The sequence below is a fragment of the Myxine glutinosa genome, chromosome 6 (assembly GCF_964187855.1).
Source record: "Myxine glutinosa chromosome 6, kmMyxGlut1.1, whole genome shotgun sequence".
Taxonomy (NCBI): Eukaryota; Metazoa; Chordata; class Myxini; order Myxiniformes; family Myxinidae; genus Myxine; species Myxine glutinosa.
Window position 1 is genome coordinate 150,141,161 of NC_136266.1, and position 281,455 is coordinate 150,422,615.

The 281,455-nt window shown below is 42.5% G+C and overlaps 3 protein-coding genes across 9 annotated transcripts in view; 2 read left to right on the top strand and 1 right to left on the bottom strand.

Moving 5' to 3' along the window:
• Positions 1-67,281, top strand: part of LOC137429477 (tensin-3) — a 386,475-nt gene extending 319,194 nt beyond the window's left edge. For all 7 annotated transcript variants that reach the window (XM_068119427.2, XM_078780742.1, XM_078780746.1 and 4 more), the window contains 12 exons: positions 46,949-47,087; positions 52,681-52,764; positions 59,598-59,996; positions 60,290-60,376; positions 60,736-60,864; positions 61,023-61,127; positions 61,283-61,360; positions 61,453-61,521; positions 61,640-61,805; positions 62,029-62,097; positions 62,314-62,343; positions 66,728-67,281. In XM_068119427.2, the coding sequence (XP_067975528.2) occupies positions 46,949-47,087; positions 52,681-52,764; positions 59,598-59,996; positions 60,290-60,376; positions 60,736-60,864; positions 61,023-61,127; positions 61,283-61,360; positions 61,453-61,521; positions 61,640-61,805; positions 62,029-62,097; positions 62,314-62,343; positions 66,728-66,872 (1,500 nt within the window). In that variant the 3' untranslated portion in view covers positions 66,873-67,281. The remainder of the gene's footprint in view (positions 1-46,948; positions 47,088-52,680; positions 52,765-59,597; positions 59,997-60,289; positions 60,377-60,735; positions 60,865-61,022; positions 61,128-61,282; positions 61,361-61,452; positions 61,522-61,639; positions 61,806-62,028; positions 62,098-62,313; positions 62,344-66,727) is intronic.
• A 34,041-nt stretch (positions 67,282-101,322) lies between these two features.
• On the top strand, positions 101,323-242,927 carry LOC137428875 (natural resistance-associated macrophage protein 2). The gene is made up of 15 exons (XM_078780748.1): positions 101,323-101,558; positions 110,047-110,199; positions 110,381-110,503; positions 147,389-147,508; positions 147,604-147,710; positions 148,021-148,091; positions 161,241-161,308; positions 186,472-186,627; positions 186,733-186,891; positions 192,242-192,328; positions 192,423-192,542; positions 197,343-197,492; positions 206,425-206,498; positions 207,796-207,949; positions 241,477-242,927. Exons 2-15 carry the CDS (start codon positions 110,053-110,055, stop codon positions 241,549-241,551), a joined length of 1,611 nt encoding a protein of 536 aa, XP_078636874.1. The 5' UTR covers positions 101,323-101,558; positions 110,047-110,052; the 3' UTR covers positions 241,552-242,927.
• Positions 242,928-252,741: 9,814 nt separating this feature from the next.
• The window catches only part of LOC137428877 (CTD small phosphatase-like protein), a gene marked incomplete in the record, with an annotated part of 53,411 nt that continues 24,697 nt past the window's right edge, over positions 252,742-281,455 (bottom strand). The window contains 4 exon segments of the mRNA XM_068118725.2: positions 252,742-254,074; positions 254,195-254,316; positions 258,723-258,908; positions 267,541-267,633. Of these exon segments, the coding sequence (XP_067974826.2) occupies positions 254,056-254,074; positions 254,195-254,316; positions 258,723-258,908; positions 267,541-267,633 (420 nt within the window).

Here is a 281,455-nt window from a genome sequence, read left to right on the forward strand (position 1 = left end):
TGAGGATGCAATAAACAAGTTGAGGATGTAATAAACAAGTTGAGGATGGAATAAACAAATTGAGGATGTAATAAACAAGTTGAGGATGTAATAAACAAGTTGAGGATGGAATAAACAAGTTGAGGATGGAATAAACAAATTGAGGATGTAATAAACAAATTGAGGATGTAATAAACAAATTGAGGATGTAATAAACAAATTGAGGAGGTAATAAACAAGTTGAGGATGTAATAAATAAGTTGAGGATGTAATAAACAAATTGAGGCTGTAATAAACAAGTTGAGGATGGAATAAACAAGTTGAGGATGGAATAAACAAGTTGAGGATGGAATAAACAAGTTGAGGATGGAATAAACAAGTTGAGGATGGAATAAACAAGTTGAGGATGGAATAAACAAGTTGAGGATGGAATAAACAAGTTGAGGATGGAATAAACAAATTGAGGCTTGTAATAAACAAATTGAGGAGGTAATAAACAAGAAACAAATTGAGGATGTAATAAACAAATTGAGGAGGTAATAAACAAGTTGAGGATGGAATAAACAAGTTGAGGATGGAATAAACAAGTTGAGGATGGAATAAACAAGTTGAGGAAGGAATAAACAAGTTGAGGTTCGAATAAACAAGTTGAGGATGGAATAAACAAGTTGAGGATGTAATAAACAAGTGGAGGATGGAATAAACAGTTGAGGATGTAATAAACAAGTTGAGGATGGAATAAACAAGTTGAGGATGGAATAAACAAGTTGAGGATGGAATAAACAAGTTGAGGATGTAATAAACAAGTGGAGGATGGAATAAACAGTTGAGGATGTAATAAACAAATGGAGGATGGAATAAACAAGTTGAGGATGGAATAAACAAGTTGAGGATGGAATAAACAAGTTGAGGATGGAATAAACAGGTTGAGGATGTAATAAACAAGTTGAGGATGTAATAAACGAGTTGAGGATGTAATAACCAAGTTGAGGATGTAATAAACAAGTTGAGGATGGAATAAACAAGTTGAGGATGGAATAAACAAGTTGAGGATGGAATAAACAAGTTGAGGATGGAATACACAAGTTGAGGATGGAATAAACAAGTTGAGGATGTAATAAACAAGTTGAGGATGTAATAAACGAGTTGAGGTTGGAATAAACAAGTTGAGGATGGAATAAACAAGTTGAGGATGTAATAAACAAGTTGAGGATGTAATAAACAAGTTGAGGATGTAATAAACGAGTTGAGGATGTAATAAACGAGTTGAGGTTGGAATAAACAAGTTGAGGATGTAATAAACAAGTTGAGGATGGAATAAACAAGTTGAGGATGTAATAAACAAGTTGAGGATGTAATAAACAAATTGAGGATGTAATAAACAAGTTGAGGATGTAATAAACAAGTTGAGGATGTAATAAACAAGTTGAGGATGGAATAAACAAGTTGAGGATGGAATAAAGAAGTTGAGGATGTAATAAACAAGTTGAGGATGGAATAAACAATTTGAGGATGAAATAAACAAGTTGAGGATGGAATAACCAAGTTGAGGATACTAGGGCATTGCCCGTACGTGGGTGCCCGTTCCTTGCTAAAAAAAAAAAAAAACGCTACCCGTACGCGATTATTTTAGTGTTAATGGCCAATTATTCAATTAGCGCCAACGTATTTTGGCTGTTTGCAATTTAATCGCAAGGAAAAGTAGAAAGAGAAGAGGGAAAAAAAGAAAAGCCTTGCCTTGCTGCAAACATCTGCTGCAAACAACAACAACAGTTAAGTCTTCATTGTCCGGAAGTTGGCATATCGCAGTTACGATTATTTTAGTGTTAATGCCCAATTATTCAATTAGCGCCAACGTATTTTGGCTTTTTGCAATTTAATCGCAAGGCAAAGTAGAAAGAGAAGAGGGAAAAAAAGAAAAGCCTTGCCTTGCTGCAAACAGCTGCTGCAAACAACAACAACAGGGAAGGCTTCACTGTCCGGAAGTTGGCATATCGCAGTTACGATTATTTTAGTGTTAATGGCCAATTATTCAATTAGCGCCAACGTATTTTGGCTGTTTGCAATTTAATCGCAAGGAAAAGTAGAAAGAGAAGAGGGAAAAAAAGAAAAGCCTTGCATTAACGCATTAACGCTTGCATTGCATTAACGGTTCGGCACACGTGATAGCTCGCTGCTCTCTGATTGGTTGAAGCGTTTTTTGGACATAGCTCGGTAAGTACTTCTCCGATTAATTTAAAACCTTGAAAAGGCACATCCTCGGGTCCCCAGCAATATACCTGGCAAGTTTCAAGTATATCGGACCCGTGGTTGTCGAGAAACAGCGGTCACAGACAAACACACAGACACACAGACACACAGACACACAGACACACAGACACACAGAGATTGCTGGAATTATAGATAGACTAGGGCATGCCCGTACTATATATATATCTAAAATTATATCCCCCCCCCCTCTATTTACATGAAATGGTTTGGTCCAAAGCGAACGGCTTGCGAGTACGGTGACAATCCCCCCCCCCCCCTCTATTTACATGAAATGGTTTGGTCCAAAGCGAACGGCTTGCGAGTACGGTGACAATCCCCCACCCTCTATTTACATGCAATGGTTTGGTCCAAAGCGAACGGCTTGCGGAGTTTGGTAAAGAAATCGCCATAGCTCGCTAACTACTTGGCCGATTAATATGAAACCTTGAAAAGGCACATCCTCGGGTCCCCAGCAATATACCTGGCAAGTTGCAAGTATATCGGACCGGTAGTTGTCGCGAAACAGCGGTCACAGACAAACACACAGACACACACACAGACACACAGAGATTACTGGAATTATAGATAGATAATAAACATGTTGAGGATATAATAAACAAGTTGAGGATATAATAAACAAGTTGAGGATATAATAAACAAGTTGAGGATATAATAAACAAGTTGAGGATATAATAAACAAATTGAGGATGTAATAAACAAGTTGAGGATGTAATAAACAAGTTGAGGATGTAATAAACAAGTTGAGGATGTAATAAACAAGTGGAGGATGTAATAAACAGTTGAGGATGTAATAAACAAGTGGAGGATGTAATAAACAGTTGAGGATGTAATAAACAAGTTGAGGATGGAATAAACAAGTTGAGTAGGTAATAAACAAGTTGAGGATGTAATAAACAAGTTGAGGATGTAATAAACAAGTTGAGGATGGAACAAGTGAATCCTCTTGGATTGCGCTGAGGTTCGGGCTTGGAATTTCTAGGAGGAAGTATAATTTGTATGCAATGAAAGTACATGTAATATGGGATCGAGTAAGATCGAGTAAGCTTCACCAGTGCGCGTGCGCGAATTTACGTCACGTCGGCAGCGAGAAGGCGTTCCCCAACACGAACCAATCAGGAACTGCCACGCCCACTTATATGATCTCCGAATTCCTGTGACAGGAATTAGCGTTACACTGGCTGGAAGTCAATCGCTAAAGGCGCTTCCTCAGCGCCAATCAGCAGTGCGTGTGCGCGAATTTACGTCACGTCGGCAGCCAGAAGGCGTTCCCCAACACGAACCAATCAGGAACAGCCACGCCCACTTATATGATCTCCGAATTCCTGTGACAGGAATTAGCGTTACACTGGCTGGAAGTCAATCGCTAAAGGCGCTTCCTCAGCGCCAATCACCAGTGCGCGTGCGCGAATTTACGTCACGTCAGCAGCGAGAAGGCGTTCCCCAACACGAACCAATCAGGAACTGCCACGCCCACTTATATGATCTCCGAATTCCTGTGACAGGAATTAGCGTTACACTGGCTGGAAGTCAATCGCTAAAGGCGCTTCCTCAGCGCCAATAAACAAGTTGAGGATGGAATAAACAATTTGACGATGAAATAAACAAGTTGAGGATGGAATAACCAAGTTGAGGATATAATAAACAAGTTGAGGATATAATAAACAAGTTGAGGATGTAATAAACAAGTTGAGTTGGTAATAAACAAGTTGAGGATGTAATAAACAAGTTGAGGATGTAATAAACAAGTTGAGGATGGAATAAACAATTTGAGGATGAAATAAACAAGTTGAGGATGGAATAACCAAGTTGAGGATATAATAAACAAGTTGAGGATATAATAAACAAATTGAGGATGTAATAAACAAGTTGAGGATGTAATAAACAAGTTGAGGATGTAATAAACAAGTTGAGGATGTAATAAACGAGTTGAGGATGTAATAAACAAGTTGAGGATGGAATAAACAATTTGAGGATGAAATAAACAAGTTGAGGATGGAATAACCAAGTTGAGAATATAATAAACAAGTTGAGGATATAATAAACAAATTGAGGATGTAATAAACAAGTTGAGGATGTAATAAACAAGTTGAGGATGTAATAAACAAGTTGAGGATGTAATAAACAAGTTGAGGATGGAATAAACAAGTTGAGGATGGAATAAACAAGTTGAGGATGGAATAAACAAGTTGAGGATGGAATAAACAAGTTGAGGATGGAATAAACAAATTGAGGATGTAATAAACAAATTGAGGATGTAATAAACAAATTGAGGAGGTAATAAACAAATTGAGGAGGTAATAAACAAACTGAGGAGGTAATAAACAAATTTAGGAGGTAATAAACAAGTTGAGGATGTAATAAACAAATTGAGGAGGTAATAAACAAATTTAGGAGGTAATAAACAAGTTGAGGATGGAATAAACAAGTTGAAGATGGAATAAACAAGTTGAGGATGGAATAAACAAGTTGAGGATGGAATAAACAAGTTGAGGATGGAATAAACAAGTTGAGGATGTAATAAACAAGTTGAGGATGAAATAAACAATTTGAGGATGGAATAAACAAGTTGAGGATGGAATAAACAAGTTGAGGATAGAATAAACAAGTTGAGGATGTAATAAACAAGTTGAGAATGGAATAAACAAGTTGAGGTGGTAATAAACAAGTTGAGGATGTAATAAACAAGTTGAGGATGTAATAAACAATTTGAGGATGTAATAAACAAGTTGAGGATGTAATAAACAAGTTGAGGATGGAATAAAGAAGTTGAAGATGGAATAAACAAGTTGAGGATGGAATAAACAAGTTGAGGATGGAATAAACAAGTTGAAGATGTAATAAACAAGTTGAGGATGTAATAAACAAGTTGAGGATGAAATAAACAAGTTGAGGATGGAATAAACAAGTTGAGGATGGAATAAACAAGTTGAGGATGGAAAAAACAAGTTGAGGATGTAATAAACAAGTTGAGAATGGAATAAACAAGTTGAGGATGGAATAAACAAGTTGAGGATGGAATAAACAAGTTGAGGATGTAATAAACAAATTGACGGTGTAAGAAACAAATTGAGGATGTAATAAACAAGTTGAGGATGGAATAAACAAATTGAGGATTTGATAAACAAGTTGAGGATGGAATAAACAAATTGAGGATGTAATAAACAAATTGAGGAGGTAATAAACAAGTTGAGGATGGAATAAACAAGTTGAGGATGGAATAAAGAAGTTCAGAATATAATAAACAAGTTGAGGATGTAATAAACGAGTTGAGGATGTCATAAAGAAGTTGAGGATGTAATAAACGAGTTGAGGATGTAATAAACAAGTTGAGGATGGAATAAAACGTTGAGGATGTAATAAACAAGTTGAGGATGGAATAAACAATTTGAGGATGAAATAAACAAGTTGAGGATGGAATAACCAAGTTGAGGATATAATAAACAAGTTGAGGATGGAATAAAGAAGTTCAGAATATAATAAACAAGTTGAGGATGTAATAAACGAGTTGAGGATGTCATAAAGAAGTTGAGGATGTAATAAACAAGTTGAGGATGGAATAAACAAGTTGAGTAGGTAATAAACAAGTTGAGGATGTAATAAACAAGTTGAGGATGTAATAAACAAGTTGAGGATGGAATAAACGAGTTGAGGATGTAATAAACAAGTTGAGGATGGAATAAACAAGTTGAGGATGGAATAAACAATTTGAGGATGAAATTAACAAGTTGAGGATGGAATAACCAAGTTGAGGATATAATAAACAAGTTGAGGATATAATAAACAAGTTGAGGATGTAATAAACAAGTTGAGTAGGTAATAAACAAGTTGAGGATGTAATAAACAAGTTGAGGCTGTAATAAACAAGTTGAGGATGGAATAAACGAGTTGAGGATGTAATAAACAAGTTGAGGATGGAATAAAAAGTTGAGGATGTAATAAACAAGTTGAGGATGGAATAAGCAATTTGAGGATGAAATAAACAAGTTGAGGATGGAATAACCAAGTTGAGGATATAATAAACAAGTTGAGGATATAATAAACAAGTTGAGGATATAATAAACAAATTGAGGATGTAATAAACAAGTTGAGGATGTAATAAACAAGTTGGGGATGTAATAAACAAGTTGAGGATGTAATAAACAAGTTGAGGATGGAATAAACAAGTTGAGGATGGAATAAACAAGTTGAGGATGGAATAAACAAGTTGAGGATGGAATAAACAAGTTGAGGATGGAATAAACAAATTGAGGATGTAATAAACAAATTGAGGATGTAATAAACAAATTGAGGAGGTAATAAACAAATTGAGGAGGTAATAAACAAACTGAGGAGGTAATAAACAAATTTAGGAGGTAATAAACAAGTTGAGGATGTAATAAACAAATTGAGGAGGTAATAAACAAATTTAGGAGGTAATAAACAAGTTGAGGATGGAATAAACAAGTTGAAGATGGAATAAACAAGTTGAGGATGGAATAAACAAGTTGAGGATGGAATAAACAAGTTGAGGATGTAATAAACAAGTTGAGGATGAAATAAACAAGTTGAGGATGAAATAAACAATTTGAGGATGGAATAAACAAGTTGAGGATGGAATAAACAAGTTGAGGATGGAATAAACAAGTTGAGGATTGTAATAAACAAGTTGAGAATGGAATAAACAAGTTGAGGTGGTAATAAACAAGTTGAGGATGTAATAAACAAGTTGAGGATGTAATAAACAATTTGAGGATGTAATAAACAAGTTGAGGATGTAATAAACAGGTTGAGGATGGAATAAAGAAGTTGAAGATGGAATAAACAAGTTGAGGATGGAATAAACAAGTTGAGGCTGGAATAAACAAGTTGAGGATGTAATAAACAAGTTGAGGATGTAATAAACAAGTTGAGGATGAAATAAACAATTTGAGGATGGAATAAACAAGTTGAGGATGGAATAAACAAGTTGAGGATGGAATAAACAAGTTGAGGATGGAATAAACAAGTTGAGGATGTAATAAACAAGTTGAGAATGGAATAAACAAGTTGAGGATGGAATAAACAAGTTGAGGATGGAATAAACAAGTTGAGGATGGAATAAACAAGTTGAGGATGTAATAAACAAATTGAGGGTGTAAGAAACAAATTGAGGATGTAATAAACAAGTTGAGGATGGAATAAACAAATTGAGGATTTGATAAACAAGTTGAGGATGGAATAAACAAGTTGAGGATTGTAATAAACAAGTTGAGAATGGAATAAACAAGTTGAGGTGGTAATAAACAAGTTGAGGATGTAATAAACAAGTTGAGGATGTAATAAACAATTTGAGGATGTAATAAACAAGTTGAGGATGTAATAAACAAGTTGAGGATGGAATAAAGAAGTTGAAGATGGAATAAACAAGTTGAGGATGGAATAAACAAGTTGAGGCTGGAATAAACAAGTTGAGGATGTAATAAACAAGTTGAGGATGTAATAAACAAGTTGAGGATGAAATAAACAATTTGAGGATGGAATAAACAAGTTGAGGATGGAATAAACAAGTTGAGGATGGAATAAACAAGTTGAGGATGGAATAAACAAGTTGAGGATGTAATAAACAAGTTGAGAATGGAATAAACAAGTTGAGGATGGAATAAACAAGTTGAGGATGGAATAAACAAGTTGAGGATGGAATAAACAAGTTGAGGATGTAATAAACAAATTGAGGGTGTAAGAAACAAATTGAGGATGTAATAAACAAGTTGAGGATGTAATAAACAAGTTGGGGATGTAATAAACAAGTTGAGGATGTAATAAACAAGTTGAGGATGTAATAAACAAGTTGAGGATGTAATAAACAAGTTGGGGATGTAATAAACAAGTTGAGGATGTAATAAACAAGTTGAGGATGGAATAAACAAGTTGAGGATGGAATAAACAAATTGAGGATGTAATAAACAAATTGAGGATGTAATAAACAAATTGAGGAGGTAATAAACAAATTGAGGAGGTAATAAACAAACTGAGGAGGTAATAAACAAATTTAGGAGGTAATAAACAAGTTGAGGATGTAATAAACAAATTGAGGAGGTAATAAACAAATTTAGGAGGTAATAAACAAGTTGAGGATGGAATAAACAAGTTGAAGATGGAATAAACAAGTTGAGGATGGAATAAACAAGTTGAGGATGGAATAAACAAGTTGAGGATGTAATAAACAAGTTGAGGATGAAATAAACAAGTTGAGGATGAAATAAACAATTTGAGGATGGAATAAACAAGTTGAGGATGGAATAAACAAGTTGAGGATGGAATAAACAAGTTGAGGATTGTAATAAACAAGTTGAGAATGGAATAAACAAGTTGAGGTGGTAATAAACAAGTTGAGGATGTAATAAACAAGTTGAGGATGTAATAAACAATTTGAGGATGTAATAAACAAGTTGAGGATGTAATAAACAGGTTGAGGATGGAATAAAGAAGTTGAAGATGGAATAAACAAGTTGAGGATGGAATAAACAAGTTGAGGCTGGAATAAACAAGTTGAGGATGTAATAAACAAGTTGAGGATGTAATAAACAAGTTGAGGATGAAATAAACAATTTGAGGATGGAATAAACAAGTTGAGGATGGAATAAACAAGTTGAGGATGGAATAAACAAGTTGAGGATGGAATAAACAAGTTGAGGATGTAATAAACAAGTTGAGAATGGAATAAACAAGTTGAGGATGGAATAAACAAGTTGAGGATGGAATAAACAAGTTGAGGATGGAATAAACAAGTTGAGGATGTAATAAACAAATTGAGGGTGTAAGAAACAAATTGAGGATGTAATAAACAAGTTGAGGATGGAATAAACAAATTGAGGATTTGATAAACAAGTTGAGGATGGAATAAACAAGTTGAGGATTGTAATAAACAAGTTGAGAATGGAATAAACAAGTTGAGGTGGTAATAAACAAGTTGAGGATGTAATAAACAAGTTGAGGATGTAATAAACAATTTGAGGATGTAATAAACAAGTTGAGGATGTAATAAACAAGTTGAGGATGGAATAAAGAAGTTGAAGATGGAATAAACAAGTTGAGGATGGAATAAACAAGTTGAGGCTGGAATAAACAAGTTGAGGATGTAATAAACAAGTTGAGGATGTAATAAACAAGTTGAGGATGAAATAAACAATTTGAGGATGGAATAAACAAGTTGAGGATGGAATAAACAAGTTGAGGATGGAATAAACAAGTTGAGGATGGAATAAACAAGTTGAGGATGTAATAAACAAGTTGAGAATGGAATAAACAAGTTGAGGATGGAATAAACAAGTTGAGGATGGAATAAACAAGTTGAGGATGGAATAAACAAGTTGAGGATGTAATAAACAAATTGAGGGTGTAAGAAACAAATTGAGGATGTAATAAACAAGTTGAGGATGGAATAAACAAATTGAGGATTTGATAAACAAGTTGAGGATGGAATAAACAAATTGAGGATGTAATAAACAAGTTGAGGATGTATTAAACAATTTGAGGATGGAATAAAGAAATTGAGGATGTAATAACCAAATTGAGGATGTAATAAACAAGTTGAGGATGTATTAAACATTTTGAGGATGGAATAAAGAAATTGAGGATGTAATAACCAAATTGAGCAGGTAATAAACAAATTGAGGAGGTTATAAACAAATTTAGGAGGTAATAAACAATTTGAGGATGTAATAAACAAATTGAGGATGTGATAAACGAGTTGAGGATGTAATAAACAAGTTGAAGAGGTAATAAACAAATTGAGGATGTAATAAACAAATTGAGGTTGTAATAAACAATTTGAGGATGTAATAAACAAATTGAGGATGTGATAAACGAGTTGAGGATGTAATAAACGAGTTGAGGATGCAATAAACAAGTTGAGGATGTAATAAACAAGTTGAGGATGGAATAAACAAATTGAGGATGTAATAAACAAGTTGAGGATGTAATAAACAAGTTGAGGATGGAATAAACAAGTTGAGGATGGAATAAACAAATTGAGGATGTAATAAACAAATTGAGGAGGTAATAAACAAGTTGAGGATGTAATAAATAAGTTGAGGATGTAATAAACAAATTGAGGATGTAATAAACAAGTTGAGGATGGAATAAACAAGTTGAGGATGGAATAAACAAGTTGAGGATGGAATAAACAAGTTGAGGATGGAATAAACAAGTTGAGGATGGAATAAACAAGTTGAGGATGGAATAAACAAGTTGAGGATGGAATAAACAAATTGAGGCTTGTAATAAACAAATTGAGGATGTAATAAACAAATTAAGGAGGTAATAAACAAGTTGAGGATGGAATAAACAAGTTGAGGATGGAATAAACAAGTTGAGGATGGAATAAACAAGTTGAGGAAGGAATAAACAAGTTGAGGTTCGAATAAACAAGTTGAGGATGGAATAAACAAGTTGAGGATGTAATAAACAAGTGGAGGATGGAATAAACAAGTTGAGGATGGAATAAACAAGTTGAGGATGTAATAAACAAGTGGAGGATGGAATAAACAGTTGAGGATGTAATAAACAAATGGAGGATGGAATAAACAAGTTGAGGATGGAATAAACAAGTTGAGGATGGAATAAACAAGTTGAGGATGGAATAAACAGGTTGAGGATGTAATAAACAAGTTGAGGATGTAATAAACGAGTTGAGGATGTAATAACCAAGTTGAGGATGTAATAAACAAGTTGAGGATGGAATAAACAAGTTGAGGATGGAATAAACAAGTTGAGGATGGAATAAACAAGTTGAGGATGGAATAAACAAGTTGAGGATGGAATACACAAGTTGAGGATGGAATAAACAAGTTGAGGATGTAATAAACAAGTTGAGGATGTAATAAACGAGTTGAGGTTGGAATAAACAAGTTGAGGATGGAATAAACAAGTTGAGGATGTAATAAACAAGTTGAGGATGTAATAAACAAGTGGAGGATGGAATAAACAAGTTGAGGATGGAATAAACAAGTTGAGGATGGAATAAAGAAGTTGAGGATGTAATAAACAAGTTGAGGATGGAATAAACAATTTGAGGATGAAATAAACAAGTTGAGGATGGAATAACCAAGTTGAGGATATAATAAACATGTTGAGGATATAATAAACAAGTTGAGGATATAATAAACAAGTTGAGGATATAATAAACAAGTTGAGGATATAATAAACAAGTTGAGGATATAATAAACAAATTGAGGATGTAATAAACAAGTTGAGGATGTAATAAACAAGTTGAGGATGTAATAAACAAGTTGAGGATGTAATAAACAAGTGGAGGATGTAATAAACAGTTGAGGATGTAATAAACAAGTGGAGGATGTAATAAACAGTTGAGGATGTAATAAACAAGTGGAGGATGGAATAAACAGTTGAGGAGGTAATAAACAAGTGGAGGATGGAATAAACAAGTTGAGGATGGAATAAACAAGTTGAGGATGGAATAAACAAGTTGAGGCTGGAATAAACAATTTGAGGATGAAATAAACAAGTTGAGGATGTAATAAACAAGTTGAGGATGTTATAAACGAGTTGAGGATGTAATAAACAAGTTGAGGATGGAATAAAGAAGTTAAGGATGTAATAAACAAGTTGAGGATGGAATAAACAATTTGAGGATGAAATAAACAAGTTGAGGATGGAATAACCAAGTTGAGGATATAATAAACAAGTTGAGGATATAATAAACAAGTTGAGGATAAAATAAACAAGTTGAGGATATAATAAACAAGTTGAGGATATAATAAACAAGTTGAGGATATAATAAACAAATTGAGGATGTAATAAACAAGTTGAGGATATAATAAACAAATTGAGGATGTAATAAACAAGTTGAGGATGTAATAAACAAGTTGAGGATATAATAAACAAGTTGAGGATGGAATAAACAAGTTGAGGATGGAATAAACAAGTTGAGGAGGTAATAAACAAATTTAGGAGGTAATAAACAAGTTGGGGATGTAATAAACAAGTTGAGGATGGAATAAACAAGTTGAAGATGGAATAAACAAGTTGAGGATGGAATAAACAAGTTGAGGATGGAATAAACAAGTTGAGGATGAAATAAACAATTTGAGGATGGAATAAACAAGTTGAGGATGGAATAAACAAGTTGAGGATGGAATAAACAAGTTGAGAATGGAATAAACAAGTTGAGGTGGTAATAAACAAGTTGAGGATGTAATAAACAAGTTGAGGATGTAATAAACAATTTGAGGATGTAATAAACAAGTTGAGGATGTAATAAACAATTTGAGGATGTAATAAACAAGTTGAGGATGGAATAAACAAGTTGAGGATGGAATAAACAAGTTGAGGATGTAATAAACAAGTTGAGGATGGAATAAACAAGTTGAGTAGGTAATAAACAAGTTGAGGGTGTTATAAACAAATTGAGGATGTAATAAACAAATTGAGGATGTAATAAACAAGTTGAGGAGGTAATAAACAAGTTGAGGATGTAATAAACAAGTTGAGGATGTAATAAACAAGTTGAAGAGGTAATAAACAAATTGAGGATGTAATAAACAAATTGAGGATGTAATAAACAAGGTGAGGAGGTAATAAACAATTTGAGGATGTAATAAACAAGTTGAGGATGCAATAAACAAATTGAGGATGGAATAAACAAGTTGAGGATGGAATAAACAAGTTGAGGATGGAATAAACAATTTGAGGATGGAATAAACAAGTTGAGGATGGAATAAACAAGTTGAGGATGGAATAAACAAGTTGAGGATGGAATAAACAAATTGAGGCTTGTAATAAACAAATTGAGGAGGTAATAAACAAGTTGAGGATGTAATAAACAAATTGAGGATGTAATAAACAAATTGAGGAGGTAATAAACAAGTTGAGGATGGAATAAACAAGTTGAAGAGGTAATAAACAAATTGAGGATGTAATAAACAAGTTGAAGAGGTGATAAACAAATTGAGGATGTAATAAACAAATTGAGGATGTAATAAACAAGTTGAGGAGGTAATAAACAATTTGAGGATGTAATAAACAAGTTGAGGATGTAATAAACAAATTGAGGATGTGATAAACGAGTTGAGGATGTAATAAACAAGTTGAGGATGGAATAAACAAATTGAGGATGTAATAAACAAGTTGAGGATGTAATAAACAAGAAACAAATTGAGGATGTAATAAACAAATTGAGGAGGTAATAAACAAGTTGAGGATGGAATAAACAAGTTGAGGATAGAATAAACAAGTTGAGGATGGAATAAACAAGTTGAGGAAGGAATAAACAAGTTGAGGATGGAATAAACAAGTTGAGGATGGAATAAACAAGTTGAGGATGTATAAACAAGTGGAGGATGGAATAAACAGTTGAGGATGTAATAAACAAGTTGAGGATGGAATAAACAAGTTGAGGATGGAATAAACAAGTTGAGGATGGAATAAACAAGTTGAGGATGTAATAAACAAGTGGAGGATGGAATAAACAGTTGAGGATGTAATAAACAAGTTGAGGATGTAATAAACAAATGGAGGATGGGATAAACAAGTTGAGGATGGAATAAACAAGTTGAGGATGGAATAAACAAGTTGAGGATGGAATAAACAAGTTGAGGATGTAATAAACAAGTTGAGGATGTAATAAACGAGTTGAGGATGTAATAAACAAGTTGAGGATGGAATAAACAAGTTGAGGATGGAATAAACAAGTTGAGGATGGAATAAACAAGTTGAGGATGGAATAAACAAATTGAGGATGGAATAAACAAGTTGAGGATGGAATAAACGAGTTGAGGTTGGAATAAACAAGTTGAGGATGGAATAAACAAGTTGAGGATGTAATAAACAAGTTGAGGATGTAATAAACAAGTGGAGGATGGAATAAACAAGTTGAGGATGGAATAAACAAGAAACAAATTGAGGATGTAATAAACAAATTGAGGAGGTAATAAACAAGTTGAGGATGGAATAAACAAGTTGAGGATGTAATAAACAAATTGAGGGTGTAAGAAACAAATTGAGGATGTAATAAACAAGTTGAGGATGGAATAAACAAATTGAGGATTTGATAAACAAGTTGAGGATGGAATAAACAAGTTGAGGATTGTAATAAACAAGTTGAGAATGGAATAAACAAGTTGAGGTGGTAATAAACAAGTTGAGGATGTAATAAACAAGTTGAGGATGTAATAAACAATTTGAGGATGTAATAAACAAGTTGAGGATGTAATAAACAAGTTGAGGATGGAATAAAGAAGTTGAAGATGGAATAAACAAGTTGAGGATGGAATAAACAAGTTGAGGCTGGAATAAACAAGTTGAGGATGTAATAAACAAGTTGAGGATGTAATAAACAAGTTGAGGATGAAATAAACAATTTGAGGATGGAATAAACAAGTTGAGGATGGAATAAACAAGTTGAGGATGGAATAAACAAGTTGAGGATGGAATAAACAAGTTGAGGATGTAATAAACAAGTTGAGAATGGAATAAACAAGTTGAGGATGGAATAAACAAGTTGAGGATGGAATAAACAAGTTGAGGATGGAATAAACAAGTTGAGGATGTAATAAACAAATTGAGGGTGTAAGAAACAAATTGAGGATGTAATAAACAAGTTGAGGATGGAATAAACAAATTGAGGATTTGATAAACAAGTTGAGGATGGAATAAACAAATTGAGGATGTAATAAACAAGTTGAGGATGTATTAAACAATTTGAGGATGGAATAAAGAAATTGAGGATGTAATAACCAAATTGAGGATGTAATAAACAAGTTGAGGATGTATTAAACATTTTGAGGATGGAATAAAGAAATTGAGGATGTAATAACCAAATTGAGCAGGTAATAAACAAATTGAGGAGGTTATAAACAAATTTAGGAGGTAATAAACAATTTGAGGATGTAATAAACAAATTGAGGATGTGATAAACGAGTTGAGGATGTAATAAACAAGTTGAAGAGGTAATAAACAAATTGAGGATGTAATAAACAAATTGAGGTTGTAATAAACAATTTGAGGATGTAATAAACAAATTGAGGATGTGATAAACGAGTTGAGGATGTAATAAACGAGTTGAGGATGCAATAAACAAGTTGAGGATGTAATAAACAAGTTGAGGATGGAATAAACAAATTGAGGATGTAATAAACAAGTTGAGGATGTAATAAACAAGTTGAGGATGGAATAAACAAGTTGAGGATGGAATAAACAAATTGAGGATGTAATAAACAAATTGAGGAGGTAATAAACAAGTTGAGGATGTAATAAATAAGTTGAGGATGTAATAAACAAATTGAGGATGTAATAAACAAGTTGAGGATGGAATAAACAAGTTGAGGATGGAATAAACAAGTTGAGGATGGAATAAACAAGTTGAGGATGGAATAAACAAGTTGAGGATGGAATAAACAGTTGAGGATGTAATCAACAAGTGGAGGATGGAATAAACAAGTGGAGGATGGAATAAACAGTTGAGGATGTAATAAACAAGTTGAGGATGGAATAAACAGTTGAGGATGTAATAAACAAGTGGAGGATGGAATAAACAAGTTGAGGATGGAATAAACAAGTTGAGGATGGAATAAACAAGTTGAGGCTGGAATAAACAATTTGAGGATGAAATAAACAAGTTGAGGATGTAATAAACAAGTTGAGGATGTTATAAACGAGTTGAGGATGTAATAAACAAGTTGAGGATGGAATAAAGAAGTTGAGGATGTAATAAACAAGTTGAGGATGGAATAAACAATTTGAGGATGAAATAAACAAGTTGAGGATGGAATAACCAAGTTGAGGATATAATAAACAAGTTGAGGATATAATAAACAAGTTGAGGATAAAATAAACAAGTTGAGGATATAATAAACAAGTTGAGGATATAATAAACAAGTTGAGGATATAATAAACAAATTGAGGATGTAATAAACAAGTTGAGGATGTAATAAACAAGTTGAGGATGTAATAAACAAGTTGAGGATGGAATAAACAAGTTGAGGATGGAATAAACAAGTTGAGGATGGAATAAACAAGTTGAGGATGGAATAAACAAGTTGAGGATGGAATAAACAAATTGAGGATGTAATAAACAAATTGAGGATGTAATAAACAAATTGAGGAGGTAATAAACAAATTGAGGAGGTAATAAACAAATTGAGGAGGTAATAAACAAATTTAGGAGGTAATAAACAAGTTGAGGATGTAATAAACAAATTGAGGAGGTAATAAACAAATTTAGGAGGTAATAAACAAGTTGAGGATGTAATAAACAAGTTGAGGATGGAATAAACAAGTTGAAGATGGAATAAACAAGTTGAGGATGGAATAAACAAGTTGAGGATGGAATAAACAAGTTGAGGATGTAATAAACAAGTTGAGGATGAAATAAACAATTTGAGGATGGAATAAACAAGTTGAGGATGGAATAAACAAGTTGAGGATGGAATAAACAAGTTGAGGATGTAATAAACAAGTTGAGGATGGAATAAACAAGTTGAGTAGGTAATAAACAAGTTGAGGATGTTATAAACAAATTGACGATGTAATAAACAAATTGAGGATGTAATAAACAAGTTGAGGAGGTAATAAACAAGTTGAGGATGTAATAAACAAGTTGAGGATGGAATAAACAAGTTGAAGAGGTAATAAACAAATTGAGGATGTAATAAACAAATTGAGGATGTAATAAACAAGGTGAGGAGGTAATAAACAATTTGAGGATGTAATAAACAAGTTGAGGATGTAATAAACAAATTGAGGATGGAATAAACAAGTTGAGGATGGAATAAACAAGTTGAGGATGGAATAAACAAGTTGAGGATGGAATAAACAAGTTGAGGATGGAATAAACAAGTTGAGGATGGAATAAACAAGTTGAGGATGGAATAAACAAATTGAGGCTTGTAATAAACAAATTGAGGAGGTAATAAACAAGTTGAGGATGTAATAAACAAATTGAGGATGTAATAAACAAATTGAGGAGGTAATAAACAAGTTGAGGATGGAATAAACAAGTTGAAGAGGTAACAAACAAATTGAGGATGTAATAAACAAGTTGAAGAGGTGATAAACAAATTGAGGATGTAATAAACAAATTGAGGATGTAATAAACAAGTTGAGGAGGTAATAAACAATTTGAGGATGTAATAAACAAGTTGAGGATGTAATAAACAAATTGAGGATGTGATAAACGAGTTGAGGATGGAATAAACAAATTGAGGATATAATAAACAAGTTGAGGATGTAATAAACAAGTTGAGGATGTAATAAACAAGTTGAGGATGTAATAAACAAGTTGAGGATGTAATAAACAAGTTGAGGATGTAATAAACAAGTTGAGGATGTAATAAACAAGTTGAGGATGTAATAAACGAGTTGAGGATGTAATAAACAAGTTGAGGATGGAATAAAGAAGTTGAGGATGTAATAAACAAGTTGAGGATGGAATAAACAATTTGAGGATGAAATAAACAAGTTGAGGATGGAATAACCAAGTTGAGGATATAATAAACAAGTTGAGGATATAATAAACAAGTTGAGGATATAATAAACAAGTTGAGGATATAATAAACAAGTTGAGGATATAATAAACAAGTTGAGGATATAATAAACAAGTTGAGGATATAATAAACAAATTGAGGATGTAATAAACAAGTTGAGGATGTAATAAACAAGTTGAGGATGTAATAAACAAGTTGAGGATGGAATAAACAAGTTGAGGATGGAATAAACAAGTTGAGGATGGAATAAACAAGTTGAGGATGGAATAAACAAGTTGAGGATGGAATAAACAAATTGAGGATGTAATAAACAAATTGAGGATGTAATAAACAAATTGAGGAGGTAATAAACAAATTGAGGAGGTAATAAACAAATTGAGGAGGTAATAAACAAATTTAGGAGGTAATAAACAAGTTGAGGATGTAATAAACAAATTGAGGAGGTAATAAACAAATTTAGGAGGTAATAAACAAGTTGAGGAGGTAATAAACAAATTTAGGAGGTAATAAACTAGTTGAGGATGTAATAAACAAATTGAGGATGGAATAAACAAGTTGAAGATGGAATAAACAAGTTGAGGATGGAATAAACAAGTTGAGGATGGAATAAACAAGTTGAGGATGTAATAAACAATTTGAGGGTGTAATAAACAAGTTGAGGAGGTAATAAACAATTTGAGGATGTAATAAACAAGTTGAGGATGTAATAAACAAATTGAGGATGTTATAAACAAGTTGAGAATGTAATAAACAAGTTGAGGATGGAATAAACAAATTGAGGATGGAATAAACAAATTGAGGATGTAATAAACAAATTGAGGAGGTAATAAACAAATTTAGGAGGTAATAAACAAGTTGAGGATGTAATAAACAAGTTGAGGATGGAATAAACAAGTTGAAGATGGAATAAACAAGTTGAGGATGGAATAAACAAGTTGAGGATGGAATAAACAAGTTGAGGAGGTAATAAACAAGTTGAGGATGAAATAAACAATTTGAGGATGGAATAAACAAGTTGAGGATGGAATAAACAAGTTGAGGATGGAATAAACAAGTTGAGGATGTAATAAACAAGTTGAGGATGGAATAAACAAGTTGAGTAGGTAATAAACAAGTTGAGGATGTTATAAACAAATTGACGATGTAATAAACAAATTGAGGATGTAATAAACAAGTTGAGGAGGTAATAAACAAGTTGAGGATGTAATAAACAAGTTGAGGATGGAATAAACAAGTTGAAGAGGTAATAAACAAATTGAGGATGTAATAAACAAATTGAGGATGTAATAAACAAGGTGAGGAGGTAATAAACAATTTGAGGATGTAATAAACAAGTTGAGGATGTAATAAACAAATTGAGGATGGAATAAACAAGTTGAGGATGGAATAAACAAGTTGAGGATGGAATAAACAAGTTGAGGATGGAATAAACAAGTTGAGGATGGAATAAACAAGTTGAGGATGGAATAAACAAGTTGAGGATGGAATAAACAAATTGAGGCTTGTAATAAACAAATTGAGGAGGTAATAAACAAGTTGAGGATGTAATAAACAAATTGAGGATGTAATAAACAAATTGAGGAGGTAATAAACAAGTTGAGGATGGAATAAACAAGTTGAAGAGGTAATAAACAAATTGAGGATGTAATAAACAAGTTGAAGAGGTGATAAACAAATTGAGGATGTAATAAACAAATTGAGGATGTAATAAACAAGTTGAGGAGGTAATAAACAATTTGAGGATGTAATAAACAAGTTGAGGATGTAATAAACAAATTGAGGATGTGATAAACGAGTTGAGGATGGAATAAACAAATTGAGGATATAATAAACAAGTTGAGGATGTAATAAACAAGTTGAGGATGTAATAAACAAGTTGAGGATGTAATAAACAAGTTGAGGATGTAATAAACAAGTTGAGGATGTAATAAACAAGTTGAGGATGTAATAAACAAGTTGAGGATGTAATAAACGAGTTGAGGATGTAATAAACAAGTTGAGGATGGAATAAAGAAGTTGAGGATGTAATAAACAAGTTGAGGATGGAATAAACAATTTGAGGATGAAATAAACAAGTTGAGGATGGAATAACCAAGTTGAGGATATAATAAACAAGTTGAGGATATAATAAACAAGTTGAGGATATAATAAACAAGTTGAGGATATAATAAACAAGTTGAGGATATAATAAACAAGTTGAGGATATAATAAACAAATTGAGGATGTAATAAACAAGTTGAGGATGTAATAAACAAGTTGAGGATGTAATAAACAAGTTGAGGATGGAATAAACAAGTTGAGGATGGAATAAACAAGTTGAGGATGGAATAAACAAGTTGAGGATGGAATAAACAAGTTGAGGATGGAATAAACAAATTGAGGATGTAATAAACAAATTGAGGATGTAATAAACAAATTGAGGAGGTAATAAACAAATTGAGGAGGTAATAAACAAATTGAGGAGGTAATAAACAAATTTAGGAGGTAATAAACAAATTGAGGAGGTAATAAACAAATTTAGGAGGTAATAAACAAGTTGAGGATGGAATAAACAAGTTGAGGATGGAATAAACAAGTTGAGGATGGAATAAACAAGTTGAGGATGTAATAAACAAGTGGAGGATGGAATAAACAGTTGAGGATGTAATAAACAAGTTGAGGATGTAATAAACAAATGGAGGATGGGATAAACAAGTTGAGGATGGAATAAACAAGTTGAGGATGGAATAAACAAGTTGAGGATGGAATAAACAAGTTGAGGATGTAATAAACAAGTTGAGGATGTAATAAACGAGTTGAGGATGTAATAAACAAGTTGAGGATGGAATAAACAAGTTGAGGATGGAATAAACAAGTTGAGGATGGAATAAACAAGTTGAGGATGGAATAAACAAATTGAGGATGGAATAAACAAGTTGAGGATGGAATAAACGAGTTGAGGTTGGAATAAACAAGTTGAGGATGGAATAAACAAGTTGAGGATGTAATAAACAAGTTGAGGATGTAATAAACAAGTGGAGGATGGAATAAACAAGTTGAGGATGGAATAAACAAGAAACAAATTGAGGATGTAATAAACAAATTGAGGAGGTAATAAACAAGTTGAGGATGGAATAAACAAGTTGAGGATGGAATAAACAAGTTGAGGATGTAATAAACAAATTGAGGGTGTAAGAAACAAATTGAGGATGTAATAAACAAGTTGAGGATGGAATAAACAAATTGAGGATTTGATAAACAAGTTGAGGATGGAATAAACAAGTTGAGGATTGTAATAAACAAGTTGAGAATGGAATAAACAAGTTGAGGTGGTAATAAACAAGTTGAGGATGTAATAAACAAGTTGAGGATGTAATAAACAATTTGAGGATGTAATAAACAAGTTGAGGATGTAATAAACAAGTTGAGGATGGAATAAAGAAGTTGAAGATGGAATAAACAAGTTGAGGATGGAATAAACAAGTTGAGGCTGGAATAAACAAGTTGAGGATGTAATAAACAAGTTGAGGATGTAATAAACAAGTTGAGGATGAAATAAACAATTTGAGGATGGAATAAACAAGTTGAGGATGGAATAAACAAGTTGAGGATGGAATAAACAAGTTGAGGATGGAATAAACAAGTTGAGGATGTAATAAACAAGTTGAGAATGGAATAAACAAGTTGAGGATGGAATAAACAAGTTGAGGATGGAATAAACAAGTTGAGGATGGAATAAACAAGTTGAGGATGTAATAAACAAATTGAGGGTGTAAGAAACAAATTGAGGATGTAATAAACAAGTTGAGGATGGAATAAACAAGTTGAGGATGTAATAAACAAGTTGAGGATGTAATAAACGAGTTGAGGATGTAATAAACGAGTTGAGGATGGAATAAACAAGTTGAGGATGGAATAAACAAGTTGAGGATGGAATAAACAAGTTGAGGATGGAATAAACAAATTGAGGATGGAATAAACAAGTTGAGGATGGAATAAACGAGTTGAGGTTGGAATAAACAAGTTGAGGATGGAATAAACAAGTTGAGGATGTAATAAACAAGTTGAGGATGTAATAAACAAGTGGAGGATGGAATAAACAAGTTGAGGATGGAATAAACAAGAAACAAATTGAGGATGTAATAAACAAATTGAGGAGGTAATAAACAAGTTGAGGATGGAATAAACAAGTTGAGGATGGAATAAACAAGTTGAGGATGTAATAAACAAATTGAGGGTTTAAGAAACAAATTGAGGATGTAATAAACAAGTTGAGGATGGAATAAACAAATTGAGGATTTGATAAACAAGTTGAGGATGGAATAAACAAGTTGAGGATTGTAATAAACAAGTTGAGAATGGAATAAACAAGTTGAGGTGGTAATAAACAAGTTGAGGATGTAATAAACAAGTTGAGGATGTAATAAACAATTTGAGGATGTAATAAACAAGTTGAGGATGTAATAAACAAGTTGAGGATGGAATAAAGAAGTTGAAGATGGAATAAACAAGTTGAGGATGGAATAAACAAGTTGAGGCTGGAATAAACAAGTTGAGGATGTAATAAACAAGTTGAGGATGTAATAAACAAGTTGAGGATGAAATAAACAATTTGAGGATGGAATAAACAAGTTGAGGATGGAATAAACAAGTTGAGGATGGAATAAACAAGTTGAGGATGGAATAAACAAGTTGAGGATGTAATAAACAAGTTGAGAATGGAATAAACAAGTTGAGGATGGAATAAACAAGTTGAGGATGGAATAAACAAGTTGAGGATGGAATAAACAAGTTGAGGATGTAATAAACAAATTGAGGGTGTAAGAAACAAATTGAGGATGTAATAAACAAGTTGAGGATGGAATAAACAAATTGAGGATTTGATAAACAAGTTGAGGATGGAATAAACAAATTGAGGATGTAATAAACAAGTTGAGGATGTATTAAACAATTTGAGGATGGAATAAAGAAATTGAGGATGTAATAACCAAATTGAGGGTGTAATAAACAAGTTGAGGAGGTAATAAACAATTTGAGGATGTAATAAACAAGTTGAGGATGTAATAAACAAATTGAGGATGTTATAAACAAGTTGAGAATGTAATAAACAAGTTGAGGATGGAATAAACAAATTGAGGATGGAATAAACAAATTGAGGATGTAATAAACAAATTGAGGAGGTAATAAACAAATTTAGGAGGTAATAAACAAGTTGAGGATGTAATAAACAAGTTGAGGATGGAATAAACAAGTTGAAGATGGAATAAACAAGTTGAGGATGGAATAAACAAGTTGAGGATGGAATAAACAAGTTGAGGATGTAATAAACAAGTTGAGGATGAAATAAACAATTTGAGGATGGAATAAACAAGTTGAGGATGGAATAAACAAGTTGAGGATGGAATAAACAAGTTGAGGATGTAATAAACAAGTTGAGGATGGAATAAACAAGTTGAGTAGGTAATAAACAAGTTGAGGATGTTATAAACAAATTGACGATGTAATAAACAAATTGAGGATGTAATAAACAAGTTGAGGAGGTAATAAACAAGTTGAGGATGTAATAAACAAGTTGAGGATGGAATAAACAAGTTGAAGAGGTAATAAACAAATTGAGGATGTAATAAACAAATTGAGGATGTAATAAACAAGGTGAGGAGGTAATAAACAATTTGAGGATGTAATAAACAAGTTGAGGATGTAATAAACAAATTGAGGATGGAATAAACAAGTTGAGGATGGAATAAACAAGTTGAGGATGGAATAAACAAGTTGAGGATGGAATAAACAAGTTGAGGATGGAATAAACAAGTTGAGGATGGAATAAACAAGTTGAGGATGGAATAAACAAATTGAGGCTTGTAATAAACAAATTGAGGAGGTAATAAACAAGTTGAGGATGTAATAAACAAATTGAGGATGTAATAAACAAATTGAGGAGGTAATAAACAAGTTGATGATGGAATAAACAAGTTGAAGAGGTAATAAACAAATTGAGGATGTAATAAACAAGTTGAAGAGGTGATAAACAAATTGAGGATGTAATAAACAAATTGAGGATGTAATAAACAAGTTGAGGAGGTAATAAACAATTTGAGGATGTAATAAACAAGTTGAGGATGTAATAAACAAATTGAGGATGTGATAAACGAGTTGAGGATGGAATAAACAAATTGAGGATATAATAAACAAGTTGAGGATGTAATAAACAAGTTGAGGATGTTATAAACAAGTTGAGGATGTAATAAACAAGTTGAGGATGTAATAAACAAGTTGAGGATGTAATAAACAAGTTGAGGATGTAATAAACAAGTTGAGGATGTAATAAACGAGTTGAGGATGTAATAAACAAGTTGAGGATGGAATAAAGAAGTTGAGGATGTAATAAACAAGTTGAGGATGGAATAAACAATTTGAGGATGAAATAAACAAGTTGAGGATGGAATAACCAAGTTGAGGATATAATAAACAAGTTGAGGATATAATAAACAAGTTGAGGATATAATAAACAAGTTGAGGATATAATAAACAAGTTGAGGATATAATAAACAAATTGAGGATGTAATAAACAAGTTGAGGATGTAATAAACAAGTTGAGGATGTAATAAACAAGTTGAGGATGGAATAAACAAGTTGAGGATGGAATAAACAAGTTGAGGATGGAATAAACAAGTTGAGGATGGAATAAACAAGTTGAGGATGGAATAAACAAATTGAGGATGTAATAAACAAATTGAGGATGTAATAAACAAATTGAGGAGGTAATAAACAAATTGAGGAGGTAATAAACAAATTGAGGAGGTAATAAACAAATTTAGGAGGTAATAAACAAGTTGAGGATGTAATAAACAAATTGAGGGTGTAAGAAACAAATTGAGGATGTAATAAACAAGTTGAGGATGGAATAAACAAATTGAGGATTTGATAAACAAGTTGAGGATGGAATAAACAAGTTGAGGATTGTAATAAACAAGTTGAGAATGGAATAAACAAGTTGAGGTGGTAATAAACAAGTTGAGGATGTAATAAACAAGTTGAGGATGTAATAAACAATTTGAGGATGTAATAAACAAGTTGAGGATGTAATAAACAAGTTGAGGATGGAATAAAGAAGTTGAAGATGGAATAAACAAGTTGAGGATGGAATAAACAAGTTGAGGCTGGAATAAACAAGTTGAGGATGTAATAAACAAGTTGAGGATGTAATAAACAAGTTGAGGATGAAATAAACAATTTGAGGATGGAATAAACAAGTTGAGGATGGAATAAACAAGTTGAGGATGGAATAAACAAGTTGAGGATGGAATAAACAAGTTGAGGATGTAATAAACAAGTTGAGAATGGAATAAACAAGTTGAGGATGGAATAAACAAGTTGAGGATGGAATAAACAAGTTGAGGATGGAATAAACAAGTTGAGGATGTAATAAACAAATTGAGGGTGTAAGAAACAAATTGAGGATGTAATAAACAAGTTGAGGATGGAATAAACAAGTTGAGGATGTAATAAACAAGTTGAGGATGTAATAAACGAGTTGAGGATGTAATAAACAAGTTGAGGATGGAATAAACAAGTTGAGGATGGAATAAACAAGTTGAGGATGGAATAAACAAGTTGAGGATGGAATAAACAAATTGAGGATGGAATAAACAAGTTGAGGATGGAATAAACGAGTTGAGGTTGGAATAAACAAGTTGAGGATGGAATAAACAAGTTGAGGATGTAATAAACAAGTTGAGGATGTAATAAACAAGTGGAGGATGGAATAAACAAGTTGAGGATGGAATAAACAAGAAACAAATTGAGGATGTAATAAACAAATTGAGGAGGTAATAAACAAGTTGAGGATGGAATAAACAAGTTGAGGATGGAATAAACAAGTTGAGGATGTAATAAACAAATTGAGGGTGTAAGAAACAAATTGAGGATGTAATAAACAAGTTGAGGATGGAATAAACAAATTGAGGATTTGATAAACAAGTTGAGGATGGAATAAACAAGTTGAGGATTGTAATAAACAAGTTGAGAATGGAATAAACAAGTTGAGGTGGTAATAAACAAGTTGAGGATGTAATAAACAAGTTGAGGATGTAATAAACAATTTGAGGATGTAATAAACAAGTTGAGGATGTAATAAACAAGTTGAGGATGGAATAAAGAAGTTGAAGATGGAATAAACAAGTTGAGGATGGAATAAACAAGTTGAGGCTGGAATAAACAAGTTGAGGATGTAATAAACAAGTTGAGGATGTAATAAACAAGTTGAGGATGAAATAAACAATTTGAGGATGGAATAAACAAGTTGAGGATGGAATAAACAAGTTGAGGATGGAATAAACAAGTTGAGGATGGAATAAACAAGTTGAGGATGTAATAAACAAGTTGAGAATGGAATAAACAAGTTGAGGATGGAATAAACAAGTTGAGGATGGAATAAACAAGTTGAGGATGGAATAAACAAGTTGAGGATGTAATAAACAAATTGAGGGTGTAAGAAACAAATTGAGGATGTAATAAACAAGTTGAGGATGGAATAAACAAATTGAGGATTTGATAAACAAGTTGAGGATGGAATAAACAAATTGAGGATGTAATAAACAAGTTGAGGATGTATTAAACAATTTGAGGATGGAATAAAGAAATTGAGGATGTAATAACCAAATTGAGGATGTAATAAACAAGTTGAGGATGTATTAAACATTTTGAGGATGGAATAAAGAAATTGAGGATGTAATAACCAAATTGAGCAGGTAATAAACAAATTGAGGAGATTATAAACAAATTTAGGAGGTAATAAACAATTTGAGGATGTAATAAACAAATTGAGGATGTGATAAACGAGTTGAGGATGTAATAAACAAGTTGAAGAGGTAATAAACAAATTGAGGATGTAATAAACAAATTGAGGTTGTAATAAACAATTTGAGGATGTAATAAACAAATTGAGGATGTGATAAACGAGTTGAGGATGTAATAAACGAGTTGAGGATGCAATAGACAAGTTGAGGATGTAATAAACAAGTTGAGGATGGAATAAACAAATTGAGGATGTAATAAACAAGTTGAGGATGTAATAAACAAGTTGAGGATGGAATAAACAAGTTGAGGATGGAATAAACAAATTGAGGATGTAATAAACAAATTGAGGAGGTAATAAACAAGTTGAGGATGTAATAAATAAGTTGAGGATGTAATAAACAAATTGAGGATGTAATAAACAAGTTGAGGATGGAATAAACAAGTTGAGGATGGAATAAACAAGTTGAGGATGGAATAAACAAGTTGAGGATGGAATAAACAAGTTGAGGATGGAATAAACAGTTGAGGATGTAATCAACAAGTGGAGGATGGAATAAACAAGTGGAGGATGGAATAAACAGTTGAGGATGTAATAAACAAGTTGAGGATGGAATAAACAGTTGAGGATGTAATAAACAAGTGGAGGATGGAATAAACAAGTTGAGGATGGAATAAACAAGTTGAGGATGGAATAAACAAGTTGAGGCTGGAATAAACAATTTGAGGATGAAATAAACAAGTTGAGGATGTAATAAACAAGTTGAGGATGTTATAAACGAGTTGAGGATGTAATAAACAAGTTGAGGATGGAATAAAGAAGTTGAGGATGTAATAAACAAGTTGAGGATGGAATAAACAATTTGAGGATGAAATAAACAAGTTGAGGATGGAATAACCAAGTTGAGGATATAATAAACAAGTTGAGGATATAATAAACAAGTTGAGGATAAAATAAACAAGTTGAGGATATAATAAACAAGTTGAGGATATAATAAACAAGTTGAGGATATAATAAACAAATTGAGGATGTAATAAACAAGTTGAGGATGTAATAAACAAGTTGAGGATGTAATAAACAAGTTGAGGATGGAATAAACAAGTTGAGGATGGAATAAACAAGTTGAGGATGGAATAAACAAGTTGAGGATGGAATAAACAAGTTGAGGATGGAATAAACAAATTGAGGATGTAATAAACAAATTGAGGATGTAATAAACAAATTGAGGAGGTAATAAACAAATTGAGGAGGTAATAAACAAATTGAGGAGGTAATAAACAAATTTAGGAGGTAATAAACAAGTTGAGGATGTAATAAACAAATTGAGGAGGTAATAAACAAATTTAGGAGGTAATAAACAAGTTGAGGATGTAATAAACAAGTTGAGGATGGAATAAACAAGTTGAAGATGGAATAAACAAGTTGAGGATGGAATAAACAAGTTGAGGATGGAATAAACAAGTTGAGGATGTAATAAACAAGTTGAGGATGAAATAAACAATTTGAGGATGGAATAAACAAGTTGAGGATGGAATAAACAAGTTGAGGATGGAATAAACAAGTTGAGGATGTAATAAACAAGTTGAGGATGGAATAAACAAGTTGAGTAGGTAATAAACAAGTTGAGGATGTTATAAACAAATTGACGATGTAATAAACAAATTGAGGATGTAATAAACAAGTTGAGGAGGTAATAAACAAGTTGAGGATGTAATAAACAAGTTGAGGATGGAATAAACAAGTTGAAGAGGTAATAAACAAATTGAGGATGTAATAAACAAATTGAGGATGTAATAAACAAGGTGAGGAGGTAATAAACAATTTGAGGATGTAATAAACAAGTTGAGGATGTAATAAACAAATTGAGGATGGAATAAACAAGTTGAGGATGGAATAAACAAGTTGAGGATGGAATAAACAAGTTGAGGATGGAATAAACAAGTTGAGGATGGAATAAACAAGTAGAGGATGGAATAAACAAGTTGAGGATGGAATAAACAAATTGAGGCTTGTAATAAACAAATTGAGGAGGTAATAAACAAGTTGAGGATGTAATAAACAAATTGAGGATGTAATAAACAAATTGAGGAGGTAATAAACAAGTTGAGGATGGAATAAACAAGTTGAAGAGGTAATAAACAAATTGAGGATGTAATAAACAAGTTGAAGAGGTGATAAACAAATTGAGGATGTAATAAACAAATTGAGGATGTAATAAACAAGTTGAGGAGGTAATAAACAATTTGAGGATGTAATAAACAAGTTGAGGATGTAATAAACAAATTGAGGATGTGATAAACGAGTTGAGGATGGAATAAACAAATTGAGGATATAATAAACAAGTTGAGGATGTAATAAACAAGTTGAGGATGTAATAAACAAGTTGAGGATGTAATAAACAAGTTGAGGATGTAATAAACAAGTTGAGGATGAAATAAACAATTTGAGGATGGAATAAACAAGTTGAGGATGGAATAAACAAGTTGAGGATGGAATAAACAAAGGATGTAATAAACAAGTTGAGGATGGAATAAACAAGTTGAGTAGGTAATAAACAAGTTGAGGATGTTATAAACAAATTGACGATGTAATAAACAAATTGAGGATGTAATAAACAAGTTGAGGAGGTAATAAACAAGTTGAGGATGTAATAAACAAGTTGAGGATGGAATAAACAAGTTGAAGAGGTAATAAACAAATTGAGGATGTAATAAACAAATTGAGGATGTAATAAACAAGGTGAGGAGGTAATAAACAATTTGAGGATGTAATAAACAAGTTGAGGATGTAATAAACAAATTGAGGATGGAATAAACAAGTTGAGGATGGAATAAACAAGTTGAGGATGGAATAAACAAGTTGAGGATGGAATAAACAAGTTGAGGATGGAATAAACAAGTTGAGGATGGAATAAACAAGTTGAGGATGGAATAAACAAATTGAGGCTTGTAATAAACAAATTGAGGAGGTAATAAACAAGTTGAGGATGTAATAAACAAATTGAGGATGTAATAAACAAATTGAGGAGGTAATAAACAAGTTGAGGATGGAATAAACAAGTTGAAGAGGTAATAAACAAATTGAGGATGTAATAAACAAGTTGAAGAGGTGATAAACAAATTGAGGATGTAATAAACAAATTGAGGATGTAATAAACAAGTTGAGGAGGTAATAAACAATTTGAGGATGTAATAAACAAGTTGAGGATGTAATAAACAAATTGAGGATGTGATAAACGAGTTGAGGATGGAATAAACAAATTGAGGATATAATAAACAAGTTGAGGATGTAATAAACAAGTTGAGGATGTAATAAACAAGTTGAGGATGTAATAAACAAGTTGAGGATGTAATAAACAAGTTGAGGATGTAATAAACAAGTTGAGGATGTAATAAACAAGTTGAGGATGTAATAAACGAGTTGAGGATGTAATAAACAAGTTGAGGATGGAATAAAGAAGTTGAGGATGTAATAAACAAGTTGAGGATGGAATAAACAATTTGAGGATGAAATAAACAAGTTGAGGATGGAATAACCAAGTTGAGGATATAATAAACAAGTTGAGGATATAATAAACAAGTTGAGGATATAATAAACAAGTTGAGGATATAATAAACAAGTTGAGGATATAATAAACAAGTTGAGGATATAATAAACAAATTGAGGATGTAATAAACAAGTTGAGGATGTAATAAACAAGTTGAGGATGTAATAAACAAGTTGAGGATGGAATAAACAAGTTGAGGATGGAATAAACAAGTTGAGGATGGAATAAACAAGTTGAGGATGGAATAAACAAGTTGAGGATGGAATAAACAAATTGAGGATGTAATAAACAAATTGAGGATGTAATAAACAAATTGAGGAGGTAATAAACAAATTGAGGAGGTAATAAACAAATTGAGGAGGTAATAAACAAATTTAGGAGGTAATAAACAAGTTGAGGATGTAATAAACAAATTGAGGGTGTAAGAAACAAATTGAGGATGTAATAAACAAGTTGAGGATGGAATAAACAAATTGAGGATTTGATAAACAAGTTGAGGATGGAATAAACAAGTTGAGGATTGTAATAAACAAGTTGAGAATGGAATAAACAAGTTGAGGTGGTAATAAACAAGTTGAGGATGTAATAAACAAGTTGAGGATGTAATAAACAATTTGAGGATGTAATAAACAAGTTGAGGATGTAATAAACAAGTTGAGGATGGAATAAAGAAGTTGAAGATGGAATAAACAAGTTGAGGATGGAATAAACAAGTTGAGGCTGGAATAAACAAGTTGAGGATGTAATAAACAAGTTGAGGATGTAATAAACAAGTTGAGGATGAAATAAACAATTTGAGGATGGAATAAACAAGTTGAGGATGGAATAAACAAGTTGAGGATGGAATAAACAAGTTGAGGATGGAATAAACAAGTTGAGGATGTAATAAACAAGTTGAGAATGGAATAAACAAGTTGAGGATGGAATAAACAAGTTGAGGATGGAATAAACAAGTTGAGGATGGAATAAACAAGTTGAGGATGTAATAAACAAATTGAGGGTGTAAGAAACAAATTGAGGATGTAATAAACAAGTTGAGGATGGAATAAACAAGTTGAGGATGTAATAAACAAGTTGAGGATGTAATAAACGAGTTGAGGATGTAATAAACAAGTTGAGGATGGAATAAACAAGTTGAGGATGGAATAAACAAGTTGAGGATGGAATAAACAAGTTGAGGATGGAATAAACAAATTGAGGATGGAATAAACAAGTTGAGGATGGAATAAACGAGTTGAGGTTGGAATAAACAAGTTGAGGATGGAATAAACAAGTTGAGGATGTAATAAACAAGTTGAGGATGTAATAAACAAGTGGAGGATGGAATAAACAAGTTGAGGATGGAATAAACAAGAAACAAATTGAGGATGTAATAAACAAATTGAGGAGGTAATAAACAAGTTGAGGATGGAATAAACAAGTTGAGGATGGAATAAACAAGTTGAGGATGTAATAAACAAATTGAGGGTGTAAGAAACAAATTGAGGATGTAATAAACAAGTTGAGGATGGAATAAACAAATTGAGGATTTGATAAACAAGTTGAGGATGGAATAAACAAGTTGAGGATTGTAATAAACAAGTTGAGAATGGAATAAACAAGTTGAGGTGGTAATAAACAAGTTGAGGATGTAATAAACAAGTTGAGGATGTAATAAACAATTTGAGGATGTAATAAACAAGTTGAGGATGTAATAAACAAGTTGAGGATGGAATAAAGAAGTTGAAGATGGAATAAACAAGTTGAGGATGGAATAAACAAGTTGAGGCTGGAATAAACAAGTTGAGGATGTAATAAACAAGTTGAGGATGTAATAAACAAGTTGAGGATGAAATAAACAATTTGAGGATGGAATAAACAAGTTGAGGATGGAATAAACAAGTTGAGGATGGAATAAACAAGTTGAGGATGGAATAAACAAGTTGAGGATGTAATAAACAAGTTGAGAATGGAATAAACAAGTTGAGGATGGAATAAACAAGTTGAGGATGGAATAAACAAGTTGAGGATGGAATAAACAAGTTGAGGATGTAATAAACAAATTGAGGGTGTAAGAAACAAATTGAGGATGTAATAAACAAGTTGAGGATGGAATAAACAAATTGAGGATTTGATAAACAAGTTGAGGATGGAATAAACAAATTGAGGATGTAATAAACAAGTTGAGGATGTATTAAACAATTTGAGGATGGAATAAAGAAATTGAGGATGTAATAACCAAATTGAGGATGTAATAAACAAGTTGAGGATGTATTAAACATTTTGAGGATGGAATAAAGAAATTGAGGATGTAATGACCAAATTGAGCAGGTAATAAACAAATTGAGGAGGTTATAAACAAATTTAGGAGGTAATAAACAATTTGAGGATGTAATAAACAAATTGAGGATGTGATAAACGAGTTGAGGATGTAATAAACAAGTTGAAGAGGTAATAAACAAATTGAGGATGTAATAAACAAATTGAGGTTGTAATAAACAATTTGAGGATGTAATAAACAAATTGAGGATGTGATAAACGAGTTGAGGATGTAATAAACGAGTTGAGGATGCAATAGACAAGTTGAGGATGTAATAAACAAGTTGAGGATGGAATAAACAAATTGAGGATGTAATAAACAAGTTGAGGATGTAATAAACAAGTTGAGGATGGAATAAACAAGTTGAGGATGGAATAAACAAATTGAGGATGTAATAAACAAATTGAGGAGGTAATAAACAAGTTGAGGATGTAATAAATAAGTTGAGGATGTAATAAACAAATTGAGGATGTAATAAACAAGTTGAGGATGGAATAAACAAGTTGAGGATGGAATAAACAAGTTGAGGATGGAATAAACAAGTTGAGGATGGAATAAACAAGTTGAGGATGGAATAAACAGTTGAGGATGTAATCAACAAGTGGAGGATGGAATAAACAAGTGGAGGATGGAATAAACAGTTGAGGATGTAATAAACAAGTTGAGGATGGAATAAACAGTTGAGGATGTAATAAACAAGTGGAGGATGGAATAAACAAGTTGAGGATGGAATAAACAAGTTGAGGATGGAATAAACAAGTTGAGGCTGGAATAAACAATTTGAGGATGAAATAAACAAGTTGAGGATGTAATAAACAAGTTGAGGATGTTATAAACGAGTTGAGGATGTAATAAACAAGTTGAGGATGGAATAAAGAAGTTGAGGATGTAATAAACAAGTTGAGGATGGAATAAACAATTTGAGGATGAAATAAACAAGTTGAGGATGGAATAACCAAGTTGAGGATATAATAAACAAGTTGAGGATATAATAAACAAGTTGAGGATAAAATAAACAAGTTGAGGATATAATAAACAAGTTGAGGATATAATAAACAAGTTGAGGATATAATAAACAAATTGAGGATGTAATAAACAAGTTGAGGATGTAATAAACAAGTTGAGGATGTAATAAACAAGTTGAGGATGGAATAAACAAGTTGAGGATGGAATAAACAAGTTGAGGATGGAATAAAGAAGTTGAGGATGGAATAAACAAGTTGAGGATGGAATAAACAAATTGAGGATGTAATAAACAAATTGAGGATGTAATAAACAAATTGAGGAGGTAATAAACAAATTGAGGAGGTAATAAACAAATTGAGGAGGTAATAAACAAATTTAGGAGGTAATAAACAAGTTGAGGATGTAATAAACAAATTGAGGAGGTAATAAACAAATTTAGGAGGTAATAAACAAGTTGAGGATGTAATAAACAAGTTGAGGATGGAATAAACAAGTTGAAGATGGAATAAACAAGTTGAGGATGGAATAAACAAGTTGAGGATGGAATAAACAAGTTGAGGATGTAATAAACAAGTTGAGGATGAAATAAACAATTTGAGGATGGAATAAACAAGTTGAGGATGGAATAAACAAGTTGAGGATGGAATAAACAAGTTGAGGATGTAATAAACAAGTTGAGGATGGAATAAACAAGTTGAGTAGGTAATAAACAAGTTGAGGATGTTATAAACAAATTGACGATGTAATAAACAAATTGAGGATGTAATAAACAAGTTGAGGAGGTAATAAACAAGTTGAGGATGTAATAAACAAGTTGAGGATGGAATAAACAAGTTGAAGAGGTAATAAACAAATTGAGGATGTAATAAACAAATTGAGGATGTAATAAACAAGGTGAGGAGGTAATAAACAATTTGAGGATGTAATAAACAAGTTGAGGATGTAATAAACAAATTGAGGATGGAATAAACAAGTTGAGGATGGAATAAACAAGTTGAGGATGGAATAAACAAGTTGAGGATGGAATAAACAAGTTGAGGATGGAATAAACAAGTAGAGGATGGAATAAACAAGTTGAGGATGGAATAAACAAATTGAGGCTTGTAATAAACAAATTGAGGAGGTAATAAACAAGTTGAGGATGTAATAAACAAATTGAGGATGTAATAAACAAATTGAGGAGGTAATAAACAAGTTGAGGATGGAATAAACAAGTTGAAGAGGTAATAAACAAATTGAGGATGTAATAAACAAGTTGAAGAGGTGATAAACAAATTGAGGATGTAATAAACAAATTGAGGATGTAATAAACAAGTTGAGGAGGTAATAAACAATTTGAGGATGTAATAAACAAGTTGAGGATGTAATAAACAAATTGAGGATGTGATAAACGAGTTGAGGATGGAATAAACAAATTGAGGATATAATAAACAAGTTGAGGATGTAATAAACAAGTTGAGGATGTAATAAACAAGTTGAGGATGTAATAAACAAGTTGAGGATGTAATAAACAAGTTGAGGATGTAATAAACAAGTTGAGGATGTAATAAACAAGTTGAGGATGTAATAAACGAGTTGAGGATGTAATAAACAAGTTGAGGATGGAATAAAGAAGTTGAGGATGTAATAAACAAGTTGAGGATGGAATAAACAATTTGAGGATGAAATAAACAAGTTGAGGATGGAATAACCAAGTTGAGGATATAATAAACAAGTTGAGGATATAATAAACAAGTTGAGGATATAATAAACAAGTTGAGGATATAATAAACAAGTTGAGGATATAATAAACAAGTTGAGGATATAATAAACAAGTTGAGGATATAATAAACAAATTGAGGATGTAATAAACAAGTTGAGGATGTAATAAACAAGTTGAGGATGTAATAAACAAGTTGAGGATGGAATAAACAAGTTGAGGATGGAATAAACAAGTTGAGGATGGAATAAACAAGTTGAGGATGGAATAAACAAGTTGAGGATGGAATAAACAAATTGAGGATGTAATAAACAAATTGAGGATGTAATAAACAAATTGAGGAGGTAATAAACAAATTGAGGAGGTAATAAACAAATTGAGGAGGTAATAAACAAATTTAGGAGGTAATAAACAAGTTGAGGATGTAATAAACAAATTGAGGAGGTAATAAACAAATTTAGGAGGTAATAAACAAGTTGAGGAGGTAATAAACAAATTTAGGAGGTAATAAACTAGTTGAGGATGTAATAAACAAGTTGAGGATGGAATAAACAAGTTGAAGATGGAATAAACAAGTTGAGGATGGAATAAACAAGTTGAGGATGGAATAAACAAGTTGAGGATGTAATAAACAATTTGAGGGTGTAATAAACAAGTTGAGGAGGTAATAAACAATTTGAGGATGTAATAAACAAGTTGAGGATGTAATAAACAAATTGAGGATGTTATAAACAAGTTGAGAATGTAATAAACAAGTTGAGGATGGAATAAACAAATTGAGGATGGAATAAACAAATTGAGGATGTAATAAACAAATTGAGGAGGTAATAAACAAATTTAGGAGGTAATAAACAAGTTGAGGATGTAATAAACAAGTTGAGGATGGAATAAACAAGTTGAAGATGGAATAAACAAGTTGAGGATGGAATAAACAAGTTGAGGATGGAATAAACAAGTTGAGGATGTAATAAACAAGTTGAGGATGAAATAAACAATTTGAGGATGGAATAAACAAGTTGAGGATGGAATAAACAAGTTGAGGATGGAATAAACAAGTTGAGGATGTAATAAACAAGTTGAGGATGGAATAAACAAGTTGAGTAGGTAATAAACAAGTTGAGGATGTTATAAACAAATTGACGATGTAATAAACAAATTGAGGATGTAATAAACAAGTTGAGGAGGTAATAAACAAGTTGAGGATGTAATAAACAAGTTGAGGATGGAATAAACAAGTTGAAGAGGTAATAAACAAATTGAGGATGTAATAAACAAATTGAGGATGTAATAAACAAGGTGAGGAGGTAATAAACAATTTGAGGATGTAATAAACAAGTTGAGGATGTAATAAACAAATTGAGGATGGAATAAACAAGTTGAGGATGGAATAAACAAGTTGAGGATGGAATAAACAAGTTGAGGATGGAATAAACAAGTTGAGGATGGAATAAACAAGTTGAGGATGGAATAAACAAGTTGAGGATGGAATAAACAAATTGAGGCTTGTAATAAACAAATTGAGGAGGTAATAAACAAGTTGAGGATGTAATAAACAAATTGAGGATGTAATAAACAAATTGAGGAGGTAATAAACAAGTTGAGGATGGAATAAACAAGTTGAAGAGGTAATAAACAAATTGAGGATGTAATAAACAAGTTGAAGAGGTGATAAACAAATTGAGGATGTAATAAACAAATTGAGGATGTAATAAACAAGTTGAGGAGGTAATAAACAATTTGAGGATGTAATAAACAAGTTGAGGATGTAATAAACAAATTGAGGATGTGATAAACGAGTTGAGGATGGAATAAACAAATTGAGGATATAATAAACAAGTTGAGGATGTAATAAACAAGTTGAGGATGTAATAAACAAGTTGAGGATGTAATAAACAAGTTGAGGATGTAATAAACAAGTTGAGGATGTAATAAACAAGTTGAGGATGTAATAAACAAGTTGAGGATGTAATAAACGAGTTGAGGATGTAATAAACAAGTTGAGGATGGAATAAAGAAGTTGAGGATGTAATAAACAAGTTGAGGATGGAATAAACAATTTGAGGATGAAATAAACAAGTTGAGGATGGAATAACCAAGTTGAGGATATAATAAACAAGTTGAGGATATAATAAACAAGTTGAGGATATAATAAACAAGTTGAGGATATAATAAACAAGTTGAGGATATAATAAACAAGTTGAGGATATAATAAACAAATTGAGGATGTAATAAACAAGTTGAGGATGTAATAAACAAGTTGAGGATGTAATAAACAAGTTGAGGATGGAATAAACAAGTTGAGGATGGAATAAACAAGTTGAGGATGGAATAAACAAGTTGAGGATGGAATAAACAAGTTGAGGATGGAATAAACAAATTGAGGATGTAATAAACAAATTGAGGATGTAATAAACAAATTGAGGAGGTAATAAACAAATTGAGGAGGTAATAAACAAATTTAGGAGGTAATAAACAAGTTGAGGATGTAATAAACAAATTGAGGAGGTAATAAACAAATTTAGGAGGTAATAAACAAGTTGAGGATGTAATAAACAAGTTGAGGATGGAATAAACAAGTTGAAGATGGAATAAACAAGTTGAGGATGGAATAAACAAGTTGAGGATGGAATAAACAAGTTGAGGATGTAATAAACAATTTGAGGGTGTAATAAACAAGTTGAGGAGGTAATAAACAATTTGAGGATGTAATAAACAAGTTGAGGATGTAATAAACAAATTGAGGATGTTATAAACAAGTTGAGAATGTAATAAACAAGTTGAGGATGGAATAAACAAATTGAGGATGGAATAAACAAATTGAGGATGTAATAAACAAGTTGAGGATGTAATAAACAAGTTGAGGATGTAATAAACAAGTTGAGGATGTAATAAACAAGTTGAGGATGTAATAAACAAGTTGAGGATGTAATAAACAAGTTGAGGATGTAATAAACAAGTTGAGGATGTAATAAACGAGTTGAGGATGTAATAAACAAGTTGAGGATGGAATAAAGAAGTTGAGGATGTAATAAACAAGTTGAGGATGGAATAAACAATTTGAGGATGAAATAAACAAGTTGAGGATGGAATAACCAAGTTGAGGATATAATAAACAAGTTGAGGATATAATAAACAAGTTGAGGATATAATAAACAAGTTGAGGATATAATAAACAAGTTGAGGATATAATAAACAAGTTGAGGATATAATAAACAAATTGAGGATGTAATAAACAAGTTGAGGATGTAATAAACAAGTTGAGGATGTAATAAACAAGTTGAGGATGGAATAACGAAGTTGAGGATATAATAAACAAGTTGAGGATATAATAAACAAGTTGAGGATATAATAAACAAGTTGAGGATATAATAAACAAGTTGAGGATATAATAAACAAGTTGAGGATGTAATAAACAATTTGAGGATGTAATAAACAAGTTGAGGATGTATTAAACAAGTTGAGGATATAATAAACAAGTTGAGGATGTAATAAACAATTTGAGGATGGAATAAACAAGTTGAGGATGTAATAAACAAGTTGAGGATGTATTAAACAAGTTGAGGATGTAATAAACAAGTTGAGGATGTAATAAACAAGTTGAGGATGTATTAAACAAGTTGAGGATGTTATAAACAAGTTGAGGATGTAATAAACAAGTTGAGGATGGAATAAACAAGTTGAGGATGGAATAAACAAGTTGAGGATGTAATAAACAATTTGAGGATGTAATAAACAAGTTGAGGATGTAATAAACAATTTGAGGATGGAATAAACAAGTTGAGGATGGAATAAAGAAATTGAGGATGTAATAAACAAATTGAGGATGTAATAAACAAATTGAGGAGGTAATAACCAAATTGAGGATGTAATAAACAAATTGAGGATGTAATAAACAAATTGAGGATGAAATAAACAAGTTGAGGATGTAATAAACAAATTGAGGATGTAATAAACAAATTGAGGATGTAATAAACAAATTGAGGATGTAATAAACAAATTGAGGATGTAATAAACAAATTGAGGATGTAATAAACAAATTGAGGATATCATGAACCAGTTGAGGATGCAATAAACGAGTTGAGGATGGAATAAACAAGTTGAGGATGTAATAAACAAATTGAGGATGTAATAAACAAATTGAGGAGGTAATAACCAAATTGAGGATGTAATAAACAAATTGAGGAGGTAATAACCAAATTGAGGATGTAATAAACAAGTTGAGGATGGAATAAAGAAGTTGAGGATGGAATAAACAAATTGAGGATGTTATAAACAAGTTGAGGATGTAATAAACAAGTTGAGGATGTAATAAACAAATTGAGGATGTAATAAACAAGTTGAGGATGTAATAAACAAGTTGAGGATGGAATAAAGAAGTTGAGGATGGAATAAACAAATTGAGGATGTTATAAACAAGTTGAGGATGTAATAAACAAGTTGAGGATGGAATAAAGAAGTTGAGGATGGAATAAACAAATTGAGGATGTTATAAACAAGTTGAGGATGTAATAAACAAGTTGAGGATGGAATAAAGAAGTTGAGGATGGAATAAACAAATTGAGGATGTTATAAACAAGTTGAGGATGTAATAAACAAGTTGAGGATGGAATAAACAAGTTGAGGCTGGAATAAACAATTTGAGGATGAAATAAACAAGTTGAGGATGTAATAAACAAGTTGAGGATGTTATAAACGAGTTGAGGATGTAATAAACAAGTTGAGGATGGAATAAAGAAGTTGAGGATGTAATAAACAAGTTGAGGATGGAATAAACAATTTGAGGATGAAATAAACAAGTTGAGGATGGAATAACCAAGTTGAGGATATAATAAACAAGTTGAGGATATAATAAACAAGTTGAGGATAAAATAAACAAGTTGAGGATAAAATAAACAAGTTGAGGATATAATAAACAAGTTGAGGATATAATAAACAAATTGAGGATGTAATAAACAAGTTGAGGATGTAATAAACAAGTTGAGGATGTAATAAACAAGTTGAGGATGGAATAAACAAGTTGAGGATGGAATAAACAAGTTGAGGATGGAATAAACAAGTTGAGGATGGAATAAACAAGTTGAGGATGGAATAAACAAATTGAGGATGCAATAAACAAATTGAGGATGTAATAAACAAATTGAGGAGGTAATAAACAAATTGAGGAGGTAATAAACAAATTGAGGAGGTAATAAACAAATTTAGGAGGTAATAAACAAGTTGAGGATGTAATAAACAAATTGAGGAGGTAATAAACAAATTTAGGAGGTAATAAACAAGTTGAGGATGTAATAAACAAGTTGAGGATGGAATAAACAAGTTGAAGATGGAATAAACAAGTTGAGGATGGAATAAACAAGTTGAGGATGGAATAAACAAGTTGAGGATGTAATAAACAAGTTGAAGATGAAATAAACAATTTGAGGATGGAATAAACAAGTTGAGGATGGAATAAACAAGTTGAGGATGGAATAAACAAGTTGAGAATGGAATAAACAAGTTGAGGTGGTAATAAACAAGTTGAGGATGTAATAAACAAGTTGAGGATGTAATAAACAATTTGAGGACGTAATAAACAAGTTGAGGATGTAATAAACAATTTGAGGATGTAATAAACAAGTTGAGGATGGAATAAACAAGTTGAGGATGGAATAAACAAGTTGAGGATGTAATAAACAAGTTGAGGATGGAATAAACAAGTTGAGTAGGTAATAAACAAGTTGAGGATGTTATAAACAAATTGACGATGTAATAAACAAATTGAGGATGTAATAAACGAGTTGAGGAGGTAATAAACAAGTTGAGGATGTAATAAACAAGTTGAGGATGGAATAAACAAGTTGAAGAGGTAATAAACAAATTGAGGATGTAATAAACAAATTGAGGATGTAATAAACAAGGTGAGGAGGTAATAAACAATTTGAGGATGTAATAAACAAGTTGAGGATGTAATAAACAAATTGAGGATGGAATAAACAAGTTGAGGATGGAATAAACAAGTTGAGGATGGAATAAACAAGTTGAGGATGGAATAAACAAGTTGAGGATGGAATAAACAAGTTGAGGATGGAATAAACAAGTTGAGGATGGAATAAACAAGTTGAGGATGGAATAAACAAGTTGAGGATGGAATAAACAAGTTGAGGATGGAATAAACAAATTGAGGCTTGTAATAAACAAATTGAGGAGGTAATATACAAGTTGAGGATGTAATAAACAAATTGAGGATGTAATAAACAAATTGAGGAGGTAATAAACAAGTTGAGGATGGAATAAACAAGTTGAGGATGTAATAAACAAGTTGAGGATGGAATAAACAAGTTGAGGAGGTAATAAACAAGTTGAGGATGGAATAAACAAGTTGAGGATGTAATAAACAAGTTGAGGATGGAATAAACAAGTTGAGGATGTAATAAACAAGTTGAGGATGTAATAAACAAGTTGAGGATGTAATAAACAAGTTGAGGATGTAATAAACGAGTTGAGGATGTAATAAACGAGTTGAGGATGTAATAAACAAGTTGAGGATGGAATAAACAAGTTGAGGAGGTAATAAACAAATTGAGGATGTAATAAACAAATTGAGGATGTAATAAACAAATTGAGGATGTAATAAACAAGTTGAGGATATAATAAACAAGTTGAGGATATAATAAACAAGTTGAGGATATAATAAACAAGTTGAGGATATAATAAACAAGTTGAGGATATAATAAACAAGTTGAGGATATCTATCTATAATTCCACTAATCTCTGTGTGTGTGTGTGTCTGTGTGTGTGTATGCGACCGCTGTTTCTCGACAACTACCGGTCTGATATACTTGAAACTTGCCAGGTATATTGCTGGGGACCCGAGGATGTGCCTTTTCAAGGTTTCATATTAATCGGACAAGTAGTTACCGAGCTATGGCGATTTCTTTACCAAACTCCGCAAGCCGTTCGCTTTGGACCAAACCATTGCATGTAAATAGAGGGGGGGGGGGTGTTCTGTGGTCGTTACTGGCTTTGCGAATGGACCAAACCATTCCATGTAAATAGAGGGGGGGGGGGGAGATTGTCACCGTACTCGCAAGCCGTTCGCTTTGGACCAAACCATTTCATGTAAATAGAGGGGGGGGATTGTCACCGTACTCGCAAGCCGTCCGCTTTGGCTTTGCGAATGGACCAAACCATTTCATGTAAATAGAGGGGGGGGATATAATTTTAGATATATATATAGTACGGGCATGCCCACCATTTCATGTAAATAGAGGGGGGGGGGGGGGGGATTGTCACCGTACTGGCAAGCCGTTCGCTTTGGACCAAACCATTTCATGTAAATAGAGGGGGGGGATTGTCACCGTACTCGCAAGCCGTCCGCTTTGGCTTTGCGAATGGACCAAACCATTTCATGTAAATAGAGGGGGGGGATATAATTTTGTACGGGCATGCCCTAGTAATAAACAAATTGAGGATGTAATAAACAAGTTGAGGATGTAATAAACAAGTTGAGGATGGAATAACCAAGTTGAGGATATAATAAACAAGTTGAGGATATAATAAACAAGTTGAGGATATAATAAACAAGTTGAGGATATAATAAACAAGTTGAGGATATAATAAACAAGTTGAGGATATAATAAACAAGTTGAGGATATCTATCTATAATTCCACTAATCTCTGTGTGTGTGTGTGTCTGTGTGTGTGTATGCGACCGCTGTTTCTCGACAACTACCGGTCTGATATACTTGAAACTTGCCAGGTATATTGCTGGGGACCCGAGGATGTGCCTTTTCAAGGTTTCATATTAATCGGACAAGTAGTTACCGAGCTATGGCGATTTCTTTACCAAACTCCGCAAGCCGTTCGCTTTGGACCAAACCATTGCATGTAAATAGAGGGGGGGGTGTTCTGTGGTCGTTACTGGCTTTGCGAATGGACCAAACCATTCCATGTAAATAGAGGGGGGGGGGGGGAGATTGTCACCGTACTCGCAAGCCGTTCGCTTTGGACCAAACCATTTCATGTAAATAGAGGGGGGGGATTGTCACCGTACTCGCAAGCCGTCCGCTTTGGCTTTGCGAATGGACCAAACCATTTCATGTAAATAGAGGGGGGGGATATAATTTTGTACGGGCATGCCCTAGTAATAAACAAATTGAGGATGTAATAAACAAGTTGAGGATGTAATAAACAAGTTGAGGATGGAATAACCAAGTTGAGGATATAATAAACAAGTTGAGGATATAATAAACAAGTTGAGGATATAATAAACAAGTTGAGGATATAATAAACAAGTTGAGGATATAATAAACAAGTTGAGGATATAATAAACAAGTTGAGGATATCTATCTATAATTCCACTAATCTCTGTGTGTGTGTGTGTCTGTGTGTGTGTATGCGACCGCTGTTTCTCGACAACTACCGGTCTGATATACTTGAAACTTGCCAGGTATATTGCTGGGGACCCGAGGATGTGCCTTTTCAAGGTTTCATATTAATCGGACAAGTAGTTACCGAGCTATGGCGATTTCTTTACCAAACTCCGCAAGCCGTTCGCTTTGGACCAAACCATTGCATGTAAATAGAGGGGGGGGTGTTCTGTGGTCGTTACTGGCTTTGCGAATGGACCAAACCATTCCATGTAAATAGAGGGGGGGGGGGGGGGGAGATTGTCACCGTACTCGCAAGCCGTTCGCTTTGGACCAAACCATTTCATGTAAATAGAGGGGGGGATTGTCACCGTACTCGCAAGCCGTCCGCTTTGGCTTTGCGAATGGACCAAACCATTTCATGTAAATAGAGGGGGGGGATATAATTTTAGATATATATATATAGTACGGGCATGCCCACCATTTCATGTAAATAGAGGGGGGGGATTGTCACCGTACTGGCAAGCCGTTCGCTTTGGACCAAACCATTTCATGTAAATAGAGGGGGGGGATTGTCACCGTACTCGCAAGCCGTCCGCTTTGGCTTTGCGAATGGACCAAACCATTTCATGTAAATAGAGGGGGGGGATATAATTTTGTACGGGCATGCCCTAGTAATAAACAAATTGAGGATGTAATAAACAAGTTGAGGATGTAATAAACAAGTTGAGGATGTAATAAACAAGTTGAGGATGGAATAACCAAGTTGAGGATATAATAAACAAGTTGAGGATATAATAAACAAGTTGAGGATATAATAAACAAGTTGAGGATATAATAAACAAGTTGAGGATATAATAAACAAGTAGAGGATGTAATAAACAATTTGAGGATGTAATAAACAAGTTGAGGATGTATTAAACAAGTTGAGGATATAATAAACAAATTGAGGATGTAATAAACAAGTTGAGGATGTATTAAACAAGTTGAGGATGTAATAAACAATTTGAGGATGGAATAAACAAGTTGAGGATGTAATAAACAAGTTGAGGATGTAATAAACAAGTTGAGGATGTAATAAACAAGTTGAGGATGTATTAAACAAGTTGAGGATGTTATAAACAAGTTGAGGATGTAATAAACAAGTTGAGGATGGAATAAACAAGTTGAGGATGGAATAAACAAGTTGAGGATGTAATAAACAATTTGAGGATGTAATAAACAAGTTGAGGATGTAATAAACAATTTGAGGATGGAATAAACAAGTTGAGGATGGAATAAAGAAATTGAGGATGTAATAAACAAATTGAGGATGTAATAAACAAATTGAGGAGGTAATAACCAAATTGAGGATGTAATAAACAAATTGAGGATGTAATAAACAAATTGAGGATGAAATAAACAAGTTGAGGATGTAATAAACAAATTGAGGATGTAATAAACAAATTGAGGATGTAATAAACAAATTGAGGATGTAATAAACAAATTGAGGATGTAATAAACAAATTGAGGATGTAATAAACAAATTGAGGATGTAATAAACAAGTTGAGGATATCATGAACCAGTTGAGGATGTAATAAACGAGTTGAGGATGGAATAAACAAGTTGAGGATGTAATAAACAAATTGAGGATGTAATAAACAAATTGAGGAGGTAATAACCAAATTGAGGATGTAATAAACAAATTGAGGAGGTAATAACCAAATTGAGGATGTAATAAACAAGTTGAGGATGGAATAAAGAAGTTGAGGATGGAATAAACAAATTGAGGATGTTATAAACAAGTTGAGGATGTAATAAACAAGTTGAGGATGTAATAAACAAATTGAGGATGTAATAAACAAGTTGAGGATGTAATAAACAAGTTGAGGATGGAATAAAGAAGTTGAGGATGGAATAAACAAATTGAGGATGTTATAAACAAGTTGAGGATGTAATAAACAAGTTGAGGATGGAATAAAGAAGTTGAGGATGGAATAAACAAATTGAGGATGTTATAAACAAGTTGAGGATGTAATAAACAAGTTGAGGATGGAATAAAGAAGTTGAGGATGGAATAAACAAATTGAGGATGTTATAAACAAGTTGAGGATGTAATAAACAAGTTGAGGATGGAATAAACAAGTTGAGGATGGAATAAACAAGTTGAGGATGTAATAAACAAGTTGAGGATGTAAAAAACAAGTTGAGGATGTAATAAACAAATTGAGGATGTAATAAACAAGTTGAGGATGTAATAAACAAGTTGAGGATGTAATAAACAAGTTGAGGATGTAATAAACAAGTTGAGGATGTAATAAACAAGTTGAGGATGTAATAAACAAGTTGAGGATGTAATAAACAAGTTGAGGATGTCATAAACAAGTTGAGGATGTTATAAACAAGTTGAGGATGTTATAAACAAGTTGAGGATGTAATAAACAAGTTGAGGATGTAATAAACAAATTGAGGATGTTATAAACAAGTTGAGGATGTAATAAACAAGTTGAGGATGTTATAAACAAGTTGAGGATGTAATAAACAAATTGAGGATGTTATAAACAAGTTGAGGATGTTATAAACAAGTTGAGGATGTAATAAACAAGTTGAGGATGTAATAAACAAATTGAGGAGGTAATAACCAAATTGAGGATGTAATAAACAAATTGAGGATGTTATAAACAAGTTGAGGATGTAATAAACAAGTTGAGGATGCAATAAATATATTTTGGATCTAATAAACAAGTTGATTATCCAATCAAGTAAGATGAGAATCTAATAAATGTAATTCAAGTTTTTAAATCCAATGAAATAAAATAAAGTTTTAAAGGTTATTTTAAAAAAAGATTTGGAAAGTTATCACTGTTTCAATAAACCGAAATGAATGAATGAATGAATGAATCCGCCGTTCCTGCAGTATATGCAGTAAAAAAAAATGGTGAGGTGATGGTGTAACCATGATGGTGATGTGTAATGGTGTAAAAAATGGTGAGTAGATGTATGTAAAAAAAATGGTGAGGTGTAAAACTACCATGGTGATGGTGTAAAAAATGGTGAGTAGATGTATGTAAAAAAATGGTGAGGTGTAAAACTACCAGGGTGATGATGTAAAAAAAATGGTGAGTAAAAAAAACTACCTTATCTAACACATTGCATTAGTTATTCGTCCCTGTTGTTTGTCCTTTATGACATACCTAAAAACAGTAAGTTTCCGGTTTGGAATGATTTTCAATTTTGTTTGACTTCAGACAGGCAGGCAGACACACAATAGGAATTACCATACTCCTCTCCGCGCATGTGCAATCGGGTTGAGATTCGATACAATTTGCCAAATTCAGCGCCAACATACTGCTAAACTGTAGATTCATCTTCTGATTCAGGTTCTGATTCGTGCTCTGATTCGTGTTCTACAGTGTTCAAAATATAATATTCAATTGAAATTAAGTAATTGCTTTATCATAAACTAACATAAATACTTTATCATAATCATAACATAAACTTTATCATAAATTTTGTGAGATGCATTTCCTTTGACCGTGCTTCTGAAGTCTGCCTGTCGATTGTAAATATTGAACTGAGGCCAGTGGGAGCCGCATGCTCATTGGTGCATCTGTGCTGGCAGTGTTCACCAATGGAAAGGAGTTCTCCTGCACAAGATGTGACAAACAGTGAAAATGTCAGTCCAACAAACAGCCTCCTCTATGGAACCTCTTCGACTCCAGCTTTTCCTGTGTGCCCTCCAACACCGTATATAAATCAGGGTGAGCAACAGTCCAGATATTCAGATGAATGTTTCCTTTTCTCTTTTTCATTTATGTGCATAAATACAGCGTGCCAAATTATTTTGTTTAACAGAGGCTTATGGATTGGTTCTCGTCTGTCCGTCCATCCGTCCGTCTGCAACCATATCTCGGAGATGTATGCACTGATTTTGTTCAAACTTGGTGCAAAGACAATACATGAGGGTGAAGGAGCTGGGGCTCCCACGTCGATCGGAAGAATGGACGCGACAAAAAGCTGGAATTCATCCGAGTTGCTTTAATCAAACCAAACACTCAGGCACTCTGAAAAGCCCGTTTATCGGGCAGCAATATATATACATATTATCCTGGAGCGTTTGCCCAGGAAAGGCGAGAGGGGGCGTGGCCCAGCATCCTGGCTGCGGCCTGGCAAGTTGAGGGCGAGCCTGCCCGGGCGTCCTGGACGAGCCCGGCATGGTGATCGCTCCGCGTCCTTGATAGGTGCAAGGCGATTGTGAAAACCCAGCGGTAGCCGCTACACACGTCCCCCCAGAATCGACTTGCACCGGCAGGGTCAATTTGAGGGGGGTCCTGATGACCCGGCTGAAGCGACCCCTGGCGGGTCGTGGGAGGGGGTCTGGTGTGGTGGTGGGCGGTCGAGTGGGGGGCACCGTGGACGGGGGGCGGCCTCGCCGCGGCGGAAGGGCCACCCGTGGTGGGTGGTCGACGTCCACGTGCGCCGGCTTGAGGCGGTCCACCGCAATCCGGTCCGACCTGCCGCCGATGTCGATGACGAACGACTTGTCGTCCCGTCGCAGCACCCGGAAGGGCCCGTCGTATGGCGGCCGGAGTGGCCCCCGATGTGCGTCGTGACGCACAAAAACATACTCCGCTGTGCGAAGTGCTGGGGGGACGTAGGACTGGGGGTCACCGTGGTGGGATGTTGGCACGGGGGCAAACCATCGGGCGGCCTCCTGGAGGTCCGAGCGCTGGTGAGCTGCGGACCAGGGACTGGTAGCGTCGGGCACGAATTCGCCCGGGACGCGTAGCGCCTGGCCATACACAAGCTCGGCGGTGGATGCCTGGAGGTCCTCCTTGGGGGCCGTGCGGAGGCCCAAAAGGACCCACGGCAGCCGGTCGGCCCAACCGCCGTCTTGAAGGCCGGCCATGAGCGCGGCCTTCATGGAGCGGTGGAATCGCTCGCACAACCCGTTTGCTTGGGGGTGGTAGGCCGTAGTACGGTGGAGCTTGACCCCCAGGTTGCGGGCGACCGCGCCCCACAGCTCGGAGGTGAACTGTGGTCTGCGGTCTGACGAGATGTCCTCCGGTGCGCCGAAGCGGGCGACCCAGGTGGCGATGAAAGCCTGCGCCACGTCGGCGGTGGTGGTGGAGACGAGGGGAACGGCCTCCGGCCACCTGGTGGTCCTGTCCACCATGGTGAGCAGGTGTGTGAACCCCCGTGGTGGGGGGAGGGGGCTCACCAGATCCACGTTGACGTGGTCGAAACGTCGTTCGGGCACGGTGAAAGGTGCCAGCGGGGCCTGGGTGTGTCGGTGGACCTTGGCCCGTTGGCAGGCCGTGCAGGTGCTGGTCCATTCGAGGACGTCCCGACGAAGGCCGTGCCAGACGAATCGCGCCGACACCAGCTTCTGGGAAGCTTTCCGGCCCGGGTGGGAAAGGCCGTGGAGGGAGGCGAAGATGCGGCGTTGCCAGGTGACGGGCACGATGGGGCGAGGCTGGCCTTGGGAGACGTCGCAGAGCAGGACAGTGTCCGCGAAGGGGATGTCGGCCAGGCGGAGGCCCGTGTCCGCCGCCCGGAGGGCTTGCACCGTGGTGTCGGTGGTTTGGTCCGCCGCCATAAGCGCAAAGTCCACGCCCAGGTGGACCGCGTTCGCGCTGGCCCGGGAAAGACAGTCGGCCACGGCGTTGTTTTTGCCGGTGACGTGCCGGATGTCCGTGGTAAACTCCGACACGGAGGAGAGGTGGCGCTGTTGGCGGGCCGACCACGGCTCCGTGACCTTGGCCATGGCGTAAACCAACGGCTTGTGGTCGACGAACGCCGTGAAAGGTCGGCCCTCCAGGAGGTGGCGGAAATGGCTGACGGCCAGGTGTAGACCGAGGAGCTCCCAGTCAAACGTGCTGTATTTGAGCTCGTTCGGCCGGAGCTGCCGGCTGAAAAAAGCGAGTGGCTGCCAAACCCCGTTCACCCATTGCTCATGTACGGCGCCCACCGCGTAGTCAGAGGCATCCGTGGTGAGGGCGATGGGAGCGTTGAGCACCAGGTGAGCGAGCAGTGTTGCGTCGGCGAGGGCCCACTTTGAGCTTTGGAAGGCCGCATCCATTGCTGCGGACCAGGCAATGTCGTGCTTGGCCGGCTTGCCCCGGAGGGCTTCGTAGAGGGGCCGAATGAGTTGAGCAGCGCGGGGCACGAAGCGGTGATAAAAATTCATCATTCCCAGGAATTCCTGCAGGGCCTTTATGGTGCGGGGACGCGGGAACGTGGTGATGGCCTCGACCTTGGTTGGCAGCGGCACGGCCCCGTTCTTGGTGATGTGGTGGCCCAAAAAATCAACGGCCGTCGTGCCGAAGTGGCATTTGGCCGGGTTGACGATGAGGCCGTGCTCGCTGAGGCGCCCGAACAGTGTTCGGAGGTGGAGGAGGTGCTCGGCCCGGGACGTGCTGGCGACGAGGATGTCGTCCAGGTAAACGAAAAGGAACGGCAGGTCACGCAGCACGCCGTCCATCAAGCGCTGGAACGCCTGAGCCGCGTTCTTGAGACCAAACGGCATCCGCAAGAATTCGAATAAGCCGAACGGCGTGATGACTGCCGTTTTAGGGACGTCGGCCGCCCTGACAGGTACCTGGTGATATCCCCGTATGAGATCAATTTTCGAAAAAATGACCCGTCCCGCCAGACGGGCGGAGAAGTCTTGGATATGCGGGATCGGGTACCTGTCGGGGGTGGTAGCATCATTGAGACGGCGGTAGTCGCCACACGGGCACCATCCACCCCCCGGCTTTGGCACGATGTGCAGTGGCGAGGCCCACGCGCTATCGGAGCGCCGCACGATGCCGAGGTGCTCCAACGCGTCGAATTCGGCCTTCGCCACGGCGAGCTTGGCTGGGTCGAGGCGGCGGGCCCTGGCGTAGACCGGCGGGCCCGTGGTTGATATGTGGTGCTCGATCCCATGCCGTACTGCGACGGCCGAAAACGTCAGCCGCGTGAGGGCCGGGAACTCCGTGAGCAGGCGAGCAAACTTGTTCGCCGCCGGGACGGCGCATGCCAGCTCGGTCGGCGCGGAGCTGCTCAATGTGCATACCAGGGAGCTGAAGGTTTCGGCGTTGATTAAACGACGCCGTTGGACGTCCACCAGCAGTCCGTGTGCGCAGAGGAAGTCGGCGCCTAGCAGACCCATGGGCACGTTTGCGGTTACAAACGTCCAAGCAAAGCGTTGGCCGCCAAAGCAGAGGGTGACGTTGCGCGGGCCGAAGGTGCGGATGGTCGATCCGTTGGCCGCAACCAAGGAGGGGCCGCAAACCGCGGATTGCCTGTCCTGGTCAGAGGCGGGTATGACGCTCAGTTGGGCGCCGGTGTCGCACAGGAAGCGCCGTCCGGACGCTTTATCCGTGATGAACAGTAAGTTGCCCGTGTGGCCGGCGCTCATGGCTGGTAATGAACGCCGGCCCGGCCGTTTCCCGGCCTGCCGAAGGTGCACGGGGGTCGGCATGTCCGGGCCTTTTGACCGAACCTGGCATGATAGTAACACCACGCTTGGTCCGGTGGAGGCCCCGGTCGTCGTGCTGGAGGTGGTCGGCTCGGTGTAGCGGCCGCCAATTGCGTCGGCAGTTCGGTCGTCGACCGTGCCGGGTGCTCGGGCGCCATGGGTGTTGCGTCGGACGGCGGTGGGTCCCATGTCGCTGCTGCGATGCGCTGTCCTGCGGCGGAGATCTTGTCGGCTTCTCTGGCAAGGGCCCGGGGATCTGTGATCGTCGTGCTTGCCAGGGCGAGGCGTACCGGGTTAGGCAGCTGACGGAGGAACAGCTCCCGGAACAGGAATGCCGGAGAGTGCTCGCCGAGCAGTGAAAGCATGTAGTCCATTCGCTCGGAAGGGCGCATGTCGCCAAGCTCGGGCAGGTCGAGCAGGCGCCGTGCGCGCTCCGCCGATGGGAGGGCGAAAGCGTCGAGGAGAAGCTTCTTAATCGCGCCGTATTTGTCAGCGGCTGGCGGGCTCTCGAGGAGGCTCAGGGTGCGGGCCGCGGTGGCCGAACCGAGCGCTACTACCACATGGTGGAAGCGGGTGTCGTCGGCCGTGATGCCTCGCAGGGCGAACAGGGAATCCGCCTGTGCGAACCAAACCGCCGCGTGAGCCTCCCAGAAGGTAGGCAGTTTAAGGGCGACTGCCATGTCCATGTCGGTAGGTCACCAATGAAGGAGCTGGGGCTCCCACGTCGATCGGAAGAATGGACGCGACAAAAAGCTGGAATTCATCCGAGTTGCTTTAATCAAACCAAACACTCAGGCACTCTGAAAAGCCCGTTTATCGGGCAGCAATATACGTATATACATATTATCCCGGAGCGTTTGCCCAGGAAAGGCGAGAGGGGGCGTGGCCCAGCGTCCTGGCTGCGGCCTGGCAAGTTGAGGGCGAGCCTGCCCGGGCGTCCCGACCGAGGCCTGGCAAGTTGAGCGCGGGCCTGCCCGGGCGTCCTGGACGAGCCCGGCATGGTGATCGCTCCGCGTCCTTAATAGGTGCAAGGCGATTGTGAAAACCCAGCGGTAGCCGCTACAAGGGTATACATATGCAGAAGATTTTGTTTGATAATCCGACCAAAGATGGCCGACTGTCGGCCTTTAACTCCGTACAGCAAAATGACTAAAACCTCGGGGGCTATGACATTTGATGTCTTTTTCTTCTTGTTACTATTACTCTGTTGTTGTTAAAAAAGGATAATTTTCTAACTTCATTACTGTTTTCTTTAAAGACTAATTTTCATGTTATAACATTGTCAAGTTGTAACATTTATACACTTCCTCATGACCGCCCTCAGTTACAAGCAGTTGATGTACTTGTCCCTTGAATCCTTCCATTGCGTTTTTGAGGTTGTCCTGCAGAAGGGGTCGGATAGCGCATATAGTCCTCTAATGAAGATCGCTTATCCTGGCAGTTTTTTATAATGCAGAAATATTTTACAGTGACCTCACAAATAAAGTCAAGTGGTGTCAGGTAACAGGAGTTAAGTGGTCATGTGATCTGCCTATCATGGCAACCCAGCATCCAAGAAAAACTTCACTGAGGAAGTTTTGTAGAGCAATGGCAAAATGGAGAGTGCCCATCGGGCTGAATGGTTATCCTGTCCTTTAGAGGCCTCTGTCTGCTCTCAGCTGTTGGAAGAAGGATTGTCTAACATTTTAAGGTCACTTTCTCCTGTCACTGGGTTCAGTAAAGAAGAATACCAAAGCTCTGTCAAGAGTAGGGTACATTGATGATCACAATGATGTTGTTCATGACAGAAGCCTTAGTTTAGCTGAAGTATGTTTTTGATAAACTCTTCTTTTTGATGAACTCTTAGGGGTAATTTGTGGTAGTATAACAAACAGTGGATGTCTGTGCAGGGCGATTCACCCCAAGTCCTCTCCGGAGCTCAACATTGTCTGCTCTTCATCTTCACAGTCCGCCCAGAATGGCTTATGGTCGAGGTCTGTCTATACAAGCCACAATAATTTTGTTAAACTTGATCTCACTTTGGTAAACCCATGCTGACTGTCCTTAATTACTTTGTATCTTACCATAATTCACCAAATGTCCGTCCGTCTGTCTGTCTGTCTGTCCGTCCATTCCCAGGTACCACAAAAACGGCTGAATCGATTGCAACCAAATTTTGGGTGGGTAATCCTGGGACCCCCTGGAGTAAAATAGGCTATATTGTTTTCCCAATTTCAGCTTTGGTCTCAAGCATTTTCATGTTTGGACTCCCGCCTAACGTTATTGTCCCGCGTACCGCACAAATGGCTGCTCCGATCGCAACGATACACCTCCATGCCCGTGGGATTCCCATGGGTGACCCCACTGGTTTATTTAATGGTTCCTCATCTTGTCCCTAATTATCATCTCCAACACCTTCCCTACAACTGAGGTTAAGCTGGCAGGTCTATAGTTCCCCAATTATTCTCTGGAACCTTTATTGTCCCTCACCACTTCGACAAGGTCGGGGATGCAGACACTAAAATGAACCCAGACCAACCGATTTATTTATCTCTCCATGTATTTTTTTGTACGTGATATTTCAAAAACTGTTGAACATTTAACTTTCATATTGCAGACATCAATTCGTCAAGACATTATCTCAACCTGATTAGATCACAGCTGTGATTGGCTGAATTATGTTACAACCATTTCAGAAACTTGGCTTGTGTACATGGTATTTTAAAAGATGTTCAAGATTTTGCTTTCATTTTACAAAAATATATTCCTCATAACACCCAAAAAGTGGGGGACCAAGAGTAGCAGCTCCTTGTTAAAGTAGAACGTCACTCGGTAGAGCGCATACCTCCACCAGGCTGAACAGTTTACATTTTGTATCCCACTGATAGGCCGGATCTGGATTCGGGTCTGAGCCAAAATCGAATCGCTTTTTTCTTGTCACATAACCAACTCATCCACCGAGTTTTGTCTTAACTCGTCCACAACTTTTTTGAGATATCCTGCTATGTATCGTTTTGGGCCCGATCTGTCAATGGTGAAGAATCACTTAAGAAATTCCACTAGCCGGATCCGGATCTGGATCTTCACCAGAATTGAATCGATTTGTCCTTGTCACAAATCCAAGCTGTCCACCAAGTTTAGTGCGAATGTGTGCGTAACTTTTTGAGATATCCTGCTCACAGTCGAACAAACAGACAGGGGTGAAAACATAACCTCCATCCACCTTCAGTAGTGGAGGTAATGATGGTGTTACATTTGCCATTCTCCAATGCTCCTGTACCTGTCCTGACTCTCCTGAGCTAATAAAGATAATATCAAAAGATTGACTTCTGTTTCCGGTCTTGCTGGCGAGGGTTCGTTTATTTGCAGCTCTACACGCTCTCCATCGAAATCGAAGTTAAGTAATTGTTCCCATTTGTATTTTCGTTATAACTGTATTTATTTTATGGTGTGTACGTACGTATATTGTCCCGACGATGATTTTCGGTGCAAATCTTTCATACCTGTATTGAAAATCGTGTTAATTCGTGTCGTGTCTTGAGGCCTTGTACAGTTTACACTGTACAACCTTGAGGCTTTGTTTTTCTCTCAGCGGTCCGTCATTTGTGATCCAATAACTTTCGTTCTCTGTTTTCGCAGTCTTTCCACCCCAAAGCCTACTTCCTTATGTAAATCTCAACTCAAAAAAACAAAAAAAAAAGACATTACCTTCTCTGTGCTCATTCGTTTATTCATTCTTATTCGTTCATTCGTTCTTCGACCACGTGTTTCTCCCCCATTTCCCCAGATAGATTGTCAAATTTCAACTCGTTATTTTATCGTCCATGCGATATTGTTTGATTATAGTTAGTTTTGGTTTGAATTTCCTGTAACTCGTAATTAATTAATTGTGTTCTGCTCCTCGTGTGCGGCCTTGTAGTTGTACCCCCGTCGGTGTTTTGTTAACTTAAGCGTGTTTTGCTTGGCTCTTAGTTTTTTCCCTTCTACCCCGAACATAATACTCTGTCTAACGATCTAAATCCCCACCCCCCCCCCCCCAAAAAAAAAAACAAACAAAAAAAAAAATTTGTTTTTTATTTTCCTTTCTCCATGTGTACTGTTGTCTCATCCTGTATTTTCTGTCCAGGTGTGCTATTCGCCCCGCCCCCATTATCTCCTTGCCATCCACCATTTGCCCTGTTCACGTGACTCGTGGTGGTCCCTCTCGGCTCTCCCCCCGTTGGTATTTTGTGCATAGAAGATTGTTCACAGTTCTGTTTAAATATTATTTAAATATGTTTAACCTTTCCCCTTCTGTGTTTTATTCAGTGGTATATGACAACACGCTGTTTTTCTTCCTATTTAAAAAGCTTTTCTCAATTTCCTCTCCAACTCATTCCACTTCCAAAAAAAAGAAATTCAATATCTTATACGTCTCCCTCACTACATGGTCTAAATTCACATTCATTCCATCCCTCCTCCATTGTTCTGAATCGGATTGCTAACTTGAAAATCACAACAAACCCAATTTGTTATCAATGTTCGTCTTTCATTAATCATCCACTTTCTAAACTCCCCTCTTGCCCCTCCCATCCAAATCCCCCCCTTGCACCTACACTCCTAAACTCCCCCCTTGCCCCTCCACTCCTGAACTCCCCCCTTGCCCTTCCCCTCCTAAACTCCCCCCTTGCCCCTCCCCTCCAAATCCCCTTTTGCCCCTCCACTCCTCAACTTCCCCCTTGCCCTTCCCCTCCTAAACTCCCCCCTTGCCCTTCCCCTCCAAATCCCCCCCCTTGCCCCTACACTCCTAAACTACCCCCCCTTGCCCCTCCACTTCTAAACTTCCCCCTTGCCCCTTCCCTCCAAAACTCCCCCCGTGCGCCTCCCCTCCTAAACTCCCCCCTCACTCCTCCCCTTCAAAACTCCCCCCCAACCCCTTCCATTCAATTCTCCCCCCATACCATTCCTCTCCAATTCTCCCTCCTCCTCCAAGCTGCCTCCTCCCCACTTCGTCTCCCTTCTATCTCATACCTCCACCCCCCCAAACCTTCTACTTTCCTCTGCCCCCTCTCAAACAACCCCTCACTGTGCCTCATCCCTTCACCATCAAACCTTTCATCCTCCTCATCCTTCCCTTTCTTGGAACTCTTCTGCAATATCTGACACACTATCAACTGCTCTCCCTAACCCCCCCCCCTCTCATCCTTCATCTTACCCTACTCCTCCCCTCCCCTCCCCTCCCCTGTACCCGATGCTCCCCCTCTATCTTCATTAACGGTATGGACCTCAAACATCCGGGGCCTTCGCTCAAACCTGACTGATCTCTCCATACAGGTTGCTTTTGACAATCCAGACTTGATCTGCTTAACAGAGACTTTCCTCCCTCAAGATGTCTCTGATTCCTTAATATCTCTTCCTGGTTACTCCCTCCTCCGGTATGATAGACCTGAGCCTCGGCCTGGTGGTGGGGTGGCTATCTTTATCAAAAACTCTCTTCCTCACTCTCCTTGCACTGCCCTCTTTCCTCCTCACCCCCAGGAGTACCTCTGGCTACGGCTTCCTCTCCACTCCCACCTTTTGTTCATATGTGTTCTGTACCGTCCCCCAAACAGTGATGACTCCATCTACATTTCACTGTCTGACAACATGGACCAACTTCTATCCACTCATCCCAACTCTCTCTTCCTCATATGTGGTGACTTCAACTGTCATCATGCCACCTGGTTGGGTGTGGGTTCCCCTCTCACCAGTCATGGCACCTCAGCAAAGGACTTCTGTGACTCACTGGGATTGACACAATCTGTCAATTTCCCGACCCGGATCTCAGCCAATGGAGTATCTTCTCTTCTAGACTTGGTTATGACAAACTTCCCTGCTAATGTCTGCTGCTCTTCTTCTGCTCCAATCGGTTCTTCTGATCATGTGCTTGTCAAAGTGGACATCTCTCTGGCCATTCTCAGAGAGCCTCCTCAGCGTCGACGAGTCTGGCATTTCACTCAGGCCGACTGGGACGGTCTTCAAGCAGCCATCAATCGTCTTGATTGGTCTCCCATCTCCACTGCCTCTGACATCAATTCTTCCTGGGAATTCTTCCAAAGCAAACTGATCTCTCTCATGTACAGATTTATCCCATCTCGCCTTCAGTTGTCTTACCCTTCCTCCCGTCCATGGTACACTGAATCTTGTGGTGAGGCAGTTGCCCTGAAACAACTTGCCTTTGCCTCTTGGAAGGCTAATCCAACTGAAGGCAATCTCAGTTCCTTCCACCAAGCTCGGAACAAGTGTGTGTCTACCCTCAGGAGTGCCAGGAAGCACTATCTCTCCTCACTCAAGAATGAACTCTCAAACCTGTCTCCTTCCTCCAAATCCTGGTGGCGTCTGGTCAAATCCGTTTCTGGTGTTTGTTTCCCCTCCCTCACCTCAAATGGCCACGCAGTTGACATCCCACGTGACAAAGCCGAATGCCTCAACTCTATGTTTGCCTCAAAATCCTTAGTCCCAAACCCATCTCTCTCTGTTCCCACCTTTCCCAGTCAAACCCAACTGCTCCTGAACTCTGTGTCCTTCTCTCCTGACAAGGTGGAGGAGTTTTTGTCAAACCTCGACTCTGATTCTGCAACTGGACCAGACGGCATCAGCCCATGGGCCTAAAATCCTGCTATGCCGCTCTATCTCACCCTCTCTCTGTTCTTTTCACCCTATCTTTTGCTCAAGGTCATCTGCCAGCATCCTGGAAATCAGCTAACATTACCGCTTTACACAAAAAAGGTGCAAAAACAGATCCTTGCAACTACAGACCAATCCGCCTGCTCCCAATTATCAGCAAAGTCATGGAATCCATCATTGCTTCGGATATGAAATCTTTCCTCTTCTCCAATGGCTTGATCTCTGATCATCAATTTGGTTTCAGACCAGGTCACTCTACTCTGGACATGCTGCTTCTGCTGTCTCAACAATGGATGGAGGTCCTCAATGCCAAACAGGAAATCAGAGCCGTCTCCCTTGACATATCACGTGCCTTCGATACGGTCTGGCACCCAGCTCTGCTCACCAAACTCTCCTCCTATGGTATCCATGGAAATCTCCATGCATGGCTTGCGGACTTCCTCTCTGGTCGTAGTCAACGTGTGGCCCTGAATGGATTTCTCTCATCTCCCCTTCCTGTTCAGGCTGGAGTTCCCCAAGGCAGTGTGCTGGGCCCTGTGCTTTTTCTGGTCTTTATCAATGATCTCTCCGACTCTATGGAAAATCCTCTCTATCTCTTTGCTGATGACTCCACTCTCTGCCGCTCCATGCCTCTTCCCTCAGATCGGCAGTCTGCAGCCTCCTCACTCTCTGAAGACCTGGACAAAATCACAGACTGGTCAAACAAGTGGAACATGTCTTTCAATCCTGACAAATCTCACTCTCTTACTATGTCTCTCCAAAAAGATCGACTGGACAACCCTCCCATCTACTTTCTCAACAATCCTTTCCAAGAAGTTCTGTCACTCAAGCTTTTGGGTCTCACTATCTGCCATGATCTTTCTTGGGAAAACCACATTTCCAAGCTGGCCTCCAAAGCCAGTCGCCGACTGGGCATCCTCCGTCGTGCGAAGTCCTTCCTCGGCACACCTGAGCTCCTCACCACATACAAGGCTTTCATCCGCAGCTCAATGGAATACTGTTCTCCCCTATGGGCTGGTGCTCCTGCCTCACACCTGGCTCGGCTTCACGCTGTTGAATCCAAAGCTTTCAAAATCATTGGAATCTCCCGCGATGAAGCTATCTCTGAGGGCCTTTCACTCACTCACCGCAGGCAGGTAGGTGGTCTTTCTGTCTTCTACCGACTCCTCTCCGGCCTTGCTCCCCCAGCTCTCTCTGTGCTCTGTCCCCCAAATATTCCTACAAGTCGCACATGATCTGCCAGCAACCCTCTGATGGTTAAACTGCCGAAATCTCGGCTCTCTGCTCACCTTCACTCTTTCATTCTTCTTTTCTCCTGCCTCTGGAACAAACTCCCACACTCCCTTCAATCCCACTCCTCCCTCCAGGTCTTTAAAACAGCTGTTCACCACCATCTCTTATCTTCCCCCATCCAAATCCTTGATCTTTTCTACCCCCACTAATTCACCCCAGATCCACCTTGTTTGAAATTCCAACTTCTTTCCTGGAAGTCCTGGCAGTGTCCATATGTTTATACCTCTTCCGCCCCCCCCCCACCCCCCTTCACATGCCTCCCCCCCAAAGCCCTCTCCCTCCCACAGATCTCTCGATGTCTCCATGTCTCTCGGTCCCTGCTCTCAAATGTTGTGTTTGTGTCCTTCCCCCTCTCTCCCCATCTTGTCTACCGCTCCCGATGTTATTTGTTTTATGTGTCTGTTTGTCTTTCTGTGTGATTAATGTTCGCTCTTTCACGAGCCTCGATCTTGTATACAAAAAATAAAAAAAATAAAAAAAATCACACCTCATTTTTATTTGTGCTTCTTGTTCAGTCTGCATACCTGTTGTTCTCTCCATGTACTTATTTTTGCTTCTGGGTGGACCTCTTTTCTTCATAGTACTTCCTATTTCCTTCATGCATACCTTATTTCTGTCATCTTTATTCTTGAGTCTCTAAATCTACTCGTTTAATTTCCAACAATGTACTTGCATTTTGGTTAGACTGAGAAAATGACAGTTCATTGTTACATATAATGTTATTATCGCATAAGTAAACCACTCGTATTGGTAACACAATATGCTCTTGTTTTGCATGTCTAACTGGAATATATTGTCTTTATTTCAAACATTGAGGTAATGATGTACCTGTATAGGTATGATATGTGTTGTGTCATTAACCACCTCCTTTGCACTGTGCTTTGAGCAGACATTGCCCCTGTGCCAGAAGCTTGGACTCCAAATGGCACATACCCATGCCATTCTGAAGGACTTTCAGACCCCTCAGCTTGTGGCCAAAGCTCGCCGAGCCAGGGGTCTCCTACCGAACGAGTGTCTGGTCTCGATCACATTCAACTTTCTGCATCTCCTTCTCTACCGATTCACACCTACCGCCTACCCACGCATCAATGGATGGGACAAGATTCTTCACGCATACCGACCGCCTACCAGGCTGAACCTCACGCGCAATCCAGCTATGGATTTCTCAATGGCGCTCCACGCTGGGCATCCTCCACTGCAGTCGAGGCTTTGGGCCGGGCAAGTCACACAGCTAGCGCTTCCTCTGCTGATATCCACCGTCACCCAAGCCTTACTTCACTACCTAACGGTAAGGATAAATTGCAGATCTTATATCTCCGAGCATGATGGATATTATTTTGCATTACATCAAAAAACATTGTCCTCTTTAGCCTGAGGACACTTCTATTGAAAGACCTGAACAACTCTTATCAATGCCACGGGTGCAGGTGTTCATGGTAATATGTTGAAAACTATGATGTACTCAAAGCTGTTTTTTAAAAAAAAGACGTTTAAGTGATAAAATGGAATCATTTCCTCTGAAGAGATCCTTGTGGAAGAACTCCTAGTGTATCCAAACACTGTGTGTATCTTGTCTTGTAGAGAGTACTATGGAATCACACGCACGAGTGAAGTTCGTCCAAGATACGGCAAAATACTGGTACAAGAAGGACATCAGCCGAGATCAAGGTGGGCGGCTCTTGTCAAAATCATATTACGAGACATTCTTACATCACGTAATGAGACAAACCTGCAGTACAACACTACATGTTCAACTCAAAAAACAAGTCCTTTTTAAAGAAAAATCTTTGCACAGGAATAAAGAGGAATGAATGACTGAAGGATGTCAGGAAAATGAAGACACGTCGACTAGCTAAAGGATGACATGTAAAGATGGTGTGTCTGTTTTCACCCCCCCAACAACTTCAACCCCAAAACTACAATCTTGGTCTTATTCCCACTCGTATCTTAAATTCTGATATGTATGCTCATCTGAAAAGAAGCTTTTCATCTCGTTTTGACTTTTTTTTTAACCGACGGTCCAACAGCTGTCACCCTGCTCAAAGACAAAGACCCCGGAGCTTTTGTGATCCGTGACAGCCACTCATATCGCGGAGCGTACGGCCTAGCCGTGAAGGTTTCCGAACCACCGCCGGGTCTGGAACAGCCTCGTAAAGGTACATTCCACCGGACACTTTATACCTTACTGAGTGGAGAAGGAATTTGTCTGGTCTACCGGTTGGGAAGAGCCTCTAATAGGAAGGCCCTGCCACCTTTCACCATGCGTACGGTCAGCATGATGTCTGATTCTCAGTTCTCTGGTGTATTTTCACAGATGGCATGCTCGGGGAACTGGGAAGTGAGTTGGTGAGGCATTACCTCATTGAGTCAACAAGCAAGGGTGTGCGGCTGAAAGGTTGTATTAACGAGCCAACCTTCGGTATGTTCATCACCTGCTGCACACGTCTAAACTTTTATTGAACAACGACTCATTTGTAATTTCATTTACTCACACCTTGAATGCCTTTTGGAAGACAAGTAGGCCCATAATAAATAACTGAATTTGCACTTTTTCTGTCCATTTCAACTCAACAGGAAGTCTGTCCGCCTTGGTGTATCAGCATTCCATAACACCGCTCGCCCTGCCGTGCCGTTTGGTCATACCGTGTCAAGGTAACTGAGCACGTTTTCCCTTTGGAACAGATAAGTTTGCTTGGATTTTTCTGTCTGATGAGTCATTGCTTTTTCATCTACTGTGCCCATAGACCCGACAGAAGGTGTCGATGTAGACTCTGCAGAAAACCACACTTCAGAGATCCTCAAGCAGGGAGCTGGTGGGTTCAGACAAGTTGTAATTGCTTTGTTATCTTTTATTTTCTCATTTCCCTCTTTGTTCCATCTTGTTTTGTTTTCCCTTTTTCTCATTATTTTCAATATATCTTCACCTTTTAGCTTGCAACGTTCTTTACCTGGGTACGGTGGAACTGGAATCGCTAACAGGGCCGGAGGCTTTGGGAAGAGCCATCAGGTTAACGTTGGACAATCCTCCCTCGGAGCCCACGGTCGTGCACTTCAAAGCAGCCGCCCAAGGAATCACGCTGACCGATCACCAGCGCAAGTCAGGAACGCACAGAAAACGCACGCATGCAAACTCGATCGAGCAGCGTAATAAGCAACCGAGACTTTCTTACTTGATTGGCGAATTTGAGGCACAATCTTGCAACCAAAGTCTGAAAATGTCACTTCCTTATTTTCCTTTTTTTTAAAGCGCGAGAGAGAAAAAGCAACTTTTAATGGTGCATTATCACGTGCAGACGCTAACGATCCCATTTACCTTACAGGGTGTTCTTTCGAAGATACTACAAAGCGAGCAGCATCACCTTCTGTGACGTGGACCCGCAGCAGAGGAAGTAATCATGCTTGCATTACAATCTGTTGTGGAGACAACACCTCGGATACTAGAAATGCTTTTACGCTTTTGAATGATACAAAGTAGATTTAGTGATGCTTTTCTTGAGTAGTGGCACGTGTTCAAGTTAAAAAATACAGCAGTTTTTCACACAATGTGCACTTCAAGGTGAACTTTGACACTTTGTTAAATAACCTCAATGTGTGTCTGCTTACAGGTGGCCAATTGATGAGGGGAATTCTGCCAGGTAGGATACATTTTTTAAATTGGTATATTTTTATTCTCTCTACTTTAACCTCTTCCACGTGATAGGGAAGAGTATTTATCCAACAACTCTATTTGCACTTTTTTTTTGGTTTCTCTTTTTGCTGAAAATTAAATGCAAATTATTGTGCCCGGAAAGTTGCTTGTTTATCGTAACCCAAACGAGCATGTAGAAATGTTCCGCATGTTAATAAAAAAATGTATTCCTCAAAAAATATGATCAAGAATGTAAATATTTACATCCTTCCATTTAGCAGATGTGGAGGGGTTTCTAACCCCCAACAGGGCGTCAGCTCGGCTGGGGCTTATATTTTGGGTGCCATCCATCAGGTCATCGAAGCCTGTATTCCACAATGATTTATTTCATATTTGGCACTTGTATGCAATAACATCTGGGCATGCGGCACATCAAATGATTTTGGGATCAGAGCCATCATGGGACACACGATATTTTTTCTTCAAATTTGGCTTTAGAAAATTATGAGAGAAGATGACAGGATTGTTTATGCTTTTGGGAACTATTGTTAATTTATATAATGTTAGCATCTCTGCTACCAACACACACTTTGGATTTATTACTTGCAAAATCGAAGATTTTTCAGGTATATTGGTCGGTTGCGTTTGTTATTACCTTCGCAAAAGCGGAAGGTTATGTTTTGATCGCTGTGTATTTATTTGTATGTCTGTGTGTGTGTGTGTATGTTATTCGCATAACTCAAAAAGTATTCAACCGAATTGCATGAAATTTGGTGGGATGATTGGTTATTATACGGGACACATTTGATTAGATTTTGGGAGCAATCGGGTCAAAGGTCAAGGTCACGAAAAGGTCAAAATCGTATTTTTACCAAGTACAGAACAGTAGCTGCGGCGAAGGTATGCGCTCTACCGAGTGCCCGTTCTAGTTCTGTCTGTTTGTCTGTTTGTTTTTTGTCTGTATGTCAGTCGCCTACAGGTCACAATTCTAAACCGATCGTCATGAAACTTCACCAAGTTGTAAAGGGCATCATAATTGAGAAGCCTATTGATTTTGAGGTCAAAGGTCACCTGGAGGTCAAATTTCTAAAATCGCCATTTTTTATCCGATTGACTTAAAATTGAACAGCATTTGCACATTAAGTCACTAAATAGGGAAACCATCTATTTTTGAGGTCAAATGGTCAAAGGTCAGCTCAAGGTCAAACTTCCAAAATCATCAATTTTCATCTGACAAACCATCAATTTTCATCCGATTGACTTGAACATTGAACAGGATTTGCACCTTGAGTCACTAAATGGGGAAACCAACTATTTTTGAGGTCAAAAGGTCAAAGGTCATCTCAAGATCAAACTTCCAAAATCATCAATTTTCATCTGAAAACCCGTCAATTTTCATCTGATTGACTTGGTAATAGAACAGCGTTTGCATAGTTCCTCAATAAATTGGTAAACCAACTATTTCTGAGCCCAAAATGTCAGAGGTTAGTCAACTCTAGGTCAAACTTCCAAAATCATCAATTTTCATCTGAAAAATCGTCACTTTTCATCCGATTGACTTGAGAATTTAACCGAATTTGAATACTGCCTCACTGAATTGGGAAGTCAAGAATGTTTGAGGTCAAAGGTCAACTCAAGGTCAAACTTCCAAAGTCATAAATTTTCATCTGAAAAATCATCAATTTTCATCAGAAAAATCATTAACTCTCATCTGAAAAATCATTAATTTTAATTTGAAAAATCATAAATTTTCATCCAATGGACTTGAAAATTTAACAGCATTTGCATCGTGCATCACTGAATTGGGAAACCAACTATTTTAAGGTCAAAAGGCCAAATGTCAACTCAAGGTCAAACTTCTAAAATCATCAATTTTCATCTGAAAAATCGTCACTTTTGATCCTAGTGACCCAAGCTTTGATCAAGACCGTCACTATTAATCTCGATGAAATGGACAATTTAATGGATCAATGGCAACCTTTTTGGGGGTGGATTTTGCAAGTCTCATGCCCTGCATGACGTCTTCTTGTTTATTTATTTGCAATGACATCTGGTCATGAGGCACTTCAAAAATGCTTTGGGGTCAGAGCCAAAAGTCATGGGACACGATTTAATTTCCCGATTTTGGAAATTTTGTAAAAAAAAAAGAGTAATTTGTGAGAGAACATTACAGGATTGAGCATGCTTTTGGGAACCATGATTCAAAAGATACAGAGGGATCTCATCCAGCAGGGTCCCCAGGTTAATCTCCATCTAAGGGTCATACTGACCCTGTCTGCAAAGTGAAATGCTATAAGGAAGTGAAAATATTGTGCAAACAGCCAGGCCCAGTTACTTTACCAACACAAAGCTTACCTGCACGAATTCAATTACTTTTCTTATTTATCAACTACGTATATCGATAGATTTGAAAACACAGGTAATGTGTCTATTTTTTACAGTATTCAACTTTTTTTTCACCTCCTCCATCTATTGTTACTGTTTGACCTCTCATCTCTTTCCATGAGACTCGACTTCTGTATGGATAGAGTAAGTTGGGGCCAGATACCTTTTTTGGGGAATTGGGTAAGGAGGGGGCAACAGGTACCCATGTATAATAAATGCACACAAGTATACTCGCACACATCCTCCTCGATTCTTTTTGTTACCTCCGCCACCAAATGTGGGTGGAGGTATTTTTCACCCCTGTCTTTGTTTGTCTGTCCATTTGTTTTTGAACACAATATCTCAAAACGTTATGGACGGATTCGGACGAAACTTGGTGGACAGGTTAGGTGCGTGACAAGGCCAAACACATTCAATTTTGGTGAAGATTTGAATCCGGATCCGGATTTGAGAATTTTTTTTTTTTTAAAGTGATTCTTCACCATTGAGAAATAGGGCCACAAACAATATATATGACAACATAATATCTCAAGAAGTTGTAGACGAGCTATGACAAAACTTGGTGGATGAGTTGGTTAGATGATAAGAACAAGGCTGGTAGATTTTGGTTCAGTTCCAGATCGAGATCTGGCCTATCAGTGTTGTGAACCTTTTCACTTGAAATTCCCCAACACTATATCATCAGCCAATGGGCCGTCCAATGCAGTGATTCAGGATATTGAATATAACTCCAACCATGGAGGTTATCCAGAGTTGGTGAAGGGGCGAGCAGGTTGAAGGGGTCGAGGGGGGTAGGGGGGGGGGGGGTTCACCCCACCTTACTCACCATGTATCTGAGTTAGATTGTCCAGATCCACCAACTACATTTTTACTATCTCTTGTGGTGAATTGATAAGCTGAATATGTTTTTATTAATATATGCTTTTTTAAATTAATGACTTCAAAGTGAAGAGCTAAGCATGAAGAAGAAGAGTAATTAGCAGGATGTGAAGTTTGTTGAACAATTAATGGAGTAAGAGCATTTCACCCATCAAGTATGTGTTTAGAGAGATAACACTCTTTCTACCTTTGATACATTGTCCAAAGGAATGTATCAAAAGTAGAAAGGGTATTAGCTCAAATTTCCAAAACCCAGGCTGACAGCGCACCACGTCTCTTAATCCTCTTTTCTTCCATTTGTGGAGCTGTCTTGCACCACCTTGCACCACCTTGCACCACCTTGCACCACCTTGCACCACCTTGCACCACCTTGCACCACCTCACACCACCTCGCACCGCCTCGCAGCACCTTGCACCACCTCGTACCACCTTGCACCACCTTGCACCACCTTGCACCATCTCGCACCACCTCGCACAGCCTCACACCACCTCGCAGCACCTTGCACCACCTCGCACCACCTTGCACCACCTTGCACCACCTTGCACCACCTTGCACCATCTCGCACCACCTTGCACCACCTTGCACCACCTTCCGCCGACTTGCATAGACTGTTCTGTCTCACTCTTCCCTCCACGTCTTCAAGCAGGCTGCGCATCGTCATCTCTTGTCATCCCATAATCTTCATTACCTCCATTAACCTTTTGTAAACCATCCCTCTTACTTCCTGGTTTCAATGTTTCCTCCCCTTCTCTACATCTCTTCCTTTTCTGTTTGTTTAGTCCCTTGCTGGTTATTACCAATTATTGCCCCACTACCCCCAGTGCCAATTTAACCTTGCTCTACCATGAGCCTTGCTCTTGTAGAAAAAAGAAAAAGGAAGTGAGAACAAAAAAGTGATTAAAATATGGAAGGAAATGTTAAACCTCATCTGAATTTATTTTTTAAATGCAAGATCTTGTGCATTGAAGTGAATACCCGAATAGTATACATCGTAGGACACATCCTGCAAATCTAAATCATTACAAATCTAAATGATTATTCAATGCAAAACATACAGCAAACAAAACATCCCGGGAATGTTTCATTTATTATGCATTCATTTTACCCTCAATCCAACTATTTGCAGTATGTTTGGATTCGTGGCACGGAAACAAGGCAGCCATGGCGACAACCAGTGTCACGTGTTTGCGGAGCTGGAGCGTGATCAACCGGCTGCTGCAATCACTGGATTCGTGTGCAAGGCCCTGCTGAACGAGGAACCCATTTCATAATGCGCTAACTCGATATGCTCATCATCCTGGCATTATTATTCTTTCGAACACGCATTTAGTCTCTACTGTTTGTCCTGATCCTCAGCTCATACACTCTTCCATACTGCTCCATGCTGCTTAACTTCTGATGTTAGTCTTGAGTTGGAAATGAAGGCATGCTGCCTTTGCTCAGTAACTTTCCATGAAAAATACAAATTTATGGAGAACTCCACGTGCATGTTTGTCTGTTGGACAAGCAAGCATGCATGTGTTGTGCTCCAGCATCAGCCATTTTGTAATCCGCAAGTTTGTGTTCTCAAATGGCAGACTGGTAGCACTTTCTATTTCAATCGGGGCCTTGTGGTTTTGTCGGATGAATAATCTTTGAGCGACACTGTATAAAAGTAAAGTCCACAACCTGTTTACTTAATCACATCCTCATTTGGTTTCTTAATTCATGGGTATGTCCCTGTTTGATCCTGGGTAGCGATTTTAAATTCAACGTATATTTGCCCCATCCTTGAAGCGGGAAGCTATCCTGTGATACCGATGCACTTTGCTGACTTCAATATGCCATGCCCTATCAGAAGCCATTTAATACTTTTTCTTGAGTCTTCGGAACATGATGCACGGTATTAGAAGGAAATTTTGTGGTCCGTTACGCCTAAGCCATAGCCACACCCCAGCGCTCCCACCAACTGAAGGTAGTCTACTTACTCGGGTAATTTAGCCACGGTACATTCCACAGTAGCCTTCACTTTTTTTTGGAAAGTTAGCCTGAGTTCTTGAACGTCTTCGATCTAAGTTTAGAGAAGGCAGCCATCTTTACGTCCACATTTAAAGGAGCTCGCGTTCCGACATTCAGCCTTCCTGCAGTTGGCACTGCGGAATCCCAGTTGGTTTGGTCAGCTTAGTCATGGATCAAACAAGATGGCATAAAAACTAAACCTGAGCTTCGCTGGACTATACAGGCTTGTTTGTTCATTTAGAGTTCAGTAATAAGGGATGTGAGATCGCCGGAGGTATTTCTGGATTTCCTTTTCTATTCTTCGAAGATTTCTACTATCCTTTGCCTGCTCTGTATCACAAATTATTATTATTTTTTTTTTTTTGCAAGGAGTTGTGCAAAAGTTGGGTGAGGATGAGTTTAAGAAAGTAGTTACAACCCAACTGAATTTTGCTGCCATTTCCAGATGTTTGGAGGAATTGTTGTTGTTTTTATAACGTGATGCAATTGTTCGTGTCATTCAATATGTGACTGTATTTATTGTGCTATTGTGACAGATCAGCCCAAAGAAATATAGGTCTATATCCTTGTGCAGTACCAGTAAAGCAGCTTTATATTTTATTTTGTGGAACAATGACAATTGAATACTATTGCTATAATTGGTACAGTTTTATACTGAACTTGCTGTCCTCCCCATTGTGAGTCATTGTATTTCATTTTGCAGATTCAGAAAGTTCTAACGTTGCGATTCGGATCCGGTCAGACCTGTGTCTGGCCTCTGGATGTTGTTGTTTGTAAGGTTTGTAAATGGCAGGTGATGTTTTTAAGGTTTGTAAATGCCAGGTGTTTGATAGCTTAATGTACGTTGAGAAGGCGCGTATTGAGGTGTTCAGGAGGTTAACAGGGTGATGATTGGCAGAATCGAAAAGACCGATGATGTAACCGAGGACTACAATTCACTGTATCCTCATACGAAGGGAAAACCATCCAGTTATTTTGATTTATTCTTAGTTACATTATCATAAGTGCTAAACTTGCATGTCTGACTGATGGAAAGAGCTGGTGGATTGAAAGATTAGGAGTTGAGGTTTGTCAATCGTTAATTTTTTTACCCTATTTTAAATTGTTTCTTTGTACAGATCCTGCTGAAACTATTGTTTCTTTTTACTGTTTATTCTACGAAAACACCTTTATCCTGGAATGACAGACTTGGCGTAAGAGTATTATTGCATCAGAATGTTGGTAGTCCGACAGGACACTTTAGAGAAATACACCAATGGTAGTTCAATTAGTCACAAAGTATCCCAGGGTTTGTTCTCCCGAAGCAAGATTTACCCGATAATGCGTTAAAATGTATTTCCGTGTCACTTTGTTTCCCATCTGATTATTAGATCTAGCACTTAATGCCCAAGTCCAGCAAACATTCTGTAGATATTTGATTTCGGATCCATTCCACCATTTATTCTGTAGAGATTCGGTTTCAGACCATGTGTATGTCCAAAGCTCTTCAAAGACGTTTTAACGGAAAATGCTGAAGATGGTAATTTTATATACGTATGACTTTTTATGTTTATTTCTATTTATGACTGCCTCATTATATAATATATACATATATATATATATATCATCAAAGTGATATTTTATACTCCATTGCTTGTATAAAGTATGTAAAGTCCACAGTGTGACTTTGTACTGTGTTCCAAGTTTCACTACTGCCTGCTTTGCTGCTGTTTTGATGGACAAGACACATTAAAATACCATGTCCAGCAGAGTCACTTGTCACCTTCGCTGTTAAGACATTTTAGTAATTGGGGGTGCTGGGGCAAATATATATTTGTGTTGTGGCTAATAATCCCCTCTGTCTGCAGCGGGGTCAGTAAACCACTTGCATTGTGGCATGTACACAGGCATAAATCACAAGTCATCCTCGCAGGGAGGGAGGATTTATTTTTCCCAGGGAGATTGTTAGAAAATTTGTTTTAGGATACATGTACTGTACGTACACACTCGTGCTGGGCAGATTAGAAAATTTGACAAGAATCTATTACCGTTTAATTTTTTTTAATACAAATCGGCTGATTCCGTTGCTGATTAGAGAGTGATAAGTAATGACGTCATAGTGCATTGTGCACACATGAAGTGCATACCATGCCAAATCAGTGCCGTGCTCATGATTGACGGATTGACGTTATTGAGTGGCTGTGAATCGATACATTTTAAATCACTTGTCCAATCAATTGGTGTACCAAACAGAACAGCATTCTGTCATTTTCAAACTAATGATGAGCCACTGTGTGCTCATTCCATAAGTTATTGACGGATATAACATGAAGCATTTCATACTTCTCTGGTCATGTGAAAAGCAAGTTTTATACAAAATGTCGGTCATGGCTGTCGTCTACCGCCCTCCCAAACCACACCCATCATTCCTGTCTGACTTCTCCTACTTTCTGACCCAGCTCTGTTCCCTCTCCCCCTCAATCCTCCTCCTCGGTGATTTCAATATCCACATGGACTCCACTGACTCCACAATAACCACTGACTTCACTGATTTACTCACCTGCTTTAACCTCACTCAACATGTCAACTTTCCTACCCATAACTGTGGTCACATTCTGGACCTTGTCTGCTCTACTGGATTAATTTTGCACCATCTCTCTGGCTCCGACCTCACCCTCTCTGACCACTTAGCCATCACTATGACCATCAACATCCCCACCCCAGCACCAAGGCATTATCGCACTATCAACTTCCGTAAGCTAAACGCTCTTTCACCTACCTCATTCTCATCCACCCTCTCTGAAAAAATGTCCACTTCTCCCTTCGTTGACCTCCACACCCCTTCTGACCTCACTGACTACTACAACCACACTCTCTCCTCCTTCCTTGACCAGCTTGCACCTATAAAAACCAAAACAGTTTCTTTCACCCATTCTGCTCCCTGGTTTACCCCTGAACTCCGCCTGATGAAAACTCGTGCTCGCCAACTTGAAAGACTCCGCAATAAAACAGGTCTCACAATTCACTCCCAAGCATATAAGGACCACCTACAACACTACAAAGATGCCCTCTCCCACGCCCGCTCCGCCTACTACTCTCAAATTATCCACTCTGGCTCCGGAAACCCAAAAGCACTCTTCTCTACAATAAACAAACTCCTCAGCCCCCTGAACACCACCACCCAGTCATTCACAGTAGACAACTGCATCTCCTTCCTTTCATTCTTCCAATGCAAAATTGACAACATCTACAACAGCTTAACCACCACCGCACCTGCTCCCCCTCAAACCACCTGCCCCCCCTTATCCTGCCAACCCCTGTCTCAGTTCTCCCCAGTCTCCCCTACTGACCTCTCTGAACTCCTCATAGGAATGAAAACTGCCACCTGCACTCTTGACCCCATCCCCTCCAGCTTTGTCAAGGCCTCTCCTCCTGCTCTCTCTCCACTTATGACTGCAACAATAAACTCCTCCCTGTCTACAGGCATCATCCCACCATCCCTCAAAATTGCTGCTGTTACCCCCATTCTGAAAAAACCTGGACTCAACCCTGACACCCTAAATAACTTCAGACCCATCTCCAACCTACCCTTTCTGTCAAAAGTTTTGGAACGCGCTGTAGCCACTCAACTCAAACATCACCTCTCTGCCAATAACCTGAATGAAACATTCCAATCCGGATTCCGCTCCAACCACAGCACTGAAACTGCTCTCCTCAAAATCACCAACGACCTTCTCCTCTCCTCTGACGCTGGCAACTTCAACATTCTCATCCTCCTCGACCTCAGCACCGCCTTTGACACCATCAATCACACCATCCTCCTCACCCGACTTGAAACCACCTTTAACATTACCCGCACTGCCCTCTCTTGGATCAAATCATACCTCTCTGACAGACGCCAGTTCATCTCCATCAATAACTGCAAATCCCCCACTGCTCCCCTCCCCCAAGGTGTCCCCCAAGGTTCAGTTCTTGGCCCCCTCCTCTTCATCCTGTACCTGTCCCCCCTTGGTCACTTAATCCGCCGTCATGGTCTCCAATTCCACTGCTTTGCCGATGACATCCAGCTTTTCATCTCCACCAAGTCCATCTCCACCGCCACCCACTCTATCCTGACAAACTGCATCACTGAAATAAAATCCTGGCTTCAAATCAACTTCCTCAAACTTATCTATGATAAATCTGAAATAATCATCATTGGCCCAAAAACGCTCACCAAATCCACCCATAACTTTGCCCTCAACATCGACGGTTTCCCAGTATCCACCTCCCCTCACATCCGGAATCTTGGCATCATCTTTGACCAAACCCTCTCCTTCGACAAATACACTAAACACATCACAAAGACAGCCTCTTTCACCTGAAAAACATCGCCCGTCTCCGTCCATCCCTCTCCTCCACGGCTGCAGAAACCCTCATCCACGCCTTCATCACCTTTCTAAAGGGCAAAGGGCATCTTCATCACCTTCATCACCTCATCCACGTTTCTAAAGCAATTGGTTGATTTATATGAATCGAGTGTGCTTTAGAAAGATTACGTTGTTTCTATTTTTGGGTTTCAAAGCAAAATACAATTATTGATAACACTCGATTTCCGAGCCATTTGCTGTATTGATGTTTTTAAAATGACCAAGCCAATTTTTTTCTCCCAATCACCCGATGATTATCAGCTGTTTATAAAGAATGTTTCTGCACATCTACTTGAAACGTCTGTTAATGCAACATTGTTTTGTTTTTTTTACTCATTGAAATTCGTCCAAAACTAGGGTGAAAGCTACTCAAGGTTTTTGGGTTGTATACAGAATAACTGTAATCGGTAATCGGCACTCTCACTGACTCCAATCGGCCAATGCTGATTACGGAAATATTGCTGATAATGGCCTGTGCTGATTACCAATTCTGATATCGGCCCAGCACTAATACACACACACACACACACACACACACAAAACTACACAGAATTGCCTTATTTAATATAGTAGGATGCCACATTACATCAAATGACGCAAGAGAATTCATAATAAAATATACCCTTTTTTTTTTTTTGTATACAAGATCGAGGCTCGTGAAAGAGCCAACATTAATCACACAAAAAGTCAAACCGACACACAAAACACAAAATAAGGGGAGCGGTAGACAAGATGGGGAGAGAGGGGGAAGGACACAAAAACAACATTTGAGAGCAGGGACATCGAGAGAAATGTGGGAGGGAGAAGGCTTGGGGGGAGGTGGGAGAGGTATAAAACATATGAACACTGCAAGGACTTCCAGGAAAGAAGTTGGAATTTCCAAAAAAGTAGATCTGGGGTGAAATAGCGGGGGTAGAAAAGATCAAGGTTTTGGATGGGGGAAGATAAGAGATGGTGGTGAACAGCTTGTCGTGGATTCGGGGGGTCGGCGCTCCCCTTACCAAGGGGGAGTTAATCCTCTTGTCTCTTAAGCTGGCCATCCCCCAATCCTGGAAATTATAACGCTCCTTCCCGGTCGAAATTGGCCAGGGTGATTGGTCAATGGAGTCCCAAATACCTGAGTGCCAATCCGACCGCAAAGCAGGGAGATAACTCCCGCTCGGACCGTGGACAAGATGGAAATTGCCGAGCGGTTTAGAAATCCGAAGCCTGAGCCATTAACAAAGGACTAAACCCGATTGTGGAAGTGTAACTCAGTGTAACATATTGATTGGCCCTGGTAACTTATTAATTAACCTGGTAACAAAGCAGATACATTTTATGTGTATGAACAATGTAATCTCTTGAAACACCTGGTCAAGGCCCCAGGCTAGAGCACCCCCCCCCTGCTGTGTAAATGGAAATCACAGCAGGAGGGGAGCGAGCTGATGCCAGGACTCGGTGCGATGCATGACCTCGGGACATTAGCGGAGAGGAGATTAAGTCCAGTTTGGCGATATAACGAGAGCAAACGTTGAGTAAAGTAGACTTGTCCTCAGAAGCCCTGCCCGACGGAACGATGGAATGAACGAGTACGGCGCTGCGGAAGAACATCAGCCGAACGAAAAGGACCATGGAAAAGAGTTAATCTCAGCCATTGAATAATGCGGTATTATTTGGTAAATGGAATGAAGTGAATAATAAACCAGACCTTTTGGTAAACCTGAGTCCGGTCATTGGAGTCCTGTGAGTCATACACGAAATTCTACCACAATATGGAGGCACCGCTGAAATTTCGAGTGGACGTCGCCAAGGTGAGCATGTAAGCATGACGTCTTGGGGATCTGTCCATTATGAAATATGAATTCTGAAGATGGAGGATTTGGTGTGTGGGACTTGCATTCCGTAGGTAATCCAAGGAGTGTAAAAGTATTTTTGTCACGACCGTCCAAGGTAAAAGTCACGGATGGAACGGTTTAAATGATTCTATTATTCGTGTGTTTGCGAGGATGCGTACGGTATACGCTGGGTGTTAAGAGCCTTACTCTGGTCTGCGGGCAAGTCGGCTCATGAAGTGCACCATGAGGCGATTTGTTTGCCGGGTCGGTAAGGTTCGGTAAGGTCCGTACACGTGTACAATCGTGTACACCCGTTTTAAATAGAGAATTTTTTTTCAGTTTTCCCGCCATAACTAAAACTTGTTGTGTTTTTTTTGACGAAATTTGCTAGATAAATAGCATGGGTGACACGGATTAAATGATTTTATGATTATGAATTAATGAGAAAATGATTTTATATTTAAATATAAAAATTGATCTGCTTGGTGTTAGTTTAAGGGCTGTTCCAAATTTATCTTGATTATGAGACAAAAACAGCAGAATGGGAATCAACAGACAATGGAACAGCTCGCGACGAGTGTTTGTGGGTGACAACCACCCTCTGGTCGAGGCTCATAGAAGGGGTGATGCTTACTGATTCGGCACGCTTAAAATAGGTGTTAATGGTTTACGAATGTTTAGAGGTCATTGCAATGTGATAATAACACTTGTTGGAACTTGTTGTTGGAACTTGCTGTTGGCACTTGTTGGAACTTGTTGGAACTTGTTGTTGGAACTTGTTGTTGGAACTTGCTGTTGGAACTTGTTGGAACTTGTTGTTGGAACTTGTTGTTGGAACTTGCTGTTGGCACTTGTTGGAACTTGTTGGAACTTGTTGTTGGAACTTGTTGTTGGAACTTGCTGTTGGAACTTGCTGTTGGAACTTGTTGGAACTTGTTGTTGGAACTTGTTGTTGGAACTTGCTGTTGGCACTTGTTGAAACTTGTTGGAACTTGTTGTTGGAACTTGCTGTTGGAACTTGTTGTTGGAACTTGTTGTTGGAACTTGCTGTTGGAACTTGCTGTTGGAACTTGTTGTTGGAACTTGTTGTTGGAACTTGCTGTTGGAACTTGTTGTTGGAACTTGTTGGAACTTGCTGTTGGAACTTGTTGGAACTTGTTGTTGGAACTTGTTGTTGGAACTTGCTGTTGGCACTTGTTGGAACTTGTTGGAACTTGTTGTTGGAACTTGTTGTTGGAACTTGCTGTTGGAACTTGCTGTTGGAACTTGTTGGAACTTGTTGTTGGAACTTGTTGTTGGAACTTGCTGTTGGCACTTGTTGGAACTTGTTGGAACTTGTTGTTGGAACTTGTTGTTGGAACTTGCTGTTGGAACTTGCTGTTGGAACTTGTTGGAACTTGTTGTTGGAACTTGCTGTTGGAACTTGCTGTTGGAACTTGTTGGAACTTGTTGTTGGAACTTGTTGTTGGAACTTGCTGTTGGCACTTGTTGGAACTTGTTGGAACTTGTTGTTGGAACTTGTTGTTGGAACTTGCTGTTGGCACTTGTTGGAACTTGTTGGAACTTGTTGTTGGAACTTGTTGTTGGAACTTGCTGTTGGAACTTGCTGTTGGAACTTGTTGGAACTTGTTGTTGGAACTTGTTGTTGGAACTTGCTGTTGGCACTTGTTGGAACTTGTTGGAACTTGTTGTTGGAACTTGCTGTTGGAACTTGCTGTTGGAACTTGTTGGAACTTGTTGTTGGAACTTGTTGTTGGAACTTGCTGTTGGCACTTGTTGGAACTTGTTGGAACTTGTTGTTGGAACTTGTTGTTGGAACTTGCTGTTGGAACTTGTTGTTGGAACTTGTTGGAACTTGTTGTTGGAACTTGTTGTTGGAACTTGCTGTTGGCACTTGTTGGAACTTGTTGGAACTTGTTGTTGGAACTTGTTGTTGGAACTTGCTGTTGGAACTTGCTGTTGGAACTTGTTGGAACTTGTTGTTGGAACTTGTTGTTGGAACTTGCTGTTGGCACTTGTTGGAACTTGTTGGAACTTGTTGTTGGAACTTGCTGTTGGAACTTGCTGTTGGAACTTGTTGGAACTTGTTGTTGGAACTTGCTGTTGGAACTTGTTGGAACTTGTTGTTGGAACTTGCTGTTGGAACTTGTTGGAACTTGTTGTTGGAACTTGTTGTTGGAACTTGCTGTTGGCACTTGTTGGAACTTGTTGGAACTTGTTGTTGGAACTTGTTGTTGGAACTTGTTGTTGGAACTTGTTGTTGGAACTTGCTGTTGGAACTTGTTGGAACTTGTTGTTGGAACTTGCTGTTGGAACTTGCTGTTGGAACTTGTTGGAACTTGTTGTTGGAACTTGTTGTTGGAACTTGTTGTTGGAACTTGCTGTTGGAACTTGTTGTTGGAACTTGTTGGAACTTGTTGTTGGAACTTGCTGTTGGAACTTGTTGTTGGAACTTGTTGTTGGAACTTGCTGTTGGAACTTGCTGTTGGAACTTGTTGTTGGAACTTGTTGTTGGAACTTGCTGTTGGAACTTGTTGTTGGAACTTGTTGGAACTTGCTGTTGGAACTTGTTTGAACTTGTTGTTGGAACTTGTTGTTGGAACTTGCTGTTGGCACTTGTTGGAACTTGTTGGAACTTGTTGTTGGAACTTGTTGTTGGAACTTGCTGTTGGAACTTGCTGTTGGAACTTGTTGGAACTTGTTGTTGGAACCCGTACTTATTTAATTAATTACATTTCTTATTACATTACAGTAATTACATTACAGTAATTACCTGAGGTAATTACAGTAATTACAGTTCCGGTAATTACAGTAATTACAGTAATCATTACAGTAATTGCAGTAATCTTATTACAGTAATTACATTACATTAACTCAGGCACCTTTTGAGTAAGGAAGCTGATATTTGGACATGACACTGACCAAGGGATGTGGCTGTCAAGGAAAATATTGATTTATTGATTAATCATTTAATAAATTAACTCGTTGATTTATAAATGACTTATTTAATTAAAATTCCTGAGAGATACATCTTCGGATGAAATACTTGCAGATTGGTTATGCTATGAGCCAATTGATTAAGGAAAATATTTTGTGATGGCCATATTGGCAATTTCGTGGCCATATTCGTGGCAACTCAGTTAGTGCCACTGCACCTTTAAAATGCATCCCTGCGTTCATTTTTCGATCGATTGAGTTGAAATTTTGAACAATCGGATCTGGACTGTCGTTGTTAACGACTCTAGCATGCACTCGTCCAATCAGGATGGAGCGGTATGGTCCCCGGATTATCACTGCCCGCAGTTTTAATTAATTTTACTTTCCTCTTGGTCATATAATTTTGAAGACATGCATGTCATGATAGAGGAAATGTTTGTTCTGTTGAACGGAATAAATGTTGTTTATTTGAGTGGATGGGTATTTTTGTGTATTTTGTATATATTTTCACGACTAATTCCAGTTAACATCCTGCAAAATTTGCTCGTTTGCTGGCCGAGTCGAAATTGCGTTGAGTTTCTATGGCATGCGCCATTAAAAGCGCTGTGTAATGGTTGAGCTCCCTTTATTTCGTTTTGGTCATGCGGATGAGCAGACAAAGTGACGAATGCTGCGGCTGGAGCAGTAGAAGCGATGTTTTTTAATGGAAACGATGTAATGAGTAATAAACGTGGGAGGGGGCAACACCACGCATACCTCTTTTAAGGTGTGTATAAACCCTGAAATATTTCAGCAATCAATACAATGCTGAAACTATGTAAGTGAAGTGAATGAGTAATTTAATAAGTAATTTAATAAGTAATTTAATAAGTAATTTAATAAGTAATTTAATAAGTAATTTAATAAGTAATTTAATGAGTAATTTAATGAGGAATAAACGTGGGAGGGGGCAACACCACACATACCTCTTTTAAGGTGTGTATAAACCCTGGAATATTTCAGCAATCAATACAATGCTGAAACTATGTAAGTGAAGTGAATGAGTAATTTAATAAGTAATTTAATAAGTAATTTAATAAGTAATTTAATAAGTAATTTAATAAGTAATTTAATGAGTAATTTAATGAGGAATAAACGTGGGAGGGGGCAACACCACGCATACCTCTTTTAAGGTGTGTATAAACCCTGGAATAAACGTGGGAGGGGGCAACACCACACATACCTCTTTTAAGGTGTGTATAAACCCTGGAATATTTCAGCAATCAATACGATGCTGAAATGATGTAATTTATTGTGTAATATGGTCGACCTTGGGTTTGTTTGGGTTTGTTGTTTATTTTTGTGGGTGTCTATTTTTGAGTATTTTGGATATATTTTCACGACTAATTCCAGTTATCGTCCTGCAAAAGGTCTGCTCGTTCTTTTCCTTTGAGTCGTAAATTCCTGTTGAATTCTCATTAAAAAGCGGAATTAAGTACGCTGTGTGATGATGGAGATCCTTGATGACGAATCAGGAATAGTGAATGAGCAGACAAATATCACGGATGGTACACCAGATAGGGAAAATGTAGATGAAACCCCTTTTGCTCAGGTGCTGTGTAGCGCTGCACAAAGATCCATATGAGCGGGGCCTGGGTGCTGTGTAATTAGTACACAAAGAACCAATTACTAGGGTGCTGAATAAACACAAAGATCCATTTTTGGAGCTGGTTCTCCCGGTGCTGTGATTTATTCAAAGAACCAAAATCTTGTAAGAATTAAGATATGAATTGTCGACATCATAAATACTTTAATATATGTAACGATTTTTGTAACGATCATCCTGCAAAAGGTCTGCTCGTTCTTTTCCTTTGAGTCGTAAAATCCTGTTGAATTCTCATTAGAATGCGGAATTAAGTACGCTGTGTGATGATGGAGATCCTTGATGACGAATCAGGAATAGTGAATGAGCAAACAAATATCACGGATGCTGCGGCTGGAGCAGGGGAAGCGATTTTTGAATTGTTCAGTGATTATTCGATATTGTTATGACTTATTGTCAATAGGTATACTAAGTGGCCATGAGGTAGCCTGTTGCTATGTACAGTTTTATTCTATTGTTGATTATACCACATAGCTGTGGTGATAAAGGAAATGTTCGTTTTAAATAGATGATTATGATAGGACCATGACTATAAAATCATGATGATTATTATGAATGATATCATAGGGTTCAAATGCAGAATGCTGCATGAACTTGGGAAAGAACTTTCAAGCCCTATGGGATAAATTGGGTATTACAAGCGATGGAGTTTCAAAATTTAGCATGATTGAAGAAATTTTACAGTCTTATTTCAGGAGTTTTACGAAATTTATATTGCCAAGAGATTTTGGATACTATTAAAAGAAAAATGATGAGATGTTTTTCCCAATGAACTTTAATATCTGCCATCCATTTTGGCTGTCTCACGAATGAAGGATGAGTTGCCTTTAGTGGTTGCAAAGAAAATTTGTGGAGACCAGGCAAAATGGGGAAATATGTCAGATATGACCCTAGGACAGGACGGTGATTCATCAATTAACATGAGGTACGAACCAGAGGTGACGACCGATGAGATTCGATCTCAGTCAATGGATGGACCTGTCCTGACATCATTGGGGAAAGGGCTTATGCAAGGAGTCATCCAAAATGATTAATTTGATTTATTGATGAATATTGATGAATTAATTGAAATTGAATAATTGATTGAATTGTTAATTGATTGAATTTAATTGATTGAATTTAATTGAATAAATTTAACTGAATAAATTGAACTGAATAAATTGAATTGAATATATTGATTGTTTGATTAATGAAAATGCGGTCTCAAGAAAGAAGCTTTGATATCTTTGCGAGATATTATCAATGTGGAGACAACCTGGGAAAATTGAGCAAGGTGGTGAGTTTATATACAGATATATATGTGCGGTTACCATTGTGTGATTTCCCCGTCAAACAGAGCGGACACCTGAGGATTCACCCATTTCATACTGACCCTCCGGCTCATCTGCAAATACTGATCTGTGAGATTGGATTGTGCAAAAGCCACAGCTGAGGGAGATTCTCTGGAAATCACCGTGTGAACAGGTGGAGAGACCCTTCCTGGAGGTACGAGTGAAGCTTTAGAGGAACAAACTACAACACATCCAACGCTACTTTGATAAAAGGCAGAATGGGAAATGGAGCCTACAAGAATACACAAGGACAACCAGAGATTCCAAAAAAAGGTACTTGTACACATCATATGTACGACCGTTATGGTGCCGAAGCTATAAGGCAGGTCGAGAATTGGTATTTGTGGACAAAGGGACATGATGAGGAGTTTCCAAGAGATGGTACATTTGAGCGAAGTCGATTGGAAAGATTAGAACAAAGATTGAAAGCCAGAAAGAGACAGAATCTAACGGTAGACTGGCTTGCATTCCATCTTTGGGATGGTGAATCCAGACAACGGGAACAGCAAGAACAGATAACGGATGTAGAATTTAAAATAAAAAGGATACAGGATACAGTGGAGGAGACAAATGCACAACTGCCCTCGAAATTAGGAATGAAAGTGACAGTTGTCCCATCTGATTTCCAGTTGTCTCCCCAAAAAGGACGGTACAGAGAATTTTTTCGTGTTTCAGGAGATAACGAGAGATTGCAGTGGCAACTCAGGGATGTAGAGATGCAGCCCAGCAATACAAGTGCACAGGTGCACAGCCCAGGTAACGACAGAAGCCGGTGCTTCAACTGTGGAGAGATGGGACACTGGATAAGGAGATGCCCATATCTGAGCAGAAGACAATTTCGACAGGGAAACCAAGGACAAAGAAACCAAGGACAAAGAAACCAAGATCAAGGGTACCAGTGCTGACCGATACCTCAGACAATGATTAGGCCTTCATTGCGACAAATCCCAAATGACGATTGGCCTCAACAAATTAGATTGCTGGACAAACATGAATAACTGTCGATGATTCTTGTGTCTGAAAAGTTTTCAGAGCAAGAATGATTCATTTTTCTTTTTGCTTGTTAACAAATTAATAATTAATTGATCAAATGCCAAAATTGGATCTTCTATTTTGGGCACAGCAATTTTAAATTTACAAAGTTTGGAACAATTGCGTTGCAATTGTTGGCAAACCAAGTAACAAGAGTCACATGATGATCAGGTGGGAATTTCGGACTATTGTTCCGCACAATTGATAGGTCAATGGTCGACTGACATGCAAATGGGTGTGTAGTCAAAATTTGGATAGATTATTGTGAAGGCAGAAAGGGTAATTTCAATTTGACATCATAAAGGTTTTCTAAGAATGGACTTTTGGTTCATTTGTCTATAAGCATTTTGAATTTGATTGACAAATTTTATGAAATTGAAATAAAATTGACACCCATCTGATCTGTAAATAATGGTTCCAACGCAAACAAATATGCATAATGCATGTGTGTGTGTGTTTTTGTGTATCAATCTTACAAGATTGTTGACACCGACAGTGTGCCTGTCTGGAAATGGATAGTTATATGTGGATGGGATTGGGATATGTGGATGGGATTGAATATCCAGAGAATCCGTAAAATAAAATAGAAATATAATTTGATTATGAACATTATCTCTTTTGTCAAGGGAAATGGAATATAAAAAATTTGATGTGCTGGGTTATGAGCAGCCATTAATTAATAGTAAAATTGTGAGTAATTTTGGGATTCCATTTTTGATAGAATGTATATGAGAATAACATCTATTTATGGATATGAGCTTCATAAAAGGAAATGAGGAAGTACAAAAACATCCAAATTTGGGAGAGGTCTTACACTGACTTCCCAGAATACTCTGCTCATGGATTTTATATATATAAACTTGAATTTTATCAGCATATAAATTGTGCTGTATGTATGGATGTGTTTTAGGCATAGATGATATGGGAAAAGAGTAAAGAAAATTTTGCTGGTTTGAACTATTGTGGGTTTTCAGTTCTGGAGTTTAAACAAAGTCACTGGTTAACAGATGAGAAAGGATAGTAAATAAATTATTCTCTGCTGGGCAAATTAAGTACGATATTACTAAGACTTATGAGAGCTATTGTTCCGCCTTACAGCAGTGGAAAATTATTGGAAAAAATTAGATCCAACATAATGAATCTATAAAAGAATGTGATAGGGATAATATCCTCAATTTGTACTAATTATTTGATTGTGGGTAAAGGAATTAAGTCATCGTAGTGGATTGTTAACAGCAGCCTGAAAATGTCCTGAGAGTGTGCATCCATGTAATCAGAAATCCCAGATTTGTTTTTACAAACAACATTTTGGTAGAGGTCTTGTGTGGAACACTTCCTTGGTAGATAAAAAACGGTACTGCATGCTGGCAGCCACTTTTGCGGCCAGTTAGGCCAAACAAATTGAGAGGAAATTGTAGTTAAATACGTAAGTTACACATGGCTATTTGTAAAAAAGGAAATTTGTTGAGATGGGAAACATTTTTTCGAAGGTTTATTAAGGTGTTATAATATGACATGTGGCAAGGCAAACTATTGGATGGGAAAATTAGATCTGGCTATAGAATAAATTTATTGACCCCTTGAAGTTAATCCTTCGAATCATTGTTTCACTGGCATTTTTGTTCAAATTGGAAATAGTTTGGTAGAGCTTTGGTTAAAACATTTGGTTGCGGTATCTTGGAACGAAATGATAAACCATAGGAGATTGATAAGAATAGAAAAAATATGGACCCAAAATAGAAAGTTGGATTCATGCCCCTCATTGCAAACAAGCACATGGGGCTAAGGTGGACGATCCCACAGAAAATGAGGCTGCACCTAACAGCCCAGCAGAACATTCAGTGGTAGATAAATGATAGTCGTGATTTACAGTCATTTGAATTACATTTTAACACCCCTTGCATTGATAAACATTACATTTTCAACATGTGATATTCCTACTTGGAATAGTGACATTTATTTGCCTACATGACATACAATTACCTGCTGATATTAACACCACATGAGTGAAAAATGTATCACAACTACACTCATGATCAGGGGATTGAGTTCAACCCCGGGAGATAGGGGGATCAGGGTAAGACAAATAATCTGATTATGTTACATATTAAGGGATTTTCTTTATTTACCTTTTAGGAAGCTTGTTAGTTTGGTATATAATGTTAAATGTCATCGACATATAACTATGTCATAGATATGAATATATACAAGGAGTAGCAGACTTGTTTGTTGGTTTAGTAGTTATATTGGCAATTGTTTTAGTGGTGGCTTGCTTGAAAGCCTTAGTGACGGTGTGTTTGAATAAGGTAACCAACAACACGATGATAACGCATGAAGTGACAAATGAGGAAAGAAATGTGGAACCAGAAAAGGAAGACTTTTATGGCGACATAAACAGTAGAATTAAGATAATGGCATAACGACAATGTTATGAGTTGTGTCAATTACAATATCAATGAACTCATATCACCACGAGTGACACACTGTTAAAAAAAAAAAAAAAGAGGGAAAAGAAAAAGTGGAGAGGAATTATGGTAATAATACATTATGCTTAATTTGTTGGTTTGGAAAAATTGTTGTTGGGAATTAGGTATTCCCGTTTGTGATTGTAATCATATACAATGCTATTCTTAGTTTAGTAATAAAATACATACCTGATTGAATATTATTTGTGTGACGCATATAAATGAATATAACTTTTTGAGTTAAGGAAAAACAACAAATTGTTGAATGTGAAACTGTCGGAAGATATACATGATTATGCTGATTTCATGGTAAGATGTACCCTATCTGATTCAGTGTGTGCGGAAAGCAGATTCAGATATGACTGAGCATAAAGATAAGACGAGATCACATTTTGGAGGGATTGCTAACGGAATTGGGAAGAAGTTCGAGAAAGAAAATTTGTGGCTAAAAAATGAAGTTAATCGTGGCATACACCCTCTTTCTCAAAGAATGATGAAGACATTCTCCCGTGTAACTTGGAGATGAATGCTTACCTTCACCAAGGAAATTTATGTGACCATTTGCCTGGATCACACTGCAACATATGAAAGAAAGGCGATCACTTACTCTTGTTCGAAGACTTCGAACATTCACCACATCAGAAGTTGCAGGACAACGACATTTTACCTGCAACCTCTGTGAAATGCGGGGACATATGTTATTACTTCACCAACGTCCGGGGAACCAGCATGGAGCTGCAAAAACGGCTGTGCCCTTGTCACAACAGCTGTGCACGATTCTGCTGGTTGCTCCTGGTAAGGACCATGAATGACCTGAACACCATGGTCCCAACATCAGTGTGGATGCATCCGGCATCCCTGTTCCACATCTTGCTGGCCAATCATGGTTCACAGCAAAAAAGTGGCAAGAATGCTACATGGAGAGAAGGGTCAGTCTATGACTCCGCAGTGTTACCACAACAGCGAAATCCTACACGAAGTAGTGCAGGAGCTATGAAGATATTAGGAGAAAATGCTTCATACCTGGATTCAAACACAAGTGATCAGCCCTTCCTTTCAAACAAAGTCAACATTTGTGTGGAGGCAAACGTTTTTTGCCAGACGGTGCAGATGCTGTACAAAACTTGAAAATGAAGTGAAATTGTTGTATCTTGGTGATGGTGAAGTGTTGTTTTGAAAATATATTTGTGATGCAAATGCAATAGATTGAACGATATGGAAGAAGTCAATGACCAACGAAATGTTTTGTGATTCTTGCAGGATGACGGTGTATGCCTAAGGGAATTTGATTACCAAAGTGATTGATTATTTACTTATACTTGTAATGATGTTTACTAGTAGTGATTGATTGTTTACTTATATTGATGTTTAGATTAATGGTTAATATAAACAAAAACAAAAAGATGAGGGAATTGTGGAAGTGTAACTCAGTGTAACATATTGATTGGCCCTGGTAACTTATTAATTAACCTGGTAACAAAGCAGATACATTTTATGTGTATGAACAATGTAATCTCTTGAAACACCTGGTCAAGGCCCCAGGCTAGAGCACCCCCCCCTGCTGTGTAAATGGAAATCACAGCAGGAGGGGAGCGAGCTGATGCCAGGACTCGGTGCGATGCATGACCTCGGGACATTAGCGGAGAGGAGATTAAGTCCAGTTTGGCGATATAACGAGAGCAAACGTTGAGTAAAGTAGACTTGTCCTCAGAAGCCCTGCCCGACGGAACGATGGAATGAACGAGTACGGCGCTGCGGAAGAACATCAGCCGAACGAAAAGGACCATGGAAAAGAGTTAATCTCAGCCATTGAATAATGCGGTATTATTTGGTAAATGGAATGAAGTGAATAATAAACCAGACCTTTTGGTAAACCTGAGTCCGGTCATTGGAGTCCTGTGAGTCATACACGAAATTCTACCACACCGATCCTGAGCGGTTTCCCAAATCGTGCCACAGGTACTCAATGGAGAAAAAGGACGAAGACGATCGAATAAGAGGAAACCATAGTAAAGGCAGAATAAATATGATTTATTAATTATGTACAAAAACCCAAAGAGGAAATGAAAGGGAAAGAATATACAAGAAGAAGTAGAAGCAGGACACAGAGCAAATTAACTACAGTCTTACTTAACTACAGTCTGGACTACTGCAACAGCCTCCTCTATGGTTCACCCTCAATAATCACCAATAAACTCCAATACATTCAGAACTCCGCTGCCCGTCTACTCACCCATTCCCGGGCCCATGACCACATCACCCCCGTCCTTTACAAGCTTCACTGGCTCCCCATCCCCCAGAGAATCCAGTACAAAATCATCCTCTTGACCTATAAAGCCCTCCATAACCTGGCCCCATCCTACCTGGCTCACCTCCTCTCCAGACACACTCCCACCCGCAACCTCCGGTCTGCTGGTACCATCCTCCTGACCCCCCTCCCCCCCCCCCATCCGGACCAAATTCAGATCCTGGGGGGACAGGGCCTTCTCCATCGCTGCTCCCACCCTCTGGAACTCACTACCTCACACCATCAGAGACTCCTCCTCACTCACCACATTCAAAACATCACTCAAGACCCACCTGTTCAACACTGCATTTAACATTTAACCCACAGCATTTAACCCCTGACTATCTCTTCTCCTTCTCCTTCCTTTTGCTTTGATTATTTACCTATTGATTTTTGTCTTTTTGCACTTGTTTTTTGTACTCTGTCAAAGCGTCTTTGGGCTTCTTGAAAAGCGCTATATAAAATAAATGTATTATTATTATTATTATTATTAAAATACAGTACAAGGAATTCCAGTTTATAAAGGGATTCCGTTCTGAACAATCGTTCATAAGGTAAGTAAATTGATCGGACAAAGTTTTATCAAGTGGGTTAATCAGAAAGTAATTCCAGATAATGCTGGACTTCAACATCGTGCAACACAATATACAAGCCAGCACACCAGGAAGTGGGAATGCAGTATGCACTTTCAATGTGCCTATAATTGAATGTGTTATATAATGGGCCGGTTAAAGACTTCATATGAAATGTGCCCCTTTTGCTCAGGGGCCCAGAATACTGTCGGTCTGCCTTTGAAATGTGGAAAAATATATTTAACTGATGTTTTGATGCACTTGAGCATGCCTGGAATGTGTGATTCAACACGTACTTTGCCAGGAAGAGCATCATCAGTGTACGAGGAAGGGTGTACGGTCAGGAAGGGCCTCATCAGCATACGAGCGATCACATTTTCCTTTGTAAGAGCGGCAGTTTCTAAAGCAATTGGTTGATTTATATGAATCGAGTGTGCTTTAGAAAGATTACGTTGTTTCTATTTTTGGGTTTCAAAGCAAAATACAATTATTGATAACACTCGATTTCCGAGCCATTTGCTGTATTGATGTTTTTAAAATGACCAAGCCAATTTTTTTCTCCCAATCACCCGATGATTATCAGCTGTTTATAAAGAATGTTTCTGCACATCTACTTGAAACGTCTGTTAATGCAACATTGTTTTGTTTTTTTTACTCATTGAAATTCGTCCAAAACTAGGGTGAAAGCTACTCAAGGTTTTTGGGTTGTATACAGAATAACTGTAATCGGTAATCGGCACTCTCACTGACTCCAATCGGCCAATGCTGATTACGGAAATATTGCTGATAATGGCCTGTGCTGATTACCAATTCTGATATCGGCCCAGCACTAATACACACACACACACACACACACACACACACACACACACACACACAAAACTACACAGAATTGCCTTATTTAATATAGTAGGATGCCACATTACATCAAATGACGCAAGAGAATTCATAATAAAATATACCCTTTTTTTTTTTTTGTATACAAGATCGAGGCTCGTGAAAGAGCCAACATTAATCACACAAAAAGTCAAACCGACACACAAAACACAAAATAAGGGGAGCGGTAGACAAGATGGGGAGAGAGGGGGAAGGACACAAAAACAACATTTGAGAGCAGGGACATCGAGAGAAATGTGGGAGGGAGAAGGCTTGGGGGGAGGTGGGAGAGGTATAAAACATATGAACACTGCAAGGACTTCCAGGAAAGAAGTTGGAATTTCCAAAAAAGTAGATCTGGGGTGAAATAGCGGGGGTAGAAAAGATCAAGGTTTTGGATGGGGGAAGATAAGAGATGGTGGTGAACAGCTTGTCGTGGATTCGGGGGGTCGGCGCTCCCCTTACCAAGGGGGAGTTAATCCTCTTGTCTCTTAAGCTGGCCATCCCCCAATCCTGGAAATTATAACGCTCCTTCCCGGTCGAAATTGGCCAGGGTGATTGGTCAATGGAGTCCCAAATACCTGAGTGCCAATCCGACCGCAAAGCAGGGAGATAACTCCCGCTCGGACCGTGGACAAGATGGAAATTGCCGAGCGGTTTAGAAATCCGAAGCCCGAGCCATTAACAAAGGACTAAACCCGATCCTGAGCGGTTTCCCAAATCGTGCCACAGGTACTCAATGGAGAAAAAGGACGAAGACGATCGAATAAGAGGAAACCATAGTAAAGGCAGAATAAATATGATTTATTAATTATGTACAAAAACCCAAAGAGGAAATGAAAGGGAAAGAATATACAAGAAGAAGTAGAAGCAGGACACAGAGCAAACTTAACTACAGTCTTACTTAACCCCAGGACAAACAGATAGACTTACACAGGATGGTAGTGGTAGGGGAGGAAGATCCAGGCAGATGGTAGGGGAGGAAGGTCCAGGCAGATGGTAGGGCATTGAGGTCCGGCTCCGGTCCAGGCTGAAGAATGGGAGGCAGCTTGCATGTCGCTGGTGCGCGATCGGACCTTACGCGGGCGGATCGGCGGGGGGGGGGGGGGGTCCTTCGCAAGTCCGTATGCACAGTTCTCTGCTCGTAACCTCCTTACTCAGCTTCTCAGGTGTTCAGTGCCGCTTAATGATTCCTCGCACATCTGGTATAAAACAAGCTCAACAACCGGCAACAATAGGGGTCTAGAGGGCCTCAGCCTATTGCAGCAATGTGAGCACCCCCACGTCTCTCTCTTCTGCGTGCCCTCTCTCTCTTATCCTCTTAGCACTTCCTCCTCTCAGCACTTCTCTCTCTTAGCACTTCTCCCCTCAGCACTTCTCTCCCTCTCAGCACTTCTCTCCTCTCAGCACTTCTCTGTGTCAAGGCACCGCGCTTGCGCTTATATAGTGCGCTTTCAAATCAAGCCGCGTACTCTCGCACTCCGCCCACCGGTGAGCTCACCTCAGCCCTGGTTGGTTAGTGAGGGCTCACCGGCTCCGCCCCTAACAGGGCCATGCCTCGTTCTGGGCGCTCCTCCCCCTTCTTCTCCAAGCTTGACCGCGTGCGTAATGGCGGCGCTTGGGCGGAAGCTCAGCGAGGCAGCGAACGCTGCTAACAAAAGGCGCGTAATAGAATTTGGAGAGAGTCAAGCCGCAAAATGAATGGAGTTGAAAGGGACCTATCTTATTTAATTAATACAACGCAGATTCAGCTATTGGGAACACAGCCTTCTCTGAAACACATATTAAGGAAATAACTAAAGTCCTATGGTGTCCTACGTGTTGCTTGTGGACTAACTATGGGTGCGACCTTATTAAATGAAGAGAATTATTTACAAGAATTATTTACAAGTATTTACAAGTGAGGGGTTCTAAAACCGCAACAAGCTGTTTTAAAGACCTGGAGGGAGGAGTGGGATTTAAGTGAGTGGGGGGAGTTTGTTCCAGAGGCGGAGAAAAGAGGAATGAAAGACTGAAGGTGAGCAGAGAGTCTAGATTTTGGCAGTTTAACCATAAGAGGGTTGCTGGCAGATCTTGTGCGACCTGTAGGAATATTAGGGGGACAGAGCACAGAGAGAGCTGGGGGAGCAAGGCCAGAGAGGAGTCGGTAGAAGACAGAAAGACCACCAACCTGCCTGCGGTTAGTGAGTGAAAGGCCCTCGAAGTTAGCTTCATCGCAGGAGGTTCCAATGATTCTGAATGCTTTGGTTTCAACAGCGTGAAGCCGAGCTAGGTGTGAGGCAGGAGCACCGGCCCAGAGGGGGGAACAGTATTCCATTGAGCTGTGGATGAAAGCCTTGTATGTGGTGAGGTAGCTCAAGTGTGCCAAGGCAGGACTTCACACAACGGAGGATGCCCAGTCGGCAACTGGCTTTGGAGGCCAGCTTGGAAATGTGGTTTTCCCAAGAAAGATCATGGCAGATAGTGAGACCCAAAACCTTGAGCGACAGAACTTCTTGGAGAGGATTGTTGAGAAAGTAGATGGGAGGGTTTTCCAGTCGGTCTTTTCGGAGAGACATAGTAAGAGTGTGAGATTTGTCAGGATTGAAAGACATGTTCCGCTTGTTTGACCAGTCTGTGATTTTGTCCAGGTCTGCACAGAGTGAGGAGGCTGCAGACTTCCGATCTGAGGGATGAGGAATGGAGCGGCAGATAGTGGAGTCATCAGCAAAGAGATAGAGAGGATTTTCCAGAGAGTCGGAGAGATCATTGATGAAGACCAGAAATATTACAGGGCCCAGAACACTACCTTGGGGAACTCCAGCCAGAACAGGCAGGGGAGATGAGAGAAATCCATTCAGGGCCACACGTTGCCTACGACCAGAGAGGAAGTCCGCAAGCCATGCATGGAGATTTCCATGGATACCATCGGAGGAGGGTTTGGTGAGCAGAGCTGGGTGTCCGACCGTATTGAAGGCACGTGATATGTCAAGGGAGACAGCTCTGATTTCCTGTTTGGCATTTAGGACCTCCATCCATTGTTGAGACAGCAGAAGCAACATGTCCAGAGTAGAATGACCTGGTCTGAATCCAAATTGATGATCAGAGATCAAGCCATTGGAGAAGAGAAAGATTTGATATCTGAAGCAATGATGGATTCCATGACTTTGCTGATCATTGGGAGCAGGCTGATTGGTCTGTTGTTGCAAGGATCTGTTTTTGCACCTTTTTTGTGTGAAGCAGTAATGTTTGCTGATTTCCAAGATGCTGGCAGATGACCTTGCGCAAAAGAGAGGGTGAAAAGAACAGAGAGAGGGCGAGCAAGAGCGGAAGAGCAGGCTTTTAGGACCCGTGGGCTGATGTCGTCTGGTCCAGTTGTAGAATCAGAGTCGAGGTTTGACAAAAACTTCTCCACCTTGTCAGGAGAGAAGGACACAGAGTCCAGGAGCAGTTGGGTTCGACTGGGTAAGGTGGGAACAGAGAGAGATGGGTTTGGGACACAAGATTTTGAGGCAAACACAGAGTTGAGGCATTCGGCTTTGTTACATGCGGTGTCAACTGTGTAGCCATTTGAGGTAAGGGAGGGGATAGAGGGGGAACAAACATCAGAAACGGATTTGACCAGATGCCACCAGGATTTGGAGGAAGGAGACAGGTTTGAGCATTTGGGTAGACAAACAATTTAAAACAAAAGATAGAAGATCCATGGTGATAATTTCAGAAAGCGGTTTGAATGGATAGAAGATAACTTCTTCTTCCTTTTTTCTTTAACCACCACAATTATTTCCACTTGTGGGGTTGACCTTGGTTAGCTCGGCGAAAGTCTTTCATGAACTGCCTGGCCCGGCCTGACGTTCATGAGTAAAATGAATGATAAACATGAGGTACACCTTAATCTAATTGAATGCTAAACTGAAACATTTATTCCTTGGCACACCTGAGCTTCTCACCACATACAAGGCTTTCATCTGCAGCTCAATGGAATATTGTTCTCCCCTCTGGGCCGGTACTCCTGCCCCACTCCTAGCTCGGCTTCATGCTGTTGAATCCAAAGCTTTCAGAATCATTGGAATCTCCCGCGATGAAGCTAACTCCGAGGGCCTTTCACTTACTCACCGCAGGCAGGTTGGTGGTCTTTCTGTCTTCTACCGACTCCTCTCCGGCCTTGCTCCCCCAGCTCTCTCTGGGCTCTGTCCCTCGAATATTCCTGCAGGTCCCACAAGATCTGCCCGCAACCCTCTCATGGTTAGACTGCCAAAATCAAGACTCTCTGCTCACCTTCACTCCTTCATTCCTCTTTTCTCCCGCCTCTGGAACAAACTCCTTCACTCTCTTCAATCCCACTCCTCCCTCCAGGTCTTTAAAACAGCTGTTCGCCGCCATCTGTTATCTTCCCCCATCCAAAACCTCGATCTTTTCTACCCCTGCTAATTTCACCCCAGATTCACTTTTTTGAAATACCAACTTCCTTCCTGGAAGTCCGTGCAGTATCCTTGTGTTTTATACGTCTCCCACCCCTCCCCCCCTTCCCACGCCTCCTCCCCCCAAGCCCTCCCACAGATCTCCCGATGTCCCAGCTCTCAAATGTTGTGTTTGTGTGCTTCCCCTTCAGCTTCTCTCCCCATCTTGTCTATCTCTACCCTTAATATATGTTTTGTGTGTCTGTTTGATTTTTTTGTGTGATAAATGTTCGCTCTTTCACGAGCCTCGATTCTGTATACCAAAAAAAAAACGGATTTGAATAAAATGCAAAATGTGCCAAAAAAAGATGTTGCATGAGAGGATTGATGATTTTACCCCCGAGAGAAACTACAGAGTTCATATAACACAATACCCCATGTAGTGTTCAAGTATAGTCAATTTTAATAAAATAATGATTTTAAAGATTATTTTTAAAAATCGGAAATTTTGTGCTATTGAAATATTTATACACCACCTTATAAAACATGTCCAAGTACTGCTAAACTGAAGGTTCTTGGAAGTGATAAGAGGACGATTTGTGTTCAACAGTGTTCAAGTACATGATTAAATTAAAATAGATTCATGACTAAAATTCATTTTTTTTAAACTAATTGCGGAATTTACCGCCCTTGACGAAGTGGCTATTACATCACCCGAGCTAACACATTACTTTCATAATGAATGCGGGTTGTTTGTGTTCTTTATAACATCCTTACAAAAGGTAGGTTTCCTGATTGGAATGATTTTCGATTTTGTTTGACTGCCAGGCAGGCAGACAGTAAAAAAAAAAAAAATCGCAGTTGTGTCTGAAGAAAGTGGTACAGTTTGACATTTTTAACATGAAATAGGCAAAGCCTGGAAACTAACGAACCCCATTATAATTACGCTTTAGAACCCGATATAATTACCTGATAGAGCCCTTTAGAATTACCCTTTAGAACCCCTCAGAAAAACACTTTAGAATTACCCTATAGAACCCTTTATAATTACCCTTTAGAACCCCTTTGATAAACACTTTAGAATTACCCTATAGAACCCTTTATAATTACCCTTTAGAACCTCTTTGATAAACACTTTAGAATTACCATAAATAACCCTTTATAATTACCCTTTAGAACCCTTTATAACTACCTTTTAGAACCCCTTTGATAAACACTTTAGAATTACCATAAATAACCCTTTAGAATTACCCTATAGAACCCTTTATAATTACCCTTTAGAACCCCTTTGATAAACACTTTAGAATTACACTTTAGCACAGATTTATCCCATCTCGCCTTCAGTTGTCATACCCTTCCCCCCGTCCATGGTACCCTTTAGAAGCCCTCAGATAAACACTTTAGAATTACCCTATAGAACCCTTTATAATTACCCTTTAGAACCCCTTTGATAAACACTTTAGAATTACCATAAATAACCCTTTATAATTACCCTTTAGAACCCTTTATAACTACCTTTTAGAACCCCTTTGATAAACACTTTAGAATTATCCTAAATAACCCTTTATAATTACCCTATAGAACCCTTTATAATTACCTTTTAGAACCCCTTTGATAAACACTTTAGAATTACCCTAAATAACCCTTTATAATTACCCTTTAGAACCCCTTTTATAAACACTTTAGAATTACCCTAAATAACCCTTTATAATTACCCTTTAGAACCCCTTTTATAAACAATTTAGAATTACCTTAAAGAACCCTTTATAATTACCCTTTAGAACCCCTTTGATAAACACTTGAGAATTACCCTATAGAACCCTTTAGAATTACCCTTTAGAACCCCTTTGATAAACACTTTAGCACAGATTTATCCCATATCGTCTTCAGTTGTCTTACCCTCCCTCCCGTCCATGGTACCCTTTAGAACCCTTCAGAAAAAACACTTTAGAATTACCCTATAGAACCCTTTAGAATTAACCTTTAGAACCCCTTAGATAAACACTTTAGAATTACACTTTAGCACAGATTTATCCCATATCGTCTACAGTTGTCTTACCCTCCCTCCCGTCCATGGTACCCTTTAGAACCCTTCAGAAAAACCCTTTAGAATTACCCTATATAACCCTTTAGAATTACCCTTTAGAACCCCTTTGATAAACACTTTAGCACAGATTTATCCCATATTGTCTTTAGTTGTCTTACCCTCCCTCCCGTCCATGGTACCCTTTAGAACCCTTCAGAAAAACACTTTAGAGTTACCCTATAGAACCCTTTAGAATTACCCTTTAGAACCCCTTTGATAAACACTTTAGCACAGATTTATCCCATCTCGTCTTCAGTTGTCTTACCCTCCCTCCCGTCCATGGTACACTGAATCTTGTGGTGAGGCAGTTACCCTGAAACAACTTGCCTTTGCCTCTTGGAAGGCAAATCCAACTGAAGGCAATCTCAGTTCCTTTCACAAAGCCCCCTGTTGAACCACCTTTAGAGGCCATTTTTCCCCGCAGAGCAGGGGTTGGCTTTTTTCGGGCACCGTGGTCCCCTTTTTGAAGCAATGTTTTACGGCCGGATGCCCTTCCTGCCGCCAACTCTGTTGGTCGCCCTTTGCGACACACAAGGAATTACCAGTGAACTGGTACTCAATTTGCCGACCTCGGAAGGATGACAGGCTGAGTCAACCCCCTGGTGTTAATTCAGCGATCGACCGGGATTCGAACCCAGGATCCTAGGATCCCAAGCCGGCACCCTAACCGCTAAGCCAACACCAGGATTCAAACCCAGGATCCTAGGATCTTAAGCCGCACCCTAACCGCTAAACCAACACCATGCCGGCAAAAGAAGACCCTTTTGAGCTTCACTCTAGTCCAACTCTGTGAAGGAACATGAGCAGCGTAGAATAAGTGGGAATAAAGGATAAGACCAAATTCAGACCACAAAAAGTGTGGCCTCGTGACCCTTTTGACTCTTTGGGTTTGAAGCAAGAGGTGGCAGAAAAGTTTTAGCCCTCATATGAGCCTCGACTTGGTGCACAAAAAGAGTTCCTTTGTCTGAAAGAGATTGATTCCCATTTCTAAGTTTCTATATAAGGGACAAATACATATCTGTGAAAAGTTTCATTGAAACATATAAATTCAGAAGTTATGGGGCATCGATTTTCTATCATGATCATAAAAGCAGAAGGAAATGTAATTTGAATATTGTTTCTCCTCCACGAATCCTGTAGAGCTCTGTTTGAACCCACACCCACTATTTGTCATCGGAGTTCGTAACTACACGTCCAAACGCATTGGTTGGACGTTAGTCACCAGTGGATGGTCTTGTAACATCCTGCTCTGAGCACGCATGAGGAACTTTGTTCCAGTAAATTAAAACGTTTTCCTTTGAGCAGCCGTGGCCTCTCGTTTTCTCCTTTGAAAGTTCTACAATCCAGGCCGAGGTTGCAGTTCCCTGGCGAGTCCGAGTTATTTCGGCTCACTGTTGATCTTTGTACTCAGGTAAGTCTCGAGACAAGGTGTCTGACATGGAAGCTGTTGATATGTCTTTTAGGGTAGCGCACTCCCTCATTGAAGACTTTGAAGTCCTTTTTAGAATGAAGAACTGTAATGTTGCAGCTGAAAGCTGGTGTCGCGATCTGCGACGACGGACAGGTAGAACAGGTAAAACGATTGGTCAGGTACTGACTATGATAAAACGATTTTGTGAGGGTCCAAATTTTACGTGAAATTGTACATTTAGCAGAGATCTAAATTTCTTTGCACATACGTCAACCAAAAATGATTCCATAAAATCATGCTCTTAAAAATGCGATATAATGTAACAAACTCGGTCTTTCCATAACGGGCTGAGCAAGAACGCCGAAGAATGGACCCGGCTGACAGGCTTGCTCTTTGGGGTCGCCTCAGTCTGTGTGAGAGCTGGCTTGCTCTTTGGGGTCCCACGCTGTGTTAGAGCTGGCTTGCTGTGCACTCACTTTCTAGAGCCGTGTAGTTCGATGGTCCCGGCTGAGTTGCTCTGTCTGTCGGGGTCCCTGTGCTGTGAGAACTGACTGGTTTTCTGCTTTTTTTTTTTTTTTTGCTTTGTTTTTGTATACATAGTCGAGGCTTGTGAAAGAGCTAACATTTATCAAACAAACAAGCAAACAAAGTATATAAAAAGGGGAGCGGTCGACAAGATCGGGAGAGAAGGGGAGGAAGCACACAAGCACAACATTTGAGAGCAGGGACATCGGGAGATGTGTGGGAGGGAGAGGGCCTGGGGGGAGGCAGGATAGGTATAAAACGTAAAGACACCAAGGACTTCCAGGAAAGAAGTCGGCACCTCAAAAAAGTGGATTTGGGGTGAAATTAGTGGGGGTAGAAAAGATCAAGGTTTTGGATGGGGGAAGATAAGAGATGGTTGTGAACAGCCGTTTTAAAGACCTGGAGGGAGGAGTGGGATTGAAGAGAGTGAGGGATTTTGTTCCAGAGGTGGGAGAAAAGAGGAATGAAGGAGTGAAGGTGAGCAGAGAGTCTTGATTTTGGCAGTTTAACCATAAAAGAGTTGCAGGCAGATCTTGTACGACCTGTAGGAATATTTGGGGGACAGAGCCCAGAGAGAGCTGGGGGAGCAAGGCCAGAGAGGAGTCGGTAGAAGACAGAAAGACCACCAACCTGCCTGCGGTGAGTGAGTGAAAGGCCCTCGAAGTTAGCTTCATCGCAGGAGATTCCAATGATTCTGAATGCTTTGGTTTCAACAGCGTGAAGCCGAGCTAGGTGTGAGGCAGGAGCACCGGCCCAGAGGGGGGAACAGTATTCCATTGAGCTGTGGATGAAAGCCTTGTATGTGGTGAGGTAGCTCAAGTGTGCCAAGGCAGGACTTCACACAACGGAGGATGCCTAGTCGGCAACTGGCTTTGGAGGCCAGCTTGGAAATGTGGTTTTCCCAAGAAAGATCATGGCAGATAGTGAGACCCAAAACCTTGAGCGACAGAACTTCTTGGAGAGGATTGTTGAGAAAGTAGATGGGAGGGTTTTCCAGTCGGTCTTTTCGGAGAGACATAGTAAGAGTGTGAGATTTGTCAGGATTGAAAGACATGTTCCGCTTGTTTGACCAGTCTGTGATTTTGTCCAGGTCTGCACATAGTGAGGGTCTGCAGACTTCCGATCTGAGGGATGAGGAATGGAGCGGCAGATAGTGGAGTCATCAGTAAAGAGATAGAGAGGATTTTCCAGAGAGTCGGAGAGATCATTGATGAAGACCAGAAATATTACAGGGCCCAGAACACTACCTTGGGGAACTCCAGCCAGAACAGGCAGGGGAGATGAGAGAAATCCATTCAGGGCCACACGTTGCCTACGACCAGAGAGGAAGTCCGCAAGCCATGCGTGGAGATTTCCATGGATACCATAGGAGGAGAGTTTGGTGAGCAGAGCTGGGTGCCAGACCGTATCGAAGGCACGTGATATGTCAAGGGAGACAGCTCTGATTTCCTGTTTGGCATTGAGGACCTCCATCCATTGTTGAGACAGCAGAAGAAACATGTCCAGAGTAGAATGACCTGGTCTGAATCCAAATTGATGATCAGAGATCAAGCCATTGGAGAAGAGAAAGATTTGATATCTGAAGCAATGATGGATTCCATGACTTTGCTGATCATTGGGAGCAGGCTGATTGGTCTGTTGTTGCAAGGATCTGTTTTTGCACCTTTTTTGTGTGAAGCAGTAATGTTTGCTGATTTCCAAGATGCTGGCAGATGACCTTGAGCAAAAGAGAGGGTGAAAAGAACAGAGAGAGGGCGAGCAAGAGCGGAAGAGCAGGCTTTTAGGACCCGTGGGCTGATGCCGTCTGGTCCAGTTGCAGAATCAGAGTCGAGGTTAGACAAAAACTTCTCCACCTTGTCAGGAGAGAAGGACACAGAGTCCAGGAGCAGTTGGGTTCGACTGGGTAAGGTGGGAACAGAGAGAGATGGGTTTGGGACACAAGATTTTGAGGCAAACACAGAGTTGAGGCATTCGGCTTTGTCACGTGCGGTGTCAACTGTGTTGCCATTTGAGGTAAGGGAGGGGATGGAGGGGGAACAAACATCAGAAACGGATTTGACCAGACGCCACCAGGATTTGGAGGAAGGAGACAGGTTTGAGCATTTGGGTAGACAAACAACTTAAAACAAAAGATAGAAGATCCATGGTGATAATTTCAGAAAGCGGTTTGAATGGACAGAAGATAACTTCTTCTTCCTTTTTTCTTTAACCACCACAATTATTTCCACTTGTGGGGTTGACCTTGGTTAGCTCGGCCAAAGTCTTTCATGAACTGCCTGGCCCAGCCTGACGTTCATGAGTAAAATGAATGATAAACATGAGGTACACCTTAATCTAATTGAATGCTAAACTGAAACATTTATTCCTTGGCACACCTGAGCTTCTCATCACATACAAGGCTTTCATCTGCAGCTCAATGGAATATTGTTCTCCCCTCTGGGCCGGTACTCCTGCCTCACTCCTAGCTCGGCTTCATGCTGTTGAATCCAAAGCTTTCAGAATCATTGGAATCTCCCGCGATGAAGCTAACTCCGAGGGCCTTTCACTTACTCACCGCAGGCAGGTTGGTGGTCTTTCTGTCTTCTACCGACTCATCTCCGGCCTTGCTCCCCCAGCTCTCTCTGGGCTCTGTCCCTCGAATATTCCTGCAGGTCCCACAAGATCTGCCCGCAACCCTCTCATGGTTAAACTGCCAAAATCAAGACTCTCTGCTCACCTTCACTTCTTCATTCCTCTTTTCTCCCGCCTCTGGAACAAACTCCTTCACTCTCTTCAATCCCACTCCTCCCTCCAGGTCTTTAAAACAGCTGTTCGCCACCATCTGTTATCTTCCCCCATCCAAAACCTCGATCTTTTCTACCCCTGCTAATTTCACCCCAGATTCACTTTTTTGAAATACCAACTTCCTTCCTGGAAGTCCGTGCAGTATCCTTGTGTTTTATACGTCGCCCACCCCTCCCCCCCTTCCCACGCTTCCTCCCCCCCTTCCCACGCTTCCTTCCCCCAAGCCCTCCCACAGATCTCCCGATGTCCCAGCTCTCAAATGTTGTGTTTGTGTGCTTCCCCTTCAGCTTCTCTCCCCATCTTGTCTATCTCTACCCTTAATATATGTTTTGTGTGTCTGTTTGATTTTTTTGTGTGATAAATGTTCGCTCTTTAACGAGCCTCGATTCTGTATACCAAAAAAAAAACGGATTTGAATAAAATGCAAAATGTGTCAAAAAAAGATGTTGCATGAGAGGATTGATGATTTTACCCCCGAGAGAAACTACAGAGTTCATATAACACAATACCCCATGTAGTGTTCAAGTATAGTCAATTTTAATAAAATAATGATTTTAAAGATTATTTTTAAAAATCGGAAATTTTGTGCTATTGAAATATTTATACACCACCTTATAAAACATGTCCAAGTACTGCTAAACTGAAGGTTCTTGGAAGTGATAAGAAGACGATTTGTGTTCAACAGTGTTCAAGTACATGATTAAATTAAAATAGATTCATGACTAAAATTCATTTTTTTTAAACTAATTGCGGAATTTACCGCCCTTGACGAAGTGGCTATTACATCACCCGAGCTAACACATTACTTTCATAATGAATGCGGGTTGTTTGTGTTCTTTATAACATCCTTACAAAAGGTAGGTTTCCTGATTGGAATGATTTTCGATTTTGTTTGACTGCCAGGCAGGCAGACAGTAAAAAAAAAAAAAATCGCAGTTGTGTCTGAAGAAAGTGGTACAGTTTGACATTTTTAACATGAAATAGGCAAAGCCTGGAAACTAACGAACCCCATTATAATTACGCTTTAGAACCCGATATAATTACCTGATAGAGCCCTTTATAATTACCCTTTAGAACCCCTCAGAAAAACACTTTAGAATTACCCTATAGAACCCTTTATAATTACCCTTTAGAACCCCTTTGATAAACACTTTAGAATTACCATAAATAACCCTTTATAATTACCCTTTAGAACCCTTTATAACTACCTTTTAGAACCCCTTTGATAAACACTTTAGAATTACCATAAATAACCCTTTAGAATTACCCTATAGAACCCTTTATAATTACCCTTTAGAACCCCTTTGATAAACACTTTAGAATTACACTTTAGCACAGATTTATCCCATCTCGCCTTCAGTTGTCATACCCTTCCTCCCGTCCATGGTACCCTTTAGAAGCCCTCAGATAAACACTTTAGAATTACCCTATAGAACCCTTTATAATTACCCTTTAGAACCCCTTTGATAAACACTTTAGAATTACCATAAATAACCCTTTATAATTACCCTTTAGAACCCTTTATAACTACCTTTTAGAACCCCTTTGATAAACACTTTAGAATTATCCTAAATAACCCTTTATAATTACCCTATAGAACCCTTTATAATTACCTTTTAGAACCCCTTTGATAAACACTTTAGAATTACCCTAAATAACCCTTTATAATTACCCTTTAGAACCCCTTTTATAAACACTTTAGAATTACCCAAAATAACCCTTTATAATTACCCTTTAGAACCCCTTTGATAAACACTTGAGAATTACCATATAGAACCCTTTAGAATTACCCTTTAGAACCCCTTTTATAAACACTTTAGAAGTACCTTAAAGAACCCTTTATAATTACCCTTTAGAACCCTTCAGAAAAAACACTTTAGAATTACCCTATAGAACCCTTTATAATTACCCTTTAGAACCCCTTAGATAAACACTTTAGAATTACACTTTAGCACAGATTTATCCCATATCGTCTACAGTTGTCTTACCCTCCCTCCCGTCCATGGTACCCTTTAGAACCCTTCAGAAAAACACTTTAGAATTACCCTATAGAACCCTTTAGAATTACCCTTTAGAACCCCTTTGATAAACACTTTAGCACAGATTTATCCCATATTGTCTTTAGTTGTCTTACCCTCCCTCCCGTCCATGGTACCCTTTAGAACCCTTCAGAAAAACACTTTAGAATTACCCTATAGAACCCTTTAGAATTACCCTTTAGAACCCCTTTGATAAACACTTTAGCACAGATTTATCCCATCTCGTCTTCAGTTGTCTTACCCTCCCTCCCGTCCATGGTACACTGAATCTTGTGGTGAGGCAGTTACCCTGAAACAACTTGCCTTTGCCTCTTGGAAGGCAAATCCAACTGAAGGCAATCTCAGTTCCTTTCACAAAGCCCCCTGTTGAACCACCTTTAGAGGCCATTTTTCCCCGCAGAGCAGGGGTTGGTCTTTTTTCGGGCACCGTGGTCCCCTTTTTGAAGCAATGTTTTACGGCCGGATGCCCTTCCTGCCGCCAACCCTGTTGGTCGCCCTTTGCGACACACAAGGAATTACCAGTGAACTGGTACTCAATTTGCCGACCTCGGAAGGATGACAGGCTGAGTCAACCCCCTGGTGTTAATTCAGCGATCGACCGGGATTCGAACCCAGGATCCTAGGATCCCAAGCCGGCACCCTAACCGCTAAGCCAACACCAGGATTCAAACCCAGGATCCTAGGATCTTAAGCCGCACCCTAACCGCTAAACCAACACCATGCCGGCAAAAGAAGACCCTTTTGAGCTTCACTCTAGTCCAACTCTGTGAAGGAACATGAGCAGCGTAGAATAAGTGGGAATAAAGGATAAGACCAAATTCAGACCACAAAAAGTGTGGCCTCGTGACCCTTTTGACTCTTTGGGTTTGAAGCAAGAGGTGGCAGAAAAGTTTTAGCCCTCATATGAGCCTCGACTTGGTGCACAAAAAGAGTTCCTTTGTCTGAAAGAGATTGATTCCCATTTCTAAGTTTCTATATAAGGGACAAATACATATCTGTGAAAAGTTTCATTGAAACATATAAATTCAGAAGTTATGGGGCATCGATTTTCTATTATGATCATAAAAGCAGAAGGAAATGTAATTTGAATATTGTTTCTCCTCCACGAATCCTGTAGAGCTCTGTTTGAACCCACACCCACTATTTGTCATCGGAGTTCGTAACTACACGTCCAAACGCATTGGTTGGACGTTAGTCACCAGTGGATGGTCTTGTAACATCCTGCTCTGAGCACGCATGAGGAACTTTGTTCCAGTAAATTAAAACGTTTTCCTTTGAGCAGCCGTGGCCTCTCGTTTTCTCCTTTGAAAGTTCTACAATCCAGGCCGAGGTTGCAGTTCCCTGGCGAGTCCGAGTTATTTCGGCTCACTGTTGATCTTTGTACTCAGGTAAGTCTCGAGACAAGGTGTCTGACATGGAAGCTGTTGATATGTCTTTTAGGGTAGCGCACTCCCTCATTGAAGACTTTGAAGTCCTTTTTAGAATGAAGAACTGTAATGTTGCAGCTGAAAGCTGGTGTCGCGATCTGCGACGACGGACAGGTAGAACAGGTAAAACGATTGGTCAGGTACTGTGTATGATAACCACTTATGAACGTTTTGTGAGGGTCCAAATTTTACGTGAAATTGTACATTTAGCAGAGATCTAAATTTCTTTGCACATACGTCAACCAAAAATGATTCCATAAAATCATGCTCTTAAAAATGCGATATAATGTAACAAACTCGGTCTTTCCATAACGGGCTGAGCAAGAACGCCGAAGAATGGACCCGGCTGACAGGCTTGCTCTTTGGGGTCGCCTCAGTCTGTGTGAGAGCTGGCTTGCTCTTTGGGGTCCCACGCTGTGTGAGAGCTGGCTTGCTGTGCACTCACTTTCTAGAGCCGTGTAGTTCGATGGTCCCGGCTGAGTTGCTCTGTCTGTCGGGGTCCCTGTGCTGTGAGAACTGACTGGTTGTCTGCTTTTTTTTTTCTTTTTTTTTTCTTTGTTTTTGTATACAGAGTCGAGGCTCGTGAAAGAGCTAACATTTATCAAACAAACAAGCAAACAAAGTATATAAAAAGGGGAGCGGTCGACAAGATCGGGAGAGAAGGGGAGGAAGCACACAAGCACAACATTTGAGAGCAGGGACATCGGGAGATGTGTGGGAGGGAGAGGGCCTGGGGGGAGGCAGGATAGGTATAAAACGTTAAGACACCAAGGACTTCCAGGAAAGAAGTCGGCACCTCAAAAAAGTGGATTTGGGGTGAAATTAGCGGGGGTAGAAAAGATCAAGGTTTTGGATGGGGGAAGATAAGAGATGGTGGTGAACAGCCGTTTTAAAGACCTGGAGGGAGGAGTGGGATTGAAGAGAGTGAGGGAGTTTGTTCCAGAGGCGGGAGAAAAGAGGAATGAAGGAGTGAAGGTGAGCAGAGAGTCTTGATTTTGGCAGTTTAACCATAAAAGAGTTGCAGGCAGATCTTGTGCGACCTGTAGGAATATTTGGGGGACAGAGCCCCGAGAGAGCTGGGGGAGCAAGGCCGGAGAGGAGTCGGTAGAAGACGGAAAGACCACTAACCTGCCTGCGGTGAGTAAGTGAAAGGCCCTCAGAGATAGCGTCATCGCGGGACATTCCAATGATTCTGAACGCTTTGGTTTCAACAGCGTGAAGACGAGCTAGGTGCGAGGCAGGAGCACCAGCCCAGAGGGGAGAGCAGTACTCCATTGAGCTGCGGATGAAAGCCTTGTATGTGGTGAGGAGCTCAGGTGTGCCAAGGAAGGACTTCACACGACGGAGGATGCCCAGTCGGCGACTGGCTTTGGAGGCCAGCTTGGAAATGTGGTTTTCCCAGGAAAGATCATGGCAGATAGTGAGACCCAAAAGCTTGAGTGACAGAACTTCTTGGAGAGGATTATTCAGAAAGTAGATGGGAGGGTAGTCCAGTCTGTCTTTTCAGAGAGACATCGTAAGAGTGTGAGATTTGTCAGGATTGAAAGACATGTTCCACTTGTTTGCCCAGTCTGTGATTTTGTCCAGGTCTGCAGAGAGTGAGGAGGCTGCAGACTGCCGATATGAGGGATGAGGAATGGAGCGACAGAGAGTGGAGTCATCAGCAAAGAGATAGAGAGGATTTTCAAGAGAGTCAGAGAGATCATTGATGAAGACCCGAAAAAGCACAGGGCCCAGAACACTGCCTTGGGGAACTCCAGCCTGAACAGGAAGAGGAGATGAGAGAAACCCATTCAGGGCCACACGTTGACTACGACTAGAGAGGAAGTCCGCCAGCCATGCGTGGAGATTTCCATGGATACCAAAGGAGGAGAGTTTGGTGAGCAGAGCGGGGTGCCAGACCGTATCGAAGGCATGTGATATGTCGAGGGAGGCAGCTCTAATTTCCTGTTTGGCATTGAGGACCTCCATCCATTGTTGAGACAGCAGAAGCAGCATGTCCAGAGTAGAGTGACCTGGTCTGAAACCAAATTGATGATCATAGATCAAGCCATTGGAGAAGAGGAAAGATTTCATATCCGAAGCAATGATGGATTCCATGACTTTGCTGATAATTGGGAGAAGGCTGATTGGTCTGTAGTTGCTAGGATCTGTTTTTGCACCTTTTTTGTGCAAAGTGGTGATGTTGGCTGATTTCCAAGCAGATGGTAGTTGACCTTGAGCAAAAGAGAGGGTGAAGAGAACAGAGAGAGGGAGTTAAAGAGCGGAAGGACAGGATTTTAGGACCTGTGGGCTGATGCCGTCAGGTCCAGTTGCAGAATCAGAGTCGAGGGGTGACAGAAACTTTTCCACCTTGTCAGGAGGAAAGGACACAGAGTCCAGGAGCAGCTGAGTATGACTGGGTAGTGGGTATGGTGGGTACAGAGAGGGATGGGTTTGGGACACGAGATTTAGAGGCAAACACAGAGTTGAGGCATTCAGCTTTTTCACGTGCGGAGTCAGTTTTGTAGCCGTTTGAGGTAAGGGAGGGGATGGAGGGGGAACAAACACCAGAAACAGATTTGACCAGACGCCACCAGGATTTGGAAGAGGGAGACAGATAAGAGAGTTCGGTCTTGAGAATGGAGAGATATTGTTTCCTGGCTCTCCTGAGGGTGGACACACACTTGTTTCGGGTTTTGTGAAAGGAAATGAGATTGCCTTCAGTTGGATTGTTTCTGGGCAACAGCCTCACCACAAGATTCCGTGTACCATGGATGGGAGGAAGGGTATGACAACTGAAGACGAGATGGGATAAATCTGTGCATGAGAGAGAGCAATTTACTTTGGAAGAATTCCCAGGATGAGTTGATGTCAGAGGTGGTAGAGATGGGAGACCAGTCCAGATGATTGATGGCTGCTTGAAGACCGTGCCGGTTGGCCTGAGTGAAATGCCAGACTCGTCCACGCTGAGTAGGCTCCCTGAGAATGGTCAGAGAGATGTCCACTTTAACAAGCACATGATCAGATGAGCCGATTGGAGCAGAAGAAGAGCAGCAGACATTTTCAGGGAAGTTAGTCATAACCAAGTCCAGAAGAGAAGCTGCTCCGTTGACTGAGATCCGGGTCGGGAAATTGACAGATTGTGTCAGTCCCAGTGAGTCTGGGCTGGGTTTTCTGGGAGTCTGGGCTGTGTGGCTCGAAGGTATCTGCTGATTGCTTCGCTCTTTGGGGGTCTCGGGCTGTGTGAGAGCTGGCTAGCTGTGCACTCACTCTCTGGGGGGTCCCGGCTGTGTGGCTCGATGATATCTACTCATTGGTTCGCTCTCTGGTGGTCCCACGCTGTGTGAGAGCTGGCTTGCTGTGCACTCAATCTCTGGGGGGGTCCTGGCTGTGTGACTCGTTGGTATCTGCTGATTGGTTTGCTCTCTGGGGGTCCCACGATGTGTGAAAGCTGGCTTGCTGTGCACTCACCCTCTGGGGGGTCCCGGCTGTGTGACTCGTTGGTATCTGCTGATTGGTTTGCTCTCAGGGGGTCCCACGATGTGTGAGAGCTGGCTTGCTGTGCATTCACCATCTGGGGGTTCGGCTGTGTAATTCAATGGTCCCGGCTGTGTGGATCTGTCTCTCTATGGGTCCCATGCTGTGTAAGAGCTGGTTTGCTGTGCGCTCACTCTCTTCGGTTGTGTGGCTCGATGGTCCCGGCTGTGTGGCTCTGTCTCTCTGGGGGTCCCATGCTGTGTAAGAGCTGGTTTGCTGTGCGCTCACTCTCTTGGGCCATGTGGTTCGATGGTCCCAGCTGAGTGGTTCTCTCTCTCTCTCCGGGGGTCCCTATGCTGTGAGAACTGGCTGGTTTGCTTGTTTTCTGGGAGTCTGGGCTGTGTGGCTCGAAGGTATCTGCTGATTGGTTTGCTTTTTGTGGGTCCCATGCTGTGTGAGAGCTGGCTTGCTGTGCACTCACTCTCTGGGGGGTCCCGGCTGTGTGGCTCATTCGTATCTGCTGATTGGTTCGCTCTCTGGGGGTCCCACTATGTGTGAGAGCTGGCTTGCTGTGCACTGACCCTCTGGGGGGTCTGGCTGTGTGATTCAATGGTCCCGGCTGTGTGGCTCTGTCTCTCTGGGGGTCCCACGCTGTGTAAGAGCTGGCTTGCTGTGCACTCACTCTCTAGGGCCGTGTAGTTCGATGGTCCCGGCTGAGTGGCTCTGTCTGTCGGGGTCCCTGTGCTGTGAGAACTGGCTGGTTGTCTGCTTGTTTTCTGGGAGTCTGAGCTGTGTGGCTCGAAGGTATCTGCTGATTTGTTCGCTTTTTGGGGGTCCCGGGCTGTGTGAGAGCTGGCCGGCTGAGCGCATGTGCTCTGGGGTCCCAGTGCGCTGCGTTCGGTGCTGCCTTTAATTGTCCGCCTCCCCTCCCCCCATCAGTCCCCTAGCTGGCCATGTATAGCGAGCACATGCACTCTCGCAGCCTGTGGTAGTATAGATTTTTATGATCGGAACTCATGGCCTAAATAATTTTGTCGAAATTTAGAGTGAATTCAGCAAAGAATTCGGAAAAAACGATTTGAAAAAAACAAAACAATATACAGTCACGTGAAAAAGTAAGTACACCCCATGTAAAGTTTTGACTTTTTCAACATATTTCAACATACAGCTATTTTTTTTTTTTTTTTTTTTTTTTTTTTTGTATACAAGATCGAGGCTCGTGAAAGAGCGAACATTAATCACACAGAAAGACAAACAGACACATAAAACACATAACATCGGGAGCGGTAGACAAGATGGGGAGAGAGGGGGAAGGACACAAACACAACATTTGAGAGCAGGGACCGAGAGACATGGAGACATCGAGAGATCTGTGGGAGGGAGAGGGCTTTGGGGGGGGAGGCATGTGAAGGGGGGGAGGCATGTGAAGGGGGGGAGGCATGTGAAAGGGGGGGCGGGTGGGAGAGGTATAAACATATGGACACTGCCAGGATTTCCAGGAAATAAGTTGGAATTTCAAACAAGGTGGATCTGGGGTGAATTAGTGGGGGTAGAAAAGATCAAGGTTATGGATGGGGGAAGATAAGAGATGGTGGTGAACAGCTGTTTTAAAGACCTGGAGGGAGGAGAGGGATTGAAGGGAGTGTGGGAGTTTGTGCCACAGGAGGGAGAAAAGAGGAATGAAAGAGTGAAGGTGAGCAGAGAGCCGAGATTTCGGCAGTTTAACCATCAGAGGGTTGCTGGCAGATCTTGTGCGACCTGTAGGAATATTTGGGGGACAGAGCACAGAGAGAGCTGGGGGAGCAAGGCCGGAGAGGAGTCGGTTGAAGACAGAAAGACCACCTACCTGCCTGCGGTGAGTGAGTGAAAGGCCCTCAGAGATCTGACCTGTGCTGGTCCCGTCGCACCAGGTCGGTGGTCGCCAAATTTGATCTTCATTTCAACAATATTGACAGATAAAGGTGATATAATATAACAAATATCATGAAACATTTACATTTTGGAGTCCATTGTATAATTTAAATACACATAAATGCAAATTTCACATGTGGAAAAAGTAAGCACACCCCATTAAATGTTTTTGTTATCTTTTTAACATATGTGTACATATCAATATTTGATCTTCATTTAAACAGTATCGATAGATAAAGGTGATCTTATTGAACAAAAAAACAATGAAAAATTGACTTTGCAATAATTTATTCAACAAAAAATTGTTGCACAGCATGCACAATTGCATGCACAGCTCGTTTCAAATCCGCCCACAACTTCCCGATGGGATTTAGATCCGGGCTTTGACTTGGCCATTCCAGAACCCTCCATTTCTTTCTTTTCAGCCATTCCTTGGTGGATTTACTGGGATGTTTAGGGTCATTGTCATGTTGCAAGGTCCATCTTCGGTTGAGCTTCAACTTTCCGACAGATGGCCTCACATTATCCCCAAGCATCCTCTGGTACAATGAAGAATTCATAGTGGATTCTATGATGGTGAGCTGCCCAGGCCCCGATGCAGCAAAGCTGCCCCAAACCATAATATTTCCACCACAATGCTTTGCAGTTGGTATCACGTTATTGTGGTCAAATGCTGTGTTTGGTTTTCGCCAAACATGTCTTCTGGTACTGTGGCCAAATAGCTCTACCTTTGACTCATCTGTCCAGAGCACATTGTTCCAGAAGTGCTGGTCTTTGACTAGGTGTTCATTAACAAACTTTCGTCTTGCCCTGATGTTCTTTCTGGAGGGCAAAGGTTTCCTCCTGGCACACCTCCCATGTAGATCAAATTTGTGCAGCCTCTTTCTAATGGTAGACTCGTGCACTTTGACATCAACAGTGACAAGAGCTACCTGTAGGTCCCGTGATGACATTCTGGGGTTCTTAGAGACTTATTTCAGCATCTTGCGGTCTGCTCTCGGGCTGAACTTGCTGGGGTGGCCTGGCCTGAACAAGTTGGCAGTTGTTTGGAATCTTCTCCACTTGTAGATGATCTTCCGGACAGTCGAATGATTGATTTCAATTTGTTTGGAGATCTTTTTAAATCCCTTCCCAGACTCGTAGGCATCTATAACCTTCTTTCTGAAGGCCTCAGAGAGCTCTTTTGATCTAGGCATGGTGACGCCGCACACTTCAACAACAAAGAGCAAACCAAACTAAATGTCTGAGGTTTAAATAAGACAGGTTCCTCCAAGATCCTCTCTAACGATGTTCTAATCATTTGCACCTGAGCTGGTGCACCTAATTCTAATTTTAGGTATTTGAAGTAGTGATAAATGTAGGGGTGTACTTACTTTTTCCACATGCGAAATTTGCATTTATGTTTATTTAAATTATACAATGGACTACAAAATGTAAATGTTTCAAGATATTTGTTATATTATATCACCTTCATCTATCAATAGTGTTGAAATGAAGATCAAATAGCTGTATGTTGAAATATGTTGAAAAAGTCAAAACTTTACATGGGGTGTCTTTACTTTTTCACGTGACTGTATACTTAAATACACTCAACGGGACGTGATGTAAAACAGCTCCTACAGGTGTTATATTCACAATCGCCATGAACTTCCCATAACTTTTCTCTTCAGTGTGAAAAAAACCAACAGCAACTATTAAAAGCATCATCAAATGTCGAAAGGTTGCAGCCTATCGGCGTCACAGACGTTTGGAGGCACACAGTTTGTGTAGGCCTCAAGCTTCAGGCCTACCGGTCTATAGGATAATTCCGTTATGGCCCAATGTAATTGGAATCGATCTAAGCTATATCAACACGATGTATCATATATTCACATAAGCAATAGCAATGTTTTGGCTTCATTACATAACCCGTGTTGTTATTTGTTTGAGGCATCGAGCAATCAAGCCAGCGCTCTGTGCCTATGCACCGCCTGCGGTAATCTTCATCCTGAAAAAGCAGCACTTACATGGAAGAAAGAAAGGAAGGAAGGAAGGAAGGAAGGAAGAAATCCCACCTAACGTTTTGACCAGTTTATGTTTGGAATCCCATTTTGACCCATTCCCGTTTCCCATTTCCTTATTGCAAATAATTCACCGGACGTAATGCATAACTTTGTATATAATCCTTTGCATTTTGTTGAGTTTTGTGCACCTGTCATGATTGTATCGTATAGGCTTATTAAAAGCTGATATATTTGATTTTTATTTTACTCCAAATTTTTATTTCATTTTATTACCAGTAGTGATCTTTTTGGATTCGGATTCTACTTTTTGTGTCAACTTTTGTTGCTCCCATGAACGTCATTGTTTGCTCTGTGTTCTTGCTCTTCCATGAGTCTTGATGATGTTAAAAAAAAATCCAGTATTCTTTTATTATGCATTTATTAATATTAATTGTGGCCTCGTGTTGGCTTAGCGGTTAGGGTGCTGGCTTGGGATCCTAGGATCCTGGGTTTGAAACCCAGTCGATCGCTGAATTAACGCCAGGGGGGTTGACTCAACCTGTCATCCTTCTGAGGTCGGCAAATCGAGTACCAGTTCACTGCTAATTCCCTGTGCGTCGCAAGAGGCGACTAACAGGGTTGGCGGCAGGAAGGGCATCTGGCCATAAAACATTGCTTCAAAAAGGGGACCACAGTGCCCGAAAAAGGCCAACCCCTGCTCTGTGGGGAAAAATGGCCTCTAAAGGTGGTTCTATTAATATTAAGTGTGTATTAATAAAGTAGCTCCACAAGTGCGTAAGATCACCTTCCATGTAGTGACTGGTATTGATCTCCCAATGGTGAAGAATCACTTTTAAAATTCTAGTAGTCGGATCCGAATCCAGATCTTCACCAAAATCTAATCATTTCTAATCATCGGACTCAATAATGTGTATGGTGCACCTAATGATGAGGATGGGATAAATTGGGACAAATCCCAATAAATTAAGGAGAAGTAAAGATAACTCGAGATTTTTTAAATGAGTGAATAAAAAAATTCCTGTAATATTCTTTCTTGAATGACAAAAGCATAAGTGTTTTGTGGACTTATTTTTCAGAGCGACATGGAACATCATTGTGGGATGAAAGATGATGGAGAAGAGAAACCCTTGATACAATGTAACAATAATCCTGAGGATCTTCTTCAGTATGATGGTGAAGACAAAGCTTACATGAGTGACTCCATTTCGGTACCAGAGCCAACAAGTCAGGTGACCTTGTTTTTTTTTGTCCACGAGTCCAAAAGAGCTACAGCAATAAAAATGCAACTTGAAGACTTCATAAAAATGCACCAGACATGATGATTGAGTCGCCATAGCAACGTGCATAATGAAAGTGAGTGCACCCAGGCTGTGTAATGGCAGAGATTAAAATGTTTTATTTCTCTTTCAGCAAAGATTCTCATTACGCAAGCTGATGGTTTTTATGGGCCCTGGGTTACTCATGAGCATTGCTTACCTGGATCCTGGAAATATCGAGTCAGACCTTGAGGCCGGTACCATTGCTGGATTCCAAGTATGGCTTTTGGTTTCATCTACCATTGTTTGTTGTTGTTGTTGTTGTTGTTATTGTTGTATAGCCACAGACAGTTCTCTTGAACAAGCTCGCGGCACAGAGACAGCCAATCAATCTCCCAGGAACAGCCCAGAGATCTCCCACATCCATGATGGTGTACCCAACCTTCACGAAGTCAGGGCCACAACAGGATTAGAGAGAGAGAGAGAGAGACCGAGACAGAGAGACATAGACAGAGAGACAGAGACTTTTGAGATCCTTTTATTACAAAATTATAAAAGTGTGTATGTACAATTTACAAATCAAAAATCCCAACAAAACAGGAAAGAAAAAGAAAGCAAGGAAACAACCAGTATAACAATTAATCATTTCATTTTTACAAAAACATAAAATAAAGCAAAACTACCAAAAATATATAAAGACTTGATTATTTAAGAAAGAGATAATACCAACTCCTTTTGGTGAATTTCACAAACATTTTCTAAACACCAATTTTCCACAAACACATCAAGTTCAGCCATGGTCTTGGAAAAATTAAATTCAAGTTTTAACCTTGCAGAAACAAGTGCAGTGAAAAACGTCATGATGTTGCATTGGTGAAGCGGTTTACCATTACGCTTCTCCTTTCTTGACAAGTATGTAGCAAGTTTTGCTGTTGCTACAAAAAAAACACAACAGTTCATACTTTTTGTCTTGTGTACATTTCTTTTTGAACCCAAAAATAAAGGAACGAAAAGTAAATCTGAAATTCAATTTGTGTGACAAAATTTAACCAGTTAAATAATGGAAAGAGTCTTTCACAGCCAATGAAAAAATGAAATACATCCTCATTTACATAGCAAAAGGGGCAGCATGCAGATATTGGGGCAAAATTCCTCGCATATGTATTGCATTGGATGATCCAGTGGGCAATGCGCCACTGGAGATCTCCTGTTCTTTTGGTGATTTGCTTACAATACATCGCTTCCCATATAGGTTCAGTGGGGGGCCCGGCAGGGAGTAGTCTCTTCCAGCGTGCTACTCCGTTTAATGGAGAAACACCGAGAATTAGGGACACGCAACACCTATACAGGCTCTTGCTGCTTGCAGCTTGTAATTAATTTATCCCTGTGCTAACAGGTGGAAGTTCTCTGGGGAAGCAGTCAAAAATCAGTTTAGGGAAATATGACTCATCAGGATGTCCATATGTATTCTGAGTCCATAATACCCGTAGCTGATGACCTTTTTGTACGACTTTCCTCAATATTAAGCCGATTGTCCTCTTGGACCGAATTCCTGTCATATTTGAAATTTCTTCCACAGTCTTCCACCCTACACCAGAGTTTGGCCGTAGGTGCCATACTTTGTTCATGCCTGCATCAATGAAGCGTTGGCACAAATCACAGCTCTTGAATACATCAGGGAAGAGAGGGTTGAAAAACAGTAGTTCAATTTCGAACATCCCTGGGGAGTATGAGTCCTCTTTGCGACTCACTGTAAGACCTTTCCAGGCATTGAGCATGAATTCCGTGAAAATCGTCACCCACGTGTAAAAAATTAAATCCATTAATTTATACTCCTTGTGCTGATTTTATTGTGCCATATATCTCGTAGGTTTTGGTTATAAACAAAAAGAAACGCTAACTTTTAATTTCGTTTTGTATCAAGGATATTTGGCTTGGCTAACCCCCGCTTTTGGATATTTGGCTATTTAATTTGGCTAACCCCCGCTCTAGTAGGGAAAATGGCCTTTAAAATGCATGTTGTGTGTTGTTGTGTATCAAGGAGATAACTAGGCCTAGCGGTCAGAGTAGCTTAATAATAACCGTTACATGTTCAATGATGAAATTAAAATAAATTTGTTAATTTGTTTAATTGCTTATTATTTGTTCCTCCATCCGAGTTCTGTATATCCACAACTTTCTCTACTAAGATTTCCAATCCTATTTTGGATACTTTGTCATTTCAGCTGTGTTAACATGTCACAGCGCACTTGTGATTCCGTCGCATTACGTGTGATTCCGTCACATTACCTGGTCTGCCACCTATAGTTTGCAGTTTCTGCATTGCATTACCAATAAGACTGCAATAGGAAAGCAGTACTATTGTTGACGTCCGAATTTTTTTTTCTAGACCTTGTGTTCACTAACAGAGCAGAGTTTTTATATCAAATCTCATTAGTCTGTTTACCATGTCCACATAGTGTGATTCCGTCACAAGACTATTCTAGGTAACAAATTTTGTTAACCGGGGTAAGCCTCACTGAGAGTAGTACTCGTCTGTAGCCATGTGACAGTTCTGGTTCAATACATATAATTGAATTCTCTCTGCTCTTCTTAGCATTCAAGATAATTACCTTATATGTTCAAAATTAGAGTGCACATGGTGATTCCGTCACGATGGAATTCATGTGAGAAGGCTCTGGTAGAATATAGGGAGCGTTGATGTATCCACATACTTGAGGTGGGTCAGGAATACTTCAAGACCATAGCCGAGTCTGCCCACCTGTTGCAAAATATGACAGGCCAATGGGTAGTTTGGCAGGTGCTCAACATATAGAAGGCGCTCAATGGAGCACAAGCGAAAGGCCATGAGGCGGGATTTCACGTGAACAAGGCCTTGGCCTCCTTCAGATGAAGTATGGCATATTACGTTTGGCCGCAGCCAATGATGGCCTCCCCAAAAAAAGTCCACAAGTTTGGCCTGGTCCATTCTAAGTAGAACTTCCGGCAGTTGTAGGCAAATAAAACGATGCCATAAAGAAACACATAAGACACGGCCCTTAAATGAAAGGTGCAGTAGGGCTCTTCTCCACAGGTTCAGTCTCCTCTCCATTTCTCCAATCAAGTCTTCCCAATTCTTTTTTATAAATTGTGTGGAACCAAGGGACACACCAAGGTAGTCGAAACCATCTGCCTTCCATTCTAAGTTGTCCGGGAGAGTAGGTAGATGTGTCGAGACAGGGAGGCAACTATTAAGGTAAGGCACCCAAATAGCTTTGCTTTTCCTCCAATTAACTTTCAGGGACGAAGCCTGGAAAAAGGTTCTCAAGGCTTTAACAAGAGCATCAATATCTTGGTTGTTTCTGATTATGACGCACACATCATCTGCATATGCTGATATAGTCAATGGTGGACTCCTTGGGAAACACGTCAGGCCAGAGATATTCTCCCTGAGCGTACACAGTAATGGTTCCATTGCTCATGCAAAAAGCAATCCTGAGACTGGTCAACCCTGCCGTACCCCTCTCTGAACCTGTATGGGGGAAACGAGTTCATTGTTTACCTTAATTACACTAGAGATGTCAGTGTACAATAGAGATATGAAGGCCCTGAAATTAACCCCACAGCCACGTGCTTCCAGAACACGCCACAAAAAAACATGATCAATACTGTCAAAGGCTTTTTCAAGGTCTAGAAAAATAATTCCAAACTCATTTTGATCGTGGTAAGTGCCCATTAAATCCCGAACTAAAAAAATGTTGTCATAACTGGATCGACTGGGGATGCAGAAAGTCTGATCGAGTAGGACCAGGTCACCAATGACTTTCTTCAAATGATTTGCCACCGCTTTTGAAAACAGTTTGTAGTCGGTGCACAATACTGAAACTGGTCTCCAATTCTCCATCCGCCGGAGATCTCCTGACTTTGGGAGGAGACTCACCACTGCTCTCCTTAGGCTTAATGGCATTGCACCAGTTCGCAGGGATTCTTGGATTGGAGTTAAGAGTTCCGGACCTAAAAGGTCCCAAAATTCCAAGTAAAACTCACCTGGTAGGCCATCAATTCCTGGAGCTTTTCCAGATTCCATTTCAGCCAGAGCACATTCTAATTCAGGAAGGGTTAACGGCACATCCAGCTCCAGATGTTGAGTCTCAGTCAGGGATGGGAGATGGGAGGTAAAGAGTTTCATCTTATCCTCACAAACATCTTTTTTTACAAACAGTTCTGAATAGTACTTTCTAATGGTATTTTTACCACATCAGAATTTGCAATTACATTTTCACTGGGGTCCATAACTGATAAGATAAGCGGAGCTGGCTTCGTTTCGGATTCGAGGTGAAAAAAGGATTTGCTAGGGCTATCTGATACTTTAATATCTTTTATTCTTAATCTGACTAATAATCCTGCAGCTTTCTCCTGCAATAGTTCTCTAAGTTGGGACTTTCTTTCAAGGAGTAACTTATAGTTTGCCTCATTCTCTTGTTTCGCCAGTTTGTTCTCCAGTTTTAGAATTTCAGTTTCTAACCGAGCCAGTGTGACTCGACTTTCATGAGTGACATTAATTAAACTGTTGACAAAACAGCCTTATATGGGTTTACATATTGTCCCACCACAGGTTAATGGAAGCAAAACGGGGCTTTTTGTCAACTACTGCTATCCATAGATTGCGAAAGGCTTCCTTAAAAAAGGCATCATCCAAAAGATTGGTATTAAATTTCCAATAGGCACGAGTATGCTTAAAATGAGGCAAGGATAGGCCCATAGTGACCATGTGGTGGTCAGAGAAGATAGACGGGACAATATTTGAGAAGGTTATCATATTTCTAAAACGTGGGGTGATGTACCATCTGTCAAGCCTCGCTAAGGACACTTGACCATTGGAGCATCGACACCATGTGTACTGTTGGTCATTTGGGTGTATCAAGCGCCATACGTCAAGAAAACCCACGACGGAAAGGAAATGGGAGAGGTCACCATGGGCTTCGGGATGTGGACCTGGTGAGTTTCTGTCCAATTTGGACTCAATCGTGCAATTGAAATCACCCCCATGCATATGCACTGATTGAGGTCAAACAATTTTAATTGGTTTACCACGACAGTAAAGAAAGTTTTACGGTCAGTACTTTCACTTGGTGCATATACATTTAAAATAATAAATTTATGTTATTAATCACCAGTTCCAGGGAAGCAAACCGGCCCTTTATCACCTCCTGAGAGAGGCAAGAGTCAGGTACAAGTCCTGGTTTTAACAAGAACCAAACTCCAGCAGATACAGACGACATGTTACTGAAGAAGCATTTACGTTTAAAAATGCTGCTCCAGTCATGTTCAACCTTCTCAATGATATGAGTTTCCTGCAGTAAGATCACATCAACTTGTTTCCGTTTGAATAAACTCGCCCCATCACCATTTATATTAAGAGTTGCAAGAGTGAGTGTCTTCATATTTGTTTGTGAATTTTGTCTGACGCTGAGAAAACCCAAGCTTTACCTTTGTTATTATTTTCTGTAGTCGATGAAACTGTGATTTTGTGAGGTTCAGTTCCTCAGATTTCTTTAGGACCAATTTTGCAGCCTGAATAAAGGAATCCAAGTCGGGGAAATGATCAACAATGACAACATTCCGTTGTCTGTACGTTTCATTGAGAAACGAGAGAACAAGATGAGGAGGGACTTGGGGCTGATCTACCATTGATTGTGATACAACCGTCACATCCACCTCCTCCTCTGATTCCGATAAATCAGACATTGCCCCAAAGGGGTCTGGGTCAATACCCTCAGCCATTCCTGTTTTGTGAACAAGTATGCCAGCGTCTGGGAGGGTCCCCAGAGGGCTGGGTTTGGGAAACATCGGCAGACTGACTACGACTTGCCTCAAATGGACTCAAATCTTTGTTTCCACACTCCTGTGGATTTGTGTTTAAACCCTCATTTGCTAAATGGGCATAATTATGTTGGACCATAGTTTGATCACCTTCATGTGGTCGGATCAATGACGTATCATTCACCGACTCACTGTCAGCCATATTTACACTACCGGTCAAAAGTTTTAGAACGCCTCAATTTTTCAGTTTTTATTGAAATTTACGCAGTTTAATGTCTCAATGTACTCTGAAATTAAACATATAGTGGGGGGGCCAATGTTTTCCCGTTGAATTCAAATGTTAATTTGTGGACACTGGTTGGGTTGTCTTTAGGGATGATAGAAGTTGTAGAAAAAATATGTCTCCATTTTTTTCAAGTTCTTTATAGCGGCCATTTTGGATTATCAAAATGGCGTTTGTTGAAAACCGAAATTGTCATTATCTTGGCTTCTAAATGACCTAGAGTGTTAATTTTGGTGTCCAAATGTACATATTTGCGGATACTTAATCCAATAAACACACATTTATACACCTACATATGATCAAAAGGGTTCTTATGGCAGCCATCTTGGATTTTCACGCACTTATGCCAACACATATATATATTTTTTTCCATCATTTTCACTTCTAAATCACATAAAGGCTGGACTTTAGTGTTCAAATGTACACTTATAATGTCTTTGTGCAATATTTTTAGTTGGCAGTGTTCATTGTTACATTGAAGGATCTCCATCCTCCTCATCATCAGTGTTATCGATTCCCATGGGGCGCTCCTGACCCGTGTTACCACACACCTCTTCATCTGCCCCACACATACACATCTCAGAACAGTTGAGATGCTGAGACCTGCATGAGCAGTGAGACATGCATTGGGTCTTCTTGCAGTTACATTTGATTAGATGTGTGATGGCAGCTGGGGCTGGAGGGTCCTTGGTTGTGATGGGCACCAGCTGATCTCCTTCTGCTCTCCATCCATGTTCTGTTGGTTGTGGAAGCTGGGGGTCCGGTACATCAGCCTGATGCCACACCATGGCCTGGAAATGTGCACGAGCAATGGCTTCATGTAAAGCTCCCCGTGTTGGTGGCAGCTTCTGTGCCTCTAGCTGTTTCTTGGTAAACAGTCTCCACCTCAGCTTGCCCACATCCACAACTGTAGTACGAGGCTCATACAGCTGGCATACAAATGCCTCAATGTCACTTTCTGTGTCAGCTCTCAGCTCCTCAGAGGCCCCAAGGTCATGAAACGCAGATACCACCTCAACAGAGCACCTATTGAGGGCTTGCCAACATGTGAGCTTTCCCTTGCCGGCAAACCGACCAGTCTGGTCTGCTCCCGTGAATGCATGGAATCCTGGTAGGGCTGCAGCCTTCCTGACACCAAGTTCATGTACTATTGGTTCCAGTGAGATTTGCCTCTTCTTGTTCCCCACACCCGTGATGAAGTATGTGTCTTTGCGTAGTTCATGGTACCGGTGGAGTGCTAGGATGAATACATCAGTATCAGGTGACTGAATGTACAGCTGTGTTGCACCTCTTCGGACGGCATCTAGACTGTGAAGAAAGATCCTCGTATCAGCCTCCTCCTGGGAGCTACGGAGATGCTGTACATCCATGCAGTTGGAGAAGACATCCTGCCTTGAAGTGACGATGAAGACCTTGGTAGTCCCCTCAAAGTGACACAGAGCTTTCTTTGCCAGATAGACAGTTAGCTCATCTTTGGTGTTGGTGTGCGACAGGAACTGTTTTGCTGTCAGTTTCCCAATCGGGGTGCTGTCTTGAACGTGGTAAGCAGTGGGCGGCTTGCCACCTTGGCGCCTCTCCCGTGTGGCCTCTTTCAGTGAATTTGGCAGATCATATCGGTCAAACACGAGGTGGACTTCATCATACCCGTTGGTCTTGCAGTCCAGTGTTGCATTGAAATGGCCAGCCCACTGGGCACATGTTTTGACCCATTGTGGCTTACCCATTGCTTGCACTAATGCCATGCCGTCTATGACAGTCACCTTCTTGGGAGGGGGTGGAGTATGTTCAGGATTGTCGTCGTCTGGCTGCTGACCAGTGCCAGTTGACTTCTTGGGTAGATCTTCTAGGATGCCCATGAGCTTGCTTTTGTCTGTGCATGGTAGTAGTGTCCCAGCCATTGCAAAGAGGGTTCGTGGAAGCGCGGTGAATTCATATTGACCTATGGCATCCTTCAAGTTGATCTCTGGTCGTGAGCGGGCCACGATCAGCATGCGCGCAAACAGTGACCTGTCGTCTTTCAGCTCTACAACCTTGTCTGCCAGTTTGTGCTTCACAGCTTTCCTGGCACTCTTCCACATCTTCAGTTTGACCTTTCCCATTCTGGCCCAAAGGTTGATTTCATTTGTGTTGATGCGCTCTGCAACAAACGTGTTATACGCTTTCTGACCAATCTCATCTTGGTTGCAGACATCCTTCTGTACTTCAGCTGGCATCACCACCTTGGTGATGATAGTCGTCAGGTCTTCACCCTCATGCGTCATGGGATTCATGGACTCTCTGATCACATTCTTCAGTCGACGAATGCTGTCTTCCTGCCGAGCCCAGACTGTGGTTGATAGGTCGTGGTGCTCCTTGCGTGTAGCTGATTGTGAGCCAGCCATCTGACGGGCTTCTTCAGCAAGCCTACTCAGCTCTGGTGCTGTCAGAAAGAACCTTTCGCGGGCACTGGCATTCTGGGTAATGCCCACAATACCCCCTGTCACCTTCATGATCCTGTTGATGTGCTCCAGTGCATGGTCCACACCTACAGCACAGAAGGGGATTTCATTCTTATGGACACTGAAGTTCCCATCCATGAACTCTTGGTAGATCCCTGGATCTGTCATCTTCAGGGCCTTCATCTCTGCAAGGTACCGGGGAGTCAGCCTGGCATATTTCTGTTTGTCATGTGCAAAGAAGTATATGCACATCTCATCCAGTGAAGACAGGTGAAGCTCAAATTGTCCATCACGGGTGGCACGGATGAATGTGTATATCAGCATTATCATCCGCATGTAGCGTCGCACAAACTTGAACAGTGGACTCTTGGCTTCTTTCCTCTCATCAAACTTTGCCATGGCCTCCAGGACTTCGTTTGACTCGAGGACAGCTAGCATGTTGTTCTGCGCGCTTGTCATCTCCTCTCGGTTGTGTAGATGACAGCTCTGGGCAACCTGTTGTGCTGACTGGGTACATGGGCCCCTCAGATGGGGATGCTCTTGGAAGAATTCGTCCACATAGAGGTCGAAGAGGGCTTGGACAGTGGTGATGTGGGCCTCCAAAGCCCTCTTCATGTGCTTGGCTTCCAGTATTTGTCTGGTCGTTGTTGGGCCATAGATATCAGCCTCAGACCAAGCCTCGTCAAGACCACTGTCCTCTATGGCATTCCCAGCAGCCCTCAGTGCAGCCATCACAGTGTGCATCTCCCCTAGTCGCAGTACCCACTTGCCTTTGCAGTCATCTCTGGTCATCTCCAGCTGTTTGGCTCGCTCATACAGGGCCATGTCTAAGGTGATCACTGTCTTCCTATCGGGACCCATGACCATGCAGTTGATTTGCTGTGTCTGTTTCAAGACTGTTATCAGTGTTTGCCATTCATGGGCTGGTGCTGCTACCAATGGCAGGGCGTTGACCTCTGTCAGAGGCTTCGAAGAGGAGAGCAGTGAGTTGTAGGCTGTCCAAGTTGGGATATCGTGATGCTTGATCCTACTGCCAGGTGGTTGTTTTGGATCGTGGACGAGTGACCCAACAGGGTCAGCATGCTGGGGTTCTGCAGCTTGCAGCTGGTCATCTGGTGGGATGATGTCGTCTTGTACGTCCTCAGCTTCAGCTGTTCGCATGATTGTGCGTGAAAGTAGCCACACTGTGTCCGTCGCAGAGTACGGCTTGGTGACATCTGGGTTTGACCGTGTCTTGAAGCTATACGTGGTACCTGTGGCAGATTGTTTGTTTGGTGCTTGGCAAGGAACAAAGTCTGGAGCAGTCAGAACCTTGAGTGAGCGGTGTCTGGCCTTTCGGTCATGTAGTGTCAGTGTTCTATGTTCATCTGTGGAGGGTGCATGTTCCCGTCGTTGGTAGAGTGCCCAGGCTGTAGCAGTGTAGCATGGAGTGTCCGCTTCCCATCAGGTGTGTCTTCATTGAAGTCACTGTTGTCCACTGCAAAGAAGACAAACGTCCCTATGCGCATGGTTCTTGGAAAGTATACACCCTGTTCTGTCGTAGACTCTATGACTGAGTTGGCCAGCTGTGTCTCCAACCGCAAGATCCGACTATAATCAACAGACAGACCGAACCCATGCAGGAAATCCAGAAGCTTCTTGTTTCTGGTGGACTGATGGACTACAATGGCAACGGCAAGCTGCTGTGGCCATTCTAAGCGATGGCGGAATGGTGCATCTGGCTCTTTGGGCTTGTACGTGACTTGGCGTTTTGACTTGTAGCCATACATGATGTTCTGACTGATGGTTATAACATCTCGATGAATAGTGGCTGAGCGCATAGTCTCTGGCTCAATGCTCGTGGCTGGTCCTTCCAGTAGCCAGCGGAGGAAAGCATAGAGTACTTTGGGTACATGCTTTTCAGCATCATCAGTGTTCATTTCTCCTTCAAATTGCCATGGGTGCTTGTTCTGACAAGCAATGGCACTGCGGAGAACAGAGGCACTCTCAAACAGTTGTTCGATGTTTTTTTCATTTGTCTTCGTCATTGCATCTTCGACAGCTGCATCACGCACGGCAGTGGAGAATACACAGTCTGACTCGTTTCGACGTTTTGGTTTCATGAAGTGAACGTCATCAATGTGAGAGTTGATTTTCTCCTTCATGCCTTGGGTTGTAGGTGATGGGACATTGTGCACACCATTATTGTCAAGAATCCTGGAGTAAACCGACTTCAGGTCAGACATGTTGAGAATTTCACCAGCTTGGAGTAGAGAGCGAACAAGGCTGACAAACTCAATGTCTGCGGCTATTTTGATAACATTAGTTTCTTGCAGTATGTGTTCTTTGTCATCACTTGATGTCCCACTCTTGGGAGCACGTTGGACATTCTGCACCCAGCATGGGAGATGATACTTGACGTCGATCGCATGAGCATCATGTGCACTGATGGCAGCACTCAGCTGAACTTTCCACTTGTGGTTGCTGCCTTCTTCAACAGCTTTCTTCAGCTGTTTACCTGCGTTGAACGTGCATACAACATGTACACTTTCCTTAGTGACCTCTTGACAGAAGAAACAACGGTCTCTGTTGAATGGAGTTGATGATGAACGTGTGAAGCGAAGAGTCTCGTCTTGCGTAGAACCTGAGGTACTTGCAGCGGCAGGTGCAGAAGAAGGACGTCCACACCTCTTATGAAGATGCTGGGTGTCGCCATGTTCGCAGGCTTTCTGGTGGCGAACTCTAGCACGCTCCAGGTGAGCAGTGTTGCATGTAGATCCATAACATGCCCGGTGCCACTTTGCTTTATTGTTCCTCAAGTCAGTGGCAGTGAAACAGCTTAATCGTTCGCTGATCTGTTTGAAGTCGGCATCACCATATCGTGCCCTCTCCTGGATGAACTGGAGAAACTTTGCATATGAGCCCAGTGCTGGCTCAGTCACTAGTGCACCTTGGGGATCCTGGCACTGAATGCAAAGTGTGAAATCAGTTTCTTTCTTGGTTTTCTTGCTTTTTGGCTCCATCATAGCTCAGGGTCACGAATCTGGAACATACAAATAACAAATAACAATTAAGATAGATGTGCATGAAGTTAGATTTTGGACACTGGTTCGGCTGTGCCATAAAAACCTATTTTTATCCCTTGTAGGTTATTAAAGAAGGTTTCATTCAATTCTCTATCCCCAAAAATGTACAACTGGACACCAGAATCGAAACTCTAGGTCATTTAGAAGCCAAGATAATGGAATTTTACGTTTTCGACATCCGCCATTTTGAAAATCCAAAATGGCCGCCATAAAGAACTTGAAACAATTGGAGACATATTTTTTCTAGAACTTATATCATCCCTAAAGACAGCCCAACCAGTGTCCAAAAATTAACAAGCAATTTCACCGGGCATTTCAATCTGCTACATTGGCCCCCCCACTAATAGAACAAATAAACAATTAGAGATAAAAAAGAAATCATAGAATCATTGCAAAGAAATTGCAAAGAAAGCCAAGGTGTCAGTGAGTACAGTTTCCTACACCATCAAAAGGCACTTGGAAACTGGAGGAAACTCTGACAGGAAGAGGTCCGGCAGACCAAAAGCCACAACAGAATCAGAAGACAGGTTTCTGAGAGTCAACAGCTTGTGTGATAGGCGGCTCACAGGACAACAGCTACAAGCACAGCTTAACACTGGTCAAAGTAAGCAAGTGTCAGTTTCAACTGTGAAGAGAGGACTTTGAGCTGCAGGTTTGACAGGTCGAGTGGCAGTAAGAAAGCCATTGCTAAGATGGTAAATTAAGAAAGCCATTGCTAAGATGGCAAAATAAGAAAAAGAGGCTTGCCTGGGCCATGAAGCACCGCCAGTGGACGACTAGAGACTGGAAGAAGGTCTTATGAACCGATGAATCAAAATTTGAAATATTTGGTTCATCACGCAGGGTTTTGAACGCGTCGAGTAGGTGAAAGGATGGTTCCTCGGTGTGTGACACCAACTGTCAAACATGGAGGAGGAAGCGTGATGGTCTCGGGCTCTTTTGCTGGATCCAGAGTCGGCGACTTGCACAGAGTGACTGGCACCCTGAACCAAAAGGGCTACCACAGCATTTTGCAGCGCAATGCAACACCCTCTGGTATACGCCTAGTTGGTCAGGGGTTCATCCTACAGCAAGATAATGGCCCTAAACACACCCCCAGGCTATGTCAAAACTACCTTCGAGGAAAAGAACAAGATGGTCGGCTTCAAATCATGGAATGGCCAGCACAGTCTCCAGACTTGAACCCCATCGAGCTGGTTTGGGATGAACTGGACAGAAGGGTGAAAGCAAAGCAACCTACAAGTGCAACACATTTGTGGGAACTTCTGCAACAGTGTTGGGAAGAACTTCCCGAACAATATTTGATTTCCATTGTAGAAAGAATGCCACGAGTGTGTTCGGCGGTTATATCTGCAAAAGGTGGCGACTTTGCCGAGTCAAAAATTTAAATTACATTTTGTTAAACAAAATGATTCTATGATTTCTTTTTTATCTCCAATTGTTTATTTGTTCTATGCTAAATTTCAGAGTACATTGACACTTTAAACTGCGTAAATTTCAATAAAAACTGGAAAAATTGAGGTGTTCTAAAACCTTTGACTGGTGATGTACATCATCACCCTCGTCCGTGCGGGGAAACGGAGGCACTTTGTTGTAACATTTGAATCCCGTTACACTTCTCCAGATGTTCCGTTTAATTTATTTGTTCCACATTTTGCACTGAGATTTCAGGAGTATCCTGAAGAGTTTCTGCACTGAAGGTCTGCACATCGAGGACCTTTTTAACACCACCAGGTGTTAACGACTCATCAGGTGCTCTTTGTTTACTCGTCACCAATCTAGATTCGGTTTCCATAGCAACGCTTTGCCGAGGAGGAATAATATTGGAGGTTGAGCTGCTGGTTTCACCCTCATTGGGAACAATAAGCCGTGAATTAACGTAAACCTCCTCCTCGTTGGGAATGTTAGTTTGTGGAGTACCGGTAACCTCCTCCTCGTTGGGAATGTTAGTTTGTGGAGTACTGGAAACCTCCTCCTCGTTGGGAATGTTAGTTTGTGGAGTACCGGTAACCTCCTCCTCATTGGGAATGTTAGTTTGTGGAGTACCGGTAACCTCCTCCTCGTTTGGAATGTTAATTTGAGTACCGGTAACCCTCCTCCTCGCTGGGAATGTTGATTTCAGTACCTGTAACCTCCTCCTCGCTGGGAATGTTGATTTGAGTACCGGAAACCTCGGATCATTGGGAATGATAAATTTGAGTACCGGTAACCTCCTCCTCGTTGGGAATGTTAATTTGAGTACCGGTAACCTCCTCCTCATTAGGAATGTTGATTTGAGTACCGGTAACCTCCACCTCATTGCGAATGTTAGTTTGTGGAGTAACGGTAACCTCCTCCTCGTTGGGAATGTTGATTTGAGTACCGGTTACCTCCTCCTCATTGGGAATGTTAATTTGAGTACCGTTAACCTCTGCCCCATTGGGAATGTTGATTTGAGTACCGGTTACTTCCTCCTCATTGGGGATGTTAATTTGAGTACCGTTAACCTCCTCCTCGTTGGGAATGTTAATTTGAGTACCGGTAACCTCGTCCTCATTAGGAATGTTGATTTGAGTACCGGTAACCTCCTCCTCGTTGGAAATGATAATTTGTGGCGTACCGGGAACCTCCTCCTCGTTGGGAATGTTAATTTGAGCACCGGTAACCTCCTCCTTGTTGGGAATGTTGATTTGAGTACCGGTAACCTCATCCTCGTTGGGAATGTTGATTTGAGTACCGGTATCCTCGTCCTCGTTGGGAATGATAAATTGTGTACCGGTAACCTCCTCCTCATTGGGAATGATAATTTGTGTACTGGTGACCTCCTCCTCATTGGGATTGTTAGTTTGTGGCGTACCGGTAACCTCCTCCTCGTTGGGAATGTTAATTTGAGTACCGGTAACCTCATCCTCGTTGGGAATGATAATTTGAGTACCGATAACCTCCTCCTCGTTGGGAATGTTGATTTGAGTACCGGTAACCACCTCCTCGTTGGGAATGATAATTTGAGTACCGGTAACCTCCTCCTCATTTGGAATGTTGATTTGAGTACCGGTAACCTCCTCCTCGTTGGGAATGATACTTTGAGTACCGTTAACCTCCTCCTCACTGGGAATGTTGATTTGAGTACCGGTAACCACCTCCTCATTGGGAATGTTAGTTTGTGGAGTACCGTAAACCTCCTCCTCGTTGGGAATGTTAGTTTGTGGAGTACCGGTAACCTCCTCCTCGTTGGGAATGTTAGTTTGTGGAGTACTGGAAACCTCCTCCTCGTTGGGAATGTTAGTTTGTGGAGTACCGGTAACCTCCTCCTCATTGGGAATGTTAGTTTGTGGAGTACCGGTAACCTCCTACTCGTTGGGGATGTCAATTTGAGTACCAGTAACCTCCTCCTCGCTGGGACTGTTGATTTGAGTGCAGGTAACCTCCTCCTCGTTTGGAATGTTAATTTGAGTACCGGTAACCCTCCTCCTCGCTGGGAATGTTGATTTCAGTACCTGTAACCTCCTCCTCGCTGGGAATGTTGATTTGAGTACCGGAAACCTCCTCCTCATTGGGAATGATAATTTGAGTACCGGTAACCTCCTCCTCGTTGGGAATGTTAATTTGAGTACCGGTAACCTCCTCCTCATTAGGAATGTTGATTTGAGTACCGGTAACCTCCACCTCATTGCGAATGTTAGTTTGTGGAGTAACGGTAACCTCCTCCTCGTTGGGAATGTTGATTTGAGTACCGGTTACCTCCTCCTCATTGGGAATGTTAATTTGAGTACCGTTAACCTCCGCCCCATTGGGAATGTTGATTTGAGTACCGGTTACTTCCTCCTCATTGGGGATGTTAATTTGAGTACCGTTAACCTCCTCCTCGTTGGGAATGTTAATTTGAGTACCGGTAACCTCGTCCTCATTAGGAATGTTGATTTGAGTACCGGTAACCTCCTCCTCGTTGGAAATGATAATTTGTGGCGTACCGGGAACCTCCTCCTCGTTGGGAATGTTAATTTGAGCACCAGTAACCTCCTCCTTGTTGGGAATGTTGATTTGAGTACCGGTAACCTCCTCCTCGTTGGGAATGTTGATTTGAGTACCGGTATCCTCGTCCTCGTTGGGAATGATAATTTGTGTACCGGTAACCTCCTCCTCATTGGGAATGATAATTTGTGTACTGGTGACCTCCTCCTCATTGGGATTGTTAGTTTGTGGCGTACCGGTAACCTCCTCCTCGTTGGGAATGTTAATTTGAGTACCGGTAACCTCATCCTCGTTGGGAATGATAATTTGAGTACCGATAACCTCCTCCTCGTTGGGAATGTTGATTTGAGTACCGGTAACCACCTCCTCGTTGGGAATGATAATTTGAGTACCGGTAACCTCCTCCTCATTTGGAATGTTGATTTGAGTACCGGTAACCTCCTCCTCGTTGGGAATGATACTTTGAGTACCGTTAACCTCCTCCTCACTGGGAATGTTGATTTGAGTACCGGTAACCACCTCCTCGTAGGGAATGATCATTTGAGTACCGGTAACCTCCTCCTCGTTGGGAATGATACTTTGAGTACCGTTAACCTCCTCCTCACTGGGAATGTTGATTTGAGTACCGGTAACCTCCTCCTCGTTGGGAATGTTAATTTGAGTACCGGTAACCTCATCCTCGTTGGGAATGTTGATTTGATTACCGGTAACCTCCACCTCGTTGGGAATGTTAGTTTGTGGAGTACTGGTAACCTCCTCCTCGCTGGGAATGTTAATTTGAGTACTGGTAACCACCTCCTCGTTGGGAATGTTGATTTGAGTACCGGTAACCTCCACCTCGCTGGGAATGTTAATTTGAGTACTGGTAAACTCCTCCTCGTTGGGAATGTTGATTTGAGTACCGGTAACCTCCACCTCGTTGGGAATGTTAATTTGAGTACCGTTAACCTCCGCCTCATTGGGAATGTTGATTTGAGTACCGGTAACCTCCTCCTCGTTGGGAATGTTAATTTGAGTACCGGTAACCTCCTCCTCATTAGGAATGTTGATTTGAGTACTGGTAACCTCCTCCTCATTGGGAATGTTAGTTTGTGGAGTACCGGCAACCTCCTCCTCATTGGGAATGTTTATTGAAGTACCGGTTAACTCCTCCTCATTGTGAATGTTAATTTGAGTACCGTTAACCTCCGCCTCATTCGGAATGTTGATTTGAGTACCGGTTACTTCCTCCTCATTGGGGATGTTAATTTGAGTACCGTTAACCTCCTCCTCGTTGGAAATGATAATTTGTGGCGTACCGGGAACCTCCTCCTCGTTGGGAATGTTAATTTGAGCACCGGTAACCTCCTCCTTGTTGGGAATGTTGATTTGAGTACCGGTAACCTCCTCCTCGTTGGGAATGTTGATTTGAGTACCGGTATCCTCGTCCTCGTTGGGAATGATAAATTGTGTACCGGTAACCTCCTCCTCATTGGGAATGATAATTTGTGTACTGGTGACCTCCTCCTCATTGGGATTGTTAGTTTGTGGCGTACCGGTAACCTCCTCCTCGTTGGGAATGTTAATTTGAGTACCGGTAACCTCATCCTCGTTGGGAATGATAATTTGAGTACCGATAACCTCCTCCTCGTTGGGAATGTTGATTTGAGTACCGGTAACCACCTCCTCGTTGGGAATGATAATTTGAGTACCGGTAACCTCCTCCTCATTTGGAATGTTGATTTGAGTACCGGTAACCTCCTCCTCGTTGGGAATGATACTTTGAGTACCGTTAACCTCCTCCTCACTGGGAATGTTGATTTGAGTACCGGTAACCACCTCCTCATTGGGAATGTTAGTTTGTGGAGTACCGTAAACCTCCTCCTCGTTGGGAATGTTAGTTTGTGGAGTACCGGTAACCTCCTCCTCGTTGGGAATGTTAGTTTGTGGAGTACTGGAAACCTCCTCCTCGTTGGGAATGTTAGTTTGTGGAGTACCGGTAACCTCCTCCTCATTGGGAATGTTAGTTTGTGGAGTACCGGTAACCTCCTACTCGTTGGGGATGTCAATTTGAGTACCAGTAACCTCCTCCTCGCTGGGACTGTTGATTTGAGTGCAGGTAACCTCCTCCTCGTTTGGAATGTTAATTTGAGTACCGGTAACCCTCCTCCTCGCTGGGAATGTTGATTTCAGTACCTGTAACCTCCTCCTCGCTGGGAATGTTGATTTGAGTACCGGAAACCTCCTCCTCATTGGGAATGATAATTTGAGTACCGGTAACCTCCTCCTCGTTGGGAATGTTAATTTGAGTACCGGTAACCTCCTCCTCATTAGGAATGTTGATTTGAGTACCGGTAACCTCCACCTCATTGCGAATGTTAGTTTGTGGAGTAACGGTAACCTCCTCCTCGTTGGGAATGTTGATTTGAGTACCGGTTACCTCCTCCTCATTGGGAATGTTAATTTGAGTACCGTTAACCTCCGCCCCATTGGGAATGTTGATTTGAGTACCGGTTACTTCCTCCTCATTGGGGATGTTAATTTGAGTACCGTTAACCTCCTCCTCGTTGGGAATGTTAATTTGAGTACCGGTAACCTCGTCCTCATTAGGAATGTTGATTTGAGTACCGGTAACCTCCTCCTCGTTGGAAATGATAATTTGTGGCGTACCGGGAACCTCCTCCTCGTTGGGAATGTTAATTTGAGCACCGGTAACCTCCTCCTTGTTGGGAATGTTGATTTGAGTACCGGTAACCTCCTCCTCGTTGGGAATGTTGATTTGAGTACCGGTATCCTCGTCCTCGTTGGGAATGATAATTTGTGTACCGGTAACCTCCTCCTCATTGGGAATGATAATTTGTGTACTGGTGACCTCCTCCTCATTGGGATTGTTAGTTTGTGGCATACCGGTAACCTCCTCCTCGTTGGGAATGTTAATTTGAGTACCGGTAACCTCATCCTCGTTGGGAATGATAATTTGAGTACCGATAACCTCCTCCTCGTTGGGAATGTTGATTTGAGTACCGGTAACCACCTCCTCGTTGGGAATGATAATTTGAGTACCGGTAACCTCCTCCTCATTTGGAATGTTGATTTGAGTACCGGTAACCTCCTCCTCGTTGGGAATGATACTTTGAGTACCGTTAACCTCCTCCTCACTGGGAATGTTGATTTGAGTACCGGTAACCACCTCCTCGTTGGGAATGATCATTTGAGTACCGGTAACCTCCTCCTCGTTGGGAATGATACTTTGAGTACCGTTAACCTCCTCCTCACTGGGAATGTTGATTTGAGTACCGGTAACCTCCTCCTCGTTGGGAATGTTAATTTGAGTACCGGTAACCTCATCCTCGTTGGGAATGTTGATTTGATTACCGGTAACCTCCACCTCGTTGGGAATGTTAGTTTGTGGAGTACTGGTAACCTCCTCCTCGCTGGGAATGTTAATTTGAGTACTGGTAACCACCTCCTCGTTGGGAATGTTGATTTGAGTACCGGTAACCTCCACCTCGCTGGGAATGTTAATTTGAGTACTGGTAAACTCCTCCTCGTTGGGAATGTTGATTTGAGTACCGGTAACCTCCACCTCGTTGGGAATGTTAATTTGAGTACCGTTAACCTCCGCCTCATTGGGAATGTTGATTTGAGTACCGGTAACCTCCTCCTCGTTGGGAATGTTAATTTGAGTACCGGTAACCTCCTCCTCATTAGGAATGTTGATTTGAGTACTGGTAACCTCCTCCTCATTGGGAATGTTAGTTTGTGGAGTACCGGCAACCTCCTCCTCATTGGGAATGTTTATTGAAGTACCGGTTAACTCCTCCTCATTGTGAATGTTAATTTGAGTACCGTTAACCTCCGCCTCATTCGGAATGTTGATTTGAGTACCGGTTACTTCCTCCTCATTGGGAATGTTAATTTGAGTACAGTTAACCCCCTCCTCGTTGGGAATGTTAATTTGAGTACCGGTAACCTCCTCCTCATTAGGAATGTTGATTTGAGTACCGGTAACCTCCTCCTCGTTGGGAATGATAACTTGTGGCGTACCGGTAACCTCCTCCTCGTTGGGAATGTTAATTTGAGCACGGGTAACCTCCTCCTCGTTGGGAATGTTGATTTGAGTACCGGTAACCTCCTCCTCGTTGGGAATGTTGATTTGAGTACCGGTATCCTCGTCCTCGTTGGGAATGATAATTTGTGTACCAGTAACCGCCTCCTCGTTGGGAATGATAATTTGTGTACTGGTGACCTCCTCCTCATTGGGAATGTTAGTTTGTGGCATACCGGTAACCTCCTCCTCCTTGGGAATGTTAATTTGAGTACCGGTAACCTCCTCCTCATTGGGAATGTTAATTTGAGTGCCGGTAACCTCCTCATTAGGAATGTTAATTTGATTACCGGTAACCTCCTCCTCATTGGGAATGTTAGTTTGTGGAGTACCTGTAACCTCCTACTCGTTGGGAATGTTGATTTGAGTACCAGTTACCTCCTCCTCATTGGGAATGTTAATTTGAGTACCGTTAACCTCCGTCTCATTGGGAATGTTGATTTGAGTACCGGTTACTTCCTCCTCATTGGGAATGTTAATTTGAGTACCGTTAACCTCCTCCTCGTTGGGAATGTTAATTTGAGTACCGGTAACCTCCTCCTCATTTGGAATGTTGATTTGAGTACCGGTAACCTCCTCCTCGTTGGGAATGTTAGTTTGTGGAGTACTGGCAACCTCCTCCTCATTGGGAATGTTAGTTTGTGGAGTACCTGTAACCTCCTACTCGTTGGGAATGTTGATTTGAGTACCAGTTACCTCCTCCTCATTGGGAATGTTAATTTGAGTACCGTTAACCTCCTACTCGTTGGGGATGTCAATTTGAGTACCAGTAACCTCCTCCTCGCTGGGACTGTTGATTTGAGTACCGGTAACCTCCTCCTCGCTGGGAATGTTGATTTGTGTAGTCATGTTAACCTCCTTCCCAAGAGGAATGTTAATTCGTGGACTACCGGTAACCTCCGCCTCATTGGGAATGTTAATTTGTGTAGTCACGTTGACCTCTGCCTCTTTGGGAATGTTAATTTGTGGTCACGTTAACCTCCGCCTCATTTGGAATGTTAATTTGTGTACCGTTAACCTCCTCCTCATTGGAAATGTTAATTTGTGTGCTGGTAACCTACTCCTCATTGGGAATGTTAGTTTGTGTAGTCACATTAACCTCCTCCTCATTGGGAATGATAATTTGAGTACCGGTAACCTCCTCCTCGTTGGGAATGATAAATTTGAGTACCAGTAACCTCCGCCTCATTGGGAATGTTAATTTGTTTAGTCACGTTAACCTCCGCCTCATTGGGAATGTTAATTTGTGTAGTCACGTCAACCTCCGCCTCATTGGGAATGTTAATTTGTGTACCGGTAACCTCCTCCTCGTTGGGAATGTTAATTTGTGTACTGGTAACCTCCTCCTCGTTGGGAATGTTAGTTTGTGGCATACCGGTAACCTCCTCTTCGTTGGGAATGTTAATTTGAGTACTGGTATCCTCCTCCTCGTTGGGAATGTTAATTCGTGGAGTCACGGTAACCTTCTCCTTGTTGGGAATACTAATTTGTGTACTGGTAACCTCCTCCTCGTTGGGAAAGATAATTTGAGTACCGGTGACCTCCTCCTCGTTGGGAATGATAATTTGAGTACTGGTAACCTCCTCCTCGTTGGGAATGTTAATTTGAGTACCGGTAACCTCCTCCTCGTTGGGAATGTTAATTTGTGTAGTCACGTCAACCTCCGCCTCATTGGGAATGTTAATTTGTGTACCGGTAACCTCCTCCTCGTTGGGAATGTTAATTTGTGTACTGGTAACCTCCTCCTCGTTGGGAATGTTAGTTTGTGGCATACCGGTAACCTCCTCCTCGTTGGGAATGTTAGTTTGTGGCATACCGGTAACCTCCTCCTCGTTGGGAATGATAATTTGAGTACCGGTAACCTCCTCGTTGCGAATGATAATTTGAGTACCGGTAACCTCCTCCTCGTTGGGAAAGATAATTTGAGTACCGGTGACCTCCTCCTCGTTGGGAATGATAATTTGAGTACTGGTAACCTCCTCCTCGTTGGGAATGTTAATTTGAGTACCGGTAACCTCCTCCTCGTTGGGAATGTTAATTTGTGTAGTCACGTTAACCTCCGCCTCATTGGGAATGTTAATTTGTGGGGTCACGTTAACCTCCTTCCCAATAAGAATGTTAATTTGTGGAGTCACGTTAACCTCCTCCTCATTGGGAATGTTAATTTGTGTAGTCACGTTAACCTCCTTCCCAATAGGAATGATAAATTGTGGAGTCAAGGTCACCTCCTCCTCATTGGGAATGTTAATTTGAGTAACGGTAACCTCCCCCTCATTGGGAATGATAATTTGCATACCGGTATCCTCCTCCTCATTGGGAATCCTAATTTGTGTAGTCACGTTAACCTCCTCCTCTTTGGGAATGATAATTTGAGTACCAGTAACCTCCTCCTCGTTGGGAATGTTAATTTGTGTAGTCACGTTGACCTCCGCCTGATTGGGAAGGTTAATTTGTGCAGTCACGTTAACCTCCGCCTCATTGGGAATGTTAATTTGTGTAGTCACGTTGACCTCCGCCTCATTGGGAAGGTTAATTTGTGCAGTCACGTTAACCTCCGCCTCATTGGGAATGTTAATTTGTGTACCGTTAACCTCCTCCTCATTGGAAATGTTAATTTGTGTGCTGGTAACCTACTCCTCGTTGGGAATGTTAGTTTGTGTAGTCACGTTAACCTCCTCCTAGTTAGGATTGTTAGTTTGTGTAGTCACGTTAACCTCCTCCTCATTGGGAATGATAATTTGAGTACCGGTAACCTCCTCCTCGTTGGGAATGATAATTTGAGTACCGGTAACCTCCGCCTCATTGGGAATGTTAATTTGTTTAGTCACGTTAACCTCCGCCTCATTGGGAATGTTAATTTGTGTAGTCACGTCAACCTCCGCCTCATTGGGAATGTTAATTTGTGTACCGGTAACCTCCTCCTCGTTGGGAATGTTAATTTGTGTACTGGTAACCTCCTCCTCGTTGGGAATGTTAGTTTGTGGCATACCGGTAACCTCCTCCTCGTTGGGAATGTTAATTTGAGTACCGGTATCCTCCTCCTCGTTGGGAATGTTAATTCGTGGAGTCACGGTAACCTCCTCCTTGTTGGGAATGTTTATTTGTGTACTGGTAACCTCCTCCTCGTTGGGAATGTTAGTTTGTGGCATACCGGTAACTTCCTCGTTGGGAATGATAATTTGAGTACCGGTAACCTCCTCCTCATTGGGAATGTTAATTTGTGTAGTCACGTTAACCTCCGCCTCATTGGGAATGTTAATTTGTGGGGTCACATTAACCTCCTTCCCAATAAGAATGTTAATTTGTGGAGTCACGTTAACCTCCTTCCCAATAGGAATGTTAATTCGTGGAGTCAAGGTAATCTCCTCCTCGTTGGGGAGTCACGGTAACCTCCTCCTTACACACCGCATCAGTGTGACCTTTTTCCACACCTGCCACACGAGGCTTTGGGACAAAACCGTTTTAAATGTCTGAACGCTGCGCACTGAAAATACGTTAAGATGGCGGACGCGGCGTTCAGCTGGTAGTTCGTGTCCTTGAAGTTTATTTTGAACGAGATATTGAGGCCCGTATCGTCCCCACGGCCTGGTAGGACCATGCACACCTGCCTTCGGAAACTCATGACATGTTTAACACGTTCATTGCGGCAGCCAAGAGGAATTGTGGATATCTGAGACACCACTTTAGCCGGCGAAGCCGGTGTTGTCAATAAACGAGTACGTATTATGTTGAAAACCTGATTATGCCTTGGCTCAAGAATCTGAAGCGCAGTGGGCGCAGCCATCTTGCGGATGCGGAAGTATGCATAACAAATTTAAAACGTTCATTAGGAGTTTCTTTCACCCGTCGTTGTTTGATTCACAATCTTATGCACCTCCGATGTATTAATAAAATAATTTAAGACCAACATCGGCCCGCACGGGCCTGGTTATCTTCAACAAAACGCGTCACCAAACACCGGACCCAATGAGAGTCGAGCATTTGCAAAAATATTTCTAAAATGAAAGCGCTCAATGGTGGGCGCCATCGACCGGATGCGGAAGTTTGCATAAAACAATTGCGAAAAAGTTCAATAGAAGTTTGTTTCACCCGTCGTTCTTTGATTCACAATCTAATGAAACCTCTCATTAGTAATTAAAATACGTTAAGACCAACCTCGTTATCTTCAACGAAAATCGTCATCAAACACCAGAACCAATGAGATTCGAGCATTTGAAAAAATATTTTTTTTAAAGCTTATTACGCGGTTCGGAGGGTGAAAACGGCGTCAAATATTCTAACATTGACGAAGAATTATTTTTTAGAAATCTCGCGGCCGTATGGGATAGTTTTTCACGGCCAGAAATATGGTATAAGCGGTTTACATATTTAGTTTAGAAATATGGATAGTTTTTCACGGCCGGAAATATCCGAAGTTGACACGGAATTCACCGAATTAATCACTGCAAGCTAACGTCTTCTGGTGGAGGAAGCTGCCGTGCCTGGTGGGTCAGAGAACCAGCCCTGGCGCCTGACAGCGACTGAAGTTAGAAGACTACACACTTACTGTGAAAACGTATGTTAAACCCAGTTAAAATTTCTTAAAATAGGCCTTAAACTAGCACATCGTATAGTTACTTCCTTAAGCTTCTTGTGACATTTATTGTATGCAGGTATTGCCATTGGGGAGGACTGTCTGCTATTCTCTTTTACCAAGTCTTACCAGGTACGGTACCTACTACACCTACCTACTACCAACTACCTAACCTACTGATGCCATAGTGATGGGTAAAATAGTGGCAAGAGGCTTTGGCTTCGCCGGCTCATTGCGGCTTTGCAGTCGGTACTAGTACCATAACGTGATAACACGGTCATAATCTTGTCATTGGAAATAAACGGAGGTGCGTTCGATATAACGACTCTCGTCGCGGAGTCAACATCGGCGACGCCATTACAAAACGACCACTCGCTGTGCTTATTCCGGCACTTACAACGTCATGGACGAGTTCCTCGCCTGAAACGAAAACAACTACCGTTTTGAATGGCATACGTTCATACGTGACGCAGCACGTATATTTTCATCACCAATAATATTCCCAACTGCAAGGCTAATGTCCTCGACAGGAACTCCGTCGGGATGAACGCACACGAACGCATACTTCCGGGTTAAACCCCAGAAATCCTCACATCGAGAGCGTAGGCCGACATTCGCCATGTCGGCGATATTATCGTGCCCTTCTTGGTATCAAACCTAAATAAATCAAGCTAAAATGAAAAACCAAAAACGCATTATAAGCATAAACAAGGCTTACAAAACGTCGTCAAAACGGGTAAGCCGCACCCAAAATAGGCTCACTCTCAATCTCTCTCTCTCTCCAACACAAAGGAGTCGAAAACCGGAGAACAAAACGACAGGGCCACATGGGATGTAACAGGAAAGGAGAGAAGGGATGGGAAGGGGGGGGGGGGGGAGCTGGAGGGACAAAAACAATACACTGACAACTCACCACAAAACAGAGCAGTTTCATACGGCGGCCATGACGCCACACCCAAATCACAACAGCCAGCAGGGAGAGAGAGAGTGTGAGAGAGAGACAGAGAGACAGAGAGACAGAGAGACAGAGAGACAGAGAGATACAGAGAGAGAGAGAGAGACAGAGAGAGACTTTGACTTTTAAGCTCTTTTTATTATAAAAGTATAAAACAAGAGTACCACCAAAAGCAATTCATCCAGGAAAATCAGTAAAATCATAGCAATCCCGGAAGGAAAAAACAATCGGTGCACTGCAAACCAAGCGACAGAAAAGGTGCAAATACCAAAAAAAACACACGAGGAGAAAATCTAGGCATAATTTCTAAACTAGGCATAATTATATATGTACAAATTTACAATCGCATCTGCAACCCTGAGGAGAGACTTAAGAAAGAAAGAGTAGGTCAAGACCAGGGGGGGGGGGGGGGGGGGAAACGCCGGCAAGGAGAAGCATGGAACAGTGTATAAGAAACACCCGCACTGTATTATACAGAAATTAACAATTTGTTATCTTGGACCTCACAAATCCCTCCAACACACCAGGTCGCAACAAAATTTGCAAGGTCGTTTGCAGTTTGGACACAACCAAATTCAAGCTTGAGCCTTGCTGACACCAACGAACTAAAAAACACCATAATACTGCATTCCTGCATGGGTCTGCCACCCAGCTTCGCCTTCCGCGACAGGTATACGGCCAGTTTAGCAGTAGCGGTTAGGAACCCGAATACAATAGATGTGGTTCCCCTTTTGGGAGGAAAGCCAAAGATGTAAGCTTTCAAAGAAAAGGTAACCTGCAATCTATGGGAAATAAAATTTAACCAATGAAACAAAGGAGAAAGTCTTTCACAATTAATGAAAGCATGAAACAAATCTTCCCTCACCGGACAAAAGGGGCAACAGCCGGAAATGGGGGGAAAAAAAAGAATGACAGCATTGGAAGGAACAATCCAGTGGGCCAAACGCCACTGAAGGTCACCTGTTCTTTTAGAAATAAGTCCAGCATACATTGTATCCCATAAAGGCTCAGAGGGGGGACCGGGAGGCAAGAGTCCTTTCCACCGGGTAACCCCAGCTAGAGGTGGGTCCCCAAGAAGAAGTTTCACACAAGACCTATAAATACTCTTGCTGCTCATAACATGGAAGGGGGGTGACCCTGCACTCATGGGGGGCAGCTCGTTTGGGGTAAAAGCGACACCTAATTTTGGGACTGTGGGCTCAACCTCTGCGTCCTGCGTCCAATGTAGGCCTAGCTGGTGGCCCCTTCGGATCACCGCTCTTAGTATGTTCCCGATTTGCCTCCTGGACCGAACACCTGTTAGGTCTGCCAGCTCGTTCGCAGGCTTCCATCCCTGTCCAGAGTCATGTCGGAGATGACACACTTTCAGGATGTTGGCCACTATAAAATGCTGGCAGAAGTCGCGACTCCTCGGGATATCGGGGAAAAGTGGGTTGAAAAATAAAGGCTCGTGTGCATACATGTTAGTGCCATACGAGTCTGTTTGGCGACTTATCGAAACGCCCTGCCAGGCATTCAAGAGGCTCTGATAAAAGACTGGGAGCAGAGATGTATCGACGTGTTGAAGGTTGGTCAGGAAAGGTTCCTGTCCGTATCCGAGCCTCCCAGCTCGTTGAAGAATGGAGCAGGCTAAGGGCTTTCCTGGTAGGTGTTCTGCATAAAGCAAGCGTTGGATGGAGCGGAGCCGGAAGGCCAACAGGCGGCATTTCACATCGACTAGGCCATGACCACCCTCGGCCAAGGGACAACATATGGCGCTGGGTCGAAGCCAGTGGTAGCCTCCCCAAAAAAAATCCACCAGTTTCCTCTGGATAGCTTGGAGCAAAACCTCCGGTGGTTGCAGGCAGATGAACCGGTGCCACAAAAGGGTAGTGACGAGGTTGTTGACAACTAGCGCGCGACCCTTATAGGAAAGGTGGGGTAGAGCTCTTTTCCATCGGCTCAAACGCCCATCTACCTGGTCAATGATCCTGTCCCAATTGTTCTGGGCATACTGAGGAGGACGGAGGAAGACGCCCAAATACTTGATGCCATCGTTTGCCCACACTAGCTCTGCAGGAAGGGGAGGTGGTGGTAATAACGGTGGCATAGGTAAGTCATTTTTTGGAAAGGGGATCCACAGAGCCTTGCTTTTCCCCCAATTACACCTTAATGATGAGGCAAGGTTGAAGTCCGACAAACACTTTGCCATGGCGTCACTGTCGCATTTTCTTTTTATAATGACACAAAGGTCGTCGGCATAAGCTGACAGGGTCAAAGGTGGGTGTCCTGGAGAAAGGACAAGTCCAGGGATATCCTTTCTGAGGGCGATTAAGAGGGGCTCCAAGGCGAGGGCAAATAATAGACCTGAAAGTGGACAACCTTGCCTTACCCCTCTCTGAACCTTTATGGGTGGGCAAAATTCGTTGTTAACTTTGATCAAGCTGGAGATGTTTGCATATAACAAAGCTATGTAGGCTCTAAAATTAGTGCCAAGCCCACAAGCTTGTAACACATGACACAAAAACTCATGATCAATGCTATCAAAGGCCTTTGCAAGGTCAAGAAACACCAATCCAAAAGCCTCTTTGACACATTTACCAGTTAACAAATCTCTGACTAGGAATATGTTGTCATAGATGGATCTGCCAGGGATGCCGCAACTTTGATCAGGTGACACCAGGTCCCCAATAACTGTCTTCAACCGGTTCGCAAGGACCTTGGAAAACAGTTTGTAATCCGTGCACAACAAAGAGATCGGACGCCAGTTTGACAGGTGTCGGAGATCGCCAGTCTTGGGTAGCAGGCAGAGTACTGCTCTTCTAAAACTGAGCGGTAATTCTCTGGATAAAAGAGATGCATCCAGAACATTGAGCAGCTCTGGGCCCAAAATGTCCCAGAATGCCGAAAGAAATTCGGCCGGTAGACCATCGATGCCAGGGGCTTTTCCCGACTCCATCTCAGCGAGTGCACCGGTTAGCTCTGGAAGGGTAATTGGAGCATCCAGTTCCAGACGTTGGGCCTCAGCCACAGAAGGAAGATGAGAGGTCAAAACATTCATCATTTCGTGAGAAACTGTTTTGGCCTTGAAAAGTTCAGAAAAGAAATCGATTACATTTAATCTTATATCACTCGGATTTGTTAGGATGTTCCCCCCTGGGTCCAAAACCGAAGATATAAGTCGTGCTGGTTTCTCTACAGTTTCTAGGTGAAAGAAAGCCTTAGTTGGGGTATCTGAAACCTTTATATTCTGTATTCTTAGCCGAACTAGTGTGCCCGCTGCTTTTTCATGGATCAAATCCCTTAATTGGGCCTTCCTCTCGAGTAGCAACCGATAGTTCACTGGGTTGCTCTCATTGGCCAACTTGCTGTCTAACCTTAAGATGTCTGCTTCCAAGCAAGCCATCGTGATATGTTTTACATTGGTACAGTGCGAATTAAATTGTTGACAAAATACTCGAATTTGGGCCTTTAGGTTATCCCACCAGAGACTAATTGAGGAGAAAGAAGATTTTTTATTCCTCATTTCAGCCCAGAAATCACGAAAGGAGTCTGTAAATAAACTATCTTCTAAAAGTTTAACGTTAAACTTCCAGTAACTATTTCTGCATGTGGGTCGAGGAAAAGAAAGATCTAAGGTTACCATATGGTGGTCTGAAAACAATGACGGAAAACAACCTGAAGAGGCCGCGACGTTCCTAAAGGGTACATTTATGTACCAGCGGTCGAGTCTTGCCGAAGACACCCGGCCATTGGCACATCGACACCAGGTAAACTGGACTATGTTGGGGTGATGCAATCGCCAAACATCCAGTAGACCGGCCGTCTTAAAGAAACGGGATAGGTCCGCATGGGACTCGGGGTGGGGTTCTGCAGAGTTTCTATCCTTCGAAGGGTCAAAGGTGCAATTAAAGTCACCACCAATGCACACACATTGGTCGAGATCAACTGATTTCAGGTGGTTTACCATGGAGGTGAAGAAGGCCTTTCGGTCCCTGCTCTCACTAGGTGCGTACACATTGAAAATGGTACAGCGGAAGTTTTGATGTGCAAGCTGAAGGGAAATAAGCCGGCCTTTTATGACTTCCTGAAAATGACAAGACTCAAAAGCTAGACCTGGCTTTAGAAAAAAACCCCACCCCAGCAGATGAGGCTGACAGATTGCTAAAATAGCATTGCCCTTTGAAAGTTTGGCACCAGTCATGTTCCACGTTAGGTGTGATGTGGGTCTCTTGTAGTAAAAGAACATTTGCCTTTTTACGGTCAAACAAGTTTTTGACTTGGGCCTGACGGAGGTGACTTGCACCCCCACCATTCATGTTTAAGGTCGCAAAGGAAATGTTTTTCATTCTGTGGTAATGAAATCGCCCTGTGCTTGGGAACACTCCGCACCTGCTCGGGTAACAAACTTTCTTAACCTGTGGAATTGAGATTTCGTCAGGTCAAAATCCTCACGCGCTTTGATTATTGACTTTGCGGTGCACATGAATGCAGCCAAGTCAGGGAAATAGTCTTTAATGACAATGTTGCGGTGACGATACGTTTCGTTAAGGAAGGTAAGAATGAGTTGAGGGGATACCTGCGAGTGACCTGTCATCGCTTGTGACAGCGCGGTTGCCTCAATGTCATCTTCGGACTCAGACACGTCAGATAACATGTCGTCAGGATCTGGGGTATTACCCGCTGCCCCCGCGGTCTTGTCTGGAGGCACCTTCACAAGTTTCCCAAGGTGTTCCCGAGAGCACTCGTTAACACTTTGGTGGGTATTTGTATCTGGGGTCGGAGCTTGGGTTTGAGATCCCAGCAAACTCAGATTTACCGGCCCCGTTTGTACAGTGGGAGCGTTTATTGAATCCTTAGTCTGCTCGGTATTTAAAGGGGGGGCAAGCAGAAAAACATTTCCCAGCTCGGAAATGGTAATACTTTCACTGGAGGTTTCGCACTCGGAAACTTCCAGGTGAGAGGTACAAATTTTATTTTTCGGCTCATTTACATAATGAGACTCACTGGTGTCATTGACAACGGTATTCATGTACTCAGTTAGTGAGGGAATGTCAGAGGGACACTCGGACACATGTGCACCGGAAATGGTGCCGCCCATGACCGCCTTCTTTGCAGCACCAGCGAAACTGCTTGGCGCTGGTGCTCTTCGCTTTTTAGCATACACTATGGATTCTTCGTTCATGGGTTCGGGAAAGGGGGCAATGCTAGTTGTGTCAGTCACATCGGTGGGTGTCATCACATTGGAATCGAAAAGCACCGGTGTGACAGACGACTCAGTCGGGGTGTCAGAAGGTACGGTCGGGGTGTCAGAAGGTACGGTCGGGGTGTCAGAAGGTACGGTCGGGGTGTCAGAAGGTACGGTCGGGGTGTCAGAAGGTACGGTCGGGGTGTCAGAAGGTACGGTCGGGGTGTCAGAAGGTACGGTCTGGGTGTCAGAGGGTACGGTCGGGGGGTCAAAGGGTACGGTCGGGGTGTCAGAAAGTACGGTCGGGGTGTCAGAAGGTACGGTCGGGGTGTCAGAAGGTACGGTCGGGGCGTCCGAAGGTGCGGTCGGGGTGTCAGAGGGTACGGTCCGGGTGACGGAAGGTACGGTAGGGGTGTAACGTATTATTCTGACTTGTATTTGCATTGTTGTTGTGGTTTATCGGACGCGCTTATTCGTCAGACACGAGTGAATCATCACCGCGTCAATAAACGCGCTTTCCGCTTCCGGCACGATGGAGTCTGCTTGAGTTCGTTACATGGTGTCAGAAGTTCGTTGATATTCACGCCATAAGCCGCCATTCGTCTCCATAAATATGGCATCTCCGAACTTTGATCTTCCCTCGATCGACTGGGAGAGTCTGGATCTCTACCAGGAGTTTTGCCGGTTCAGAAATCACGTCAGTTTTGTCTTGTCAGGGCCGCTCGCAGACATAACGAAGCCTCGTCAAGCAGGATGGCTCGGAACTTGGATCGGCAAACAAGGTCGTCAAATCTACCAAACTCTATCTTGGGAGGAAGGAGAGAAAGACGACCCGCAGGAAGTGCTGAACAAATTCCAGAACTATGTGCAGCCCAGAAAGAACAAAAGAGTTGCCAGACACCGACTGAAACAAAGGCGCCAGCGGAGTGGTGAGTCTTTTGATCATTTCATAAAAGATCTGAGGATAATTCTCATGGATTGCGATTACCAAGACCCAGACGACATAATCGTCGATTGCATCATTGATGGCAGCCATGATAAGAGGGTCCAAGAGAAATTACTCGATAGGGGTGAGGAGCTCTCACTAGCTAAAGCTATAGCAATTGGCCAACAGCTAGAGCTCTCGCAGAAACATATGAGAATAGTCCGAGATGAAGATGCTCTCATCTCAGCCCTCAGATCTGAAAACGAACGAACTCAGCACCAGACTCAACATTGTAAGAGCAAGCCTGATAGGCATACACAAGCCACCGAGCTGTTCAAAGCTGAGAATCTGTTTCGGAATGACGGTCCCTGCAGCAAATGTGGCCAGTCAGTGCACAGGCAAGCCAAGTGTCCAGCAATTAATTCTAGCTGCTCCTACTGCAAGAAGCCTGGTCACTGGTTTGCGGCGTGTCAGAAGAGACTGCGCGACCTAAAGTCCCTTGATGAGGAGACCAGTCTAGATCATGTAGATCTTCCTCAAGAACTCGTCAAGGAATCTGAAATTTTAAGGATCTCCGCTCTACAACCAAGCATCAATACGGCTACTCATGACAAGTGGGCACAGACCGTCACGTTGCTGGGTCAGCCGACTCGGTTCCGGATTGACACGGGTGCAAGGTGCAACACACTAACACTCAACGACTACCAGTTAGTCCAGCACCTCGCAGGCGATCTACAATCGTCGCATAAAGTTCTTAAAACATACTCGAACCATACTATCCATCCTGTCGGTACCGTGACACTCCCTCTCTCTCACAAAAACAAGACCGTTAGAGCCAGTTTTGAGGTCATTGACCTCGATCAGGAGAATGTAATGTCAGGCGCTACCTCGGAAGCCCTAGGCCTCATTGTCAAGCTCGATAAGTTGTCTCTTGTTCAGCCTCTAGTCAATGTGTCTCAGGAAGCAGTAATCTCTGAGTTTCCAGAAGTTGCCAAGACAACTGGAACTCTTCCCGGAACTTATCGGATCAAGCTTGTAGAAGGGTCACAGGGAGTAGTTCACGCTCCTCGCAGACAGCCTGCAGCATTGAGAGAGCAAATAGTTGACAAGCTACAAGAGATGGTCACCGAAGGTCACATCGCGAAGGTAGAACGACCGACTGAGTGGGTGAGTTCCATGGTAGTAGCTCTTCGCAACGGCAAAGTCCGCATCTGTATAGACCCCAAAGACTTAAACAAGTGCACAAAACGTGAGCACTACCCAATGAGAACTGTTCAGGAAGTTTTAGCTCAAATCCCTGGAGCCAAAGTATTTTCTGTGCTTGACGCCCGCAGTGGGTTCATGCAAATTCGCCTTGACGAGCCTTCTTCATTCTTGACCACGTTCAATACACCTGTAGGGAGCTACCGCTGGCTGCGTCTCCCTTATGGATTGAGGTGCTCGCCGGAGATATTCCAGCGAATCATGGACCAGATGCTAGAAGGGATAGAATGGGCAACAGCGGTAATGGATGACATTTTAGTTGCTGGTCGTGACATCACCCACCACGACTGTGTACTGAAGCGAGTTATGCAACGAGCTACAAGTTATAACCTGCAACTAAACTTCCGAAAATGCCTCATCCGGCGAACCTCAGTCCCTTATGTAGGCCACCTGCTTACTGCAGAAGGAGTGCTACCAGATCCATTCAAGACGAAGGCAGTTGAGAAAATGCCACGTCCAACAGACAAACAAGGCGTCAAGCGTTTCCTTGGATTCGTTCAGTATTTAGGGAAGTTTATCCCCAACCTAAGTGACACAAGCAAGCCTCTCCGTGATCTCTGCAAGGCGGACGTGGAGTTCTCCTGGCAGTCAGCTCAGGAGCTGTCCTTCAAGAAGCTGAAGCAAGCATGTATTTCGGCCCCGGTCCTTCAGTACTACGATGTAAGTCAGCCAGTTGAAATACAAGCCGATGCCAGCCAAAACGCTGTAGGAGCCTGTTTGCTCCAGAATGGCAACCCTATAGCGTTCACATCACGCAGTATGACCGATACTGAGTGTCGCTACGCTATGATTGAGAAGGAAATGCTCTCAATCGTCCATGCAACAGAAGCATTTCACTACTATATCTTTGGAAAATCAGTAGTGGTATATAATGACCATAAACCCCTTGAGGAAATCTTCAAGAAGCCTCTCCTATCTTCTCCCATGCGTTTACAGCGTATGTTGCTCAAGCTTCAACGGTATGACTTGGAGGTTAACTACTGCCGTGGTTCTGAGATGGTGCTCCCCGACACATTGTCCCGTGCACCTCTACCGGACACCAACTCAGAAGCTGGGAAAGACCTTGAGCCTGTGAACATGTTCCAGTTCCTTGCGATCACGAGTGGGAAATACCTCGAAATCCAGGAAGCTACTCTGAGTCAAATGAGCCTTCTCTGCGGTGTCATTGCAAGTGGATGGCCTGACTCCCGAAAGGAAGTCCCAGCACAGGTCCGTCCGTACTTTGACTCCAGAACGCAATTGGCAGTCTCAGACAGTGTTGTCTACAAAGGCATGCGCCTTGTCATCCCGCCAAGCCTCAGACCCAGAATGCTGAGCTTGATTCATGAATCGCACCTCGGAGTGAACAAGTGTAAGCAGCGTGCTCGCGAGGTCATGTATTGGCCCTCAATGAACTCTGACATCGAAGAAACTGTACGGAATTGTTGCAAGTGTGCAGAGTATCAAAGCGCTCAGCAACGGGAGCCTCTCTTGCCGACTTACACGCCTGATCTTCCATTCATCGAAGTTGGAAGCGACGTTTTTGACTTCGAATCAAAGCAGTATTTGCTCACGGTCGATTATTACTCCAAGTTTGTGGAGGTGGATTGCCTCAAGGACATTACAGCTCGCTCTGTAATCGAAGCTCTCAAGCAGCAGTTTTGTCGACATGGTATTCCAGAGAAGCTGCGAAGCGATTCCGGAAGTCAGTACACGTCAGAGGAATTTTCTCAGTTTTGCAAAGAATATGGCATAACTCACGACATTGTGTCCCCCAAGCACCAACGTGCCAATGGAGAGGCAGAAAGAGCGATCCAGACAGTGAAAAGGCTCTGGAAGAAGTCAGCAGATAAGTACTTAGCCCTGCTAGACTACCGCACCACTCCACTTGAAGGAATAAACTTGTCCCCGGCTCAGCTCCTAATGGGAAGACGCCCCAGAAACACACTGCCTTGCAACCGCACTCTTCTCATGCCTGCGCGGTATGACCATCACCTTGTGAGATCACGCCTTGACACACAGAAGGAGAAACAAAAATACTATCATGACAAGCCATCTATGTCAGATTTGCCACCGCTCCAGCCGGGAGACAGTGTTAGGATGTTGCCAAACCCGGAGGCCAGGCATTGGATTCCGGCTGTAGTTGAGGCGCGCCACAACAGCCCCCGGTCATATTTGCTGAGGACCCCAAACAATGTGTACCGGCGTAACAGGCTCCATCTCCGCAGAGTGCCTCATTCAGCCAATGTTGGCCCGGTGGGAAGTCAGCCACTCTCTCGCTTTTACTCTTCCCAGGACATGAGGGACTTCCCTGATCCCACCACTCAACAGGACACCCCAGTGGGGAACTGCTGCAAGTCCCCAAGTCCAAGTGAGCAAGCATCTGAATCCCAAAGTCTCCCAACAGTGTCATCGCCTCGAGCCACTGCATCTCCCAGAAATACCAAGTTCATCACAAGGAGCGGCAGAGCGGTTAACCCTCCCAGACGTCTGGATCTTTAAATTTAAATCAATTGATTCACGTGATCTGAATGTGATGCTGTTTGTTAATTAATTCAGTGTAAGTTTTACTTTATAGAGTTATTTGCTTTGCTGGTTTCCTTTAAAGTGGCTTCCTTGAAAGAAAGGAGGATGTAACGTATTATTCTGACTTGTTTTTGCATTGTTGTTGTGGTTTATCGGACGCGCTTATTCGTCAGACACGAGTGAATCATCATCGCGTCAATAAACGCGCTTTCCGCTTCCGGCACGATGGAGTCTGCTTGAGTTCGTTACAAGGGGTGACAGGAGATACGGTCCGGGTGACGGAAGGTACGGTAGGGGTAACAGGAGATACGGTCCGGGTGTCAGCGAGCATGGTCGGGGTGTCACAAGGCGCGGTGGAGGGATTGGCCTTTTTACAAACCCTTTCGTTATGTCCCGGTTCACCACACTTCGGACAAGAGGCCCTAGGACAGAATCTTTTAACGTGTCCGAATTCTCCACAATTAAAGCAAGTTAAGGAGGCTGAGGAAGCATACATGTGGTATTCCCGATCATCCAACGATACTTTAAAGGATATATTTAAACCTGTATCGGCTCCGCAATCCGGGAGAATCATGTACACCTGCCTCCTAAAGCTCATTACGTGTTTAACACGATCGCTGCGACACCCGAGCGGAATCATTGAGATTCGGGAAACAATTTTACCATAACGAGACAGAACGGATAGGAGTTTCTCGCCTGGCATAAACGGTGGAACGTTGGATATTGTTATCTTGGTAGCTGGCGTATCCATAGGGGATACCGTAATATAATGACCCCCTTTTATGGTTAGACCGGTACTAACGACGTCATGAACGAGTTTTTCTTCTGACACGAAGACAACAAATTTCTGGTTCATTCGTGATGCCGCACGAACATTACCGTCTCCTATGATGGATCCCACGGCAAGGATGATGTCCTCAGCCGGAGCTCCTTCAGGCGGAACACATGCGAATGCATGCTTACGCGTTAAATTTTCGAACGCCTCGTAACGAGAGCGTGTATTCGCCATACCAGCGAAATCCCCCCCCCCCCCCCCCTTGTCCGAACCGGACAAGAAGGTATCAAACCTAAATAACCGAACTAAAGTAAATAATAAACGTGCATTATAAGCACAAAAAGGCTTACAAAGCGTCGTCAAAGCAAGTAGGCCGCACCCAAAATGGGCTCGCTCTCAATCCTCTCTCTCTCGAAGACAAGGGTGCAGAACGGATGAAAACACAATGCCGAAGCACACAGGATGGAAAAGGAGAGGGAGGGGGGGGGGGGGCAGGGGAGGGCAGGAGAGGGGGGAAAACTCACAACGGACTCACCAAAACACCGAGCAGTTGCTCACAGCCGCCATGACGCTACACGCAACGCACCGACAGCCGATAGGTGGCGAGAGAGAGAGAGAGAGAGAGAGAGATAGAGATAGAGACAGAGACAGAGACAGAGACAGAGAGACAGACAGAGAGACAGAGAGAGAGAGAGAGAGAGAGAGAGAGAGAGAGAGAGAGAGAGAGAGAGAGAGAACAGGGAATGGGTTGGTCCATGGGGACCGATCAACACTCTGACCGTGACCGCACTGCCCTGATAAATCCGGGCAGCAGGGAAGACCTGGGAAGATTCCCCCCCCCCTCCCCCCAATTTGCATTGGTGTGTACAACCATCGCAAAGAGGTGTCCCCGATAGTTGCTCCATTGTTTGTTGTTGTTGTTCCCATAGCACTTTGAAGAGATGGGTGTCGGCCAGCTGGGCACCCATGAGAGTTCAAGAATCCTTTCATTGCTGAGAATCCGCCCCTGGATATGTCATACTAACTGATTCTCAGGATTCTGCTGTAACAGGCCTCAACTAGGGCAGGAATTGAAAACTTGGCCAGAGTACCAAGTACCAGCACACAATGGTTTACATGTTTATAAAAGTACTGTGGTGTATTTAACAGGTGCAAGCAAGGGCTAGCAGATGCATCAGATGGATGAACATGCCCGTTGAAGCCGCTGATCTCAGCTTTCGTTGTGTCCTATGCCACACTTCCAGAACCTTCCATGGAATATTATAGCTCGTTATTCTGATTACAGTAAACATATCCCTTTGACGTCACTTTCCTTATTGACAGATTAAATCCTCCACCAATCAAGCTTTACATTAATTTCGTTTTCACCCCAGTTGTTATGGGTTCTCCTGGTTTCCACATTTCTGGGCCTACTCCTTCAGCTGCTGGCCGTCAGACTCGGCATCGTGTCCGGGCAGAACCTCGCCGAAGCTTGTTATACCATTTACCCGAGGGTTTGTGGTGGTTTTTTGCTTTCTTATTCAACTTCACATTTACCCTTTATATTCCAGGAAAAGTAGCATTCTGTGCACATCTTTGGTCTTCCTAGGTACCTCGTTACGCTCTCTGGATCATGATAGAAATTGCCATCGTTGGCTCCGACATGCAGGCAGTCATTGGTTCTGCGATCGCCTTCAACCTCATCTCTTCTGGCCGGTGCGTGCATTCCGCTAGCACTAGGCCGTACAAAAAGATGAGCTGCAAACTGGTAGTCCAGGATCGAAATTAAGAATAGATAGAAGTTATCTTAAGTGGAAGTTGACATTTTGTTAAAATGAAAAAACTGACATTTTGGGCCTTGCCATTTGTCAGAGCAACAGAGAGAACAATAGTTTGCTCCAAGGAAGAGCAAGGCCCAAAATGTCAGTTTTTCCTTTTATTCAAGGTGGTTCAACCATTGGTCTTGATGTTTTGTAGAAGTTCACTGCAAGGGATAAAGATGTAAAGGATCATTTTTATTTTACAGGATTCCTATTTGGGGAGGTGTGATCATCACCATTGTGGACACCTTCATCTTTCTTATGCTGGACAGATACGGTAAGTCGTCATTAGGCCTCAGTAATGCATGAGTGAACATAGCTGAAGCGTTTATTGGAGAGAACTGGTTAATGTGGAACATTTCGATTGGTTCCGAAGCCTCTAAAGTAAATAATTGGCCAAATTGAAGATTTCCCATTCACGGTCTGACGAATCAGATAATGACAAACGGCCAATCTAGGCCTGGACAGATTGTGATTTTAAAAAGTCCTTAAATGATCCACATTTTCCATATTTTTCTCTTAATACCAAAGAATGTACCAGAAACCTCTTTACACGTATTTAATTTAAATACCATACAAAGGACAGGTAAAAATGGGGGTACTTAAGGTGAAGTGGAGCATGATATTGCAGCATGTATGACATGGGACAAGATGGCCACTCACTGATGACCCTGCATGTGGGGCCTTTCATCAGACCAGCCAATCAATATGATTGACCTTAATGGACCATGGGAGTGAAGATGAGCTTTGTGACTGTAGAGTGTAGCTAACATTGTCTGCTATCCTAATGAGTTAAGTAAGGAAGGGAGAGTTGTTTGCAAGGAAGGGAGTTTGCAAAAAAAAACCTAAAGGACTCTCAGACTGTGAGAAACAAGATTCTGTGGGCTTTTATGTGTCTTTCACTGAGGAGAGGCTTCCGTCTGGCCACTCTGCCGTAAAGCCCAGATCGGTGGAGTGTTGCAGTGATGGTTGTCCTTCTGGAAGTTTCTCCCATCTCCACACAGGATCTCTGGAGCTCAGCCAGAGTGACCACCGGGTTCTTGGTCACCTCTCTTACCAAGGCCCTTCTCCCCCGATTGCTCAGTTTGGCCTGACGGCCAGCTCTACGAGGAGTCCTGGTTGTTCCAAACTTCTTCCATTTAAGAATTATGGAGGCCACTGTGCTCTTGGGAACCTTCAATGCAGCAGAAAATGTTTTTGTAGGCTTCCCCAGGTCTGTGTCTCGACACAATCCTGTCTCTGAGCTCTGCAGGCAGTTCCTTTGACCTCATGGCTTGGTTTTTGCTCTGATATGTATTGTCAGCTATGATACCTTATATAGACAGGTGTGTGCCTTTCCAAATCATGTCCAACCAATTTAATTTACCACAGGTGGAATCCAATCAAGGTGTGGAAACATCTCAAAGATGATAAAGAGATATGGGACGCACCTGAGCTAAATTTCAAGTGTCATAGCAAAGGGTCAGAATACTTATGTCAATGTGATATTTCAGTTATTTATTTTTAATAAATTTGCAAAACTTTCTAAAATCCTGTTTCCTCTTTGTCATTATAGGGTATTGAGTGTAGATTGATGATGGAAAAATGAATTTTAACGATTTCAGCATAGGACTGCAACATAACAAAATGTGAAAAAGTGAAGGGGTCTGAATACTTTCTGAATACACTGTAATCAAGTAATGCTGCGTTGTGGGGAATGTTAACACATAGGGATCCATGGAAGTAACAATGTCAAGAATTGGGATCCGTGGAAGTAACAATGTCAAGATTTGGGATCTGTGGAAGTAACAATGTCAGGATTTGGGATCCGTGGAAGGAAAAATGTCAATATTTGGGATCCGTGGAAGTAACAATGTCAAGACTTGGGATCCGTGGAAGTAACAATGTCAAGATTTGGGATCCGTGGAAGGAACAATGTCAATATTTGGGATCCGTGGAAGTAACAATGTCAAGACTTGGGATCCATGGAAGTAACAATGTCAAGATTTGGGATCCGTGTAAGTAACAATGTCAAGATTTGGGATCTGTGGAAGTAACAATGTCAAGACTTGGAATCCGTGGAAGGAACAATGTCAAGATTTGGGATCTGTGGAAGTAACAATGTCAAGACTTGGGATCCGTGGAAGGAACAATGTCAATATTTGGGATCCGTGGAATTAACAATGTCAAGACTTGGGATCCGTGGAAGTAACAATGTCAATATTTGGGATCCGTGGAAGGAACAATGTCAATATTTGGGATCCGTGGAAGTAACAATGTCAAGACTTGGGATCCGTGGAAGTAACAATGTCAAGATTTGGGATCCGTGGAAGTAACAATGTCAAGATTTGGGATCTGTGGAAGTAACAATGTCAAGACTTGGAATCCGTGGAAGGAACAATGTCAAGATTTGGGATCTGTGGAAGTAACAATGTCAAGACTTGGGATCCGTGGAAGGAACAATGTCAATATTTGGGATCCGTGGAATTAACAATGTCAAGACTTGGGATCCGTGGAAGTAACAATGTCAATATTTGGGATCCGTGGAAGGAACAATGTCAATATTTGGGATCCGTGGAAGTAACAATGTCAAGACTTGGGATCCGTGGAAGTAACAATGTCAAGATTTGGGATCCGTGGAAGTAACAATGTCAAGATTTGGGATCTGTGGAAGTAACAATGTCAAGACTTGGAATCCGTGGAAGGAACAATGTCAAGATTTGGGATCTGTGGAAGTAACAATGTCAAGACTTGGGATCCGTGGAAGGAACAATGTCAATATTTGGGATCCGTGGAATTAACAATGTCAAGACTTGGGATCCGTGGAAGTAACAATGTCAATATTTGGGATCCGTGGAAGGAACAATGTCAATATTTGGGATCCGTGGAAGTAACAATGTCAAGACTTGGGATCCGTGGAAGTAACAATGTCAAGATTTGGGATCCGTGGAAGTAACAATGTCAAGATTTGGGATCTGTGGAAGTAACAATGTCAAGACTTGGAATCCGTGGAAGGAACAATGTCAAGATTTGGGATCTGTGGAAGTAACAATGTCAAGACTTGGGATCCGTGGAAGTAACAATATCAAGACTTGGGATCCGTGGAAGTAACAATGTCAAGACTTGCGATCCATGGAAGTAACAATGTCAAGACTTGGGATCCGTGGAAGTAACAATGTCAAGTCTTGGTATCCATCTAAGTAACAATGTCAAGACTTGGGATTCATGGAAGTAACAATGTCAGGACTTGGAATCCGTGGAAGTAACAATGTCAAGACTTGCGATCCGTGGAAGTAACAATGTCAAGATTTGGGATCCGTGGAAGGAACAATGTCAGGATTTGGGATCCATGGAAGTCACAATGTCAAGACTTGGGATCCGTGGAAGTCACAATGTCAAGACTTGGGATCCGTGGAAGGTAACAATGTCAAGACTTGTGTTACGTGCTCCTCCCCAAACCCCGGTCACGGTGTACATCCGAGCCCGAGAGGAGTCACGGCAGAAAGATGTGTTATTCTGTATGTCAAAGATCAATGGTGAAACCACACCAATTGTTACCAACAAACAAGTATTGTATTAAGATCACACAAGAATAACAGTACAACAACAATAGTAATCAATTGTACAACCAATTTATATTTCCTCTGATGGCACCATCAGGTTCATACAATATAACTCACTGTGCTCCAAGTGAGCGAAAAGGAGAACATTCCCAATGTCTCTATTCTGGCATCAAGCCAAAGTCGATCCGCTCCAGTGATCGTCAGAACGATGTCTTATCGAGACCAGAATCCCGTTCGGATGACAGTCACAGTCACGCTGCCAAAGCTGCGCAAAGGTGCCCTCAAGGCGACTGGGAAATCACACCCTTGGGTATGGACGTTCCATGGCTCCCAATCGGCGAACCACAGATTTCCCACTCAAAAGCCACGTTACACACACACACCAGATTAACGTCTGAATGCGGTGAAAATGGTTGAAGTGAAGTGAAAAACCTTGAGCAAAATGCAAATCCTGCATGAGGTAAAAATGGCAGACGGCCCTTTCTCATGGCGTGACAGCACTCCGATGATTCTCTCCGGAATCAACCGCAAAACCTGTCACAGAGGTTTATCTGTCACAGCGGTAACAACTCTGTCGCAGGAATCCCTTTCCCAGGAAATCCAAAGTTCACACGTGACCCTCGTTCGCCAACGTTCGCACAGGACCTTGAAGCAGCTTGGCTTCTTGTCCGACTCACTCGCTCCGCCTTTTCTCCTCCTCTTCCTCTTCGTCGTCGTCCGGTTCCGGTTTCTTTCAAAACATTAACTTTTTTACCTTTTGAAAATAGTAATCTCTACTTCCCTTAAACTACAACAATAATAATACATGGAATCAAAAATGTTTACATTGGATGAAAACCACAACAACCGAAGTGACAAATCCGTAACACTTCCCCCCCTCAAGAAAGAAAGTTTGAACATCGTGAAAACTTTCTTTGCAGGCTAAAACTCTTTTAACAAACAAAAGTAAAACTCACACCCAAATGATCAATTCACGTGAACAACAATAATTAATATTCCCCAAAATAAAGCAACAAAACTTCCAAACCACCTACAGGAATTTCCAAAGTTAGTTCACTCTGGATAAAGCATCGGCAAAGACATTGTACCTGCCCTTTACATGCTCAATTTCCAAGTTGAACTCCTGCAAAGCCAAACTCCATCTCATCAACCTCTGGTTTTTATTTTTCATTTTTTGAATGAAGGTTAAGGGGTTGTGATCAGAAATCCAAAGCAAAGCAAATCTATAGCACTTTTTGAAGGAGGCCGAGCTGAGAGCCAGGTTCCATGGTGGTTGTGTGGTGAGGCCTGGAAGTATTCACTGCATGGACGCATTTAGGAACGTGGAGTTCACGGGTTAATCCGTGTAGGAATCTTGGCTCGGCTGCTCCTGAGCACTCAGTGCTTCCAACGCTTCTCTTGATCATAAAAATCATAATCACGGTTGAAGAGTCGGGTGCTGTAGTCACGTGAGTAGCGGTCCCCATCTCGGCTACCACCGTAATAGTCATCCCGTCGAGAGTTGCCAAAACTGCGCTGCTGCTGCTGGGAGCCTCCATAGTAATCACGATTGCGGCCGCCACCAAAACTACTATTCCCACCCCGGGAGCCATAGCCACCCCTGAAACTACCTCCACGTTTTCCTCCTCTGTAGCCCCCTCGACGCCCATGGCCTGCCTTCTATACTGTTATAGTCCGACCATCCAAATCCTTGCCATTCAAATCCTTTTCTGCATCTTTGGCGTCCTTTGTGTTTTCAAACGTGACAAAGCCAAACCCTCTCGACTTTTGCGTCTCCCTGTCTTTTATCAGCAGCACTTCCAAGAGTAGTCCATATTTGCCAAAGATAGAGTCCAGAACATCTTCACTTGTCTCAAAGTTCAGTCCACCTACAAAGAGCTTGCCAACATTGCCTCCATCCATGACTTGTGTGTGCTGACACTTAGTTTCAGGGTACTTGACAAGAAGTGCCTGTGCAAAGCGTGACGTCAGTACCTTCTCCTTCTCTTCCGAGCGCTTCCTACCCATAGCACGAGCACAGGATGGAAAGATACCCGGAATCACCTGCTCTAACTGTGCGGTGTTATTTTCCATACTAGGCTTTTCAACAAACATCGCATTACCAGAAACTCGACCACCGGCCAAATCATTCCCGATAACAAAAGAGATTCCTTTTTTTTTTTCTTTTTTTTTTTTTGTATACAAGATCGAGGCTCGTGAAAGAGCGAACATTAATCACACAGAAAGACAAACCGACACATAAAACATATAACATAGGGAGCGGTAGACAAGATGGGGAGAGAGGGGGAAGGACACAAACACAACATTTGAGAGCAGGGACCGAGAGACATGGAGACGTCGAGAGATCTGAGAGAGGGCGAGGGCTTTGGTGGGGGGGGGGGGGGGCGTGGGAAGGGGGCGGTGGGAGAGGTATAAAACATATGGACACTGCCAGGACTTCCAGGAAAGAAGTTGGAATTTCAAACAAGGTGGATCTGGGGTGAATTAGCGGGGGTAGAAAAGATCAAGGTTTTGGATGGGGGAAGATAAGAGATGGTGGTGAACAGCTGTTTTAAAGACCTGGAGGGAGGAGTGGGATTGAAGGGAGTGAGGGAGTTTGTTCCAGAGGCGGGAGAAAAGAGGAATGAAAGAGTGAAGGTGAGCAGAGAGCCGAGATTTCGGCAGTTTAACCATCAGAGGGTTGCTGGCAGATCTTGTGCGACCTGTAGGAATATTTGGGGGACAGAGCACAGAGAGAGCTGGGGGTGCAAGGCCGGAGAGGAGTCGGTAGAAGACAGAAAGACCACCTACCTGCCTGCGGTGAGTGAGTGAAAGGCCCTCAGAGATAGCTTCATCGCGGGAGATTCCAATAATTCTGAAAGCTTTGGTTTCAACAGCGTGAAGCCGAGCTAGGTGTGAGGCAGGAGCACCGGCCCATAGGGGAGAACAGTATTCCATTGAGCTGCGGTTGAAAGCCTTGTATGTGGTGAGGAGCTCAGGTGTGCCGAGGAAGGACTTCGCACGACGGAGGATGCCCAGTCGGCGACTGGCTTTGGAGGCCAGCTTGGAAATGTGGTTTTCCCAAGAAAGATCATGGCAGATAGTGAGACCCTTTCAGGAAGAGTGGCTTGTAAACATACGGTGACCGGTCCTGACACCAAATCAGACTTCAAATGGATGACATGAAGTGGGGCTTTAACATAGCCACCAACCCCCTGTAAAAGAACACTAACACCAGTTGCCGTCTTCTCTGACAATGGCAAAATGCCCTCAAGCATCAAAGATTGATGTGCTCCTGTGTCCCTCAATACCCTAACAGGTCTCTGGTTAGTTAAGTCTCCATCCAGTGACACAAACCCCTCTGAAATAAAAGGTTTGTAACCCTCTTAAACAAGGTCGTTCTGTGATGCCGTAACTTTTGCATTGGAACCTTCACAAGGCACTGTCCTCCAAGGACGATTTCTCGCATTGGCCAATGCATTCGGAGTTGTACGAGTCTGACTCCGCTCCTGATTTTTCCTTTTCAGGGCGTAACATTGGGACATCAAATGCCTAGGTTTCTTGCAAAAAGCGCAAGTAGGCCCGGAGGAAAACTCGTGGTCTGCCTCGGGCCCCCACCCCGGAAGATAAGTCTGTCTTGGAACTGTAGTCTTCTGATCCCTAAAAGTCGCGGTATCAGATTTGTCCCCATAGTCATCTCTAGGCTGCCTCCATGAATATTTGTTCTCTGCCCCTGATTTACCATAACTCCCCTGGCGAACTCTAGGCGGGAAGTTAGGTTTGTGGAACCCCATCCTGTTTGTCAAGGCATAGTCATCTGCCACGGTTGCTGCCTCATACAACTCTGGTACTTTCTTTTCATCCAGATGTACTTTAATGTCCGCGTGGACACACTGTTTGAATTCCTCCACCAAGATCAATTGTCGCAACAGGTTGAAGTCTTTCCCAATCCCCTTCGAGTCACACCACCGATCAAACATGGTTTCCTTCATTCTGGCAAACTCCACATGGGTCTCACTCTCCCTCTTCCTGGCATTCCTGAATTTTTGCTGGTAAGCTTCAAGGACCAATTCATGGGCTTTGAGAATGGCTTTCTTCACTTTCTCATAATCTGTACATTGGTCAATCGGTAAAGTCAAATCGATATCTTGAGCTTTACCCACCAGAACACTTTGCACTAACATAGTCCAGGACCCCACAGGCCATTTTAGCATTTGAGCCACTTTCTCAAAGTGTAAAAAAACTTGGCTACCTCCTTTTCATTGAAGGGTGGAACCCGCCTCACATGCCGACCAACATCCCAAGTGTTCTGACTAGTTGTCGAACTAGCCGGCATGGATACTACTTCTCTCCGTTCTCCCAGTAATTCCAGCTCCTTGAGTTTAACTTCCTTCTGATACTACATGTCACGTTCCTTTAACTCCCTTTCGGCTCTTCTTTCCTCTGCTCTTTCCCCTGCTCTTCTTTCTTCTTCAGCTCTCCTTTCCTCTGCTCTTCTCTCCTCGAGTTCTCGTTCCTGTTCTGCTCTTTACTTTTCTGCTTTCCTTTCCTCTGCTTTTAACCTTTACTGGCTCTGCAGTTGCATCTCCATTTTCCGGAGCTCCACATTTTCTTTTTCCTCGGGTAACCAATCCAAGGCTACCTCTTTCCATGTTCCTTGTCCCACCAGAGATTCTACCACCAATGTCTGCATCTCTGCTTTCTTCATATTAACTTGGACCTCCAGTGTAAAATATTTGGCCAATATCAAGAGTTCCGATCTTTTTAACGCTTGGAACTGTGCCTCATTAGGGAACGCCGCAAACTTTTCTGCGTCAAACACCATGGTGACTATCAGTTAGCACCTGTTAACCTTCACACAAAAATTTTCAAATTTTTTTTGAAAAATTTGGGAATGTTAGAAAAATTCCAAATTTGGGTATTTTGGGAATGTTAGGGAATTCTATCCCGGACGAATGTTAGGGAATTCTATCCCGGACGAGGATGTTAGGGAATTTAATCAGCAAAGTCGAGCCCCCAATTTCTGTTACGTCCTCCTCCCCAAACCCTGGTCACGGTGTACCTCCGAGCCCCGAGAGGAGTCACGGCAGAAAGATGTGTTATTCTGTATGTCAAAGATCAATGGTGAAACCACACCAATTGTAACCAACAAACAAGTATTGTATTAAGATCACACAAGAATAACAGAACAACAACAATAGTAATCAATTGTACAACCAATATATATTTCCTATGATGGTACCATCAGGTTCGTACAATATAACTCACTGTGCTCCAAGTGAGCGAAAAGGTGAACATTCCCAATGTCTCTATTCCGGCATCAAGCCAAAGTCGATCCGCTCCAGTGATCGTCAGAACGATGTCTTATCGAGACCAGAATCCCGTTCGGATGGCAGTCACAGTCACGCTGCCAAAGCTGCGCAAAGGTGCCCTCAAGGCGACTGGGAAATCACACCCTCGGGTATGGAGGTTCCACGGCTCCCAATCGACGAACCGCAGATTTCCCACTCAAAAGCCACGTTACACACACACACCAGATTAACGTCTGAATGCGGTGAAAATGGTTGAAGCGAAGTGAAAAACCTTGAGCGAAGCACAAATCCTGCGTAAGGTAAAAATGGCTGACGGCCCATTCTCGTGGCGTAACAGCACTCCGATGATTCTCTCCGGAATCAACCGCAAAACCTGTCACGCAGGTTTATCTGTCACATCGGTAACAACTCTGTCGCAGGAATCCCTTTCCCAGGAAATCCAAAGTTCACACGTGACACTCGTTCGCCAACGTTCGCTCAGGACCTTGAAGCAGCTCGGCTTCTTGTCCGACTCACTCGCTCCACCTTTTCTCCTCCTCTTCCTCTTCGTCGTCGTCCGGTTCAGGTTTCATTTAAAACATTAACTTTTTTACCTTTTGAAAATAGTAATCTCTATTTCCCTTAAACGACAACAATAATAGTACATGGAATCAAAAATGTTTACAGTGGATGAAAACCACAACAACGGAAGTGACGAATCCGTAACACTTGGGATCCGTGGAAGTCACAATGTCAAGACTTGGGATCCATGGAAGGAACAATGTCAAGATTTGGGATCCGTGGAAGTCACAATGTCAAGACTTGGGATCCGTGGAAGTAACAATGTCAAGACTTGGGATCCATGGAAGTAACAATGTCAAGACTTGGGATTCATGGAAGTAACAATGTCAAGACTTGGGATCCATGGAAGTAACAATGTCAAGACTTGGGATACGTTGAAGTAACAATGTCAAGACTTGGGATCCATGGAAGTAACAATGTCAAGACTTGGGATATGTGGAAGTAACAATGTCAAGACTTGGGATCTGTGGAAGTAACAATGTCAAGACTTGGGATCCATGGAAGTAGCAATATCAAGACTTGGGATCCGTGGAAGTAACAATGTCAAGACTTGGGATCCGTGGAAGTAACAATGTCAAGACTTGGGATACGTGGAAGTAACAATGTCAAGACTTGGTATACGTGGAAGTAACAATGTCAAGACTTGGGATACGTGGAAGTAACAATGTCAAGACTTGGGATACGTGGAAGTAACAATGTCAAGACTTGGGATACGTGGAATTAACAATGTCAAGACTTGGGATCCATGGAAGTAACAATGTCAAGACTTTGGATACATGGAATTAACAATGTCAAGACTTGGGATCCATGGAAGTAACAATGTCAAGACTTGGGATACGTGGAATTAACAATGTCAAGACTTGGGATCCGTGGAAGTAACAATGTCAAGACTTGGGATCCATGGAAGTAACAATGTCAAGACTTGGGATGCATGGAATTAACAATGTCAAGACTTGGTATACATGGAATTAACAATGTCAATGCTTGGGATCCGTGGAAGTAACAATGTCAATATTTGGGATCCGTGGAAGTAACAATGTCAAGACTTGGGATCCGTGGAAGTAACAATGTCAAGACTTGGGATCCATGGAAGTAACAATGTCAAGACTTGGGATGCATGGAATTAACAATGTCAATGCTTGGGATCCGTGGAAGTAACAATGTCAATATTTGTGATCCGTGGAAGTAACAATGTCAATATTTGGGATCCGTGGAAGTAACAACGTCAAGACTTGGGATCCATGGAAGTAAGAATGTCAAGACTTGGGATTCATGGAAGTAACAATGTCAAGACTTGGGATCCGTGGAAGTAACAATGTCAAGACTTGGGATACGTGGAAGTAACAATGTCAAGACTTGGGATACGTGGAAGTAACAATGTCAAGACTTGGGATACGTGGAAGTAACAATGTCAAGACTTGGGATCTGTGGAAGTAACAATGTCAAGACTTGGGATCCGTGGAAGTAACAATGTCAATATTTGTGATACGTGGAAGTAACAATATCAAGACTTGGGATCCGTGGAAGTCACAATGTCAAGATTTGGGAACCGTGGAAGTAACAATGTCAATATTTGTGATACCTGGAAGTAACAATATCAAGAATTTGGATTCGTGCAAGTAACAATGTCAAGCAGCAATCACTGCATTGCATCATCTTCACATTGACTGCATGAACACTCAAATCTGAGCCTGAGGAATTGCATCCCACATCTGAATCAGCTCCTATTCAAGATCATCAATGGTCTGTGTCGGTCTTGACAAAAGTCAAACCTGATGATCCTAGATATCATGAAGACTTCAATTGGATTAAAATCTGATGATATAGCAGGTTAGATTATCATGGCATCAATGTACACATTGACAAGAATGTTCCTTGTTGGAATGACCCTGTGAGCAAGAGCGTTATCGTGCATAAAGATGATTCCTGGACCACGCTGTTGTAAGATCTCATGAATGTATCGCCCTGCCATCAGATTGCCATGGATACAGATCAGGTTGGTGCAAAAGGTGCGTAAACAATACCACTCCACATGTAGACTCGGGCATATCGCTCATTGCATCTAATGTCGACCTGTGCACGGCCATCATGCATTTCAAGGAAAAACTTGGATTCGTCACTGAACATAAAACTTGCCCATTGCCTCCTTGTTCATCGGATGTGCCGATTTGACCGCTGCGATCGTGCTTGGATGTGTCGCAGTAAAAGTCTTGGATGATGAACAGGATGACAAGCATGGATCCCTGCATCACGGAGACTCCTCAAGATGGTGTTGAGATGTATCCCTCGAGTGAGTGCTTGCAGGACTCTGGGAAGTTTGAAACCGATTGCATTGATGGGTCGTGCAAATGTATCGATCCTGAGCAGGGGTCGTTATCCTGAGACGTCCACTTCTTGGACCATGCCATGTTTATCTAGTCCTGGTGGCTTGATGATGTCTTCTGAGGGCATAAATAGTCTCTCCTCACATTGAAGAATCTTGAAACATGACTAATTGAAGACCTTGCTTGAAGGTGTCCAATGATTTGATGCCTCTCATTTTCTGATAGAAATGTCATTGTTATGGATTGTTAAAGAATGTAATTTGTGTGATTCTTGGATGATCAACATGTTGGTGTCTCGGTAAGACTGTTTCCAATTTGCTCTGAATTCCTCGTGTCACTTGTAAAAACATAAGGGTGCATGAGTTGCACGTGCTGAACAATTATTGGTTGCATGAAGCAATTACGCAACGTGGAAACTTGCAATCAGGTGTTCTACACATCCCTCGTGCCAAATGCAGATTTGAAATGAACACTGAAACAGTTCTTCAACAATTACATTATCAATTCTACATTTTCGGTTTTTTTACGGCAAAGAGTGTATTCATACACAACATCGGAAATCCAACTCCTGACAGGTGCAGACAGCAATAAAACAAAGGACAAAATGATTTCAGATGTACAATGTCCAGTGTGTTCCCCGTCAATGAAAATAAATATTGTTTTGTAGACAACACCACTTGCCACAGTTGTCCCATTGCTGAGCATACCAGGGTTGGTGGCATACACAAAAATACAAAATGGGAAATAAATTATAATTTCTGGGACAAGCTAATTTATGCAGATAGGAGGTGATGCCTGAACCCAAACCATGCCAGGAAAATTCACCCCACAACAATACAGAACAACCAGAACCCTTCACTGTCAGAACCAAGCACTCAGGGACGTCAGGGTTGTGGAGTTATTTAGATTGGTGCCACACGTGCACTCGTCCATTTGTTGAGAACATGGTGAAGGATGATTCATCGACCATATCACATTTTTCTACTGTTCGGTAGTCTCATTGCCTGTGCTCTTTGCACCAATGGACTCGCAAACGTGCATTACCAGGTGTGGTGAGCGGTTTGTGTACTGCAACCCAACTATAGTGTCCTGTTCTTTGGAGTACTCGGCAGACCTTTTCTGATGAAACTGGCTGCTCGCGCTCCAGGTTGACCTGTACAGTCAATAGATCTGCAGTAGCTCGCCTGCTTTGCCTTGCACTTCAAATGAATGCACGAAATTATGCCCAGAAATTATCACAATTCTGGAGAACGTGTTTTCACCTATTGTTGCCCTTTGCTGATGATGTCTTTCCCTCTGAGTTCCCTGCCGATATCACCTTAGACACCGTTGCTCGTGAAACATCAGCAAGTTGAGCTGCTTTGTCACTGAAGTTCTTGCCTAACGCGTCCCAACAATCATCCCTCATTCAAAGAAACTTAGGTCTCCTCTTGCAACATGCTAGCCATAATTATAGGCAACCTTGGCCTGTGCAGCACTTTTATGCATAACCCTAAGCATGCTGGGATATTATTTGCTTAATTAACACATAGGACATACGTGTGTGGAAGCGGTTACTTTCAATATACTTGGTGTCCCTCATTCACCCAGATGTCTTCATTTTTTGTCTACCTCTTGTATATATAGACAGCTTTATTGGCCTTAAATATTTAATTCAAGCTATTGCCATATCATTTCGAAATTATGACCAAACGTGCACGTGCTACAGGCTTGCGGAAGCTCGAAACCTTCTTTGCCTTCCTGATTGCGATCATGGCTTTCATGTTCGGATATGAGGTGAGTTTTTCCCAATGAATAAAAAATTCTACATACGTGTATGCTGAGGGCCAAAATTTCTTTTCTTGAATTCGTCCTTGAATTTATAGCCCCCAATTTAGGGTCAGCCCAGATAATGGCTAATGGTATAGGGCCCGTTCTTCCATCAGTCCATCTGTCCGTCCTTCCATCACCTCCACTCACAAATGACTGTACAGTACACGTTTCTTTCATATTCGGCACATGTACATAATATGATATGTGGGAATGAGGTGCGTTAAATGATTTTGGGTTTGGAACTAAAAGACACGGGACACACAATTTTATTTCTGAATTCTGACAATCAATTTTTGGTTTATGGGAGAGAATAGTACAGAATTGTATTTGCTTTTGGGAACCATTTTTTATTTATATACATTTTACCATCACTACCAACACAACTCGGAATTATTTATTTATATACACGTTACCATCTCCACTACCAGAGCACAACTTGGAATTATTTATTTATATACATTTTACCATCTTCACTACCAACACACAACTCGGAATTATTTATTTATATACATTTTACCATCTTCACTACCAACACACAACTTGCAAATATTTATTTATATACATTTCAACATCTTCACTACCAACACACAACTCGGAATTATTTATTTATATACATTTCACCATCTTCACTACCAACACACAACTTGGAATTATTTCTTTATATACATTTCACCATCTTCACTACCAACACACAACTTGGAATTATTTATTTATATACATTTTACCATCTTCACTACCAACACACATCTTGCAATTCTTTATTTATATACATTTCACCATCTTCACTACCAACACACAACTTGGAATTATTTCTTTATATACATTTCACCATCTTCACTACCAACACACAACTTGGAATTATTTATTTATATACATTTTACCATCTTCACTACCAACACATCTTGCAATTCTTTATTTATATACATTTCAACATCTTCACTACCAACACACAACTCGGAATTCTTTATTTATATACATTTTACCATCTTCACTACCAACACACAACTCGGAATTATTTATTTATATACATTTTACCATCTTCACTACCAACACACAACTCGGAATTATTTCTTTATATACATTTCAACATCTTCACGACCAACACACAACTCGGAATTATTTCTTTATATACATTTTACCATCTTCACAACCAACACACAACTTGCAATTATTTATTTATATACATTTTACCATCTTCACCACCAACACACAACTCGGAATTATTTATTTATATACATTTTACCATCTTCACTACCAACACACAACTTGCAATTATTTATTTATATACATTTCAACATCTTCACTACCAACACACAACTCGGAATTATTTCTTTATATACATTTGAGCATGTCCACTACCAACACACAACTCGGAATTATTTCTTTATATACATTTGAGCATGTCCACTACCAACACACAACTCGGAATTATTTCTTTATATACATTTGAGCATGTCCACTACCAACACACAACTCGGAATTATTTCATTATATACATTTCACCATCTTCACAACCAACACACAACTCGGAATTATTTATTTATATACATTTCACCATCTTCACTACCAACACACAACTTGGAATTATTTCTTTATATACATTTTACCATCTTCACTACCAACACACAACTTGCAATTATTTATTTATATACATTTCACCATCTTCACTACCAACACACAACTCGGAATTATTTATTTATATACATTTCACCATCTTCACTACCAACACACAACTCGGAATTATTTATTTATATACATTTCACCAGCTTCACAACCAAGACACAACTCGGAATTATTTATTTATATACATTTCACCATCTTCACTACCAACACACAACTCGGAATTATTTATTTATATACATTTCACCATCTTCACTACCAACACACAACTTGGAATTATTTATTTATATACATTTTACCATCTTCACTACCAACACACAACTTGCAATTATTTATTTATATACATTTCACCATCTTCACAACCAACACACAACTCGGAATTATTTATTTATATACATTTCACCATCTTCACTACCAACACACAACTCGGAATTATTTATTTATATACATTTCACCATCTTCACAACCAACACACAACTGCTTATGGGACACTCTCATTTTTCCCATTGACTTACATGTTAATTTTTCCCCTCCCTCATTGCCCCTAAACACCTCTATTTCTCTCACCCTGTTCTTTACGAACCTTCTAACCTTTTGACATGTTATCCTTATTCATTAGACCACTTAAACAATGGTCCTTCTGTGTGAACCTGTGATCCTTCTGACCTTATGGACCTTTTAACCGTTTACTCTTAATATCATCTGGTGAATCATCTTTGACCCACTCAAACATCGATCCTACAAATATTTGTTTATGCGTGGGAAATAATTTAATTCTCTTGCCACTCTCTTCACCATCTAATATATTAACAAAAAAGATGTTTGAGTTTGGTTCTTTATTAAGATATTTTAACTGAGCTAAGATAAAATGGTAAACCTCCCTCAATGTTCTTGTTTGAGCGCATCCAGTGCCACACACTTTTTGGTAGGCTCTGTCCACCTTTTGTTAAGCCCCGTCCACTTTTTGGTAAGCCACGCCCCTTTTGCTAAGCCCGCCCACTTTTGCTAAGCCCCGCCCACTTTTGCGAAGCCCCGCCCACCTTTTGCTAAGCCCCGCCCACTTTTGCTAAGCCCCACCCACTTTTGGTAAGCCCCACCCACTTTATAAACTCTTTAGCATTGTATCATTTCCAGGTAATACATTACATCATTTTCAGGGAATTCCCATCACATCATTTCCAGTTAAGACACGCCCAGGGAATTTCCACAGGAAATGACACACCCAGTCCTTATAAAAGGCACCGACCACACAGGCTTTTTCAAACACGCTTTCTGCTTCACTTGAGAATGGACTACTATGCCGAAATGGAATGGGATAACTTTGCTATTCCTTGGAGTCCTACTACCTGTGTAGAACTCAACCTTGAGATTGATGAACTGGACTCGAACCTCTTATCAATGGAGGTAAGTTTGTTTATTTATTTATTTATTTATTTATTTAATTAATTATTAATTTAATTATTTATTTTAAAAAAAAATTTTTTTAGATGAGACTCGTGTAAGAGTTAACAAAGTTTATTTTAATATTCATAGAGCTTGATTTATACAAATAAAAATATTGTATTAAATTAATACATTGTTATTTTCTTTCACAGGAAATTGTATCTGAGATACGAAATGAAAATTCTGCTTTTAACACAACTTGGGATGAAGTTATTTTTTTGTTTGAAGACATTTTGAACAACCAAGACCCCCAGAACGAGTTCTACCTTGATGACCCAGCCAAAGAGTTATACCTTGGAGATCCACAAAATCCTGAAAAAGAGTTTTACCATGATGATACTTGTTGTGAGTTATCAAAACAAAACCCACTGAACAAGTTCTACCTTGATGAGCCAGAATACAAGTCATACATTGGAGACCCACAAATTTCTGAAAATTGGGAAAGGGGAGTTCTCCCTGATGGTCCGCAGTTATACTATGTGAGACACATCATAGAAACCCTAAAAAATTGTGAAATGGGAATTCTCCCTGATGGTCCGCAGTTATACTATGTGAGACACATCATAGAAACCCTAAAAAATTGGGCAAGGAGAGTTCTCCCTGATGGTCCGCAGTTATACTATGTGAGACACATCATAGAAACCCTAAAAAATTGGGCAAGGAGAGTTCTCCCTGATGGTCCGCAGTTATACTATGTGAGACACATCATAGAAACCCTAAAAAATTGGGCAAGGAGAGTTCTCCCTGATGGTCCGCAGTTATACTATGTGAGACACATCATAGAAACCCTAAAAAATTGGGAAAGGGAAGTTTTCCCTGATGGTCCGCAGTTATACTATGTGAGACTTATCACGGAAACCCCCAATATTTCTGAAAATTGTGGTTCTACCTTGGGGACTTGGAAAGATGGTTATATTTTTGGAGACTCGGAATGGGGGTTTTGTTTTGATGACTCGGAATGTGATACCTATCTTGGAGGCTCAACAGGAATGTGGTTATACCTTGGGAACTTGGAAAGTTGGTTTTATTTTGGAGACTCTACCTGTGGGGTTCCTCTTGGAGACTCTTTGGATTCTAAAGCAATGAACAATGTTCTTTATTTAATGACGCTTGATTTAAGCAATATCAAGAAAGTTCGAGGAAGAAAATGCTGGAAAATTCTTTCTTCCCATTTCTACTTCTTCAAACTTGAAAGCCTTGAAAGACAGAATTGGAGGAAGAGGAAAAAAAAAAAAAAGAAATACGTATTTAAAAAAAGAAGAAAAGAAAGATTATGTTAGGGTTTGGGTGGGATTTTGAATGTGAGGGTTAGGGATGGGGTTGGGTTAGGGTTGGGATTTTGAATGTGAGGGTTAGGGTTGGGGTTGGGTTAGGGATGGGGTTGGGTTAGGGATGGGGTTGGGTTAGGGATGGGGTTGGGTTAGGGATGGGGTTGGGTTAGGGATGGGGTTGGGTTAGGGATGGGTTGGGTTAGGGATGGGGTTGGGTTAGGGATGGGTTTGGGTTAGGGATGGGGTTGGGTTAGGGTTGGGATTTTGAATGTGAGGGTTAGGGTTGGGGTTGGGTTAGGGATGGGATTGGGTTAGGGTTGGGATTTTGAATGTGAGGGTAAGGGATGGGTTGGGTTAGGGATGGGGTTGGGTTAGGGATGGGGTTGGGTTAGGGTTGGGATTTTGAATGTGAGGGTTAGGGTTGGGGTTGGGTTAGGGATGGGGTTGGGTTAGGGATGGGATTTTGAATGTGAGGGTTAGGGTTGGGGTTGGGTTAGGGATGGGGTTGGGTTAGGGATGGGTTTGGGTTAGGGATGGGGTTGGGTTAGGGTTGGGGTTGGGTTAGGGTTTGTATATTATTATGACTCACTCACACACACACAAAAGTTAAGCCCCAACTAAAAAGTTGTGGGATTCTGTGTTTGGGGTTCACAGATTTAAAAACGTATCCCCATTATACACACACAAAAGTTAAGCCCCAACTGGAAAGTTGAGGGATTCTGTGTTTGGGGTTCACAGATTTAAAAACGTATCCCCTTTATACACACACAAAAGTTAAGCCCCAACTAAAAAGTTGTAGGATTCTGTGTTTGGGGTTCACAGATTTAAAAACGTATCCCCATTACATTTTATTTATTTATTTATTATTTTCAAGGGTATTATCTGCTTACTTGTGTTTTTTGTAATTCTTGCGAGTAAAATGAACCCAAGATTTCTTCTGCATTTAAATCATATAATTTGTAGGTCCAAGGGACTGTATCGATTACATCAATGATTTTAAATAATTCACGAGTCCATTTTTGTGTATAACCTTTCTCAAAATGACTTTTCCATTTGTATATTCTTACAATATCACCAACTTTAAACTTGGGCTTTCTCAAATTAATCTCCTTTTCATATTCTAATTTTGTAAATGTTTCTGATGGTTTTGATTTTGTTGATGAATGAACTGTATTATTGTAATTATCTACAATATCCTGAATTAAATACACCCATTTTTGAGAACCGAGTTGTGTGAATTTTTTATATAATTTCTCTTTTAAAGTACGATTAAAACGCTCAATAACAACTGCCTTTCCTTCATTAAAGGTGCTGTATAATTTAATACCCTTCCCCTTAAGAAATTTCATGAATATTTTGTTATAGAACTCTGTTCCCTCATCAGTCCATAACTTCTTTGGTTTCCTTTTATCCCGATCAAATATTAGCTTAAAGGCTAACATTAAAGTATTACCTCTCTTGTTTTTCAACGGAACAACCCAGGCAAATCTACTCCTCAAATCAATAACGGTTAAAGCATACCTGTATCCCCTGTCATTATTCAATTCAATTAAATCAGCGGACCATATGTGGTCGGTGTATTTAGAATAAACCTTCCTTCTTTTAAACTTTGTGATTATAGGTTTGTGTAATTCTTCAGCCAAAAGCTCCTCAGTCTTGATGACATCATTAGAGCCTAATAGTTTTTTGAGGAATAACCAAGACCAAGTTTCAATTTAGCATTTATCAAATTTCTCACAATAAACCTATCAACTTTGTCTCTCAACGTTGGATTTTGTATCAAAGACAAATTATACAACATTTCGCTGTCGGCTTTATGTTTTTCAGTCAACGTAGTGGTTTTCCCATAAGCAATATCATGCTTCATACACACTTCGTCAACCCTATTTGTAGGTTTAGACCAAGGTTTAGGATTGTCAGCCTCATCTAATCTTTTATCCAAGTTTGTTCCTGGACCACAGAAAGAATACCCTGGAAGGTGTAATTCCCCTGGAATTCCAGTTGTTGTAAATTTACTTCCTGACAGAAACTTTTGTATGTCTCCTCCTCTTTTAGGAGAGATGAATTGGCACTTTTTAGAGCCACATACTTGACATATTCCTTTTTGATAAACTCTATTATTTTTAGCTTTAACATAAGAGATATTTTTAGATTTAGTTTTCTTTTTACATTTGAGACAATAACTCATATTTATTTATCAGAAAAATTCCGACAGAGTATCAAAACCTTTTTGGTTTTCAACATATACATTTCAATCTTTATTTTTAAAACATAAAGAATCCTAAGGAATGCCTTCACTCTCTCCTCCATTTATTTACAAATAAAAACTAACTAAAGTCAATGACACCAACATCATCAATCACATAATCTTTTCCTTCTTCTTCTTCTTCTTCACCACTTTCTCGTTTAAATCTCCTCCCTGAAATTGAAGACATTGACGTTATTTTTGAAACCATTATCTTCATAAGAGTTGTTAATTCTTTAATTTCCTCTTCGGTGCGTTGAGATTGATTTATTTGCTCTAATACACTCAATCTTTTACGAATCTCACTGATTTCCATCTTTTTATATTTTTCCTCCCTCTCTCTTTGCTCCCTTTCCTCCCTCTCCTCCTTCTCCTTTTTCTCCCTCTCCTCCTCCTTTTTCTCCCTTTCCTCCTTCTCCTTTTTCTCTCTTTCCTCCTTCTCTTCTTTAACTCCTTCCTCATTTATCTTAGCAATTTTTGATATCAATATTTTCACAGCATTCATTCTTTCTTTATTTTCCTCTTCGATGAGTTGAGATTGATCTTCTTGCTGTAATACATCCACTCTTTTTTGAATCGCTCTGATTTCCATCTCCCTCTCCTCCCTCTCTCTTTGTTCCCTCTCCTCCTTCTCTCTTTTCTCTCTTTTCTCCTTCTCTTCTTCAACTCCTTCCTCATCCCTTGCTACCCTTGAGTTTAAACCCCAAAGAATATTATACATATACTCATCTGGATTTTGAGATATTCTTGTATCTATAATTATTTTTCTCATAATAGGATACCAATAAGATTTGTTGACGATTTCTAAAAGAGTTTTATATTTCATAACTTTGAGAAGTTCATTTTTATTTAATACTTTAAACAAGTCTCTATTTGTGGGTTTAACAATATCAGTATAAGGCCAGTTTTTTATGACAAAATTCCCATGTATATGCTCCAAATCATAAGGTATGTAATACCGAGCACCCTTTTCTTGTAGGTATCCTTGAATACAAAAATTATAATTCTCTTGTAGTCTTCTTCCTGCCATTTATGTATCAGAAATATATGTGAGATTAATATTATGACAGGTAATACCACCCCATCTTCCCACTACCAAATCGGTTTGTATTCCTCGGCTTTCTATCCTTATCTCATGACCTTCCTTCTTTGTCATGCTAACCATCGCTATACTATCATATATTTTTCTTTTCTTAAAACCATGTATTTGTTGTTTATTAATTGTACTTCCACATAAATCCATATCCTCACCAAGTGGATAATATTCTTCTTTACGAGACTGATTCAAATCATGTAGGTCTTCTATGTTTATTGAAAAAGACCAATTATACCCTAAATCAGGCATATCGTACCCCCATTTATTAATTCGCATATTAACTATATGTCCTTCTTTATAAAATTCAATTGTAAGCAGGTAGTTAAATTCAATGAGGAAAGGTGTATGGGCAGTATAACCAGGTGTTGTGGTTGTAAATTTTACTTGTTTAACAAAACGTGCTGTTTTCTTTAAAAATATATATTGTGATAAATCACTAAATCTAATTAAGTCATTTGCATCTGTAGGGTTTGGATAATTGATTAATTTATAAGTATTCTTCATATTAATATTTTTACTTACACTATATTTTTGTCGTTCAGCCTGTGCCTTTGTATAATAATTTGATAAATCAATATCCTGAGAGGATTTTCCAAAGATAGAACCATCTTTTCCAACATAAGTCATTTATATTAGATTAAAAATGAAATCATAAAAATTTTCATTATTGTTGAGTTGAAATAATACATATAAACATAATTGACCACAACATTTAGAATTAATTTCTTGAACTTGAAATGTTTGATAAACACCATTCTGTAAGAATTGTATTACTTCAACAGGTGGTGGCATACCATAACTATCAAAATAATATTTATCCTGACTATTATGAATACAAACCCAATGAGAACCATTCTGTGTGTCTAAATTCATAATAATATTCTTTGTATTCTTATTTATATGTATTAATTCATCTCTCATACAAATAACCACATTATCAATTTTTAGTGTTTTACAATACTTAGTAAGTTCTATATTTGACATTGTATTCTTTCCAAATTGTTTAAACCATTTATCCATTTATTTATGAGAAAGATACAATCCATTACCCCGTTTAGTTAGTTTAACACCCGCTTGAGCGATAGAGGAAAGCATATCTCTAACCAACAATCTAGCTTTATCAGGTAGACTTTCAAGTTTTTGAGCAAAATCTACAATTACACCACTTCCACTAATTTGTTTCTCCAACTCCTTGTTATGTCTTTCCAATTCTTTTTGAGCTTTTAGTTGTGCCTACCTTTCGTTAGCAGTTTTTACCGCTGCTGAAATACCACCAGTCAATGCTCCCGCCGCACTTAAACCAGCAAATAAAGGAATTAGAAATGGGAGAAATCCTCCTCTTGACTCGTTTTTGAATATTTCTTTAACATAGGTTTCGTCATTTTAATTTTAAGAGATCCAACATCATTTAGTGTTTTTACTTGTGTGTGTGTGAGTAAAACATCAATTCTTACAGCTCCTTTTCTTTGAATTGTATTAACATTAATAATACAAGGCTTTTGATTTTGAATACAAGATGTTAATTTATTAAGATTGATTTGATTAACATATACCCCAACCATTTATTTATGAGAAAAAACCTATGTGATATTAATCATAACACCATTATCTGTATTAGTCTGTAATTCTGTTTCCTCCAAAAGCAAACAATATGCATTAACCTCTTCACTCTCCCCTCTTTCAATGTATAGAGAAGTATCCACTCGATTAGACTTTATAGTTTCCTTTTGAGAACTCAGGTCAATTGCGTAGATTGTATAAAGTTTTTGAAACGCAACCATATCCAAAATAGGATCATTATTACCGTTGCTTTCACACACCTTTTGGTAAGACTTGTAGGCTTCCGCATAATCATTTTTTTCCCAATCAATTTCCAATCTATCTCGCGGATAAAATGTGCCATCAAGAGAAACCCGAAGTTGTTTCACCTTAGCATTATCACTCAGCGCATTATTCTTATTAGTACCGTCCTCTCCATCTGGTTTTTAAAAAATGAGCCAGAGGTATCGTGGCTTTCCTTGAAGAACACCCAAATTCCAAGTGTAGGTAGTGTGTTCCAGTTCAACGTGTTGACATCTTCTTTTAAGGTATGATACATTTAGCGGTTTCTTTGAGTTAAGTCTTCTATTTAACATCTCTTCCGTTTTAAGATTAGGAGTATATTCACTGATATACCAACACAAATCATTAATAACAAATTTATTATTTTCTCCAAAAGCATTTTCAACCCCAAAAAGCAATCTATTTACATTATCATTCCTTTGTAGTTGAAATCTAATTTTAAGCCCATACAAAACTTTATCATAATCACAAAATCCAAATATACCTTTCAGAGGTGCTGCTACGGTAAAACTATTCTCAGCTTTTGCGTCATCATTATACATTGACTTCCTTTGACTATAACCAGGGTCTGCGTTTGTACCCGTTGACATATCAGGAATAAAACCTTCAACAGCTCCCTTACCCATTCTATCACTAAACGAATATAGTGTAAATTTCATCATTTCAGATGTAGCAGAGATATAATCAACCGCTTCAACCTCTTGCGTTCCAATATACAGGCGGACACTGTCAAACATTTTCCAGAAGAAATCATTTACGAGTGTAGCATTAGTATTATTCGCAGCCTTAGTGAATTTAAATTTACACAGCAAGAAACTATCAGCTATATTCAAGTAAGTTTGTTGATTATTTATTTCAAAACTTTTTGTTCCGTTTGAATTCCAGTCTGTTCCTGTTATGGCATTTACCTTAAAATAGTCTTCCTTTTTAGTGGAGTTTGAAATGATTAATCGTATCATCCAAATCATAGATACTATCAATCGCTTCCATACTTGTATTTATAGAGCATTAAAATTGTTGAAACCCTGACCCAAGTATTTTAATGATTTTTTGTCGTTCTTGTGAAGATAGTTGAGTTTTACCTTTTTTTATTTCTTTGATGGCTTGTAATTTATGAGACTCCTTTTGAGCATCTTTTATACTCTTTATAGCACCCGCAACTGAACCCACGGCAGAAGCAGTTGAATCAATTAGGTCTTTATGTTTAAGGATGGTTGAAGCAATACCCATTAGAGTATCAATTATCCCATCTCCTTTATTTCGAAATTGATGACCTACACCTCGTTGTCTCTTAGGTTTATAGTATCCTCTACTCACATACCTTGTATAGTATGGTGAAAGGTACATGCCCTCCCCTGTAATTATTTTATATTTTCCCAACTCGTGTTTTCTCACAATAACCATTATTTATTTATTGAAAAACTTCACGTAGGTGAATTCTGATGGATATAATTTCATCATTAAAGGATATCATACGATTATCTTGGGCGGTTATTCTAAAATTTACTCTGTATATGGTTTTTCCTGACACAGGTAAATAGACAAGATTTTTTGGTTCCATATTAAATTTATAACCAATCGGGGTTGAGTATGCACTGAATGAAAATATTGTATTTGTTCTTATTCCATCGTTATAAGCACCATCAATCAAATCACAATGAATTAATACTGAATTTATACCGGAGGATATTTGGATAACATTATCACTGTAAAACGTCCCGTTATTTTCAATCTTTTTTGAAGAGAAACCCAATTGCTCTCTAAACGAATTTTCAATCGTGAAATCAACTTTATAATTATTTTTAAGTTTAATAGTTGATTTTGAAGTGTGTTTTTGAATATCTATTACAATATTTTTTGGTTCATCACCTTTTTCTTTCATAAGGCGAGAGACTTCTGAAGATATTTGAGAAATCTCGTAAGCTCCAGGTGAAACGGTTATAGTTTTATATCCACTTCCTGGATTATAACTAACTTGTTGTTTTTCTCTGTGATATTAAACAAGGTATTATAAGTTTCCATCGACAATAAAGATGCCTCATATGAGGTAAGGGGGTCAAGTTGTAGTGGGTAAGGGAATGAAGCTGTGTAATCGCTCGTTGTGAAATTAAAACTAAGAATTGTGCTTCTCATCTTATTTAATATCTAATAAAATATCTTTGTATTGACATTTATTAATTATTTTCATATTCATCAACTGATCTAAAATGGCTGAGGATTCATTAAAACAATTGTTGTTTCCAGCCTTCTTACTACCTAACAACAATAATAGCCTATTAACTAATTGTGATGGGTCATTTGGAAGAAAACTAACACCCGAACCAAGCTTACTTAAAGCATCAATAATATGTTTCTCCTTCTCATTCTTCTTACTTTTACCAGCAACAGAAACTCCATAATCAAGTGCATTTAGCAACTCAATATATACCCTATCTTCCTCTCTTTCCATATCAAGTGGTTCCTCAAAATATTTTGAACCGCTGAATCCGGGGTTTGTTAGAAGAAACATTAATCTTGGAGTTAATTTAACATTTGGTTGAGTAGAACTCAAGAACATCAATTCATCATTAAATATCAATACCTTTTCTTTCACAAGATGGAACACTGCTGGTTCTTCTGTTGGAATGAGACCTGCTCTGGTTTTTGAATCTGCCAAATATTCATTGTTTTGAAGAGCTTCCACTACATAATTAGGGGGTTGATTTACCTCCTCAAGTTTCTGAAATAATTCTTTATCATTATATTCTAATTTTCCAAGTTCTTGTTTTGTTATCTGACTAAAATCTTTGAGCATTTGAAGTTTTTTCGGAGTAAATTCTACCGTGGGAACTGTAGGGTGTTGAGTTTTTAAAAGCGGTTTTAAAAATTTCTCTTGTTTTCTTTCAAAGGCTTCTTCACCAGTTAGTTTCTGTCTCCGTTTCTTCTTTATCTCTTCCTGTTGCTTTACAACTTTTGAAACCAACTCTTGATGTTCTTTAAACTTTCTTACTCTTTCTTCGGTATTCATTTTCTGTATTTATTTATTGAAACATATCATTTAATGAATTGTAAAGGTCAATGGGAAAATTTTCCTTTTCTTTGTCATTATAGTAAATGTGTTGAAATAAATCCTTTTCTTTAAATATTTCATCAAATTCTTTATTGGTATTAATACGAGTTGTTATTTCTTCTTCACTAATACTTGTATCTCTGCTTTTCATACGTTTGCGTTGAGTCTCCTCATCGATATCAAAACCGAATGATAAAATCTTAACTCCATCACCACACAATTGTTTAATAATTTGTCTCATTCCTTCAGGATTAGTTTCTAAAATCCCAAGACCATTAGATTTTACTTTATTTAACTCACTCTTACAATGTGAATATTTTGTAGAACCAAGAGAGACCTCCTCAAATATTTGACCTTCGTTCCTCAATCGCATATGTTCCTCCATTGAAATGTAGTAATAATCTTTCCCTTCTACTTCTCCTGGTCGCTTTGCTCTGGTTGTAGTACTCACAAAACGAATCATAGGGTGTTTTTAACAAAAACTTACAATCTTTTCATTTTTACTATTCAAGAGTTTAGATTTATGAAAGTTCTTTCCTGAAGCAGATTTACCCACAAGATTAATAATAATAGTTATCATTTATATATGTAATTATGTTTAAAATAAAAATACATCCTTTAATATCTCATCTTGTTTCACAACAATATATTTATATTTTTCAATCGTGTGTTTCATATAATTTTCAAATTCTTTTTTACTACATAACGTAGAGCAATTATCTCTCCAAAAATTATTTACATCTATTGAATTTAACTTAAATAAAATAAAAGTATTGGCATTGTTTCTTATTGAGCGTCGAGGGAGTTGAAAATATGATTGACTAAGATATATACAATTACAAGAAGAATGTCTCCCTCTTGTATAGTAGCTATCCATTACTGTTTGGTTTCTCTCATTAACACAATCATCAAAGATGACGAGGTTCTTTTTTGATTTATCTAAATCTTGAGGTGAAGGTATATCATCCGTATTATCACTGAGAATACAAGTTATGGGTTTTAGTTTCGATTTTGATTTCTGTGTATCACAAAATAATTGTATTATATCTTCAATATTATAATCATTTAGTTTGTTTTGAAGTTTAAATAAACCGATAATGTCTTCCTTTTTAAGACCTGCATTAAAACCCTGTGAGAGTAGTTGATACTCGGGTTGAAAACTAGACTTTGTAAAAATTATTAAATTATCATAATCTAAAAAATTAGGACCAAAGAGCATCTTTAAAAGTAAACAGGTTTTTCCACATCCGCTTGAACCAACTATTAGACATCTCAATGAATTTGGAATGTTTTTATGGTTATTAAATTTTATCTTATTTTCCCAAACGGGTAAAAAATCATTCATTTATATATTTGGAAAACAAGTCATCTAACTTTTGTTGAGCTATTTTAGAAACTCTATATTTTATCCTGAGTTCGGGTTTAATTTCAAAATAATTCATTATTTTATTTATATAGTATCTTGTATTAACATTTCCATTAAAATTATTTTGAATAATAAATATCATTAAACCCTTATACATTTCCTCAATACAAATAGTCTCTTCCCTTGAAAGAAATGGTGTATTATCATCACAATACTTAACAGGAAAATAAAGAAGGAAAATAAAATTTGAAAGGAAAATAAAGAAGGAAAATAAAAGGTTAGGGTATTTAATAAAGGATTATTAAGGAATAAAGAAAGAAAAATAAAGAAGGAAATTGAAGGAAAATAAAGAAGAAGAACCTTTCCAACCTACTGTGTTTAATTATAAAACGTGATTCTGAAGGGTAATTCTAAAGGTTGATTCTAAAGGGTAATTCTAAAGGTTGAACACCTTTAGAATTGGAGATCTCGCGAGATCACGGCGAGGCCACGTCTTTTCGAAGCTGCTCCATGCGCTCACGCTTTCGAAGCTAAGTGATATTTCTCAATTGTGTTTTTGTCGAGACTGTATCTATCTTTCGGTGTATGTACCTACAGCGTATCTTTTGGAAAATTTTCGGTGCTAATTTTTCGTTCATGTATACACAATCGTCGGTTAATGGTATCGAGTATTCTGCGGCCTAGTACTCGTAGGCTTAGACTACCGTACCGTCTCAGACCTTGTGGTTTATTTTTCTCTCAGCGATTCGTCGAATGCGCTGAAATTGTTTTCGTTCTCTGTTTCGTACCAGTCGTTCACCCCGTACCTCCTTGTTTAATATCTGTACTCACAAAAAAAAAAAAAAAAAAAACCCCAAAAAAATATTTCCTTCCCAGGTCTTATTCGTTTATTTGTTGTTCTTTTTGTTCGTTCGTTCTTCGTTCGCGATCACGCGGTTAGAAATGTATAATCTCTCCCCTGAACAACTATTTTCTCTCATATATTATAACACCCTTTTCTTCTTTTCCTACAAAAGGATGCTTTCGTCTTGCTCACCAAATCTATTCATTCCAAAAAATATATATAATACCATCTCTTACAGTTCCTCCTTTCTACATTCCATAAACTATCCAGAACTCCATCCCTCCTCCAGTGTCCTCAAACGTATTTTTGACTCGAAGGTCTCAAACTCATTTTGCAAAAAATGTTCGTTTCCCATGAATCGTACACTTTTCAAAATCCAATCTCACCCCTCCCCTCCAAATCCTCCCCATCACCCATCCCTTTCAAATCTCCCCCCTTGCCCCTTCCCTCCCCTCCCTCCTAAACTCCCCCCACACCCCTCCCCTCCGAGACTTTCCCTCGCTCCTCCCCTCCTAGACTCCCCTCTCACCCCTCCTCCTCAAAGCATCCTCCCTGCTTCTTCCTCCTTCCAACTTTCACCTTCATCTCCCCAAACCTCCTGCCTTGCTCTTCCCCCTCCTCAAATAACACCTCACTGTGCCTCACCCAATCTCCATCAAACCTTTTGTCTGCCCCATTCTTCCCTTTCTCCAAGCTATTCTGAAATCTCTGACACACCTTCAACAGCTCTCCCTACCTCTTCCTCCTCTTCCACATCTTACCCTACCCCTCCCCCCCCCCTGTTCTGGACCCGATGCTCCCCCTTCCTCTTCATTAACGGTATGGACCTCAAACATCCGGGGCCTTCGCTCAAACTTGACTGACCTCTCCATACAGGTTGCTTCTGACAAACCAGTTGTGATCTGCTTAACAGAAACTTTCCTCCTTCATGATGTCTCTGATGCCTTGGTATCTCTCCCAGGTTACTCCCTCCTCCGGTATGATAGACCTGAGCCTCGTCCTGGAGGTGGGGTTGCTATCTTTATAAAAAACTCTCTTCCTCACTCGCCCTCCACTGCCCTCTCTCCACCTCACCCCCAGGAATACCTTTGGCTACGGCTTCCCCTTCGCTCCCACCTTTTGTTCATATGTGTGTTGTACCATCCACCAATCAGCGATGACTCCATCTACATCTCACTGTCTGATAATATGGACCAACTTCTATCTACCCATCCCAACTCTCTCTTCCTCATATGTGGTGATTTCAATTGTCACCATGCCAGTTGGCTGGGTGTGGGTACCTCTCTCACCAGCCATGGCTCTTCAGCAAAGGACTTCTGCGACTCACTGGGACTGACACAATCTGTCAATTTCCCGACCCGGATCTCAGTCAACGGAGCATCTTCTCTTCTGGATTTGGTTATGACAAACTTCCCTGAAAATGTCTGCTGCTCTTCTTCTGCTCCAATCGGCTCATCTGATCATGTGCTTGTCAAAGTGGACATCTCTCTGACCATTCTCAGAGAGCCTCCTCAGCGTCGACGAGTCTGGCATTTCACTCAGGCCAACTGGCACGGTCTTCAAGCAGCCATCAATCATCTGGACTGGTCTCCCATCTCTACCGCCTCTGACATCAACTCATCCTGGGAATTCTTTCAAAGTAAATTGCTCTCTCTCATGCACGGATTTATACCATCTCGTCTTCAGTTGTCATACCCTTCCTCCCGTCCATGGTACACGGAATCTTGTGGTGAGGCTGTTGCCCTGAAACAACTTGCTTTCGTCTCCTGGAAAGCAAATCCAACGGAAGGAAATCTCATTTCCTTTCACAAAGCCCGAAACAAGTGTGTGTCCACCCTCAGGAGAGCCAGGAAACAATATCTCACCATTCTCAAGACCGAACTCTCTTATCTGTCTCCCTCTTCCAAATCCTGGTGGCGTCTGGTCAAATCTGTTTCTGGTGTTTGTTCCCCCTCCATCCCCTCCCTCACCTCAAACGGCTTAACGGCTGACTCCGCACGTGAAAAAGCTGAATGCCTCAACTCTGTGTTTGCCTCTAAATCTTGTGTCCCAAACCCATCCCTCTCTGTACCCACCGTACCCAGTCGTACCCAGCTGCTCCTGGACTCTGTGTCCTTTCCTCCTGACAAGGTGGAAAAGTTTCTGTCAACCCTCGACTCTGATTCTGCAACTGGTCCTGACGGCATCAGCCCACGGGTCCTAAAATCATGTTCTTCTGCTCTTTCACTCCCTCTTTCTGTTCTCTTCACCCTCTCTTTTGCTCAAGGTCATCTGCCATCTGCTTGGAAATCAGCCAACATCACCGCTTTGCACAAAAAAGGTGCAAAAACAGATCCCAGCAACTACAGACCAATCAGCCTTCTCCCAATTATCAGCAAAGTCATGGAATCCATCATTGCTTCAGATATTAAATCTTTCCTCTTCTCCAATGGCTTGATCTCTGATCATCAATTTGGTTTCAGACCTGGTCACTCTACTCTGGACATGCTGCTTCTGCTTTCTCAACAATGGATGGAGGTCCTCAACGCCAAACAGGAAATTAGAGCTGTCTCCCTTGACATTGCACGTGCCTTCGATACGGTCTGGCACCCTGCTCTGCTCTCCAAACTCTCCTCCTTTGGTATCCATGGAAATCTCCACGCATGGCTGGCGGACTTCCTCTCTGGTCGTAGTCAACGTGTGGCCCTGAATGGGTTTCTCTCATCTCCTCTTCCTGTTCAGGCTGGAGTTCCCCAAGGTAGTGTTCTGGGCCCTGTGCTTTTTCTGGTCTTTATCAATGATCTCTCTGACTCTCTTGAAAATCCTCTCTATCTCTTTGCTGACGACTCTACTCTCTGTTGCTCCATTCCTCATCCCTCAGATCGGCAGTCTGCAGCCTCCTCACTCTCTGCAGACCTGGACAAAATCACAGACTGGTCAAACAAGTGGAACATGTCTTTCAATCCTGACAAATCTCACACTCTTACAATGTCTCTCTGAAAGGACCGACTGGACAACCCTCCCATCTACTTTCTCAACAATCCTCTCCAAGAAGTTCTGTCGCTCAAGCTTTTGGGTCTCACTATCTGCCATGATCTTTCTTGGGAAAACCACATTTCCAAGCTGGCCTCCAAAGCCAGTCGCCGACTGGGCATCCTCCGTCGTGCGAAGTCCTTCCTTGGCACACCTGAGCTCCTCACCACATACAAGGCTTTCATCCGCAGCTCAATGGAATACTGTTCCCCCCTCTGGGCTGGTGCTCCTGCCTCACACCTTGCTCGGCTTCACGCTGTTGAGGCCAAAGCTTTCAGAATCATTGGAATCTCCTGCGATGTAGTCAACGCCGAGGGCCTTTCACTCACTCACCGCAGGCAGGTTGGTGGTCTTTCTGTCTTCTACCGACTCCTCTCCGGCCTTGCTCCCCCAGCTCTCTCTGTGCTCTGTCCCCCCAATATTCCTTCAGGTCGCACAAGATCTGCCTGCAACCCTCTTATGGTTAAACTGCCAAAGTCTAGGCTCTCTGCTCACCTTCACTCTTTCATTCCCCTTTTCTCCCGCCTCTGGAACAAACTCCCCCACTCCCTTCAATCCCACTCCTCCCTCCAGGTCTTTAAAACAGCTGTTCACCACCATCTCTTATCTTCCCCCATCGAAAACCTTGATCTTTTCTACCCCCGGTAATTCACCCCAGAGTCCTTGCAGTGTTCATATGTTTTAATCCTCTCCCACCTCCCCCCAAGTCCTCCCGATGTCCCTGCTCTCAAATGTTGTGTTTGTGTCCTTCCCCTTCTTCCCCCTCTCTTTTGTGTCCTCCCCCCTCTCTCCCCATCTTGTCTGCCGCTCCCCTTGTTTTTTGTGTTTTGTGTGTCGGTTTTTCTTTTTGTGTGATTAATGTTTGCTCTTTCACGAGCCTCGATCTTGTATACAAAAAAAAAACAAACAAAAAAAAAAACATTCATCTCTCTTATTAATCTTGTAAAGTAATTCATTTTTGGTTCTAATTTAAAAGTTATATATATTTTTATATTTTTTATTATCATTAATTAAAATTAAATCACAGAAAATACATTGTTTATATGAACCCTCATTATTAAGCCCTATTCTATCACAAGCCGGACAATTCTCTAATTTATCATATGGAGAGTCTGGAAATTCTAAATATCCTTCAGAACTTATCATATTTATATGGTAAATTTTTACTTAAACTAAACGCAAGTTTATTCATTAATAAATACAATGTTTCAAAGCACAAAAGACAAATTTCAATCAATCTCTACTTCGGTGAAAGATATAGAAAAATATGTCAAAGATGTTAAATTGAACAAAGATAAATATGGAAATTTTTGGGTAAAACCAGTTATGGAAAATAACATGAGCCCCTCTATTTCATTTAAAGGAAGAGCTCTAACTATACCTGGAAAGACATCCATTAAAGTAAATCTAACAAAAGTTTCTCCTCTACTCCTGGCAATTTATTCAAAGCTTGAAAAAGTGATTGACCACGATACTTTGAAAAAGAATGATAAGACCATCAACAATACTCGTGGAGAAATTTGTATTTACTTTAATAATCCAAAGGGTGTAGATCTAAGTAAAATGAATGATGTTAATATTTCTGGTGAAATGTCATTTCGTTCTATGATAGTTAGAGATTATTTAAAGATAACTTGTTTATATGAACCCTCATTCTGAGTTCTGAGTTCTGAGTGAAATTCTGAATGAAAATGAAATTCTGAAATGAAATTCTGAGTGAAAAAAAAAAAAAAAAAAAAAAAAAACTTTTGATATTAAAAATGTAGAGATTGAATCCGTTAATGAAAGAAAGTATATTGGTATAGATGGAAAGGTTTTTTCTGCTAATTAAATATGAGTCATTACAGCAGTGAAGATTTTACTATTTCATTGAACTCGGACGATAGTGATGATAGTATTTCATTGAACTCGGACGATGGTGATGATAGTATTTCATTGAACACAGATGATAGTTATGATACTAATAGTTTGTGCTCAAATGATAGTTATGAGAGTAGCTTTATTGATGACTCTGAGTATGATTCTGAGTATTCATGTGATAGTTATGACTTCGATGATTCTGAGTGAAAAAGTGTTTTATTTTAAGCACAGCGATATATATAAAACGGAGCTGTAAAGCTCAAAAGTGTTTTTATTTTAAGCACAGTGATATATATAAAACACCACGTTTTCTCACGCTATAAATATGGTTTATTGTGATACTTGCGAGAAGGAAGTAAAATATTATAAACAACATATTCTCACCGCAAAACATACATACAACATTCTTAACAAACTTTCCCCTCTTCCACCTAAAACAAAACATTGTAAGGTCTGTAAAACAACCATCCTCAAGAAGGGGTTTAAAGCCCATCTTAAAACTAACAAACACTTGTCAAAATTGTTTACTATTAAAAACTCTGATGGTGCATTCAAAGGACATATTAAAATAAGAGTCTTTAACTTCAAACCACCTGAACCAGAGTCTATAGTTGATGCTGTAGAAATAGTTAAACCTGCTGTTCAAACGTTGATTGAAAAAACACTAAAAGAAATGAAACCACTTAAATTTTATATGGGAGTAAAATTAGAAATGACAAAGGACGAAGGAGTTATAGATACACCATACATGAGAACTGAGCCACACTTTATATCTTCATATCAAGATTTTAAAACATCAGGAGTCTATGATGAACTTATTAAACAAGAGCAAGATGTGGATAATTCAATCATAGGAAGTGGATTCAATATAGGAAAAATTATTTACATAGACATTCATATTCTTAAATCAGATCCTCTAAAAGCTTCTTCTTACATTGATTTACCCAGTGTTATCAAAAATAGAAAAGCAGTTATCAATATCAAAAATAAAGACAATAAATGTTTTCTCTGGTCTATTCTAGCACACTTACATCCTCCACATTTTCATGATGAAAGAGTATCTCATTATAAAAAAATATGAGAATACATTAAATACGAAAGATCTAAAGTTTCCGATGACTTTAAATGATATTCCTAAATTTGAAAAGTTGAATAATTTATCAGTTAATGTTTATGGTCTAACAGAAACAAACAACATTCAGGTTTTAAAGCTTTCTGACAATTGTAAACACTCATATTAATCTTCTATATTTTAATTCAGACGAAAATTCACATTATACATACATCAAAGATATTACAAAATTAATAAAACCACAAGTATGTAAAAGAACAAATAAAATATATATTTGTATGCGTTGTCTTAACTTCTTCCATACACAAGAAAGATTAGATAAACATTCAAATTATTGTGGTGAACATAAATCAACGGTAATCAACATGCCTAAAAAAGACTCAAAGATCACATTCAAAGATGAAAAGAAAACAATAAAACATCCATTTGTTATATATGCTGATTTTGAAAGTATTTTAGAAAAAATTGATACTGCTTCTCCAGATCCAAAAGAATCATACACAAATAAATATCAAAAACATACTCCTTGTGGTTTTTGTTATTATATCAAATCATCCGTTGGTGATAAATATAACAAGTTAGAGATGTATAGAGGCTCAAATACCCCAGAGGAGTTTGTGAAACGACTAGAAAAAGACTGTGTTCGATTAACCAAGATAATGAGAGAAACCAATAAACCAATGTCCTTAACAAGTAAAGAAAAAAGGGAATTTAGAAAAAACAATGTCTGTCGTATTTGTGAGGAGAAAATTGGTAAAGGTCTAAAGGTTAGAGACCATTGTCATCTCACTGGTAAATATAGAGGTCCGGCTCATCAAAGTTGTAATATTAATTATCAACTCCCCTCTTTCATTCCTGTCTTTCTTCATAACAACGCTCATTATGATACACATCTATTTATCAAGGAACTCTCAAAGACTTCTGGAAGTATCTCAGCAAATCCAAACACGGATCAGAAATACATTTCATTCACAAAAACAATTCACACATCTCCTATTACTCATATCAGATTTCTTGATACATTTAAATTCATGGCAAGTCCATTGGCTAACTTGGTTCAAAATCTAAAAGAGTTTCCATGTCTTTCAGAGTATTTTTTAGATAAAGATTTTCTAACACAAAAGGGAATTTACCCCTATGACTATATGGACTCATTTGAGAGATTCAATGAAACACAACTTCCTTTAAAAGAAAATTTCTATAACAAATTAAATAATAGTCATATATCTGATAAAGATTATGTACACGCACAAAATGTTTGGAAAAAATATAACATTAAGAATCTTGGTGAGTATCACGATTTGTACCTCAAAACTGATGTGCTTTTGTTGGCTGATGTGTTTGAGGCTTTCAGAACAATCTGTCATTCTGGATATGGATTGGATCCTGCTCACTATTACACTGCTCCTGGATTGGCTTGGAGCGCGATGTTAAAAATGACAAAACAAGCTTTGGATTTGATAACCGATGTTGATATGCTTTTGATGATTGAAAAGGCAAAGAGAGGAGGAATTTCACAAGTCTGTTCAAAGAGATATGCTAAAGCAAATAACAAGTACATTCCAAATTATAATCCATCGGTAGAGAGCTCCTACTTGATGTATTATGATGCGAACAACCTGTATGGCTGGGCAATGTCTCAGCCTCTTCCTTATGGAAAACTTAGATGGGTAAAGGAAAAAGATTACAAAAAGGTTTTACAAGATGTATGTATCTCTACACAAAAAGAATTGAATGATTCAAAGGTTGGTTATTATTTTGAGGTCGATTTAAAATATCCAGAGGAACTTCATAACCTACACAAAGATCTCCCATTTGCTTGTGAAAAGGAAAGTCCAAAGAAGGAGTGGTTAAGTGATTATCAACAATCATTTAATATAGGTGAATCAACAGAAAAATTACTTACTACATTATATAACAAGAAAAATTATGTTCTACACCAAAGAAATTTGCGACAATATTTATCAAAAGGTCTAAGAGTAGAGAAGATCCATAGGGTTCTAAAGTTCAATCAAAGTCATTGGTTGAAGGGGTACATTGATTTTAATACACAAAGAAGAACAGAGTCAAAAACAGATTTTGAGAAAGACTTTTATAAATTGATGAATAATGCGGTCTTTGGTAAGACCATGGAAAATGTGAGAAAAAGACAAAATATCAGACTATCAACATCTTGGAAACAAGCATCAAAATTAATTAATAGACCGAGTTTTACTAGAGCTGAGGTCTTTACTGAGAACTTTTGTGCGATCCATTTGATTAAAGAGAGTATTAAAATGGACAAACCTATTTATATTGGAACATCAATTCTTGATTTATCAAAGTCATTAATGTATGATTACTTTTATAATAACTTGAGGAAGAAATATCAAAATGATGTTCATCTACTTTATATGGATACAGATAGTTTTATTTTGCAAATTAATACTGATGATGTTTATTCAGACATGAAAAAGGACATTAATATATATGACACTAGTAATTACAGTCCAGAGAGTGAGTTGTTCTCTTCTAAAAATAAAAAGGTGATTGGAAAGTTTAAGGATGAATTAGGAGGAAATGTCATGAGTGAATTTGTGGGATTGAGGTCTAAGGCTTATGCTTATAAATACATTGTGAATAACGTTGAAAAAACTGATAAGAAGTTAAAAGGCATAAAGAAAAATGTCATTAAAGAAACAATAAACTTTAAGGATTATTATAACTGTTTAACAACAAAGAAAGAAGAGTTTAGAAAGATTAATGGAATAAGAAGTTATAAACATAAATTATATTCAGAAGAGGTGAATAAGAAAGCATTGGGGGCTTTTGATGATAAGAGGTTTATTTTAGAAAATGGAATTGATAGTCTCCCTTATGGTTATATAAGTATATAAGTGATAAGTTAAAAAGGGGGGTTAGGGATTTTAACGGGCTACCGCCGCCTTTTTACAATTATATAAATGATAGAACCAAGTACCAACCAGACTAAAGAGTGGAGGTGTAATCAACCTTAGTATATAAATGGTAAACATAACGAATGTGAAAAATATCAAATAGGTATAATTGAAAAGACAACTGGTAAAAAAATTTACAAAACAAATAAGAGAATTAATTTAAATACCGGTGAATTGGGTAAAAAAGATGGAAATATTTTTGAGTGGACGGAAAACTTTGATGGTTGCCAGGAAAATATATACTTTAATTTAAAAATGGTATGTGGCACTGTAGGCACTCAAACAAGAACATTGAGGGAGGTTTACCATTTTATCTTAGCTCAGTTAAAATATCTTAATAAAGAACCAAACTCAAACATCTTTTTTGTTAATATATTAGATGGTGAAGAGAGTGGCAAGAGAATTAAATTATTTCCCACGCATAAACAAATATTTGTAGGATCGATGTTTGAGTGGGTCAAAGATGATTCACCAGATGATATTAAGAGTAAAAGGTTAAAAGGTCCATAAGGTCAGAAGGATCACAGGTTCACACAGAAGGACCATTGTTTAAGTGGTCTAATGAATAAGGATAACATGTCAAAAGGTTAGAAGGTTCGTAAAGAACAGGGTGAGAGAAATAGAGGTGTTTAGGGGCAATGAGGGAGGGGAAAAATTAACATGTAAGTCAATGGGAAAAATGAGAGTGTCCCAGAAGCAACATATATACACTACTCACTACCAACACACAACTCGGAATTATTTCTTTATATACATTTGAGCATGTCCACTACCAACACACAACTCGGAATTATTTATTGATATACATTTCACCATATTCACTACCAACACACAACTCGGAATTATTTCTTTATATACATTTGAGCATGTCCACTACCAAGACACAACTCGGAATTATTTCTTTATATACATTTGAGCATGTCCACTACCAACACACAACTTGGAATTATTTCTTTATATACATTTGAGCATGTCCACTACCAAGACACAACTCGGAATTATTTCTTTATATACATTTCACCATATTCACGACCAACACACAACTCGGAATTATTTCTTTATATACATTTGAGCATGTCCACTACCAACACACAACTCGGAATTATTTCTTTATATACATTTGAGCATGTCCACTACCAACACACAACTAACTGGGAATTACTCATTGCTGTATAATTACACATTTTACGATCACTGCTACCTACATACCTCTCGCTTGTGAAGTAGGTGTACCCTTCTGGATTTGTGTCTGTTGGCATAGATTGTTGTCCTCTTTTGTCGATGTTTGGTCATGTCCGTGTGTTTATTGCTGAGTTTTCCCGTATACCCGTTGTGGTGATTTTAAACCCAGCCGCTTTGTTTTGGTTTGTATTGTCCTGCTTGCAAGTTTGAGTGTTTCCTTCCCTCCTTGCTCTCTCTCACCTTTACCTCTTTGTTCATTATTCTTCTTCTTCTTTTTGGTTCCTTGCAGTACATCAAGGTGGCACCGAACCAGGCGGCGGTCGCTTACGGAACGTTTGTGCCCATGTGCCGAGATTGTGGAACAAAAGAACTAGAACAGGCTGTGGGCATCGTGGGTGCAATTATCATGCCACACAATATATACCTGCACTCCGCACTCGTGCAGGTAGTACTGAATAACCACCTCTACACTACCACCTAAACCACAAGGTCACATCTGGGTAACTCGCAACCACCTGTCTTTATATGATAACCTTTCCTTTGTCTGCAGTCCCGTAAGGTGGACCGAACTCGGCGGGAAGCGATGAGTGAGGCCATTCTTTACAACATCATCGAGTGTGTCCTGGTGCTGGCGGTCTCCTTCGTCATCAATCTATTTATTATCTCTGTGTTTGCGGCATCTTTCTACCGGCACACCAATGAGCAAGTGGTGAGTTCATGAAATAAACCCCATGTGTCTATATTTACCCCCCGCTCCGCTGGTACCAAACTCCTGACCCCCCCCCCCCCCCATGCGGACCAAATTCAGATCCTGGGGGGACAGGACCTTCTCCATCGCTGCTCCCACCCTCTGGAACTCACTACCTCACACCATCAGAGACTCCTCCTCACTCACCACATTCAAAACATCACTCAAGACCCAACTGTTCAACACTGCATTCAACATTTAACCCACAGCATCTAACCCCTGACTATCTCCTCTCCTTCTCCCTCCTTTGTGCTTTGAATATTTCCCAATTGATTCTTGTTTTTTTGCAATTGTTTTTATGTTTTGCTATGCATTATGTTTTGCACTCTGTCAAAGCGTCTTTGGGCTCCCTGAAAAGCGCTATATAAAATAAATGCATTATTATTATTACTTCTATGACGTATTATGTAGTATCTCATTATGACGTACAATATACTGGTTTCCAATGCGTGGCGCTATACAATACATAATCACAGAGAGAGAATTGGGGTCTTCCCCCCAACCCTGAACCCCCCTGGGCAATGACTATTTTTACCCCATGTTCCTCCCTCCCCCCCAAATTCCATCCCCACAGTAAAACCACAACTTTTCAACTTATTCCATTCAAGACTATCAGTGAGTTTTTCTTTAAACTACAAATACATAATTCGTAAAAGAACAAACTGCATACAGTACAGTATATATATATAATTCGAGAAATGTTTGTTTGTGCGTTTGTTTTTGTGAGTTTATTTGTTTGTGAGTTTGTTTGTTTGTGAATTTGTTTGTTTGTGTATTTGTTTGTTTGTGTATTGTTTGTCTGTTTGTTTGTTTATGGTTTTGTTTATGAGTTTGTTTACGTGTTTGTTTGTTTATGAGTTTGTTTGCGAGAGTGTTTGTTTGTGAATTGTTTGTGTATAGTTTGTGAGTTCATGAGTTTGTTTGTTTGTATTTGTTTGTTTATGAGTTTGTTTGTGAGTTTTTTGATTGTGTGGTTGTTTATGAGTTTGTTTGTGAGTTTTTTGTTTGTGTGTTTGTTTGTGAATTTGTTTGTTTTTGTATTTGTTTGTTTGTGTATTGTTTGTCTGTTTGTTTGTTTATGGTTTTGTTTATGAGTTTGTTTACGTGTTTGTTTGTTTATGAGTTTGTTTACATGTTTGTTTGTTTATGAGTTTGTTTGCGAGATTGTTTGTTTGTGAATTTTTGTGTATAGTTTGTGAGTTTATGAGTTTGTTTGTTTGTATTTGTTTGTTTATGAATTTGTTTGTGTGTTTGTTTATGAGTTTGTTTGTGAGTTTTTTGTTTGTGTGTTTGTTTATGAGTTTGTTTGTGAGTTTTTTGTTTGTGTGTTTGTTTGCAAGTTTGTTTGTTTGTGTTTTTGTTTATGAGTTTGTCTGTGTGTTTCTTTGTTTATGAGTTTATTTGTGTGTTTTTCTTTGAGTTTGTTTGCGTATTTGTTTGTTTATGAATTTGTTTGTGAGTTTGTTTGTTTGTGTTTGTTTGTTTATGTTTGTTTGTTTAGGAATTTTTGGTTTGTGTGTTTGTTTGCATATTTTTGTTTATGAGTTTATTTGTGTTTTTTGTTGATGAGTTTGTTTGAGAGTTTGTTTGTGTGTTTATTTGTTTATGAGTTTGTTTGTTTGTGTGTTTGTTTATGAGTTTGTTTGTTTGTGTGTGAGCTTGTTTGTGGATTGTTTGTGGGTTTGTTTGTTGATTGTTTGTGTGTTTTTGTGTTTGTTTATGTGTTCAACTCCTATGCTCTCCTGAACCGCTGGAGGGAATGACTTGAAAACTGGTGGTTGTACTTGTGGTGTGCATGGGAATGATTTAGGGGGTAAACGCCTGGAGTGGGGGGCGGGGGCGGGAGGAGAGGTGGGGTGGTGTTATGTGATGAGGGAAGGAACCCAATTCTCTCTCTGTAAATGTGTGTCATATTGAGCCGCCTAGTGGGAGCGTGAATCTTGGACATGACCTCGGCCCATGTTGGTATCCCCAGGTGGCCTGACTCTATCTCTCCTTTTTGTACATAATTCCTGAAAACCCTGGAAAGGGCTTGCTCATGGGAGCCCTGAGGCCTGATGTCTGCTATGTGACATCTACAAAATTTAGTACATATCTACACAATGCGTCCACATCGCAAGACCACGCTCAATATTGGGTGCCCTGAGGGCCACATAACACCACTCATATGCGACCATCTACAAATCATAAAAGTGGGGAAATTATCCCGTCCATACGGATGGATTCTTTGCTAATATAGATAATAAAATATAGAAACAAGCAAACGAAGACACAATGTCACCACCAATGGTCAGCTCTTATATGCGTCTGGTCATACAGCTCTCATAAGTCATAACCAAAGTCATAAGGAAGCAAGAAGAAACATTAAAATAATAATAATTTGTATATTGAGGAGGAAATAGAAACACAGAACAAGAGAAAAGTAGGAACAAAAACCGGAAACGCAAGGCAGCAAAACAAGAGCACTCAGAGTTGAACTAGTCGTGAAAGTTTGGGAGTCGTGAACCACAAGTAGTGTAGCAGCATAGCAAACCTGTTGTGCATTTTGTGATACAAGCACCAAATTTGGTACACTAGTAGACTATCATATTATGAAAAGATCTGGATATTGGGCCATCTCAGATTCAGAGATTTGATTTTTGCAAGATTTCGATTCGATTGGGATCGAAGAGAACACCTTCTTCGTCTTCTGTACAGTGAAGTTGCCAGCCCTGAATTCTCTGGCTACATCTGGGTGCTTCATTGGGAGTGCAACCGTGTCCCTCAGGTGAACAGGGACCCACCTGGCATAGTGTGTGTGGTCTAAGGCATGGAACCATGGGACCAGTTCCGTCAGGGCATCAAGGTACGTCGTGAATGAAGCCTGCCGCAGAGAACGCACGTAGACCAGTACCAACATCTCTAGTTCCAGCACAGTTGCCCAGTACTGAAAGTTGGGAATGTCTTCTCCTCTCTGGTGACACCAGTCTTCGAACTCAGGCAGGTCTTCTGCATCATCAGCATATGTCATACAGTGGCGTTCATACGCACGGTGTTGCAGGATGTGCAGTGCCGCTGCAGTGATTTGATGAGCTCTTCTTGTGCGGGTGACGTGGGCAGTTCGTAGGAAGGAGTCGGCCGTCCCTGGCGTTGCAATCTCAGCTTGCAAAATCTGCAAATCTTGCAAAAATCAAATCTCTGAATCTGAGATGGCCTAATATCCAGATCTTTTCATAATATGATAGTCTACTAGTGTGCCAAATTTGGTGCTTGTATCACAAAATGCACAATTCTTTTGAATATTTGGCTAAGCCGCCCCACTAAAGGGATAGGGAACTAACAACGACGTTGGATGATTAATATGATGGAGAAACAGGAAGATCACGTGCTCAAAACACAATCTCCATCGGAAGGTCATTTCCAAAGGGAAACAAAATGCTGTTTAGTTCATTTGAATTGGTAATTTTGCTCAAGTTTGATGATTAATCATTGGAGATGTTACAGTAATGTCGAAACGTTATTGTGCATTCTTCATGGTTTTATTTTTAAAGGGTGTGGGCTCATGGTGGAGCTGCAAGACAAGTTATGTACACACATGCAGACAAACACATAAGACAACACCAGTCTTCAGACAAACATCCGCTGAGCTTAGTAGGGTTTGGGGGGTGTATGCAGGGCCGGTGCAACCACGAGGGCCTAGGTAAACTTGGTCACCTGGAGTGCAAAATTTGGTGAAGGTGGCAAAAAGTGAATGAACTTTCATGGTGTGTAGGGGCACCTAATAGCTTTGCACTTGCCCTGGATGTAGGGAGAGTGACATCACTTCAAAGAGCATTCTGGGTACAGTAACGCCAGCTTTATGTCCTCAATTTCTCCGCACTCAGTTGGAATCTTGACTCCTTTTTTGACCGCACTCAAAATTAAGTTGGAATTTCGTCCTCCCCGTGACTGCCGGCCTATGATTGCCGACCTATGGTTGCCGACCTATGGTTGCGGGGCCTATGATTGCCGACCTATGGTTATCGGCCTATGGTTGCCGACCTATGGTTGCCGACCTAAGGTTGACGGCCTATGGTTGCCGGCCTATGGTTGCCGATCTATGGTTGCAGGCCTATGGTTGCCGACCTATGGTTAACGGCCTATGGTTGCCGGCCTATGGTTGCCGGCCTATAGTTGCCGACCTATGGTTGCCGGCCAATGTTTGCCGGCCTATGATTGCCGGCCTATGGTTTCCGGCCTATGGTTGCCGACCTATGATTGCCGGCCTATGGTTGCCGACCTATGGTTGCCGGCATATGGTTGCCGGCATATGGTTGCCGGCATATGGTTACCGACCTATGGTTGCCGACCTATGGTTGTCGGCCTATGGTTTCTGGCCTATGGTTTCTGGCCTATGGTTGCCGGCCTATGGTTTCCGGCCTATGGTTGCCGACCTATGGTTCCTAACATTGTGCTGGTAGACCATTGTGCTGGTAAAGAAAAACGGACCTACCAAAAGGTCATGGAGATGGTGTGTTCAATGACCACGTGGGGATTTTCAGAGCCCCAGATCCTCACATTGTGCCAGTTGACCTTCCCCAAGACGTGAAAGCAAGCTTCATCTGTGAACATGACCTTGTTCAGGTAATCTTCATCATCGCCTATTTAACTGAGCATTTCCAAGGCAAACACCTTGCATTTGGGTCTGTCATTTGATTTGAGTTCCTGCAGAATCTGCACCTTATAGACATAAAGCTTCAGTTGTTTATGAAAAATCCTGTGTACAGTGGTGGTTGCTAGTCCCAGTTCTCCGGATGTGTGTCGGATTGATTTTCTAGGACTTTGTTGAAATGATTCACGAACTTGTTCAACATCTGCTGCACTTGTGTTTGGTCGACCGGTACTTTTCTGTTTCTGACAAATTACAGTCTCCTTAAACCTCTTGTACCACTCTCTGATACTAGTCCGTGATGGCGGATTCCTTCCATACCCTGTATGGAAAGTACGCTGAACTCGCGTGTCGGATCTCGTCTCGATGAACCATTTGACGCACTGAGCTTTTTTCTATGGAGTCGCCATTTTCTTTTACATTAAACCAACAGACCTGAAAATAAAGAAAATTTTGAGTTTCTGTATCATGTAGAACTAATGGTATCGTTGTATCAATTGCGGTACTAAATATATAAACAACCAAAGATGTCCAGGTCTTTTTGGAACACCCTGTACTAAAACATGGTAAAAGATAAAGTTGCACCTGTCGGTGTGGTCTTCATTTTAATCTTGAAGGAATGGATGCTCTCATCAACTTATCGATCCCTCACTGATCATTATGCTGGGTTTCCTTTCGTTACAGCGAGAGATATGTTTGAACAGCAGCAGCCCTTTCACTCATTTCTTCCCCGACAACAACAACACTTTTGAAGCAAACATCCAAAATGGGGTGGGTTTGCATTCCCAAAGTAATCCATTACTCACCTTACAGTTCCCATTGATTGATGATCATGATGTTGTTCATTCGTCATTCACTCATGCAGGGCTACATGCTGGGATGTCTCCTGGGCCCCAGTGCATTGTACATATGGGCTGTGGGTGTCTGGGCAGCTGGACAGAGTTCCACCATGACAGGCACTTACGCGGGACAGTTCGTAATGGAGGTGAGAGCCAACCTGAAGCACAACACAGCCATGATTTACATGGTCCTCGGCACTTGTATATCCTTTTGGAGTGGGGGATGGCCATAATATAAGATGGCGGATTTAAAGGAGCTCCCTTGGGTTTGGACTCCTGGTGTTCTCTTCTGATCCATCTGGCTTACGATGTCGCAAACTCGGGTTCAAACCCCCAAATACCATACATGTCTGTCAATTGTCTCTTAATATCCTTGTAGTTCATGTAAAAGTACACTGATGTCTGCTAATTTCCTTGTCCTGCCTGTAGTATATGGACAAGTTCCTCCATGAGCCTATATTAGAACAGTGAATAATTACGTCTTCTTCTTCTTTTCTGAGCCTCAATCCCAACAGTTAGGGGTCAGCCACATGGATCCGCCATCTTCTTACCTCTCTGTCTCCCGCATCCTCTTCTATCAGTCAAACGCTCTTCAAATCTCTTTCCACGACCTCTCTCCACCTTCATCTCCTTCTCCCTCTAATCGTCTCATTCCGAGCTTTCCCGATTAGTTCGACTTCATCCTCCTTCGTTTGTCCTTCTCAAAATAAGGACCAGTGCTGCAAATTGTAAGTTAGTTATCTCGCTTTCGATGGCATTTTAGGTGTTAGATAAATGTAAGATTAACTTCAGGTGTGATGTTATTGCCATGAAATAGCATTTTGTATTCAGCAGCATGTTCGGTCCGCAGTTATGTCAACCCAAAACAAAATGTCTCCATCTAGATTCTAGAGGCTCTTTGGGAGTGAAATTGAAATCTTGAACTTCCACTCGTTAATGTTACCAGATTGAACAACCACCTTCAAGTTCCACTCCTAAATCTATGATGCGAAGGCCTACCTTGACCTATTACGATGGATTACGAAGTTTTCAAGTGAATCCACACATTCTTATCCAGATTTCATGAATGAACAATCAACAGAAGGAAAATTAGACAATGGAAATTCTTTTTTACAAAGTTAAATAGCGTAACAAATTACACCTGTTATATTTTTTACTAGTGGAAGGCCATGGTAAAATACCATGATAGAAAAAGGAATAAAATGAATCATTTTATGCTTGTGTTGGTTAAAAGAGCTCAAAAGTGCGAAGTTTCGTGAGGAATATCTTGAATTGGTATTTTGTAAGTACCTGGCACGAAAAGGAAATAAACGACTAAAAGGAGTTAAACAACTTATTGATTTATTAAAAACATCCAAATCCAGATTCTAAAGGTTGCCCTACCTGTACTTTATATGTGTGAAGATGCAATCTCTTGTGTACAACTTTGTATATTATAATCTTCCCATAGGTTTGGAGTAATTTGAAGCAACCTTTACTTTTTTTCTCTCCAAGGAACATTTCTATGTTTCAGGGGTGGGCGGGGGAGGGGGATGGGGCAGAGGGGGCAGATGGCATTAGCTTATTTATATATACATAGAAGGGACCCCTGCAGAACATCTGCACGATGGAAAATTTGACTTCAAGGCCTCAACTCAAGTCCTCCAACTACGCCGTCCAATCCCAAGTCCTCAACCTCCCTCTTCCATCCCTAAGTCTTCCACCTCCCCTTCCAAATCCCAAAATCCTCCACCTCTGCCACCGACCTCCAACCCCAAGTCCTCAACCTCCCCCTCCCAACCTGAGGTCCTCAACCTCCCCTTCACAAACTCCAAGTCCTCAACCTCCTGTCCCAACCCCAACTTTCAACATTGGCCTCCCAACCCGAAGGCTTCAATCCCCTCCCCTACCCCCTCACAAACCCCAGGTCCTCAACCTCTACCTTCCAACCCAAGCTCCTCAACCTTCCCCTCCAAAATCCCAAGTCCTCAACCTCCCAAACCATGTCATAAACCTTCCCCTCACAAACCCTGTCATAAACCTCCCCCTCACAAACCCTGTCATCAACCTCCACCTCCCAACCTCCCCTCACAAACCCGAATTCCACAACCTCGGCCTCCCAACCCTAAGGCTTTAATCCCTCCACGCCCTCCCCAACCACAGCTCCTCAAACCTCTCTCCACCACAACTCCTATTTGCATAGTTTTGATAGAATGTCATCAACATATGGGACAATAATAGATTCCGTTCTCCGATATATTCAGGGTATGTATCTTTGTGAAATAACTGTCGAAAATAATTACCCGTATTTATCAATGACCTGTCCGACTCTCTGGAAAATCCTCTCTATCTCCTTGCTGATGACTCCACTATCTGCCGCTCCATTCCTCATCCCTCAGATCGGCAGTCTGCAGCCTCCTTACTCTCAGCAGACCTGGACAAAATCACAGACTGGTCAAACATGTGGAACATGTCTTTCAATCCTGACAAATCTCACACTCTTACGACGTCTCTCCGAAAAGACCGACTGGACAACCCTCCCATCCACTTTCTGAATAATTCTCTCCAAGAAGTTCTGTCACTCAAGCTTTTAGGTCTCACTATCTGCCATGATCTTTCCTGGGAAAACCACATTTCCAAGCTGGCCTTCAAAGCCAGTGGCCGACTGGGCATCCTCCGTCGTGCGAGGTCCTTCCTTGGCACACCTGAGCTCGTCACCACATACAAGGCTTTCATCCACAGCTAAATGGAATACTGCTCTCCCCTCTGGGCTGGTGCTCCTGCCTCACACCTAGCTCGTCTTCACGCTGTTGAAACCAAAGCGTTCAGAATCATTGGAATCTCCCGCGATGAAGCTAACTCCAAGGGCCTCTCACTTAATCACCGCAGGCAGATAGGTGGTCTTTCTGTCTTCTACCAACTCCACTCCGGCCTTTCCTCCCCCCCCCCCCCCCCCAGCTCTCTCTGGGCTCTGTCCCCCAAATATTCCTGCAGGATGCATAAGATCTGCCAGCAACCCTCTCTGGTGAAACTGCAAAAATCAAGACTCTCTGCTCACCTTCACTCTTTCATTCCTATTTTCTCCCGCCTCTGGAACAAACTCCCTCACTCTCTTCAATCCCACGCCTCCCTCCAGGTCGTTAAAACAGCTGTTCACCAACATCTTTTATCTTCCCCCATCCAAAACCTTGATCTTTTCTACCCCCGCTAATACACCCCAAATTCACATCTTTCAATCTCTGACTTAATTCCTGAAATTCCTTGCAGTGTCAATTTGTTTTGTGCTGTGTACCCCTTTCCTCCCCCTCCCCTTCCTCCCCCCTCCCCCCAGCCCTCTCCCTTCCACACATCTCCCGATGTCCCTGTTCTCTACTGCTGTGCTTGTGTGCTTCCCTCTCTCTCTCTCTCTCCCCATCTTGTCTCCCCCTCCCTTTATTGTTTTATGTGTCCGTTTATGTGTTTTGTGTTTTATGTGCTAATATGAGTTTGATGTGCCAGCTCTTACACGAGCATCGATCTTGTATACAAAAAAAAACAAAAAAAATTCTGTGTCCTTTGTCCTCCCTCCCCGTTTACTTATTAAATATGTACATGAAGTCACTTGGCCTGTGAATGATTTGAGTTAATCTGATTGCAAACAGCTTTAGTTATTAATTGCCCCTTGAAGGACATATTAGGTTCAGGACGATTAGCATCCACATGGAAAGCACCCCGTGTCCAACACGGTGACCGCTCGGGCCTGAACTGCCATTTGGATGGTAGGTGTGAGGGAGTACCAGCACATCGCATAGCCGGCTCAGAATTTCCACTGAAGGAGTGCCTACCTCGACGATGTGCTTTATACACATCGTCAAAAGTAAATAATGACGGAGGTTTTCTTTCACAATGTCGAGAGATTCCCAGAATTACTTGGACAAAGACGCTTGTAATGACGCGTTTTCTGCTGTGGTTCCTGGTCAGGTTTTTGAAGAGAATATAGTAGAAGACTCATTGCATATGAAACATGCTCATTGCCGATGAGCACATATAGTGTGCATAAATTTCAATTGCACTTAACAGAGGCTTGAGGCATGAGGCCTATACCTTCACAAGGCCCGTGCGGCCTATCGGCTCGAACCTATCGATATTTGATGATCCCTTTTGCAATCTTTTTGGTAGTTTTAGACTGAAGAGAAAACCTGGAGTGAGGGTATGGCAAATGTGAATATGACAGCTCCGAAGATGTCCTTAGCTTTGCATAACACCAACATGGCAGTCGTATGATGTCATTTTATCGGTGGAACTGAATGTTACGCACAAATGGACAAACCAGTGTATTATTATATCGATAAATGTATGGAAAAGCATCAAATTCCAAAATCATCATCTTTCATAACAGTAAAAATGGCACGGCAAATTTCTTAATAGATTTTTTTTTAAAGCAGGAGCAATTGACGCAGCAGTCTGTTGCCTTATACACCACCCGGGTTCAATTTTTGTTTGTCTGATTGAAAAAAATTAGAAATTTTCGTCGATTTGGTTTATTTGAAGCAACATTTCCCTGATTTTTTTTCTCTCTCCTTAGAGTATTTCCGTTTTTCAGGGTGGGACAGACAGACAAATACACAGTGTGTTTGGGTGTGTATCATTGATTGTTATCTCCAAATGCGGGCTTTCGACAGGTAGAACGAAGTCCCCCCAGATCTCGAAGTATCCACCTATGTTTTGCTGAGGGATCAAGGTTTATGGACCAAATTTTGAAGTATTCTTGTTTTCAAAGTTTCGTCCCAATGGCTTTTTTTCAGGATCATCATTGCGCCCCACTTTGTAGTGGTATGCCCAGGGATGGTTTTTAAGATCTCCATAAGGTTCTTCTTTGTCACTCCCATTGGTATCACTGGTATAATTTCCACGATCCTCAGCTTCCAATATCTTTTGACTTCATTTTTGAGATTCATTTTTGAGACATGGTGTGTGTGTGTCTCCAGGGATTTGTACATCTGAGCTGGCCACGGATTGTTCGTGTGGTCGTGACCAGACTTATTGCGATCGCGCCTACACTTGTGGTGGCCATATACCGGGATGTCCAAGACATCACAGGCCTCAATGACTTCCTCAATGTGTTGCAAAGCATCCAGGTAGCTCATTCCCCATTAACTATCATGTCATAGTTGTTCCATAAATCCAGTCATGGTTATAAAATCATTATTTAAGGAAATTGGCATCTGTTAGAGCCGTCTGCATTTTATTATTGAGCAATTACATGTCTCCACTCTACAGGCCTGAAGACACGAGTCAGACATTTGGACTCGACACATCATCGGGTTGAATTTTATTTTATGATTTATGAAGTGACTTGAGACTCAGGAGGCCGATGACTCGATATGACCTGGTAAATTGACCGCTGGACTTCAATCTTTAAACCTGCAAATTGATTGAGTCATTTTCGAGTAGTTAGAAGTTTAATGGTCATGTTCCAAAAAAGGGTATTTAAGTAATGGGAAACTGGAGCCATGCAACTGCGTCACAAATAGGCCTCTGCATTGTCCCTACCAATGACAACGGGTAGATGCCCTCGTTGACTATCCTAAAATAAACAAGGTTGATTTAAATCCCTTTGGCCGTTTTCAAGTATCACATTTTTAAGAGACATGACAGGTTTCACATTGATCGGTGAAGCAGTTTCGAAGAAGGTTTTTTTTTCCTAAATATCGGTTTTCAAGCTAATATGGCTGCCAAACCATGTGACATATGACATCAAAAATGTACACTCTGCATATTTATGGTAGGGGATCACTTTTGTGAAGTTTTGTGTTGATTGGATAAGGTTAGTTTTTTTTTTAAATCAAAGATGACTGCCAAACCACATGACCTACGACGTCATAATTTTCAAACTAAATGCAGCAATGGTGTTAAATGGCATTTGAAAGTTTCGCATCGATCGGTTAAGCGGTTCCTGAGATATAATTATTTAATATTTTCCTTCAATCCAATATGGCTGCCACACCATGTGACTGATGACATTTTCGTGATCAACTTTTAATTGCCATGCCTAGTCGATGACACACCTAAAGTTTTGAGACAATCGCTTTGGTGGTTTGGGAGATGTTTTTTTAAGGTTTTCGGTTAAATCCAATATGGCTGCCAAACCATGTGACCTATGATGTCATAAATTTAATATTTCAATACAAACGGGCCATGTTCCATGCAAGTGCAAGAACATGTGCATGCAGATTCAGATTTTTAGGATAAGGCATTTGATTAAAACATTTATGTCTGGTATACCACTTCACCATGACAATTACATCTACATGTGGGCAGGGTACAGCCCGAAGTGGAGATCGGTTTCTGAGGTTTGGGACATGGAATGTAGGGACAATGACAGGGAGATCAGGAGAAGTGGTGGAAGTATTGGTCAGAAGAAGAGTGGACATATGTTGTGTGCAAGAGACAAGATGGAAGGGAAGTGGTGTGAGAATGGTGAAGGGTAGGCAGGGACAGAAATACAAGTTTGTGTGGCAAGGGTGCCTGGAGGGCGTGAATGGTGTTGGTGTCCTGTTTTCTGAGGAGTTTGTAGACAGTGTGGTGAGTGTGACAAGAGTGAGTGATAGGTTGATGATGGTGAAAATGATGATTGGAAAGCTCTTGGTGAACGTCATCTCGGGATATACTCCGCAGGTTGGTCGGAGCTATGAAGAGAAGGACAAGTTCTGGTGTGCGATAGAGAAGCTGATGGAAAACGTGAAAGATGAGGAAGTTGTTGTGGTAGGAGGAGACCTAAATGGACATGTGGGAAGGAGTATGGATGGTTTTGATGGAGTTCATGGGGGTTACGGATATGGTGTGAGAAATGGAGAAGGTGAAAGGATTTTGGAGTTTGCTGATGGAGCTGATTTGTTGATTTGTAATACTCAGTTCCAGAAAGAGGATAATAAGCTTGTTACATACACGTCAGGTGGGTCGACGACAACCGTTGACTACCTGATGGTGCGTAGGCGAGATAGGGGGCACCTCCGAGACACAAAGGTGATCCTGGGGGAGGAGGCTGTTTCACAGCACCACTTGGTTGTCTGCGACGTAAGGGTGAAAGGTGCGAGGAGAGCTCGGCGGGTGAAGTACCAACCGAGAATGAAGGTGTGGAGGTTGAAAGAGGTGACAGTAAGGGAGGCATTAAAAGAGAGGCTGAGTAGGGTCGAGGATGATGTGGTTGAGCTTGAAAGTGGTTGGATGTCAATGAAAGCTAGTCTGTTGGGAGCCGTTGGTGAGGTATGTGGATGGACAAAAGGACCACCGAGGCACTCGGAAACATGGTGGTGGGATGATGAAGTTGGAAAGAGGATTGACGAGAAGAGGAAGAAGTTCAAGGAGTGGCAGAAGGCGAAGGGTACGGGAGCAGAAACAGCAGAGCATGAAAGTTATAAGGCAGCCAGGAAGGCTGCAAAGAAAGAGGTAGCAAAGGCGCAGGAGGCATGTCGGAAAATGTTCGGAGAACGCTTGGATTCGGAAGAGGGTCAGAAAGCAGTATTCAGGATTGCAAAGCAGATAGCGAAAGAGAGGTGTGATGTGATGGGGGTGAGCTGCTTGAAGGATGAAGTGGGACAAATCGTTGTCGACCCAGATGGAATTAAAGGAAGATGGAAAAGATATATGGAAATGCTGTTGAATACAGAGAATGAATGGGATGGCAACATAGAGAGTAACCCAGTTTTAGGACCGGCAGAGAAGATAACTGAGAAGGAAGTTGAGGAAGCGATAAAAGCAATGAAGGGTAGAAAAGCGGGAGGGCCGACGGGAGTTGTGGGAGATATGTTGAAGGCAGCAGGAAGTTGGGGTGTGAAGAGAATGACAGAGATCTGTAATCTGTTGGTGAAAGAAGGCCGCATTCCAGTGGATTGGGAACTGAGTACCCTCGTCCCTCTATACAAGGGGAAAGGTGACCCTCTGGAGTGTGGCTCGTACCGAGCGATAAAGTTATTGGAGCACGGAATGAAGGTATTGGAAAGGGTGTTGGAGAGGAGGATGAGGAAGAAAGTGAAGATCGACGAAATGCAGTTTGGATTTATGCCAGGAAGAGGAACGACAGACGCGCTTTTCATTGTGAGGCAGTTGCAGGAGAAGTACATGGAGAAGAGGAAGAAGTTGTTTCTTGGGTTTGTTGATCTGGAGAAAGCATTCGATCGGGTTCCACGCAAAGTATTGACATGGGCATTGAGGAAGTTAGGAGTGGAGGAATGGTTGATCGGAGTAGTGATGGCAATGTACAAAAGAGCGCGCACAGCTGTAAGGACGAAGGACGGGAACAGTGGTGAGTTTGAGGTGAAGGTGGGAGTGCATCAAGGGTCGGTACTAAGTCCACTATTATTTGTAGCTGTGATGGAGGTGCTGGCTCAGAACGTAAAGGAGGGTTTACCGTGGGAGTTGTTGTATGCAGATGATCTGGTGTTGATTGCGGAAAGTATGGATGGACTGAAGGAAAAGATGAACACGTGGAAGGAATGTATGGAGACAAAAGGTCTGAAGGTGAATATCGGAAAGACGAAGGTGATGGCAAGTGGTAAAGCATGTGGTGAGGTGGAAAGAACTGGGAAGTGGCCCTGTGCTGTGTGTAGGAAGGGTGTCGGAGTGAACTCCATTCAGTGTACAATGTGCGCTGAGTGGGTTCATCAAAAATGTAGTGGTCTGAGAGGGTCATTAACCAGTGTGGCAGCTACATTCAAATGTAAGGTGTGCACAGAGGGAGCTGCAGATGGAGGAAATGTTGAGTTGGATCTTGGAGACGGCGTGAAGCTGGAAGGTGTGAAAACATTTTGCTACCTCGGAGACATGCTGAATGGAGAAGGTGGATCAGACTCGGCAACGGTTGCTCGAGTGAGATGTGCATGGAAGAAGTTTTGGGAATTGAGTGGCGTGCTGATGATGAGGGGAGTGTCGTTGAAGCTGAAGGGAAAGGTGTATGCTGCATGTGTGAGAAGTGTTATGATTTATGGGAGCGAGACATGGGTAATGAACGTAGAGCAGCAACGAAGGTTGGAAAGGGTGGAAATGCGAATGGTTCGACGGATGTGCGGAGTATCGTTGAGAGAGAGGAAGACAAATGATGAATTGCGAAAGATGATGGGAATAGAGCCTGTGATTGATGCTGTGAAGAGGAACAGGTTGAGATGGTTTGGTCATGTGTTGAGGAAGGATGAAAGTGACTGGTTGAGAAGAGTGATGGAAATGAATGTAGAAGGAAGTAGAAGACGGGGAAGACCGAGAAAGACTTGGCTAAAGATGGTGGAAGAAGAAATGCGGGCAAGGGGGTTAACAAGGAGAGATGCAGAAATAGGGCAAGATGGAGAAGATTGTCATGGGGACCGCAAGGCTAACCCCCGCTCTAGCAGGGAAAATGGCCTTTAAAATGCATGTTGTGTTGTTGTTGTATACCACTTCACCGATGTCATCATTATCATGATTTTGTTCCCATTGGGAGTACTTGACAACGTGCCAAGTTTCAACTTTTTCCATTCAGTAGTTTCCAAAATATAATTTTTTAATTATTTGCGTTTAATCCAAGATGGCTGCCATACCATGTGACCTATGACATCACAATTACCACAAAAACCATGTGACCTATGATGTCATAAATTTAATATTTCAATACAAACGGGCCATGTTCCATGCAAGTGCAAGAACATGTGCATGCAGATTCAGATTTTTAGGATAAGGCATTTGATTAAAACATTTATGTCTGGTATACCACTTCACCGATGTCATCATTATCATGATTTTGTTCCCATTGGGAGTACTTGACAACGTGCCAAGTTTCAACTTTTTCCATTCAGTAGTTTCCAAAATATAATTTTTTAATTATTTGCGTTTAATCCAAGATGGCTGCCATACCATGTGACCTATGACATCACAATTACCACAAAAACGCGTGAATTATTACAAAACGGCAATCTTTATCAAAAACTCTCTTCCTCACTCTCCTTGCACTGCCCTCTTTCCTCCTCACCCCCAGGAGTATCTCTGGCTACGGCTTCCTCTCCGCTCCCACCTTTTGTTCATATGTGTTCTGTACCGTCCCCCAAACAGTGATGACTCCATCTACATTTCACTGTCTGACAACATGGACCAACTTCTATCCACTCATCCCAACTCTCTCTTCCTCATATGTGGTGACTTCAACTGTCATCATGCCACCTGGTTGGGTGTGGGTTCCTCTCTCACCAGTCATGGCACCTCAGCAAAGGACTTCTGTGACTCACTGGGATTGACACAATCTGTCAATTTCCCGACCCGGATCTCAGCCAATGGAGTATCTTCTCTTCTAGACTTGGTTATGACAAACTTCCCTGCTAATGTCTGCCGCTCTTCTTCTGCTCCAATCGGTTCTTCTGATCATGTGCTTGTCAAAGTGGACATCTCTCTGACCATTCTCAGAGAGCCTCCTCAGCGTCGACGAGTCTGGCATTTCACTCAGGCCGACTGGGACGGTCTTCAAGCAGCCATCAATCGTCTGGATTGGTCTCCCATCTCCACTGCCTCTGACATCAATTCTTCCTGGGAATTCTTCCAAAGCAAACTGATCTCTCTCATGCACAGATTTATCCCATCTCGCCTTCAGTTGTCTTACCCTTCCTCCCGTCCATGGTACACTGAATCTTGTGGTGAGGCAGTTGCCCTGAAACAACTTGCCTTTGCCTCTTGGAAGGCTAATCCAACTGAAGGCAATCTCAGTTCCTTCCACCAAGCTCGGAACAAGTGTGTGTCTACCCTCAGGAGTGCCAGGAAGCACTATCTCTCCTCACTCAAGAATGAACTCTCAAACCTGTCTCCTTCCTCCAAATCCTGGTGGCGTCTGGTCAAATCCGTTTCTGGTGTGTGTTCCCCCTCCATCCCCTCCCTTACCTCAAATGGCCACACAGTTGACATCGCACGTGACAAAGCCGAATGCCTCAACTCTGTGTTTGCCTCAAAATCCTTAGTCCTAAACCCATCTCTCTCTGTTCCCACCTTTTCCAGTCGAACTTTTCCAGTTCCCACCTTTCCAGGAGTTCACTGCTCCTGAACTCTGTGTCCTTCTCTCCTGACAAGGTGGAGGAGTTTTTGTCAAACCTCGACTCTGATTCTGCAACTGGACCAGACGGCATCAGCCCACGGGTCCTAAAATCCTGCTCTGCCGCTCTATCTCACCCTCTCTCTGTTCTTTTCACCCTATCTTTTGCTCAAGGTCAGCTGCCAGCATCCTGGAAATCAGCTAACATTACCGCTTTACACAAAAAAGGTGCAAAAACAGATCCTTGCAACTACAGACCAATCAGCCTGCTCCAAATTATCAGCAAAGTCATGGAATCCATCATTGCTTCGGATATGAAATCTTTCCTCTTCTCCAATGGCTTGATCTCTGATCATCAATTTGGTTTCAGACCAGGTCACTCTACTCTGGACATGCTGCTTCTGCTGTCTCAACAATGGATGGAGGTCCTCAATGCCAAACAGGAAATCAGAGCTGTCTCCCTTGACATATCACGTGCCTTCGATACGGTCTGGCACCCAGCTCTGCTCACCAAACTCTCCTCCTATGGTATCCATGGAAATCTCCATGCATGGCTTGCGGACTTCCTCTCTGGTCGTAGTCAACGTGTGGCCCTGAATGGATTTCTCTCATCTCCCCTTCCTGTTCAGGCTGGAGTTCCCCAAGGCAGTGTGCTGGGCCTTGTGCTTTTTCTGGTCTTTATCAATGATCTCTCCGACTCTCTGGAAAATCCTCTCTATCTCTTTGCTGATGACTCCACTCTCTGCCGCTCCATTCCTCTTCCCTCAGATCGGCAGTCTGCAGCCTCCTCACTCTCTGAAGACCTGGACAAAATCACAGACTGGTCAAACAAGTGGAACATGTCTTTCAATCCTGACAAATCTCACTCTCTTACTATGTCTCTCCGAAAAGATCGACTGGACAACCCTCCCATCTACTTTCTCAACAATCCTCTCCAAGAAGTTCTGTCGCTCAAGCTTTTGGGTCTCACTATCTGCCATGATCTTTCTTGGGAAAACCACATTTCCAAGCTGGCCTCCAAAGCCAGTCGCCGACTGGGCATCCTCCATCGTGCGAAGTCCTTCCTCGGCACACCTGAGCTCCTCACCACATACAAGGCTTTCATCCGCAGCTCAATGGAATACTGTTCTCCCCTATGGGCTGGTGCTCCTGCCTCACACCTGGCTCGGCTTCATGCTGTTGAATCCAAAGCTTTCAAAATCATTGGAATCTCCCGCGATGAAGCTATCTCTGAGGGCCTTTCACTCACTCACCGCAGGCAGGTAGGTGGTCTTTCTGTCTTCTACCGACTCCTCTCCGGCCTTGCTCCCCCAGCTCTCTCTGTGCTCTGTCCCCCAAATATTCCTACAGGTTGCACAAGATCTGCCAGCAACCCTCTGATGGTTAAACTGCCGAAATCTCGGCTCTCTGCTCACCTTCACTCTTTCATTCCTCTTTTCTCCCACCTCTGGAACAAACTCCCACACTCCCTTCAATCCCACTCCTCCCTCCAGGTCTTTAAAACAGCTGTTCACCACCATCTCTTATCTTCCCCCATCCAAAACCTTGATCTTTTCTACCCCCACTAATTCACCCCAGATCCACCTTGTTTGAAATGCCAACTTCTTTCCTGGAAGTCCTGGCAGTGTCCATATGTTTATACCTCTCCCACCCCTCCTCCCCAAAGCCCTCTCCCTCCCACAGATCTCTCGATGTCTCTCGGTCCCTGCTCTCAAATGTTGTGTTTGTGTCCTTCCCCCTCTCTCCCCATCTTGTCTACCGCTCCCGATGTTATTACCTTCGCAAAAGCGGAAGGTTATGTTTTGATCGCTGTGTATTTATTTGTATGTCTGTGTGTGTGTGTGTGTGTGTATGTTATTCGCATAACTCAAAAAGTATTCAACCGAATTGCATGAAATTTGGTGGGATGATTGGTTATTATACGGGACACATTTGATTAGATTTTGGGAGCAATCGGGTCAAAGGTCAAGGTCAAGGTCACGAAAAGGTCAAAATCGTATTTTTACCATAGCGCGGTCAATTTTTATCCAATTGGCATGCAACTAATGCCAAAATGTTCAGAATTCAATGCCCGATCTTGTGATATACGACATGTCCCAGTGAAGACATTACCCTTGTTAGCGGTTGGGGGTCAAAGGTCAGGGGGGTCACGACCTTGCAAAATGTGCGTTTTTTGTCATAACTCGGTCAATTCTTATCTGATTTGCATGAAATCAGCACCAAACTGTTCACTGTTCTGTTCCCTACACTCCCATGCCAAGTACAGAACAGTAGCTGCGGCGAAGGTATGCGCTCTACCGAGTGCCCGTTCTAGTTTGTTTTATGTGTCTGTCTTTCTGTGTGATTACTGTTCGCTCTTTCACGAGCCTCGATCTTGTATACAAAAAAAAAAAAAAAAAAAAAAAAAAAAAACATTCTACATGGGTGTCGCTCCTACCCTGAAAGTTTTGTTTCAATTGGATACATTACTTTACAAATAATTGTAAAATAATTATAGATGTCAACTATTTATGAGGTTAATTGGAAAATATTGTTGCAAGGTGATGTATGCCACAGTTATGGTGGTTCAGTGACTTGAGATGAGACTGGTGAGGTTGACTGCGGTTTATTATTTATTTATTTATAAACTCACAATTTATTGAGCGCCTGCATTTATGATCGCTAAATACATATGCACCCCATACAGGTCCAGTGATTAACTTCCGCAAAGTTGTCACCCTAATGGGTGGGGAGGAAGGGGCGTCATTGGGTGGTCATAACACAAACCCCAATAAAAAGTTTCAGAATGGGGTCTTGGTGGGCCCAAGGTCCACTTCAATGTGATGTCATTTTGAGCAATTTGCCTTTTGGAAATGTTATGGGACATTCCCCCAAAGGAAAGTTTCATTCCTATGTGTGGAATCATTTCTGGAGTTCAATCAAAGGTGTGTCAAGTGTTGCATGATAGGTTAGTGCCATGCTCATATAACCTTCAATTCTCATATTGCCACATCACCTCCACCCCTTCCCCACGACACCTTGCCCTGCAGCTTCCATTCGCACTCATCCCCATCCTTACTGTGACCAACATGCGAGTCATCATGAAAGACTTCACCAACGGAGTGTGAGTGCATAAAGCAAACACAGAGCATGTGACCCACACAGTGCATAAAGCAAACACAGAGCATGTGACCCACACAGTGCATAAAGAAAACACAGAGCACGTGACCCACGCAGTGCATAAAGAAAACACAGAGCACGTGACCCACAATCTCAACCAAACCTCACAGTATGACTAAGGGTTGCATAATGAAGGTTGTAGCGCATTCATTTGCCCCACTCCCCAAGGAGGTTTTTTTACCCCGAGCGGGTTTTCCCTGCCGTTGCCGCCAATGGGGTTGCGTGTTGAGGTGTATATCAATGTTAAGTTCGCTTTATCGTGGCGTTTTTCCAAGGCCGCTTCGAATAACAAAACTAACAATAATAGCATAGTATTAATGTTATTACGAAACAATACTAATACCAATAATGTCCCACATCTAATACTAGCTCTTCCACGAGCCTCGACTACGTACAGGAAAAACACTCATGGCTACGTATTAGAAAATTAATCAAGTAATTAATCAAAAAAATTAAATAGCTAATCGATTAATCAATAAATCATAAATATCCTTTATAGGCAAATCACTTGGTCACTGTCGTGTCCAAATATCAGCTTCCTAGCTCAAAAGGTGCTTGAGATATGGCCCAGATGAGAATGAAAATAAATAAATGATTAATACTGAAAATAAATACATAATCGTAAAATAATGAATTTATTAATCAATTGGCTTATAGCATACCTAAACCGTTTCATCTGAATCTTTAACTTTTTGAAAATTAATCAAATAATTAATCGATTAATAAATAAATCAAAATTACCCTTTACAGCCAAATTACTTGGTCATTGTCACGTCCAAATATCAGCTTCCTAGTTCAAAATGTTCTAGATATTGCCCAGATGAGAAAGAAAATAAATAAGTACTTAAAAAACCGATAATAATTAAATAATTAATCAATTAATTGATTAATCAAAAAACAAAAAATAACGTTTTTGACAAAGTACTTGCTCATTATTGTGCCGAAATTTTAGCTTCCCTACTCAAAGGATGGCTGAGATATCGCCAGGATAAACAAACAAACAAGCAAGCAAGAAAAGGAACAAATGGAGTGAAAATTGAACTTTCGGCGCACGTCCGAAAGTTGAAGGGGGCCTGGCGATGACATCGTGCAGCACATGGGGATGGAATATCGAGGGGCGGAGTACAACATAACATGATATGTATTAAAATAATGATTGATGTAAAACAAATATTCACAAGGGAAAAATCTTCTTACTTTTCCATAGTACCAGCGACCCTCATTGCAGGTATATTTTTCAGGTTCTGGAAATCTGTTGGAGGCCTACTCATCGTCACGGTCTGTGCCATCAACGTGTACTTCGTGGTCGACTACCTCAAACAACTGAATATGATATCCGTGTACGTTACAGCCGGCATTGGCTCGATCTTATACCTTGTGTTCGTGGGCTACCTGGTAAGTGTTTCTCGTAGAACAACTGGTCACACAATACCCTGATCAAATGTTAACTACTGCAAAGGAGGATTGATAGGTTTCATATTGCCCATATTGATACTGTAACTAGGCCACAGTGTCTTCAGGAAGCATTCACAACATCATCATCACGAATAATCTCCCATTGTTTGGAACAGTAAATATCGTCATTTTACAACAAACGGAACGTCCACACAACATATTGTTACGGTTCTACGCCGCCCTACTTCCCCTTACAAAGGAGGGATTAATCCCCTTGTTCTTTCTGGGCTTGGCAGAACCGAGTCTTGATACGTCCCTTCTGGACAAACGCGGGGTAGGGCCTCGGGACCACTTCTCGCTCGTACCTAATTCCCCGTGCTGCCCTGGAAGCGAGGAAACAAGCCTCACACGAGCCACGTGTGGTTTGAGTACACCGAGCGGATCGAGTACCACGTGGTCCGTGAAGTCTTAGTTAGTGGAACCCGATTGGAGCGATCCTATTCGTACCACGCTTAGCCAATGAAGAAACCACAGGAACAATCGAATGTAAGAAAGGAAGAACACGGGTTTAATTATTCCCACATGTATTTACAATGATCAGGGATGCAGAGACATAGAGCAGCCTTAGACAGTCGTAGCTTATTTTTCCCAGACAACTGTCCCGTCTCACTCACACAGGGAATTGCAGATGGGTAGATGTTCCCCAACGCGTCGACGTGGTCGTCCAGAGACGGTCCCCGTCCGGCTCTCCACGGCCCCAGCACGTCCCGCGAAGATGGTAGCAGGCGATGGCAGGAACTAGTAGCGCGTCTCCCGAACAAGGCAGATAACGAGGTGGAACGGTAAAGGGCGGGACTCTCAGCGCGACTGGCAATTACACAGCCGTTCTCACTCACGCGACTTAATGCGCTGTATATCGGTTCATGTGCGTCTGGCTGCGCCCGCGTGTCTTTCACAGTTCTCTGACGCTGCCAACTCCTCTTCCTCGACCCTCTTTGCTGGTTAGTGCGCGCGAGTTCTTTGACGCTCTCCACTTGCGAGTCCTTTCCTTAATCCTTTCCGCGCGAGTCCTATCGAGTGCAAGTGCATCTGCGAAAGTCCTTTCAAGGGCTTTGCGCAGTGGGTTTTATAGCTACGCCCCCGAACCTTCTGGATCCCTCTCAAACCCTCTCACCACACCCTGTGATGCCACGCCGCCGCCACCACGCCCTGTGACGTTTTACCACCACGCCCTTGAGCCTCTCCGTGCGGTGACACCACGCCCAACCTCTGAGCTCTGATTAGCGGCTCGTGCTTACCGTCAGCGCTTCTGCCACTCTGCCCCGGTCCTCCTAGCCTGCCTCATGTTAACTCACCCAAAATGAACCAACGTTAGCGCAAAAGGGCATGAGGCTACGGACGCAGGATAGTCGGTGACAGTAAGGCCTATTCTCTTGGCTCTACTAAACGCAGAACTAACAAATGGAAAGGAACTAAGCTTACAAATACTAAGACATAACTATACCAACGCGAGGCTACATGTTGCTTGTGTGACTAACTAAGAGGGGAAAATTTTTACCTTTATTAGACTCACTGTACAAACTCAAAACTGCAACACTGTCCCCCTCCCTCGTCAGATTCGTCCCCGAGTCGAACCTACAAAAACTGGAACGACCGGTTTTGAGAAAGATCTGGGACTAGATGTGGTTCCCCCTAACATTTACTTTAACCCGTGTATGCGACAGTTTTAAAACACTAAATATGTCCCACCTACTGCGTTGAGTAGCTAACTAACAGACTCGTGCCCACAATTAACCGAATTGCGGAATTGTTTTCAAACTAAACATTAAGCCGGTGGGCAGCATTTTTATATACAAGCACAAAAACCTAACCTTATTTACATTTCTATGACCCAGGACCTGTCCTTTTTGGAAAGAAGATTGGAGGGGAGAGAAAGCACAGCAAAGCACGAATACACATTCAAAAATCACATTTTATTTGCTGTTGGTCTCTGGCATCTTCTATCTTCGGTGTGCACATATCGAACCGGCATACAGGCCATTCCTGCTCTTCGGGGCTTAATAAACTTACAATCTTCTCGGCCCTAGCACACAAAAACAAAATGCACAACAAGTGTGTTCATTTATTTGACAGCAGGGCCAACCCTATGTGGTCCAACTGCGTGATATTGATGCCACTCAAAACAAGTGGTCCGAAGATGCAAGGTGAACTTGCAGCAAAGTACTACACAGCAGAAGTGTAAGGCCACAAAACTTGTGGTCCATAAGTGTAATGTGATAATGTGCAGCAAAGTGTTTGTGGCAAAGTGCTGCACAGGTGCAGCAAAGTTACAATAAAGGATACGGCAGCAAAGTGCCACGTAGTTCAGCTGCACAGGTGTAGCAAAGTGCAGCAGGGGTACTGCACAGGTGTAGCAATGTGCAGCTGCACAGTTCCACCTCCAAAATGGTCCTGGGGTGGGGGAAGAGACAGCACCACCAGCAAAGCGGAAAGGGCACAAAGGTACACAGCAATACAAGGTAATGCAGCATGAGGGGCGCGGAGGAGCGAGCAGAGCAAGCTCGTCCCTAACCGTTCGTACCCCCCAACGTCAGCTTACACTACCCTTAGCTGTATTTACAAATTCAAATTCGTCTCTACGTCTTGTCTCCCATATCCCCCTCTAAACCAAATTCGTCTCCCAATCCCTCCCAGGAAGGAAGGAATGGAACAAATACATTGTCTCTTTACGTCATGATGCGTCTTACTCACTCAACAGTTTCACAGAGCCCTGGTGTGGAGCTTCGTCCTCCTTGGTGAATGGATGTGGATGGCGCGAAGGGAATTTCTCTTCCTAACTACTCTAATGACATTAACTTTTAAACTACCCGGGGTCATACCCTGCCAATCGGCCATCTTTAAACTACGTGGTACTAAAAACCGAATTCCCCATTGACCACTCTGCGGTGCCCTACGAATTTGGGTCTCACTCCCCAATTTTTCAATCTGTGCCATTGCACAATTTCGGGGCTGGGTCGTGTGGCTCCACTAACAGGTCCAATTACCTGCGCACCTCCGCCACTGAAGTCGCCACCCGAGCTTACCTGCTCCTGCAACTACCTAAACTGGGGAAGGCCCCTCCTGGCTCTTTACCCCTCTGATGCCCTCCTTGGCATTGGGCTACCCGGGTCCTTCCCTTGGATCATCGGGCCCCACTGAACAACTCACACTACCCTAACTGGCTCCCAGAGCCTACCTGCGGCCTCACCTGGCCGACAAACTACCAGTGGCGGAGTGCCACAATAACCATACTCACCAATTAAACCACACGCCCAGCCATTCCATAGACTCATGCACCCTCCAAAGCACTACTTTGCCACTACTCGCACCACAGGTGTCAATATCCAAACAATTTACCTAAGCCCTCTACCTGACTTTACACTACCCCCCCCCCCCCCCCCCCGGCTATTCGTGAATGGGTCCATCTCCCCCCATTCACTCCTTCGCACCATGCATTCCACACCTTCTATTCCACACCAAGCATTCCACACTTTTACTCACACACCAATTATTTTGCACAACACTTTCCTCGCACACCTATTATCTGGCACACCTCTTGTGCTCACACACCTATTTATCCATACACCTCAAACACAATTCCTTTTACTCAACACAATTTCTCACACATACAGCATCATCTAACTAGCTGCTTTTCCCCTAAAACTCGTGCTTTCACGTCATCCCTTTAAACTAAGCACTTCCCTTCGTCATTATCAACCATCTAATCTCTCTACGTCCCCTCTACAGTACAGTGTCACTACTTAAATCTTTTGTCCTCTACCATCATCTAATTCCCTATCAATTATCCAAGCCCGCCCTCGGCTAGCTTCGGTGCCCCATGGAGGTAACCATCGCTGGTCCCCCATGTGCATGTCACTGCCATCCCCCTAATCTAATGCTCATGAGCCCGGCTGAGGAATGGTAAAACCACCATTCCCCCATGCAGGGTACCATTCCCCAACACTATTGCTATTCGTCCACTACACTTGAGCCTCTCCGTGCGGAAATACATCGCCATTACGGCTCAACCTCGAGAGGCCGAGCGATCCATTCGGGTGGTTGGTCTACTGTAGGTTGGGTCCGTCCGGCATTTTTGATCCAGGGGAGGAGGCATGATTGGGCCGAGGTTCAGAGCTCCATCTCTGCGCGGGGCCTCGCGGTCCCACGCACGATGGCCCAACCGCCCACGGTCGGAGCACCGCACCCGCCGGGGGGCGTGGCTCCGAACTATCCTTCCTCCCCTTGAACCTTGCCGATCGCCTTTACCGCCCCGACACCAACCATACAGGGCGGGGCCCGGCACGAATCGTGCACGGCGGTCCTTGTGAAACCGCTGCGGCATCGATTCCCACAGCACACAACTCACCGAGGGCTCACGTCGGCTATCCGTCGCGCTAAACGCTACCCTGGTCTGCGTCGATGCTTGAGCATTTATGCGACGTTCTCACCACATGCGAACCCGTCCACACTCGCACACCTAGGCGTCCCTGCGCCTCCCATACACTCCGTTACTGCACTCTCCTGTGCACACTCCTCTCTTTCATCCTCTCTTGTGCATTCTCCCTCGCACACCGTACTTGCACCTGCACACCTAGGTGCACTCACGCCGTTCGCACACTCCTTTATCACACACCCTCATGCACACCCTGGCGCACTCATACCACTCACACACTCCGTTACACAATCGGCCATCGTACACCATCGCGCACACTCTTCCGTTACGTACTCAGTAACGTCCACGGGTGTGCACTCTCCTGGTACACACCCAATCACACGCTCTGGTGTGCACTCCTGCACACTCTCTACAACACGCTCTGGTGTGCATTCTCTCTCTCTCCTTGGCCATCGCACACTCTTTTTCCATACACCCTTCTCGTGCACATTCCATCATACACTCGCGCTCCGGTGCACACTTCTCTCGCACACGCGCACCAGTCACCCTCGTACACCGCACCACGGACCTTCCACGACCGCCCGGGTTTCGTCTTGATCCCAAGCGCGCCAAAAATCTTTTCCCGCCAAACACTTTCGCGCCATACACACCCCTACTCACCTTGGGGACCTTTTTCTCCGGCAACACCTGCAAACTTTTATTGGCGTTAGCAAGCCCGGCATCACGGTGCAAACACGAACTTTGTGTGCATTCCATTTCTACTTCCCGTGATACATTTACTTCCTCTGCCGTCTCTTCGGCCCCAATTTCAACTATAATCATTTCTTTTATTTTAATTATTTCCTCGACGACCGCCGGCGCGCATAAAATTTCCTTGTCCAATTCGGCGGCCGTCGGCTCTTTTACACCCCGAGTCGCGATTTCTATACCCTCGGTCCACTTAGATGAGCTCTGCTATACCTCGCTCTCCCTACGTTCCTCACACCGCATTACCTCGTTGCGTACCTCTGCGACCTCCTCGCTCTACCTCGCTCAACCTTATGTCCTCCCCCATCTCTTTTATTTCCTTTTTCGACGCCACCCTCATTTTTCCCAATTGATTCTTTTAGATGTCCATTTTGTTTTCCAACCCCTTTTTCCACTCAAACAATTCCCGGGTGGATTTGTCCCCCATTTCTTTCAATTGGCCACCCATTTTTTCCATGTCCCGGGTGGTTTTGTCCCCCATTTCTTTCAATATATTTTCTTGGGTGTCCATTTTGCTATTCAGTCAATCCCCCTACATTTTTATGGATGCCTGTATTTGCGCCATAAATAATTGCATGTATCTTGGCACCGCGGGCTCGGCTTCCGTCGCAATGTGCGAGGCGCTGCCATTTTCTACCCCTGCTGCAGGCACCTCATCAATGTCCTCCTCTTCTCCCAATTCTTCCCGTGGGTACTGGGTCATTAATTCCTCCTCATCTACCTCATCTTCTACCCCTACCGGCATTCGACCGTCTTGGCTAGCCATGGTACGATTTTAAAATTTTGAATTTTAAAAACTAAATTTCGGTCGCTTGTAATTTCAAGTGCGTGAAGCGCACTCCAGGTCCAATCTCACTCCACGACACCAATTGTTACGGCCAATATGTACAATTGGTGTCCAAAATTTCGTCTAAAAATTTTGTCCCAGCTTCCAAATCCCCACTCCTGACTACGAATTGTTACGGTTCTACGCCGCCCTACTTCCCCCTTACAAAGGGGGGATTAATCCCCTTGTTCTTTCTGGGCTTGGCGGAACCGAGGCTTGATACGTCCCTTCCGGACAAACGTGGGGTAGGGTCTCGGGACCACTTCTCGCTCGGACCTAATTCCCCGCGCTGCCCTGAAAGTGAGGAAACAACGGGCCCATCTCACTCACACAGGGAATTGCAGATGGGTAGATGTTCCCCAACGCATCGATGTGGTCGTCCAGAGACGGTCCCCATCCGGCTCTCCACGGCCCCAGCACGTCCCGCGAAGATGGTAGCAGGCGATGGCAGGAACTCGTAGCGCGTCTCCCGAACAAAGCAGATAACGAGGTGGAACGGTAAAGGGTGGGACTCTCAGCGCGGCTGGCGATTACACAGCCGTTCTCACTCGCGCGACTTAATGCGCTGTATATCGGTACATGCGCGTCTGGCTGCGCACGCGTGTCTTTCACAGTTCTCTGATGCTGCCAACTCCTCTTCGTTGATCCTCTGAGCTGGTTAGTGCGCACAAGTTCTTTGACGCTCTCCACTTGCGAGTCCTTTACTTAATCCTTTCCGCGCGAGTCCAATCGAGAGCAAGTCCATCTGCGAGAGTCCTTTCGAGGGCTTTGCGCAGCGGGTTTTATAGCTACACCCCCCGAACCTTCTGGATCCCTCTCGAACCCTCTCACCACGCCCTGTGACGCCATGCCGCCGCCACCACCTCTGAGCTCTGATTGGCGGCTCGTGCTTACCGTCAGCTCTTCTGCCGCTCCGCCCTCGGCTCCGCCCCGGTCCTCCTAGCCTGTCTCGTGTTAACTCGCCCAAAATGAACCAACGTTAGCGCAAAAGGGCATGAGGCTACGGACGCTGGATAGTCGGTGACAGTAGGGCCTATTCTCTTGGCTCTACTCAACGCATAACTAACAAATGGAAAGGAACTAAGCTTACAAATACTAAGACATAACTATACTATCGCGAGGCTACATGTTGCTTGTGTGACTAACTATGAGGGGCAAATTTTAGCCTTTATTAGACTCACTGTACAAACTCAAAACCGCAACAATATTATCTCAACATTACAACAACAACAACAACAACAACTCGATTGATCCAGAAAAATAAATATTATCTCAACATTACCTTAACTACACGATCGCTCCAGAAAAATAAATATTACCTCAACTTTACCTTCGCAACACAATCGCTCCAGAAAAATAACAATCATCTCAACATTACCTTCACAACACAATCGCTCCAGAAAAATTAATATTATCTCAACATTGCCTTCACAACACAATCGCTACAGAAAAATTAATATTATCTCAACATTACCTTCACAACACAATCGCTCCAGAAAAATTAATATGATCTCAACATTACCTTCACAACACAATCGCTCCAGAAAAATAAATATTATCTCAACATTACCGTCACAATACAATCGCTCCAGAAAAATTAATATTATCTCAACATTACCTTCACAACACGATCGCTCCAGAAAAATATATATTATCTCAACATTACCTTCACAACACAATCGCTGCAGAAAAATAAATATTATCTCAACATTACCTTCACAACACAATCGCTCCAGAAAAATTAATATTATCTCAACATTACCTTCACAACACAATCGCTGCAGAAAAATAAATATTATCTCAACATTACCTACACAATACAATCGCTCCAGAAAAATAAATATTATCTCAACATTACCCTCACAACACAATCGCTCCAGAAAAATTAATATCATCTCATCATTACCTTCACAACACAATCGCTCCAGAAAAATAAATATTATCTCAACATTACCTTCACAATACAATCGCTGCAGAAAAATAAATATTATCTCAACATTACCTTCACAACACAATCGCTCCAGAAAAATAAATATTATCTCAACATTACCTTCACAACACAATCGCTGCAGAAAATAAATAGGATGTCAACATTACCTTCACAACACAATCGCTCCAGAAATATTAATATTATCTCAACATTACCTTCAGAACACAATCCCTCCAGAAAAATAAATATTATCTCAACATTACCTTCACAACACAATGGCTGCAGAAAAATTAATATTATCTCAACATTACCTTCACAACACGATCGCTCCAGAAAAATAAGTATTATCTCAACATTACAACAACTACAACAGCAACAACAATAACAACAACAACACGATCGCTCTACAAAAATTAATATTATCTCAATATTACCTTCAGAACACAATCGCTCCAGAAAAATAAATATTATCTCAACATTACCTTCACAATACAATCGCTCCAGAAAAATAAATATTATCTCAACATTACCTTCACAATACAATCGCTCCAGAAAAATAAATATCATTTCAACATTACCTTCACAACACAATCGCTCCAGAAAAATAAATATTATCTCAACATTACCTTCACAACACAATCGCTCCAGAAAAATTAATATTATCTCAACATTACCTTCACAATACAATCGCTCCAGAAAAATTAATATTGTTACAGACGTGGTGGTGGATGTTAGTTTACCGAGCGGTTTTGGTATGACCACGTCTGCACAAGTTACCCGATTATACCCGAACGTTGACTAATCGCGCTACGCTAGATCAATGAAGGAAAAGACACACGGCTGGGATTAAAATGACGCGACACCAGGGTTCAGTTCTCAAGACCTCCGGAGGAGGTTATATTGTTACGGAAGGTTAGATTACAACTACAAGAGGGACAGCATAGTAAGATAAGCACTTAGACACACTCTTATATTATTCCCAACAGACGACAGATAAACGGGACAAAAGGCTGACTCACACGGGGATTGATTGCAAGGAAAGCGGGTATCGATGGCTCAAGGTGCACTCTTGGCTCAAGGACAGGGTCGACCCGGTCCGGTCCAGAGATGCCGGAGGTTTCACAGCGCTCGAGGTGGCGTCTTGTCGTCTCAAGCTGGGGGCGCATCTGACGTCACATCCGGTGAGTCGCTTCGTATATCCGGCGGGGAGTGACACGCCCTCGGCTCGTTAGCTCCGCCTCGTGGAATCGGCACGTTGCTTCTCATTGGGTGCGTGCGGGGGGTTTACCAGGCTCCGCCCTTGACGAGGAGCTGACAGCCAGCCCCTTCGTGGTAACCCCGTGGAGCGCATGGTCATGGCGGCTAACCGAGCTGGTGGGAGGACGCACACTCCCCCCGCGCAGCGTCGTTGTTGTTGTAATTGTTGTTGTAGTTGTAGTTGTAGTTGTAGTTGTTGTTGTTGTTGTTGTTTGGGGAAGAAGATGGAAGGAGGTATGGGAAAGGTCCTAAACTCACTACTGGTGCCATATAATCACATTCTGGTGCAACGAAGAGTCATAATTAATGGAAACGAGTCCTTAACTGACATAGACTAAGAATAACTAGCAAGATGTCCGAAAGTTGTCTACGTGTGATGCGGTGGACCTGGGCACGACATTTAATGGGGGAAAAAGGGGAAGGTCGGCTCTACTGATTGTTGTTTACAGACAATGGGACTAGGGAATGGGGGATTGGGGATAGTTGGGGAGTATTGGGGAAATAGGGGAATATTTACAAGCGGATATGGAGGCCAAATTCCATATTCGCAACATTGCACCCTTCTCTACCCTCGGGGCGTCCCGACCCGATAAATTTTTACCTACTTTAGTGTGGCACGCAATGTAGTTCCCTCTACTATTAACTCTACCCTGAGTGCGACAGTTTTACAGATATTCACAAATGAGTAAGTATGTCCCCCTGCGACGTTGCACCCTTCTCCTCACAGAAACACACCCACAGGATAACCGAATCCGGAAAGAATCCTCAAACTAAACATACAGCCGGTAGGGAGCATTATTTACACAAGACTACGCTGATATTTACACTACGATCCAGGACCTGTTTTTGGAGGAACACATGCAGATGTTATGCATAGAGAGAGTACGCATGCTAGCATCGATACACCAACCCACGAGTGCTCTGTGGCCTACGGCCTTTAATAATGTGCAGAGCACCCCTTCCAAGCATCAAGCACCACCCCATCACACAGTGAGCACCATCCGGTGCACCAATAAAGTGTCTATAAATCACGGTGTGGTGTCGCAGCCGGCCGATGTTCTGCCGCTGGTCTTGCCTTCGTGTGGTGCACTTGGCCTTCTTACTTCCTTCAAAAAAATTAAGAAAGGCGCCAACCGCGTCCATTTCCTTATTGCGGCCGTCAGGGGGCCAACTATTAGTGGTTCACCTGTTTGGCATAGGTGCCACGTTGACCCATAGGTCCTTCCACGGGTGGTGCTTGGCCGCAAAAGAGCTGCGGTCCATTGTGGGTGGCCACAAACATTGCGGTCCATATGGTGTATCGATCCAAGCAGCAAGCAGCGAAAGTGCAGGCCCACAACTGCGTAGCCAGCACCGCTCTCTCCTCTCTCTCTACCCCAAAGCCAGATCCTCGGAGGTGGGAGACAAAAGAAGCAGACAAGTGAGTAAGGTGGTAAGGGCGCAAAAGTGCACGCAATGCAAGGTAATGCACACTGGGGGCACATGGGAACCAGGTGAGACAGGTACGTTCCTACCGTACGCTCCCCCCCCCCCCCCACCAGGTAACCTACATGGCCCCTCCCTTACCCCTTACTGTATCCACAAAACACAACACTACCCATAAACATCTACTTTACAAATCAACAAACATCCCTACTGTCTTCCCCGTTCCTCCCATATACCAAATTCGTCTTCTCTCCCTCCTAACCAATCAAATTTGCCATTTTCAACTCAACATCATAATTTGCCATCTCCAACTCAACATCATAATTTGCCATCACCAATTCATCATCAGTCCCTCCTAAGGAGGGAGAGATGGAATCACCCCAATGTCTCATCCACGTCGTGATGCGTCTCACAAATCCACAGCAATCTCATTTCCTGCAACAAAACAAAGAAAACACAGGTGTGGAGTCATCATCATCACCACAGGTAAGTGGCTGCGTATGGTGCGACAGGTTCATCAATCCTAACTATTTCCTAAATGACTTTAACAACTTTACACTACCCGGGGTCTTCCTCCGGCCAAACCATTGGCCCTCTTACACTATGGGTTCTAAAAACCAATTCCCATTGGCCAAACTGTGGTGCTTTTCAATTTGGGGTCTCACTCCCCCGATTAATCTCTCGGTGCCCTCGCACAATTTCAGGGCTGCGACGTGTACCTCTCCCAGTGGGTCTACCCACCTGCACACCTCCACCACTGCAGTTGCCTCCGAGCTTACCTGCTCCTTACCCTAACCTAACTACCTGGGGAAGGCCCTCTGGCACTCTCCCCACTCGGTGCCCTCTCTGGCACTGGGCTGCCCGATCCACACCCGGGATCCTCAGGCACCCACTCACAACTACCGGCTCCCAGAGCCCACCTGCGGCCTCACCTGGCCGACATCCTCACAGTGGTGGAGTGCCCAACCAACTACACACACTAACAGGCTACACGCCCAGCCATTTCCACAACACTAATGCACCCATTCACAATACCATTCTGCCACCGCACCACAAATGCCAATATCCAACCACAATTTACCTGTACCCTCTACCTAACACTTACACTACCCGCCCCGGGTACTCGTGAAAAGGGTCCACTCTTCCCCCATCCACACCTTCGCACCATGCACACCACTCCGTACCACTTACTCCAACTCTCTCCACACACCTGTACTTGCACACCTGTGCTCTCACACCTGGTGCCACCTGCACCCTTCTCTCCCCAAGCGCATTCGCGCTGATCCACAACACTCACTACTCATACACTGCTCCACACACCTGTCCAGTTGCACACCTGTGCAATCACACCTGTTCCACCCTCACACACACACGGCATCATCTCATCTAACTACTCCCCTCTGAAACTTGCGCTTCCCAGTCGTCCCTTTAAACTATTGCGCTCCCTCGTCATTATCATCCACACTAATCTACCTGCGTCCCCACTACAGGTATCAGTCACTAACTAACCTTAACGTCATCTAATGTCAATCTCTTCTAGATCCCTACAATAACCTAACCCACCCGGGCTAGTTTCCACTGCCATCAACCCCATAAGCTATTGCTCCTTTGCCCCCACTCTGTGAGGGATGGTGGATTTGCCATCCCACCACATCGGGGGTCTCTCACTATCAATTTTGTTCGTCCAGATTCCACAAGTCACAAATTTTCTATTTACTGCCAATTCTATTCACTTTTCTAAATTTTGTATCAAATCACTACTATCACTATCACCATCACCCGTCTACTTATTAGGTCCTCTCGGTGCGCCAATTCACATCTACAGCCCGGCTTCGTACAGCCGAGCAATGAACGCGGGTCGTTTTGTGCCAGCGGCTGGATACGTCCCGCATTCGGGGCAGGGACGGAGGCTTACCCGGGCCGAGATCCCATGCACCACCTCGGCGTGGAGCCATCCAATGTCCCGATCTCGACCTGCCGGCACGTCTCAATAGAAAGTGGTCGCCATGACGACCCTTCCTATCGGGCTGCCCGCTCCGCCCAGTGGAGCCCGGACGCGGCCGTTCAAAGCGAGGCCCAGCACGCACCGAGGGCCCGATTCGGCTATAAGTCGTTCTAAACTCTACCCCGTCTAACGTCGATGCTTCACCTGGACGCTTACACCCCGCAGCCCGTTCCTTGCTCACACATCCAGCCGTTTCCATGCCCCTCGTACCTTTCCTTACACACCTCGGTACACCCATTCCACTCACAGCCTTGGTCACACACCTGACCACCGAACACTTTGGCACACATTCGTTGGTCGCACACCTCACCAACACACCGCTTCGCGCCCCCTCCTCGGTCACCTCCTCTGTGACAATCACAGGTGTGCCCTCATTCGCACACCCAACCACGTGCCTCACCACCAACTCCAGCGTGCATTCCCACTCACGCTCTACCATTCCAGGTGTGCATCCTTCCATCCCAGGTGTACATCCTCGCTCACCTGTCACAACCAACTCGCTCTCCTTGTCACTCTCACTACTCTCACCTCCATTCTTGACAGCGCACTCACCCTTACTCTTGACAGCGCACTCTTTCCTCATGCACCTGTCCGTTACACACCTTTCTCGCGCACACTCTCCCGTTACACCCTCTGTAACACCCACCACAGGTGGACACTCTTCCTTACTTCTGACAGCGCACTCTTTCCTCATGCACCTGTCCGTCACACACCTTTCTCGTGCACACTCTCCCGTCACACCCTCTGTAACACTCACCACACCGCGCTTCCACATGCTCCCTCGCACACGCGCTACGACCGACTCACTCTCGCCAGCACACTCACTCCTTGGCACGCACTTTTTCCTCACACACCCCAGAGTCGGACTTTCTTGCACACCTCCTTTTTCGCACACCAGACCTGTCGCACACTTCACCCACGGCCTCTCACGAACATCCGGGTCTATCTCGACCCCCAAGCTTATTAAATCACCTGGCGCATCATACGCACGACCATATTGGTCACCACTTACACCGGGTCCTCTTTCTCTTCGCTTCTCCTCCATCACCTGCGAATCCCTCATCCGGTTAATGAGCACATCATCACGATCCGAACACAGACTTTGGACCAATTCTTTTACTTCCTCCTTTATCTCTTTCTTATCCTCTCTCCGTCGCTTCTTAATTTCGCTCACCCCTTCTTCCACTTCTTCTAATTTCTGCTTCACCTCCTTCATCTCTTCGTGCGCCCCTTTAAGTTCTTCCTCTAACTCCACTTAATTTTTTTATATGTGCTCCCGCACCTCCCGCTCTTTAACCTCCATCACCTCTACCACCTTTAGTGCAGCGGCATAGCAAAAATTTAAGAAGAATTGTGCATTTTGTGATGGAAGCACCAAATTTGGCACAATGATAGAATGTTATATTTAGAACATTTCCAGATATGGAACCACTTTGAAATTCACCCAAGGTCGCCGCCATATTGGATTTAAAAATGGCGGCTTTAAAAATCTGTAACCCTTAGGGGGGGTGGCGGAAACAAATCCTACAGGCACAATTATTGCCCCATTCACCCTATATCTTTTCTAACATCAGTAGACACATTACAGCGGCGATTCTGAGCTCAAGGGAACATCTAGGGGTCTGGGGAGTGAAAAATTTGAAAATTTCGGCCAAAAATACCCCTAAAAGAGGTCATTTGGTGTCAAATTTCAGGGGGGGTCGTGTATTGTCCTGTAGATAAAACATGCTGGTCCGTTGATTAACCCCTAATTAAACGACTTTTTTGTTTGTTTGCTCCATCCAGGTTTCAATCATGTCGAAGCAGTTCAAGTTAGTTCATGTTACCAAGCATGTAACTTCAACGCCAAAGACGCCACTGGACTGGGAACTCTGTGTTCTGTGTCAAGTTGATATAGGAGAGTCCCTACAGTGTCCTGCTGTCACGAAAAGAACTGATGCAGGTGCTGGATACAAGACACTTGAAGACAATCTATCAGCATTCAATAAACTAGGCAAGCTGCCACAAGACGTGGACTTGCAACGACTGGATGAAGGCCAAGGGATAGCTGCCACTCTAGCTGCCCACCAAGCCAAGTGGCACAAGTCATGCAGGGTGAAATATAACACTACCAAGCTACAGCGGGTACAGAAGAGAAGTCATTCAGAGGGAAGCCCTATCCCCAGTACAATCACAGATAAGTACAAGCTTACTAGGTCTCAGGCAGCTTGTGTTGATAGCATATGCGCCAATTTGTGCTTCTTCTGCCAGCAAGAGCTTGGTTTGGAGTTTCATCAAGCAGCGACATTGGAACTAGATAAACACGTTCGCAAGGCTGCAGAGTTTCTTCAGGATACCACTTTGTTAGCCCAACTGAGTGCTGGGGACATGGTCGCAAGAGAGGCCAAGTACCATAAGAAATGTTTGACATCGCTATACAACCGCGTGAGGGCAGCAAAAAAGCTTGCCGAGCAAAACCAGAGCACGGTAGATGTCATTTCAGCAATAGTCCTTGCTGAACTGGTAACGTACATAGAGGAAACTGCTAAAGAAGAAGACACTGCTCCTGTATTCAAAATGGCAGACCTCACCAAGCTCTACACAATGAGAATGGAACAGTTCGGAGTTGTGCTGGAAACACGAGTCCATACAACCAGACTCAAGGAGCGTATCCTGGCACACTTCCCTGATCTGCAGGAGCACAGGCAGGGAAGAGATGTCCTGCTGGTGTTTCAGGAAGACATTGGCAGTGCATTAGCCAAGGCATGTCAACATGATATTGACAGTGATGTTGTGCACCTGGCACGAGCTGCAGGGATTATAAGGAAGGATATGTTCCAGTCATCTCAGCCTTTCAATGGGTCCTTCTCAAACAAATGTCAAGAAGAGTCTGTGCCACAACTGCTGCTGACAATGGTCTCCATGATTTTAGAGGGCGCAGGCATCAAAGATCAGGCATGTCAGTCATCGGCATCGGCGTCTGTGACAATAGCTCAACTTCTCAAATACAACAGTGTGAAGCATGAGAGGAGAGGTGCAGGCACAGACGTACGACACAGCATTAGTCAAGAGACTCCTTTGCCAATATATCTTGGCTTGATGCTTCATGCCCATACGAGAAAGAGGGAACTGGTTGACACATTATCTGGACTAGGGATCAGCATTGCCTATGATAGAGTGCTACGGATCTCTGCAGAGCTGGGGAACGGGGTCTGTCAGCGCTTTCGGGCGGAGAAGGTGGTCTGTCCCCCAAAGCTCCGCGGTGGAGTGTTCACCACATCAGCTGTGGATAATATAGACCACAATCCCAGTTCCACGACAGCACACGACTCCTTCCACGGAACTGGTATTTCATTGATACAACATCCAGACTATGACAATCAAGGCACAGACCGAGGTATTGTCATCATCGGGGGTGTCTCAAATGTCAAGACTGTGGAGGACCTTCCACGGTATTACACAGATGTACAACCAGTTAGTTCACTTGCCAAAAGCCACCCTGTACCAGCTGGAACCCAGGCGTCGCTGCAGAGGAATCCTGCACAAGCTGAACTGGATAAAGAGAAGAGGTGGCTCCAGACTGTGAAGGATGCATGTGACAGTGGTGACACACAGAATCCAGGAAACATTTCTTGGGCTGCACATCACGCAGAGAACCAATCGGCCAAGGATACTAGTATCACAGTCACACCCACTGCCTTGCTTCCCCTCTTCCATGACCAAGCCCACTCAGTGCCAATGATCCGCCATGCCATGGATGTCGTGAAAGCAGTGATCAATGAGCTAAACCCTGGACAGATACCCGTCGTCACACTGGACCAACCACTTTATGCGATCGCCAAGCAGGTGCAATGGAACTGGCCAGACACACATGGTGAAGATCTCTTTGTGGTCATGCTGGGTGGTCTACACACAGAGATGGCAGCTTTGAAGACAGCAGGAGACTGGCTGCAAGACAGCGGTTGGACACAGGCATTGGTTCAGGCGGAGATAGCAACAGCTGGCACAGCAGACTCCTTCTTGCGTGCAGCTCACGTCAGCCGTACAAGACGCGCCCACCAAGTAACTGTTGCTGCCCTACACATACTGCAGCATCGTGCATATGACATATACAACGAAAGAGCAACTGCAAGAGATGAGGAACCATTGGAGTTCGAGGCATGGTGTGACCAGAGAGCAGCGGCATGTCCACAGTTTCAGTACTGGGCCACTGTACTTAACCTGGAGCTCTGTATACTCCTCTACATACGTTCACTGAGAGAGTCCAACTTCACGCTGTACATGGACACCCTACCAGAGCTAGCTGCATGGTTCGCTGCATTGGGCCATATCCACTATGCTCGCTGGTTACCAGTCCACATCAGGGACATGGTTGGCATTGCAGAGAAACACCCAGATGTTGCTGCCAAGTTCCATGCGGGGCACTTCACATCCAAGAAGACTAGGCATAAACTGTTTAGCCAGGTGAAGGAATGTTTTATCTGATGTTATTTCCAATGCATGTTGTTTTGAAGCTCACTTATTGCTTTTTGTTCTCTTGAGTCATTTTATTTTGGGGTCACCAATGTAGGACGATGTGTATCCAAGATGTGCATCCAAGAAGACTAGAAGACTTCACATCCAAGAAGACTAGGAAATCCAATATGGCGTCAGTATATCAACTTCTAAGTAGAACCATTCAATTCCTTGACCTCAAGTTTGTACATCCAGACACTAAAATCAAGGCTGTAGCTGGTATAGAACCAGAAATATTTGTAATTAAAGATTTTTAAGCCGCCATTTTGAAATCCAATATGGCGGCCACATTGGGGTGAATTCCAAAGTGGTTCCATATCTGAAAATGTTCTCCATATAATATTCTATCATTCTGCCAAATTTGGTGCTTCCATCACAAAATGCACAATTGGTTTGCTATGCCGCTGCACTACTTGTCCATTTTCCTCGTCAGGTCCTCATGTACCGTCTGACACTCTTTTTTAATTACCCCTACGTCCTTTTTCATCTCCTTCTGTGTCGATTTTAAACCCTCTATTACCGCTGTGTTCTTCTTTACCTGGTCCCCCAACTCCTTTTGTCCCACTGTCAGTTGTTCTACTCCCAGCGTCAACTCCTCTATACCACTTTGCAATTTTACAGTCCCCTTTCTCACCTCCTTCTCCATGCGCTCCTTACAGTGCCTCACCTCCTCGCGCACTCCTCCGACCTCCTCACTCACACCTCTTCTGATCTCCTCTCCCATCACTTGCATCTCCTGCCCAGATGCCACCCTCATCTGCTCCATTTCCTCCCTGTGAGCATCCAGTTTGGTTTCTACCCCCATTCTGACCCCCTCTATCTGCTGCCCCATTTGGTTAACTTCCCTTTCCGCTTGGTCCCTCATGTCCCTCAATTTGCCTTCCATGGTGTTTTCTAACCCCTCTAACCCTTTTTGCATCCCTTCCATTTGATTCTCTTGAGCGGCCATTCTGTTTTCTACCCCCGTTAACCCCTCCTGTATTTCCCCTAATCTATCGTCTAATTTCCCAAATTTCATGTCTAATCCCTTAAAATTATTGTCTAATCCCTTAAAATTATTGTCTAATCCCTCACTGGTACCCCTCGCTTCGTCCCTCATTACCCCCATTTCGTTTCCCATTACCCCCATTTCGTTTCCCATTACCCCCATTTGGTTTCCCATTACCCCCAATTGGCCCTCCAATCGCTCACTCTGAGCCCTCATTTGCTCACTCTGAGCCCTCATTTCCTCCCTATTCTGGGCCATAAGGGCCTTCATTTGTATGAAAAACAAGTTCAAATCCACCGGTGGCGCCACTACGGTCGCGGGCGTGGACGCCGTGGCCACCTCGTGCATGACAACGCTATTTTGCGACCCTGCCGCCCTCACTGCTTCGCTCTCCTCCCGTCCCTCAATTTGGTCCTGGACCGACCCTGCCTCACTCTCCCCTACCGGACCCCAGCTGTCTTGATCCGCCATAGCGCGACTTTCAAAATTCGGGTTTTTATTTTCGTATAACAAAATCAAATTTCGCCGTTATAATTTCGCGCGGGAAACGCGCTCCGAATCGATTCTAATTGTTACAAATTTGGGCCTAATAAATTTAGTCCCGGGTTCGAATTCCACTCCTCGACACCAATTGTTACAGACGCGGTGGTGGATGTTAGTTTACCGAGCGGTTTTGGTATGACCACGTCTGCACAAGTTACCCGATTATACCCGAACGTTGACTAATCGCGCTACGCTAGATCAATGAAGGAAAAGACACACGGCTGGGATTAAAATGACGCGACACCAGGGTTCAGTTCTCAAGACCTCCGGAGGAGGTTATATTGTTACGGAAGGTTAGATTACAACTACAAGAGGGACAGCATAGTAAGATAAGCACTTAGACACACTCTTATATTATTCCCAACAGACGACAGATAAACGGGACAAAAGGCTGACTCACACGGGGATTGATTGCAAGGAAAGCGGGTATCGATGGCTCAAGGTGCACTCTTGGCTCAAGGACAGGGTCGACCCGGTCCGGTCCAGAGATGCGGGAGGTTTCACAGCGCTCGAGGTGGCGTCTTGTCGTCTCAAGCTGGGGGCGCATCTGACGTCACATCCGGTGAGTCGCTTCGTATATCCGGCGGGGAGTGACACGCCCTCGGCTCGTTAGCTCCGCCTCGTGGAATCGGCACGTTGCTTCTCATTGGGTGCGTGCGGGGGGTTTACCAGGCTCCGCCCTTGACGAGGAGCTGACAGCCAGCCCCTTCGTGGTAACCCCGTGGAGCGCATGGTCATGGCGGCTAACCGAGCTGGTGGGAGGACGCACACTCCCCCCGCGCAGCGTCGTTGTTGTTGTAATTGTTGTTGTAGTTGTAGTTGTAGTTGTTGTTGTTGTTTGGGGAAGAAGATGGAAGGAGGTATGGGAAAGGTCCTAAACTCACTACTGGTGCCATATAATCACATTCTGGTGCAACGAAGAGTCATAATTAATGGAAACGAGTCCTTAACTGACATAGACTAAGAATAACTAGCAAGATGTCCGAAAGTTGTCTACGTGTGATGCGGTGGACCTGGGCACGACATTTAATGGGGGAAAAAGGGGAAGGTCGGCTCTACTGATTGTTGTTTACAGACAATGGGACTAGGGAATGGGGGATTGGGGATAGTTGGGGAGTATTGGGGAAATAGGGGAATATTTACAAGCGGATATGGAGGCCAAATTCCATATTCGCAACAATATTATCTCAGAATTACCTTCACAACACAATCGCTCCAGAAAAATTAATATTATCTCAACATTACCTTCACAATACAATCGCTCCAGAAAAATTAATATTATCTCAACATTACCTTCACAACACAATCGCTCCAGAAAAATTAATATTATCTCAACATTACCTTCACAATACAATCGCTGCAGAAAAATAAATATTGTTACAGATACGACTTTGATGGTATGGTGGGCCGAGCGGGATGGCCGCCGTATCCGTACAAGTTACCCCGATTGCACCCGGGGTTGACTAATCGCGCTACGCTGGCTCAATAGGAAAGAGAAGACACCCGGCTGGATTACAATCACACAATACGACACCAGGGATACGGTTCTCAAAGGTTGTTATTACAATTGCGGAAGGTTTAGATTACAGGGACAAGAGGGAAACATAGGAAGGTGGGCACTTAAACACACTTATATTATCCCCGGACAGACGACAGGTAAACGCGGGACAAGGCTCACTCACACGGGGTTTGATGGCCAGGAAAGCGGGTAGCGATCGCTCCAGGTGCACCTGTGCTCAGGGACAGAATCACGTACGGTGGTGTCCAGAGATGCGTGAAGGTATCACAGCGCTTGTGGGTCGCGACTTTGGTCTCAAGCTGGGGAGGTCGCTCAGCGCTCGGGAGGGTGGCGTCTTTTCCTTCCAAGCTCGGGGCGCATCTCACGTCACGTCCGGCGCGGGGCCGCGTATATCCGGCGGGGAGTCACGCCCTCGCTCGTTAGCTCCGCCCCATATGGCATCGGCCCATGGCTTCTCATTGGGTGCGGGGGTTACCGGCTCCGCCCTTGACGAGGGGCCGACAGGGAGCCCCCTTCTGGGTAACCCCGTCGAGCACATGTTCAATGGCGGCCAACCGAGCCGGAGTGAGGACGCAAAGCCGCTGTTGTTGTGGTTGTTGTTGGAGCTTGAGATGATGGGAAGAGATGCGGGGAGGTATGGGAAGGTCCTAAACTCCTACTGGTGCCATATCATCACATTCTGGTGCAACGAAGAGTCATAATTAATGGAAACAAGTCCTTAACTGACATAGATTAAGAATAACTAGCAAGATGTCCTATAATTGTCTACGTGTGGTGCGGGGGACCTGGGCACGACATTTAATGGGGGAATGAAGGGGAAGATCGGCTCTAATGGGTGTTGTTTACAGACAATGGGACTAGGGAATGGGGTAAGGGGAGAGTTGGGGAGTATCGGAGAAGATAGGGGAATATTTACAAGCGGATATGGAGGTCAAATTCCATATTCGCAACATTGCACCCTTCTCTACCCTCGGGGCGTCCCGACCCGATAAATTTTTACCTACTTTAGTGTGGCACGCAATGTAGTTCCCTCTACTATTAACTCTACCCTGAGTGCGACAGTTTTATAGATATTCACAAATGAGTAAATATGTCCCCCTGCGACGTTGCACCCTTCTCCTCTCAGAAACACACCCACAGGATAACCGAATCCGGAAAGAATCCTCAAACTAAACATACAGCCGGTAGGGAGCATTATTTACAAGACTACGCTGATATTTACACTACGATCCAGGACCTGTCTTTGGAGGAACACATGCAGATGTTATGCATAGAGAGAGCGCGCTTGCCAACATCGATACACCAACCCACGAGTGCTCTGTGGCCGACGGCCTTTAATAACGTGCAGAGCACCCTTTCCCAGCATCAAGAGCACCACCCCACCACCAATCGGTGCAGTCACCATTGTTCATTGGAATAAAAATAACTTCAACAACCCCTAACCCTGCAGGTGTCTCTTGCTCTTCTTGTGGTGCACTTGGTGGTATTAACTATTAGTGGTTCACCTGTATGGCATAGGTGCCACGTTGATCCATAGGTCCATCCCCGGGTGGTGCTTGGCCGCAAACGAACTGCGGTCCATTGTGGGTGGCCACAAACATTGCGGTCCATATGGTGTACCGATCCAGGCAGCGAACAGCGAAAGTGCAGGCCCACAACTGCGTCGCCAGCACCTCTCTCTCCTCTCTCTCTACCCCAAAGCCAGATCCTCGGAGGTGGGAGACAACAGAAGAAACAAGTGAGTAAGGTGGTAAGGGCGCAAAAGTGCACGCAATGTAAGGTAATGCACACTGGGGGCACATGGGAACCAGGTGAGACAGGTACGTTCCTATCGTACGCCCCCCCCCACCAGGTAACCTACATGGCCCCTCCCTTACCCCTTACTGCATCCACACAACACAACACTACTCATAAACATCTACTTTACAAATCAACAAACATCCCTACTGTCTTCCCCGTTCCTCCCATATACCAAATTCGTCTTCTCTCCCTCCTAACCAATCAAATTTGCCATTTTCAACTCTCATCAAAATTTGCCATCTCCAACTGAACATCAAAATTTGCCATCACCAATTCATCATCAGTCCCTCCTAGGGAGGGAGAGATGGAATCACCCCAATGTCTCATCCACGTCGTGATGCGTCTCACAAATCCTCACAGCAATCTCATTTCTGCAACACAAACAAAGAAAACACAGGTGTGGAGTCATCATCATCACCACAGGCAAGTGGCTGCGCATGGTGCGACAGGTTCTTCAATCCTAACTATTTCCTAAATGACTTTAACAACTTTACACTACCCGGGGTCTTTCTCCGGCCAAACCATTGGCCCTCTTACACTATGGGTTCTAAAAAACCAATTCCCATTGGCCAAACTGTGGTGCTCTTCAATTTGGGGTCTCACTCCCCCGATTCATCTCCCGGTGCCCTCGCACAATTTCTGGGCTGTGGCGTGTACCTCTCCCAGTGGGTCTACCCACCTGCACACCTCCACCACTGCAGTTGCCTCCGAGCTTACCTGCTCCTTACCCTAACCTATCTACCTGGGGAAGGCCCTCTGGCGCTCTCCCCACTCCGTGCCCTCTGGCACTGGGCTGCCCGATCCACACCCGGGATCCTCAGGCACCCACTCACAACTACCGGCTCCCAGAGCCCACCTGCGGCCTCACCTGGCCGACATCCTCACAGTGGTGGAGTGCCCAACCAACTACACACACTAACAGGCTACACGCCCAGCCATTTCCACAACACTAATGCACCCATTCACAACACCATTCTGCAACCGCACCACAAATGCCAATATCCAACCACAATTTACCTGCACCCTCTACCTAACACTTACACTACCCGCCCCGGGTACTCGTGAAAAGGGTCCACTCTTCCCCCATCCACACCTTCGCACCATGCACACCACTCCGCACCACTTACTCCAACTCTCTCCACACACCTGTACCTGCACACCTGTGCTCTCATTCTTGGTGCCGCCTGCACCCTTCTCTCCCCAAGCGCATTCGCGCTGATCCACCACACTCACTACTCATCCATTGCTCCACACACCCGTCCAGTTGCACACCTGTGCAATCACACCTGTTCAATTGCACACCTGTGCAATCACACCTGTTCAATTGCACACCTGTGCAATCACACCTGTTCAATCCTCACACACACGGCATCATCTCAGCTAACTACTCCCTTCTGAAACTTGCGCTTCCCAGTCGTCCCTTTAAACTATTGCGCTCCCTCGTCATTATCATCCACACTAATCTACCTGCGTCCCCACTACAGGTATCAGTCACTAACTAAACTTAACGTTACCTAATGTCATCTTCGCTAGATCCCTACAATATAACCTAACCCACCCGGGCTAGTTTTCACTGCCATACACCCCATAATCTAGTGCTCCTTTGCCCCCACATGGGAAAGGTGGCAAGGATGCCATCCCACCACATCGGGGGCCTCTCACTACCAATTTTGCACATCAAATTTCAACAAATCAAAAATTTTGCCAATCACTACCCATCAATCCCTTGCCAATCATCAAATTTTGCTTTTCTCTAATTTTGGGTCCAAAACACTAACCTCATCACCCAGTCTACTCACTACTGCCTCTCGGTGCGCCAATCCCTGTCCAAAGCCCGGTTTCGTAAAGCCAAGCAATGGATGCTGGTTGTTTTGTGCCAGCGGCTGGATGCGTCCGGCATTCGGGGCAGGGACGGGGGCTTACCCGGGCCGAGATCCCACGCACCACCTCGGCGTGGAGCCATCCAATGTCCCGATCTCGACCTGCCGGCACGTCTCAACAAAACGTGGTCGCCATAACGACCCTTCCTATCGGGCTGCCCGCTCCGCCTAGTGGAGCACGGACGCGGCCGTTCAAAGCGAGGCCCGGCACGCACCGAGGGCCCGATTCGGCTATAAGTCGTTCTAAACTCTATCCCGTCTAACGTCGATGCTTCACCTGGACGCTTACACCCCGCAGCCCGTTCCTTGCTCACACATCCAGCCGTGCCCATGCTCCTCGTACCCTTCCTTACACACCCAGGTACACCCATTCCACTCACAGCCTTGGTCACACACCTGACCACCGAACACTTTGGCACACATTCGTTGGTAGCACACCTCACCAAAACACCTCTTCGCGCCCCCTCCTCTGTGACAATCACAGGTGTGCTCTCATTCGCACACCCAACCACGTGCCTCACCACCAACTCCAGCGTGCATTCCCACTCACGCTCTACCATTCCAGGTGTGCATCCTTCCATCCCAGGTGTACATCCTCGCTCACCTGTCACAACTAACTCACGCTCCATGTCACTCTCACTACTTTCACCTCCACTCGTGACAACGCACTCACCCTTACTCTTGACAGCACACTCTTTCCCCATGCACCCGTCCGTCACACACCTTTCTCGCGCACACTCTCCCGTTACACCCTCTGTAACACTCACCATAGGTGGACACTCTTCCTTACTTCTGACAGCGCACTCTTTCCTCATGCACCTGTCCGTCACACACCTTTCTCGCGCACACTCCTGCGCACACTCTCCCGTCACACCCTCTGTAACACTCACCACAGGTGGACACTCTTCCTTACTTCTGACAGCGCACTCTTTCCTCATGCACCTGTCCGTCACACACCTTTCTCGCGCACACTCCTGCGCACACTCTCCCGTCACACCCTCTGTAACACTCACCACACCACGCTTCCATGTGCTCCCTCGCACACGCGCTACGACCGACTCACTCTCGCCAGCACACTCACTCCTTGGCACGCACTTTTTCCTCACACACCCCAGAGTCGGACTTTCTTGCACACCTCCTTTTTCGCACACCAGACCTGTCGCACACTTCACCAACGGCCTCTCACGAACACCCGGGTCTATCTCGACCCCCAAGCTTATTAAATCCCCTGGCGCATCATACGCACGACCATATTGGTCACCACTTACACCGGGTCCTCTTCCTCTTCGCTTCTCCTCCATCACCTGCGAATCCCTCATCCGGTTAATGAGCACATCACGATCCAAACACAGACTTTGGACCAATTCTTTTATCTCCTCTTTTATCTCTTTGTTATCCCCTCTCCGTCGCTTCTTAATTTCGCTCACCCCTTCTTCCACTTCTTCTAATTTGTGCTTCACCTCTTTTATTCCCCGGTACGTCTCCTCAAGCTCATCCTCTAAGGCTACCTTGACCGTTTCCAGGTGCGTCCTCACCTGCCGGTCCTTCGTCTCCATTACCTCTATCACCTCGTCCAACCTCGTTGTCAGTCCCTCACGTACCATCTGACATTCCCTCTTTGTCGCTATCAAGTCGTTTTTAATTTCTTTTTGTGTCGCCTTTAAACCTCCTAATACCGCAGTGTTCCTTTGAACCTGCTCCACTAACTCCGTCTGTCCCACCGTCAGCTGCTCCACCTCCTGCGTCAGGTCCTCTATGCCCCCTTGTAACTTTACAGTCCCCTTTCTCACCTCCTTCTCCATGTGCTCCTTACAGTGCCTCACCTCCTCGCGCACTCCTCCGACCTCCTCACTCACACCTCTTCTAATCTCCTCTCCCTCTACCCCATTTTTCACTCCCTCTATCTGATTCTCCTGGGCAGCCATTCTATTTTCTACCCCCATTAACCCATTTTTCACCTCCTTTATCCCGTTGTCTAACCCCTCTCCGGTACCCCTCGCTTCGTCCCTCATTACCCCCAGTTGGCCCTCCAATCGCTCACTCCGAGCCCTCATTCGGTTCGTTATTTCTTCAATTTGGTTTCCCAATCGCTCACCCAATCGCTCAATTTGGCTCCCCATACTCATCTGTACAGCTGCCTGTAACTGCGCAATGAGGGCCTGCATGTCAATCGGCTGCATGTTAAAGCCCGCTGATACAGCCGGCTCGGCTACCGCACGCTCGTGCGAGGCGCCTTTTTGCGCGCCCGCTACTTCGTGCGTGACGGCGCTATTTTGCGAACCTGCCGCCCTCACTGCTTCGCTCTCCTCTTGTCCCTCAATTTGGTCCTGGATCGACCCTACCTCACTCTCCTTTACCGGACCCCAGCCGTCTTGATCCGCCATAGCGCGACTTTCAAAACTCGGTTTTTATTTTTTTTTATTTTCGTAAAACAAATTGAAATTTCGCCGTTATAATTTCGCGCGGGAAACGCGCTCCGAATCGATTTTCCCTCCCAAAATTTGGGCCTAACTAATTTAGTCCCGGGTTCGAATTCCACTCCTCGACACCAATTGTTACAGATACGACTTTGATGGTATGGTGGGCCGAGCGGGATGGCCGCCGTATCCGTACAAGTTACCCCGATTGCACCCGGGGTTGACTAATCGCGCTACGCTGGCTCAATAGGAAAGAGAAGACACCCGGCTGGATTACAATCACACAATACGACACCAGGGATACGGTTCTCAAAGGTTGTTATTACAATTGCGGAAGGTTTAGATTACAGGGACAAGAGGGAAACATAGGAAGGTGGGCACTTAAACACACTTATATTATCCCCGGACAGACGACAGGTAAACGCGGGACAAGGCTCACTCACACGGGGTTTGATGGCCAGGAAAGCGGGTAGCGATCGCTCCAGGTTCACCTGTGCTCAGGGACAGAATCACGTACGGTGGTGTCCAGAGATGCGTGAAGGTATCACAGCGCTTGTGGGTCGCGACTTTGGTCTCAAGCTGGGGAGGTCGCTCAGCGCTCGGGAGGGTGGCGTCTTTTCCTTCCAAGCTCGGGGCGCATCTCACGTCACGTCCGGCGCGGGGCCGCGTATATCCGGCGGGGAGTCACGCCCTCGCTCGTTAGCTCCGCCCCATATGGCATCGGCCCAAGGCTTCTCATTGGGTGCGGGGGTTACCGGCTCCGCCCTTGACGAGGGGCCGACAGGGAGCCCCCTTCTGGGTAACCCCGTCGAGCACATGTTCAATGGCGGCCAACCGAGCCGGAGTGAGGACGCAAAGCCGCTGTTGTTGTGGTTGTTGTTGGAGCTTGAGATGATGGGAAGAGATGCGGGGAGGTATGGGAAGGTCCTAAACTCCTACTGGTGCCATATCATCACATTCTGGTGCAACGAAGAGTCATAATTAATGGAAACAAGTCCTTAACTGACATAGATTAAGAATAACTAGCAAGATGTCCTATAATTGTCTACGTGTGGTGCGGGGGACCTGGGCACGACATTTAATGGGGGAATGAAGGGGAAGATCGGCTCTAATGGGTGTTGTTTACAGACAATGGGACTAGGGAATGGGGTAAGGGGAGAGTTGGGGAGTATCGGAGAAGATAGGGGAATATTTACAAGCGGATATGGAGGTCAAATTCCATATTCGCAACAATATTATCTCAACATTACCTTCACAACACAATCGCTCCAGAAAAATAAATATTGTCTCAACATTACCTTCACAACACAATCGCCCCAGAAAAATAAATATTATCTCAACATTACCTTCACAAGACAATCGCTCCAGAAAAATTAATATCATCTCAACATTACCTTCACAACACAATCGCTCCAGAAAAATAAATATGATCTCAACATTACCTTCACAACACAATCGCTCCAGAAAAATAAATATTATCTCAACATTACCTTCACAACACAATCGCTCCAGAAAAATTAATATTATCTCAACATTACCTTCACAATACAATCGCTCCAGAAAAATTAATATTATCTCAACATTACCTTTACAACACAATCGCTCCAGAAAAATTAATATTATCTCAATATTACCTTCACAAGACAATCGCTCCAGAAAAATTAATATGATCTCAACATTACCTTCACAACACAATCGCTCCAGAAAAATTAATATTATCTCAACATTACCTTCACAATACAATCGCTTCAGAAAAATAAATATGATCTCAACATTACCTTCACAACACGATCGCTCCAGAAAAATAAATATTATCTCAACATTACCTTCACAACACAATCGCTGCAGAAAAATAAATATTATCTCAACATTACCTTCACAACACAATCACTCCAGAAAAATAAATATTATCTCAACATTACCTTCACAATACAATCGCTCCAGAAAAATAAATATTATCTCAACATTACCTTCACAATACAATCGCTCCAGAAAAATTAATATTATCTCAACATTACCTTCACAACACAATCGCTCCAGAAAAATTAATATTATCTCAACATTACCTTCACAACGCAATCGCTCCAGAAAAATAAATATTATCTCAACATTACTTTCACAACACAATCACCCCATAAAAATTAATATTATCTCAACATTACCTTCACAACACAATCACTCCAGAAAAATAAATATTATCTCAACATTACCTTCACAATACAATCGCTCCAGAAAAATAAATATTATCTCAACATTACCTTCACAACACAATCGCTCCAGAAAAATTAATATTATCTCAACATTACCTTCACAACGCAATCGCTCCAGAAAAATAAATATTATCTCAACATTACTTTCACAACACAATCACCCCAGAAAAATAAATATTATCTCAACATTACCTTCACAACACAATCACTCCAGAAAAATTAATATTATCTCAACATTGCCTTCACAATACAATCGCTGCAGAAAAATAAATATTATCTCAACATTACCTTCACAACACAATCGCTGCAGAAAAATAAATATTATTTCAACATTACCTTCACAATACAATCGCTCCAGAAAAATTAATATTATCTCAACATTACCTTCACAACGCAATCGCTCCAGAAAAATAAATATTATCTCAACATTACCTTCACAACACAATCGCTCCAGAAAAATAAATATTATCTCAACATTACCTTCACAACACAATCGCTCCAGAAAAATTAATATTATCTCAACATTACCTTCACAACACAATCGCTCCAGAAAAATTAATGTTATCTCAACATTACCTTCACAACGCAATCGCTCCAGAAAAATAAATATCATCTCAACATTACCTTCACAACACAATCACTCCAGAAAAATTAATATCATCTCAACATTACCTTCACAACGCAATCGCTCCAGAAAAATAAATATTATCTCAACATTACCTTCACAACACAATCGCTCCAGAAAAATAAATATTATCTCAACATTACCTTCACAACACAATCGCTCCAGAAAAATAAATATTATCTCAACATTACCTTCACAACACAATCGCTCCAGAAAAATTAATGTTATCTCAACATTACCTTCACAACGCAATCGCTCCAGAAAAATAAATATCATCTCAACATTACCTTCACAACACAATCACTCCAGAAAAATAAATATTATCTCAACATTACCTTCACAATACAATCGCTCCAGAAAAATAAATATTATCTCAACATTACCTTCACAATACAATCACTCCAGAAAAATTAATATTATCTCAACATTACCTTCACAATACAATCACTGCAGAAAAATAAATATTATCTCAACATTACCTTCACAACACAATCACTCCAGAAAAATAAATATTATCTCAACATTACCTTCACAATACAATCGCTCCAGAAAAATAAATATTATCTCAACATTACCTTCACAATACAATCGCTCCAGAAAAATTAATATTATCTCAACATTACCTTCACAACACAATCGCTCCAGAAAAATTAATATTATCTCAACATTACCTTCACAACGCAATCGCTCCAGAAAAATAAATATTATCTCAACATTACTTTCACAACACAATCACCCCATAAAAATTAATATTATCTCAACATTACCTTCACAACACAATCACTCCAGAAAAATAAATATTATCTCAACATTACCTTCACAATACAATCGCTCCAGAAAAATAAATATTATCTCAACATTACCTTCACAACACAATCGCTCCAGAAAAATTAATATTATCTCAACATTACCTTCACAACGCAATCGCTCCAGAAAAATAAATATTATCTCAACATTACTTTCACAACACAATCACCCCAGAAAAATAAATATTATCTCAACATTACCTTCACAACACAATCACTCCAGAAAAATTAATATTATCTCAACATTGCCTTCACAATACAATCGCTGCAGAAAAATAAATATTATCTCAACATTACCTTCACAACACAATCGCTGCAGAAAAATAAATATTATTTCAACATTACCTTCACAATACAATCGCTCCAGAAAAATTAATATTATCTCAACATTACCTTCACAACGCAATCGCTCCAGAAAAATAAATATTATCTCAACATTACCTTCACAACACAATCGCTCCAGAAAAATAAATATTATCTCAACATTACCTTCACAACACAATCGCTCCAGAAAAATTAATATTATCTCAACATTACCTTCACAACACAATCGCTCCAGAAAAATTAATGTTATCTCAACATTACCTTCACAACGCAATCGCTCCAGAAAAATAAATATCATCTCAACATTACCTTCACAACACAATCACTCCAGAAAAATTAATATCATCTCAACATTACCTTCACAACGCAATCGCTCCAGAAAAATAAATATTATCTCAACATTACCTTCACAACACAATCGCTCCAGAAAAATAAATATTATCTCAACATTACCTTCACAACACAATCGCTCCAGAAAAATAAATATTATCTCAACATTACCTTCACAACACAATCGCTCCAGAAAAATTAATGTTATCTCAACATTACCTTCACAACGCAATCGCTCCAGAAAAATAAATATCATCTCAACATTACCTTCACAACACAATCACTCCAGAAAAATAAATATTATCTCAACATTACCTTCACAATACAATCGCTCCAGAAAAATAAATATTATCTCAACATTACCTTCACAACACAATCACTCCAGAAAAATTAATATTATCTCAACATTGCCTTCACAATACAATCACTGCAGAAAAATAAATATTATCTCAACATTACCTTCACAACACAATCGCTGCAGAAAAATAAATATTATTTCAACATTACCTTCACAATACAATCGCTCCAGAAAAAATTAATATTATCTCAACATTACCTTCACAACGCAATCGCTCCAGAAAAATAAATATTATCTCAACATTACCTTCACAACACAATCACTCCAGAAAAATAAATATTATCTCAACATTACCTTCACAACACAATCGCTCCAGAAAAATAAATATTATCTCAACATTACCTTCACAACACAATCGCTCCAGAAAAATTAATGTTATCTCAACATTACCTTCACAACGCAATCGCTCCAGAAAAATTAATATCATCTCAACATTACCTTCACAACGCAATCGCTCCAGAAAAATAAATATTATCTCAACATTACCTTCACAACACAATCGCTCCAGAAAAATTAATATTATCTCAACATTACCTTCACAACACAATCGCTCCAGAAAAATTAATATTATCTCAACATTACCTTCACAACACAATCGCTCCAGAAAAATTAATTTATCTCAACATTACCTTCACAACACAATCGCTCCAGAAAAATTAATATTATCTCAACATTACCTTCACAACACAATCGCTCCAGAAAAATTAATTTATCTCAACATTACCTTCACAACGCAATCGCTCCAGAAAAATAAATATCATCTCAACATTACCTTCACAACACAATCGCTCCAGAAAAATTAATATTATCTCAACATTACCTTCACAACACAATCGCTCCAGAAAAATAAATATTATCTCAACATTACCTTCACAACACAATCGCTCCAGAAAAATTAATATTATCTCAACATTACCTTCACAACACGATCGCTCCAGAAAAATAAATGTTATCTCAACATTACCTTCACAACACAATCGCTGCAGAAAAATAAATATTATCTCAACATTACCTTCACAATAGAATCGCTCCAGAAAAATAATTATCATCTCAACATTACCTTCACAACACAATCGCTCTGAAAAATTAATATTATCTCAACATTACCTTCACAACACAATCGCTCTGAAAAATTAATATTACCTTGTACATGCAGGATGTTTCAGAAAGACCCTGACAACTTTGGTTGTTGATATATTTAGAACCACCAATATTACCCTTGGTTTTACAAGATAAAAAAAAACTCAAAGGTTTTGTCGACACCATCAATACACTTCAATTTGAGCTCCATTTGTCGAGCGCAGGACATCAAGGTGGTACAGGAGTTTTTGCCATATTTGGCTCAACTTGTTTGTGTTCACCAGTGCACGCATGCAGCTGCCACCCAAGAGCGAAGATCCTGCAGGCTTTCCACCTTGGGTTTTAGACATCATCTTTGATAAACTCCCACAGAAAAAGTCAAGGGGGGTCAGGTGATTGTGGGGACTTGGCAACTGGAAACTCGGTGACCTGGAAATTTTTGATTCAGGATGGTTCGGACGACTAAGGCCCCATGAAGGGGAGCGCCGCCCTGTTGAAAAATTATATCGGGTTGCAGTTCTTCAATCTGTGGGAAGGTAAATCCTTCCAACATGTTCATGTAAATTGTTGACACCACTGTATCCTCCACAAAGATAAACGGACCCACCAAAAGGTCATGGAGAAGGCCACACTGTCCTTTGGACTGTTGTGCATGTGTTAAATGACCACGTTCGGGTTTTCAGAGCCCCAGATCCTCACATTATGCCAGTTGATCTTCCCCAATACGTGAAAGCAAGCTTCATCTGTGAACATGACCTTGTTCAAGTGATCTTCGTCATCACCTACTGTATGTGACTGAGCATTTCCAAGGCAAACACCTTGCATTTGGGTCTGTCATTTTGTTTGAGTTCTTGCAGAATCTGCACCTTATAGACATAAAGCTTCAGTTGCTTATGAAAACTCCTGTGTACAGTGGTGGTTGCTAGTCCCAGTTCTCTGGATGCGTGTCCGAATGATTTTCTGAGACTTTGTTGAAATGATTCACGCTCGTTCAACGTCTGCTGCACTTGTGCTTGGTCGACCGGTACTTTTCTGCTTGACAACTTACAATCTCCTTAAACCTCCTGTACCACTCTGATACCAGTCCGCAATGGCGGATTCTTTCCATACCCTGTACGAAAATTACACTGAACTTGTGCGTCGAAGCTCGTCTCAATGAACCATTCGACGTCCTGAGCCGTCTCCCGTGGTGTCGCCATTTTATTTTACATTAAACTAACAGACCTGAAAATAAAGAAAACTTTGAGTTTCTATATCATACAAAACAAAGGGTATCGGTGTACAATTTGTGGTACTAAATATATTAACCAAAGTTGTCCAGGTCTTTTTGGAACACCCTGTAGTTTCACTCTCTTGGATCATGTTACTTTATCATTAAAAATCACAGAAGATAGTTTCCAAACTTGGTACAGACACTGGAATGTGTGATTACGTGTGTACTTGTGCGTAAATACAAATACTGTACACATTTGTACAATCCAGAGAGTTTACCCATGAATCCACCTTGATTTACCTTTGTTTGAATTTTCAGACAAAGAAATGCTTCTCCACAATGGAATTTTGTCGTTCCCCCTGCTGCCCTGGAGAATACGCGTCTCTTGAATGAGTGATGATGCCTCGTGCTCAAAATGTCACAACACTCATTGTGTCCTCATGGTGTTTGGTACTTCCTGCCTGTTTTTTTTAAACATGTGACAAGAAAATGCACTTCTGCTTTTGATTTACTTGTCTTGCAGTCCTCAAATCCAAATACTTCCACCAATTATTACTGAATAATTACTCATAAATATGCTTAATGTTCAACCACAGGCTGCACATGAATTACCAAGGTGGGGATTAGATGAATATGGGGTGACGTTGAAAGAAATTACTGTAGTTTGAGGAAAGGAAACTAGTGGGGAGGTCTGGGAGGAAAACGAAGGGTTTTGGGAGTTTGGGAAGAGAGAGAGAGAGGACAATAGGAGTAAGGAAGGGGAAGAGCAGATGGATGTTTGGAACCCACAGGAGAAATGAGGGGGGTTGGGTGCTGGGAAAGGGGGAGGGGTCAAAAACGTAAAAAAATAAAACTTTTCAAACTTTCCAAACATGTACATGTCCCCGAATTGAATTAATCGCTAAAGTTTATTGAAGTTTAAAAACATGACAAAAACATTTTCTGAACTAGAACGGGCACTCGGTAGAGCGCATACCTTCGCCGCAGCTATGGTAAAAATACGATTTTGACCTTTTCGTGACCTTGACCTTGACCTTTGACCCGATTGCTCCCAAAATCTAATCAAATGTGTCCCGTATAATAACCAATCATCCCACCAAATTTCATGCAATTCGGTTGAATACTTTTTGAGTTATGCGAATAACATACACACACACACACACACAGACATACAAATAAATACACAGCGATCAAAACATAACCTTCCGCTTTTGCGAAGGTAATAATCACACATTTTGCTGTGACGTAACCAATTAAAGGCATAAAAGTATTTTTGAAAAAAGAAGTTTGAAAATGTAAAAACACTTTGGTATTATTAATGTGCAAGCTTAGGAATAAAGTTATTAATTTGTATAATTTGTCTTTTTTAATAAACATTTTTCTTAATCTCTTACCTTTCAATGTTTTTTTTTTTTTAAGACCGAGTGTTGCATTAATTTTGTGAAAGTACACATTACCATGAACCTCGTATCATTTGTACTACTTGTATAACGCTGAAACCTGTCCACGACAAAGGGTACGTCCCCTCCTGTGTCACGTGTCCATTAAATAGAAACGGTGTACGTGTGAGGTGTACCTGTGATGTCACCTCACTTGCGATCCGCCATCTTGGATCACGAGCAAAATGTGCCTGTGTCCAGTCAATAACTTTTTGTTCACATGTGGAAGGGAAGAGTGGCTGTATGGAATGTGTCCATGTCCATGGTATGGTTGGTTAAGCACTTTTATAACCTGTCAATCACATTCTTCAATAAACATTGGGAACGGTAGTGGCGTTGTCATTTTTTATCGTTTAGCCCATAGGACAAAGCCATCTATAACAGTGTTGGTCTATCTGTATGTATGTCTCTCACAAACGTATACCAATCAGAGCTGAGGATCTGGTCACATGACAGGGCTGATGTAGTTACGTCTGTGATGTCATCATGGCGTACGATGGCTGACTCCACACTCCGCCATTTTGATTTCTATGCCGTTCAGGCCGAACATATCGTCCAACCTCTCATACATCACAATCTCCATGTTCTACCTTTACGTTTTTCATTCAGTGTGAAACACAAACAAACTGATTGTAAAAATGATCATCAAATATCAAAAGCATAGACGTTACGTGTCTTCCAACAACACAGTACGTATAGGCCTTAGGCTTCATGCCTCAACTTCAGGTCGCATCAGACAATTTAGCCCAGGTCTCTTAGTACAGTAGTATAGTTTTCGTAAAAATAATAACGTTAACAATAATATATTAAATATAATTGTAAAACTGCAATCCCTTTGTCGTGACAGCAAAGTTGCTGGATTGAAGCGGTGTATGGTTGGTTCATTGTGACTCGAAACATATAGAAGTAGATGGTATTCATAGAATACTTACCCTGCGCAGTCAACTTGTTCCGAGCCAACACTTGTTTTTGAAAAAAAAAAATTCTTTGATCCAATATGGCTGCCAGACCACGTGAGCGATGACATCATAAATTTACATTCTCCAATATAATTGTTGCATAGATCACGCTCAATAAATTTCAAACTGATCAGACTAAGCGTTGTCCCTGTCGAATTATGACGTCATAATTATGGCACCAATGACGTCATCGTTAACACCACCTATTCCCCATATGGAGCTCTTTACAATGAGCCATGTTTAAATTTTTTCCATGCGGCGGTTTTGGAGATGTAGAGGTACAACATTTTTCGGTTTTTTCCAAGATGGTGCCTGAATCACATGACCTATGACATCATGAATATCATTAAAATATTCTAAAGGAGGAGGCGCTCCTATGGTGAAAATTTCGTGTCCATCAGACCAAAAGTTGCTGAAATTTTTAAAACTAGGGCGTGCCCGTACGTGGGTGCAAAAAAACATGCGTGCAAACAACAACAACAAAAAAAAACTTTGAAACCACGTGGCAGTAACGACCACAGAACCCCCCCCCCCCCCTCTATTTACATGAAATGGTTTGGTCCATCCGCAAAGCCAAAGCGAACGGCTTGCGAGTACGGTAGAACCCCCCCCCCCCCTCTATTTACATGAAATGGTTTGGTCCATTCGGAAAGCCAAAGCGAACGGCTTGCGAGTACGGTGACCATACCTTGGGAACCACTTGTCCGATTAATTTCAAACCTTGAAAAGGCACATCCTCGGGTCCCCAGCAATATACCTGGCAAGTTTCAAGTATATCGGACCCGTGGTTGTCGAGAAACAGCGGTCACAGACAAACACACAGACACACACACATACACACAGAGATTACTGGAATTATAGATAGACTAGGGCGTGCCCGTACGTGGGTGCAAAAAAACATGCGTGCAAACAACAACAACAAAAAAAAAACTTTGAAACCACGTGGCAGTAACGACCACAGAACCCCCCCCCCCCCCCTCTATTTACATGAAATGGTTTGGTCCATTCGCAAAGCCAAAGCGAACGGCTTGCGAGTACGGTAGGACCCCCCCCCCCCCTCTATTTACATGAAATGGTTTGGTCCATTCGCAAAGCCAAAGCGAACGGCTAAATCGCCATAGCTCGGTAACTACTTCGATTAATATGAAACCTTGAAAAGGCACATCCTCAGGTCCCCAGCAATATACCTGGCAAGTTTCAAGTATATCGGACCCGTGGTTGTCGAGAAACAGCGGTCACAGACAAACAAACACACAGACACACACACAGACACACACACACACAGAGATTACTGGAATTATAGATAGATAATGATCGGATGGATAAGTGTTGTCTTTGTCGAATTATGAGGTCATAACGAAGGCACCGATGACATCATTAACATATCTTATTCCCCATGGGGAGTAGTTGACAATGAGCCAGGTCTCAATTTCTTTCATGGAGTGGATTCAGAGATAGAGGTGCGAAGTTTTTCCAAGATGGCGCCTGTACCACGTGACCTATGACGTCATAATCATCATTAAAATATTCTACAGGAGGAGGCCCTCCTATGGTGAAAATTTAATGTCAATCGGACCAACGGTTGCCGAGAAAATGGATTTTTAAAATGCAGACACGGCACACGGCACGCATACGCCCATGAATGCTTAACCTCGCTTTTCGCTTCGCGAGCGCACGGTAATAAACCACGGTGTCTCAACGCAATCTCTTCACTTCCATGGTGACAAACAGCTTAGAGACTTAGAGTACTTCAAAAAATTTAATACTTATTGTTACATATTTATGTGAATGTATGTGAATTACCATTCAGGTCTTTGCTTATCAATGTGTAGTCGATTAAGGGTTGTTGTGGTTGGAGGGTCAGGAGCCCTTCTGAACCGAGACCGGAAACGGAAGAAGAAAAGACACGAGGAAGGAAAGCGACGAGTATTCTTCTTCCTCGCCCCGCTCCGACGAAAGGTGGGATTGATATTGAGCCGTGTGGAAAAGCGGCGTTCCCGAGCCCGTCTGGCGAGAGGAGTTACCGGGACGGATACCTGCCCGGTGGACGTCAAACTGTCATGTGGCCGTGCACCGACCCAGCGTCTGGCACCGTTCGCGACACCGTCTAAAAAGACGCGTACGGGTCGCACGTTGGGGCCTAACACGCGTTGCAAGCGGCGTGGGGCTTTTTGCTGGCTTTACCGTACCCGCTTCGCGTGGCCACGAGGGGCTGCAGCCGTGGTGCCTGGTACGATACCTGCCCGGTGGAAAAACGTCCACCCGGGGTTCGTTCAACCGCCCGAGTGCGGCGACGCCGACCATCATCTTGGTCAGGAGGGGCCCAGAGACATTGTGCGGGACCGAGACCAAAAGGGGGTCGTGAGTACCAACGGGGACACACATATATAAGATGGCCATCTTAATCATATAGGGAATTGATTGTGGATTGGGAATTGTTGATGGTGGTTTGTTGTTGATTGTTCGGGGAATATATCCGTGATTGTATCATTGAAATTGTATGATATCCTTACCCTGGAAATATATCATTGAACATCAGTTTCTCTTGGGTGGAATTCATAGGGATTGCGTTGCGAAAGCGCATATATATAATACTACTTTCTGGCGAAGTTCCTCTCACGGTCCGGGGGTCACCGAGACCAGGTAGTCACCGGGGGGACCACGTAACAGAATTGGGGGCTCGTCCAAATTACGATTTGCGGATTCGCAATTGGGTCTACGTCCGGGATCTAAAATTGTATAAAATAATAAAATAATATTTTTATTAATTAAAATTTATTAATTAAGTATTAATTGGAAAATTTTTGGGGAAATTGGGGTAAAGTCTTGGGTGAAGGTTAACAGGTGTTAACGATAGTCACCATGGCGTTTGTGGCACAGAACTTTGCGGTAACACCGAGTGAGGCACAGTTCCGAGCGTTACTAAAGTCGGACCTCTTGAAATTGGCCAAACATTTTAACTTGGAGGTCCGAACTAATTTGAGGAAGGCAGAGTTGCAGGCCACGGTGATACAATCTATGGTGGGATTAGGAACATGGGACGAGTTAGCCTGGGAGTGGCTACCCGAAGAACCAGAAGACGTTGAGCTCCGGAAACTGGAGTTGCAATTACGGAGCCAGGAACGGATCAAAGAAGAAGAAAGGAAAGCAGAAAAGGAAAGATCAGAAGAGGAAAGGAAAGCAGAAGAGAGGAGAGAAGAGAAACAAGCAGAGGAAAGGAGAGTGGAACGAGAACTCCAGGAAAGGTTAAAAGAAGAAGAAAGGAAAGCAGAAAAGGAAAGAGCAGAAGAAGAAAGGAAAGCAGAAGAGAGGAGGGAAGAGAAACAAGCAGAGGAGAGGAGAGCTGCAAGGGAACTCGAAGCAGAGGAGAGAAAAGCAGAAAGGGAATTAAAGGAACGTGACATGGAGCTTCGGCAGGAAATTAAATTCAAGGAGCTGGAGTTAATGAGAGAACGGGGAGAGGCACCACCCTCGCTGACGGGGTCGACACCTAACCAGAAAACCTGGGATGTGGGCAGACATGTGAGGCTGGTTCCACCGTTCAGTGAAAAGGAAGTCGCGAAATTTTTTCCACACTTTGAGAAAGTGGCTCGGCAATTAAACTGGCCGGAGGAGGCCTGGACCATACTAGTGCAAAGTGTGCTGGTGGGAAAAGCTCAAGAGATTTATTCGGCGCTACCAATGGACCAATGTGCAGATTATGAGGTACTGAAGAAGCACATCCTCAAAGCCTATGAGTTGGTTCCGGAAGCTTACAGGCAAAAATTCAGGAATGCCAGGAAGAGGGAGAGTGAGACCCATGTGGAGTTTGCCAGAGTGAAAGAAAACATGTTTGATCGGTGGTGTGAGTCAAAAGGAGTCGGGAAAGACTTCGAAACATTGCGTGACTTGATCCTGGTGGAGGAATTCCAGCAGTGTGTCCACGAGGACATCAAAGTGTACCTGCAGGAAAAGAAAGTACCAAAGTTGTGGGACGCAGCCACCATGGCAGATGATTATGCTTTAACCCACCGAATAGGGGTCCACGAACCTAACTCCTCGCCTAGATCTCCGCAGGGGAGGTGGGGAACAGCAGGTGCGGAGAACGACAATACATGGCGGCGGCCTCGAGAGGAGTATGGGGACAACGCGGATACCCCACCTGTTCGAAATCAGAGGGATGCGGGCCCAAGACAAACTTATATTTCGGGGGGCCCGAGGCAGACCACGAGTTTTTCCTCCGGGCCTACTTGCGCTTTTTGCAAGAAACCTGGACACGATGTCCAGTTGTTACCGCATGAAAAGGGAAGACCCAGAGCGGAGTCCGACTATTACGACTCCAAATGCAATGGCCATTGTGAGAAATCGCCATCAAAAGGGTTACCAACCATTTATTTCAGAGGGGTTTGTGTCACTGGATGGAGCCTCGACTAACCGGAGACCGGTTAGGATATTGAGGGACACAGGAGCACATCAATCTTTAATGCTTGAAGGCATTTTGCCATGGTCCGAGGAGACGGCAACGGGGGATAGTGTTCGTTTACAGGGGATCGGGGGCGGTGTCAGTGCTCCACTTCATGTCATCCATTTGGAGTCCGATTTGGTGTCAGGACCGGTCACCGTCGGTTTACAAGCCACGCTTCCTGTAGAGGGTGTATCTGTGGTTATCGGGAATGATTTGGCCGGGGGTCAAGTTTATGGTAACCTGAGGGTTGGTAAAGAGCCCAGCAGGGAAAATAACACCACACCAGCTCGGGAGGGCGACAAAAGTACCAAGTTATTTGTAGGGGGACTGAACGTCAAAACAGAGGAAGAAGTTCTGACCTCTGTCTTCAACAGATATGGGCCGCTGGTGGAAGTGCGGTTGGTAAGAGACAGGGAAACGCAACAGTCAAGAGGGTTCGGCTTTGTCACGTTTGCAAGCACAAAAGACGCCAGAGAGGCAGAGAAGAATTGGAATGGCAAGGATTTGGAGGGTCGGACCATAACAGTAGGGAAGGCATTTCGTAGGCGTCGAGAGGTCTACAGGAGAGGACAACTGGGCGGTAGTTTTGGTGGTGGCCGCAATCAATATTATTATGGAGGCTCCCTGAGTTACGGCAGCTCCCGAAGGAAGGATTGTCAAAGTAGTGGCCGAGAAGGAGACCGCTATTCATGGGACTACAGGGACAAGCGGTCCCACCATAATTATTAGGGAAGTTCTGAGAAGTTGAAGCACTGAAGGCGGCGGAGCCGCCGAGCCAAGATTCCTACACGGATTTACCGTGAATGCCATTCCTAAAGGCGTCCATGTAGTGAACTTTCATGCACGGACTAACCGTGAACTCCACGTTCCTCAAGGCGCCCATGTAGAGAACTTTCCTGCACGGACTAACCGTGAACTCCACGTTCCTAAAGGCATCCATGTAGTGAATACTCGGCTTGGCCTCCCGGAAAAAGTGCTATCGAGTTGCTTAACTTTGGATCTTTGATCAACCCCTTAACCTTCATTCACAAGAAACTGACAGTCAAAGTCAGAGGGTCATGAGATGGAGTTTGGCTGGGCAGGAGTCCAAGGGGAAATTGAACATGTAAAGGGCAGGGACAATGTCGTGGCTGGTGCTTTGTCCAGAGGGAATTACCTTTGAAAATCTCTGGGGGTTGTGTGAAATTTTGTTGCTTTATTGTTAAGTGATAACTGTGCCCGGGGGGAACTGATAATGTGGGGGGGTTGAGTTATCTGGTTTGTTTATCCAAATTGGCCGGCAAAGAAAGTTTTCGCTGGGTACAAACTTTCTTTCTTGAAGGGGGGGAGTGTTACATATTTATGTGAATGTATGTGAATTACCATTCAGGTCTTTGCTTATCAATGTGTAGTCGATTAAGGGTTGTTGTGGTTGGAGGGTCAGGAGCCCTTCTGAACCGAGACCGGAAACGGAAGAAGAAAAGACACGAGGAAGGAAAGCGACGAGTATTCTTCTTCCTCGCCCCGCTCCGACGAAAGGTGGGATTGATATTGAGCCGTGTGGAAAAGCGGCGTTCCCGAGCCCGTCTGGCGAGAGGAGTTACCGGGACGGATATCTGCCCGGTGGACGTCAAACTGTCGTGTGGCCGTGCACCGACCCAGCGTCTGGCACCGTTCGCGACACCGTCTAAAAAGACGCGTACAGGTCGCACGTTGGGGCCTAACACGCGTTGCAAGCGGCGTGGGGCTTTTTGCTGGCTTTACCGTACCCGCTTCGCGTGGCCACGAGGGGCTGCAGCCGTGGTGCCTGGTACGATACCTGCCCGGTGGAAAAACGTCCACCCGGGGTTCGTTCAACCGCCCGAGTGCGGCGACGCCGACCATCATCTTGGTCAGGAGGGGCCCAGAGACATTGTGCGGGACCGAGACCAAAAGGGGGTCGTGAGTACCAACGGGGACACACATATATAAGATGGCCATCTTAATCATATAGGGAATTGATTGTGGATTGGGAATTGTTGATGGTGGTTTGTTGTTGATTGTTCGGGGAATATATCCGTGATTGTATCATTGAAATTGTATGATATCCTTACCCTGGAAATATATCATTGAACATCAGTTTCTCTTGGGTGGAATTCATAGGGATTGCGTTGCGAAAGCGCATATATATAATACTACTTTCTGGCGAAGTTCCTCTCACGGTCCGGGGGTCACCGAGACCAGGTAGTCACCGGGGGGACCACGTAACACTTATATTATTTGTTAACTGGTATCTCCACCCAGGTCATACTATCCTCTTCAACTAAAGTATCAAATAAGCCCGGCCATACCGCTGTTAGACTTTGTCTTGTTTTTTTGTAAGCAGTTTAATGAAACTAATCATGTTCATTCACAGCCGAAAAATTTTTAAACTTTTTAAAAATTCCCCTATGAAATAGGATCCTAAAAACCTATCCCCTTTTCCCCCATTTAAACAATGCCACGACTTTTACAATGTCGCCATTCACGGCCTTTTCATGAATCAGGAAACGCCGGGAACCCATCCGCCATTTTTCCATTGAAACAATGCCCACACATTCGCGGCATTTTCCTGGAACGTATCCCCCACAAACGTCGGGGTCAGACAGTATTTATTAGTACAGAGACAGGGTCTGCAATCACTTCTGGGTGTCTGTCCGGGCCGTAACTTTTTTCCATATGAGCATTTGTCATCAAATTTTCAACATTATGAGAGTTTTATTATAACATGGAGACGAGGAATTAATAATTTTGTCAAAAGGGCAAAAGGTCAGCGGTACATAAAATCGTCAATTTTCATCCAATTGACCTGAATTTTAAAGAATTTCCATATTTAGTCACTGAATTTGTTCACCAATCAAAAGCTTGAACCGATTCGTTTGTTTGTTTTTAGATCCAAAGGTCAAATCGTCATTTGATTTCATATATTCTTTTCACCGTTTTCGTCATGTTCATCATACCGAAGAAGAAGAAGTCTGAAAAGAAAGTGGTACACCGTCTCTATTTAATGGTCATGTGACACGGGAGGATGGGCTTTGCATTTTCAGATGCTTTCCAGTTTCATTTTGTGACATATATTTGATATTTTGAGAGCATGATAGCAATTTGCAAACTAAATGTGTTATTCTACAAACTATGTTTAAGTTTTGAGGATTGTGTCAACTGTTTTGAGAAAGTAGCACAATGGTTCAGGAAATGTGTGTAAGCGATTGGGAAAAAACTGGAAAAGGAGGTCTAACACTGCACTCCCCCTAGCGGGCTTATCTACAACTGGGTTAGAAAGCAATCGTGGTCTACATCTAGGAAATCCTCATCCACTCTGCCCTTTCCCTGTTCCTGGACTGGACACAGTCTATCCCTGGCAAGTTAAAAATCCCCCAACTTTCTGAAACTATATTGTTCTCCTCACTTTCTACTTTGGCCTCAAGCTCTTCATCTTATTATTTAAACTGCTGGAGTTGGTATAGACCTATCCAGTGTCCAGGATCATGAGCATTTACATCATTGTAACTAGAACGACACTCGGTAGAGTGCATACCTCCACCAGGCTGAACAGTTTATGTTTTGTATCCACTGATAGGCCGGATCTGGATTCGGACCTGAACCAAATTCTCATCGGCTTGTTCTTATCACCTAACCAACTCATTCACCTAGTTTTGTCATTAGTCATCCATAACTTTTTAAAATATCATGTGATTATATCGCTTTTTGCCCGATCCATCAATAGTGAAGATTAACTTATGATTAAATAATTATCGTATCCGAATCCATAAAATGATCTTCACCAAAATCGAATCGATTTGGCCTTGTCACACACTCAACCTGTCCACCAAATTGTCTGAATCTGTCCACAACTTTTTCATATATCTTGTTCACAAACAGACAAACAAACAGACGGGGGTGAAAACATAACCTCCATCCACCTTCGGTGGCAGAGGTAAAAACTGGACACAACAGGTGAGCAAAGGGAAGTTGAGCCATGGAGTAAGCTGAGCCACCCCCTATGGATTTTCATCACTGCATGTCCTCAAACTGCTTTTTCCTGACAACAAGCAAAGAATGTGACTTGTGAATAAAGTAGACCTTTCAGCTCTCTCCATCTTGGCACTTCCAGGTGGGGCTGGCTCAACTTACCCCCATTCCCTAGATGCATGAAGTAATTGTTTGAAGGCATTGAGGGTGGGATTGTTTGTGTAGAGATAATTAGGATGTATATGTGCTGTCGATATTTGGAATCGGTATACTTTTCCACCCTTTGAATTTTCCCGCCATTTTTCTTGTTTGAATTCCCCAAATGCCATCCTTCCATTTGAATTCTCCCCAACCACCATTCCTCCCTCAATTTCCCTCATCGGTTGCCTGTGTGTGTGCAATGAATTGATGAAAGTGTTGATTAACGTCTCGACTTATCCTGCTCGGGTTTGATCTGGGATAGCGTTCCTGGGATGATTGGTCCGAGTACAGAATTGTAATGGGGGCCGATAGAGTGTAACGTGGTGTTGGTTCACTCGGCCAATCAAATAGCTGCCACATAGTCGCCGGCATGGTTCTCCATCTGCTTCATTCATCTCAAGTATGGTAAACCGACCCTGGGCACAAAGATACGTCCAGAAGTCAGTGTTGTCGACAACCATGGTCGTTTTATAGACACGTCCGGTTCGGAGTTATCCACCTGCACGGCCATCACAATATTTTAAGATATACATCATCATCTTTTGGTTGCTTTCACAAAATGGAAGAAACATTTTTAGTTTTTAAGAAGTATTGCTTTTTCTGTTTATTCAAAACAACAAGTAACAAACTTAATTGGAATGTGTGCACAAATGTAATAATACAGCTTTTTATTTTATTTTAAAAGGTTTATCAAATGATTTTGGGAGGATTTTGGAGGGGAGAGGAGGGTAGAGGGAAGGGGGATGGGGAAATCAGCAAAAAAAATTAAATAAAACAAGACACCCTTTAAAAGTGAAACGAGATTTTATCCACTAGAAAGCGATGAGCGATGTTTACCGTGTGTGGCTCATGTTTCCGAGCGTGTCGGAGCAAAACGAAGGAAGGAAGGACTCATGCCCGTTAAGTCCGACCCTGCAGCTAGTTTCTGACCCAGCAGCCCAAGTCACGGTGGTTTTACCTGTTTAACCCACATTCTGACGATACATCGACATAGGCAGGAACATACATACCTCACGGTATACATATTCACGCTTTACTTCCAATCTCCAGAAAAATAAAAACAAAAACGGTAAAATGATACTCTTTGATCGATGTTAAAAGGTCTTTTGCACTTGATGCTAAACAATATAATTACATGCAAACAGCAATGAAAAGTATCTAAATAAATTTGTAACTTAACGGCTTATATAGCTTTAAAGGAAGATGTATCGAGCAACACGGCCCTGGAAGCGAGAAGTTAACACAATACCTCTTTTGGATCGAATCAACTGGATGGTTATCGCACGGTTGTATCGCATTAACCCGTCTGTCGGGCGTAGAAAACAAGCAATAAACGTCCTATTCCTGCAAGTTAAAAAAAGCTCCAAATCGATGAGATTATCCCGCCATCGTGGCCTTGCAATAGACAAGCACAAACAAACGATTGTGCCTGCATTTCTGCCAAAGTGTCTATCTATGCAAGTGCAAGTACACGTGGGAGAGAGAGTACAGACAGCATACGAGATTTTCAGCATCAGGACGTTACAGCTGAAACTGCTCGAGCACGAGGTGGTGGACTGTGACGATGAGATGAGTCTGTAGAAAAAGGTGTTCCATGATCCTAACACTCGTGCTTTGGGTGAACGAATTAGATGTGGAGCTTCAGCAGTTATGGCTGCCCGTCCCGCACCAAAAGTGTAATACAGCAAAAGCAACTGCGTAAGGCCACAGCGGTGAGAGATCACCCTCGGCACCGACTGTTTATGGGGCCGGGACCCTTGAAGTTCGTTGAAAGTTTGCCGACAGACTCCCCCATGGCTTGCACTATGTATCATGGCACAGTGGTACTGGTTCTGCTTCTGCTTCTCCGTTCAGCAAACTCAAGGATCGCGTCCTCTAATGCCACTCACAGCTTGCGGTCATTGCTGTAAAGCAGCAGGCAGGATGACAAGGTCCAAAAGTACTAGTCCAACAAAAGTCCTGCCACAAATTATGTCCTATCCAACAAAACAGGACTTGTGCTGGAGCAGCTCTGTCGGTGTTACCTCAGCCGATGAGCCTGGAGTAGAGAAAATATATCCTGGGCTTTGCTCAACTCCTCAAACAGCGGGAGGAGATCGAGTAGCTCAGCATCGGACATGTCGTCAAACCAAGAAACCACCGGCACCTTCGGGTGGGGGAAAAAGTGGGACAGCAGTTAATAATGGGCTGTGGGATCGCTGGGATGTCTTACCTTTAAAATCGAAACGCTATAGTACATAACAGGCAGTTTTCGGGGGTACAAGGTGTTTCAATGCGCCACATATTTAATACCTCGATGATGTTCCCCCAATACCCTCTTGTGTATTTAACACAAGTGCCATAAATAGAAGGGAAGGATTATAGAACGGGTTTTAAGATCATATTTACTCGATTAAGCATCCTTCTCAAAAAATGTATCCAGGTGCTGTATTTATTTCAAGGTAGGAGGCAATCGATATACAAGGCAATATTGTATTGCATAAAGGGAAAATTCATGTGTCTTTCACTGAGGAGAGGCTTCCGTCTGGCCACTCTGCCATAAATCCCAGATCGGTGGAGTGTTGCAGTGATAGTTGTCCTTCTGGAAGTTTCTCCCATCTCCACACAGGATCTCTGGAGCTCAGCCAGAGTGACCATCGGGTTCTTGGTCACTTCTCTTACCAAGGCCCTTCTCCCCCGATTGCTCAGTTTGGCCGGGCGGCCAGCTCTCCTGGTTGTTCCAAACTTCTTCCATTTAAGAATTATGGAGGCCACTGTGCTCTTGGGAACCTTCAATGCAGCAGAATTTTTTTTGTAGGCTTCCCCAGATCTGTGCCTCGACACAATCCTGTCTCTGAGCTCTGCAGGGAGTTCCTTCGACCTCATGGCTTGGTTTTTGCTCTAATAAGCATTGTCAGCTGTGAGACCTTATATAGACAGGTGTGTGCCTTTCCAAATCATGTCCAATCAATTGAATTTACCACAGGTGGACTCCTACCAAGGTGTAGAAACATCTCAAAGATGACCAAGAGAAATGGGAGGCACCTGAGCTAAATTTCAAGTGTCATAGCAAAGGGTATGAATACTTATGTAAATGTGATATTTCCGTTTTTTCTTCTGAATAAATTTGCAAAACTTTCTAAAATCCTGTTTTCTCTTTGTCATTATGGGGTATTGAGTGTAGATCGATGAGGGAAAAAATGAATTTAAACGATTTCAGCATAAGGCTGCAACATAACAAAATGTGAAAAAAGTGAAGGGGTCTGAATACTTTCTGAATTTTTTTTATTTTTATTTTTTTGTATACTGAATCGAGACTCGTGAAAGAGCTGACATTTACTTCACAAACAAATCAACCAGACAAACAAAATATATAAAAAGAGGGAGCGGAAGACAAGATGGGGAGAGAAAGGGAAGCACACAAACACAACATTTGAGAGCAGGGAGATGTGTGGGAGGGAGAGGGCTTGGGGGGGGAGGCGTGGGAAGGGGGGGGGGGGGTGTGTGAGAAGTATAAAACACAAGGACACCAAGGAATTCCAGTACAGAATGCACTGTAATGTCCCTGTACTTCCCTGGATCTTGAACAGCACCCTTCCACTTTCACACAATTACACCTGTCCTTCTATCCTGAGGAATCGACGCATCTCTCATACATACATTCAACAACCTCTTTATCCACCTGATTCCGACTTCTCCCGCTGTAGTAATAATCTCTGTACACACCTCAATGCCTGGTGCTCTTCCCTCCTTCATACTCTTCAATGCCGTCCACACCTCCTCCTTAGTGATGTCCACCACCTCCACATAACTCGGCAGCTTCAGCTCTGCGTTACTTACTTCCCGGTTCAACAGCTGTTTGAAATATCCTTCCCATACCTTCAATAATGTCCCCTTCTCTGTCACTTGCCTCCGCTCTGCCCCCCCCCCCCCCCCCCGCCCTTCCATTCATGTCCTTACTATCCCCATCCCTGTCACGAGCCAATTTATAGATCATCTTCCTCCCACCATGGCCAACCCCTGCTCTGGCGGGGAAAATGGCCTTAAAACGATCATTCATTCATTCTTCCTCCCACCATCCTCCTCCAACTTGTTGTACACCTCTTCCATATCATTCCTCACCTTATCCACAGCTCCCCTTGCTGCTTTCTTCTTCTGCCCATACAGTTGCAGCAACCCCACATCCGGTTGCCCCCATCTATCCTTTTTCTCTGTCCTCTTCCAAACCTCCTTTTCACGAACAGCCTTCGCTACTTACTCAGTCCACTCTACCTGGTTTCTATCCCTCAACGATGCACCCTTTTCTGACGTCCTTCCACAAAAAGATTACCGATACTACAACACAATCTGTATCTGGGAACACCATGAACACATTGCATAAGGAGGTCTCAAAGTAAAATGTATGTTCGTACAAGAAACAATTACTGTTTCTGTCTTAACAGCTTCTTCTTCTTCATAATCATCATCTTCATCATCATCATCATCATCAATGTAGCATACTCCTTACTGTGTGTTGGAAGTAGTCTCTTCACAAACGTTATTCTGGGTGGTTTACCATTCATTGCCCTCCCAGCAGTCAGTGGGGAAGGAAGTTGTAATTTGTTCAGGGTACCGGCGATAACTCGCCTCCGCTCCGTGAAGGACACAGTGGGATCTTTAACGTCCACCAACGACCGATGTTGGCAGACGTGTGTTCCGGCTTAATGTCCATCCGGCGGACGGCACATTGATGCCTTGCCCTGCATGCGAAACACCAGGATAGCAGTTTATAGTTGGGTAGGGATTGGACAAATAAAAGGCATGAGTGCTTACCTCTAGGTTTTCCTGCCAGTCCCAATGGCTTCATCAGCAAGACAATAAACGGTTTCTAGGAAAGTTGTGAAAAGAAACCTAACTTAAAGCTGAGGGACACCATGAATGCACGGGTGCCAAAACGACAAACACATTTACTGGCAAAAAGGACAAGAAAGCAAAGGCAGAAAATAAGAACATGGAGGAGAAAGTGAAACTTGATGTAATTTAACTAATTTAATTTAAGATGAGAAACATTAAAAACAAACAAACAATAGCTGGTGAATGGAGAAGGCTCGGAGAGGTTGGAGTAAGCAGGTGAACGAAGGCTCGGAGGGGTTGGAGTAAGCAGGTGAACAAAGGGTCGGAGGGGTTGGAGTAAGCAGGTGAACAAAGGCTCGGAGGGGTTGGGGTAAGCAGGTGCACAAAGACTCGGAGGGGTTGGAGTGAGCAGGTGAACGAATACTCGAAGGGGTTGGGGTAAGCAGGTGAACGAAGACTCGGAGGGGTTGGGGTAAGCAGGTGAACAAAGACTCGGAGGAGTTGGAGTAAGTAGGTGAGCGAAAGTTCGGAGGGGTTGGAGTAAGCAGGTGAACGAAGGCTCAGAGGCGTTGGCTGGGGTAAGCACGTGTGCGAAGGCTCGGAGGAGTTGGAGTAAGCAGGTGAACGAAGGCTCGGAGGGGTTGGAGTAAGCAGGTGAGCAAAGGCTCGGAAGGGTTGGAGTAAGCTGGTGGAGCGAAGGCTCAGAGGGGTTGGAGTAAGCAGGTGAGCGAAGGCTCGGAGGGGTTGGAGTAAGCAGGTGAACGAAGGCTCGGAGGGGTTGGAGAAATAACGTGCGCGAAGGCTCGGAGGGGTTGGAGTAAGAAAGTGAACGAAGGCTCAGAGGGGTTGGAGTAAGCAGGTGAGCGAAGAATCGGAGGGGTTGGAGTAGGCAGGTGAACGAAAGCTGAGGGGTTGGAGTAAGCAGGTGAGGGAAAGCTGAGAGGGGTTGGAGTAAGCAGGTGAGCGAAAGCTGAGGGGGGTTGGAGTAAGCAGATGAGCGAAGGTTGAGATAGGGTTGGAGTAAACAGGTTAGCGAAAGCTCAGAGTTCTTGGAGTAAGCAGGTGAACTGAGGCTGAGAGGAGGTTCTATCAAACAACCCAACAATCTAAAATAGTGGTTTCTGCCTTGCAATATTTTGATGTGAATGAAACCTCAACTTGGGCATCCGCATCGAACATAATTTTTCATCTCGGAAAAACACCGTTGCTCATGCAAGACTGACATTTCAAAACTCCAATATACTTCAGTGGCGAATCACTCTCAGGTGAAATATCAGGTAATCCTCAGCCTCATCTTCTGCCAGAGCCTTTCATATGACATGACCCTATAGTCGAGATTAGATCCAGAGGCGGATGCAGCCTCGGCATCCATCATGCAAAATTACTTCTCAACACGACCTGGCCTCTAACAACTTGAAGGACTGTCGATCACGGGCTCGTGCTTCTTCACTGTGAACTGGGGCTCAGCCACCCAACGGACACTCGGATTCCACTAAATACAAGGTCTTGAAGATCAATGGCTTTCCCCACACAGCACCCCAACATTAATTTCAACTCCTCCTCCGCACACTGCATGCGGGATGCCAGCCTCACAGGCCTTTATCTCATTCTGCCTGATGAATAAATAATTAAATAAGATAAATTACCCTTGCTGTGGAATATCACGATTTTTGTACAAAGTTCATTTTCTAATAAATATGGTAGAACAATCACTCCCAGAGGGAAGCCAATTCATTATACCGAGTTCTCTGGGTGGAAGCCGTACGAGGCCGGAGAGTTGTCAAGGATGATGGTTTGGCTGAGGTCACGGCCCAATCGGCCGAGGTCTTTCACATAGCTTCCATGGTGGAACACGCAGGATTCGCGAAACAGGCGCGTCCGAAACACATCCCAGCGGTCCAGCAGGTCTGCCACTGGGTCAGCGTACTGTCCGACAGCAAATAAAAAGGAGGGAAAAAGAAACCGTCGAATTTCATTGTAACTTCACACGACAGATTATTAAGATTGTGAAGAAGAACCCACACCTCACCAACGTTTCCTAAGTAAATGACCAATAGTATGAAATAAACCATATTCTCTGTTCTTAATGTCAAGGCAATAGAAAGAAAAGAAAAATTATCCAAAAGCTTCATGTCTGACGTTTTAACCACGAGGTTTGTCAAATCATCGACTAGGAAGATCACCCGGCGGGCTGTATCAGGGGAAAAGGCCTCTTCCTATTTTCAAGTTTCAATACCTGATATTGTAATTTGCATTCGTCAAAACTGTCATTGTAATCATCAGAGCAAAAACCAGAGAGAATGCAGCGATTTACCAAAAGCATGTTATGTGACCGACTTCTTCGAAATGAGAAACATTTCATTACTCCCCTGACTCTGAAGGTGGACGGAGGTTATGCTTTCACTCCTGTCTGTCTGTGAGCAGGATATCTGAAAAAGTTATGGGCGAATTCATGCAAAACCTGGTGGACAGGTTGGGAGTGTGTCAAGGACAAATCGATTCGATTTTGGTGAACATCCGGATATGAGTTTATTTCCATTTTTAAAGTGAATCTTCACCATTGATAGGGCCAAAAATGATGTATAGCACGATATGGACGACTTATGACAAAACTTGGTGGACGAGTTGGATCGGTGACAATAACTAGGCGATTCCATTTTGGTTCAGGTCCGGATGCAGAATCGGCCTACCAGTGGGATACAAAACGTACACTGTTCAACCTGGCGGAGGTATGCTCTCTACTGAGTACTACTGTTCTAGTTTGTTTATTTGCGAGTTTGTTTGTTTGTGGGTTGGTTAGCTCCACCACCAAAGGGGGATGGAGGTTATGTTTTCACCCCTATCTGTTTGTTTGTTACTTGCCGGAATAGATTCCGGCAAGTATGTTGGTTTGTCTGTGTGCAGTACTACATCTACATCGTTGCACATTGCATCGCCATACTTCACACACATATTTGCCTTGCCCTGGAATAGACTGTGCCCAATTTTTAACTCTCGCGGCCCAAGGTCAAGCTCAAGGTCACCCAAAACGATGGTCACCCAATCATTTGCGCCTCCCAATTGAAGCCCCGCCCTTAGGGCAGGTACCGTTGCTAGTAATATATAATGGCGATACAACAATTTTTACCGCTTTGCTTTGAAGAACGGGAATGAAGGGGGAGGAGCGTGTTAATATGTCTGGTTGAAGGCTTTGGGTGGTGAGGGGGCTTGAAGCCAGATTTTAATCTTACAGCCGCCATTTTGATGCTCGCTGTCACTGTGATGTGAAGTGAAAGACGCCTCATAGCTGTAACATTCACAATCGCTGTCGTATGTACTCCCAATATGTGTTTCCTTCATTGTAAAAACTACCAAGTCAACAGTTTTTAAAAATTTGAGCCGATAGGTGTTACGGCCTTGGCAAGATTGATGGAGACAGCGATCTGTTAGCTTATACACCGCCCAAATAGCTACAGTCACGTGAAAAAGTAAGTACACCCCATGTAAAGTTTTGACTTTTTCAACATACAGTATTTCCTGTCCAAACCTGGCATCAAATTTGTGCAGCCTCTTTCTAATGGTAGAATCGTGCACTTTGACATCAACAATGGCAAGAGCTACCTGTAGTTCCCGCGATGACATTCTGAGGTTCTTAGAGACTTCTTTCAGCATCTTGCGGTCTGCTCTCGGGCTGAACTTGCTGGGGCGGCTTGGTCTGAACAAGCTGGCAGTTGTTTGGAATCTTCTCCACTTGTAGATGATCTTCCGGACAGTCGAATGATTGATTTCAAATTGTTTGGAGATCTTTTAAAATCCCTTCCCAGACTCGTAGGCATCTATAACCTTCTTTCTGAAGGCCTCAGAGAGCTCTTTTGATCTGGGCATCTTTTGATCTGGGCTTGAACAAGCTGGCAGTTGTTTGGAATCTTCTCCACTTGAAGATGATCTTCCGGACAGTCGAATGATTGATTTCAAATTGTTTGGAGATCTATTTAAATCCCTTCCCAGACTCGTAGGCATCTACAGTCACATGAAAAAGTAAGTACACCCCATGTAAAGTTTTGACTTTTTCAACATATTTCAACATACAGCTATTTGATCTTCATTTCAACAATATTGATAGATAAAGGTGATATAATATAACAAATATCATGATACATTTACATTTTGTAGTCCATTGTATAATTTAAATGAACATAAATGCAAATTTCGCATGTGGAAAGAGTAAGTACACCCCCACATTTATCACCACTTCAAATACCTAAAATTAGAATCAGGTGCACCAGCTCAGGTGCAAATGATTAGAACATCGTTAGAGAGGATCTGGGTGGAACCTGTCTTATTTAAACCTCAGACATTTCGTTTGGTTTGCTCTTTGTTGTTGAAGTGTGCGGCGTCACCATGCCCAGATCAAAAGAGCTCTCTGAGGCCTTCAGAAAGAAGGTTATAGATGCCTACGAGTCTGGGAAGGGATTTAAAAAGATCTCCAAACAATTTGAAATCAATCATTCGACTGTCCGGAAGATCATCTACAAGTGGAGAAGATTCCAAACAACTGCCAGCTTGTTCAGGCCAAGCCGCCCCAGCAAGTTCAGACCGAGAGCAGACCGCAAGATGCTGAAAGAAGTCTCTAAGAACCTCAGAATGTCATCACGGGAACTACAGGTAGCTCTTGCCATTGTTGATGTCAAATTGCACGAGTCTACCATTAGAAAGAGGCTGCACAAATTTGATCTACATGGGAGGTGTGCCAGGAGGAAATCTTTGCTGTCCAGAAAGAACATCAGGGCAAGACTAAAGTTTGCCAATGAACACCTCAGCAAAGACCAGCACTTCTGGAACAATGTGCTCTGGACAGATGAGTCAAAGGTAGAGCTATTTGGCCACAGTACCAGAAGACATGTTTGGCGAAAACCAAAGACAGCATTTGACCACAAGAACCCGATACCAACTGTAAAGCATGGTGGTGGAAATATTATGGTTTGGGGCAGCTTTGCTGCATCAGGGCCTGGGCAGTTCATCATCATAGAATCCACAATGAATTCTTCATTGTACCAGAGGGTGCTTGAGGATAATGTGAGGCAATCTGTCGGAAAGTTGAAGCTCAACCGAAGGTGGACCTTGCAACATGACAATGACCCAAAACATACCAGTAAATCCACCAAGGAATGGCTGAAAATAAAGAAATTGAGGGTTCTGAAATGGCCAAGTCAAAGCCCGGATCTAAATCCCATCGAGATGTTGTTGGGGGATTTGAAACGAGCTGTGCATGCAAGAAACCCCTCAAACATCGCACAGCTGAAGGAATTCTGCATGGAGGAGTGGGCAAAAATTTCTCCCAGTCGATGTCAGAGACTGGTAGACAGTTATAAGAAACGCCTACTTGAGGTTGTTTCTGCCAAAGGGGGCAATATCACCTATTAGAGCCAAGGGTGTACTTACTTTTTCCACATGTGAAATTTGCATTCATGTTTATTTAAATTATACAATGGACTACAAAATGTAAATGTTTCATGATATTTGTAATATTATATCACCTTTATCTATCAATATTGTTGAAACTAGGGCATGCCCGTACTATATATATATCTAAAATTATATCCCCCCCCTCTATTTACATGAAATGGTTTGGTCCAAAGCGAACGGCTTGCGAGTACGGTGACAATCCCCCCCCTCTATTTACATGAAATGGTTTGGTCCAAAGCGAACGGCTTGCGAGTACGGTGACAATCCCCCCCCTCTATTTACATGAAATGGTTTGGTCCAAAGCGAACGGCTTGCGAGTACGGTGACAATCCCCCCCCTCTATTTACATGAAATGGTTTGGTCCAAAGCGAACGGCTTGCGGAGTTTGGTAAAGAAATCGCCATAGCTCGGTAACTACTTGTCCGATTAATATGAAACCTTGAAAAGGCACATCCTCAGGTCCCCAGCAATATACCTGGCAAGTTTCAAGTATATCGGACCCGTGGTTGTCGAGAAACAGCGGTCACAGACAAACACACAGACATACACACACACACACAGAGATTACTGGAATTATAGATAGACTAGGGCATGCCCGTACGTGGGTGCCCGTTCCTTGCCAAAAAAAAAAAAAAAACGCTACCCGTACGCTCTACCCCGCCCGTACGCCCGTACGCCCGTAAACAAAAAAAACAACGCTCTTCGCTTCCGCCCTTCGCTCTGACTGAATTGGGAGAAATAATGCGCATAAGAAATCGAGAAATTATTATTTTCTCCGGAAGAAATCGAATTACGAACCGTAATGGCGCACGCGCTCGGCTCGGCTCGCTCTCACATCGGCCACGCCTACGCAACAACGCGTTCTGTGATTGGCTGCCGGAAGTGCAGTCTTCACTGTCCGGAAGGTCGCATATCGCAGTTACGATGAATCGCAAATTAGTTTTAATTAGTTTTAAAACATAGTTGAACGCCAACATAGTTTGCCGACGGGAAATAAATGAATACGCTCTCAAATGTGCCGTCCGAGGCAGAGTCTGTTCGCCACGTTCGGCACACGTGATAGCTCGCTGCTCTCTGATTGGTTGAATCGTTTTTTGGACATAGCTCGGTAACTACTTCTCCGATTAATTTAAAACCTTGAAAAGGCACATCCTCGGGTCCCCAGCAATATACCTGGCAAGTTTCAAGTATATCGGACCCGTGGTCGTCGAGAAACAGCGGTCACAGACAAACACACAGACATACACACACACACACACACACACACACACACACACACACACACACACACACACACACACACACACACACACACACACACACACACACACACACACACACACACACACATTACTGGAATTATAGATAGATGAAGATCAAATAGCTGCATGTTGAAAAAGTCAAAACTTTACATGGGGTGTACTTACTTTTTCACGTGACTGTATAACCTTCTATCTGAAGGCCTCAGAGAGCTCTTTTGATCTAGGCATGGTGATGCCGCACACTTCAACAACAAAGAGCAAACCAAACTAAATGTCTGAGGTTTAAATAAGACAGGTTCCTCCAAGATCCTCTCTGGTGATGTTCTAATCATTTGCACCTGAGCTGGTGCACCTGATTCTAATTTTAGGTATTTGAAGTAGTGATAAATGTAGGGGTGCACTTACTTTTTCCACATGCGAAATTTGCATTTATGTTTATTTAAATTATACAATGGACTACAAAATGTAAATGTTTCATGATATTTGTTATATTATATCACCTTTATCTATCAATATTGTTGAAATGAAGATCAAATAGCTGTATGTTGAAATATGTTGAAAACGTCAAAACTTCACATGGGGTGTACTTACTTTTTCACGTGACTATGTGGAATTCTCTCATGTAGAGATTAAACCCACGTCGTTTGAACTTTGGCAGAGGTCATTATTTACTTTTAATGATCCAAAATGGCCGATAAAAAAGTACATTCCGGCAAGTCCTCGGTCTCTGACCGATTTTTTGTTTGTTTGTTTGTTTGTTTGTCTGTGAACAAAATATCTCAAAACGTTGTGGACGGATTCGGACGAAATTTGGCAGAGATGAAGTGTATGTGACAAGGACGAAATGATTAGATTTTGGTGAAGATTCAGATCTGGCCACTAGAATTTTTAAAGTGATTCTTCACCATTGGGAGATGGGGACAAAAACGATACATAGCAGGATATCTCAAAAGGTTGTGGATGGATTTGGACGAAACTTGGTGGACCGGTTGGGTGTTTGACAAGGACAATTCGATTCAATTTTGGTGAACATCCGGATCCAGCTCGTATAATTTTTTAAGCGATTCTTCACCATTGAGTAATTTGGCCAACCAGGTGGAGGTATGCTCTCTACTGAGTGCCGCTCGAGTTTGTTTATGCGTTTGTTTGTTTGTGCATTTGTTCGTTTATGAGTTTCTTTGTTTTTGAGCTTGTTTGTGGGTTTGTTAGTTTATGAGTTTGTTTGTTCATTTACGAGTTTGTTTGTGGGTTTGTTCGTTTACGAGTTTGTTTGTGGGTTTGTTTGTTTATGTGTGTCTTTGTTTATGAGTGTGTTTGTTTGTGTGTCTTTGTTTATGAGTTTGTTTTTTGTGGGTTTGTTCGTTTATGAGTTTGTTTGTGGGTTTGTTCATTTATGAGTTTGTTTGTGGGTGTGTTTGTTTATGAGTTTGTTTGTTTGTGTTTTGTTTGTTTGTGTGTCTGTTTATGAGTTTGTTTGTTTTTGTGTGTTTATTTGTTTATCACTTTACGCTCGCAAAGCGAAAAGCAGGGTTAGGCATTCGGGTGCGTACATTTTCATTTTCTTGGCAACTGTTGGTCCAATTGACACAAAATTTTGATGATAGGAGCGCCTCTACCTGTATAATTTTTTTATTCATAATTATGACGTCACAGGTCACGTGGAACAGACGCCAACTTGGAAAAATCTAAAAAGGTTGCACCTCTTTATCTCCGGAACCACTCCATGGAAAAAAAAATTGAAACATGGCTCATTGTCAAGTATTCCTCTTGGGGAATAAGATATCTTAATGATGATGTCATCGGTACCTTAATTATGACATCATAATTCGACAAGTACAACGCTTGATTCGATCAGTATGAATTCTTTTCTCTGTAATTCTTGGTCCGATTGACATGAAGTTTTCACCATAGCAGCGCCTCCACCTGTATAATATTTTAATGACGATTATGACATCATAGGTCACGTGGTACAGGCGCCATCTTGGAAAAACTTCACACCTCTATCTCTGAAACCACTCCATGGAAAAAATTAAGATCTGGCTCATTGTCAACTACTCCCCATTGGGAATAAGATATGTTAATGATGATGTCATCGGTGCCTTCATTATGATATCATAATTCGACAAGTACAACACTTATCCGATCATTATTTTAAAAAAATTCTGAGCAACTGTTGGTCTGATGGACACAAAATTTTCACCATAGGAGTGCCTCCTCCTGTAGAATATTTTAATGATAATCATGACGTCATAAGTCATGTGTACAGGGGCCATCTTGGAAAAACCAAAAAACGTTGCACCTCTATATCTCCAAAACCACTATATGGAAAAAATTGAAACGTTTAATGATGACATCATTGGTGCCATAATTATGACGTCATAATTCGACAGGGACAATGCTTAGTCTGATCAGTTTGAAATTTATTAAGCGTGATCTATGCAACAATTATATTAGAGAATATAAATTTATGACGTCATCGCTCACGTGGTCTGGCAGCCATATTGCATCAGAGAATATATTGGATCATATTGAATACCATCTAGTTTATAAGTTTGTTTGTTTTTGAGTTTGTTTGTTTATGAGTTTGTTTGTGGGTTTGTGGATTGTTTGTGTGTGTTTGTTTGTTGATGAGTTTGTTTGTTTGTTTGTTTATGGGTTTGTTTGTTTGTTTATGAGTTTGTTTGTGTGTTTATTTGTTTGTGCGTTTTGTTTATGAGTTTGTTTGTTTGTTTATGGGTTTGTTTGTTTGTTTATGAGTTTGTTTGTTTGTTTATGAGTTTGTTTGTGTGTTTATTTGTTTGTGCATTTTGTTTGTGAGTTTGTTTGTGAGTTTGTATGTTTGTGGGCTATGTTGGTGGATTGTTTGTGTATTTTTTGTGTTTGTTTACGAGTTCAACTTCTATGCTCTCCTGAACCGCTGGAAGGAATGAGTTGAAAACTGGTGGTTGTACTTGTGGTGTGCATGAGAATAATTTAGGGGGCAAAAGGTCAAGCCGAGGGGGTGGGGGGAGAGGGTGTCATGTGATGAACCCAATTCTCTCTCTGTAATGCTTCAGTCACATTTGGCTCGGCGGCCGTAGGGTCTAAAAAATCTACGGCCACTAGCAATTATAGGGCGGCCGCAGTATTTCCACGGTCACACAATGTAGCAGTCATATATGTTTTTATTTTTCGGGTAGCCGCACGGGGTATTTAGAAATTGTGGAGACCGAAAACGTGGGGGTGCCGTACGGTCTTTGATTTGATGTCGCACGGTGACCTTAGGGTGTCCCTGCGGTGGCCATATAATTTTCAAGGCAGACGCAAGGTAGCCTCAAGGTGCCCGCAGGGGGGCCCTAAGGCGAACGTGCGGCCAGACGGACGGTAACGAGTGGGTATATATACCAGTTCTTTTTCATATGTATAACAGCACTTTCAGTTGTCATGGCTACGGCTTGTCGAATTGCTACGGCCGACCGAGAAATGAAAAAAGTTTTAACTCCGCGCTATAATTCCACGGCGACCCCTACGGCCTGTAAAAGATAGCCATACGCCCTAGGGCCACCCTGAGGCCACCTCAGAAACTCTGCGGCCGCCGCTCGTTTCTGTCAATTTAGGGGGGGTACGGCCGCCGTATCCTAGCCGTAGAGCAAATGTGACTGAGGAGTAAATGTGTGTCATATTGAGCCGCCTAGTGGGAGTGTGAATCTTGGACATGATCTTGGCCCATGTTGGTATCCCCAGGCGGCCTCACTATCTTTCCGTTTTGTACATAATTCCTGAAAATCCTGGAAAGGGCCTGCTCACTCATAGGAGCCCATCTAGTTGCTTCATGCATAACACAGCGTCATGATAGAAAACGACGTTCATACCTTTGCCAGACTGGCAGTGAAGAGAACGCACTCAAAGAGATCCCCCATTCGTTGAAGAAACTCGTCGACAAATGGCCTTTTGAGTACGTAGACCTGCGGTTGGCACGCAAAAAAGGAAAAAAATGAAGTTTCATAATCCCAAACAACAACATTGCAAGGCATTGGACTAAATGCAACACTGGATATTGAAGACAAACTTTGTTTGAGGGTAGTTTAAGTTGACGTGGATCTTACGTCGAAGACCATGCAGAAATAATTGTTCAATGCTGAGATTCCGTACAAAATAAATTGTCCACCATGGACAAGGTAAACAGGAAGCAACATCAATTCCACTCAAAGCATTCTGGGAGAGGCCAAGATGGTGGCCAAAAGTGAGGTGTACTGTGGAAGAGAGGGACATCATCAAGTTCCTCGTCAAACAATCTGAAATTCACGAGAGGCTATTCACACAATTTGGTGGTGCGTGTGTTTCGCACCGTTGTGCGTTTGAATGGTGCAAAGAGTTCACAAATGGCTGTGAACTGGTCCGTGACTTTAGAGCGTTCTCACATGCAACTACCTGCTGTCAATTAAACATCAAATACGTTGAACAGCTAATTCTGGAGTATCATCGGATTACTACTACTTCATTCATATGCAGCACAAGTCTGCGAGTAGCATCATTGGCTGAGGGCATGGCGGTGCAGCTGATGCAGTGCCCATGTGGAGTAAAGCAGGAATTTGCAATTTGTTCGTGGTGCTGGCGATAGCTCGTCTACACTTCGCGAAGGACACCGTGAGATCTTCAAAGTCCATCAACTAATGCCAACACACGGGACACCCGTTTAACATCTATCTGAGGGACGGCAAACACATTGATGAATCTCCCTGCATGTAAAACACCAGGACAGACAGCTTATGGCTGGATCTGGATTCTAGCCCAGGACAGACAGCTTAGAGCTGGGTCGGGATTCTAACGCAGGACAGACAGCTTATAGCTGCGACGGGATTCTAGCCCAGGACAGACAGCTTAGAGCTGGGTCGGGATTCTAACGCAGGACAGACAGCTTATAGCTGCGACGGGATTCTAGCCCAGGACAGACAACTTAGAGCTGGGTCGGGATTCTAACGCAGGACAGACAGCTTATAGCTGCGACGGGATTCTAGCCCAGGACAGACAGCTTAGAGCTGGGTCGGGATTCTAACGCAGGACAGACAGCTTATAGCTGGGTCGGGATTCTAACGCAGGACAGACAGCTTATAGCTGCGACTGGATTCTAACGCAGGACAGACAGCTTATAGCTGGGTCGGGATTCTAACGCAGGACAGACAGCTTATAGCTGCGACTGGATTCTAACGCAGGACAGACAGCTTATAGCTGGGTCGGGATTCTAACGCAGGACAGACAGCTTATAGCTGCGACTGGATTCTAACGCAGGACAGACAGCTTATAGCTGCGACGGGATTCTAGCCCAGGACAGACAACTTATAGCTGCGACGGGATTCTAGCCCAGGACAGACAACTTAGAGCTGGGTCGGGATTCTAACGCAGGACAGACAGCTTATAGCTGCGACGGGATTCTAGCCCAGGACAGACAGCTTAGAGCTGGGTCGGGATTCTAACGCAGGACAGACAGCTTATAGCTGCGACGGGATTCTAGCCCAGGACAGACAACTTAGAGCTGGGTCGGGATTCTAACGCAGGACAGACAGCTTATAGCTGCGATGGGATTCTAGCCCAGGACAGACAACTTAGAGCTGGGTCTGGATTCTAACGCAGGACAGACAGCTTATAGCTGCGACGGGATTCTAGCCCAGGACAGACAACTTAGAGCTGGGTCGGGATTCTAACGCAGGACAGACAGCTTATAGCTGCGACTGGATTCTAACGCAGGACAGACAGCTTATAGCTGGGTCGGGATTTTAACGCAGGACAGACAGCTTATAGCTGCGACGGGATTCTAGCCCAGGACAGACAGCTTAGAGCTGGGTCGGGATTCTAACGCAGGACAAACAGCTTATAGCTGGGTCGGGATTCTAACGCAGGACAGACAGCTTAGAGCTGGGTCGGGATTCTAACGTAGGACAGACAGCTTATAGCTGGGTCGGGATTCTAACGCAGGGCAGACAGCTTATAGCTGCGACGGGATTCTAGCCCAGGACAGACAGCTTAGAGCTGGGTCGGGATTCTAACGCAGGACAAACAACTTATAGCTGGGTCGGGATTCTAACGCAGGACAGACAGCTTAGAGCTGCAACTGGATTCTAACGCAGGACAGACAGCTTATAGCTGGGTCGGGATTCTAACGCAGGACAGACAGCTTATAGCTGGGTCGGGATTCTAACGTAGGACAGACAGCTTATAGCTGCGACTGGATTCTAACGCAGGACAGACAGCTTATAGCTGGGTCGGGATTCTAACGCAGGACAGACAGCTTATAGCTGCGACGGGATTCTAGCCCAGGACAGACAGCTTAGAGCTGGGTCGGGATTCTAACCCAGGACAGACAGCTTATAGCTGGGTCGGGATTCTAACCCAGGACAAACAGCTTATACCCGGGACGGGATTCTAACCCAGGACAAACAGCTTATAGTCGAGCGTGTGTACCTCCAGGCCATCCTGACAGCACTGCCCAGATTATAATACATGTCAAAATGCCGAACCATTGTACGACAGTGTTGGAAGTGTGGAAAGAATTGTTCATTCTGCAGAGAAAAATGAAAACCCAGAGCGAGTAAGACGATTTATTGCATTGTATAGATTTGAGACGTGAGAGGACCGAGTATTTATTGTATCGATTTTTTTTTAACTTCCTGTATACATGCAAACCAATGACTGCGCATATACACCATTTGCGCAAGAAAAATGAATAAAACTCGAAATTGCATCAATAACAATAATTTTGAACCCCCACATTCACTATTTGGACCCAAGAGCTCTCAAATGGCGTACGATTCAGCATTGTACGTGTTGTGGTTACAACGTTTACCCCGATCAGATGCAAACAGGAGACTTGCATTTATATATATTGTTGCGGATATGGGATTTGGCCTCCATCCATATCCGCTTGTAAATATTCCCCTATTTCCCCAATACTTCCCAACTATCCCCAATCCCCCATTCCCTAGTCCCATTGTCTGTAAACAACACTCTGTAGCCCCGCCCTTCCCCTATTTCCCCCCTTAAATGTCGCATCCAGGTTCACCGCATCTCACGTAGACAACTATAGGACATCTTGCTAGTTATTCTTAGTCTATGTCAGTTAAGGACTCGTTTCCATTAATTCTGACTCTTCGTTGCACCAGAATGTGATTGTATGGCACCGTTAGAAAGTTTAGGACCTCCCAATACCTCCCCGCAGCTCTTCCTCATGGTACAACAACAACAACAACAACAGCGGCGGCGGCGCGGGGAGTGTGCGTCCTCACTCCGGCTTGGTTAGCCGCCATTGAACATGTGCTCCGACGGGGTTACCACGCAGGGGCTCGCTGTCAGCTCCTCGTCAAGGGCGGAGCCCGGTAACCCCCCTGCACCCAATGGAAGCGGCGGACCGATTCCATCTGGGGCGGAGCCGGCGAGCCGAGGGCGTGTCACTCCCCGCTGGGCATGCGCAGGGAGAGGGAGGTGACGTGAGATGCGCCTCAGCTTGGAGAGAAAAGGACGCCACCAACCGAGCGCTGCGATACCTCCCCGCATCTCTGGACTGGACCGAGCTGTATTCTGCCCCTGAGCCAAGGTGCACCTTGTGCTATCGACTGCCTGCCCTTCCTTGCCATCAATCCCTGTGTAAGTCAGTCTTGTCCCGTTTGTCTGTGGTCTGTCGGGGATAAGATAAGACTGTGTCTAAGTGCCCATCTTTCTGTGCTTTACCTCTTACCGTGTAATCTACCCGTTTCTGCATCACCAATATTATATCCTCCTCCGGAGGTCTTGAGAACTGTACCCCTTGTGTCGTTGCATTTATCCCAGCCGTTGTGTCCTTTCCTTCATTGATTTAGCATAGCGCGACTTGGTCAACGTCGAGTGGAATCGGGCGGGATAGGGTTCTAATCGGGGAGTAACTGTGCGGACGCGGTAATACCAAACCGCTCGGTAAACTAACAACTAAAACCGCGTCTGTAACAATTGGTTGTCAGGAGTTGGATTCGGACCTGGGACTAAATTTGTTAGGCCCAAATTTTGGAACACCAATTGTGTTATACAGTAACAATTGGTGTCGAGGAGTGAGATCGGACCCGAAGCGCGCTTCACGCGCTCGAAATTATTAACGGCGAAATTTGATTGTGTTTTACAAAAATAAAAACCCGAATTTTGAAAGTCGCGCTATGGCGGATCAAGACGGCTGGGTTCCGGTAGAGGAGAGTGAGGCAGGGTCGATCCAGGACGAAATTGAGGGACATGAGGAGAGCGAAGCAGTGAGGGTGGCAGGGTCGCAAAATCGCGTCCTCGCGCACGAGGTGACGGGCGCGCAAAATGGCGCCTCGCACATGGCCACAGCGACCGCGCCCGCGACCGTAGTAGCGCCGCTGGTAGATTTGGACCTTTTTAAAATACAAATGAAGGCCCTTATGGCCCAGAATAGTGAGCAAATGAGGGCTGATAGTGAGCGATTGGAGGGCGAAATGGGGTCCAATAGCGAGAAATTGAGGGAGGACATGGGGGCCAGTAGCCAACGGTTAGAACAAAGGATGGGGTCCAATAGCGAGAAATTGAGGGAGGACATGGGGGCCCAGATCGGAGGGTTAGGGAGTAGAATAGAGGGATTAGACAATAGATATGGGGAAATACAGGAGGGGTTAATGGGGGTAGAAAACAGAATGGCCGCTCAAGAGAATCAAATGGAAGGGATGCAAAAGGGGTTAGAGGGGTTAGAAAACAGTATGGAAGGCAAATTGAGGCACATGAGGGACCAAGCGGAAAGGGAAGTTAAACAAATGGGGCAGCAGATAGAGGGGGTCAGAATGGGGGTAGAAACCAAACTGGATGCTCACAGGGAGGAAATGGAGCAGATGAGGGTGGCATCTGGGCAGGAGATGCAAGTGATGGGAGAAGAGATCAGAAGAGGTGTGAGTGAGGAGGTCGGAGGGGTGCGCGAGGAGGTGAGGCACTGTAAGGAGCGCATGGAGAAGGAGGTGAGAAAGGGGACTGTAAAGTTACAAGGGGGCATAGAGGACCTGACGCAGGAGGTGGAACAGCTGACGGAGGGACAAAAAGGACTAACGGAGCAGGTTCAAAGGAACACTGCGGTACTAGGAGGGTTAAAAGCGACACAGAAAGAACTAAAAGACGACTTGATAGCGACGAAGAGGGAATGTCAGATGGTACGTGAGGCACTGACAACGAGGTTGGACGAGGTGACAGAGGTAATGGAGACGAAGTTTCCGTTTCCGGTCTTGCTGGCGATGGTTCGTTTTTTCGCAGCTCTCCACGCTCTCCATCGAAATCGAAGTTAAGTAATTGTTCCAATTTGTATTTTCGTTATAACTGTATTTCTTTTATGGTGTATGTACGTATATTGTCCCGTCAAAGATTTTCGGTGCAAATCTTTCATACCTGTATTGAAAATCGTGTTAATTCGTGTCGTCTTGAGGTCTTGTACAGTGTACACTGTACAACCTTGAGGCTTTGTTTTTCTCTCAGCGCCTGTCGTTTGTGATCCAATAACTTTCGTTCTCTGTTTTCGCAGTCTTTCCACCCCAAAGCCTACTTCCTTATGTAAATCTCAACTCAAAAAAACAAAAAAAAAAGACATTACCTTCTCTGTGCTCATTCGTTTATTCATTCTTATTTGTTCGTTCGTTCTTCGACCACGTGTTTCTCCCCCATTTCCCCAGATAGATTGTCAAATTTCAACTCGTTATTTTATCGTCCATGCGATATTGTTTGATTATAGTTAGTTTTGGTTTGAATTTCCTGTAACTCGTATTTAATTAATCGTGTTCTGCTCCTCGTGTGTGGCCTTGTAGTTGTACCCCCGTCGGTGTTTTATTAACTTAAGCGTGTTTTGCTTGGCTCTTGGTTTTTTCCCTTCTACCCCGGACTGTAAGGCACTGTAAGGAGCGCATGGAGAAGGAGGTGAGAAAGGGGACTGTAAAGTGGACCCTAAAGAAAGGGGACTGTAATGTTTGGCCACACAGTTGACATCGCACGTGACAAAGCCGAATGCCTCAACTCTGTGTTCGCCTCAAAATCCTTAGTCCCAAACCCATCTCTCTCTGTTCCCACCTTTCCCAGTCGAACCCAACTGCTCCTGGACTCTGTGTCCTTCTCTCCTGACAAGGTGGAGGAGTTTTTGTCAAACCTCGACTCTGATTCTGCAACTGGACCAGACGGCATCAGCCCACGGGTCCTAAAATCCTGCTCTGCCGCTCTATCTCACCCTCTCTCTGTTCTTTTCACCCTATCCTTTGCTCAAGGTCATCTGCCAGCATCCTGGAAATCAGCTAACATTACCGCTTTACACAAAAAAGGTGCAAAAACAGATCCTTGCAACTACAGACCAATCAGCCTGCTCCCAATTATCAGCAAAGTCATGGAATCCATCATTGCTTCGGATATGAAATCTTTCCTCTTCTCCAATGGCTTGATCTCTGATCATCAATTTGGTTTCAGACCAGGTCACTCTACTCTGGACATGCTGCTTCTGCTGTCTCAACAATGGATGGAGGTCCTCAATGCCAAACAGGAAATCAGAGCTGTCTCCCTTGACATATCAAGGGCCTTTGATACGGTCTGGCACCCAGCTCTGCTCACCAAACTCTCCTCCTATGGTATCCATGGAAATCTCCATGCATGGCTTGCGGACTTCCTCTCTGGTCGTAGTCAACGTGTGGCCCTGAATGGATTTCTCTCATCTCCCCTTCCTGTTCAGGCTGGAGTTCCCCAAGGAAGTGTGCTGGGCCCTGTGCTTTTTCTGGTCTTTATCAATGATCTCTCTGACTCTCTGGAAAATCCTCTCTATCTCTTTGCTGATGACTCCACTCTCTGCCGCTCCATTCCTCTTCCCTCAGATCGGCAGTCTGCAGCCTCCTCACTCTCTGAAGACCTGGACAAAATCACAGACTGGTCAAACAAGTGGAACATGTCTTTCAATCCTGACAAATCTCACTCTCTTACTATGTCTCTCCGAAAAGATCGACTGGACAACCCTCCCATCTACTTTCTCAACAATCCTCTCCAAGAAGTTCTGTCACTCAAGCTTTTGGGTCTCACTATCTGCCATGATCTTTCTTGGGAAAACCACATTTCCAAGCTGGCCTCCAAAGCCAGTCGCCGACTGGGCATCCTCCGTCGTGCGAAGTCCTTCCTCGGCACACCTGAGCTCCTCACCACATACAAGGCTTTCATCCGCAGCTCAATGGAATACTGTTCTCCCCTATGGGCTGGTGCTCCTGCCTCACACCTGGCTCGGCTTCACGCTGTTGAATCCAAAGCTTTCAAAATCATTGGAATCTCCCGCGATGAAGCTATCTCTGAGGGCCTTTCACTCACTCACCGCAGGCAGGTAGGTGGCCTTTCTGTCTTCTACCGACTCCTCTCCGGCCTTGCTCCCCCAGCTCTCTCTGTGCTCTGTCCCCCAAATATTCCTACAGGTCGCACAAGATCTGCCAGCAACCCTCTGATGGTTAAACTGCCGAAATCTCGGCTCTCTGCTCACCTTCACTCTTTCATTCCTCTTTTCTCCCGCCTGTGGAACAAACTCCCACACTCCCTTCAATCCCTCTCCTCCCTCCAGGTCTTTAAAACAGCTGTTCACCACCATCTCTTATCTTCCCCCATCCATAACCTTGATCTTTTCTACCCCCACTAATTCACCCCAGATCCACCTTGTTTGAAATTCCAACTTCTTTCCTGGAAATCCTGGCAGTGTCCATATGTTTATACCTCTCCCACCCCCCCCCCCCCCTTCACATGCCTCCCCCCCTTCACATGCCTCCCCCCCAAAGCCCTCTCCCTCCCACAGATCTCTCGATGTCTCCATGTCTCTCGGCCCCTGCTCTCAAATGTTGTGTTTGTGTCCTTCCCCCTCTCTCCCCATCTTGTCTACCGCTCCCGATGTTATTTGTTTTATGTGTCTGTTTGTCTTTCTGTGTGATTAATGTTCGCTCTTTCACGAGCCTCGATCTTGTATACAAAAAAAAAAAGAAAAAAAAAAAGAAGGACCGGCAGGTGAGGACGCACATGGAAACGGTCAAGGTAGCCTTAGAGGACGAACTTGAGGAGACGTACCGGGAAATAAAAGAGGTGAAGCAGAAATTAGAAGAAGTGGAAGAAGGGGTAAGCGAAATTAAGAAGCGACGGAGAGAGGATAAGAAAGAGATAAAGGAGGAAGTAAAAGAATTGGTCCAAAGTCTGTGTTCGGATCGTGATGATGTGCTCATTAACCGGATGAGGGATTCGCAGGTGATGGAGGAGAAGCGAAGAGGAAGAGGACCCGGTGTAAGTGGTGACCAATATGGTCGTGCGTATGATGCGCCAGGTGATTTAATAAGCTTGGGGGTCGAGATGGACCCGGGTGTTCGTGAGAGGCCGTTGGTGAAGTGTGCGACAGGTCTGGTGTGCGAAAAAGGAGGTGTGTGAGAAAGTCCGACTATGGGGTGTATGAGGAAAAAGTGCGTGCCAAGGAGTGAGGGTGCTGTCGAGAGTGAGTCGGTCGTAGCGCGTGTGCGAGGGAGCACATGGAAGCGCGTGGTGAGGAGTGTTACGGAGGGTGTAAAGGGAGAATGCACGCCTGTGGTGAGTGTTACAGAGGGTGTAACGGGAGAGTGTGCGCGAGAGAGGTGTGTAACGGACGGGTGCATGAGGAAAGAGTGCGCTGTCAAAGGCAAGGAAGAATGCACGCCTGTGGTGAGTGTTACAGAGGGTGTGACGGGAGAGTGTGCGCAAGAGTGTGCACGAGAAAGGTGTGTAACGGACAGGTGCATGAGGAAAGAGTGCGCTGTCGGGAGTAAGGGTGAGTGCGCTGTCAAGAGTGGTGGTGAGAGTGGTGAGAGTGGCACGGAGCGTGAGTTGGTTGTGACAGGTGGGCGAGGATGCACACCTGGAATGGTAGAGCGTGTGTGGGAATGCACACTTGAGTTGGTCGTGAGGCACGTGGTTGGGTGTGCGAATGAAAGCACACCTGTAATTGTCACAGAGGAGGTGACCGAGGAAGGGGCGCGAAGAGGTGTGTTGGTGAGGTGTGCGAGCGACGAATGTGTGCCAAGGTGTTCGGTGGGCAGGTGTGTGACCAAGTCGGTGAGCGGAATGAGTGTACCGAGGTGTGTAAGGAAAGGTACGAGGAGCATGGGAACCGCTGGAGGTATGAGCAAGAAAGGGGTAGCGTATGCATGTAAGCATGCAGGTGAAGCATCGACGGTAACCGGGTTAGAGGTTAGAACGACTTATAGCCGAATCGGGCCCTCGGTGCGCGTCGGGCAGCTTCGCGTGCCGCGAGGACCAGCGGGGATCCGAACCACGGTGGTTTCGAAAGAACCGCCGTACGCGATCCACGCTGTGCCTCGCTTGGAACGGCCGCGTCCGGGCTCCACTAGGCGGAGCGGGCAGCCCGATAGGAAGGGTCGTCATGGCGACCACTTTTTGTTGAGGCATTCCGGCAGGTCGAGATCGGGCCATGGGATGGCTCCGTGCCGAGATGGTGCGTGGGATCTCGGCCCGGGTAAACCTCCTTCCCTGCACCGAATGCGGGACGTATCCAGCCGCTGGCACCAAAGAACCCGCGTTCATTGCTCGGCTGTACGAAGCCGAGCTTTGGAAGGGAATTGGCGAACCGAGAGGATGTAATAAGTAGACGAGTGATAGTGATAGTGATCGTGATTTGATACGAAATTTATAATAGTGGGTAGAATTGGCAGTAAATGGAAAATTTTTGAATTGGTTGGAATTTGGACGAGCAAAATTTATAGTGAGAGACCCCCGATGTGGTGGGATGGCAAATCCACCATCCCTCACAGGTGGGGCAAATGCGCAATAGTTTATGGGGTGGCTATGACAACCGAGCCAGGGAGGGCTTGGTTATATTGTAGGGATCTAGCGAAGATGACATTAGGTGACGCTAAGGTTAGATAGTGACTGATACCTGTAGTGGGGACGCAGGTAGTTTAGTGTGGATGATAATGACGAGGGAGCGCAATAGTTTAAAGGGACGACTGGGAAGCGCAAGTTTCAGAGGGGAGTAGTTAGATGAGATGATGCTGTGTGAGAACTGGACAGGTGTGTGGAGCAGTGAGTGTTGTGGATCAGCGCGAATGCGCTTGGGGGAGAGAAGGGTGCAGGTGGCACCAGGTATGAGAGCACAGGTGTGCAAGTACAGGTGTGTGGAATACATGGAGCAGAGAATGAGTGGTGTGGAGAGAGTTGGAGTAAGTGGTACGGAGTGGTGTGCATGGTGCGAAGGTGTGGATGGGGGAAGAGTGGACCCCTTTCACGAGTACCCGGGGCGGGTAGTGTAAGTGTTAGGTAGAGGGTATAGGTAAATTGTGGGTGGATATTGGCATTTGTGGTGCGGTTGCAGAATGGTATTGTGGATGGGTGCATTAGTGTTGTGGAAATGGCTGGGCGTGTAGCCTGTTAGTGTGTGTAGTTGGTTTGGGCACTCCACCACTGTGAGGATGTTGGCCAGGTGAGGCCGCAGGTGGGCTCTGGGAGCCGTTAGTGTCAGTGGGTGCCTGAGGATCCCGGGTGTGGATCGGGCAGCCCGTGCCAGAGAGGGCACTGAGGGGGTGAGAGTGCGAGAGGGCCTTCCCCAGTTAGTTAGGTTAGGGTGAGGAGCAGGTAAGCTCGGGTGGCAACTACAGTGGTGGAGGTGTGCAGGTGGGTAGACCTGCTGGGAGAGCTACACGTCACAGCCCAGAAATTGTGCGAGAGCACCGAGTGTTGAATCGGGGGAGTGAGACCCCAAATTGAGAAGCACCACAGTTTGGTCAATGGGAATTGGTTTTTAGAACCCATAGTGTAAGTTGGCCAATGGATTGGCAGGGAAAGACCCCGGGTAATGTAAAGTTGTTAAAGTCATTTAGGAAATAGTTAGGATTGATGAACCTGTCGCACCATACGCAGCGACTTACCTGAGGTGATGATGATGACTCCACACCTGTGTTCCTTTGTTTTGTGTTGCAGGAAATGAGAATTGCTGTTGGATTTGTGAGACGCATCACGACGTGCATGAGACATTGGGGTGATTCCATCTCTCCCTCCTTAGGAGGGACTGATGATGAATTGGTGATGGCAAATTTTGATGTTGAGTTGGAGATGGCAAATTGTGATGAGAGTTGGAAATGGCAAATTTGATTGGTTAGGAGGGAGAGAAGACGAATTTGGTTTATGGGAGGAACGGGGAAGACAGTAGGGACGTTTGTTGATTTGTAAAGTAGATGTTTATGGGTAGTGTTGTGTTTTGTGGATACAGTAAGGGGTAAGGGAGGGGCAATGTAGGTTACCTGGTGGGGGGGGGGGGGGGCGTACGGTAGGAACGTACCTGTCTCACCTGGTTCCCATGTGCCCCCAGTGTGCATCACCTTGTATTGCGTGCACTTTTGCGCCCTTACCACCTTACTCACTTGTCTTCTTCTTTTGTCTCCCACCTCCGAGGATCTGGCTTTGGGGCAGAGAGAGAGGGGAGAGAGGTGCTGGCTCCGCAGTTGTGGGCCTGTACTTTCGCTGCTTGCTGCCTGGATCGATACACCATATGGACCGCAATTTTTGTGGCCGCCCACCATGGACCGCAGTTCTTTTGCGGCCAAGCACCACCCGTTGATGGACCTCTGGGTCAACGTGGCACCTATGCCATACAGGTGAACCACTTATAGTTGGCCCCCCTGACAGCCACAATTTAGAAATGGACGCGGTTGGCGCCTTTCTTTATTTTTGAAGGAAGCCAGAACACCAAGTGGGCTCCAAGGCAAGACCAGCGGCAGAACATCGGCCGGCTGCGACACCACCGGTGATTATTGAACACTTTATTGGTGCACCGGATGGTGCTGACTGTACATAATGGGGTGGTGCTTTTGGTGCTTGGATGGGGTGCTCTGCACATTATTAAAGGCCGTAGGGCCACAGAGCACTCGTGGGTTGGTGTATCGATGCTGGCATGCGTGCTCTCTCTATGCATAACATCTGCATGTGTTCCTCCAAAAACAGGTCCTGGATCGTAGTGTAAATATCAGTGTAGTCTTGTATAAATGATGCTCCCTACCGGCTGTATGTTTAGTTTGAGGATTCTTTCCGCGATTCGGTTATCCTGTGGGTGTGTTTCTGTGAGGAGAAGGGTGCAACGTCACAGGGGGACATATTTACTCATTTGTGAACATCTGTAAAACTGTCGCACTCAGGGTTGAGTTAATAGTAGAGGGAACTACATCTGAGTGCCACACTAACGTAGGTAAAAATTTATCGGGTCGGGACGCCCCGAGGTAGAGAAGGGTGCAATGTTGCGGATATGGGATTTGGCCTCCATCCATATCCGCTTGTAAATATTCCCCTATTTCCCCAATACTTCCCAACTATCCCCAATCCCCCATTCCCTAGTCCCATTGTCTGTAAACAACACTCTGTAGCCCCGCCCTTCCCCTATTTCCCCCCTTAAATGTCGCATCCAGGTTCACCGCATCTCACGTAGACAACTATAGGACATCTTGCTAGTTATTCTTAGTCTATGTCAGTTAAGGACTCGTTTCCATTAATTCTGACTCTTCGTTGCACCAGAATGTGATTGTATGGCACCGTTAGAAAGTTTAGGACCTCCCAATACCTCCCCGCAGCTCTTCCTCATGGTACAACAACAACAACAACAACAACAACAACAACAACAACAACAACAGCGGCGGCGGCGCGGGGAGTGTGCGTCCTCACTCCGGCTTGGTTAGCCGCCATTGAACATGTGCTCCGACGGGGTTACCACGCAGGGGCTCGCTGTCAGCTCCTCGTCAAGGGCGGAGCCCGGTAACCCCCCGCACCCAATGGAAGCGGCGGACCGATTCCATCTGGGGCGGAGCCGGCGAGCCGAGGGCGTGTCACTCCCCGCTGGGCATGCGCAGGGAGAGGGAGGTGACGTGAGATGCGCCTCAGCTTGGAGAGAAAAGGACGCCACCAACCGAGCGCTGCGATACCTCCCCGCATCTCTGGACTGGACCGAGCTGTATTCTGCCCCTGAGCCAAGGTGCACCTTGTGCTATCGACTGCCTGCCCTTCCTTGCCATCAATCCCTGTGTAAGTCAGTCTTGTCCCGTTTGTCTGTGGTCTGTCGGGGATAAGATAAGACTGTGTCTAAGTGCCCATCTTTCTGTGCTTTACCTCTTACCGTGTAATCTACCCGTTTCTGCATCACCAATATTATATCCTCCTCCGGAGGTCTTGAGAACTGTACCCCTTGTGTCGTTGCATTTATCCCAGCCGTTGTGTCCTTTCCTTCATTGATTTAGCATAGCGCGACTTGGTCAACGTCGAGTGGAATCGGGCGGGATAGGGTTCTAATCGGGGAGTAACTGTGCGGACGCGGTAATACCAAACCGCTCGGTAAACTAACATCTAAAACCGCGTCTGTAACAATATATATACACACACAGTATCTATATATACTAGGGCATGCCCGTACTATATATATATCTAAAATTATATCCCCGCCCTCTATTTACATGAAATGGTTTGGTCCATTCGCAAAGCCAAAGCGAACGGCTTGCGAGTACGGTGACAATCCCCCCCCCCCCCCCTCTATGTACATGAAATGGTTTGGTCCATTCGCAAAGCCAAAGCGAACGGCTTGCGAGTACGGTGACAATGCCCCCCCTCTATTTACATGAAATGGTTTGGTCCAAAGCGAACGGCTTGCGAGTACGGTGACAATCCCCCCCCTCTATTTACATGAAATGGTTTGGTCCAAAGCGAACGGCTTGCGGAGTTTGGTAAAGAAATCGCCATAGCTCGGTAACTACTTGTCCG

Coding starts and splice junctions, on each gene's coding strand:
- LOC137428875 (XM_078780748.1), top strand. CDS start 110,053: ATGGAACATCATTGTGGGATGAAAGATGATGGAGAAGAGAAACCCTTG. Junction 186,892..192,241: donor GGCACACCAATGAGCAAGTG/GTGAGTTCATGA, acceptor CTTTCGTTACAG/CGAGAGATATGTTTGAACAG. Junction 192,543..197,342: donor CGGGACAGTTCGTAATGGAG/GTGAGAGCCAAC, acceptor GTGTGTCTCCAG/GGATTTGTACATCTGAGCTG.